General features: G+C 44.1%; 5 protein-coding genes and 1 long non-coding RNA gene across 13 annotated transcripts in view; 3 read left to right on the forward strand and 3 right to left on the reverse strand.

The window, feature by feature from the left end:
- Positions 1 to 16,049: 16,049 nt before the first annotated feature.
- LOC135509048 (F-actin-capping protein subunit alpha-2) lies at positions 16,050 to 39,178 on the forward strand. Its single transcript, XM_064929351.1, has 10 exons — positions 16,050 to 16,137; positions 27,095 to 27,158; positions 30,747 to 30,798; positions 30,958 to 31,021; positions 36,722 to 36,928; positions 37,040 to 37,119; positions 37,588 to 37,666; positions 37,754 to 37,825; positions 37,963 to 38,025; positions 38,260 to 39,178. The coding sequence occupies exons 1-10, from the start codon at positions 16,099 to 16,101 to the stop codon at positions 38,398 to 38,400; spliced, it is 861 nt and encodes a 286-aa protein (XP_064785423.1). The 5' UTR covers positions 16,050 to 16,098; the 3' UTR covers positions 38,401 to 39,178.
- Positions 39,179 to 41,309: 2,131 nt separating this feature from the next.
- LOC135509050 (suppressor of tumorigenicity 7 protein homolog) lies at positions 41,310 to 166,355 on the forward strand. 7 transcript variants are annotated; one of them, XM_064929353.1, is made up of 16 exons: positions 41,311 to 41,461; positions 67,078 to 67,113; positions 120,716 to 120,798; positions 122,259 to 122,418; positions 124,053 to 124,107; positions 124,830 to 124,945; positions 143,393 to 143,468; positions 150,481 to 150,635; positions 150,950 to 151,047; positions 151,702 to 151,816; positions 152,204 to 152,276; positions 152,593 to 152,695; positions 159,281 to 159,431; positions 160,260 to 160,385; positions 162,151 to 162,290; positions 166,166 to 166,355. In XM_064929353.1, exons 2-16 carry the CDS (start codon positions 67,092 to 67,094, stop codon positions 166,259 to 166,261), a joined length of 1,569 nt encoding a protein of 522 aa, XP_064785425.1. In that variant the 5' UTR covers positions 41,311 to 41,461; positions 67,078 to 67,091; the 3' UTR covers positions 166,262 to 166,355. The 7 variants fall into 7 exon arrangements, with proteins under 7 accessions (XP_064785428.1, XP_064785425.1, XP_064785426.1 ...); XM_064929356.1 differs by lacking the exon at positions 67,078 to 67,113 and having other exon boundaries at positions 41,310 to 41,461; XM_064929354.1 differs by lacking the exon at positions 41,311 to 41,461 and having other exon boundaries at positions 67,032 to 67,113.
- Positions 166,356 to 166,869: 514 nt separating this feature from the next.
- Positions 166,870 to 182,794, reverse strand: LOC135509051 (protein Wnt-2). Its single transcript, XM_064929360.1, has 5 exons — positions 182,385 to 182,794; positions 181,705 to 181,925; positions 175,450 to 175,727; positions 174,800 to 175,064; positions 166,870 to 167,204 (listed from the first exon to the last, which is right to left on the reverse strand). Exons 1-5 carry the CDS (start codon positions 182,465 to 182,467, stop codon positions 166,999 to 167,001), a joined length of 1,053 nt encoding a protein of 350 aa, XP_064785432.1. The 5' UTR covers positions 182,468 to 182,794; the 3' UTR covers positions 166,870 to 166,998.
- Positions 182,795 to 191,433: 8,639 nt separating this feature from the next.
- LOC135509052 (ankyrin repeat, SAM and basic leucine zipper domain-containing protein 1-like) lies at positions 191,434 to 232,411 on the reverse strand. Its single transcript, XM_064929361.1, has 13 exons — positions 232,176 to 232,411; positions 231,558 to 231,660; positions 227,268 to 227,390; positions 225,494 to 225,605; positions 206,556 to 206,667; positions 206,029 to 206,163; positions 200,070 to 200,194; positions 199,317 to 199,389; positions 198,715 to 198,771; positions 198,375 to 198,487; positions 193,772 to 193,877; positions 193,398 to 193,511; positions 191,434 to 191,753 (listed from the first exon to the last, which is right to left on the reverse strand). The coding sequence occupies exons 1-13, from the start codon at positions 232,281 to 232,283 to the stop codon at positions 191,601 to 191,603; spliced, it is 1,434 nt and encodes a 477-aa protein (XP_064785433.1). The 5' UTR covers positions 232,284 to 232,411; the 3' UTR covers positions 191,434 to 191,600.
- A 2,768-nt stretch (positions 232,412 to 235,179) lies between these two features.
- Positions 235,180 to 239,605, reverse strand: LOC135508648 (uncharacterized). 2 transcript variants are annotated; one of them, XR_010450828.1, is made up of 3 exons: positions 239,465 to 239,605; positions 235,637 to 235,774; positions 235,180 to 235,536 (listed from the first exon to the last, which is right to left on the reverse strand). It is a non-coding gene; the product is annotated as an uncharacterized LOC135508648 (long non-coding RNA). The 2 variants fall into 2 exon arrangements; XR_010450829.1 differs by lacking the exon at positions 239,465 to 239,605 and adding an exon at positions 239,194 to 239,428.
- Positions 239,606 to 245,311: 5,706 nt separating this feature from the next.
- The window catches only part of LOC135509053 (cystic fibrosis transmembrane conductance regulator-like), a 74,120-nt gene continuing 53,457 nt past the window's right edge, over positions 245,312 to 265,974 (forward strand). Inside the window, exons 1-9 of the mRNA XM_064929362.1 lie at positions 245,312 to 245,712; positions 246,833 to 246,943; positions 248,931 to 249,042; positions 249,670 to 249,885; positions 250,127 to 250,216; positions 262,280 to 262,443; positions 262,920 to 263,045; positions 263,890 to 264,007; positions 264,295 to 264,423. Coding sequence (XP_064785434.1) covers positions 245,660 to 245,712; positions 246,833 to 246,943; positions 248,931 to 249,042; positions 249,670 to 249,885; positions 250,127 to 250,216; positions 262,280 to 262,443; positions 262,920 to 263,045; positions 263,890 to 264,007; positions 264,295 to 264,423 — 1,119 coding nt within the window. The 5' untranslated portion in view covers positions 245,312 to 245,659. The remainder of the gene's footprint in view (positions 245,713 to 246,832; positions 246,944 to 248,930; positions 249,043 to 249,669; positions 249,886 to 250,126; positions 250,217 to 262,279; positions 262,444 to 262,919; positions 263,046 to 263,889; positions 264,008 to 264,294; positions 264,424 to 265,974) is intronic.

Genomic DNA, 265,974 nt, shown 5'->3' on the forward strand with positions numbered 1-265,974 from the left:
ATTAGGTACTTCAGAACCTTTATCTATCCATAATTCAGAATTTGGGCCATAGACGTTTGGATGAACACATCTCACATACCTACAAGCAGTTGGATCTTGGCCTGAATCACACATTCCTCCCTACCCACACTCTGCTCCAAGCCAAGGTCATCCAACACAACCACAGACATGAGCTGAATATTATGTCATTGTTGTCTGCCATGGCTACAGGATTCTGGCTGCCATTTTAGATAACCAGTTAGGATGCATCCCAAATGGCACCCCATTCTCTTTATAGTGCACTACTTTTGACCAAGACCCATAGGGCTTGGGGAATAGGGTGCCATTTGGGGCGTAACATTAGACTGCCCCTGGTGGAAAGTGAAGAAGACTGCCGGGTTGGGGTTGCAGTTCATTTGGATATATCACTCTTGGTACCCATGTTAGATGGAATATTCCAGGCTTTGATCTGCCAGACTTATGGATGTCAACCATTTTAATTATATTATATATTGCCACTACTCCTAAAAAATACAGATTTTGTCATGTTAAATGATTTTATTTTAAACAAATGAAAAAGAAACATGTAAAATTAAAAGGAATGCCCAGGGAGTATTGGCACAAGGCACATCCAGACTGTTCCACTGCCTCCTCCCTCTACCAGCTTTCAACACAAAGGCTATCATCTGGGCCGGCAAGACTAGAGGTCTAGAGGTGTGGACACATAATCTCAGTTCCCTGATGGCACTGTCTCTGACTACGCTTTGATGCCGGGCCAAAAACACTGTTCTCACAGTGATACTCAGAAAGGAGGAGCAACAAATAAGCACACAATTGTTAAGAATTGTAATATTGCAATGATACTGTATCCAAAAGTTCAGCAACTCCTGTCAATGCATCCCGATACTGCCCACCTCTTTAATATCTTCTCTGATTAACCATCTGTTGAGTTTCTCCACTGATGATTATCTAAAGCGGGGTGGTTGTAATGGGTATCTGGAGTGACTAATGAGTGACTTGAGGGTGAGTCACAGAGGCAAGGAAGAAACACATGGTACTGTAGAAAGACTACAACATGGTACTCTAGAAAGAATACAACATGGAACTGTAGAAAGACTACAACATGGTACTGCAGAAAGAATACAACATGGTACTGTAGAAAGACTAAAACATGGTACTGCAGAAAGAATACAACATGGTACTGCAGAAAGACTACAACATGGTACTGTAGAAAGAATACAACATGGTACTGCAGAAAGTATACAAATGGTACTGTAGAAAGACTACAACGTGGTACAGTAGAAAGACTATAACATGGTACTGCAGAAAGAATACAACATGGTACTGTAGAAAGCATACAACATGGTACTGTAGAAAGAATACAACATGGTACAGTAGAAAGAATACAACATGGTACTGTAGAAAGACTACAACATGGTACTGTAGAAAGAATACAACATGGTACAGTAGAAAGAATACAACATGGTACTGCAGAAAGAATACAACACGGTACTGCAGAAAGACTACAAAACATGGTAATGCTGAAAGAATACAAAACAATACTGTAGAAAGACTACAACATGGTACTGTATAAAGACTACAACATGGTCCTGCAGAAAGACTACAACATGGTACTGCAGAAAGAATACAACATGGTACTGTAGAAAGAATACAACATGGTACTGTAGAAAGTCTAAAACATGGTACTGTATAAAGAATACAACATGGTACTGTAAAAAGAATACAACATGGTACTGTAGAAAGACTAAAACATGGTACTGTAGAAAGACTACAACATGGTATGGTAGAAAGACTATAATATGGTACTGCAGAAAGAATACAACATGGTACTGTAGAAAGAATACAACATGGTACTGTATAAAGACTACAACATGGTACGGTAGAAAGACTATAACATGGTACTGCAGAAAGAATACAACATGGTACTGTAGAAAGAATACAACATGGTACTGTATAAAGACTACAACATGGTACTGTATAAAGACTACAGCATGGTATGGTAGAAAGACTATAACATGGTACTGCAGAAAGAATACAACATGGTACTGTAGAAAGAATACAACATGGTACTGTATAAAGACTACAACATGGTACTGTATAAAGACTATAACATGGTATGGTAGAAAGACTATAACATGGTAATGCAGAAAGAATACAACAAGGTACTGTAGAAAGAATACAACATGGTACTGTATAAAGACTACAACATGGTACTGTATAAAGACTACAACATGGTAATGTATAAAGACTACAACATGGTATGGTAGAAAGACTATAACATGGTAATGCAGAAAGAATACAACAAGGTACTGTAGAAAGAATACAACATGGTACTGTATAAAGACTACAACATGGTACTGTATAAAGACTACAACATGGTACTGTATAAAGACTACAACATGGTAATGTATAAAGACTACAACATGGTATGGTAGAAAGACTATAACATGGTACTGCAGAAAGAATAAAACATGGTACTGTAGAAAGACTATAACATGGTACTGCAGAAAGAATACAACATGGTACTGTAGAAAGAATACAACATGGTACTGTATAAAGACTACAACATGGTACTGTATAAAGACTACAACATGGTACAGTAGAAAGACCATAACATGGTACTGCAGAAAGAATACAACATGGTACTGTAGAAAGACTACAACATAGTACGGTATAAAGACTACAACATGGTATGGTAGAAAGACTATAACATGGTACTGCAGAAAGAATACAACATGGTACTGTAGAAAGAATACAACATGGTACTGCAGAAAGAATACAACATGGTACTGTATAAAGACTACAACATGGTACTGTATAAAGACTACACCATTGTACTGTATAAAGACTATAACATGGTATGGTAGAAAGACTATAACATGTTACTGCAGAAAGAATACAACATGGTATGGTAGAAAGACTATAACATGGTACTGCAGAAAGACTACAACATGGTACTGTAGAAAGACTATAACATGGTACGGTAGAAAGACTATAACATGGTACGGTAGAAAGAATATAACATAGTACGGTAGAAAGACTATAATATGGTACGGTAGAAAGACTATAACATGGTATGGTAGAAAGACTAGATAATCATAAGACTATTATCATTATTGCCCCTTTCACTGTCAGCAGCTCAGTAATCAGAAATTAGTAGTAACACTGCCTCTCAAATTGCACATTAACAAATATACAGGAGTTTTATTGTCGGCTCCTTCCTTCACACGAGCTGGCTGCACTCTGAGTCACTTTAAAGAAATAAAGAAATTACGATCTATGAGAGAGACTGAAAGGGTTAGGGTTAGGCTACTGTTGTGTCTTTACTATCATTAAATGAAGACTTTTAGTTTTTATCAAAGATTCTCTGTAATTAGTATTACGAGATTAAACTGATTAATTATGTAACTGTAATTAACTAGGAAGTCGCAGCACCAAAGAAAATATTCAGATTACAAAGTTATCATTTCCTAAAATAACTTTTCAGATATATTCATATCTGATCCATAGTCTTCTGATTAATGAATTATTTACTTTACCTCATGTTAGTCTCATTCCAAACGTCGTAAATTGTTGGTTATCTGCACAAACCCAGTCTTCACTATGAGTCATCCATACATCAATTGTCTTAAATCATTTATTTATTACTAACTAAGTAATTCACAAAAATGCATAAACAAACAGTAAATATGGTTACAAGAAATGATAGGAGAATGTGCCCTAGTGGGCTGAACCGGCATCGCGGCTTGATGGACAAAAGGGCAGTGGGGGTCAGATGAGAAGTCACGACAGAGTTAATAATTATAACAATTGAAATGCTAATCCTTTAAACATGAACCCTCACTCATTCGGGAACAATTGCAATCAATATATATATTTACGCTTAGTGTGTCGTCTTGATCGCTGTTGAAAAGTTTGTTTCTTTTGTAGAATTGTCTTTCTCTCTCTCTCTCTCTGTCGTGGTTATAGTGGATAGTTCAGAGTGACATTCATTCATGTTGTTGTAGAATGGATGTTTTGGCGGTTATCGTTATTCGCGTTTAATGATACCGAATTCCTAGCAGCAGACTAGTAATTAGTATCAAAGACTTGTTCTTATTCTGTCGGTATCTATAGTCTAAGAGTTTAACCACGTGGTATGGTTAAAAGATTCAGCAATGGTCTGCAACCTTTGTACGCCCGTGATTGAGACAAACATGGTCTGGTGATAATTTCTCAAAGTTGGGTTTTGCAGAAAAGGGCTGTCCCAGGATGCCTGACTAACTGGGCTCAGGGGCGGTCCTCTGATTTAGTTAAACTCAAAAGGGAATTGGAGTTTCCTTCATTAAACAGTCCAAAATCACATCACACAATTTTACAAACAGTATCATACTCACTCATTCATATTATACAACAATTAGATGTCAACCTCATATCTGAGACTATTATATAAACAGCGTTATGGCAATGTGGCCACACCGTCTCCCATGAGCTTCCCCAAAATGTAACAAATGGACCAGTTCGTAGCTGGATTCTTCACCTATCTTTTATACCTTGTCCGGACATGAAATTTGTTCGGACCTCAAGTTCTGTGAGGTGGAAGAAATTCCTTTGTTCTCTATGAAAATTCACTCTGTCTCTTATACTGTGTGGCCATGAGGCAGGGTCTTCTCAGGAATTTACAACCTCTCTCTGACCACAGCAGCTAGTTGAAGAAGGCAAAACCTAAAACCTAAAACCTGCAAACAGGTGTGTGTGTGTGTGTGTGTGTGTGTGTGTGTGTGTGTGTGTGTGTGTGTGTGTGTGTGTGTGTGTGTGTGTGTGTGTGTGTGTGTGTGTGTGTGTGTGTGTGTGTGTGTGCGTGTGCGTGCGTGCGTGCGTGTGTGTGTTCTAGACAATCTGATAATTCCATGTTCCCAAACTTTAACAGCACATGACCGCATATTGACACTAGAAAATGCAGAAGTTCCCACATGGAAAAAGTATATTCCCTAGTTAACGCTGGGTGTTCATATTCATTTTTCAGTCGCAACACATAATGACATGCAAGTTCATTCTAATAGTCAAAGGTTTTTAGTTGACACTAAAAGGTTGTCTTCTATAACCATTTCAATAGAAAAAAATCGTACTTTGTTTGATAAGATTACAGATTTTGTCAAGAGACCCCATTTCAGCTTACCCCACACGGGGTCCCTACCCCAAATTTGGGAACTGCATATTCACTATTGGTGCATACTGTATACCCTACTCAATAAATGTCAAATCTATAATTTTACCCATTTGGCCCTTTGGTCTAGCACTGTGTGAAGCATTAATATGGGTCTTGTGTGAAGATACTGTATGAGTGGAGGCACATTATGGAGTCCTACGTGCTTTACAGGGTTGGGTAGGTTACTTTCTAAATGTAATCCGTTACAATTATTAGTTACCCGTCCAAAATTGTATTCAGTAACGTAACTTTTGGATTACCCAAACGTAGTATTGTATTGGATGACAACTTGTTTTTCACCAGCACAAAATCAATTATAACTGTCACGTTAGTTCCTTTATTATGTCTTTGTGTTAGTTTGGTCAGGGCGTGAGTTGTGGTGGGTAGTCTATGTTCTTTTTTCTATGTAGTATTTATGTGTTTGGCCTGGTATGGTTCCCAATCAGAGGCAGGTGTCGTTCGTTGTCTCTGATTGAGAATCATACTTAGGTAGCCTGTTTCCCCCATTTTATTTGTGGGTGATTGTTTTCTGTGTCTGTGTTTCCTCCATACAGAACTGTTTTCTGTGTCTGTGTTTCCTCCATACAGAACTGTTTTGTTTTTCGTTTCTGTCTTTCACTTTGTTATTTTGTATTTTCGTGTTCAGTGACTTTTCATTAAAAATGACGAACACTTACCACGCTGCACATTGGTCCGATCTCTCATACTCCTCATCAGAGGAGGACGAATTGGGTTACAATAACTGACTTTTTCCAACGTGATATAGGCACAGCAGATCACTTTGTTGTATGGGACACGTTTAAATGTGTCCCTAGAGGCTATGCAATTCAATACTCTTCCTTAAAACAAAAGAAATGTAGGACAAAATAATTAATATTAACAAAGGAAATAGAGGGACTAACTGTACAGACAGATAGCAACAAAAACTGTACTATAGAGGCGCACAATACGTTAGAGGAAAAACAAAAAGTAATGGAGTAACTTATTCAAGAAAGATCAAGTGTAAAATATTATAAAAACAAAGCAAACTGGATGGAATATGGGGGAAAATGCACCAAATCATGTTTTAATCTTCAACCTACAAATGCTACCAAAATGAATTTACTGAAACTTGTTACAAATGGAGTCACCCATGATTCACCAAACAATATTTTGAAAGAGGAAGCAAAGCACTTTAAGCCTATGTTTTAGTTTCAGTCTCCTCCATCTCCATTAACCAAAGTTAATTCGAATCCCACCGTATCTTCTCTGCTGTGCAATCCGGATTCCAAGCTGGTCATGGGTGCACCTCAGCCACGCTCAAGGTAGTAAACAATATCATAACCGCTATTGATAAAAGACAGTACTGTGCAGCCATCTTCATCGACCTGGCCAAGGCTTTCGACTCTGTCAATCACCGTATTCTTATCGGCAGACTCAATAGCCTTGGTTTCTCAAATGACTGCCTCGCCTGGTTCACCAACTACTTTGCAGACACAGTTCAGTGTGTCAAATCGGAGGGCCTGTTGTCCGGACCTCTGGCAGTCTCTATGGGGGTACCACAGGGTTCAATTCTCAGGCCGACTCTCTTCTCTTTATATATCAACAATGTCGCTCTTGCTGCGGGTGATTCCCTGATCCACCTCTACGCAGACGACACCATTCTGTATACATCTGGCCCTTCTTTGGACACTGTGTTTACTAACCTCCAAACGAGCTTCAATGCCATACAACACTCCTTCCATGGCCTCCAACTGCTCTTAAACGCTAGTAAAAACCATATGCATGCTTTTCAGCCATTCCCTGCCCGCACCCGCCCGCCCGACCAGGACGGTTCTGACCTAGAATATGTGGACAACTACAAATACCTAGGTGTCTGGCTAGACTGTAAACTCTCCTTCCAGACTCATATCAAACATCTCCAATCCAAAATCAAATCTAGAATTGGCTTTCAATTTCGCAACAAAGCCTCCTTTGTTCCTAGGTAAAACGGACTATCCTACCAATCCTCGACTTCGGCCATGTCTTCTACAAAATAGCTTCCAATATTCTACTCAGCAAACTGGATGCAGTCTATCACAGTGCTATCCGATTTGTTACCAAAGCCCCTTATACCACGCACCACTACAACCTATATGCTCTAGTCGTCTGGCCCTCGCTACATATTCGTCGCCAGACCCACTGGCTCCAGGTCATCTATAAGTCTATGCTAGGTAAAGCTCTGCCTTACCTCAGCTCACTGGTCACGATAACAACACCCACCCATAGCACGCACTCCAGCAGGTATATCTCACTGGTCATCACCAAAGCCAGCACCTGTTTTGGCCGCCTTTCCTTCCAGTTCTCAGCTGCCAGTGACTGGAACGAATTGTAAAAATCGCTGAAGCTGGAGACTTACATCTCCCTCACTAGCTTTAAACATCAGCTATCTGAGCAGCTAACCGATCGCTGCAGCTGTACATAGTCCATCTGTAATTAGCCCACCCAATCTACCAACCTCAGCCCCATATTGTTTTTATTTACTTTTCTGCTCTTTTGCACGCCAGTATCCCTACTTGCACATCACAGGCTGCTGCATTATCACTCCAGTGTTAATCTGCTGAATTGTAATTACTTCGCAACTATCGCCTATTTATTGCCTTACCTCCTCACGCCATTTGTACACACAGCATATTGACTTTATTTTTTTCCTTTTGTGTTATTAACTGTACACTTGTTATTTCCATGTGTAACTTTGTGTTGTTGTTTGTCGCACTGCTTTGCTTTATCTTGGCAGGTCGTAGTTGTAAATGAGAACTTGTTCTTCAACTAGCTTACCTGGTTAAATAAAGGTGAAAAATAAATAATACAAATTGTAAAGATTTCTTTCTATTAATAATTTAAAATTAATAGCTGTACAGCAAGACTCATGTGAAGGTCGAATTAAAGAGGAGGAAGTTTTTGATGCAATTAAAGCCTTTAAGTCTGGGGAAACCGCAGGGCTGGATGGCATACCAGTATACCAAACATTTTTTAACCACACCTATAAAAATGGTAGATTATCAGATACTCAACAAGAAGGTCTGCTTTCTGTATTACTGAAACAGGACCCAAGTGAGATCCAGTCCATTGAAAGAATTGGAGGCCCCCTACACTGTGTTGTGATGCAAAATTTCTTGCAAAATACATAGCGCATAGAATTAAAAAGATACTAATCAGACAGGTTTTTTACATGGACGATTCATTGGAGATAATATTAGACAAGTACTGGAAACAATAGAACACTATGAAAAATTTGGGAAACCAGGCCTGGTATTCATAGCTGACCTTGAAAATACTTTTGATAAAGTGTGACTGGAATTTATTTATAAATGCATAGAATATTTATATTTTGGGGAATATCTTATGCAATGGGTTAAAGATATGTAAAGTAACCCTAGGTGTAAACTAGTAAATAATGGCTACTTCTCAGAAAGTATTAAACTGTCAAGAAGAGTAAAACAAGCTTGTCCACTATTGGCATACATGTCACGTTCTGACCATAGTTCTTATGTGTTTTCTTTGTTTCAGTGTTGGTAAGGACGTGAGCTGAGTGGGCATTCTATGTTTTGTGTTTCTATGTTGGGTTTGTTGTTTGGCCTGATATGGTTCTCAATCAGAGGCAGTTGTTTGTCATTGTCTCTGATTGGGAACCATATTTAGGTAGCCTGTTTTGTGGGTGGTTGTCTTCTGTCTATGCACCAGACTGTTTTGGTTGTTCACATTTGTTATTTTGTAGTGTTCGCGGTTATCGTCTTTATTAAACATGTTGAACACTAACCACGCTGCGCTTTGGTCCGATCCTTTGTCCACAGAAGAAAGCCGTTACAAAACAGTTGAAGTCGGAGGTTTACATACACCTAAGCCAAATACATTGAAACTCCGTTTTTCACAATTCCTGACATTCAATCCAAGTAAAAATCCCTGTCTTAGGTCAGTTAAGATCACCACTTTATTTTAAGAATGTGAATAATAGTAGAGAAAATGATTTATTTCAGCTTTTATTTCTTTCATCACATTCCCAGTGGGTCAGAAGTTTACATACACTCAATTAGTATTTGGTAGCATTGCCTTTAAATTGTTTAACTTGGGTCAAATGTTTCAGGTAGCCTTCCACAAGCTTCTCACAATATGTTGGGTGAATATTGGCTCATTCCTCCTGACAGAGTGGGTGTAACTGAGTCAGGTTTGTAGGTCTCCTTGCTCGCACATGCTTTTTCAGTTCTGCCGACAAATGTTCTATAGGATTGAGGTCAGGGCTTTGTGATGGCCACTCCAATACCTGGACTTTGTTGTCCTTAAGCCATTTTGCCACAACTTTGGAGGTATGCTTGGGATCATTGTCCATTTGGAAGACCCATTTGTGACCAAGCTTTAACTTCCTGACTGATGTCTTGAGATGTTGCTTCAATATATCCACATACTTTTCCTACCTCATGATGCCATCTATTTTGTGAAGTGCACCAGTCCCTCATGCAGCAAAGCACCCCTACAACATGATGCTGCCACACCTGTGCTTCACGGTTAGGATGCGTCTCCTTCTTGAGCGGTATGACGGCTGCGTGGTCCCATGGTGTTTATACTTGCGTACTATTGTTGGTACAGATGAACATGGTACCTTCAGGCATTTGGAAATTGCTGTCACGGTTGTCGTAAGAACGGGACCAAGGCGCAGCGGATGTTGAGTTCCACATATTTAAAAGTGAAACTTTAATCAAAAACAATAAATCAATAAACAAACAACGAAACGTGACTACGTGGTGCTACATGCACAATACTATATCCCATAAACACAGGTGGGAAAAATAGCTACTTAAATATGATCCCCAATTAGAGGCTACCTCTAATTGGGAACCATACAAAACACCAACATAGAAAATTTAAACGAGAACACCCCCTAGTCACACCCTGACCTACTACACCAGAGAGAAACCAGGGCTCTCTATGGTCAGGGCGTGACATGACCCCCCCACCCAAAGGTGCGGACTCCGGCCGCAAAACTTGAAACCAAATGGGGGGGGGGTTGAGGGGGGTGACTAGTGTCGGCGGCGGCTCCGGTGCAGGTCATAGCCCCCCACAGACCCCGGATGCGACCATGGCGCCGGGCTGAACGCCGTGCCTGGACTGGGCACCGGCTCAGAGGAGGGCTCCAGCCCTGGAGCTGAGTTGGACGCCGTGTCTGGACTGTTCATTGGCGCAGAAGAAGGCTCTGGCCATGGAGCTGGGCTGACCGCTGTGCTTGGACTGGGCATCAGCGCAGAGGAAGGCTCCGGCCTTGGATCGGGGACTGGACGCCATGTCTGGACTGGACACCGGCGCAGAGGAGGGCTCCTGCCATGGAGCGGGACTGGACGCCGTGCCTGGACTGGGCACCGGCGCAGAGGGAGGCTCTTGCCAGGGAGCGGGACTGGACGCCGTGCCTGGACTGGGCACCGGCGCAGAGGGAGGCTCTTGCCAGGGAGCGGGACTGGACGCCGTGCCTGGACTGGGCACCGGCGCAGAGGGAGGCTCTTGCCAGGGAGCGGGACTGGACGCCGTGCCTGGACTGGGCACCGGCGCAGAGGGAGGCTCTTGCCAGGGAGCGGGACTGGACGCCGTGCCTGGACTGGGCACCGGCGCAGAGGGAGGCTCTTGCCAGGGAGCGGGACTGGACGCCGTGCCTGGATTGGGCACCGGCACAGAAGAAGGCTCCTGCCATGGAGCTGGACTGGACGCCGTGCCTGGATTGGGCACCGGCACAGAAGAAGGCTCCTGCCCGGGAGCGGGACTGGACGCCGTGCCTGGATTGGGCACCGGCGCAGAGGGAGGCTCCTGCCATGGAGCGGGACTGGACGCCGTGCCTGGATTGGGCACCGGCACAGAAGAAGGCTCCTGCCAGGGAGCGGGACTGGACGCCGTGCCTGGATTGGGCACCGGCACAGAAGAAGGCTCCTGCCAGGGAGCGGGACTGGACGCCGTGCCTGGATTGGGCACCGGCACAGAAGAAGGCTCCTGCCATGGAGCTGGACTGGACGCCGTGCCTGGACTGGGCACCGGCGCAGAGGGAGGCTCCTGCCATGGAGCGGGACTGGACACCGTGCCTGGACTTTGGTGCTTTCCACCTTCTCCACTACTATCCCTTTGATGTGGATAGAGAGGTGCTCCCTCTGCTGTTTCCTGAAGTCCACGATCATCTCCTTTGTTTTGTTGACTTCAACTCATTCCAATGGAGTGGGCTCACATCAGGGTGTCATCGGGCCAGGGTGTTCTCAAGCCAGGCACATCAGGTAAAGCTTGTGGTGGTGGGCGAAAATTCAAGCAGTAATGTCTGCCAGACACAGAAATAACAATAAGCATAACAGTGATGACAGACCAGGTGAGGATGTGACAGAATCAAGTGATTTTGTGTATAGAGAGAACCAAAGGGGACCTGGCACTTAGGCCTGTTAACTTGGACACCAGTAGTGAGGAGGTAAGGTGCAGATACTGACCCGTTCCATGTCACGTGGTAGAAGCCAGCTACATGTCAGGTGCAGACCCTGAGTATACATTAATATAAAATACAGGTAGAATGTCTGTAAATCAGCATGAGTTGCAGCAGGAGTAGTCCTTGCATTGTAACACCATCAGTAAGGCTCTGAACTTCACATAAACTTGACAAACCGCCATGCAACATGGCAAACGTTGAGGCCAACTGAACACACCACTAATGTACATCAACTTCTACAGAGGCACAATCGAGAGCATCCTGGCGGGCTGTATCACCGCCTGGTACGGCAACTGCTCCGCCCTCAACCGTAAGGCTCTCCAGAGGGTAGTGAGGTCTGCACAACGCATCATCGGGGGCAAACTACCTGCCCTCCAGAACACCTACACCACCCGATGTTACAGGAAGGCCATAAAGATCATCAAGGACATCTACCACCCGAGCCACTGCCTGTTCACCCCGCTATCATCCAGAAGGCGAGGTCAGTACAGGTGCATCAAAGCTGGGACCGAGAGACTGAAAAACAGCTTCTATCTCAAGGCCATCAGACTGTTAAACAGCCACCACTAACATTGAGTGGCTGCTGCCTACACACTGACACTGACTCAACTCCAGCCACTTTAATAATGGGAATTGATGGGAAATGTTGTAAATATATCACTAGCCACTTTAAACAATGCTACCTTATATAATGTTACTTACCCTACATTATTCATCTCATATGCATACCTATATACTGTACTCTATATCATCGACTGCATCCTTATGTAATACATGTATCACTAGCCACTTTAACTATGCCACTTTGTTTACATACTCATCTCACATGTATATACTGTACTCGACACCATCTACTGTATCTTGCCTATGCTGCTCTGTACCATCACTCACTCATATATCCTTATGTACATATTCTTTATCCCCTTACACTGTGTATAAGACAGTAGATTAGGAATTGTTAGTTAGATTACTTGTTGGTTATTACTGCATTGTCGGAACTAGAAGCACAAGCATTTCGCTACACTCGCATTAACATCTGCTAACCATGTGTATGTGACAAATAAAATTTGATTTGATTTGATTTGATTTGGCATCAGCTGATGGAGGCTGGAGCCTGGTGCCAAAAAAGTGCATTCATTTTGATCGACTAGTTGGACAAAATACTAAATCAGCAATTTGAATGTGTATTGTCACAGAGTAGGCTAATAGTTTGTCTATCAGGGATTTCAGTTCTTGCCACTGTGTGCCTTTCTCACGCAAGATTCACACGTAAAATGAGCATGGGTGATGGAGATTTATGCTTTTTACAGCTAATACACAATGCTGGATTACAGTACCATCTAGTGGGAAGAATTAAAGCATGCATGGTGCTGTAGGAAATATACCACATACTGCATATGTGGTCAAATATAGGATTAATATACTCAGTGGCGATTTTAGCATGTTAAATGTTGGTGGGGCAAAAAATAAAATAAAATGTTGATGGATGCCAGCAAAGGCACTATACAAAACACTAAACATTACATTAATTCCACTATAACAGTGACAAACTGCCAACAAACTGTCAGTGCCTACATAAAGCTGTCATAATAGCAGAGCTTTCTTTTCAGCACCATGGAGTGAATCCTTACCAGCGCTACACCTGCCTATCAGCAGAGCCTTGTCTGACAGCGAAACAGTTAATTCAGCCTCATTTACTGCCTTAACAAAAACATAGCTGATATGGCTGACTTGCTTAAACAAATGTGGTTTGTACTGACAATTGAAATGCACAAACTATGGCATAAGGTAACGATGAGTGGATAATTAATCTGTAATTTCGATAAAGACATTAATGAGTGAGCTAAGACGGATGTAGTCAATATTACTATTTGTTCAGAACTATTGAAATGTACAGCGACAGAATTCAGAACATTGGCCGTTCTTACAATATTCTCCCTGTACACCAAGTTAGAACCGTAGGATAAATAAAGGGGGCATATAAGCAGACAATGAAAGCTCTTACAATATTCGATGATGACATTTCTCTAAAATAGGCTATGTACACCACCAAGTCAGAACAATAGGCTAAGTTATGAGGGGAAAGGGACCAATTATTAGGGTGAGGCACATGGGCTTCTAACGACTTGCTCCACAACATACACTTAGTATTACTTTCTTAGCTACAGTATATATGTCTCCATGGCATATTACATATTACATAATTTATGGACTCACTTGAAAAGGAAGGTGATGTGGCAGGCCTTCTTGTGGACATACAAGTTTGACATTCTCTGGAATTATGGTGCTTTCAAGTCAACTGGAAAATCAGAAAAAAAACAAGATTGAATCATGATGTCAGTGATCTTCAGGTCGGAGCTCTAGAAAGACGCCTGAGTTCCCGCCATGGAATTCCGAGATGGATGACCGTTCAAAACGTATCTCACTGAAGTCTGAGATTTCCCAGTTCTGAGTTTCCAGGTGTTTTGAACGTGGCAGAAGTCATGCTGGATTGACAGCATTGCCAATGTATTCAACCTTTTCTGGCCCATGGTGTTGCATTTGAATGTTTATTTTTTAAGCTTGGAAAAGAGACCCTTAAACCTGGACCACACACCCTCTCCACTGAAAATCAGGCTATTGATTGCTTTGTAACTCTTGCAGATAGCCACTGATTCCTTCCAAATCAATCATGGTTGAATTTGCAATTTCCAAATTGTTATGTCCAATTTCTTATGTCCAATGAGCACCGATACGTTTGATTAATATTTTCTCTTCATATGACAAGGATTGAATTTTTTTTCCAGTAGATTGTCGACTTTATTTATGATGACTGCTAGCTAAGATTTTGAAAGTATCTAGTCAAAGCTACTGTAGATACAACATGACTTGACGTAATTTGATCTGTGGCCAATGACCTTGATCCTTCTTGGATTGTCACTTCTATTGTAAATCTATCGCAGCACCCAAGGGGCTTGAATGTTCAAGCTCTCACTGTAGATTTTGTGGTGATGTAGTGTCCCCATGAGTGACAGAACAATGAGCCAATCACGGCGCTCTGTATTTTCCGCTTGCTGCCCCAGCACCACAGAAAGTGCTGATCTAGGCTGATACACCTGCATTTTTGGAGGCTTCTTACTCAAGAAAGCAAAAAATAAACCATGTTTGTATGTGGCTTTATTAACTAAAATGATTTTATAAAATTACATTGTTTGCAAACTGATATGTGACATGTATTAATGCCAAAATATCTAGATGTTTTTATTATATATATTTTTTTGCTAAACTGGTGGGGCTCAAAATAAAGGGTCGCCACTGAATATACTGTACAAAAATATAAACGCAAAATGTAGAGTTGGTCCCATGTTTCATGAGCTGAAATAAAAGATCCCAGAAATGTTCCATGTGCACAAAAAGCATATTTCTCTCATATTTTGTGCACAAATTTGTTTACATCCCTGTTCGTGAGCATTTCTCCTTTGCCAAGCTAATCCACCCACCTGACAGGTGTGGCATATCAAGAAGCAGATTAAACAGCACGATCATTACACAAATGCACCTTGTGTTGGGGACAATAAAAGGCCACTAAAATAACCTGACTTCAGTGGGCAAATGCTCACGTTCGATGGCCACCGGCACACTGGAGAAGTGTGCTCTTGGGATGCGCTGGATCAATGTGTAAAACAGCTCTTCCAGTTCCTGCCAATATCCAGCAACATCGCACAGCCATTGAAGAGGAGTGGGACAACATTCCACAGGTCACAATCAACAGCCTGATCAACTCCATGCGAAGGAGATGTGTCGTGATGCATGAGGTTTTCTGATCCACTCCTCTACTTTAAAAAAAAAATGTTTTTAAAGGTGTCTGTGACCAACAGATGCATATCTGTATTACCAATCATGTGAAATCCATAATTTATGACCTAATGCGTTTATTTAAATTGACTGATTTTCTTATAAGAACTGCATCTCAGTATAATCGTGGCAATTGTTGCATTCCTATTTTTGTTCAGTGTCCATAGCTAAATATATAGCAATACACAACAACAACACTTATAAAAGTACAGCACAATTTACAGCTGTTATTTGAATGCCATTTAGGTTTTCCAAACCTTTCAAAGCCATGGGCTGTATCTTCAAAACACTTAACAAAGGAGGACTACAGTGCTTATGAATAACAATTCATCCCTGATTGGTGAAGCGACATACAGTTTTTAATTGGCCTACACACCAATCAAAAGCAACTAATATTGACGCGTTTATTTACTAGTTGGAATTAAGAAACTCTGATATTTCCGACTTCTAAAATGGTTGTAGATATACCCGTGCCGCGTTCAAAAATTCATCAGTCGGAAATGTCCGAGTTTCCTAGTTCTGACTAGGATATGAATGTGGCATTTGTTGCCGAATCCTCCCATTTGATGACGTCAGATGTGGCTTCTACAAGCTGGTGGTGCCGGAAGAAAAGATGGCGGATCATGAAGAGCAGTTATCTGATGAGGAGAAGGTAAGATGTCATTTTTTTTTAGCATCTCTTGATTGGATGACATATGATATCGTGTAGGTATGTGTGCGTTTATTAAAAATATTAATCGACTGTGCATAAACAGACCGCGATTTCTCGCTCTGCTAGTCTATATTTTTAGCTCGGCAGCCTCTGCCCAACTTCCGCTCCTTTGCGAATCTCAAATGGAGACTCCTTGTACGGTCCTATCTCTGAAATAGGAACCATGCAGCGTATAACAAATAAACTAACGCTAACATCTCACCCCCCCTAATCGTAAATCTTGTAACCAACGCCGTGCTGTAATTTGTGTTTCTTTATCGCTTTGTGTGATCATGTCTCAACTTCTCACGAATGAGTAGATAACGTTTAAGCAAGTCACCACCTCGAGCTCTACACGCCCTGTTCGTGTTCTGTATTTGTTGCACGATATACTGATCATGTGCAATTTACTGTTTGTCTGTGACGGATATGACTAGTGTTCAATCTCGGATTTAAATATTGCTAAACCAAGCTGGCTAGCATGATATCATTGTCACAAGAAAGCTAGCTAAACTGAGATGACAACAGTATCGCTGGTTGGCTGTACATTACCATTATCTTAAAAGGAATAGCAGTAAATTAACCACTGCACAAGAAATTACTTAAGATCAGTGTTCAACATTATTCATCTTCAACTAGTTTGTCCACAACATCTTAACGTCAGAAGTTTATTAGGATTTTGACAGGGCATCGTCCAATGGGTGTGGCTCCCTCTTCCCCATCAGTCACAGACATGAGCTAATCATGCTAGCACGTTAATTATTGTGGGTTGAGTGTAAGGACTGAGCCACCATATGTCGCCGAGATGTAACATAACATCCCCCACCCGGCCCAGTAAACCACAACCTCAAGTCTAGCTGGCTTCACTCATGATATCCCCACACATATTTTAGCTAGCTAACGTTAGCTATAGTGCATCACTGTTGTCAGGTAGTACGAATACAGCACAAGTAATGGTATTTAGGCCATGTATTTTGCATTCAAGTCTTCTCATGCTCGGGAAACTCTTTCAGTAGCCTACAGCTGTTCTAGTGTCTCAATTGAATTTATCTAAAGACCGTGCCTTCAGAAAGTATTCATACCACTTGACATATTCAACATTTTGTTGTTACAGCCTGAATTAAAAATGGGTTAAATAGATGTTATTTCACCCTTCGACACACAATACCCCATAATGACAAAGTTGAGACATGTAGTTAATTTTCCATACATTTCAAAAAAACATAAAAATCTAATTTATGTATTCAGACCCCTGAGTCAATCTTTGTAGGAGGACCTTTTGCAGCGATTACAGCTGTGAGTCTTTCTTTAAACACTGTCAAATTGGTTGTTGATCATTGCTTGATTGCTTTTCAGGTCTTGCCATATTTTCAAGTAGGTTTATGTCAAAACTGTAACTCGGCCACTCAGGAACATTCACTGTCTTGATAAGCGACTCCAGTGTAGGGCGGCAAGTAGCCTAGTGGTTAGAGCGTTGGGCCATTAACCGAAAGGTTGCTGGATCGAATCCCCGAACTGACAATGTAAAAATCTGTTACTCTGCCCCTGAACAAGGCAGTGTTCCCCGGTAGGCCTTCATTGGAAATAAGAATTTGTTCTTAACTGACTTGCCTATTAAAATAAAGGTTACTTTCCTGCTGAAAGGTGAATTAATCTCAGTGTCTGGTGGAAAGACTGAACCAGGTTTTCCTCTAGGATTTTGCCTGGGTTTAGCTCAATTGTTTGTTTTTTTAAATCCTGAAAACTCCCCAGACCTTAATGATTTATAAGCATACCTATAACATGATGCCACCACTATGCTTGATGATATGGAGAGTGATACTTAGTGGTGTATTAGATTTTGTATTTAGAACAAGAATATCACTTTTTTTTTTGCAGTATTTAGAGCCTTGTTCCTAACATGATGCATGTTTTGGAATATTTGTATTCTGTACAGGCATTCTGTAAATTATGTTAGTATTGTGGAGATATTACAATGTTGTAGATCCATCCTCAGTTTTCTCCTATCACAGCCATTGAACTCTGTAACTGTTTTAAAGTCACCCTTGCCTCACGGCAACTGAGTTAGGAAGGACGCCTGTATCTTTGTAATGACTGGGTGTATTGATACACCATCCAAAGTGTAATTAATAACTTCAGCATGCTCAAATGGATATTCAATATCTCCATTATTATTTTACTTCTCTACCAATAGGTGTCCTTCTTTGGGAGGCATTGTAAAACCTCCCTGGTATTTGTGGTTGAGTCTGTGTTTTAGTTTCGCTGCTCTACTGAGGGATCTTACAGATAATTGGGTGTTTGGAGTACAGAGATGAGGTAGTCATTCATGTTAAGCACTATTGCACACAGGGTCCATGCAACTTATGTGATTTGTAAAGCACATTTTTTAACATTTAGGCTTGCCATGAAAGGGGATGAATACTTATTGTCTCAAGACAATTCAGTCTTACATTTTTTTTTAAACAACTTAAAAAAAAAATCTAGTTCTACTTTGACATTATGTGGTATTGTGTATAGACCAGTGAAAAATGTAAATGAATCCATTTAAATTCAGGTTGTAATGGAACAAAATGCGGAAATAGTGAAGGTGTGTCAATACTTTCTAAAGGTACTGTGTCAGAGGAGCTAATGATGCATTAATGCGATGCATTAATGTGCGTTTTGACACTTGCCTTGACTCGTTATCTCACATCCCTTGACAGCCAGCGAGCTGTCAGGAAACAGCTGCCATGGGTGTAGATGCAAAAGTCATAAACAAGTCCTTTTTTTAAATAACCAAATTGACCAACAAGTTATTTGTGAGACCTTATATTTGCTGCTAGGGACTGATCATTATCTCTTGGGGTGGATTACTTTCCTAACCATTAACTGTGATATTTATGGAAGACCGAGTTGCCCCTCTGGGTTTTAGTGAACATTTGAAAAAACAAAGTCTACATTTTTAAATGATTTAGGAAGGAAGAGTCAACACCATAGTCGTCAAGCCATTTTTTCCCCCTTTAAGTGCCCTTACGGTGCAGGCCTGCCAGCTTCCTTGTTACGCAGGGCCGCGCATCAGAGGAGATTGGCATTAGTCTGTTTGCGCTCCACTTAAGAGATGCTGCTGAACCTATCGTATCCTACCGCTGTTTCTTAGCACTGCCAGATGTGAAGTTGCGTACATGTCATCTTTTAAAATGCCAGTCTGTGTTGATATACCCAAGTGAGGGTTGAACTTGCTCAAAGTGCCAGAGCGTACCATGGAAAAGTCTTAGCTAGAGACAATGCAGTGGTTTGTCTTTCAGAACCCAGCAATTGCAACAATGTGGCCTAGCCTAATGGCATAGAAGGCTTTTCAGCGTACCCTACTGAATGTAGTAGACCTATGTACGCCTAGCTCATTGAGTGGGCTCAAAGATTGCCTATAGATGGGTTCATATGGGAAGGTTAAGTGCAGCCTCAGAGCCAGTAGCAATCGAGCTTGCAAACTACAGATATAACTGCCCAGTCCTAGCGCTGTCTCTGGTGTCGCCCTTAAATACCTACTTGACCACTGTATCACTGTCTGCAAGTGTCTGCTCCACCCTGACTTTTAGTGACTATTTTAAACCTCAGCCATTTTAATATGGCTTACTTTGAAACTGAGAACAATGTTTGGGTGTTTATCATTTAGCCTAAGTAATCTGAGACTTTTTACAGGAGATTGTTGTCAAGTAGCCTACTCTAATAAACAAACCATGGTTATCATGGCTGAACGTACAGCCTCACAGTAAACATAATGATTTCTGTAGTATTGGCCTGCTTCTCCTGTGTGTGTTTGTGAAGAATGTCTAAGGAACACTTCTCTTGTCTGTACGTGTCTTCCCTGCTATGATAGATTTGGATGTGCAGGAGAAACAACCCTGGTGGTGCTGTTCAGTGTGCAAACAGCTCCACCTATAGCCTGGGCTTGCTACAGTATGACTCTGGGGTGGAATACAGAACATCTGTTTATTCCAAAGTGTTAACAATCTATTTGCTGTGTTGCTCCTGGATTTCTTATCTTGGCAGCAGGGTGCTTTATCCCCCCCCAGCCCAAAGCAACATTCAGGCCTGCAGTGCAAACAGTAAGGCCCTATAACATCTGCATTGCGGAGAACGCGGACGGAATCCAGACATTAAAACCGAATTCAACAATATTCAAAAATGTGAACTTTGTATGAAATCAACTAAATGTATTGAACTTTTTCGGAAATCCATTAATTTGCCCAAGTTAAGACATGAACAAAATGAACCAGTGATATTTTGCTGCAACTTTCTGAAAGAGTACAGGAATTCTCCTATCTTGTGTAGCCGTTAACAACAATGCTAATGATAACTCTCTGCTGGTAGATGGAAAGGCTTCCCAAAAACCTTCCCAATTGAAATGTTAAACTTTTTACGGCTAGGGGTCGTTTCGACAACATCCAGTGAAATTGCAGAGCGAGAAATTCAAAATAAATTATTAGAAATATTTAACTTTCATACAAGTGCAATACACCAAAATACAGTTTAACTTCTTGTTAATCCAGCCACTGTGTCAGATTTCAAAAAGGCTTTACGGCGAAAGCAAACCATGCTATTATCTGAGGACAGCACCCCATCAAACAAACACATGACAATCATAATTCAACCTGCCAGGCGCGACACAAAACTCAGATGTCCCATAAACAATATGTCCCATAAACATCACAAATGGTCTTTTTTGTTAGATTAATTCCATCGTTATATCCCCAAAATGTCTATTTATTTGGCATTTGTGATTCAGAAAAAATACCATTTATCTAATAAATTACCTGTAATCTTGGTCCAAACATTTCAAACAACTTTCCTAATCCATCTTTAGGTATTTTAAAACGTAAAAAAATCAATCAAATTTAAGACGGAATACACTGGGTTCAATTGCGGCTAAAATGAAAGTGGAGCGAGCTTCAGGTAACGCACCTCAAACGAGTACACTAGGCTGGACCCTCGTTCTGAATAGCCATACTTCTTAATTTCTCTAAAGAGAAACATCATCCAATTTCTAAAGACTGTTGACATTTAGTGGAAGCCTTAGGAACTGCAACCAAGTGCCACAGAAATCTAGGCTCCCATAGAAAACCAATTGAAAATACAGTGAACTCAAAAAAAAAAAAAAAAAAAAAAAAAAAAAAAAAAAAAAAAAATCCTGGATGGTTTGTCCTCGGGGTTTCGCCTGCCAAATAAGTTATGTTATACTCAGACATTATTTTAACAGTTGTAGAAACTTTAGTGTTTTCTATCCAAATCTATCAATTATATGTATATCCTAGCAGGCAGTTTACTTTGGGCACACTTTTCATCTGGACGTGAAAATACTGCCCCTATCCCAAACAGGTTATTAACTATAATGAAGCCTAGACCTACCTGGCAGAATATCATTTGCCTCAATCCAGTGGTCTTTTATTTTGGAAACTCTGCAATCACATGAGTGCTATAGAAACACCACCAGCCAAACAATACAAACTCATTTTAAAATGTCTTAGATTTTTCCCAGATCTCAAGTGGTCTCCTGTTGTGGTTTAAGCATTAATGTGAACTTAAACAACAAAATGTCATGTTCTTTCTATTAAAAGTGTGATTTTTATTTTTTAATCTTTGGCCTTTAAACAGAAATACACCATGGAATCAGACAAAAATAAAACATTTTATAGGGCCCTAAAACAGCAATAACATTCAGTAGAAACAAGAATGAACTAGCCTAATTCTGAATTTGTTTAGGCGTTGGGCAGTAGTATTGGTAAGGGAAACACTATCTGCATTTGTGAAACTAACCGTAACAAGGGCTAGAATGTCACTGGTCTCAAGTTCTTCAAAGATGAAGATTTGTGGAAGAGTGACTATAAACAGCTCAATGGTAGACGTGTGTTTGTGTCCTTTGCCCCATTTTATTTTAGAGGTTCTGGTCCAGTTACTTCCAGGGACATTATGGGGATGATTATCTTCTTTATTTGTGGCTATTCTTCTCATCGCCTCAATGGTTGTGACAGAACAGAAGACCCTATGCTGGCTACCCATGTACTGTTTTTCTAGTTGTACTGTGCTCAAGGTGCCAATTCATATATCACAAATATGGGGATGGATGGAGAGGTGCCAGGATGGAGGATTTAGCCCCCTGGAGTACACATCTATAGGATGCCTGCAGGCCAGATACACCCCTTCCTCCTGCCTCATGGTTTAGGGTTCTGGAGTGTTCTGATAAGTGTGATTCTGGGATTAGGGATGGTGTTCTAGAGCTGTGTGTTTTGGAATAACAGATGCTCCTGGGAGTGTGAATGTGGGGAAATCGAAACGCATCATCACTGGAGGACAGAGAACACAGAGAGCATCTGGTGACTGTCTGCCCAGGAGCTTACAAACACTAGGCTCCTACAGGGGGTCTCTCTGTGTGTGTACGCATGCATGGCTTTGTGAATGTGTTAGGCTATCGTCTAGTCCAAAGTGTGTTTTTATAAGATTATAGCGAGTAGGGTAGGTGTCTAATTCCATGGCCAAATTTGAAACAAGATGATTTAAGTCCTTTGTTGAGTGTAAAAAAAAAAAAAATAAAAAGTGTAAAAAACAAATCCTTCTTGGAGCCGGTCTGTTATCAGTGTTCCTTTTGAAATTACCTCATTGTGTGTGGGTGTGATCCAAACCTAGCGTCACAAGGTCAAGTATTTAATTCTGTGGACACGACAGCTCCAGCTCTCACACCAAACAGCCAGTTAGTCAGAGACACAGCAGCATCTCTAATAAAGGACGTGGCAAAAATCTTTTAAGTTTGCCACCATCAGTGTTTGTTTTTAGACAATCTGTTGTGATGAATTATTTTTGTCTCTGACGCCAAGTGATTTCAGTTTAAATGTCGACTACTAGATTGTCATGCTGCAGATTGTCATGAGGCAGTAGGCCTTTACTAAACATACTAAGTATTCAAGTAATGGTTGGTCCTTTCCTCACTTCTCGCTTCTACTGATGTTACTGCAGGTTAGACAGTAGCACTCGATGAAACACGACCACTTCACTTACCCTTGGTATTATCATTAGCTGTCAGATTGTGAGTGAGTGTCACAAGTCTGTCAATTTCCTTCAGAGGCTTTCTCAGGCTAGCCCTACTGAGGTGACACCAGTGCCTTTGTCCCAGGCTACATCTGTCAGGTCAGCTGGCTAACTTCTAGCCTTCTTCTCTTCAGTCTCACCTATTCTGACTCCTTGATCTTCACTATGGTGGGGTGCAAAAAGACCCTCAAAGCAACCTGGTGATGATCACAGCAGGACTCTTACCACTTCTCACTTCAGTAAATCACTTTCAATTCAATAAAGTTGTGATTGAATGTGGAGGATAATGTGGAAGAACAGTTTGTTTGCTCTGTCTGAACAATACCTGCATTGTCTCCTGTTATGACACACACTCTGTTAAAGAATAAAGATGGCCAAGTGATTATGATATTATTATGGGCCAGTGATTACACTGAATTGAGTCATTTATTGAGCCCTTTTTTTTAATCAGGAAGTCAGCTGGTGAAACAGATCCATCATGGACCATGGTTTAGTAACGAACTACTAACATGGTTTAAATTGGTTTCATGAGAATCACCCCAATAGTCCTAATTTAAGTGCATCATGCCTTTTTATTCACGCCCAACAGACGTCTTGTGTTAGTGTCACTACATCAATGTTAACACAGTGCAGTGGTAGGGTAACGCTATAATAGGTTCGAATGAGGGTAGCCCTAATGTTTTTTTAGACTAAATTCTCTTACAATATAGACCTGACTAAGATTAGCAGTGCAATAAAAAGGCACAGCATCTCACGATGCTAGGCTATAAGAGCAGAGTTGAGTGTACATGTAGCTGAGGAACGCTCAACTCTGTTATATCGAGGCGGAGTTGAGTATTGATAACTGGTCGCGTGAATTACTAACGACAACTTATTATTTTATTTATTTTTGAACCTTTTGACTAGCCGAGTCAGTTAAGAACATTCTTATTTACAATGATGGCCTAGGAACAGTGGGTTAACTTCCTTGTTCAGGGGCAGAACAACAGATTTTTAAATGTTAAAATGCTTACATTTACCAATGTTTGTCCTGTACAACTACAGTTCTTCCGCAGGGTGCTGAAATTCATACTATTTCATGAACTTTTGAATACAACCGAATATTTCCTAATTTGTGCCAATTGAATCCGTTTACGTAGTACATCAAGGCAGCTAACGTGTTAACGGTACAGGTTCCCCAGGCCCCCCCCACTCAACTCAAAAGGTGGCGCACAGAATGCAAAAATATTCTTAGAAATATTTAACCTCCACACATTAACAAGTCCAATAGCTCAAATGAAAGATAAACACCTTGTTCATCTACCCAGTGAGTCAGATTTCTAAAATGTTTTACGGCGAAAACATAGCACATATGTATGTCAAACCACCACAAAGACACAGACGATATACAGCCATTTTGTCGAACAAAAGATGCAATCACAAACGCAGGATTAAAAGAAAAATAATTCACTAAACTTTTGAAAATCTTCATCAGATTACAGTAATAGGACATGTTACACAGTACATTTATGTTTTTTTCAATAATATGCAATTTATATCCATAAATCTCCATTTACATTGACGCCATGTTCAGAAAATCCTCAAAAATGTCTGGAGAAATTATAAATAGCTCCGCCAGATAACAGAAATACACATCATAAACTTTGACTAAATATACATGTTCTACATAGTTAGAAAGATACACTGCTTCTTAATGCAACCGCTGTGTCACATTTCTTTTTCACATTACAGAAATCGCTCACTATGCAATAATCTGAGGCGGCGCTCAGGCGTAAGCAATATTTCTCCGCTATGTTGGAGTCAACAGAAATACAAAATTACAACATAAATATTCCCTTACCTTTGATGGTCTTCGATCAGAATGTAGTGGAAGGAGTCATACTTACCCAATACATAATTTTGTTTCAAGTTGTGTGTCTTTGTATTAGCATCTGCTAACACTTTCAGCTGAAATGCACCCAAAATGACTTCTGGTCCCGCACAGTTGCGCATCAAAACTTAAAAATTACATTATATGTCGACTAAACTGGTCAAACTAAGTGCAGAATCAAGCTTTAGGATGTTATAAACGTACAAAACAATTGGCGATTCAACCGGACAAAAGCAATTCTTCTCAGACAATCTGGAACATAGGAAGAACTGTGTACAATTCGCGCCCTAACGCGCATGTATTTTCTCGCGACCCCCACTCTTTTGCCTCCCAAAGGGTCAAAGCTCGCGGGATTTGCACAATCAAAGGCTCTACTGAATGAGGACATCTAGTGGATGACCTAAAAAGTGTTTCCAGATCCATAGCTGGTTGGGAAGGGTGGGGGCAATGACGTCAAAGTTGCCCCAACTTTCATGTTTCCAAAACTAGTTTGGGAGATTGGCTGCCCTGTGAGTTCTGCTATACTTACAGACATAATTCAAACGGTTTTAGAAGCTTTAGAGTTTTCTATCCAATAATAATTATTATATGCATATATTAGCAATTTTGGACAGATTTTTTTTCAGTTTACTAGGGGCACGCAATTCATCCAAAGGGGGCAGTATTGTCCCGAGCCTTAACAAGCTAAGTTACGTCTCCAGTTGAGCAACACCATTTAGGAAAAAGTTAGTTGTATTCTAAGTTTCATTAAAAGTATGAATTTCAGCACCCTGCGGAAGAACCGCGGTTGTAAAGGTAAGTATTTCCAGAATGTAACATTTACCAGTATTGACTGATGGTGACTCCATGTTGCTCGCAAATCGCGTGACCAGTTATCAGTACGGCCAGTTGTCCTCGGCTAGTTTAAACTGAGCATAGCAGATAACACTGCAGCGCCACTACGGAGCTTTCAATGAACGTGTGTTTACGTTGCTCTGAAGCATAATAAGGGAGGCCTGATCCAAATGGCTCCATTTTTAGCAATGAACACTTTATTTTATTTTTCCCCAGAGCAAGGCCAGCAGCAACGAAGACACACAAGAATCCCAGAGCACCTCTCTTGCTTTCACCCTATCATCACTCATTAGTGAGAATCAATCTGCAGCCGCACTGGGAACCAAAGCTCTCATGCAGACCACTAATAAGGGCCCCAGGGAGAGGCACACTTTCCCAGCCTGTCAGTCCAGGGGAGGTGGGGAACAGGGACGATAGACTAGCCAAGCCCTACCCCTAGCAGAGAGAGGGAGGGGTGCACTTCACTACTAGGCTCCTCAGCACATTTTCATGCCCTTATATGGTCATGAGCCACCAGGGGAGGGAGGGGCTGCCTGCCCCATGCTGTCAGTTTCACATGTGACCTCCAAAGAGGAAATGTGGTGCAGCAGGGGACAGACGGTTATGTTATGAAGAGAGGACAACTCTGGGTGCATGATGGCTGAGAAGTGAGAATTGTGGTTGTAAACCCACTATTTGTCCATGCTTTGGGCTTAGCAACAGAAAAAACAGTCCTCATTAGATGGGGTTAGAGGGGTTGCTTGTGTGTTTCGCACTTCCCCTTATTGACAAGGTTTTTAATAACTGATTAACGTAGTCATGATAAGAGGGGATCCTCTGAATAAAACCAAAGCCAAATTAAAATAAATGGATAAACACATCTACCTGATATGTCTATCGTTGTGACATCACAAAGAAATGACTTTGTTGTTTAAACAGATTTGATTTACCTTGGAAATCATTGCAAATGCAATAGAACAGCAGAGTATGCATAACATTTTAGTATGTTTATTTGATAGATGAGTGTGCTGAAATAGCAGTGGGCCGGATTCTAACTAGGCACTTTTTCTCTCTTTTATTTTTACCATGATGCTCTTCTGTTTCATAAACAACAATAACAAATAAGCCGGTGATGCGGATGTCAGCTTTTAAAGTGTCTGTCTTGCTGTTTTGTAGGTACGCATAGCAGCAAACTTCGTCATCCACGCCCCCCCGGGAGAGTTCAACGAAGTTTTCAATGGTGAGAGTTTGTCTGTGTGTGTCTATCGCCCAAAGTCAGGATACTGGTCTGAGCGCCACAACTCCCAATTTACCTGCTGTAACGCCACAGTTATAACTGGAAGAGCATCCAGTCACAGCATCCTGATGAGCGTGTCACTTGACACCGATAACCCTTCGCATCTCGAAACCACACACTGCAGAACAGACTTCTCTCTCTGTATCGCAATATTTCTGTCTCACACCCACATGCACTGTCTAGTTTTCTACTAGCCTGTTGCGGAGCATTTCTGAGAGGGAGAGACTGAGTCGCTGGCCCATAGTCCCCATCAGACCATGCACTATGCTCCTAACATAATGAATGAATGACATCACAAAGGCCAGACTGAGGATGTTTCTCAATATGCATACTACCGTACTCCACACTCATGCCCCGAGTGCATTCTCCCAGGATGTCCTCACAATAACGTACTCCAGAGTACGAGTGTGGAGAACGCATAAAACGTTACATTTGAGAAAGCACTCCCCCTACTGTAGTACCTCACGCTGCACCTCCCCCTACTGTAGTACCTCACGCTGCCCCTCCCCCTACTGTAGTACCTCACGCTGCCCCTCCCCCTACAGTAGTACCTCACGCTGCACCTCCCCCTACTGTAGTACCTCACGCTGCACCTCCCCCTACAGTAGTACCTCACGCTGCACCTCCCCCTACTGTAGTACCTCACGCTGCACCTCCCCCTACTGTAGTACCTCACGCTGCACCTCCCCATTCACTGATCCTTCTTCCAGCCAGGACAATGGCAACAATTGACGAAACCAGATATACTCAATGCAAACGTTTTACATAATTATTAGTTAGGTATATGTGTATCGTAATACTCTAGCTAGCCAGCGATTTATACAGGCAAAAATGACCTAAAACTAATGTTATGCAAGGTAGATGTACATTTTCCGTTTGTAGTTACCAATTCTTCGTGGCGATTTGGCTACCTAACAGTAGTATCTAGCCAGTAAGCCCCATTGACTTATGGGTTTGCGATCAGGTAAACATGCCAAAATGAACACCGTATATTAATTAATGTACCAAGATAAAATATTGTAGTCTTGCAACATATGAGATGTGAATAGACAACATTTCATTCTGAAGTCGGAGGGTATTTTCACTTCGCTTCAGTTCAAATTTCAATACATTTAGCGTAATATTTCTTAGCATACTTTCAGATGTATGCTTCAATATGTACAAACGGGAGTACGCATTCAACGTGCTTCGCATACTTTGATATGGACAATTTGTATGCTTGGAGCATGGTAATATGCATTTTGAGAAACATCCTGACTCTCTGGGTCAGTAGGGCAGCCCTGCCTTGAGGCCTCAGCCCAGTGGGTATGATCACAAACGGGCTGACCGGAGAGGAACAAAACCAGGGACTATTTAGCACATTGGTTGTGAGTGTGTACGCCTGCCCACGTCCATGATTAGCTTTGTCACCTCGGAGTGCCTCCATTTCACAGCCCAACACACAGTGTCAACACTTCCCCTTTCATCTCTTTGAGTTCACAGCCCTTTACACTGTGTGAACTTGCCATGGCTGGTTTAGCTTCATCGTAGGGCTCTCAATTTAAATTGAACCTTTATGGGATCGGTGTCCCTAAACCGGGACAGTTGTTGCTCAATATGCGATAATGTGACTAGGAAACATCGTATACAACAGCCAACTTTTCAGCACATTTGGGCAAACTCCTGGCAGACTTGATGCAAAATATTGTGTAGTGAGGTAATTCTTACTGGATCAGTCTGAAACTTTGCAGACATGCTGCCATCGTGTGGACAAAATCAAAGTTACACCTAGGCTCCTATCTTAATGTGTATGGCCTTTCTCTTGCATTTCAAAGATGATGGTGGAAAAAAATATATATATAAAAAAAGAAAATGCAAAGAAAAAAACATTTTATTTTACCAGATCTAGTGTGTGTTATTCTCCTACATTCACATTTCCACAAACTTCAAAGTGTTTCCTTTCAAATGGTATGAAGAATATGCATGTCCTTGTTACAGGTCCTGAGCTACAGGCAGTTAGATTTGGGTATGTCATTTCAGGCGACAATTGAAAAACAGTGTCCGATCCTTAATGGGCTTTATTGGCATGGGGAAACATGTTTACATTGCCAAAGCAAGTGAAATGGATAATAAACAAAAGTGAAATAAAACAATAACAGGAAACATTACTCACAAATTATCAAAACAATGAAGACATTTCAAATGTCATATTGTGTGTGTGCAGTGTTGTAACGATGTACAAAAGTGAAAATAAATAACAAAAATATGGGTTGTATTTACAATGGTGTTTGTTCTTCACTGGTTGCCCTTGTGGCAACAGGTCACATCTTGCCGCTGTGATGGCACACTGGTATTTCACCCAATAGATATGGGAGTTTATCAAAATTGGATTTGTTTTCAAATTATTTGTGGGTCTGTGTAATCTGAGGGAAATATGTGTCTCTCTGGTTATACATTTGGCAAAAGGTTAGGAAGTGCAGCTCATTTTGTGGGCAGTGTGCACATAAATCAAATCAAATGTATTTATATAGCCCTACGTACATCAGATGATATCTCAAAGTGCTGTACAGAAACCCAGCCTAAAACCCCAAACAGCAAGCAATGCAGGTGTAGAAGCACGGTGGCTAGGAAAAACTCCCTAGAAACGCCAAAACCTAGGAAGAAACCTAGAGAGGAACCAGGCTATGTGGGGTGGCCAGTCCTCTTCTGGCTGTGCCGGGTGGAGATTATAACAGAACATGGCCAAGATGTTCAAATGTTCATAAAGCATGGTCCAATAATAAGGCAGAACAGTTGAAACTGGAGCAGCAGCACGGCCAGGTGGACTGGGGACAGCAAGGAGTCATCATGACAGGTAGTCCTGAGGCATGGTTCTAGGGCTCAGGTCCTCAGAGAGAGAACACACTTAAATTCACACAGGACACCGACTAGGACAGGAGAAGTACTCCAGATATAACAAACTGACCCTAGCCCCCCGACACAAACTACTGCAGCATAAATACTGGAGGCTGAGACATGGCGAGACCTGGCTCTCGAGAAGACAGGCTGTCAGTCTCTCGCTCTTTTGGTCTCATCTCTATTCAATATAAAGGGCCTTATTGGCATGGGAAACGTATGTTTACATTGCCAAAGCAAATGGAATATACAATTAACAAAAGGGAAACATTAGTAAACATTACTCGTTCTCTCTCTCTCTCAGGGGCTTTATTGTCATGGGAACATGTATACATTGCCAAAGCAAGTGAAATAAACAGTCAAAGTGAACAGTAAACATTTCATTCAACATTTAAAAAAATAAAAAATTCAAATGGTATTATTGTCTATGTACAGTGTTGTGCTAATAGTTGATGTATGAAAGGGAAAATAGATTATTTACAATGGGGTTTGTGCTCCACTGGTTGCCCTTCTCTGTCTGAGTTTTGTCCCCATGATAGCCCTGTGACTGGAATGTTTATGTATGATAGAGAGGGATGTGATTTGATGTGAATCCTCCTGTGTGTTTGTGTGCTGTAGGTTTCTGAACTCTGACGTGTGGTTCTGTACTTCCCACAGATGTACGATTGCTGCTCAACAATGACAATCTGCTCAGGGAAGGTGCAGCACAGTAAGTGATGAAATATAGACCCGTGGTCTGCTCACGTCAAACTATCAACAGAATGAGTTCATTATTAACCAACTAGAAAGATGAGGTCTTTGTTTCTCCAGGAAGTCATTCATTATTGGCACTGTTTTAATCCTTGTACCTGTTTGTCTGTTTCTTTAGTGCTTTTGCACAGTACAACGTGGACCAGTTTACCCCGGTGAAAATAGAGAGATATGACGAACAGGTAGGACTACAGTGAAACAAGACATGCATGTTTTTCATCAGCTTTCACAATTCACAGCCTTTATCCAGTCAAAGCCTATAGATGCTAGTGACTCCAAACCTGGTATCATTAGAAACAAACCACAATAGGGATTAACAGCTCGAGTCATGGATTCTGAGAATAACTACATAAAGGAATGAAGCCTAGTGCCTTCAGACTTACCTTAGGGGTCATGTTTTATTCAATGGACTGAATATTAGCCTTGTTGCATATCGATTGTATTGTGTTTTTATACACAAACAATAATTCCTCTTCTAGTACTATGTTGGTACTATTCCAGATCAGTGTGGTTGTGGTGTTGCCTAGATAACACAATGATACACCAATAAATGTTCTGGTTAGCACACACTAGAATGCATATCAGGAATACAGTGCATTCAGATAGTATTCAGACCCCTTTTTCAACATTTTGATACATTAGCCGTATTCTAAAATTAATTAGTTTTTATTTCACTTATTACAAATAAAACAAATCATATTTACCTAAGTATTCAGACCCTTTACTCAGTACTTTGCCACAGCGATTACAGCTTCGAGTCTTGGGTATGACGCTACAAGCTTGGCACACCGGTAGTTTCTCCCATTCTTCTCTGCAGATCCTCTCAAGCTCTGTCAGGTTGGATGGGGAGCGTTGCTGCACAGCTATTTTCAGGTCTCTCCAGAGATGTTCGATCGGGCTCTGGCTGGCCTGTTCAACCTCTTTCATATCGTCTGAGATCCCCAAGGATTGGAAAGCTGCCGCAGTCATCCCCCTCTTCAAAGGGGGAGACACCCTGGACCCAAACTGTTACAGACTTATATCCATCCTGCCCTGCCTATCTAAGGTCTTCGAAAGCCAAGTCAACTAACAGGTCACTGACCATCTCGAATCCCACCGTACCTTCTCCGCTGTGCAATCTGGTTTCTGAGCCGGTCACTGGTGCACCTCAGCCACGCTCAAGGTACTAAATGATATCATAACCGCCATCGATAAAAGACAGTACTGTGCAGCCATCTTCATTGGCCTGGCCAAGGCTTTCGACTCTGTCAATCACCATATTCTTATCGGCAGACTCAGTAGGCTCGGTTTTTCTAATGACTGCCTTGCCTGGTTCACCAACTACTTTGCAGACAGAGTTCAGTGTGTCAAATCGGAGGGCATGTTGTCCGGTCCTCTGGCAGTCTCTATTGTGGTGCCACAGGGTTCAATTCTCAGGCAGACTCTTTTCTCGGTATATATCAATGATGTTGCTCTTGCTGCAGGCGATTCCCTGATCCACCTCTACGCAGACGACACCATTCTGTATACTTCCGGCCCGTCCTTGGACACTGCTATCTAACCTCCAAACAAGCTTCAATGCCATACAACACTCCTTCCGTGGCCTCCAACTGCTCTTAAACGCTAGTAAAACCAAATGCATGCTTTTCAACCGTTCGCTCCCTACGCCCGACTAGCATCACCACCCTGGATGGTTCCGACCTAGAATATGTGGACATCTATAAGTACCTAGGTGTCTGGCTAGACCGTGAACTCTCCTTCCAGACTCATATCAAACATCTCCAATCTAAAATCAAATCTAGAGTCGGCTTTCTATTCCGCAACAAAGCCTCCTTCACTCACGCCGCCAAACTTACCCTAGTAAAACTGACTATCCTACCGATCCTCGACTTCGGCAATGTCATCTACAAAATAGCTTCCAATACTCTACTCAGTAAACTGGATGCAGTTTCACAGTGCCATCCATTTTGTTACTAAAGCACCTTATACCACCCACCACTGTGACCTGTATGCTCTAGTCGGCTGGCCCTCGCTACATATTCGTCGCCAGACCCACTGGCTCCAGGTCATCTACAAGTCCATGCTAGGTAAAGCTCCGCCTTATCTCAGTTCACTGGTCACGATGGCAACACCCACCCGTAGCACGCGCTCCAGCTGGTCTATTTCACTGATCATCCCTAAAGCCAACACCTGATTTGGCCGCCTTTCGTTCCAGTTCTCTGCTGCCTGTGACTGGAACAAATTGCAAAAATCGCTGAAGTTGGAGACTTATCACCCTCACCAACTTCAAACATCTGCTATCTGAGCAGCTAACCGATCGCTGCAGCTGTACATGGTCTATCGGTAAATAGCCCACCCAATTTACCTACCTCATCCCCATACTGTTTATTTATTTACCTTTCTGCTCTTTTGCACACCAGTATCTCTACCTGTACATGACCATCTGATCATTTATCACTCCAGTGTTAATCTGCAAAATTGTAATTATTCGCCTACCTCCTCATGCCTTTTGCACACAATGTATATAGATAGACTCTTTAAAAAAAATTTTTTTTTTAAATTCTGTTATTGACTAGTTAATTGTTTACTCCATGTGTAACTCTGTCTGTTCACACTGCTATGCTTCATCTTGGCCAGGTCGCAGTTGTAAATGAGAACTTCTTCTCAACTTGCCTACCTGGTTAAATAAAGGTGAAATAAAATTTTAAAAAAGGACTTTGAGACTTGTCCCAAAGCCACTACTATGTTGTCTTGGCTGTGTGCTGTCTTAACTCTCCTGTGGAGAGATCTGAAGGATCAGGTTACTGTGGATCTGCTCTACAGCGTGCTCTCTCCTGTATAGGGGGAGAGCGGGAAGTCGGCTGTTTTATGGCGGTCGTAAAATACTGCCTCTATGCTCTGTAGTGTTCGAGATTGGAATGTAAACTGTGGAACACGGAGAAACACTTGGACATCAAAAGTTTGGATAATTAAACAACATTTATAGTTTCAAGAATGTGAGAGTGGTCCGTGGACATTTAAGGGACAGGCATGACGAGTGTTTCATTTGGTGATGTCATCAAGTACAGGAAACACTCATCACTGTGTCTCTGGTTGTGTCCCCCATAATTAGGTGTATGTGATTAAACAAACTATTTGTGAAAAGATGTCGTGATGTTAACCCATATTTTCTCATTTAGGTTTTCATATAGTTAACCAAATCAGTGGCCACGCCCACGTGAGCATTGACATTACACCGGCGTCATGGAACGCCCCTTTTCCCAGAAGTGCATAAAACCCACCTCTGACAAAATTTACATTCGACCAGAAAGCATGGAGCTGTGGCTACATGTTGAAATGGTTAAGAACTACAACTTTATAGGCCACGGAGACCATACAGCGTGTAGCGTTGGCTACTCGGCTGGAAATGGGTTAAACTCAGACTATCATTCACTACAGAATAAGAGCAAATCCTAGACGTAGAATTACTGGTCTGCAGCTGGAAATGGCGTAAATCTAGTACGAGAATACCCACAACCGTTATTTTGTCATTCTGTCTTCACATTTAATGATAGTCAGACACAACAGTGCTTAGGATCATTGTCCTATTTTGAAGGTGAACCTTCGCCCCAGTCTGAGGTCCCGAGCGCTCTGGACTAGGTTTTCATCAAGGATCTCTGTGCTTTGCTGCGTTCATCTTTCCCTCGATCCTGACAAGTCTCCCATTCCCTGTCGCTGAAAAACATCCCCATAGCATAATGCTGCCACCACCATGCTTCACCGTAGAGATGGTGCCAGGTTTCCTCCCGAACTAGCGCTTGGCATTCAGTCCAAAGAGTTCAATCTTGGTATCATCAGACCAGAGAATCTTGTTTCTTATGGTCTGAGAGTCCTTTAGGTGCCTTTTGGCAAACTTCAAATGGGCTGTCATGTGCCTTTACTGAGGAGTGACTTCTGTTTGGCCACTCTACCATAAAGGCCTGATTTAGTGGAGTACCGCAGAGATGGCTGGCCTTCTGGAAGGTTCTCCCATCTCCACAGAGGAACCAGAGCTCTGCCAGAATGATCATCGGGTTCTTGATCACCTCCCTGACCAAGGCCCTTCTCCCCTGATTGCTCAGTCTTGGTGGTTCCAAACTTCTTCTGTTTAAGAATGATGGATGCACTGTGTTCTTGGGGACCTTCAATGCTGCAGACATGTTTTGGTACCCTTCCCCAGATCTGTGCCTCGACACAATCCTATCTTGGAGCTCTACGGACAATTCCTTCGACCTCATGAACCTGGATTTTGCTCTGACATGCACTGTCAACTGTGGGACCTTATATAGATAGGTCTGTGCCTTTCCAAATCATGTCCAATTAATTGAATTTACCATAGGTAGAAACATCTCAAGGATGATCAATGGTAACAGGATGCACCCAAGCTAAATACATAGGTATTTATAGAAGGTGTGTGTGTGACTATTTTACGACCACCATTCAAAAGTTTGGAGTCACTTAGAAATGTCCTTGTTTTTGAAAGAAAATCACTTTTTCCATTAAATAACATTAAATTGATCAGAAATACAGTGTAGACATGGTTCATGTTGTAGGCATCACTCCTGTGTTCCAATGGCATGTTAGCTAATCCAAGTTGATCATTTTAAAAGGCTAATTGATAATTAGAAACCCCTTTTTCAATTATGTTAACACAGCTGAAAACTGTTGTCCTGATTTTAAAGAAGAAATAAAACTGGCCTTCTTTAGACTAGTTGAGTATCAGCACTTGTGGGTTTGATTACAGGCTCAAAATGTCCAGAAACAAAGACATTTCTTCTGAAACTCATCAGTCTATTCTTGTTCTGAGAAATGAAGGCTATTCCACGTGACAAATTACCAAGAAACTAAAGATCGCAAACTTGCTCGAACCAGAATAGAAATAGTGCGAGGCCCCGGTGCACAAATGAGCAAAGGGAAAAGTACATTAGTGTCTAGTTTGAGAAACGGATGCCTCGCAAGTCCTCAACTGGCAGCTTCTTTAAATGGTACATGCAAAACACCAGTCTCAACGTCAACAGTGAAGTGATGACTCTGGGATGCTGGCCTTCTAGGCAGAGTTGCAATTAAAAATCCATATCTCAGACTGGCCAATAAAAATAAAGCTTAAGATGGGCAAAAGAACACACACTGGACAGAGGAACTCTGCCTAGAAGGCCAGCATCCCAGAGTCGTCTCTTCACTGTTGACGTTGAGTCTGGTGTTTTGCATGTACTATTTAATGAAGCTGCCAGTTGACAATTTTGAGCCTGTAATCGAACCCACAAGTGCTGATACTCAACTAGTCTAAAGAAGGCCAGTTTTATTGCTTCTTTAATCAGGACAACAGTTTTCAGCTGTGCTAACACAATTGAAAAAGGGTTTAATTATCCTTTTAAAATGATTAGCTAACACAACATGTCATTGGAACACAGGAGTGATGGTTGCTGATAATGGGCCTTTGTACGCCTATGTAGATATTCCATACAAAATCTGCCGTTTCCAGCTACAATAGTCATTTATAACCATGTCTAAACTATATTTCTGATCAATTTGAGATTAATGGACAAAATGTGCTTTTCTTTCAAAAACAAGGACATTTCTAATTGACCCCAAACATTTAAACAGTAGTGTGTATGTATATTTTTATTGGGACCTTTATTGAGACCTGATTTGTCATTATGTGGTATTGTGTGTAGATTGAGGGATGAAAAAAATGATTGAATCTATTTTAGAATAAGGCTGTAACGTAACAATGTGGAAAAAGTCGAGGGGTCTGAATAATTTCCGAATGCACTGTAGATCAGGAAAAAAGAGGCAGAGAGAAAGGAGAGCACAACTCTTTCCCTTTCTCCCCTTTTACCTCCTTCTTACCTTCCTACGGATCTCCCCTCTCAATCTCTCTCCAGGTCTTAATCACAGAGCATGGAGACCTGGGCAATGGGCGGGTCCTTGACCCTAAAAACAAGATCTCCTTTAAGTTTGACCACCTGAGGAAGGAGGCCAGTGACCCGCGGCCCCACGATGTGGATGGCGCCATGGAGGGCTGGAGGAGTGCTGTGGATGGTGCTGTCCGGGCCTACGTCAAGGAGCACTACCCCAGCGGAGTCTGCACCGTACGTCTGGGCTGCATAACACCCATCTTCTTGATCCTGCGCTGTTAAATTTGTCATTTTATCATGTAATGTGAATTAATTGAGTACACTGAGTGTCAAATCTCCCCTTAGATTTACGGCAAAACCATAGACGGACATCAAACCATCATTGTGTGTATCGAGTGCCATCAGTTTCAACCCAAAAACTTCTGGTATGTATGGACTTTATAATTTAAAGATGCGAGATGAATGAAGTATTTTAGATTTCTAGTCATGTAAATGGCTTCAAACTCCCTTCAGGCAGAATCTAAAAATGTTTAGCCTGCAAACCTTCTATTGTCTGGTTTACACGCTAAACACTGTTCAAACACCATCTTAGCTTGCTTTTTTCGCTACTTGGCTAACCAGTGCCTGTTGGTTTAGAGATTGTTGGCCTCCCGTTACCTTGTTGAGCCAGCCCCGATCAGGTTAATATAATTGAAATAGGGCTGTGCCAATCCTCTTTGCGGTGAGTTTTACTAAGCCTAAGGCTCCCTGACTATAATGATCTTATAGCTTCTGTACAAGATCTGACACCTCTTAGGAAAGACTGCTGTGTAGTGGATAGAGGGGGAGTGGGAGAACACTCAACACACACTTAGAGAGCTTGTAGACATACTAAATTTATTCTCTTTGTAAAGGAACGGACGTTGGAGGTCAGAGTGGAAATTCACAATTGGCTCCTCCACCACTCAAGTGGCCGGCATCATGAAAATCCAGGTGTGTGTGTGGGCGCATGGTTTTCGGGTAAGGTAATTGAGTTCCAGACCATTGCACACTAACACACCACTCTCGGTCTGGTTGTAGGTTCATTACTATGAAGACGGCAACGTTCAGCTGGTCAGCCACAAAGAGGTCCAGGAGTCGATGTCCATTTCTGTGAGTACATCACGACATGGAATACGTGATGAAAAACACACCTCAAAACATGTACATGCACGTTAGTATGTATGTTTGACAATCTATTTGAACCTCTTGATTCACTTCCTGATTTCCACTTGGTTCCTCTTCACTAGAACGAAGCTGCAACTGCAAAGGAGTTCATTAAGATCATTGAGGCTGCAGAGAATGACTACCAGGTGTGTGTGAGATTGGGAAAGCTTTGATATGGACACGTGTGCCTGATAAAGTAGTTGTTATATTTCTAACACAAGATACTGAAGCATCATATTTTGTGACGAGTAATGTTGATGGCAAACTAGTGGCAAGTGTCTCTGGAAACCATCACCGAGTGACAATTCCTGTCAATTGTGGTTCTTATTGTGACACGCAAAAGCCCAAATGAATTTCCCTCTCTCCTCTTACCCCGTCAGACTGCCATCAACGAGAATTACCAAACCATGTCGGACACCACTTTCAAAGCCTTGCGCCGCCAGCTTCCCGTGACGCGCACCAAGATTGACTGGAACAAGATCCTGAGCTACAAGATCGGCAAGGAGATGCAGAACGCTTAAAACAAACAAAACGGAAAACCCCAACATTGCATGACTGGATTGTTGTATCGTCTTTGTACAAATTAGATTAATGGGGGGGGGGGCAGAAAAGGTTTGGTCTCACAGAAAAAGTCTACTTTTATGAATGCTTTTATACAGACACTGTTAAAAACATAATCTGTATAATACCTAGATGATAATCATGATATTATTGTTGGCAAAATAGGATGTGGAGGACGACGTGGAGCATAATGCGTCTCAATGTATGTGTGCAATATTTATTAATATGATGGTGAGCCCACACCTTTTCTTTAACCTAAAGGAAAACAATTCCAATTGTAATGATGAAACAATTATTTTTTTGAGGAGTATCACTGTAAAATATATTTAGAGTAGGACTTTATTGGCAAATACAGGATAAGAGAATCCTCCACTGTACAACACAGTTACTGTCTCATACTGTAAAGAGTCCCTCAGTCGTGTTCAATTGCTCGTACTTTTATGACATCATAATGACATCTTTTGCACAAGCGGTTAGTCACCTTTGCCAATGTCTACCACTCAAGTTTCTTGTTACACTTCATATTGGTACTCTCCCCACGGTTTGCCTCATACGTGCACATCTCAAGCTTGCGACCCTCCTGGCTAAACTGCAGTTTAACTCCCTGACTTCTGAACTGAATGTTCATTTAGCAAAAAAGGAGAAACTGATAACTTGACACGCTTAATTAACAAGTCTTTAATTGCTACTAAATGTGGATAATGTTGAATTTAAATTTACAATAAAAGGTAAAAGTATCACTTTCTCCCCCAGTGATTATTTTTTTTATTAAAACAGATCTGACTTATAACATGGCACATTGTAATATATATATATACCTGTATTAAACATCCTTGTCTGATTATTTGGTAATTTATTGTAATTCAGTCATGACTATGTTGCATTAAATTACACTTTCTATTTACTTACTAACTCCTACTTTGTACCAGTTTCTCTCACTTTAATGGAGTTTGAGAATGGACCCGTTCCAGGCTACCTACAATGCAGACGTGTTGCATAGATTATCAGATTCCTGCAATGGACATTGCTCGTCTGCCTGCCACTAGCAGACTTGTAATTGTGCGTGCAGGGCTAGTTGAACTCTTCATTGAGACAATGCTGAAACATCAATCCATGGGTGAGTCAGTGCCACATTTTAATTTGTGCCGAAATCACAAACGCAGAAAAAATATTACAAATTCAACAGGCCATGGTGTGAAATAGGCTTTTAGAAGTACCCCAATGGCAAATGGATGTCGTAAAATAATTGCCTCCACGTTTCTATGGTCTGTGCTTTTAATGAACCCCCAAAATTGTTATTTCTGGCTTTTTATCAAAGTCCGCTGGCTAACTCATTGAACCTACTTTGTAGTATACCCCTCTATAGATTTATTTAGTTCCACAAATGTGGAAGTGTTTACCATTGTACTGTAAGATCCCTATCAATATGACTTGATAATCTGCTCAATGTGACCCTAAAGTATTCTGAACAAAAATATAAATGCAACAATTTTCACAGATTTTACTGAGGTAAAGTTCATATGAGGAAATCAGTCAATTGAAATAAATAAATTAGGCCCTAAACAATGTATTTCACATGACTGGGAATACAGATATGCATCTGTTGGTCCACAGATACCTTAAAGAAAATGGGCCTCACAATGAACCTCAGGATCTTGTCACGGTATTTCTGTGCATTCAAATTGCTATAGATAAAATGCAATTGTGTTTGTTGTCCGTAGTTTATGCATGCCCATACCATAACCCAAACGCCACCATGGAGCACTCTTCATAACGTTGACATCAGTAGATTGCTCACCATACATGTACGTGGTCTGCAGTTGTGAGGCCGGTACTCATTCTCTAAAATGACAGAGGCGGTTTATGATAGAGAAATTAACATTACATTCTCTGGCAACAGTTCATGTGGATATTCCTGCAGTCAGCATGCCAGTTGCATGCTCCCTCAAAATTTGAGACATTTGTGGCGTTGTGTGACAAAACTGCACATTTTAGAGTGGCCTTTTATTGTCCACAGCACAAGATGCACCTTTGTAATGATGTTAAATCAGCTTCTTGATGTGCCACTCAGGAGTATGGATTATCTTGACAAAGGAGAAATGCTCACAATAACATGGATGTAAAAAAAAAAAAAAATAAATTGTGCACAAAATTTGAGAGAAATAAGCTTTTTGTGCATATGGAACATTCAAGGGATATTTTATTTCAGCTCATGAAACATGGGACTAACACTTTGCATGTTGCATTTATATTTGTGCTCAGTGTAGGTAGCCTGGAATGTGGCCTCTGTGTAGGTTTTTCACTATACACTTTAATTCAAGTCCCTCGTTACATAAATGTGCACACGTTGACCATGCTAAAAATGACAACAGATGAATTTATAGATAGAGGCTCTAGGGCAAACATACAATGTAGGATATGACTACCTTTTTGAGTACAGTATTGCACATAAAACGGGGAATCCTCAAAGCAGCTGGATTCAAGATACACTACACCTGAAAGATAACTTGGCTGACTGGCACGTATTCCCCATATTGATGAGGGGGAGGAGCCCAAACTTATAAAAGTGTATTTACTCTGAATGCAGTCTGATTTCATTTTCATTGCAAAGGTGAAAGATTGTCAGGTAATCAGCCAGTGGTGTGCATAAAATATGCATTAACACTGTATGGTTCGTTGACTAATTTTAATACAATTTAAAAAATATATATGTTTTTGTGTTATCAAATAAATAATGTTTTAATATTTTCAAAGTATTGAACAATAGCTATACACATGATCATACAGTAAAAACAGGGCATGGTATTATAGTCCCAGAAACACTGAGAATTGTACAGGTACTAGTACACAAAAAGTGATAGCCCAGAGTATCATGGTTGAAGATGGGACAGGTTTAGTGTAGCAACTCAAGTCCACCATCGCCTGGTCTTGGACTTACTTCTGGACAGTCTGGTTCTTTGTGATGCTTATTTGGTTGACATTTTAAGAGTGCCATTGAGATACAGCGACAATCTGACCAAGGTGAGATTATTCTTGCATGACGTGCTATTTTAATGACTTTAAAGTTGTATGTAACGTTACTTGCTTGCTAATTTTCTAGCTAAACTAGCTAGTTTGTGTATGCTAGCAGACTGGCAGACACGTCTACAGTCTCGCTAGACAGACATGGCTATATCACAGATAGAACAAGGAGAAAATTAAATATATTTGGCTATATATGTACATTTCTTCTCTAGTTTGTTAGGCTAGTTAATTTTAGTAATTTAGTAAGAAAATGCAACTGATAGTGTTTTATCTGGCTTTCAAATAACTAATTTCAAGGTAAGGCAATTCAACCTGTTCATTTTTTTGTGTATTGACTGAGTGTGTGGACACTAACCACACTTTCAGTCTCCATTATTGTGGTCCTAACTTTGCTAGCTAGTCAGCTAGTTTAGCTAACTAGCAAAGCCATGTTCCCAATGCAATGGTCTTTCTTTACTAAGTTAGCTAACTAGCTTCTACATGCATGGTGCCATATTGTATGGTAATTCTTTGTTGCTTTGTAATTATCCTAAACCCAGTTAGTAAAGCCACTAGTACAGGGCTAAACAGAGGATAAGTAATATCTCATATTTGGAACAGTAACTGTGTATTTATAAAGTGTTTGTAGCTAGCTGTTCTAAAGTAATAAAATAAGGGCATACAATTGAAAGATGTCTGAATGTGGGTAGCTGGCTCGTTATATGATTATGAAATGCTTAGTGTTTACTAACATATGTAACTGGTGACATGGCTAATGTGTTTTTTTGGATGCCATTTATGATTTCAGTAAAGACTCAACAACCACTTGGTAGAAAGCCAGAAAAAGTCATTGTTGATTTGAGTGATAGCCATCTTAGTCATGATTTCAATAGTTAATGTCAAAGTTGACTACCCTGCTTTAAAGGGACTAGGGCCGAGCTGAGAATGTGTTAACGTATGGGTGGCAGCAGTGCCTCAATGCGTAGGCCAACTTGTATGCATTGCAACCCGTTAATGACCCAGTTGTCGAGTGACCTATTACACGAAAACAGATAAGATGTACAGTGTACTAGCACTCAGTACATTAGCCTATTTTCTTTTTCTTCCCTGTAAATCCAATACGTGGGCCAAACATTAGCTTATGTTAATAACGTGACCTTTCTATCTTGGATAGCAGTAGAGGCTGCTGATGGGAGGATGGCTCATAATAATGTCTGGAACAGAGCAAATGGAATGACATCAAACACACAGAAACCATGTGTTTGATACTATTCCACTCCAGCCCTTACCACAAGCCCGTCCTCCCCAATTAAGATATGGGGCGGCAGGGTAGCCTAGTGGTTAGAGCGTTGGACTAGTAACCGAAAGGTTGCAAGTTCATATCCCCGAGCTGACAAGGTACAAATCTGTCGTTCTGCCCCTGAACAGGCAGTTAACCCACTGTTCCTAGGCCATCATTGAAAATAATAATTTGTTCTTAACTGACTTGCCTAGTTAATAGATAGAAGGCATATGTTGGACTACCTGTCTTTTTGAACTGTGGCTCAACAACACCCTCTCTTGTACTTATATCACTCCTTTTTAGTTCCTCTTCCCCATCAACCTTGTCTATGGTATGTTCCTCATATTATATATGGCAGGGGTATTCAACTCTTACCCTACGAGGGCCAGTACCTGTTTTTTTTCTTCTTCTATCTGATAATCAATTACACCCAGTGTCACAGGTCTAAAAGATTGTTCGCCTCTAATCAGGTAATGAAAGAAAAGCAGTGGAACTGGCTTCGAGGTACAGAGTTGAGTTTGAGAGATCTATGGTATTACTATTACATAACAGTTCTCACCTTTTTGAGTTCTCCTTTCCTCCCCTCGATATGCAAATCATGTCTCTGGGCATTTCCCTGGGAGCAAGATGTCAGTGATGGGTGGCAGTGGACCATAGAAGACTAGCGCAATTGAGTGGATATGAAGGGAGTTCAGTTCAAGCCATGAGTGGATGAGAAAATAATGCTTGACTCAACAATGCATGATGTGGTGTGAATGACTTGCTGTGTAGAAACATCACTGTCCTCTTCAATGGGGCAATCTGCAGTTCCAACAATGGCAAAGGTCAACCCGCCACTGATTTGGTAAAAAGCTGAGGGATGGGGCTGGAGATGACCATCCATGATATCCCATATGTGTGTATATATGCAAAGTTGATTTACATTCAAAATATATCAGCCTGAAAAAAAAAAGACCTGTTAAAACTATCATTTGGTTATCATGGATGGTCAGTCCTTATCTCTGACATGAATGTGTTGCTTTGTTTGTGGACCTGTCAAAAGCTTTTGATACTGTTGATCATGTTGTTTTATTGAATAACTTGTCCTCAATAGGTCTGAGCTCTGATGCTTGTTCTTCGTTTCATGATTATCTTAGTGACAGAACTCAGGCCATCGTGATGGATGGGGTTAAGTCTGAATGTCTTGAAGTTCATAAAGGTGTACCACGGGTAGGGCTGTTGCGGTGACTGTATTACCGCCACACCGGCTGTCACAAGTCATGAAGGCAGTCAAATTCCATGTGACCATTTAGTCATGGTAATTAGGCTTCTCCAAGCTCTGATGCGGCTGATGGTCATTAGTAGCCTACCAAACTTGCTAACTGCCTGGTACTCAGCACTCTATTCTCCCTCTAATCGAAGCCTAGGTATTTTCATTATTAAACATGCCATGAACTACACGGAGGGAAAAGTTCACTCTGCATTCAGCACCACGGACAAAACTCTTGTTAAGGGGAATGCACAAAATCACGAAAGAGCTCAACATTACATTTGAAATTACTCAATCAGTGTGAGGAGTGAAGCCTCTGATGGACATTGACTAGAGCAGGAAAGTCTGGTATAGTTTCTGATGTTGCTATGCGAAGGATTGCTGAGAGGTGAGAGCCATGTTAACCAACAGCATGTCATTTTCCAACACTTTGAATCCTCAAAATGATGACAAAACTCACCGTTCAAAGCACGCAGCAGCGATGTATACTTCTCCTGCTGGTCATCTGATAAGGAGTGTCGGAAGGTGGGCGAGATTGTTGTCTTCTACTTGGCGACTCAGGAGGAGTATTTTTCCCTTGAAGACTTTTACAAGGCTGAACATCATTTTATACTTTACTTTGAAAAACTCATTTTTGCACAATTTCTAGCAAGCTACTATTTGTAACTGTGACGTGTGTCAGTCTGTCAGTAAACTGTTTGTCCTCGTGCAGTTATTTATACGTGCAGTTATTTATACGTAAATCATTACACAAGGTTGAGTATTCATTGGGCTTTTAATTTGAATATCAAATACGTTTTTCAAAACTTTACTATCGCAAATTCTTTGTGAGTATAATTCCACGGGCGGTATTGAATCAGCTCGCGGCCGAATACGGCACCTGGGCTGGCGTTTGCCCAGGCCTGCTCTAATTACTCTGACATTAATGCAAATGTATTTGAAAATCTATTCAAACACTTCACGAGAGCCCATGAGCTCATGTTGCTCAACATTTCGATAGGCTATAGATTTCGATAGGCCATGCAATTGTGCTAGAAAACAGATTGATGGCCTCTTAGAAAGAGGAAGATCATCATTCTATAGGCTAGGAGTACTATATTTCTCAACTTTCCTAATATTAAGCACATTGCTTATATTTACGCTCCGTAGCCTACCTGGCTGGCATGAAAATAAACCATGGGGAAAAGTGTCCCCTATTCGCTATTTAATGAAGTGCATAGTTGACATGTATTTTTTTCATGCTGCCCCTGTTTTGATACAGGTGTATGATAATGCTCTATTAAAAAATGTCACACAAATTGGCTGCTTTTCCTACACTCTGCAGTCCAGCTCATCCCAAACCATCTCAATTGGACTGAGGTGATTGTCAGGTGATTGTGGAGGCCAGGTCATCTGATGCAGCACTCTCCTTGGTCAAATAGCCCTTACACAGCCTGGATGTGTGTTTTGGGTCATTGTCTTGGACAAGAAAAACAAATGACAGTCCCACTAAGCGCAAACCAGATGGGATGGCGTATCGCTGCAGAATGCTGTGGTAGCCAAGCTGGTTAAGTGTGCCTTGAATTCTAAATGAATCACAGACAGTGTCACCAGCAAAGCACCATCGCGCCTCCTCCATGCTTCACAGTGGGAACCACACATCCGTTCACCTACTCTGCGTCTCACAAAGAACCAAAAATCTCAAATTTGGACTCAACAGACCAAAGGACAGATTTCTACCAGTCAAATGTCCATTGCTTGTGTTTCTTTTTCTTATTGGTGTCCTTTAGTAGTAGTTTCTTTGCGGCATTTCGACCATGAAGGCCTGATTCACGCAGTCTCCTCTGAACAGTTGATGTTGAGATTAGAGGTCGACCGAATAATCGGAATGGCCGATTAATTAGGGCCGATTTCAAGTTTTCATAATAATCGGAAATCTGTATTATTGGGCGCCGATTTGCCCCAAAAAATAAAATACAAATCTTTTTTTAAAGTTTTATTATTATTTTTTGGTCATTTTAATTTTTTATATATTTAATTTTTTATATACCTTTATTTAACTAGGCAAGTCAGTTACGAACACATTCTTATTTTCAATGACGGCCTAGGAACGGTGGGTTAACTCTGCCTTGTTCAGGGGCAGAACGACAGATTTTCACCTTGTCAGTTCGGGGGATCCAACCTTACAGTTAGCTAGTCCAACGCAATAACGACCTGCCTCTCTCTCGTTGCACTCTGACTGCCTGTTACGCGAATGCAGTAAGCCAAGGTAAGTTGCTAGCTAGCATTAAACTTATCTTATAAAAATCAATCAATCCTAATCACTAGTTAACTACACATGGTTGATATTACTAGATATTATCTAGCGTGTCCTGCGTTGCATATAATCTGACTGAGCATACAAGCATACAAGTATCTGACTGAGCGGTGGTAGGCAGAAGCAGGCGCGTAAACATTCATTCAAACAGCACTTTAGTGCGTTTTGCCGGCAGCTCTTCGCTGTGCTTCAAGCATTGCGCTGTTTATGATTTTAAGCCTATCAACTCCCGAGATGAGGCTGGTGTAACTGAAGTGAAATGGCTAGCTAGTTAGCGCGCGCTAATAGCGTTTCAAACGTCACTCGCTCTGAGCCTTGGAGTGGTTGTTCCCCTTGCTCTTCATGGGTAACGCTACTTCGATGGTGGCTGGTGTCGTTGTGTTGCTGGTTCGAGCCCAGGGAGGAGCGAGGAGAGGGACAGAAGCTATACTGTTACACTGGCAATACTAAAGTGCCTATAAGAAAATCCAATAGTCAAAGGTTAATGAAATACAAATGTTATAGAGGGAAATAGTCCTATAATTCCTATAATAACTACAACCTAAAACTTCTTACCTGGGAATATTAAAGACTTATGTTAAAAGAAACCACCAGCTTTCATATGTTCTCACGTTCTGAGCAAGGAACTGAAACGTTAGCTTTCTTACATAGCACATATTGCACTTTTACTTTCTTCTCCAACACTTTGTTTTTGCATTATTTAAACCAAATTGAACATGTTTCATTATTTACTTGAGGCTAAATTGATTTTATTGATGTATTATATTAAGTTAAAATAAGTGTTCATTCAGTATTTGTTGTAATTGTCATTATTACAAATACACTTTTTTTAAATCGGCCAATTAATCGGTATCGGCTTTTTTCGTCCTCCAATAATCAGTATCGGTGTTGAAAAATCATAATCGGTCGACATCTAGTTGAGATGTGTCTGTTAGTTGATCTCTGAAATATTTATTTGGGCTGCAATTTCTGAGGCTGGTAACTCTAATGAACATATTCTCTGCAGCAGAGGTAACTCTGGGTCTTTCTTTCCTGTGGTGGTCCTCAGGAGAGTCAATTTCATTATTGTGCTTGATGGTTTTTGCGAACTTGAAGAAACTTTCAAAATTCTTGAAATGTTCTGGATTGACTGACCTTCATGTCTTAAAGTAATGATGGACTGTCGTTTCTCTTTGCTTATTTGAGCTGTTCTTGCCATAATATGGACTTGGTCTTTAATCAAATAGGGTTATCTTCTGTATACCACCCCTACCTTGTCACAAATGATTGGCATTAAGAAGGACATTCCACAAATTTACTTTCAACTTTCAATTTACTTTCAACAAGGCACTCCTGTTAATTGAAATGCATTCCAGGTGATTACCTCATGGAGCTGGTTGAGAGGATGCCAAGAGTGTGCATAGCTGTCTTCAAGGCGGCTACTTTGAAGAATCTCAAATATAAAATATTTTTTTATTTAACACTTTTTTTTTTTGGTTACTACATGATTCCATATGTGTTATTTCATAGTTTTGATATATTCACTATTATTCTACAATGTGGAAAATAGTAAAATAAAGAAAAACCTGTGAATGAGTAGGTGTGTCCAAACTTTTGACTGGTACTGTATGTATGTATTGCCACCAATGCTCCTTATAGGACTCATCACTGCATTCTATACTCTGTAAACTGGTCATTTCTGTATACCAGTTGCAAGACCCACTGGATGATGCTTATTTATAAAACCCTCTTAGGCCTCACTCTCCCCTATCTGAGATATCTACTGCAGCCCTCATCCTCCACATACAACACCCTTTCTGCCAGTCACATTCTGTTAAAGGTCCCCAAAGCACACGCATCCCTAGGTCACTCGTCTTTTCTGTTCGCTGCAGCTAGCGACTGGAACGAGCTGCAACAAACACTCAAACTGGACAGTTTTATCTCAATTTCTTCATTCAAAGACTCAATCATGGACGCTCACTGACAGTTGTGGCTGCCTTGTGTGATGTATTGTTGTCTCTGCCTTCTTGCCCTTTGTGCTGTTGTCTCTGCCCAATAATGTTTGTACTAGAGGTCGACCGATTATGATTTTTTAAACGTCGATACCGATTATTGGAGGACCAAAAAATAGCCAATACCGATTAATCATTAATCATGATTTTTTTTATGTATAAAATATATATATTTTTTTTGGTGATTTATTTATTTGTAATAATGACAATTACAACAATACTGAGTGAACACTTAAAAATAAATTTAGCCTCAAATAAATAATGAAACATGTTCAATTTGGTTTAAATAATGCAAAAACAAAGTGTTGGAGAAGAAAGTAAAAGTGCAATATGTGCCATGTGAGAAAGCTAACGTTTGGGCCCCCCGGGTGGCGCAGTGGTCTATGACACAGAGACTCTGGGTTCGCGCGCAGGCTCTGTCACAGCCGGCCGCGACCGGGAGGTCTGTGGGGTGATGCACAATTGGCCTAGCGTCATCCGGTTTAGGGAGGGTTTGGCAGGTAGGGATATCCTTGTCTCATCGCGCACTAGTGACTCCTGTGGCGGGCTCCAGGCGCAGTGCATGGTGTTTCCTCCGACACATTGGTGCGGCTGGCTTCCGGGTTGGATGCGTACTGTGTTAAGAAGCAGTGCAGCTTGGTTGGGTTGTGTTTCGGAGGACGCATGGCTATCGACCTTTGTCTCTCCCGAGCCCGTACAGGAGTTGTAGCGATGAGACAGGATAGTAACTACTAACAATTGGATACCATGAAAAGGGGGTAAAATTTGAAAAAATAGACATAAGAACTTTGTGGTAGTTCCTTTTAACATGAGACTTCAATATTCCAAGGTAAGAGGTTTTAGGTATTTATACAACTATTTTATAGGACTATTTCTCTCTATACCATTTGTATTACCTTTGACTATTGGATGTTCTTATAGGCACTTTAGTATTGCCAGTGTAATAGTATAGCTTCCGTCCCTCTCCTCGCCCCTACCTGGGCTCGAACCATGAACACATCGACAACAGCCACCCTCAATGCATCGTTATCCATGCAGAGCAAGGGGAACAACCACTCCAAGTCTCAGAGCGAGTGACGTTTGAAACGCTATGAGCACGCACCCCGCTAACTAGCTAGCCATTTCACATCGGTTACATCAGCCTCATCTCGGGAGTTGATAGGCTTGAAGTCATAAACAGCTCAATGCTTGAAGCACAGCGAAGAGCTGCTGTCAAAACGCACTAAAATGCTGTTTGAATGAATGCTTACTGTCATGTCTTGTTATGTCTGTTCCTGTCCTTTCTCTTGATTCTCTCTCTCTGCTGGTCTTTTTAGGTTACCTTCTCTGTCTCTCATTCCTCAGCTGTTCTACATCTGCCCTAACTAGCTCTTTCACTCTTCACACCTGTTCTCTCTTCCCCCTCTGATTAGGTCTCTATTTCTTTCTCTGTTCCTGCTACTTTCAGTGTCTGATTCTTGTTTGTGTTTTTTGATGCCAGAAGCAAGCTGTCGTCTCGTTTGCTTCCACCTTGTCCTGTCCTGTCGGAGTCTGCCTGGCTGAAGCATCCTGCACTATACTAACGTTCTTTTTGTTCCCCTGACAACGTTGGAAGAGGATTTATGCCATTCCTGTATTTTCATTAAAGAACTCTGTTTTCTGTTAAAACCGCTTTTGGGTCTTCACTCAAGTTCATAACAGCTTACTGCCTACCATCGCTCAGTCATTCTGTTCAGAACAACACTGTCCGTGTATGACACAATGTTGTAACTGTACAAACATAGTGATCATAAACGTTGACACTGTAGGCTACATGACATGAGTTTTATGATATGGAAATGTGAAGTACACATTTGAACTAGACAGGTGTTTTTGGCTTGCTTTTATGACATCAGTGGTATTTATTATAATCCTCAACGTATCTTTCAAAATACTTTAAGTCCTCTTCAGTTACAGAATTTCCTTCACTCAGACAACAAAAATATGCAAAAGTTGTGAAGCGAGGAGCCTGAGGTCTGACGTCATTTTATAGCGTGTTACTGTACAGCCAATGCCAAATCAAAATCAAATCAAATCAAATTTTATTTGTCACATACACATGGTTAGCAGATGTTAATGCGAGTGTAGCGAAATGCTTGTGCTTCCAGTTCCGACAATGCAGTAATAACCAACAAGTAATCTAACTAACAATTCCAAAACTAATTTCTTATACACAATGTAAGGGGATAAAGAATATGTACATAAAGATATGAATGAGTGATGGTGCAGAGCAGCATAGGCAAGATACAGTAGATGGTATTGAGTACAGTATATACATATGAGATGAGTATGTAAACAAAGTGGCATAGTTAAAGTGGCTAGTGATACATGTATTACATAAGGATGCAGTAGATGATAGAGTACAGTATATACATATACATATGAGATGAATAATGTAGGGTATGTAAACATTATATTAAGTAGCGATATATTTTACATCCTTTCCCATCAATTCCCATTATTGAAGTGGCTGGAGTTGAGTCAGTGTGTTGGCAGCAGCCACTCAATGTTAGTGGTTGCTGTTTAACAGTCTGATGGCCTTGAGATAGAAGCTGTTTTTCAGTCTCTCGGTCCCAGCTTTGATGCACCTGTACTGACCTCGCCTTCTGGATGATAGTGGGGTGAACAGGCAGTGGCTCGGGTGGGTGTTGTCCTTGATGATCTTTATGGCCTTCCTGTAACATCGTGTGGTGTAGGTGTCCTGGAGGGCAGGTAGTTTTCCCCCGGTGATACGTTGTGCAGACCTCACTACCCTCTGGAGAGCCTTACGGTTGTGGGCGGAGCAGTTGCCGTACCAGGCGCTGATACAGCCCACCAGGATGCTCTCGATTGTGCATCTGTAGAAGTTTGTGAGTGCTTTTGGTGACACGCCGAATTTCTTCAGCCTCCTGAGGTTGAAGAGGCGCTACTGCGCCTTCTTCACGATGCTGTCTGTGTGAGTGGACCAATTCAGTTTGTCTGTGATGTGTATGCCAAGGAACTTAAAACTTACAACACCACACTCCGAGGGCCCTCACCTCCTCCCTGTAGGCCGTCTCGTCGTTGTTGGTAATCAAGCCTACCACTGTTGTGTTGTCCGCAAACTTGATGATTGAGTTGGAGGCGTGCGTTGCCACGCAGTCGTGGGTGAACAGGGAGTACAGGAGAGGGCTCAGAACGCACCCTTGTGGGGCCCCAGTGTTGAGGATCAGCGGGGTGGAGATGTTGTTGCCTACCCACACCACCTGGGGGCGGCCCGTCAGGAAGTCCAGTACCCAGTTGCACAGGGCGTGGTCGAGACCCAGGTTCTTGATGACGAGCTTGGAGGGTACTATGGTGTTAAATGCCGAGCTGTAGTCGATGAACAGCATTCTCACATAGGTATTCCTCTTGTCCAGATGGGTTAGGGTAGTGTGCAGTGTGGTTGAGATTGCGTCGTCTGTGGACCTATTTGGGCGATAAGCAAATTGGAGTGGGTCTAGGGTGTCAGGTAGGGTGGAGGTGATATGGTCCTTGACTAGTCTCTCAAAGCACTTCATGATGACGGAAGTGAGTGCTACGGGGCGGTAGTCGTTTAGCTCAGTTACCTTAGCTTTCTTGGGAACAGAAACAATGGTGGCCCTCTTGAAGCATGTGGGAACAGCAGACTGGTATAGGGATTGATTGAATATGTCTGTAAACACACCAGCCAGCTGGTCTGCGCATGCTCTGAGGGCGCGGCTGGGGATGCCGTCTGGACCTGCAGCCTTGCGAGGGTTAACACGTTTAAATGTTTTACTCACCTCGGCTGCAGTGAAGGAGAGACCGCATGTTTCCGTTGCAAGCCGTGTCAGTGGCACTGTATTGTCCTCAAAGCGGGCAAAAAAGTTATTTAGCCTGCCTGGGAGCAAGACATCCTGGTCCGTGACTGAGCTGGATTTCTTCTTATAGTCCGTGATTGACTGTAGACCCTGCCACATACCTCTTTTGTCTGAGCCGTTGAATTGAGATTCTACTTTGTCTCTATACTGGCGCTTAGCTTGTTTGATAGCCTTACGGAGGGAATAGCTGCACTGTTTGTATTCGGTCATATTACTAGTCACCTTGCCCTGATTAAAAGCAGTGGTTCGCGCTTTCAGTTTCACGCGAATGCTGCCATCAATCCACGGTTTCTGGTTAGGGAATGTTTTAATCGTTGCTATGGGAACGACATCTTCAACGCACGTTCTAATGAACTCGCACACCGAATCAGCGTATTCGTCAATGTTGTTGCCTGACGCAATACGAAACATGTCCCAGTCCACATGATGGAAGCAGTCTTGGAGTGTGGAATCAGCTTGGTCGGACCAGCGTTGGACAGACCTCAGCGTGGGAGCTTCTTGTTTCAGTTTCTGTCTGTAGGCAGGGATCAGCAAAATGGAGTCGTGGTCAGCTTTTCCGAAAGTGGTTCGGGGCAGGGCCAATGCGTTCCAATTTAGGCGAAAGGTCAAAATCAGCGAGGAGAGTGAATGTGGATGGAAATCTGCTTGCTTAAAATGATGGTCCTGCTCACTTCTTCTGAGGTTTAACGGCGGTTGGCATCCCAATTTGTTGCATTACTGCCACCTACTAGACTGAGTACAACTCCCTTATACTTGAAAGAGAAAAATGTACTAAATAAATACCCTACCATATAACACTATACTCATTCATTTCAAATGATTAAAAAAAATGAACACCCCACCTACACCAATAATTAAATGTATATATTTCTACCTCATGCCATTTATTATTATTATTATTATTATTATTATTAATATTATTATTATAATACCTTTATTTCAACAAGGAACACAGACTGAATCCAAGGTCTCTTTTACAGCTGGGTCCTGCATATACATGTTTACACATACAGTTTAGGTACAATGATTAAGAAACTACACAAGGCAAACAAAACGATCACAGATTGCACAAAAATATAACAACAGATTACATTTACAGACAGGTTATTCCCCTAACAGTTTATTCCCCTAACAGCACAAGAACTTACATTACCCGAAACAGTTACAAGCAATACAAAAATAAAAATCCTCCAATAAATGTTTAAAATGGGCGACAGGGGGACACCCTGAAAGGATGGGACATCACCACCTAACACGTCCTGTAACTCTTCTGCTGTCAAGTCTCACACACCCAAATGGTGCAGCTGCCACCACAACCTCCATTTCTGAGACTTCCGATCCATCCCTGCAGTACAATTGATAACCATTGATATAAATGCAAAAAATCCAATCTTACTGAAACTTATGTCACTTCTTGGCCTCTCCCTCTGTACTGGTATATCTCTACTACTCTCCCCACTCCTCCCTCTGTACTGGTATATCTATACTACTCTCCCCACTCCTCCCTCTGTACTGGTATATCTCTACTACTCTCCCCACTCCTCCCTCTGTACTGGTATATCTCTACTACTCTCCCCACTCCTCCCTCTGTACTGGTATATCTCTACTACTCTCCCCACTCCTCCCTCTGTACTGGTATATCTCTACTACTCTCCCCACTCCTCCCCCTTAACCCATCTTCCTCTACTTTCTAAACTGCCTGAACATATGACAGCTTCTGCTCTACTCTACCCCTGGAAACCCCACCTGCCTCTCTTGCATGGGATATTTCTGATCCCCAGCTCCAAGGGCACCCCTACAATTAACACATTCCACTACTTTCCCCAATACTACACATTACTTTGTCTCATGCCCTTCTGCACATTTGTCACACCTTGGACCCTTCCGCCTACACACTGCTGCCACATGCCCATAAGCTTAACACCTGTAGCGTCTTAATGTATTCGGCACATACGCTCGTACAGGGGAAAAAAGTATTTAGTCAGTCACCAATTGTGCAAGTTCTCCCACTTAAAAAGATTAGAGAGGCCTGTAATTTTCATCATAGGTACACTTCAACTATGACAGACAAAATGAGAAAAAAAAATTCTCCAGAAAATCACATTGTAGGATTTTTAATTAATTAATTTGGTGGTGGAAAATAAGTATTTGGTCAATAACAAAAGTTTATCTCAATATCTTGTTATATACCCTTTGTTGGCAATGACAGAGGTCAAACGTTTTCTGTAAGTCAAGGTTTTCACACACTGTTGCTGGTATTTTGGCCCATTCCTCCATCCTCTAGAGCAGTGATGTTTTGGGGCTGTTGCTGGACAACACGGACTTTCAACTCCCTCCAAAGATTTTCTATGGGGTTGAGATCTGGAGACTGGCTAGGCCACTCCAGGACCTTGAAATGCTTCTTACGAAGCCACTCCTTCATTGCCCGGGCGGTGTGTTTGGGATCATTGTCATGCTGAAAGACCTGGCCACGTTTCATCTTCAATGCCCTTGCTGATGGAAGGAGGTTTTCACTCAAAATCTCACGATACATGGCCCCATTCATTCTTTCCTTTACACGGATCAGTCGTCCTGGTCCCTTTGCAGAAAAACAGCCCCAAAGCATGATGTTTCCACCCCCATGCTTCACAGTAGGTATGGTGTTCTTTGGATGCAACTCAGCATTCTTTGTCCTCCAAACACGACGAGTTGAGTTTTTACCAAAAAGTAATATTTTGGTTTCGAAATGACGTAAGTCTAGTACGAGAATACCGACAACCGGGAAGCATATATTCTATGTAACGACCATCTGTACGCCTGACGGATCCATTACAACAGACACTATCCAGAGCCGCTGAGAAAGCGACAACTACGAAAGACAATGTGATTTCTGGGGAAGTTAACCAGAGACTCTGACTCTCCAGCAGACAGACCGTCGATTCCAACAGAGAAGACGACAACGACATTCGGGCATAAATATATACATTGCAATTATGTTCAAATGAGTGGCCGTTCATGTGCAAAGGATTAGCATTTCAATGAATATAATTATCAACTCTGTTTAGTGAATCCATTTAGCCTTTCCCGCTTTTTATCTGTCCCCACCCCCTTTCCATTGTCTACCAAGACGTCATTACGGTTTTGGGCCTTATCAATACATTGTGTTAGTAGCCAATAACTTTATTGTTTGTTTATTTCTGTGATTTGTTTAGTTATTTATTTATTTATTTACTAAGCCAATTTGTGTATCGCTGATTCATTATGGAAACTAGGGTTCAAGCAGATATCCAAGGGTTTGCGACGTTCAGTAATGACAACTGGTGAGGTAATAATACATTGACACAAGACTGTTTTCGATAAGATATGAAAATATTTGGAGAGTCGATTCGGGAAATATATATTCATATTCCCATGGTGCCCCGACTTCCTAGTTAAAGTTTACATGATTAATTTAATCGCGTAATAATAAATACACAGTTATTTTGTCATTCTGTCTTCACATTTAATGATAGTCAGACACGACAGTGCTTAGGATCATTGTCCTATTTTGAAGGTGAACCTTCGCCCCAGTCTGAGGTCCCGAGCGCTCTGGACTAGGTTTTCATCAAGGATCTCTGTGCTTTGCTGCGTTCATCTTTCCCTCGATCCTAACTAGTCTCCCAGTCCCTGCCGCTGAAAAACATCCCCATAGCATAATGCTGCCACCACACCACCATGCTTCACCGTAGAGAGGGTGCCAGGTTTCCTCCCAAACTAGCGCTTGGCATTCAGTCCAAAGAGTTCAATCTTGGTTTCATCAGACCAGAGAATCTTGTTTCTTATGGTCTGAGAGTCCTTTAGGTGCCTTTTGTCAAACTCCAAGTGGGCTGTCATGTGCCTTTTACTGAGGAATGACTTCTGTTTGGCCACTCTACCATAAAGGCCTGATTTGGTGGAGTGCCGCAGAGATGGTTGGCCTTTTGGAAGGTTCTCCCATCTCCACAGAGGAACTCTGGAGCTCTGTCAGAGTGACCAACGGGTTCTTCGTCACCTCCCTGACCAAGGCCCTTCTCCCCTGATTGCTCAGTTTGGATTGGCAGCCAGCTCTAGGAAGAGTCTTGGTGGTTCCAAACTTCTTCTGTTTAAGAATGATGGATGCCACTGTGTTCTTGGGGACCTTCAATGCTGCAGACATGTTTTGGTACCCTTCCCCAGATCTGTGCCTTGACACAATCCTATCTTGGAGCTCTACGGACAATTCCTTCGACCTCATGAGCCTGGATTTTGCTCTGACATGCACTGTCAACTGTGGGACCTTTACATACAGTGCAGCAAAAAAGTATTTAGTCAGCCACCAATTGTGCAAGTTCTCCCACTTAAAAAGAATAGAGGCCTGTAATTTTCATCATAGGTTTAACTTCAACTATGACAGACAAAATGAGAAAAAAAAATCCAGAAAATCATATTTTTTAAAGAGGCAATAAATAGGCCATATTGGTGAAATTATTACAGTATGACAAATTAAACACTGGGGTAACAGATGTGCAGAAGATGAGTGTGCAAGTAGCGGTACTGGTGTGCAAAGGAGCAAAATAAATAAATAACAATATGGTGATGAGGTAGTTGGATGGGCTATTTACAGATTGGCTATGTGCAGTGATTTGTGAGCTGCTCTGACAGCTGGTGCTTAAAGCTAGTGAGGGAGATATGGGTCTCCAGCTTCAGTGATTTTTGCAGTTCATTCCAGTCATTGGCAGCAGAGAACTGGAAGGAAAGGCGGCCGAAGGAGGAATTGACTTTGGGGGTGACCAGTGAAATATACCTGCTGGAGCGCGTGCTGCGGGTGGGTGCTGCTATGGTAACCAGTGAGCTAAGATAAGGCAGGGCTTTACTTAGCAAAGACTTATAGATGACCTGGAGCCAGTGGGTTTGGTGACGGATATGAAGCGAGGGCCAGCCAACGAGAGCATACAGGTTGCAGTGGTGGGTAGTATATGGGGTTTTGGTGACAAAACGGATGGCACTGTGATAGCCTCCAACACTCAACTCAGCAGACTGGATGCAGTCATCGCCGAAGTCAAGGATCGGTAGGATAGTCCGTTTTACTAGGGTATGTTTGGCAGCATGAGTGAAGGATGCTTTGTTGTGAAATAGGAAGCCGATTTCTAGATTTAATTTTGGATTGGAGATGCTTAATGTGAGTCTGGAAGGAGAGTTTACAGTCTAACCAGACACCGAGGTATTTGTAGTTGTCCACATATTCTAAGTCAGAACTGGCCAGAGTAGTGATGCTGGATGGGTGGGTAGGTGTGGGCAGTGATCGGTTGAAGAGCATGCATTTAGTTTTGCTTGCATTTAAGAGCAGTTGGAGGCCATGGAAGGAGAGTTGTATGGCATTGAAGCTCATCTGGAGGTTGGTTAACACAGTGTCCAAAGAAGGGCCAGATGTATACAGAATGGTGTTGTCTGCATAGAGATGAATCAAAGAATAAGCAGCAGCAAGTGCGACATCATTGATGTAAACAGAGAAGAGGGTCGGCCCGAGGATTGAACCCTGTGGCACCCCCATAGAGACTGCCAGAGGTCCGGACAACAGGCCCTCCGATTTGACACACTGAACTCTATCTGAGAAGTAGTTGAACCAGGTGAACCAGGCGAGGCAGTCATTTGAGAAACCAAGGCTGTTGAGTCTGCCAATAAGTATGTGGTGATTGACAGAGTCGAAAGCTTTAGCCAGGTTGATGAATACAGCTGCACAGTATTGTCTTTTATCGATGGCGGTTATGATATTGTTTAGGACCTTGAGCGTGGCTGAGGTGCACCCGTGACCGAGGTGCACTCGTGACCAGCTCGGAAACCAGATTGCATAGCGGAGAAGGTACGGTGCTATTCAAAATGGTCGGATCTGTTTGTTAACTTGGCTTTCGAAGACCTTAGAAAGGCAGGGCAGGATAGATATAGGTCTGTATCAGTTTGGGTCTAGAGTGTATCCCCCTTTGAAGAGGGGGATGATCGCGGCAGCTTTCCGATCTTTGGGGATCTCAGACGATACGGAATAGATGTTGAACAAGCTATTAATAGGGGTTGCAACAATTTCGGCCGATATAATTTTAGGGAGAGTGGGTCCAGATTGTCTTGCCCAGCTGATTTTGTTTGGGTCCAGATTTTGCAGCTCTTCAAGTTACCCTCACCGATTCCACATGACACAACTCTTTTTTTCACCCACCGTAAAACCACAAATGGATCAACCAAAAGGCAAGAGTCCACTTTTCCCATAATCTTCACTCCTACTGTCACAGCCTCTTCTTCATCCTGATCCTCGGTGCATTCCTCAGTCTACGATAACTTTACTACTACTTTCGGTTACTAGTCCAACGCTTTAACCACTAGGCTACCCTACGTGTACAGTGGTGGATCCCAAGATAAACGTATAAAGTGCTCAAAATGAAGTTGTTCAAAACATTTTATAGATCAAAAGATAAGTAGCATATCGTTTTTAAATGTGTGCATTTTCTCCTCCGACAATACAACAGCTGATTCAAAGGGGGTGTGGCACATATCAAAACTCTGTGGTAGGATACACTTGTGCTTCCTTGCCAAAAGGAGACTATCAAGGATGGGAGGACTGTCTTCCGTCACACTCCTCGACCACTTTATCGGTTTCGGGGTCACCCAGGAGGGAGGACCAACATTTTCCCAAACGAGAGAACCCCAGGGCCTCCGAGTGGAAAAGGTCTGCTAAATACCTGCGACGAGTCCGATAAGACTTTAAACCACGAACACTGAGAAGCCTTCCCTTCTGAAGAAAAGAAGCTGCCATTTTTCCTGTGGCCACTAGGTGTCAGTAGCATCAGATCCTCAGTAGCACTGACTCAGTTATCTGAACGCTGCATTTGAATGGTGACCCCCATGTAGGGAATCAAAGCATTGCTGACCTTCCTTTGTGGGCGCCTCGTTCTTCTGCTCGAGCCTGAAAGGAAAACGAAAGCAAGAAAAAAAATCAATGCTGTCATACGTTGTTGTCTAGTCTGCATACTGGATGGGAAACATCCAATTATGTCTCTCTCTCACACACACACACACACACACACACACACACACACACACACACACACAGGCACGCTAACATTTGCACTCATTCAAGCGCTTATGAATAGAGACTCGTCTACACGTATCTAACCTACACAACACATTGTTCCTTTCTATTGGGTACCGAGGCCTATTAGTTATTGTCCAACTGCTCGAAATGCTTTGTTCGCCTCGTGTAAAATGAAAGTGAATGCTCAAGTAAAGTAAGACACTTACTAATGAAGCTTACATTTAAAAAAATAGATAAAGGGCACTTGTTTTGCACAATTGAACATCCACGGCAAGTGAAGTGGGAATCTTTGTTCTTGCAATAATACAGTTCAATTGACAACTTTCTTTGCACATTTTTCATCCTCTCTTGCTTCTCCTTATGTAGCTGCTTCTGGAAAGTTCAGCCCATAGAATTATGGGGGCAGCAGGATAGCCTAGTGGTTAGAGCGTTGGAATAGTAACCGGAAGGTTGCAAGGTCAAATCCCTGAGCTGACAAGGTACAAATCTGTCATTCTGCCCCAGAACAGGCAGTTAACACATTGTTCCTAGGCTGTCATTGAAAATAAGAATTTGTTCTTAACTCGACTTGCTCCTTCTTTCTCTTGTTCTTTCTCTCTCGCTCAAGGATGGCCACACTCCTCTCACACTTATTTTCAGTTGCCTAGCAACCCAGAGGAGAGGCCTTGCTTACTTGGGTGGTACTTGTTCCCATTCGGGCGGGGGTAGGGTAGGGGGGGGGTGTAGATGAGATGGGGGGCATTGTTTTGAGTTAAGTCCCTCCATGAATGTCATTATTATATATGAGTGGTTCCTCTGCTAGAACGATTCTGCGAAAGAGGGAGAGCAAAATTCGGAAATAGCCCATTTGAGTACTGCGAAGTACAGTTGATGCCTTGCTGCCATTATAACTAGTCCTTCATCCACCTCACCTGACCCTTGTGGTCAGCATGACAGCGGGCCGGCGTCGTGGTGTGTGGCAATTGGCCATTTTCAATAAATTATCTCCTGTTCTTAACCGATGAGGATTACTTGTAAGGGGTCTACTCTTCCGAAAACAACAACACCTTCTCATAACTCTTCAGTTGAGCCATAGAAAGAACAAGGCCTCAGCACTTTCACTTCCACTGAATGCTTTTGTGTCTAAGCTAATGGTTTCGTCTTGAATCAGGTCTTACTGGACTGGCCTGTTCTTCCTCTAGATTCACCTTGCTAAAAATTGACTGCATTTATTGTCTCCTTGCACAGGCTTTGGATCAGTTAAGTATTTTAGATGATGATAGCTATGGTTCAATATTGTTTACCCTAGCACTGATTAGGATCCCACTCCTAGATAAACTGAGCCTAGATCAGATTGTTGGTTGTTCTAGTCAGATGAGCTATGAAGGAAAAGCTGACATTATAGCAGATGTAGATGCCCGTGATTACAGCTGGGAATTGTTTCTATCAGAGCTGATCCTGTGCAGTCAGTCCTCTTCTGCCCTATTCCTCCTCTCCCCCGGCGCAGTGTTTCAGACTCCAGGAGATGTCTTTAGTAGATGGGGAGGGGGGGTGGCTGGGTAGAGGGGTGGGGGGGGTGCTGCCTCCGCCTGAAGGACAAAGACGTTGGGTTTTGGCGAGGGAAGAGAGGGAGCCACCATGTGTGAGGGACAAAGGAGACAAGGCCAAAACTCTTCTTTCTCTCCTTCTCCCTTTATCTCTCTCTCTCACAGAGCTAGGCCTAATCCTAATGCTGCTAGCTCACTCCAGTCCTATATTCAAATGACAGTTAGGGCTGTCTGTCTGGCATGACAGCAAGTAGGCATGTTACATGTAGACCCACCACTAATACACACACACATCATGAACACCCTTGACTATTACATAAATACCCAGTATAGCCCCCTAAATACACACATACTCATTGTCTCATATTCACACCAACGTTATTATAGTTTTGTTTTTATTTATATGCGTTTTAAGATGTTTTTTTTGTTTCAGTTAGTTTTCAGATCCATTTAGTTAAAGCTTTATAAAACCATTCCTATTTTGTTTTTATATTATTTAGTGTATGTCCCATCTGCTGTCCTTGACCGGTTAATCTATTGGGCCCACACGTCACCCTCCTCTGGTCATCCTGGGATCGGTCGGACAGTGCGCTGTTTGAGCGGGAGGTACTGGTGGCTTACCTTGGCTAAGGACGTGAGGATTTATGTTTCCTCCTGCTCGGTGTGCGCCCAGTGTAAGGCTCCTAGGCACCTGGCCAGAGGGAAGCTACACCCCAAACCCGTTCCACAACGGCCTTGGTCGCACCTGTCGGTAGATTTTCTTACATGATCTCCCCCCTCACAGGGTAACACCACAATCCTGGTCGTTGTGGATCAATTCTCTAAGTCCTGTTGTCTCCTCCCCCTGCCCAGTCTCCCTACAGTCTGCGGAGGCCTTGTTTACGCACGTCTTCCGGCACTACAGGGTGCCTGAGGATATAGTGTCTGATTGAGGTTGGCAGTTAACGTCTAGGGTCTGGAATGCGTTCATGGAACATCTGGGGTTCTCGATTAGCCTTACTTTGGGGTTTCACCCCGAGAGTAATGTGCAAAATGTCCAAAACCTGCCCCTCCGCCTGCCCTGCCAGAAGCTGGGTCAGCGTGGGGCCATTTACGGTATGTGGGGTACGGTCACGACGTCCGCCGAAGTTGGTTCCTCTCCTTGTTCGGCGTTCGGTGTCGCCGATCTTCTAGCCGTCATCGATCCACTTTTCATTTTCCATTTGTTTTGGCTTGTCTTCCCACACACCTGGTTTTAATTCCATCATTACATGTTGTGTATTTAACCCTCTGTTCCCCCCATGTCCTTGTTCGGAATTGTTTATTTTAAGTGCATGTGCATGTTTATCTGGTGTGTGACGGGTTTTTGTACCCATTGATTGTTTGTTCTGATTCCGGTGGGTTTTATTTATTGAACTGCTTTGTTTGTACGACAGTTTTTGCTCTCCTGCACCTGACTTCTCTGCTGCCAGTACGCACCCCGTACAATACTACTCACCAATGTCCAGTCTCTTGACAACAAGCAGGACAACATTTGAGCAAGGGTTGCCTGCCAGAGAGACATCAGAAATTCTAACATTCTTTGTTTCACGCAAACATAGCTCACTCGGGATACGAATCTGTACAGCCACCCGGTTTCTTCACACATTGTGCCGACAGAAACAAACATCTCTCTGGTAAGAAGAAGGGCGGGGGTGTATTCTTATGATTAACAATTTGTGGTGTGATCATAACAACATACAGGAACTCAAGTCCTTTTGTTCACCTGACCTAGAATTCCTTACGAGTAAATGCCGACCGCATTATCTACCAAGAGAATTCTCTTAGATTATACTCACAGACGTGTATACCCCCCACCCCACAAGCAGACACCTCGATGTCCCTGAAAGAAACTGGAAATCACATATCCTGAGGCTGCATTTATTGTAGCTGGGGATTTTAACGAGGCTAATTGGAAAACAAGGCTCCCTACATTTTATCAGCATATCAAATTCGCGACCCGGGCTAGTAAAACTCCGATATCATTGCTACTCTAATTTCCGCGACGCATACAAAGCCCTCCTCGCCCTACTTTCGGCAAATCTGACCACGACTCGATTTTGTTGCTCCCAGCCTATAGACAGAAACTAAAATAGGAAACACCCATGCTCAGGTCTGTTCAACGCTGGTCTGACCAATCTGATTGTACGCTTCAAGGTTTTTTCGAACACGTGGACTGGGATGTGTTCCGGATAGCATCGGACAATAACATTGATACGCTGATTCGGTGAGCGAGTTTATTAGCAAGTGCATCAGTGATGTGGTACCCACTGTGAATATTAAAACCTTCCCCAACCAGAAACTGTGGATTGATGGCAGCATTCGTGCAAAACTGAAAGCGCAAACCAGTGCTTTAAATCAGGGCAAGGCGACCAGAAACTTGACCAAATACAAACAGTGTAGCTATGCCCTCCGCAAGGCAATCAAACAAGCTATGCGTCAGTATAAAGACAAATTAGAGTCGCAATTCAACGGCTCAGACACAAGAGGTATGTGGCAAGGTCTACTGTCAATCACGGATTACAAAAAGAAAACCAGCCCCGTCGCGAACCCCAATGTCTTGCTCCCAGACAAACTAAACGACTTCTTTGCTCGTTTCGAGGACAATATAGTGCCACGACACGGCCCGCTACAAAAACCTGCTGGCTCTCCATCACTTCAGCCAACGTGAGTAAAACATTTAAACGTGTTAACCCTCGCAAGGCTGCCGGCTCAGACGGCATACCCAGCCGCGTCCTCAGAGCATGCGCAGACCAGCTGGCTGGTGTGTTTTCGGACATATTCAATCAATCCCTATCCCAGTCTGCGGATTCCCACATGCTTCAAGAGGGCCACCATTGTTCCTGTTCCCAAGAAAGCTAAGGTAACTGCGCTAAATGACTATTGCTCCAAAGCACTCACTTCCGTCATCATGAAAGTGCTTTGAGAGACTAGTCAAGGATCATATTACCTCCACCCTAGACCCACTCCAATTTGCTTACTGCCCCAATAGGTCCACAAATGATGCAATCGCAATGACACTGCCCTAACCCATCTGGACAAGAGGAATACATATGTGAGAATGCTGCTCATCGATTACAGCTCAGCATTCAATACCATAGTACCCTCTGAACTCGTCATTAAGCTCGAGACCCTGGGTCTCGACCCCGCCCTGTGCAACTGGTTCCTGGTTCCTCAACACTGGGGCAAGGGTGTGTTCTCAGCCCTCTCCTGTACTCCCTGTTCACCCATGACTGCGTGGCCATGCACGCCTCCAACTCAATCATCAAGTTTGCAGACGACACTACAGTGGTAGGCTTGATTGCCAACAACGGCAAGATGGCCTCCCGGGAGGAGGTGAGGGCCCTCGGAGTGTGGTGTCAGGAAAATAACCTCACACTCAACGTCAACAAAACAAGGAGATGATCGTGGACTTCAGGAAAGAGCAGAGGGAGCACCCCCCTATCCACATCGATGGGACAGTAGTGGAGAGGGTGGAAAGATTTTAAGTTCATCAGCGTACACATCACAGACAAACTGAAATGGTCCACCCACACAGAAAGGGTAGTGAAGAAGGCGTAACAGCGCCTCTTCAACCTCAGGAGGCTGAAGAAATTCGGCTTGTCAACAAAAACACTCTCAAACTTTTACAAATGCACAATCGAGAGCACCCTGTCGGGCTGTATCACCACCTGGTACGGCAACGGCTCCGCTCACAACCCTAAGGCTCTCCAGAAGGTAGTGAGGTCTGCACAACGCATCACCAGGGGTAAACTACCTGCCCTCCAGGACACCTACACCACCTGATGTCACAGGAAGGCCAAAAAGATAATCAAGGACAACAATCACCCGAGCCACTACCTGTTTACCCCGCTATCATCCAGAAGGCGAGGTCAGTACAGGTGCATCAAAGCAGGGACCGAGAGACTGAAAAACAGCTTCTATCTCAAGGCCATCAGACTGTTAATTAAACAGCCATCACTAACATTGAGTGGTTGCTGCCAACATACAGACTCAACCTCTATCCACTTTAATAATGAAAAATTGGATGTAATAAATGTTTTACTAGTCATTTAAACAATGCCACTTCATATACTATATATATATATATATGTTTACATACCCTACATTACTCATCTCATATTTATATACTGTACTCTATACCATCTACTGCATCTTGCCTATGCCGTTCGGCCATCGCTCATCCACATATTTATACGTACATATTCTTAATCATTCCTTTACACTTGTGTGTGTATAAGGTAGTTATTGTGAAATTGTTAGATTACTTGTTAGATATTACTGCACGGTCGGAACTAGAAGCACACGCATTTTGCTACACTCGCATTACATTGCTAACCTTGTGTATGTTACCAATAACATTTTATTTGATTTTAAATGCTTTTGGGAACGGGCAGAACAAGTTCAGGTCAATCTACAGAGGTAAAAAAGACAATGTCGGAGTTTAATTCAATAAGAGAAACTGTGAAATGGAAAGTTGAAAGAGAAGGGAGGGCCAGAAAAGTAATGCTTGGAAGCAATTTGGTGAAGTGGTAGAAGAGGATGATAGCTATGCTGGCTATGTTGTGTGGTGATTGTGAGGCGCTATACAAATTCTACAGTCACAAGAAGGGGACTTCAAATAGGGAAGTTCAAGGGAAGCGTAACCTACTGATCAGATACTGGAAACTGAAATCTGGACACAGGTTTATAACCGCTCACATAGCCTTAATATTTATTAACTACTGCAGAATGAATCATTTCTTGCAGTAGCCTAAAAAATACACCAAATGTGGGCAACATTTTGACATGGAAGTAGGAGTGGAGAAATATGTTTTTTTTCTTTCAGCAGCTTGAGAGAATCCGAACGCTCAGTTAGATACAGTCTGTAGAAGTGCTATCTTTATCAGCATCATAAAAGATGATAGTATTTCAACCATAGAAAATATGCATCCAAGGCGAACTGAAATCTTATCAGAAACATGTTGGTCGTTTTTACAGCTTTTTATTTCCTTACAACCAGTCAAAACAAAAACTTAACATAACTCATGAGTGGTGGTGGAGTAGTTCCAGGAAAACAACCTTTCCCTCAACGTCAACAATACGAAGGAGCTGATCGTGGACTTCAGGAAACAGCAGAGGGAGCATTCCCCTATCCACATCGACGGGACCGCAGTGGAGAAGGTGGAACGCCTCTGCGTTCCTCTGCGTACGTATCACTGACAATATGAAATGGTCCACCCACACAGACAGGGTGGTGAAGAAGGCGCAACAGCGCCTCCTCAACCTCAGGAGGCTGAAGAAATTCTGCTTGGCCCCTAAAACCCTCACAAACTATTACAGATGCACAATTGAGAGCATCCTGTCGGTCTGCCCAATGCATCACTGGGGGCACACTGCCTGCCCTCCAGGACACCTAACAGTGCCCTATGTCACAGGAAGGCCAAAAAGTTAAACAAGGACATCAACCACCTGAGCCACTGCCTTTTTTAACTTCCTACAGCTCTCCGGGGAGCATAGTAGACAACCTCCATTTTGAATGTGTCCAATCAGAGACATATCCACTCCCCCACCCCCAAAATAAAGAATAATTGTCAAGCACTGACTCTGCTGCTAACTACTTTATTGAAAGAACATTGCTTGCTACGACTGTGATGTGGTTGTCTTACCTCGTTAAGATGAATGAGCTAATTGTAAGTCACTCTGGATAAGAGCGTCTGCTAAAAGTGTAAATGATTGGCCAGTTCCCAGTCCCGTTTCCAAACTCCAGCGCCCCCCTTTCCTCCTCTCTCCCTCCGTCCATATCTCCCTCCCCTTCTCCCTCTCTCCAGCAGCAGTCTGTCAGTGTTTCGCAGGGCTCCTGACGTCACTCTCTGTTTGCATAGCTATTGTCTTATCCATCGGGCTGCCTACCATGGCTCCAGGGTTGCAGTATCTGCTTTCAGCTTTTTTTCCCAGGGGCAGTCCTGAGAGATAAATTAACAGAGGAGGAGAGGACAAGAGAAGGAGAGGAAAGCAAGAGCTAACATAGCTACAGCAGGCAGGCTGCTACTTCTGAGTCTGGATTTTAAAATACACCTTTTCAGTGGAGAAGAAGAGTTTCTCTTCCCTCTCGTGAGGCCCCTGTTCGGCAGCTGAACCGTGTGTGTGTGTGTGTGTTTTGTGAGCAGTGTGTGTATGTGGAGGAAGCCCGTTTAGCGGCAACGAGAGCGCCGACTGAGTGAGCAGAGCATCTGGGCGTCTGAGAGCGAGGGCCGGCTGGCTGGCTGCACTGTGTGCTTTGATGACCCCCTCTGTGTAGCTGCCTGCTCACCCCCCCCTCCCTCCCTCTCTCTCTCTCTCTGTCCCCCTTTTCCCCTCTCCTCTATCTCCATCGCAGCTCCCGGCCCAGCCATGTTTGGCACAGAGTCCTCATGTAAGTACCGTACCGCCATCCTCCAGCCTCGTCTGTCTTTCTCTCTATGTGGCGTGTTGTTGTCTGGTGTAACAGTGTCTGCTCCCGTCCTTCTGGGCTCTCGCTCTCCTCTCTACATCCCTCTCTTTTTCCCCTCTCTCTGACCTTTCTGTTGTTCTCCATGTTTCCTGGTGGCAAGAAAGCTGGGATCTACCATTTTGCATAAAGGACCAATGATAGCTGGTCATTATACAAATATCCATCTCTCCTCTGTCAATTCCTTCCTCTGCCTTCCCTCCCCTTTATTCCTCCTTTTCCTCACCATTCCTCGGTATTCCTGCACGTCGCCATGTTTATCCCAGACTTATCCTGTTATGCCGTGTATATTCTCTTTTCACCTTTCCGAATGGCTTTGCTAGCTAGACTGAAATATACACCATTACTGTCTCCTTCTCGCTCTCTCGCTGTGCATGTTGTGTGTGCGTGCATTCCACGTGACATTTGTTTTTTGTTATAGATAGATAGATAGATCATGATTTTCTACAGTTTGCTTTCAGCAACCTCCTGCCATTGCAGGCAGTTCTATCTCAATCTCTCTCCTGCTCAGTCAGGAGACATTGAGAGAGGTGGGTGTAGCATGTAGCATGTACACATGCTGAGCTAAGGCATAAAGATGCTACTGCTAGTGAGGCTCTGTGATGGCACCAATGTTTGGGTGGGTTTTGAGAGGGGTGAATGTAGCGTTCCCACATGCAAAAACATAGAGATCATAGCATAGCCTACATGCTATCTTAGGCTAGCTAGACCAGTGTCTGGATGGGTGTTGTGTGGGTGGGCTCCTCACTGTAGACTGTAAACCCCCCCCCTCCTCCTCACCCCCATTTTGAGGAGCTGTCACCATGATCTTCAGGTGGTCCGCTGTTCAATCTAGTCTCCTTCCCCGTCTGTCACAAGGAATATCCACTCTGATCTAATAGAAACTGTTGTTGCCGCACAGAGACAAAGTTAGGATACTTAATTTTTCTCTCCTGAAATGTAGATTAGAGATTGCATGCAACAGTCCAGCAACGAGTCCTTTTCTATTACCAGCTTCCCTGGCTTCTAAACAGAGGAGTGCAGTACTCAGTTGTGCATCAAAATGCTGCTTCTTCATATCAAATGAATTGAATATTTTAATTTGACAGAATGTATGACTGACTGTTAAGTGGATAAGGATGTTCTGTTATCTATGTGGAAATTTGATTTCAACTGTTAGTCTCCTGCGAACAGGACCCAAAAGATCGTCCTGACCTGACCTGCTGTTTTCCAGAAGAACTTAGTGTAGGCCTGTAGCCAAAAGGTGCATAACCGTAGGACCATTACCTGCCCCTATTAATCAACTGCTACTACAATGCTTAGTCTACCTGGGTAGTGTGTCACAAAGCAGAGTAGAGCTGGGACGATAAACCGAAAATGATCAAAACAGACCATACCGATCACTTAACGCATGCATCAGGTTTCTAATATGGGTGATTTGTTCATGGGACAATTGATTGCTACAACCATCAAACTAGTAGTTTTAAAGAATAATAAAATAAACTGTGGTTGCACATTATTATAAATCTTATCGTTCTATCGTTATTGTATCAATTCAGGCAATTTATTGCGATATGGATTTTTGTCCATGTTGCCCAGCTCTAAAGCATAGTCGGTTTAGTCAGCCAGCGGTCTACATCAGGGCTCTCCGACCCTGTTCCTGGAGAACTACCATCCTGTAGGTTTTCACTCCAACCCTGTTCCTGGAGAACTACCATCCTGTAGGTTTTCACTCCAACCCTGTTCCTGGAGAACTACCATCCTGTAGGTTTTCACTCCAACCCTGTTCCTGGAGAACTACCATCCTGTAGGTTTTCACTCCAACCCTGTTCCTGGAGAACTACCGTCCTGTAGGTTTTCACTCCAACCCTGTTCCTGGAGAACTACCGTCCTGTAGGGTTTCTCTCCAACCCTGATCTAGCGCACCTGATTCTTATAATTAGCTGGTTGATAAGCTGAATCAGGTTAGTTGTAACTGAGGTTGGAGTGAACCTACAGGAGGGTAGCTCTCCGGGAAAAGGGTTGGAGAGCCTTGGTCTACATACACTGAAATATACTTAACTTTGTAGTTTTTATTTTTAAGGTTCCAGATGAATATTGTTTTATGGGTGAGTGTTACTGCTGAGGAGAGAGATGGCTCCTGTAGGTCTACTGTATATTGATCGTGTTTCAGGAGTCTTTTGTCCACCTGCTGCTGGTGGACTGTGGGTCAACCTCTCCCTCATTTGCATTCCTATGGTGATTGCTTTGTGGTGGTGAGCATGGTTTCTTCCATTGTCGCACAGCTAACAACAGCAGGGGACCTGGTTAGGTTTGTGCTAGGACTTTTCAGTGACCTGAGGGGAGGACGGCTCATAATAATGGCCGGAACTGCGCATATGGACTGGCATCAAACACCTGGAAACCATGTGTTTGATGTATTTGATACCATTCCACTAATTCTGCTCCAGCCATTACCACAAGCTTGTTCTCCCCAATTAAGGCACCACCAACCTCCCAGTGCAGTGTCAAACTATGACTGAACTTACATTCAGACCAATGTCATAACACAAACCTCAGACGCAACATACTTAGAGCACATACTTCATGTGTTGTGAATGTTTAACATTTTATAAACAGCCTTAATTTAACTGGACCCCAGGAACAGTTGATGCTGCCTTGGCAGGAACCAATGGGGATCCATAATAAATAGACACTTCACTTGTGTTCTTTAACCAAATAACTCTGACTAGCATGAACTACAAACGGACTGCAATAACTCCGTACAGACTTGAAAAACTAGCTCCAACAGACTACATGCACAGCATTGCAGACACAAACACCTAGACTTACACAGCAGACACAACTTCCCACACACTCAGTCACAACAAAATACAGTGCTTAGCCTGTAAACAGGTGTATTCGACCCCAGTCAGTGTAACCAGAAACAACGGATCCCCTCCAGACATTTAAGTCCACGTTACCTCCACACTTACAGAGCTCATGTTAGGACAGGTATCCCAAAGATGGAGCACAGCCCGTCGTTTCAAATGGGAACAAATGAGTCATAGTGGGCAGAACAAGCAAGGAGGTGGGCAGAGCCAAGCATGAGCTAGCGTGATCCTATTGGCCTGTTCTGGCAATACATTTGCATATTTCTGTTATTTGCCTACTCTGAAATGCGCGTATGCAATAATTCAATTCGCCTTTGCACTCCTAAACAATGCCATTTTTTAAAACTTTGGCAAAGGGTAAAATCTACAAAACTTTATCCACTCTGTTTGTAACATATTCTAGTTTTGGGAACAGAAAACTGTGTTGAGATTAAATGTTTCATCGTCAAAATCCGTCTCTTTCCATCTTTTCCCACTGCCGGCCACTGGGCTTGGAAACGCCAAGCGGATGCTTCACATTTATACATCTGGTGAAATATCTGTCTCATTGTTCTATTTGTGGCTAACCCCTCCCTTCCCCTGCATCACCCATCTCCCACCAACATACACACACACACACACACACAAACACACACACACACACACACACACACACACACACACACACACACACACACACACACACACACACACACACACACAAAAGGGTCAGGGAGGATGTCATTGACCTGACAGTTGGGTAGCTAACAGAATGGCTACATGGACTATCTGAGCTGACTCTTACATTGTATTTATATTTCTGCACTCTCTATGCATACTCACAGGACTCTACATACTTAATCACACTGACACTCCAACACACGTTTAACATGCACACACATTTACACTGACTCTACACGTGCGCACACACTCACATACAATCATCATTACGCTGCTGCTCTGTTTATCATATATCCTGATGCCTAGTCACCTTACCCCTCTACATATCTACCTCCAGTATACCTGCACATTGTAAATATGGTATTGGAACTGACCTGGTATATAGCCTCTTACTTTTTCCTATTTTTATTTCTCATGTTTTTGTTCTACTTTGTTATTTTACTACATTGATATTGATTACTGCATTGTTGGGTTTAGAGCTTGTAAGAAAGGCATTTCACTGTATTTGAGCATGTGACATTAAAACTAGAAATGTATTAGGTTTGGGTTTTGACCTCCTATCCTCTTACCTGGTTTCATTCCGATGGCATTTTGCCCTGCACTGTATGTAGAGGTTACTAGGAGAAATACTCTTAGAACTGGTGGATGTACATAGCAGAGCAGCAAAGAAGGCTGAAGGTGCTTTGTGTTGGTTCTGACAGGATGTAGTGTGAGCCGGCCAAAGCCACACAAGTCTGACACCGAGTTCATGCCACCATTTTACTGTGCTAGGTCACCTTTAGTCTTTTGCCATCATATAAGGCTGAACCACTCAACTGAGATACCAAGAAAACAAATCTTATTGTTGACATTTGTGATGGCTGATATTTTCTCGCGTTTAGTACTCTGTTCATAAGTACTCTCTGCTGCGAGCGCTATTGGTGTGTTCCAGCCTTTAGTGGTGGATGTGACCTGTAGATAAAGACAGAATGTGTAATTGGTTGATTCATCTCTGCTTCAGTATCCAGCTTTGGCATGAAAACTGCTAACCATATGATATTCAAGTCTAATTGTATTTGTCATATGCGCCGAATACAACTGGTGTAGACCTTACAGTGAAATGCTTATTTGCAAGCCCTTAACCAACAATGCAGTTCAAGAAAGAGATATGAAAATATTTACTAAAGTACAAAATAAATTAAAAGTCACACAATACAATAACAAGGCTATATATTAGAATGCTAACATGACTACGGGTATTGTTTGTTTATTTTTTTTATTTAACCAGGTAGGCCAGTTGAGAACAAGTTCTCATTTACAACTGCGACCTGGTCGAGATAAAGCAAAGCAGTGCGATAAAAACAACAACACAGACTTAAACATGGGATAAACAAACGTACAGTCAGTAACACAATAGAAATATCTACAGTGGGGCAAAAAAGTATTTAGTCAGCCACCAATTGTGCAAGTTCTCCAACTTAAGAAGATGAGAGAGGCCTGTAATTTTCATCATAGGTACACTTCAACTATGACAGACACAATGAGGAAAGGAAATCCAGGAAATCACATTGTAGGATTTTTAATGAATTTATTTGCAAATTATGGTGGAAAATAAACTTTTGTTATTGACCAAATACTTATCTCAATACTTTGTTATATACCCTTTGTTGGCAATGACAGAGGTCAAACGTTTTCTGTAAGTCTTCACAAGGTTTTCACACACTGTTGCTGGTATTTTGGAACATTCCTCCATGCAGATCTCCTCTAGAGCAGTGATGTTTTGGGGCTGTTGCTGGGCAACACGGACATTCAAGTCCCTCCAAAGATTTTCTATGGGGTTGAGATCTGGAGACTGGCTTGGCCACTCCAGGGCCTTGAAATGCTTCTTACGAAGCCACTCCTTCGTTGCCCGGGTGGTGTGTTTGGGATCATTGTCATGCTGAAAGACCCAGCCACGTTTCATCTTCAATGCCCTTGCTGATGGAAGGAGGTTTTCACTCAAAATCTCACGATACATGGCCCCATTCATTCTTTCCTTTACACGGATCCGTCGTCCTGGTCCCTTTGCAGAAAAACATCCCCAAAGCATGATGTTTCCACCCCATGCTTCACAGTAGGTATGGTGTTCTTTGGATGCAACTCAGCATTCTTTGTCCTCCAAACACAACGAGTTGAGTTTTTACCAAAAAGTTATATTTTGGTTTCATCTGACCATATGACATTCTCCCAATCTTCTTCTGGATCATCCAAATGCTCTCTAGCAAACTTCAGACGGGCCTGGACATGTACTGGCTTAAGCAGGGGGACACGTCTGGCACTGCAGGATTTGAGTCCTTGGCGGCGTAGTGTGTTACTGATGGTAGGCTTTGTTACTTTGGTCCCAGCTCTCTGCAGGTCATTCACTAGGTCCTCCCGTGTGGTTCTGGGATTTTTGCTGACTGTTCCTGTGATCATTTTGACCCCACGGGGTGAGATCTTGCGTGGAGCCCCAGATCGAGGGAGATTATCAGTGGTCTTGTATGTCTTCCATTCCCTAAAAATTGCTCTTACAGTTAATTTCTTCAAACCATGCTGCTTACCTATTGCAGATTCAGTCTTCCCAGCCTGGTGCAGGTCTACAATTTTGTTTCTGGTGTCCTTTGACAGCTCTTTGGTATTGGCCATAGTGGAGTTTGGAGTGTGTTCCTGAAGTCCACGATCATCTCCTTTGTTTTGTTGACGTTGAGTGTGAGGTTATTTTCCTGACACCACACTCCGAGGGCCCTCACCTCGTCCCTGTAGGCCGTCTCGTCGTTGTTGGTAATCAAGCCTACCACTGTAGTGTCGTCTGCAAACTTGATGATTGAGTTGGAGGCGTGCATGGCCATGCAGTCGTGGGTGAACAGGGCGTACAGGAGAGGACTGAGAACGCACCCTTGTGGGGCCCCAGTGTTGAGGATCAGCGGGGTGGAGATGTTGTTACCTACCCTCACCACCTGGGGGCGTCACATCAGAAAGTCCAGGACCCAGTTACACAAAACGTGGTGGGTCTCGAGCTTGGTGACGAGTTTGGAGGGTACTATGTTGTTGAATGCTGAGCTGTAGTTGATGAACAGCATTCTCACATAGGTATTCCTCTTGTCCAGATGGGTTAGGGCAGTGTGCAGTGTGATTGCGTCGTCTGTGGACCTATTGGAGTGCTAAGCAAATTGGAGTGGGTCTAGGGTGTCAGGTAGGGTGTAGGTAATATGATCCTTGACTAGTCTCTCAAAGCACTTCATGATGACGGAAGTGCATGCTACAGGGTAGTAGTCATTTAGCTCAGTACCTTAGCTTTCTTGGGAACAGAAACAATGGTGGCCCTCTTGAAGCATGTGGGAATCTGCAGACTGGGATAGGGATTGATTGAATATGTCTGTAAACACACCAGCCAGCTTTTCTGCGCATGCTCTGTGGACGCGGCTGGGGATGCCATCTGGGCCGGCAGCCTTGGGAGGGTTGACACGTTTAAATGTTTTGCTCACGTCGGCTGTAGTGAAGGAGAGCCCGCAAGTTTTGGTATCGGGCGGTGTCAGTGGCACTGTATTGTCCTCAAAGCGAGCAAAGAAGTTGTTTAGTCTGTCTGGGAGCAAGACATCTGGTCCGCAACAGACAAAATGGTTGTCCTTTTATAGTCCGTGATTGACTGTAGACCCTGCCACATACTTATCGTGTCTGAGCTGTTGAATTGTCAGTTTTACAAGGATATGTTTAGCAGCATGAGTGAATGAGGCTTTGTTGTGAAATAGGAGGCCTATTCTAGATTTTATTTTGGATTGGAGATACTTAATGTGAGGCTGGAAGGAGAGTTTACAGTTTAACCAGACACCTAGGTATTTGTTGTCCACATATTCTAAGTAGTGATGCTAGTCGGGCGGGCAGGTGCTGGCAGTGATCGATTGAAGAGCATGCATTTAGTTTTACTAGCATTTTAAGAGCAGTTGGAGTCCACGGAAGGAGTGTTGTATGGCATTGAAGCTTGTTTGGAGGTTTGTTACCTTCTCTAGGGTAGGGGGCAGCATTTGGAATTTTGGATGAAAAGCGTGCCCAAATTAAATTACCTTCTACTCAGGCCCAGAAGATAGGATATGCATATAATTTAGTAGATGTGGATAGAAAACATTCTAAAGTTTCCAAAACTGTTAAAATAATGTCTGTGAGTATAACAGACCTGATTTGGCAGGTGAAAACCAGAGAAAAGTCCATTCAGGAATCAGGATTTTTTGTTGTTGTTGTAGTTTTCTATTCAATGCCATTACAGTATCCATTGACTTAGGACTCAAATTGCAGTTCCTATGCCTTCCACTCGATGTCAACAGTCTTTAGAAATTGTTTCAGGCTTGTATTCTGAAATATGAGGGAGTAAGAGCAGTCTGAATGAGTGGACCCTGCAGTGTCACAGAACTTTTTCATGCGCATGACCGAGAGAGTGCCTTTCTTGTTTACCTTTTATATTGACAACGTTATTGTCCGGTTGAAATATTATAGATTACTTAGGCTAAAAACAACCTGAGGATTGAATATAAACATAGTTTGACATGTTCCTATGAACTTTATGGATACAATTTGTATTTTTTTGTCTGCCTTTTGTGACTGCGTTTGAGCCTGTGGATTACTGAAAAAAACGTGCAAACAAAACGGAGGTTTTTGGATATAAAGAGAGACTTTATCGAACAAAAGGAACATTTATTGACTAAATGAATGTCTTCTGAGTGTAACCATATGAAGATCATCAAAGGTAAGTGATTAATTTTCTCTTTCTGACTTGTGTATCTCTTCTACTTGGCTGATTACTGTTTGTAATGATTTGTCTGCTGGGCTATGTTCTCACATACCCTAGCGTCCCACATACCCTAGAGAGGTTAAGTGTCCAAAGAAGGGCCAGAAGTATACAGAATGATGTCGTCTGTGTAGAGGTGGATCAGAGAATCACCAGCAGCAAGAGCGACATCAATGATATATACAGAGAAAAGAGTTGGCCCGAGAATTGAACCCTGTGGCAGTTCCGGATAACAGGCCCTCCGATTTGACACACTGAACTCTATCTGAGAAGTAGTTGGTGAACCAGGCGAGGGAGTAATTTGAGAAACCAAGGCTATTGAGTCTGCCGATAAGAATGCAGTGATTGACAGACTCGAAAGCCTTGGCCAGGTCGATGAAGACTGCTGCACAGTACTGTCTTTGATCAATGGCGGTTATGATATTGTTTAGGACCTTGAGTGTGGCTGAGGTGCACCCATGACCAGCTCGGAAACAAAATTGCATAGTGGAGAAGGTACGGTATGATTCAAAATGGTCGGTGATCTATTTGTTAACTTGGCTTTCGAAGACTTTAGAAAGGCATGGCAGGATAGATATGGGTCTGTAGCAGTTTGGGTCTAGATTGTCTCCCCCTTTGAAGAGGGCGATGACCGCGGCAGCTTTCCAATCTTTAATCTCAGACGATACGAAAGAGAGGTTGAACAGGCTAGTAATAGGTGTTGCAACAATTTTGACAGATAATTTTAGGGAGAGAAGGTCCAGATTGTCTAGCCCAGCTGATTTGTAGGGGTCCTGAGCCGTTGGACTGGGTATGGGTAGCCAGGTGGAAAGCATGGCAAGCCGTAGAAAATGCTTATTAAAATTCTCGATTATCGTAGATTTATCGGTGGTGGCAATGTTTCCTAGCCTCAGTGCAGTTGGGCAGCTGGGAGGAGATGCTCTTATTCTCCATGGACCTTAGTGTCCCAAAAAAGCAAAGGCTAGCACTTTCAAATTGACTGTGTATATTGGTTCCTAACTTCCCTGAAAAGTTGCATATCGCAGGGGCTATTCGATGCTAATGCAGTACGCCACAGGATGTTTTTGTGCTGGTCAAGTGCAGTTAAGTCTATAGTGAACCAAGGGCTATATCTGTTCTTAGTTCTACATTTTTTGAACGGGGCATGCTTATTTAAGATGGGGCGGCAGCGTAGCCTAGTGGTTAGAGCGTTGGACTAGTAACTGGAAGGTTGTGTGTTCAAACCCCTGAGCTGACAAGGTACAAATCTGTCGTTCTGCCCCTGAACAGGCAGTTAACCCACTGTTCCCAGGCCGTCATTGAAAATAAGAATGTGTTCTTAACTGACTTGCCTGGTTAAATAAAGGTAAAATAAAAAATAAAAAAATAAATGGTGAGGAAAGCACTTTTCAAAGAATAACCAGGCATCCTCTACTGACGGGATGAGGTCAATATCCTTCCAGGATACCTGAGCCAGGTCGATTTAGAAAGGCCCGTTCCCTGAAGTGTTTTAGGGAGCGTTTGGTAGTGATGAGGGGTGGTCGTTTGACCGTGGACCCATTATGGACGCAGGCAATGAGGCAGTGATCGCTGAGATCCTGGTTGAAGACAGCAGAGGTGTATTTAGAGGGCAAGTTGGTCAGGATGATATCTATGAGGGTGCCCATGTTTACATATTCAGGGTTTGTACCTGGTAGGTTCCTTGATAATTTGTGTGAGATTGAGGGCATCTAGTTTAGATTGTAGGACGGCGGTGGTGTTAACCTCTTGCTTGCGTCCCACCTCGACAACAGCCAAGGAAATTGCAGGGCGCCAAATTCAAAACAACAGAAATCCCATAATTAAAATTCATCAAACATACAAGTATTATCCACCATTTTAAAGATAAACTTATTGTAAATCCAACCCCAGTGTCCAATTTCAAAAAGGCTTCACTGCGAAAGCACACCATGCGATTATGTTAGGTCAGCACCTAGTCACAGAAAACCATACAGCCATTTTTCCAGCAACAGAGAGTAGTCACAAAAAGCAGAAAGAGAGAGAAAATGAATCACTAATCTTTGATGATCTTCATCAGATGGCACTCATAGGACTTCATGTTATACAATAAATGGATGTTTTGTTCGATAAAGTTCATATTTATATCCAAAAATCTCAGTTTACATTGGCACGTTATGGTCAGAAATGCATTGTCTCAAACAAACATCCGGTGAAAGTGCAGAGCCACATCAAATTACAGAAATACTCATAAACATTGATAAACAATTCAAGTGTTAAACATACGAATACAGATAAACTTCTCCTTAATGCAACCGCTGTGTCAGGTTTCAAAAAGGCTTTACAGAGAAAGCACACTTTGCGATTATGTTAGGTCTGCACCTAGCCACAGAAACCCATACAGCCATTTTCCAGCCAAGGAGAGTGTCAGAAAAGCCAGCCAAGGAGAGTGTCACAAAAGTTTTGTTTGATAATTTCCCTCTTTATGACCAAATGCCTCCTTTTTGTTCGCACGTTTTGTCCAGTAATCCGGATGCCTAATGCGCGTGCGCTAATAAATCCAGACTAAAAGTTTTTTTGAAGTACAATAAAAGTTAGTCGAAACATGCCAAACTATGTTTAAAATCAATCCTCCATTTTTTTGTCATAAATAATCAATATTTCAATCAGACAAAAGCTTCGTCCATAGGAAAGGAGAAACAAGGAAGGCGCGTTCCCGATCAGACGCATTGCTGATGAATGGAAATTTCCACTGGCCACTGATTGAAAGTGCTGTAACTCCCTCGTTTTTCAAAGTAAAAGCCTGAAACAATGCCTAAAGACTGGCCACATGTAGAGGAAGCCATAGAGACTGGGTCCTAAGTCTTTGTATGGTGGATAGGCTTTCAATGGAAACACAGCCTTTCAAAATTTCCTAGTATTTCCTAGTTGGATATTCCTCGGGTTTTCGCCTGCCATATCAGTTCTCTTATACTCACAGACATTATTTTAACAGTTTTGGAAACGTTAGAGTGTTTTCTATCCATATCCTATATTCTGGGCCTGAGTAGCAGGCAGTTTAATTTGGGCACGCTTTTCATCCAACATTCCGAATGCTGCCCCCTACCCTAGTGAATTTAAGCATATCCCAGTTTAGGTCACCTAACTGTACGAACTTTGAAGATAAATGGGGGACAATCAATTCACATATGGTGTCCAGGGCACAGCTGGGGGCTGAGCGGGTCTAGAACAGGCGGCAACAGTGAGAGACTTATTTCTGGAAAGGTGGCTTTTTAAAAGTAGAAGCTCGAACTGTTTGGGCACAGACCTGGATAGTATGACAGAACTCTGCAGGCTATCTCTGCAGTAGATTGCAATTACGCCCCCTTTGGCAGTTCAATCTAGACCTAAAATGTTGTAGTTGGGATGGAAATGTCCAAATTTTTGGTGGCCTTCCTAAGCCAGGATTCAGACATGGCTAGGACGTCAGGGTTAGCAGAGTGTGCTAAAGCAATGAATAAAACAAACTTAGGGAGGAGGCTTCTGATGTTAACATGCATGAAACCAAGGCCTTTACGGTTCCCCAGGCGCTCTCAACAAATGAGAGTGCCTGGGGAATAGGTGTGGTACTGGGGGCTACAGGGCCTGGGTTAACCTCTACATCACCAGAGGAACAGAGGAGGAGTAGGATAAGGATACGGCTAAAGGCTATAAGACCTGGTCGTCTAGTGCGTTGGGAATAGAGAATAAAAAGTGCAGAATTCTGGGCGTGGTAGAATAGTTTCAGGGCATAATGTACAGATAAGGGTATGGTTAGATGTGTGTGTATAGTGGAGGTAAACTTAGGCGTTGAGTGACGATATGAGAAATTGCATCTCTGGAGGCACCAGTTAAGCCAGGTGAGGTCTCCGCATGTGTGGGGGGTGGGACAAAGAGCTCTCTAAGGCATGTTGTGTGGGACCGGGGGCTCTTCAGTGAAATAAAACAAAGTACTAACTGAGGCAGCAGTAGACAAGGCATATTGACATTAGCGAGAGGCATAAAGCAATCACGGGTGTTGATCGGGAGAGCTAAGACAACAATGGTTAAATGGTGATGAATGGGCAGAGAGGGTTATTTAGGTATGCACAGGACCTGAGTTCAAGGCTGGGGCCGACAGATACAGTGTAGTGTGTCAATCTCTTCTAGCAGTGTAGAGTGTCAAATCTCTTCTCGCAGTGTAGTGTGTCAATCTCTTCTCGCAGTAGAGTGTGTCAATCTCTTCTAGCAGTGTAGTGTGTCAATCTCTTCTCGCAGTGTAGTGTGTCAATCTCTTCTTGCAGTGTAGTGTGTCAATCTCCTCGAGCAGTGTAGTGTGTCAAATGTCCTCTAGCAGTGTAGTGTGTCAAATCTCTTCTCGCAGTAGAGCGTGTCAATCTCTTCTAGCAGTGTAGTGTGTCAATCTCTTGTCGCAGTGTAGTGTGTCAATCTCTTGTCGCAGTGTAGTGTGTCAATCTCTTCTCGCAGTGTAGTGTGTCAATCTCTTCTCGCAGTGTATTGTGTCAATCTCTTCTCGCAGTGTTGTGTGTCAATCTCTTCTCGAAGTGTAGTGTGCCAATCTCTTGTCGCAGTGTAGTGTCAATCTCTTCTAGCAGTGTAGTGTGTCAATCTCTTCTAGCAGTGTAGTGTGTCAATCTCCTCGAGCAGTGTAATATGTCAAATCTCCTCTAGCAGTGTTGTGTGTCAATCTCTTCTCGCAGTGTAGTGTGTCAATCTCTTCTCGCAGTGTAGTGTGTCAATCTCCTCTAACAGTGTAGTATGTCAAATCTCCTCCAGCAGTGTAGTGTGTCAAATCTCTTCTCGCAGTGTAGTGTGTCAATCTCTTCTCGCAGTGTAGTGTGTCAATCTCTTCTCGCAGTGTTGTGTCAATCTCTTCTCGCAGTGTTGTGTGTCAATCTCTTCTCGCAGTGTAGTGTGTCAATCTCTTCTCGCAGTGTAGTGTGTCAATCTCCTCGAGCAGTGTAATATGTCAACTCTCCTCTAGCAGTGTAGTGTGTCAAATCTCCTCGAGCAGTGTAATATGTCAACTCTCCTCCAGCAGTGTAGTGTGTCAATCTCCTCTAGCAGTGTAGTGTGTCAAATTTCTTCTCGCAGTGTAGTGTGTCAATCTCCTCGAGCAGTGTAATATGTCAAATCTCTTCTCGCAGTGCAGTGTGTCAATCTCCTCGAGCAGTGTAATATGTCAAATCTCCTCTAGCAGTGTAGTGTGTCAAATTTCTTCTCGCAGTAGAGTGTGTCAATCTCTTCTCGCAGTGTAGTATGTCAAATCTCCTCCAGCAGTGTAGTGTGTCAATCTCCTCTAGCAGTGTAGTGTGTCAAATCTCTTCTCGCAGTGTAGTGTGTCAATCTCTTCTCGCAGTGTAGTGTGTCAATCTCTTCTCGCAGTGTTGTGTCAATCTCTTCTCGCAGTAGAGTGTGTCAATCTCTTCTAGCAGTGTATTGTGTCAATCTCTTCTAGCAGTGTAGTGTGTCAATCTCTTCTCGCAGTGTAGTGTGTCAATCTCTTCTTGCAGTGTAGTGTGTCAATCTCCTCGAGCAGTGTAGTATGTCAAATGTCCTCTAGCAGTGTAGTGTGTCAAATCTCTTCTCGCAGTAGAGTGTGTCAATCTCTTCTAGCAGTGTAGTGTGTCAATCTCTTGTCGCAGTGTAGTGTGTCAATCTCTTCTCGCAGTGTAGTGTGTCAATCTCTTCTCGCAGTGTATTGTGTCAATCTCTTCTCGCAGTGTTGTGTGTCAATCTCTTGTCGAAGTGTAGTGTGCCAATCTCTTGTCGCAGTGTAGTGTGTCAATCTCTTCTCGCAGTGTTGTGTGTCAATCTCTTCTAGCAGTGTAGTGTGTCAATCACTTCTAGCAGTGTAGTGTGTCAATCTCCTTGAGCAGTGTAATATGTCAAATCTCCTCTAGCAGTGTTGTGTGTCAATCTCTTCTCACAGTGTAGTGTGTCAATCTCTTCTCGCAGTGTAGTGTGTCAATCTCCTCTAGCAGTGTAGTGTGTCAAATCTCTTCTCGCAGTGTAGTGTGTCAATCTCTTCTCGCAGTGTAGTGTGTCAATCTCTTCTCGCAGTGTTGTGTGTCAATCTCTTCTCGCATTGTTGTGTGTCAATCTCTTCTCGCAGTGTAGTGTGTCAATCTCTTCTCGCAGTGTAGTGTGTCAATCTCCTCTAGCAGTGTAGTGTGTCAAATCTCTTCTCGCAGTGTAGTGTGTCAATCTCCTCTAGCAGTGTAGTGTGTCAATCTCTTCTAGCAGTGTAGTGTGTCAAATCTCTTCTCGCAGTAGAGTGTGTCAAATCTCCTCTTGCAGTGTAGTGTGTCAAATCTCTTCTCGCAGTGTAGTGTGTCAATCTCTTCTCGCTGTGTTGTGTGTCAATCTCTGCTCGCAGTGTTGTGTGTCAATCTCTTCTCGCAGTGTTGTGTGTCAATCTCTTCTTGCAGTGTAGTGTGTCGAACTCTTCTCGCAGTGTAATGTGTCAATCTCTTCTCGTAGTGTAGTGTGTCAATCTCCTCGAGCAGTGTAGTATGTCAAATCTCCTCTAGCAGTGTTGTGTGTCAATCTCTTCTCACAGTGTAGTGTGTCAATCTCTTCTCGCAGTGTAGTGTGTCAATCTCCTCTAGCAGTGTAGTGTGTCAAATCTCTTCTCGCAGTGTAGTGTGTCAATCTCTTCTCGCAGTGTAGTGTGTCAATCTCTTCTCGCAGTGTTGTGTCAATCTCTTCTCGCAGTAGAGTGTGTCAATCTCTTCTAGCAGTGTATTGTGTCAATCTCTTCTAGCAGTGTAGTGTGTCAATCTCTTCTCGCAGTGTAGTGTGTCAATCTCTTCTAGCAGTGTAGTGTGTCAATCTCCTCGAGCAGTGTAATATGTCAAATCTCCTCTAGCAGTGTTGTGTGTCAATCTCTTCTCGCAGTGTAGTGTGTCAATCTCTTCTCGCAGTGTAGTGTGTCAATCTCCTCTAACAGTGTAGTATGTCAAATCTCCTCCAGCAGTGTAGTGTGTCAATCTCCTCTAGCAGTGTAGTGTGTCAAATCTCTTCTCGCAGTGTAGTGTTTCAAATCTCCTCTAGCAGTGTAGTGTGTCAAATCTCTTCTCGCAGTGTAGTGTGTCAATCTCTTCTCGCAGTGTAGTGTGTCAATCTCTTCTCGCAGTGTTGTGTCAATCTCTTCTCGCAGTGTTGTGTGTCAATCTCTTCTCGCAGTGTAGTGTGTCAATCTCTTCTCGCAGTGTAGTGTGTCAATCTCCTCTAGCAGTGTAGTGTGTCAAATCTCCTCGAGCAGTGTAATATGTCAACTCTCCTCCAGCAGTGTAGTGTGTCAATCTCCTCTAGCAGTGTAGTGTGTCAAATTTCTTCTCGCAGTGTAGTGTGTCAATCTCCTCGAGCAGTGTAATATGTCAAATCTCTTCTCGCAGTGTAGTGTGTCAATCTCCTCGAGCAGTGTAATATGTCAAATCTCCTCTAGCAGTGTAGTGTCAAATCTTCTCGCAGTAGAGTGTGTCAATCTCTTCTCGCAGTGTAGTGTGTCAATCTCCTCGAGCAGTGTAGTATGTCAAATCTCCTCTAGCAGTGTAGTGTGTCAATCTCTTCTCACAGTGTAGTGTGTCAATCTCTTCTCGCAGTGTAGTGTGTCAATCTCTCTAGCAGTGTAGTGTGTCAAATCTCTTCTCGCAGTGTAGTGTGTCAATCTCTTCTCGCAGTGTTAGTGTGTCAATCTCTTCTCGCAGTGTTGTGTCAATCTCTTCTCGCAGTAGAGTGTGTCAATCTCTTCTAGCAGTGTAGTGTGTCAATCTCTTCTAGCAGTGTTGTGTGTCAATCTCTTCTCGCAGTGTAGTGTGTCAATCTCTTCTAGCAGTGTAGTGTGTCAATCTCCTCGAGCAGTGTAATATGTCAAATCTCCTCTAGCAGTGTTGTGTGTCAATCTCTTCTCGCAGTGTAGTGTGTCAATCTCTTCTCGCAGTGTAGTGTGTCAATCTCCTCTAACAGTGTAGTATGTCAAATCTCCTCCAGCAGTGTAGTGTGTCAATCTCCTCTAGCAGTGTAGTGTGTCAAATCTCTTCTCGCAGTAGAGTGTTTCAAATCTCCTCTAGCAGTGTAGTGTGTCAAATCTCTTCTCGCAGTGTAGTGTGTCAATCTCTTCTCGCAGTGTAGTGTGTCAATCTCTTCTTGCAGTGTAGTGTGTCGAACTCTTCTCGCAGTGTAATGTGTCAATCTCTTCTCGTAGTGTAGTGTGTCAATCTCCTCGAGCAGTGTAGTATGTCAAATCTCCTCTAGCAGTGTTGTGTGTCAATCTCTTCTCACAGTGTAGTGTGTCAATCTCTTCTCGCAGTGTAGTGTGTCAATCTCCTCTAGCAGTGTAGTGTGTCAAATCTCTTCTCGCAGTGTAGTGTGTCAATCTCTTCTCGCAGTGTAGTGTGTCAATCTCTTCTCGCAGTGTTGTGTCAATCTCTTCTCGCAGTAGTAGTGTGTCAATCTCTTCTAGCAGTGTAGTGTGTCAATCTCTTCTAGCAGTGTAGTGTGTCAATCTCTTCTCGCAGTGTAGTGTGTCAATCTCTTCTAGCAGTGTAGTGTGTCAATCTCCTCGAGCAGTGTAATGTGTCAAATCTCCTCTAGCAGTGTTGTGTGTCAATCTCTTCTCGCAGTGTAGTGTGTCAATCTCTTCTCGCAGTGTAGTGTGTCAATCTCCTCTAACAGTGTAGTATGTCAAATCTCCTCCAGCAGTGTAGTGTGTCAATCTCCTCTAGCAGTGTAGTGTGTCAAATCTCTTCTCGCAGTGAGTGTTTCAAATCTCCTCTAGCAGTGTAGTGTGTCAAATCTCTTCTCGCAGTGTAGTGTGTCAATCTCTTCTCGCAGTGTAGTGTGTCAATCTCTTCTCGCAGTGTTGTGTCAATCTCTTCTCGCAGTGTTGTGTGTCAATCTCTTCTCGCAGTGTAGTGTGTCAATCTCTTCTCGCAGTGTAGTGTGTCAATCTCCTCTAGCAGTGTAGTGTGTCAAATCTCCTCGAGCAGTGTAATATGTCAACTCTCCTCCAGCAGTGTAGTGTGTCAATCTCCTCTAGCAGTGTAGTGTGTCAAATTTCTTCTCGCAGTGTAGTGTGTCAATCTCCTCGAGCAGTGTAATATGTCAAATCTCTTCTCGCAGTGTAGTGTGTCAATCTCTTCTCGAGCAGTGTAATATGTCAAATCTCCTCTAGCAGTGTAGTGTGTCAAATTTCTTCTCGCAGTAGAGTGTGTCAATCTCTTCTCGCAGTGTAGTATGTCAATCTCCTCGAGCAGTGTAGTATGTCAAATCTCCTCTAGCAGTGTTGTGTGTCAATCTCTTCTCACAGTGTAGTGTGTCAATCTCTTCTCGCAGTGTAGTGTGTCAATCTCCTCTTGCAGTGTAGTGTGTCAAATCTCTTCTCGCAGTGAAGTGTGTCAATCTCTTCTCGCAGTGTAGTGTGTCAATCTCTTCTCGCAGTGTTGTGTCAATCTCTTCTCGCAGTGTAGTGTGTCAATCTCTTCTCGCAGTGTAGTGTGTCAATCTCTTCTAGCAGTGTCAATCTCTTCTCGCAGTGTAGTGTGTCAATCTCTTCTAGCAGTGTAGTGTGTCAATCTCCTCGAGCAGTGTAATATGTCAAATCTCCTCTAGCAGTGTTGTGTGTCAATCTCTTCTCGCATTGTTGTGTGTCAATCTCTTCTCGCAGTGTAGTGTGCCAATCTCTTCTAGCAGTGTAGTGTGTCAATCTCCTCGAGCAGTGTAGTGTGTCAATCTCCTCTAGCAGTGTAGTGTGTCAAATCTCTTCTCGCAGTGTAGTGTGTTCAAATCTCCTCTAGCAGTGTAGTGTGTCAAATCTCTTCTCGCAGTGTAGTGTGTCAATCTCTTCTCGCAGTGTAGTGTGTCAATCTCTTCTCGCAGTGTTGTGTCAATCTCTTCTCGCAGTGTTGTGTGTCAATCTCTTCTCGCAGTGTAGTGTGTCAATCTCTTCTCGCAGTGTAGTGTGTCAATCTCCTCTAGCAGTGTAGTGTGTCAAATCTCCTCGAGCAGTGTAATATGTCAACTCTCCTCCAGCAGTGTAGTGTGTCAATCTCCTCTAGCAGTGTAGTGTGTCAAATTTCTTCTCGCAGTGTAGTGTGTCAATCTCCTCGAGCAGTGTAATATGTCAAATCTCTTCTCGCAGTGTAGTGTGTCAATCTCCTCGAGCAGTGTAATATGTCAAATCTCCTCTAGCAGTGTAGTGTCAAATTTCTTCTCGCAGTAGAGTGTGTCAATCTCTTCTCGCAGTGTAGTATGTCAATCTCCTCGAGCAGTGTAGTATGTCAAATCTCCTCTAGCAGTGTTGTGTGTCAATCTCTTCTCACAGTGTAGTGTGTCAATCTCTTCTCGCAGTGTAGTGTGTCAATCTCCTCTAGCAGTGTAGTGTGTCAAATCTCTTCTCGCAGTGTAGTGTGTCAATCTCTTCTCGCAGTGTAGTGTGTCAATCTCTTCTCGCAGTGTTGTGTCAATCTCTTCTCGCAGTAGAGTGTGTCAATCTCTTCTAGCAGTGTATTGTGTCAATCTCTTCTAGCAGTGTAGTGTGTCAATCTCTTCTCGCAGTGTAGTGTGTCAATCTCTTCTAGCAGTGTAGTGTGTCAATCTCCTCGAGCAGTGTAATATGTCAAATCTCCTCTAGCAGTGTTGTGTGTCAATCTCTTCTCGCAGTGTAGTGTGTCAATCTCTTCTCGCAGTGTAGTGTGTCAATCTCCTCTAACAGTGTAGTATGTCAAATCTCCTCCAGCAGTGTAGTGTGTCAATCTCCTCTAGCAGTGTAGTGTGTCAAATCTCTTCTCGCAGTAGAGTGTTTCAAATCTCCTCTAGCAGTGTAGTGTGTCAAATCTCTTCTCGCAGTGTAGTGTGTCAATCTCTTCTCGCAGTGTAGTGTGTCAATCTCTTCTCGCAGTGTTGTGTCAATCTCTTCTCGCAGTGTTGTGTGTCAATCTCTTCTCGCAGTGTAGTGTGTCAATCTCTTCTCGCAGTGTAGTGTGTCAATCTCCTCTAGCAGTGTAGTGTGTCAACTCTCCTCGAGCAGTGTAATATGTCAACTCTCCTCCAGCAGTGTAGTGTGTCAATCTCCTCTAGCAGTGTAGTGTGTCAAATTTCTTCTCGCAGTGTAGTGTGTCAATCTCCTCGAGCAGTGTAATATGTCAAATCTCTTCTCGCAGTGTAGTGTGTCAATCTCCTCGAGCAGTGTAATATGTCAAATCTCCTCTAGCAGTGTAGTGTGTCAAATTTCTTCTCGCAGTAGAGTGTGTCAATCTCTTCTCGCAGTGTAGTATGTCAAATCTCCTCCAGCAGTGTAGTGTGTCAATCTCCTCTAGCAGTGTAGTGTGTCAAATCTCTTCTCGCAGTGTAGTGTGTCAATCTCTTCTCGCAGTGTTGTGTCAATCTCTTCTCGCAGTAGAGTGTGTCAATCTCCTCGAGCAGTGTAGTATGTCAAATGTCCTCTAGCAGTGTAGTGTGTCAATCTCTTCTAGCAGTGTAGTGTGTCAATCTCTTGTCGCAGTGTAGTGTGTCAATCTCTTCTCGCAGTGTAGTGTGTCAATCTCTTCTCGCAGTGTAGTGTGTCAATCTCTTCTCGCAGTGTTGTGTGTCAATCTCTTCTCGCAGTGTAGTGTGCCAATCTCTTGTCGCAGTGTAGTGTGTCAATCTCTTCTCGCAGTGTTGTGTGTCAATCTCTTCTAGCAGTGTAGTGTGTCAATCACTTCTAGCAGTGTAGTGTGTCAATCTCCTCGAGCAGTGTAATATGTCAAATCTCCTCTAGCAGTGTTGTGTGTCAATCTCTTCTCACAGTGTAGTGTGTCAATCTCTTCTCGCAGTGTAGTGTGTCAATCTCCTCTAGCAGTGTAGTGTGTCAAATCTCTTCTCGCAGTGTAGTGTGTCAATCTCTTCTCGCAGTGTTGTGTCAATCTCTTCTCGCAGTGTTGTGTGTCAATCTCTTCTCGCATTGTTGTGTGTCAATCTCTTCTCGCAGTGTAGTGTGTCAATCTCTTCTCGCAGTGTAGTGTGTCAATCTCCTCTAGCAGTGTAGTGTGTCAAATCTCTTCTCGCAGTGTAGTGTGTCAATCTCCTCTAGCAGTGTAGTGTGTCAATCTCTTCTAGCAGTGTAGTGTGTCAAATCTCTTCTCGCAGTGTCAATCTCCTCTTGCAGTGTAGTGTGTCAAATCTCTTCTCTAGCGCAGTGTAGTGTGTCAATCTCTTCTCGCTGTGTTGTGTGTCAATCTCTGCTCGCAGTGTTGTGTGTCAATCTCTTCTCGCAGTGTAGTGTGTCAATCTCCTCTAGCAGTGTAGTGTCTCAATCTCTTCTTGCAGTGTAGTGTGTCGAACTCTTCTGGCAGTGTAATGTGTCAATCTCTTCTCGTAGTGTAGTGTGTCAATCTCCTCGAGCAGTGTAGTATGTCAAATCTCCTCTAGCAGTGTAGTGTGTCAATCTCCTCGAGCAGTGTAGTATGTCAAATCTTCTCTAGCAGTGTTGTGTGTCAATCTCTTCTCGCAGTGTTGTGTGTCAATCTCTTCTCGCAGTGTAGTTTGACACACTGCGAGAAGAGATCAAACTCTCGCAGTGTAAGAGTTGACACACTCCACTGCGAGAAGAGATTGACACACTACACTGCGAGAAGAGATTGACAATCTCTTCTCGCAGTGTTGTGTGTCAATTTCTTCTCGCAGTGTAGTGTGTCAATCTCCTCGAGCAGTGTAATATGTCAACTCTCCTCCAGCAGTGTAGTGTGTCAATCTCCTCTAGCAGTGTAGTGTGTCAAATTTCTTCTCGCAGTGTAGTGTGTCAATCTCTTCTCGCAGTGTAGTTTGTCAATCTCCTCTAGCAGTGTCAATCTCTTCTCGCAGTGTAGTGTCAATCTCTTCTCGCAGTGTAGTGTGTCAATCTCTTCTTGCAGTGTAGTGTGTCAATCTCTTCTCGCAGTGAAGTGTGTCAATCTCTTCTCGCAGTGGAGTGTGTCAATCTCTTCTCGCAGTGTAGTGTCAATCTCCTCCAGCAGTGTAGTGTGTCAAATCTCTTCTCGCAGTGTAGTGTGTCAATCTCTTCTCGCAGTGTAGTGTGTCAATCTCTTCTCGCAGTGTTGTGTCAATCTCTTCTCGCAGTGTTGTGTGTCAATCTCTTCTCGCAGTGTAGTGTGTCAATCTCTTCTCGCAGTGTAGTGTGTCAATCTCTCTAGCAGTGTAGTGTGTCAAATCTCCTCGAGCAGTGTAATATGTCAACTCTCCTCCAGCAGTGTAGTGTGTCAATCTCCTCTAGCAGTGTAGTGTGTCAAATTTCTTCTCGCAGTGTAGTGTGTCAATCTCCTCGAGCAGTGTAATATGTCAAATCTCTTCTCGCAGTGTAGTGTGTCAATCTCCTCGAGCAGTGTAATATGTCAAATCTCCTCTAGCAGTGTAGTGTGTCAAATTTCTTCTCGCAGTAGAGTGTGTCAATCTCTTCTCGCAGTGTTGTGTCAATCTCTTCTCGCAGTAGAGTGTGTCAATCTCCTTGAGCAGTGTAGTATGTCAAATGTCCTCTAGCAGTGTAGTGTGTCAAATCTCTTCTCGCAGTAGAGTGTGTCAATCTCTTCTAGCAGTGTAGTGTGTCAATCTCTTCTCGCAGTGTAGTGTGTCAATCTCTTCTCGCAGTGTTGTGTCAATCTCTTCTCGCAGTAGAGTGTGTCAATCTCTTCTCGCAGTGTTGTGTCAATCTCTTCTCGCAGTGTTGTGTGTCAATCTCTTCTCGCAGTGTAGTGTGTCAATCTCTTCTCGCAGTGTAGTGTGTCAATCTCCTCTAGCAGTGTAGTGTGTCAAATCTCCTCGAGCAGTGTAATATGTCAACTCTCCTCCAGCAGTGTAGTGTGTCAATCTCCTCTAGCAGTGTAGTGTGTCAAATTTCTTCTCGCAGTGTAGTGTGTCAATCTCCTCGAGCAGTGTAATATGTCAAATCTCTTCTCGCAGTGTAGTGTGTCAATCTCCTCGAGCAGTGTAATATGTCAAATCTCCTCTAGCAGTGTAGTGTGTCAAATTTCTTCTCGCAGTAGAGTGTGTCAATCTCTTCTCGCAGTGTAGTATGTCAATCTCCTCGAGCAGTGTAGTATGTCAAATCTCCTCTAGCAGTGTTGTGTGTCAATCTCTTCTCACAGTGTAGTGTGTCAATCTCTTCTCGCAGTGTAGTGTGTCAATCTCCTCTTGCAGTGTAGTGTGTCAAATCTCTTCTCGCAGTGTAGTGTGTCAATCTCTTCTCGCAGTGTAGTGTGTCAATCTCTTCTCGCAGTGTTGTGTCAATCTCTTCTCGCAGTAGAGTGTGTCAATCTCTTCTAGCAGTGTATTGTGTCAATCTCTTCTAGCAGTGTAGTGTGTCAATCTCTTCTCGCAGTGTAGTGTGTCAATCTCTTCTAGCAGTGTAGTGTGTCAATCTCCTCGAGCAGTGTAATATGTCAAATCTCCTCTAGCAGTGTTGTGTGTCAATCTCTTCTCGCAGTGTAGTGTGTCAATCTCTTCTCGCAGTGTAGTGTGTCAATCTCCTCTAACAGTGTAGTATGTCAAATCTCCTCCAGCAGTGTAGTGTGTCAATCTCCTCTAGCAGTGTAGTGTGTCAAATCTCTTCTCGCAGTAGAGTGTTTCAAATCTCCTCTAGCAGTGTAGTGTGTCAAATCTCTTCTCGCAGTGTAGTGTGTTAATCTCTTCTCGCAGTGTAGTGTGTCAATCTCTTCTCGCAGTGTTGTGTCAATCTCTTCTCGCAGTGTTGTGTGTCAATCTCTTCTCGCAGTGTAGTGTGTCAATCTCTTCTCGCAGTGTAGTGTGTCAATCTCCTCTAGCAGTGTAGTGTGTCAAATCTCCTCGAGCAGTGTAATATGTCAACTCTCCTCCAGCAGTGTAGTGTGTCAATCTCCTCTAGCAGTGTAGTGTGTCAAATTTCTTCTCGCAGTGTAGTGTGTCAATCTCCTCGAGCAGTGTAATATGTCAAATCTCTTCTCGCAGTGTAGTGTGTCAATCTCCTCGAGCAGTGTAATATGTCAAATCTCCTCTAGCAGTGTAGTGTGTCAAATTTCTTCTCGCAGTAGAGTGTGTCAATCTCTTCTCGCAGTGTTGTGTCAATCTCTTCTCGCAGTAGAGTGTGTCAATCTCCTCGAGCAGTGTAGTATGTCAAATGTCCTCTAGCAGTGTAGTGTGTCAAATCTCTTCTCGCAGTAGAGTGTGTCAATCTCTTCTAGCAGTGTAGTGTGTCAATCTCTTGTCGCAGTGTAGTGTGTCAATCTCTTCTCGCAGTGTAGTGTGTCAATCTCTTCTCGCAGTGTAGTGTGTCAATCTCTTCTCGCAGTGTTGTGTGTCAATCTCTTCTCGCAGTGTAGTGTGCCAATCTCTTGTCGCAGTGTAGTGTGTCAATCTCTTCTCGCAGTGTTGTGTGTCAATCTCTTCTAGCAGTGTAGTGTGTCAATCTCTTCTAGCAGTGTAGTGTGTCAATCTCCTCGAGCAGTGTAATATGTCAAATCTCCTCTAGCAGTGTTGTGTGTCAATCTCTTCTCACAGTGTAGTGTGTCAATCTCTTCTCGCAGTGTAGTGTGTCAATCTCCTCTAGCAGTGTAGTGTGTCAAATCTCTTCTCGCAGTGTAGTGTGTCAATCTCTTCTCGCAGTGTTGTGTCAATCTCTTCTCGCAGTGTTGTGTGTCAATCTCTTCTCGCATTGTTGTGTGTCAATCTCTTCTCGCAGTGTAGTGTGTCAATCTCTTTTCGCAGTGTAGTGTGTCAATCTCCTCTAGCAGTGTAGTGTGTCAAATCTCTTCTCGCAGTGTAGTGTGTCAATCTCCTCTAGCAGTGTAGTGTGTCAATCTCTTCTAGCAGTGTAGTGTGTCAAATCTCTTCTCGCAGTAGAGTGTGTCGAATCTCCTCTTGCAGTGTAGTGTGTCAAATCTCTTCTCGCAGTGTAGTGTGTCAATCTCTTCTCGCTGTGTTGTGTGTCAATCTCTGCTCGCAGTGTTGTGTGTCAATCTCTTCTCGCAGTGTAGTGTGTCAATCTCCTCTAGCAGTGTAGTGTCTCAATCTCTTCTTGCAGTGTAGTGTGTCGAACTCTTCTCGCAGTGTAATGTGTCAATCTCTTCTCGTAGTGTAGTGTGTCAATCTCCTCGAGCAGTGTAGTATGTCAAATCTCCTCTAGCAGTGTAGTGTGTCAATCTCCTCGAGCAGTGTAGTATGTCAAATCTTCTCTAGCAGTGTTGTGTGTCAATCTCTTCTCGCAGTGTTGTGTGTCAATCTCTTCTCGCAGTGTAGTTTGACACACTCTCTTCAGTGTAGTGTGACAAACTCACTGCAGTGTAGTTGTGTCAATCTCTTCTGCGCAGTGTAGTGTGTCAATCTCTTCTCGCAGTGTTGTGTGTCAATTTCTTCTCGCAGTGTAGTGTGTCAATCTCCTCGAGCAGTGTAATATGTCAACTCTCCTCCAGCAGTGTAGTGTGTCAATCTCCTCTAGCAGTGTAGTGTGTCAAATTTCTTCTCGCAGTAGAGTGTGTCAATCTCTTCTCGCAGTGTAGTGTGTCAATCTCTTCTCGCAGTGTAGTTTGTCAATCTCCTCTAGCAGTGTCAATCTCTTCTCGCAGTGTAGTGTCAATCTCTTCTCGCAGTGTAGTGTGTCAATCTCTTCTTGCAGTGTAGTGTGTCAATCTCTTCTCGCAGTGAAGTGTGTCAATCTCTTCTCGCAGTGGAGTGTGTCAATCTCTTCTCGCAGTGTAGTGTCAATCTCCTCCAGCAGTGTAGTGTGTCAAATCTCTTCTCGCAGTGTAGTGTGTCAATCTCTTCTCGCAGTGTAGTGTGTCAATCTCTTCTCGCAGTGTTGTGTCAATCTCTTCTCGCAGTGTTGTGTGTCAATCTCTTCTCGCAGTGTAGTGTGTCAATCTCCTCTAGCAGTGTAGTGTGTCAAATCTCCTCGAGCAGTGTAATATGTCAACTCTCCTCCAGCAGTGTAGTGTGTCAATCTCCTCGAGCAGTGTAATATGTCAAATCTCTTCTCGCAGTGTAGTGTGTCAATCTCCTCGAGCAGTGTAATATGTCAAATCTCCTCTAGCAGTGTAGTGTGTCAAATTTCTTCTTGCAGTAGAGTGTGTCAATCTCTTCTCGCAGTGTAGTATGTCAAATCTCCTCCAGCAGTGTAGTGTGTCAATCTCCTCTAGCAGTGTAGTGTGTCAAATCTCTTCTCGCAGTGTAGTGTGTCAATCTCTTCTCGCAGTGTAGTGTGTCAATCTCTTCTCGCAGTAGAGTGTGTCAAATCTCCTCTAGCAGTGTAGTGTGTCAAATCTCTTCTCGCAGTGTAGTGTGTCAATCTCTTCTCGCAGTGTAGTGTGTCAATCTCTTCTCGCAGTGTAGTGTGTCAATCTCCTCGAGCAGTGTAGTATGTCAAATCTCCTCTAGCAGTGTAGTGTGTCAAATCTCTTCTCGCAGTAGAGTGTGTCAATCTCTTCTAGCAGTGTAGTGTGTCAATCTCTTGTCGCAGTGTAGTGTGTCAATCTCTTCTCGCAGTGTAGTGTGTCAATCTCTTCTCGCAGTGTAGTGTGTCAATCTCTTCTCGCAGTGTTGTGTGTCAATCTCTTCTAGCAGTGTAGTGTGTCAATCACTTCTAGCAGTGTAGTGTGTCAATCTCCTTGAGCAGTGTAATATGTCAAATCTCCTCTAGCAGTGTTGTGTGTCAATCTCTTCTCACAGTGTAGTGTGTCAATCTCTTCTCGCAGTGTAGTGTGTCAATCTCCTCTAGCAGTGTAGTGTGTCAAATCTCTTCTCGCAGTGTAGTGTGTCAATCTCTTCTCGCAGTGAAGTGTGTCAATCTCTTCTCGCAGTGTAGTGTGTCAATCTCTTCTCGCAGTGTTGTGTCAATCTCTTCTCGCAGTAGAGTGTGTCAATCTCTTCTAGCAGTGTATTGTGTCAATCTCTTCTAGCAGTGTAGTGTGTCAATCTCTTCTCGCAGTGTAGTGTGTCAATCTCTTCTTGCAGTGTAGTGTGTCAATCTCCTCGAGCAGTGTAGTATGTCAAATGTCCTCTAGCAGTGTAGTGTGTCAAATCTCTTCTCGCAGTAGAGTGTGTCAATCTCTTCTAGCAGTGTAGTGTGTCAATCTCTTGTCGCAGTGTAGTGTGTCAATCTCTTCTCGCAGTGTAGTGTGTCAATCTCTTCTCGCAGTGTATTGTGTCAATCTCTTCTCGCAGTGTTGTGTGTCAATCTCTTCTAGCAGTGTAGTGTGTCAATCACTTCTAGCAGTGTAGTGTGTCAATCTCCTTGAGCAGTGTAATATGTCAAATCTCCTCTAGCAGTGTTGTGTGTCAATCTCTTCTCACAGTGTAGTGTGTCAATCTCTTCTCGCAGTGTAGTGTGTCAATCTCCTCTAGCAGTGTAGTGTGTCAAATCTCTTCTCGCAGTGTAGTGTGTCAATCTCTTCTCGCAGTGTAGTGTGTCAATCTCTTCTCACAGTGTTGTGTCAATCTCTTCTCGCAGTGTTGTGTGTCAATCTCTTCTCGCATTGTTGTGTGTCAATCTCTTCTCGCAGTGTTGTGTGTCAATCTCTTCTCGCATTGTTGTGTGTCAATCTCCTCTAGCAGTGTAGTGTGTCAATCTCTTCTAGCAGTGTAGTGTGTCAAATCTCTTCTCGCAGTAGAGTGTGTCAAATCTCCTCTTGCAGTGTAGTGTGTCAAATCTCTTCTCGCAGTGTAGTGTGTCAATCTCTTCTTGCAGTGTTGTGTGTCAATCTCTTCTCGCAGTGTTGTGTGTCAATCTCTTCTCGCAGTGTTGTGTGTCAATCTCTTCTTGCAGTGTAGTGTGTCGAACTCTTCTCGCAGTGTAATGTGTCAATCTCTTCTCGCAGTGTAGTGTGTCAATCTCCTCGAGCAGTGTAGTAGTCTCCTCTAGCAGTGTTGTGTGTCAATCTCTTCTCACAGTGTAGTGTGTCAATCTCTTCTCGCAGTGTAGTGTGTCAATCTCCTCTAGCAGTGTAGTGTGTCAAATCTCTTCTAGCAGTGTAGTGTGTCAATCTCTTCTCGCAGTGTAGTGTGTCAATCTCTTCTCGCAGTGTTGTGTCAATCTCTTCTCGCAGTAGAGTGTGTCAATCTCTTCTAGCAGTGTATTGTGTCAATCTCTTCTAGCAGTGTAGTGTGTCAATCTCTTCTCGCAGTGTAGTGTGTCAATCTCTTCTAGCAGTGTAGTGTGTCAATCTCCTCGAGCAGTGTAATATGTCAAATCTCCTCTAGCAGTGTTGTGTCAATCTCTTCTCGCAGTGTAGTGTGTCAATCTCTTCTCGCAGTGTTGTGTGTCAATCTCTTCTCGCAGTGTAGTGTGTCAATCTCTTCTCGCAGTGTAGTGTGTCAATCTCTTCTCGCAGTGTAGTTTGTCAATCTCTTCTCGCAGTGTAGTGTGTCAAACTCTCTGCAGTGTAGAAGAGTGTGTCACACTCACTGCAGAAGAGATTGACACACAACACTGCTAGAGAAGTTTGACATACTACACTGCTCTTCTCGGAGATTGATACACTACACTGCTAGAGGAGATTTGACATACTACACTGCTCTCCTCTAGCAGAGATGTGTCAATCTCTTCGAGAAGAGATTGACACAGTTACACTGCTAGAAGAGTTGACACACTCTTCTCGCAGTGCAGTGTTGAGACACTACACTGCTAGAGTTGACAACTACACTGCGAGAAGAGATTGACACACACAACACTGCTCAGATTTGATCTGACTCGAAGTGATTGACAACTACACAGCTAGAAGAGTTGACACATACTCGAGAAGAGATTCTCACTACAGTGTAGTGTGTCAATCTCTTCTCACAGTGAAGTGTGTCAATATCTCTTCTAGAGTTGTGAATTTCTTCTAGTACACTGCGAGTCAATCTCTGCTAGAGTGAGTTGACAGTGTAGTGTGTCAATCTCTTCACTCTTGACACACAGTGTACAATGCAGTGACAATCTCACTGCGTGTGTGTCAATCTCTTCTAGAAGTGTAGTGTGTCAATCTCTCCTCTGAGCAGTGTAGTGTGTCAATCTCACTCTCTAGCAGTGTAGTTGTCAAATCTCTTCTCGCAGTGAGTGTGTCAATCTCTTCTGCGCAGTGTAGTGTGTCAATCTCTTCTAGAGGAGATTTGACATATTACACTGCTCAGGAGATTGACACACTACACTGTAGAAGTGATGTCAATCTCTTCTCAGCGAGAAGAGATTGACACACTCACTGCGAGAAGAGATTGACAATCTCTTCTCGCAGTGTTGTGTGTCAATTTCTTCTCGCAGTGTAGTGTGTCAATCTCCTCGAGCAGTGTAATATGTCAACTCTCCTCCAGCAGTGTAGTGTGTCAATCTCCTCTAGCAGTGTAGTGTGTCAAATTTCTTCTCGCAGTAGAGTGTGTCAATCTCTTCTCGCAGTGTAGTGTGTCAATCTCTTCTCGCAGTGTAGTTTGTCAATCTCCTCTAGCAGTGTCAATCTCTTCTGTAGTGTGTCAATCTCTTCTCGCAGTGTAGTGTGTCAATCTCTTCTCGCAGTGTAGTGTGTCAATCTCTTCTTGCAGTGTAGTGTGTCAATCTCTTCTCGCAGTGTAGTGTGTCAATCTCTTCTCGCAGTGTAGTGTGTCAATCTCTTCTCGCAGTGTAGTGTCAATCTCTTCTCGCAGTGTAGTGTCAATCTCTTCTCGCAGTGTAGTGTGTCAATCTCTTCTCGCAGTGTAGTGTGTCAATCTCCTCTAACAGTGTAGTATGTCAAATCTCCTCCAGCAGTGTAGTGTGTCAAATCTCTTCTCGCAGTGTAGTGTGTCAATCTCTTCTCGCAGTGTAGTGTGTCAATCTCCTCTAGCAGTGTAGTGTGTCAAATTTCTTCTCGCAGTAGAGTGTGTCAATCTCTTCTCGCAGTGTAGTGTGTCAATCTCTTCTCGCAGTGTAGTTTGTCAATCTCCTCTAGCAGTGTCAATCTCTTCTCGCAGTGTAGTGTCAATCTCTTCTCGCAGTGTAGTGTGTCAATCTCTTCTTGCAGTGTAGTGTGTCAATCTCTTCTCGCAGTGAAGTGTGTCAATCTCTTCTCGCAGTGGAGTGTGTCAATCTCTTCTCGCAGTGTAGTGTCAATCTCTTCTCGCAGTGTAGTGTGTCAATCTCTTCTCGCAGTGTTGTGTGTCAATCTCTTCTCGCAGTGTAGTGTGTCAATCTCTTCTCGCAGTGTAGTGTGTCAATCTCTTCTCGCAGTGTAGTGTGTCAAATCTCTTCTCGCAGTGTTGTGTGTCAATCTCTTCTCGCAGTAGAGTGTGTCAATCTCTTCTCGCAGTGTAGTGTGTCAATCTCCTCGAGCAGTGTAATATGTCAAATCTCCTCTAGCAGTGTAGTGTGTCAATCTCTTCTCGCAGTGTAATGTGTCAATCTCCTCTAACAGTGTAGTATGTCAAATCTCCTCCAGCAGTGTAGTGTGTCAAATCTCTTGTCGCAGTGTAGTGTGTCAATCTCTTCTCGCAGTGTAGTGTGTCAATCTCCTCGAGCAGTGTAGTATGTCAATCTCCTCTAGCAGTGTAGTGTCTCAATCTCTTCTAGCAGTGTAGTGTCAATCTCTTCTTGCAGTGTAGTGTGTCAATCTCTTCAAGCAGTGTAGTGTGTCAATCTCTTCTCGCAGTGTAGTGTGTCAATCTCTTCTCGCAGTGTAGTGTCAATCAATCTCCTCTAGCAGTGTAGTGTGTCAATCTCTTCTTGCAGTGTAGTGTCTCAATCTCTTCTTGCAGTGTAGTGTGTCAATCTCTTCTCGCAGTGTAGTGTGTCAATCTCTTCTCGCAGTGTAGTGTCAATCTCTTCTCGCAGTGTAGTGTGTCAATCTCTTCTAACAGTGTAGTATGTCAAATCTCCTCCAGCAGTGTAGTGTGTCAAATCTCTTCTCGCAGTGTAGTGTGTCAATCTCTTCTCGCAGTGTAGTGTGTCAATCTCTTCTCGCAGTGTTGTGTCAATCTCCTCTAGCAGTGTAGTGTGTCAAATTTCTTCTCGCAGTAGAGTGTGTCAATCTCTTCTCGCAGTGTAGTGTGTCAATCTCTTCTCGCAGTGTAGTTTGTCAATCTCCTCTAGCAGTGTCAATCTCTTCTCGCAGTGTAGTGTGTCAATCTCTTCTTGCAGTGTAGTGTGTCAATCTCTTCTCGCAGTGAAGTGTGTCAATCTCTTCTCGCAGTGGAGTGTGTCAATCTCTTCTCGCAGTGTAGTGTCAATCTCTTCTCGCAGTGTAGTGTGTCAATCTCTTCTCGCAGTGTTGTGTGTCAATCTCTTCTCGCAGTGTAGTGTGTCAATCTCTTCTTGCAGTGTAGTGTGTCAATCTCTTCTCGCAGTGTAGTGTGTCAAATCTCTTCTCGCAGTGTTGTGTGTCAATCTCTTCTCGCAGTAGAGTGTGTCAATCTCTTCTCGCAGTGTAGTGTGTCAATCTCCTCGAGCAGTGTAATATGTCAAATCTCCTCTAGCAGTGTAGTGTGTCAATCTCTTCTCGCAGTGTAATGTGTCAATCTCCTCTAACAGTGTAGTATGTCAAATCTCCTCCAGCAGTGTAGTGTGTCAAATCTCTTGTCGCAGTGTAGTGTGTCAATCTCTTCTCGCAGTGTAGTGTGTCAATCTCCTCGAGCAGTGTAGTATGTCAAATCTCCTCTAGCAGTGTAGTGTCTCAATCTCTTCTAGCAGTGTAGTGTCTCAATCTCTTCTTGCAGTGTAGTGTGTCAATCTCTTCAAGCAGTGTAGTGTGTCAATCTCTTCTCGCAGTGTAGTGTGTCAATCTCTTCTCGCAGTGTAGTGTGTCAATCTCCTCTAGCAGTGTAGTGTGTCAATCTCCTCTAGCAGTGTAGTGTCTCAATCTCTTCTTGCAGTGTAGTGTGTCAATCTCTTCAAGCAGTGTAGTGTGTCAAATCTCTTCTCGCAGTGTAGTGTGTCAATCTCCTCTAGCAGTGTAGTGTCTCAATCTCTTCTCGCAGTGTAGTTTGTCAATCTCTTCTCGCAGTGTAATGTGTCAATCTCCTCTAACAGTGTAGTATGTCAAATCTCCTCCAGCAGTGTAGTGTGTCAAATCTCTTGTCGCAGTGTAGTGTGTCAATCTCTTCTCGCAGTGTAGTGTGTCAATCTCCTCGAGCAGTGTAGTATGTCAAATCTCCTCCAGCAGTGTAGTGTGTCAATCTCTTCTCGCAGTGTAGTATGTCAATCTCTTCTCGCAGTGTAGTGTGTCAATCTCTTCTCGCAGTGTAGTGTGTCAATCTCCTCTAGCAGTGTAGTGTGTCAAATCTCTTCTCGCAGTGTAGTGTGTCAAATCTCTTCTCGCAGTGTAGTGTGTCAAATCCCTTCTCGCAATAGAGTGTGTCAATCTCTTCTCGCAGTTTTGTGTGTCAAATCTCTTCTCGCAGTAGAGTGTGTCAATCTCTTCTCGCAGTGTAGTGTGTCAATCTCTTCTAGCAGTGTAGTGTGTCAATCTCTTCTAGCAGTGTAGTGTGTCATTCTCTTCTCGCAGTGTAGTGTGTCAATCTCTTCTCGCAGTGTTGTGTCAATCTCTTCTCGCAGTGTAGAGTGTCAATCTCTTCTCGCAGTGTAGTGTGTCAATCTCCTCTAGCAGTGTAGTGTGTCAATCTCTTCTAGCAGTGTAGTGTTTTCAAATCTCTTCTCGCAGTAGAGTGTGTCAAATCTCCTCTAGCAGTGTAGTGTGTCAAATCTCTTCTTGCAGTTTAGTGTGTCAATCTCTTGTCGCAGTGTAGTGTGTCAATCTCTTCTCACACTGTTGTGTGTCAATTTCTTCTCGCAGTGTAGTGTGTCAATCTCCTCGAGCAGTGTAATATGTCAAATCTCCTCTAGCAGTGTAGTTTGTCAATCTCTTCTAGCAGTGTAGTGTGTCAATCTCTTCTACCAGTGTAGTGTGTCATTCTCTTCTAGCAGTGTAGTGTGTCAAATCTCTTCTCGCAGTAGAGTGTGTCAAATCTCCTCTAGCAGTGTAGTGTGTCAAATCTCTTCTCGCAGTGTAGTGTGTCAATCTCTTCTCGCAGTGTAGTGTGTCAATCTCTTCTAGCAGTGTAGTGTGTCAATCTCTTGTCGCAGTGTAGTGTGTCAATCTCTTCCCGCAGTTTAGTGTGTCAATCTCTTCTCGCAGTGTTGTGTGTCAATCTCTTCTCGCAGTGTAGTGTGCCAATCTCCTCGAGCAGTGTAATATGTCAAATCTCCTCTAGCAGTGTTGTGTGTCAATCTCTTCTCGCAGTGTAGTGTGTCAATCTCCTCCAGCAGTGTCAATCTCTTCTCGCAGTGTAGTGTCAATCTCTTCTCGCAGTGTAGTGTGTCAATCTCCTCTAGCAGTGTAGTGTGTCAATCTCCTCTAGCAGTGTAGTGTGTCAAATCTCTTCTCGCAGTGTAGTATGTCAAATCTCCTCCAGCAGTGTTGTGTGTCAATCTCCTCTAGCAGTGTAGTGTGTCAAATCTCTTCTCGCAGTGTAGTGTGTCAATCTCTTCTCACAGTGTAGTGTGTCAATCTCTTCTCGCAGTGTAGTAGTAGTGTTTCAAATCTCCTCTAGCAGTGTAGTGTGTCAAATCTCCTCTAGCAGTGTAGTGTGTCAAATCTCTTCTCGCAGTGTAGTGTGTCAATCTCTTCTCGCAGTGTAGTGTGTCAATCTCTTCTCGCAGTGTAGTGTGTCAATCTCCTCTAGCAGTGTAGTGTGTCAATCTCCTCTAGCAGTGTAGTGTGTCAAATCTCTTGTCGCAGTGTAGTGTGTCAATCTCTTCTCGCAGTGTAGTGTGTCAATCTCTTCTCGCAGTGTAGTGTGTCAAATCTCCTCTAGCAGTGTAGTGTGTCAAATCTCTTCTCGCAGTGTAGTGTGTCAATCTCTTCTCGCAGTGTTGTGTGTCAATCTCTTCTCGCAGTGTAGTGTGTCAATCTCTTCTCGCAGTGTAGTGTGTCAATCTCCTCTAGCAGTGTAGTGTGTCAATCTCCTCTAGCAGTGTAGTGTGTCAAATCTCTTGTCGCAGTGTAGTGTGTCAATCTCTTCTCGCAGTGTAGTGTGTCAATCTCCTCGAGCAGTGTAGTATGTCAAATCTCCTCCAGCAGTGTAGTGTGTCAATCTCTTCTCGCAGTGTAGTGTGTCAATCTCTTCTCGCAGTGTAGTGTGTCAATCTCTTCTCGCAGTGTAGTGTGTCAATCTCCTCTAGCAGTGTAGTGTGTCAAATCTCTTCTCGCAGTGTAGTGTGTCAAATCTCTTCTCGCAGTGTAGTGTGTCAAATCCCTTCTCGCAATAGAGTGTGTCAATCTCTTCTCGCAGTTTTGTGTGTCAAATCTCTTCTCGCAGTAGTGTGTCAATCTCTTCTCGCAGTGTAGTGTGTCAATCTCTTCTAGCAGTGTAGTGTGTCAATCTCTTCTAGCAGTGTAGTGTGTCATTCTCTTCTCGCAGTGTAGTGTGTCAATCTCTTCTCGCAGTGTTGTGTCAATCTCTTCTCGCAGTGTAGTGTGTCAATCTCTTCTCGCAGTGTAGTGTGTCAAATCTCCTCTAGCAGTGTAGTGTGTCAAATCTCTTCTCGCAGTGTAGTGTGTCAATCTCCTCTAGCAGTGTAGTGTGTCAAATCTCTTCTCGCAGTGTAGTGTGTCAATCTCTTCTCGCAGTGTAGTGTGTCAATCTCTTCTCAGTGTTGTGTCAATCTCTTCTCGCAGTGTAGTGTGTCAATCTCTTCTCGCAGTGTAGTGTGTCAATCTCTTCTCGCAGTGTAGTGTGTCAATCTCTTCTCGCAGTGTAGTGTGTCAATCTCCTCTAGCAGTGTAGTGTGTCAATCTCTTCTCGCAGTGTAGTGTGTCAATCTCCTCTAGCAGTGTAGTGTGTCAATCTCTTCTAGCAGTGTAGTGTGTCAAATCTCTTCTCGCAGTAGAGTGTGTCAAATCTCCTCTAGCAGTGTAGTGTGTCAAATCTCTTCTTGCAGTGTAGTGTGTCAATCTCTTCTCGCAGTGTAGTGTGTCAATCTCTTGTCGCAGTGTAGTGTGTCAATCTCTTCTCACACTGTTGTGTGTCAATTTCTTCTCGCAGTGTAGTGTGTCAATCTCTTCTCGCAGTGTAGTGTGTCAAATCTCCTCGAGCAGTGTAGTGTGTCAAATCTCCTCTAGCAGTGTTGTGTGTCAATCTCTTCTCACAGTGTAGTGTGTCAATCTCTTCTCGCAGTGTAGTGTGTCAATCTCCTCTAGCAGTGTAGTGTGTCAAATCTCTTCTAGCAGTGTAGTGTGTCAATCTCTTCTCGCAGTGTAGTGTGTCAATCTCTTCTCGCAGTGTAGTGTGTCAATCTCCTCGAGCAGTGTAGTATGTCAAATCTCCTCTAGCAGTGTAGTGTGTCAATCTCTTCTAGCAGTGTAGTGTCTCAATCTCTTCTTGCAGTGTAGTGTGTCAATCTCTTCAAGCAGTGTAGTGTGTCAATCTCTTCTCGCAGTGTAGTGTGTCAATCTCTTCTAGCAGTGTAGTGTGTCAATCTCCTCTAGCAGTGTAGTGTGTCAATCTCCTCTAGCAGTGTAGTGTCTCAATCTCTTCTTGCAGTGTAGTGTGTCAATCTCTTCAAGCAGTGTAGTGTGTCAAATCTCTTCTCGCAGTGTAGTGTGTCAATCTCCTCTAGCAGTGTAGTGTCTCAATCTCTTCTCGCAGTGTAGTTTGTCAATCTCTTCTCGCAGTGTAATGTGTCAATCTCCTCTAACAGTGTAGTATGTCAAATCTCCTCCAGCAGTGTAGTGTGTCAAATCTCTTGTCGCAGTGTAGTGTGTCAATCTCTTCTCGCAGTGTAGTGTGTCAATCTCCTCGAGCAGTGTAGTATGTCAAATCTCCTCCAGCAGTGTAGTGTGTCAATCTCTTCTCGCAGTGTAGTATGTCAATCTCTTCTCGCAGTGTAGTGTGTCAATCTCTTCTCGCAGTGTAGTGTGTCAATCTCCTCTAGCAGTGTAGTGTGTCAAATCTCTTCTCGCAGTGTAGTGTGTCAAATCTCTTCTCGCAGTGTAGTGTGTCAAATCCCTTCTCGCAATAGAGTGTGTCAATCTCTTCTCGCAGTTTTGTGTCAAATCTCTTCTCGCAGTAGAGTGTGTCAATCTCTTCTCGCAGTGTAGTGTGTCAATCTCTTCTAGCAGTGTAGTGTGTCAATCTCTCTCTTCTAGTGTAGTGTGTCATTCTCTTCTCGCAGTGTAGTGTGTCAATCTCTTCTCGCAGTGTTGTGTCAATCTCTTCTCGCAGTGTAGTGTGTCAATCTCTTCTCGCAGTGTAGTGTGTCAATCTCCTCTAGCAGTGTAGTGTGTCAATCTCTTCTAGCAGTGTAGTGTTTTCAAATCTCTTCTCGCAGTAGAGTGTGTCAAATCTCCTCTAGCAGTGTAGTGTGTCAAATCTCTTCTTGCAGTTTAGTGTGTCAATCTCTTGTCGCAGTGTAGTGTGTCAATCTCTTCTCACACTGTTGTGTGTCAATCTCTTCTCGCAGTGTAGTGTGTCAATCTCCTCGAGCAGTGTAATATGTCAAATCTCCTCTAGCAGTGTAATATGTCAAATCTCCTCTAGCAGTGTAGTGTGTCAATCTCTTCTACCAGTGTAGTGTGTCATTCTCTTCTAGCAGTGTAGTGTGTCAAATCTCTTCTCGCAGTAGAGTGTGTCAAATCTCCTCTAGCAGTGTAGTGTGTCAAATCTCTTCTCGCAGTGTAGTGTGTCAATCTCTTCTCGCAGTGTAGTGTGTCAATCTCTTCTAGCAGTGTAGTGTGTCAATCTCTTGTCGCAGTGTAGTGTGTCAATCTCTTCCCGCAGTTTAGTGTGTCAATCTCTTCTCGCAGTGTAGTGTGCCAATCTCTTCTAGCAGTGTAGTGTGTCAATCTCCTCGAGCAGTGTAATATGTCAAATCTCCTCTAGCAGTGTTGTGTGTCAATCTCTTCTCGCAGTGTAGTGTGTCAATCTCCTCTAGCAGTGTCAATCTCTTCTCGCAGTGTAGTGTCAATCTCTTCTCGCAGTGTAGTGTGTCAATCTCCTCTAGCAGTGTAGTGTGTCAATCTCCTCTAGCAGTGTAGTGTGTCAAATCTCTTCTCGCAGTGTAGTATGTCAAATCTCCTCCAGCAGTGTAGTGTGTCAATCTCCTCTAGCAGTGTAGTGTGTCAAATCTCTTCTCGCAGTGTAGTGTGTCAATCTCTTCTCACAGTGTAGTGTGTCAATCTCTTCTCGCAGTGTAGTGTGTCAATCTCTTCTCGCAGTGTAGTGTGTCAAATCTCTTCTCGCAGTGTAGTGTGTCAATCTCTTCTCGCAGTGTAGTGTGTCAATCTCTTCTCGCAGTGTTGTGTGTCAATCTCTTCTCGCAGTGTAGTGTGTCAATCTCTTCTCGCAGTGTAGTGTGTCAATCTCTTCTAGCAGTGTAGTGTGTCAATCTCCTTCTAGCAGTGTAGTGTGTCAATCTCTTCTCGCAGTGTAGTGTGTCAATCTCTTCTAGTGTGTCAATCTCTTCTCGCAGTGTAGTGTGTCAATCTCTTCTCGCAGTGTAGTGTGTCAAATCTCCTCTAGCAGTGTAGTGTGTCAATCTCTTCTCGCAGTGTAGTGTGTCAATCTCTTCTCGCAGTGTAGTGTGTCAAATCTCTTCTCAATCTCTTCTCGCAGTGTTGTGTCAAATCTCTTCTCGCAGTAGTGTGTCAATCTCTTCTCGCAGTGTAGTGTGTCAATCTCTTCTAGCAGTGTAGTGTGTCAATCTCTTCTAGCAGTGTAGTGTGTCAAGTGTAGTCAATCTCTTCTCGCAGTGTTGTGTCAATCTCTTCTCGCAGTGTAGTGTGTCAATCTCTTCTCGCAGTGTAGTGTGTCAATCTCTTCTAGCAGTGTAGTGTGTCAATCTCTTCTAGCAGTGTAGTGTGTCAATCTCTTCTCGCAGTGAGTGTGTCAAATCTCCTCTAGCAGTGTAGTGTGTCAAATCTCTTCTTGCAGTGTAGTGTGTCAATCTCTTGTCGCAGTGTAGTGTCTCAATCTCTTCTCGCAGTGTAGTTTGTCAATCTCTTCTCGCAGTGTAGTGTGTCAATCTCCTCGAGCAGTGTAATATGTCAAATCTCCTCTAGCAGTGTAGTGTGTCAATCTCTTCTAGCAGTGTAGTGTGTCAATCTCTTCTACCAGTGTAGTGTGTCATTCTCTTCTAGCAGTGTAGTGTGTCAAATCTCTTCTCGCAGTAGAGTGTGTCAAATCTCCTCTAGCAGTGTAGTGTGTCAAATCTCTTCTCGCAGTGTAGTGTGTCAATCTCTTCTCGCAGTGTAGTGTGTCAATCTCTTCTAGCAGTGTAGTGTGTCAATCTCTTCTCGCAGTGTAGTGTGTCAATCTCTTCTCGCAGTGTAGTGTGTCAATCTCTCTCGCAGTGTAGTGTGTCAATCTCTTCTCGCAGTGTAGTGTGTCAATCTCCTCTCGCAGTGTAATATGTCAAATCTCCTCTAGCAGTGTTGTGTGTCAATCTCTTCTCGCAGTGTAGTGTGTCAATCTCTTCTCACAGTGTAGTGTGTCAATCTCTTCTCGCAGTGTAGTGTCAATCTCTTCTCGCAGTGTAGTGTGTCAATCTCCTCTAGCAGTGTAGTGTGTCAATCTCTTCTCGCAGTGTAGTGTGTCAATCTCTTCTCGCAGTGTAGTGTGTCAATCTCTTCTCGCAGTGTAGTGTGTCAATCTCCTCTAGCAGTGTAGTGTGTCAATCTCTTCTCGCAGTGTAGTGTGTCAATCTCTTCTCGCAGTGTAGTGTGTCAATCTCTTCTCGCAGTGTAGTGTGTCAATCTCTTCTCGCAGTGTAGTGTGTCAATCTCTTCTCGCAGTGTTGTGTGTCAAATCTCTTCTCGCAGTAGTGTGTCAATCTCTTCTAGCAGTGTAGTGTGTCAATCTCTTCTCGCAGTGTAGTGTGTCAATCTCTTGTCGCAGTGTAGTGTGTCAATCTCTTCTCACACTGTTGTGTGTCAATTTCTTCTCGCAGTGTAGTGTGTCAATCTCCTCGAGCAGTGTAATATGTCAAATCTCCTCTAGCAGTGTAGTGTGTCAATCTCTTCTAGCAGTGTAGTGTGTCAATCTCTTCTACCAGTGTAGTGTGTCATTCTCTTCTAGCAGTGTAGTGTGTCAAATCTCTTCTCGCAGTAGAGTGTGTCAAATCTCCTCTAGCAGTGTAGTGTGTCAAATCTCTTCTCGCAGTGTAGTGTGTCAATCTCTTCTCGCAGTGTAGTGTGTCAATCTCTTCTAGCAGTGTAGTGTGTCAATCTCTTCTCGCAGTGTAGTGTGTCAATCTCTTCTCGCAGTGTAGTGTGTCAATCTCTTCTCGCAGTGTAGTGTGTCAATCTCTTCTAGCAGTGTAGTGTGTCAATCTCCTCGAGCAGTGTAATATGTCAAATCTCCTCTAGCAGTGTTGTGTGTCAATCTCTTCTCGCAGTGTAGTGTGTCAATCTCCTCTAGCAGTGTCAATCTCTTCTCGCAGTGTAGTGTCAATCTCTTCTCGCAGTGTAGTGTGTCAATCTCCTCTAGCAGTGTAGTGTGTCAATCTCCTCTAGCAGTGTAGTGTGTCAAATCTCTTCTCGCAGTGTAGTATGTCAAATCTCCTCCAGCAGTGTAGTGTGTCAATCTCCTCTAGCAGTGTAGTGTGTCAAATCTCTTCTCGCAGTGTAGTGTGTCAATCTCTTCTCACAGTGTAGTGTGTCAATCTCTTCTCGCAGTGTAGTGTGTCAATCTCTTCTCGCAGTGTAGTGTGTCAAATCTCCTCTAGCAGTGTAGTGTGTCAAATCTCTTCTCGCAGTGTAGTGTGTCAATCTCTTCTCGCAGTGTTGTGTGTCAATCTCTTCTCGCAGTGTAGTGTGTCAATCTCTTCTCGCAGTGTAGTGTGTCAATCTCCTCTAGCAGTGTAGTGTGTCAATCTCTTCTAGCAGTGTAGTGTGTCAAATCTCTTCTCGCAGTGTAGTGTGTCAATCTCTTCTCGCAGTGTAGTGTGTCAATCTCTTCTCGCAGTGTAGTGTGTCAATCTCTTCTAGCAGTGTAGTGTGTCAAATCTCTTCTCGCAGTGTAGTGTGTCAATCTCTTCTCGCAGTGTAGTGTGTCAAATCTCTTCTCGCAATAGAGTGTGTCAATCTCTTCTAGCAGTGTTGTGTCAATCTCTTCTCGCAGTGTTGTGTGTCAATCTCTTCTCGCAGTGTAGTGTGTCAATCTCTTCTAGCAGTGTAGTGTGTCAATCTCTTCTAGCAGTGTAGTGTGTCATTCTCTTCTCGCAGTGTAGTGTGTCAATCTCTTCTCGCAGTGTAGTGTGTCAATCTCTTCTCGCAGTGTAGTGTGTCAATCTCTTCTCGCAGTGTAGTGTGTCAATCTCCTCTAGCAGTGTAGTGTGTGTCAATCTCTTCTAGCAGTGTAGTGTGTCAAATCTCTTCTCGCAGTAGAGTGTGTCAAATCTCCTCTAGTGTAGTGTGTCAAATCTCTTCTTGCAGTGTAGTGTGTCAATCTCTTCTCGCAGTGTAGTGTGTCAATCTCTTCTCACACTGTTGTGTGTCAATTTCTTCTCGCAGTGTAGTGTGTCAATCTCCTCGAGCAGTGTAATATGTCAAATCTCCTCTAGCAGTGTAGTGTGTCAATCTCTTCTAGCAGTGTAGTGTGTCAATCTCTTCTACCAGTGTAGTGTGTCATTCTCTTCTAGCAGTGTAGTGTGTCAAATCTCTTCTCGCAGTAGAGTGTGTCAAATCTCCTCTAGCAGTGTAGTGTGTCAAATCTCTTCTCGCAGTGTAGTGTGTCAATCTCTTCTCGCAGTGTAGTGTGTCAATCTCTTCTAGCAGTGTAGTGTGTCAATCTCTTGTCGCAGTGTAGTGTGTCAATCTCTTCTCGCAGTGTAGTGTGTCAATCTCTTCTCGCAGTGTTGTGTGTCAATCTCTTCTCGCAGTGTAGTGTGTCAATCTCCTCTAGCAGTGTCAATCTCTTCTCGCAGTGTAGTGTGTCAATCTCTTCTCGCAGTGTAGTGTGTCAATCTCCTCTAGCAGTGTAGTGTGTCAATCTCTTCTCGCAGTGTAGTGTGTCAATCTCTTCTCGCAGTGTAGTGTGTCAATCTCTTCTCGCAGTGTAGTGTGTCAATCTCCTCTAGCAGTGTAGTGTGTCAATCTCTTCTCGCAGTGTAGTGTGTCAATCTCTTCTCGCAGTGTAGTGTGTCAATCTCCTCTAGCAGTGTAGTGTGTCAAATCTCTTCTCGCAGTGTAGTGTGTCAATCTCTTCTCGCAGTTTTGTGTGTCAAATCTCTTCTCGCAGTAGAGTGTGTCAATCTCTTCTCGCAGTGTAGTGTGTCAATCTCTTCTAGCAGTGTAGTGTGTCAATCTCTTCTAGCAGTGTAGTGTGTCATTCTCTTCTCGCAGTGTAGTGTGTCAATCTCTTCTCGCAGTGTTGTGTCAATCTCTTCTCGCAGTGTAGTGTGTCAATCTCTTCTCGCAGTGTAGTGTGTCAATCTCTTCTCGCAGTGTAGTGTGTCAAATCTCTTCTCGCAGTATAGTGTGTCAATCTCTCTAGCAGTGTAGTGTGTCAATCTCTTCTCGCAGTGTAGTGTGTCAATCTCTTCTCGCAGTGTAGTGTGTCAATCTCTTCTCGCAGTGTAGTGTGTCAATCTCCTCTAGCAGTGTAGTGTGTCAAATCTCTTCTCGCAGTGTAGTGTGTCAATCTCAAATCTCTTCTAGCAGTGTTGTGTGTCAAATCTCTTCTCGCAGTAGTGTGTCAATCTCTTCTCGCAGTGTAGTGTGTCAATCTCTTCTAGCAGTGTAGTGTGTCAATCTCTTCTAGCAGTGTAGTGTGTCATTCTCTTCTCGCAGTGTAGTGTGTCAATCTCTTCTCGCAGTGTAGTGTGTCAATCTCTTCTCGCAGTGTAGTGTGTCAATCTCTTCTCGCAGTGTAGTGTGTCAATCTCTTCTAGCAGTGTAGTGTGTCAATCTCTTCTCGCAGTGTTGTGTGTCAAATCTCTTCTAGCAGTGTAGTGTGTCAATCTCTTCTCGCAGTGTAGTGTGTCAATCTCTTATCGCAGTGTAGTGTGTCAATCTCTTCTCGCAGTGTTGTGTGTCAATCTCCTCTAGCAGTGTAGTGTGTCAATCTACTCTAGCAGTGTAGTGTGTCAAATCTCTTCTCGCAGTGTAGTGTGTCAATCTCTTCTCGCAGTGTAGTGTGTCAATCTCTTCTCGCAGTGTAGTGTGTCAAATCTCCTCTAGCAGTGTAGTGTGTCAAATCTCTTCTCAGCAGTGTAGTGTGTCAATCTCTTCTCGCAGTGTAGTGTGTCAAATCCCTTCTCGCAGTGTAGTGTGTCAATCTCTTCTCGCAGTTTTGTGTCAAATCTCTTCTCGCAGTAGAGTGTGTCAATCTCTTCTCGCAGTGTAGTGTGTCAATCTCTTCTAGCAGTGTAGTGTGTCAATCTCTTCTAGCAGTGTAGTGTGTCAATCTCTTCTCGCAGTGTAGTGTGTCAATCTCTTCTCGCAGTGTTGTGTCAATCTCTTCTCGCAGTGTAGTGTGTCAATCTCTTCTCGCAGTGTAGTGTGTCAATCTCCTCTAGCAGTGTAGTGTGTCAATCTCTTCTAGCAGTGTAGTGTGTCAAATCTCTTCTCGCAGTAGAGTGTGTCAAATCTCCTCTAGCAGTGTAGTGTGTCAAATCTCTTCTTGCAGTGTAGTGTGTCAATCTCTTGTCGCAGTGTAGTGTGTCAATCTCTTCTCACACTGTTGTGTGTCAATTTCTTCTCGCAGTGTAGTGTGTCAATCTCCTCGAGCAGTGTAATATGTCAAATCTCCTCTAGCAGTGTAGTGTGTCAATCTCTTCTAGCAGTGTAGTGTGTCAATCTCTTCTACCAGTGTAGTGTGTCATTCTCTTCTAGCAGTGTAGTGTGTCAAATCTCTTCTCGCAGTGTAGTGTGTCAAATCTCCTCTAGCAGTGTAGTGTGTCAAATCTCTTCTCGCAGTGTAGTGTGTCAATCTCTTCTCGCAGTGTAGTGTGTCAATCTCTTCTAGCAGTGTAGTGTGTCAATCTCTTCTAGCAGTGTAGTGTGTCAATCTCTTCTCGCAGTGTAGTGTGTCAATCTCCTCTAGCAGTGTTGTGTGTCAATCTCTTCTCGCAGTGTAGTGTGTCAATCTCCTCCAGCAGTGTCAATCTCTTCTCGCAGTGTAGTGTCAATCTCTTCTCGCAGTGTAGTGTGTCAATCTCCTCTAGCAGTGTAGTGTGTCAATCTCTTCTCGCAGTGTAGTGTGTCAATCTCTTCTCGCAGTGTAGTGTGTCAATCTCTTCTCGCAGTGTAGTGTGTCAATCTCCTCTAGCAGTGTAGTGTGTCAATCTCTTCTCGCAGTGTAGTGTGTCAATCTCTTCTCGCAGTGTAGTGTGTCAATCTCTTCTCGCAGTGTAGTGTGTCAATCTCTTCTTGCAGTGTAGTGTGTCAATCTCTTCTCGCAGTGTTGTGTGTCAAATCTCTTCTCGCAGTGTTGTGTGTCAAATCTCTTCTCGCAGTAGTGTGTCAATCTCTTCTAGCAGTGTAGTGTGTCAATCTCTTCTCGCAGTGTAGTGTGTCAATCTCTTGTCGCAGTGTAGTGTGTCAATCTCTTCTCGCACTGTTGTGTCAATCTCTTCTCGCAGTGTAGTGTGTCAATCTCTTGTCGCAGTGTAGTGTGTCAAATCTCCTCTAGCAGTGTCAATCTCTTCTCGCAGTGTAGTGTGTCAATCTCCTCTAGCAGTGTTGTGTGTCAATCTCTTCTCGCAGTGTAGTGTGTCAATCTCTTCTCGCAGTGTTGTGTGTCAATCTCTTCTCGCAGTGTAATCTCTTCTCGTGTGTGTGTCAATCAATCTTCTCAGCAGTGTAGTGTGTCAATCTCTTCTCGCAGTGTTGTGTGTCAATTTCTTCTCGCAGTGTAGTGTGTCAATCTCTTCTACCAGTGTAGTGTGTCATTCTCTTCTAGCAGTGTAGTGTGTCAAATCTCTTCTCGCAGTAGAGTGTGTCAATCTCTTCTTGCAGTGTTGTGTGTCAATCTCTTCTCGCAGTGTTGTTTGTCAATCTCTTCTCGCAGTGTAGTGTGTCAATCTCTTCTCGCAGTGTAGTGTGTCAATCTCCTCTAGCAGTGTCAATCTCTTCTCGCAGTGTAGTGTCAATCTCTTCTCGCAGTGTAGTGTGTCAATCTCCTCTAGCAGTGTAGTGTGTCAATCTCCTCTAGCAGTGTAGTGTCTCAGTCTCTTCTTGCAGTGTAGTGTGTCAATCTCTTGTCGCAGTGTAGTGTGTCAAATCTCTTGTCACAGTGTAGTGTGTCAATCTCTTCTCGCAGTGTTGTGTGTCAATCTCTTCTTGCAGTGTAGTGTGTCAATCTCTTCTCGCAGTGTAGTGTGTCAATCTCTTCTCGCAGTGTAGTGTGTCAATATCCTCTAGCAGTGTAGTGTGTCAAATCTCTTCTCGCAGTAGACTGTGTCAATCTCCTCTAGCAGTGTAGTGTGTCAATCTCCTCTAGCAGTGTAGTGTGTCAATCTCTTCTCGCAGTGTTGTGTGTCAATCTCTTCTTGCAGTGTAGTGTGTCAATCTCTTATCGCAGTGTAGTTTGTCAATCTCTTCTCGCAGTGTAGTGTGTCAATCTCCTCGAGCAGTGTAATATGTCAAATCTCCTCTAGCAGTGTAGTCTGTCAAATCTCCTCTAGCAGTGTAGTGTGTCAATCTCCTCTAGCAGTGTAGTGTGTCAATCTCTTCTCGCAGTGTTGTGTGTCAATCTCTTCTTGCAGTGTAGTGTGTCAATCTCTTATCGCAGTGTAGTTTGTCAATCTCTTCTCGCAGTGTAGTGTGTCAATCTCCTCGAGCAGTGTAATATGTCAAATCTCTTCTCGCAGTAGAGTGTGTCAATCTCCTCTAGCAGTGTAGTGTGTCAATCTCCTCTAGCATTGTAGTATGTCAATCTCCTCTAGCAGTGTTGTGTCTTTTCCATTCACATTTAGCCTGTAGATGCTTCACTTACCAATAAGAAGTTCAAGTCAGAATTGAAGTGGGGGACTTCCACCACTTGTGGACATTTGATGACGCCTGTTGTCCAAACAGCTGTATCCCACGCATGGGTCTATTCTGTCTTTGAGCCTCGACAGTGTAGCTTTAGGTAGGTATTTACAGCATCAAATCAAATGTTGTTTGTCACAAACACATTGTTAGCAGATGTTAGTGCGAGTGTAGTGAAATGCTTGTGCTTCTTGTTCCGACAGTGCAGTAGTATCTAACAAGTAATCTTACAATTCCCTATCAACTACCTAATACACACAAATCTAAAGGGGTGAATGAGAATATGTACATCTAAGTATATGGATGAGCGATGGCCGAGCGGTACAGCCAAGTTACAATAGATGTTTTAAAATACAGTATATACATATGATATGAGTATGTAAACCTTTATTAAAGTGGTATTGTATAAAGTGACTAGTGATCCATTTATGAAAGTGGCCAGTGATTGGGTCTCAATGTAGGCAGCACCCTCTCTAAGTTAGTGATTGTTGTTTAGCAGTCTGATGGCCTTGAGATAGAAGCTGTTTTTCATTCTTTCGGTCCCAGCTTTGATGCACCTGCACTGACCTAGCGAGGTGAACAGGCAGTGGCTCGGGTGGTTGATGTCCTTGATGATCTTTTCGGCCTTCCTGTGACATCGGGTGGTGTAGGTGTCCTGGAGGGCAGGTAGTTTGCCCCTGATGATGCATTCTGCAGACCTTGCTATCTTCTGGAGAGCCTTGCGGTTGAGGGCAGGCTGTGATACAGCCCGACAGAATGCTCTCGGTTGTGTAGCTGTAAAAGTTTCTCAGGGTTTTGGGTGACAGGCCAAATTTCTTCAGCCTCCTGAGGTTGAAGAGGTGCTATTGCGCCTTCACCACACTGTATGTGTGGGTGGACCGTTTCAGTTTGTCTGTGATGTGTACGCCAAGGAACTTAACTTTCCACCTTCTCTACTGCTGTCCCTTCGATGTGGATAGGGGAATGCTCCCTCTGCTGTTTCATGAAGTCCACGATCAGCTCTTTTTGTTTTGGAAGTTTGATAACGGCGTACATAACTTTGACGGCAACCAGCTGTCACTTTCTGTTACCGTGGTTACCCGGTTTCTGTGGTATCTGCCCACTACTGCTATTTTTGTTTTAGTGAGAAGCTTAGTTGGTAACTAGAACCTGAGGGAAGTAAAAAATAAAATAAAAACATGGTTTTATTTTACATTAAGGTGTTTGTTATTTATCCACAAATGGCCTAGATGGTTTTTCAAGGGACTGCTGAGATGTATGTTTTTTTAACATTTTTTAACCTTTATTTAACTAGGCAAGTCAGTTAAGAACAAATTCTTATTTTCAATGACGGCCTAGGAACAGTGGGTTAACTGCCTGTTCAGATAGAGCTTTGTTGGACGGTGTTTACTGTTGTAATAAACAATCCAGATCAAGTTTACCTGTCACTGACCAGTGTCTTTTCAATAACCTTTTACAGTAAAGCACGTTGCTGCTTAATTCAGGCACACTTTGATAATGTTTGCACTCACACTGGTACAATTTCTAATGATCCAAAGCCAGTTTGCCAGAACAGGTGGATTTACCAGTTGCGCTCTTATTCAGTGGAAATGACTTCTCTAGTAAGCTCTGGTCCCTCAGGCTTCAGCTGATGGTGTGATTCTATCAAAGCCACCCTCAGAGCTATAGCAGTTCCCCTTATCGTCAGGAGCCTCAGTCAGTAAGTCAGTCTGACTAAGTGTGGCCTCCATGATATGTGGATGAAGTGTGGAACGAGAACCACTGTTTGAGAGGTCAAACAACTTGAGCCCTCTTCATGTTGACAGCTAGGTTGGTGATAGTGAGTGAGCTTTCAAGGACACCGATGTATTAGATGTTCCGCTTTGTGTTTTGAAATGCAATTGTATTCAACTCATTGATGTTATTCAAGCATCTCTCTTCAAGGCATGTTGATTTTGTTGAGAAGAAGTCGAGACAAGCTCAGAGCAGAGAGCCCTTATTGTAGTTGGTTCAGAGGGATCTTCTTTACAAAAGCATAACATTCCTCGTCATGTTCCTTCACAACAACTTCATACCACTGTATGATTTAGACCAATCACATCAGACATTTAATTACATTGGGCTCTCTGGCAGTTGTCAGGTTCTTATTGGGCTCTATTAGAAGAAAGGCAACAGAAAAATATTACAGAGCAGGTGCTGGATTTGTTTATTCATTAAATAAATGAAGAGTGAAACCACACCCACTGCATTCTATTCTCCTACGTGGTTTATTGACAATGTTTCAACCACTCAGGTCTTTTATTAGGTCCGGAATGACAACATCCCATCTCCGAGCTGGTTGAGACATGGCATTAATGGAGTAGACTATTTCAATTCACACTCTTTTTCTCTCTCTCTAGCTACGTCTTCTAATGTCTTCTAGTCTCGTGTAGGGTCGTTGAGAGGGGTTGTCATGGTTACCTTTTCATGCGAAGGTGAAAGAGCAGCCCACCCCCACATTAAAATGGGAGCTTTTGATTGGTTGAGCCGCTGGTTACAGACCCCCTCCTGATTCTATGGTGTCACTAGAGAGGGCAGACTAGTCATGCATTATGATTGGCCTGGCCAGCTGTCACTCAAAAGCAGGTGCCTATCACGTACACAGAAGCTGGACTGAGGGCATTGAGGGGCCCCCCCAAGCACATTGTGTGTGTGTGCTCTTAGACTGGGTTTTATTGCCTTGACTCACTGTGTGCTCTTTGTGTGTGGTTTGATTTTCCTCTGGTGGGTTTCTCTGGCTATCATCAGAGCGGATGTCACAGAGAAATGGAAGGTGAGTTATAGTCTATGCTAGAGTCTGTGTTGTAGCCTACGTAATGTGCATCAGCTTCTCTTTACACAGCTTGAGTGGGGTGAGATTGTGAGCTCTATTCTGTTGGGTTATCTATTGGGCTAGGCAAGGTTAATGACCTTTTTGATAGTGTAGTGTACAGTTGCTACATAGAGTGAAACTACTGTTCGTCTCTATTCCTGAACTCAACAGTTTGCTCGTGTGGGTGAGCCGAGGGGCTGTTCATATAAACATTAACCTGTACTGTGTGTTTGTTTACACTTGTGTGTTTGTTTTGTATCTGTGCCTGTGTGCCTGTGTGTGTGTGTGTGTGTGTGTGTGTGTGTGTGTGTGTGTGTGTGTGTGTGTGTGTGTGTGTGTGTGTGTGTGTGTGTGTGTGTGTGTGTGCTCATACATTGAAGTTATCTTCTGTGTACATAAGGATCCATAGAGCTAGTTTAGAATACCAGTGTCCCTGGCAGATAGGCCTGTCCTGTGTCCCCAATGGCACTATATTCCCTATATAATGCAGTGTTTTGGACCAAGGCCTGTAGGGAATAGAGACCTGTTTCTGTTCTAGGTCATTGATGCTGAGAAACACCAGGCTACTCCATTGTCTTATCAATAAACCTGAATGTGTGTCAGTAGGTAAATGAAGAAGACGCAAAGAGCTCCCTATCTAGTATAAGGTTGAGCCATATTAAACATACAGTACGTGTGTGGGTGGGGACCTCAGTGACGGATCTCAATGCAGGGTTATATTCGTTAGGGAACACTCTAGCAAAATGTTTTGCAACAGACAACAAAAATGAGTGTTTATTGGCCAGGTAATCCCTCCCTGTTTCAATCGGTTTTATTCCATTTTTGTGCCTAATGAATACAACCACCAGCTTTAGGATAGTCATTTTATCCAGACCATTTCATTTAAATTGGGCCATAACCCGTCATCACCCATGTGAGTGTCTCACCTTCCCCTGGCTGCCATAACAGGTGAGATGATACCCAGCCCACTTCCTGTGTTCCCAAAAGGTCACATAGGTAGTTAAAACACTAAATGGGCCGTGCTGCGGCGGCCGCGGAGCATCCCTAAAAGCCATCCATACGAGCCGAGACAGATGTGGATGCTAATTGCCTCTGCAACCCCAAACATTTGGGCATTACTAGCCAAACCACAGTGACACAGAGGGAGACATTCTAAGCGGAGAATATAGCGAATGGACCCCACACAGAGCTCTAGTAGTTTCTGACTGTGTGTGTGATTTATCATTCTGAACAGAACAGTTTCTATTATCATTATCAGCAGTCACCTGGGTGTCCTTACTGAAGGGCACATACTGTATCTATTGGTCTGCAATGACATTTAGTTTTTTCCCTGCTAGAATCGCTGTCTTGATTATCAAGCCAGTTTACATTTTCTGTAGACATGGTATCACCGATGGTGGGTCAGCTGAGCCTTAATGAATTACCAATTTATGCTACCTCATATTTACACTGATGTTACAATGATATCAATCTCTTACAACAGTTAAACTAGTACGAGTGAAGCCCTTATAGTATTGATATTGCAGTGTCATAATGCAACTCAACAGAGAATCCAGGTTCAGGTTTATTTATCACACATTTTCATTTCCTCTGTGCTATTATGATGTTTAAAGGTGCCAGACAGACTTGACTCTGCATCCAGTTCTGCAACATTGACATTCTAGCAACGTAGAGTAAACACCACATTTTACATAGGCCTATACGCCACATTACAGGCCTCTCCCATAGTGTGGTCTATGTCAGGTCTGTGGGGCTGTGGTTCCTCCATAATGCCCCCCTCTCAGTAGGAGAGGAGACCCACTCCAGAAGGGTGAATAGGCATAGGGGCCCAGCTGCTACTGTGGTAGAGGATGGGCGTGTGTATCTGGTTGAGAGCAGGGCTGTCTGAGTGGGGTCTTTGTCCCAGCCGATCACTCTATAACTGGCGTCTCCCTAAGAAGGAACACCCGGCTTCCTTCTGGAGCAGCATCCAATAGCATCCTGTTATCCCCACCATAACTGTACAAGTATTTCTCCTACAAATAGCCTAATGAGCCGCCGGCCCTAGTGCTGTTTGCACCCCCCACTCTGAAACTAGGCCGAATTGAAACCAACGGAAGGGAAATTGAACTTTTAGGTGGTGTTAACATGATTGAATGTTAACAGGTTTTTCTGCCCAGGAGAAGGGCTTAAAACTGTTACAGCTTCACCACACTACCAGGGATGCAGTTGAGCGGGGTTTGTCCTCCTTTACCACCACATCCTTGTGTACTACATTGCCCACAATCCCACATTGAGGCCGAACCTACGAACAGATTACAGCAGCCCTGTCCACCTCGTTACGAGATGATCTAGTTGTAGTGTTGTGGGTGTTCTGCATAGGGCTTTAGCTGAGAAGAGGATAGTTGCAGCTCAATGTGTAGACCCGGAGTGTAGACAAGTGGGTGTCAAAGGGAAAGTGATGGGCATGTGGAATGAAGTGGGTGAGTCAAGTGCTCTGCTATAGGTTAGACATTTTGGATTGAGCTGTGTTTCGTTTTCTTATTTTATCTTCTGTTTCTTACCACGTAACTACTGTGAGCTTCCGTATTGCCAGAGTTTGGACTTCTGCTTTTAAGATGGAGAAGTTAGTATTATTTCACTGTTAGTTTTACCCAAATAATTGTACATTTTCAGTTTTAAAGTACTGATGACGGGTGTACTCTTGTGTCATGCGTCGTATGCGTGTGCTTACTGTGACTGTCACTCTGATACTATGCAGCTAATTCCCATGCCTTTGCCAGACAGCATTGCTTGTCAAGCGGGAACGAAGGGCACTGTGTCCCGGTGTTGTTGCCGTTCATGCCCTACCTTTTGACTAAAATGTATGTGCATGTATAATGGTGACATTTAGATGGTTACCAGTATTAGTTAGGGTAAGTGTATCCTATGTTTTTTTGTGGGAGTTTTTGTATTTTATTTTTGCATTTTACAATTAAGAACATTCAAAACAAAAGTGAAAAGATATTAGACAATGATAGGACAAAGTGACAGTAACAGACGAGCGTAACAAAAAAATAAAACTAATTATATATACAAACATACAATAAAAAATAAAAATAGTTATATATACAAACATACAATAAAAAATAAAAATAGTTATATATACAAACATACAATAAAAAATAATAATAATGAGACATTGGATCATATGGTCACCTGCTGTATCATACACTTGGCCCTAGTCAAGATAGCTACAGATGCGGTCAAATATATTGGCACCCTTACACAGGTCATGCTTCCTTCTAAATATAAATTGAAAAAGCATTTGGTGTTCACCCGTGTAGGCCTATTTGTTTGATTTACAACTGCGCAGGACCCCATTTTTATTTTTTGTAAGTGCAATGGTGTCATAAATGGCGCCGGAGGGGATGGCTGCTGTTTTACGGCCCCTAACCAACTGCAATATTTTGTTTTTGTTTGTAACTTATTTTGTACATAATGTTGCTGCTACCATCTCTTATGACCGAAAAACAGCTTCTGGATAGCAGAACATTGATTACTCACCTCCAACTGGACAAAGATTTTTTTCTTTAATGATTCCGAAGTGAAGGATATGCTGCTTCTCCGAGACCAGGTCCAAATCCCTGTCATTCACATGAAGAAAAGACTGAATACAGGGGGTGGAGATCGGGGTGCCTTGGGAGAATTCGTCGGCGAGTGGGTAACCCGCCTCCCACATCTGTTCTATTGGCCAATGTGCAATTACTGGAGAATAAACTGGATGATCTCCGTTCAAGACTATTCTACCAACGGGACATTAAAAACTGTAATATCTTGTGTTTCCAGAGTCGTGGCTGAACGACTACACGGATAATATACAGTTGGCTGGGTTTTCCGTGCATGGGCAGGACAGAACAGCTACGTCTGGGAAGACGAAGGGTGGGGGTGTGTATCTATTTGTCAATAACAGCTGGTTTGCGATGTCTAATATTAAAGAAGTCTTGAGGTATTGCTCGGCTGAGGTAGAGTACCTCATGATAAGCTGTAGACCACACTATCTAGACATCTATATTTTCCGTATCCGTCTATTTACCACCACAAACTGATGCTGGCACCTAAGACTGCACTCAACGAGCTGTTTAAGGCCATAAGCAAACAAGAAAATGCTCATCCAGAAAAAATGCTCATCCGGCACTCCTAGTGGCCAAGGACTTTAATGCAGGCAAGCTTCAATCCGTTTTACCTCATTTCTACCAGTAACCAGAGGGGAAAAAACTCTAGACCACCTTTACGCCACACACAGAGACGCATACAAAGCTTACTCTCCATTTGGCAAATCTCACCATAATTATATCCTCCCAATTCTTGCTTACAAGCAAAAACTAAAGCCGGAAGTGGTCTGATGATGCGGATGCTACGCTACAGGACTGTTTTGCTAGTAAAGACTGGAAAATCCTGGAATCATCCAATAGCATTGAGGAGTATACCACCTCAGTCACCGGCTTCATCAACAAGTACATCGACAACGTCATCCCAACAGTGACAGTACGTACATATCCCAACCAAAAGCCATGGATTACAGGCAACAGTCGCACCGAGCTAAAGGCAAGAACTGCCGCTTTCAAGGAGCGGGACACCAATCCAGAAGCTTATAAGAAATCCCTTTATGTTCCGGACAACTGTGTGATCACATTCTCCGTAGCCGATGTGAGCAAGATCTTTAAACAGGTCAACATTCACAAGGCCGCGAAGCCAGATGGATTAACAGGATGTGCACTCAACCCTCTGCAACTGGATACTGGACTTCCTGACAGACTGCCCCTGGTGGTAAGGCTAGGCAACAACACATCTGCCACGATGATCCTCAACACGGGGGCCCCTTAGGGGTGCATGCTTAGTTCCCTCCTGTACTCCCTGTTCACCCACGACTGCATGGCTGACCACGACTCCAACACCATCATTAAGTTTGCTGACGACATAAGTGGTCACCAACAGCCTGATTGCCAACTTCAAGTTCCTTGGTGTCCACATCACCAACAAACTATCATGGTCCAAACACACCATTGTGAAGAGGGCACAACACCTTTTCTGCCTCAGGAGACTTGACATGGGTCCCCAGATCCTCAAAGTTCTACAGCTGGATCATCGAGAGCATCCTGACCGGTTGCATCCCCACCTGATATGGCAACTGCTCTGCATCTGACCGTAAGGCGCTACAGAGGGTAGTGTGTACGGCCCAGTACATCACTGGGGCCAAGATTCCTGCCATCCAGGACTTATATACTAGGCAGTGTCAGAGGAAGGCCCAAAACTTTTCCAAGACTCCAGCTACCCAGTCATAGACTGACTGTTCTCTTTGCTACCACACGACAAGCAGTACCAGAGCACCAAGTCTAGGTCCATAAAGCTCCTGAACAGCTTCTATCCCCAAGCCATAATTCTGCTGAACAATTAATCAAATGGCCGGGACTATTTACATTAAACTCCCCACCTCGTTATTTTATTTTAAAAATTACTTTAGTTTATTTAGCAAATATTTTCTTAACTCTATTTCTTGAATTGCATTGTTGGTTAAGGGCTTGTAAGTAAGCATTTCACGGTAAGATGAATTGACTATACCTGTTGTATTCGGCACGTGACAAATAACTATTTTATTTGACCGCATCTGTAGGAGTAAGCATTGTGACGGTGCAACACACAGATGTTTCTTTAAGTGCCTAATGTTTCTGCAGAAACAGGAAAGATGCTAATAATTTTTGTCTATAACTGAGCTTTCGGTCAGGCGACCTTCATCAGAGCTGACTAAAAGTCCACTGACAGAAAGCTCCACTATATTAAAATACATTTGCCTCTGACTGGAAGTGTGTAGAGACTTTTTCCTGTTTCTCCATGTTGCCCTTTGCCTCCTTCATAAATCAGCTTTGGGTGTGCGGATGATTCAGCCGATTATCTATACATTGTTTATGCATACTTGTGTATAGATCAGTGGTTCCCAACCTTTTCCGGTACCAACAACTGAATTTGACTGTGCCCGGAGTTCCCCTGAAGTACCCCCTCGTGTGCATTTAACCAGTAGGCCTGAGGTTTAAGGAGTTCTCAAGTACCGCCTGTGGATAGGCCAAGTAACCCAAGGGGTCCTCGTACCCCTTGTTGGGAACCACTGGTTTAGATGATAGAATTCATTATAAATTACGCCTGTACCATGTTTGACTATGATGGTTTTTAGTGTCTCAACTCATTTTGAGTGGTCCACAATGTGGTTCGTAAATAATCTATCATTTGTATCTTTGTGGAGTGACACACAAACGTTAACCAACTCAAACCACTGTTCTGATATCCACTGTTCCATGTTGCAGGACTTTGATTGTTCTTGGAGAAACATGGTGCATTAGAATTGTGTATAAAAGCCTTTGAATTCCTGTAATATGGGCTAATGTGGTTGATGCCACTGGGGGTAATCATTGTAGCTCTATTGTTTCTAATGCCATGGTGGTGTGTGTAACACTAACAATGCTGTGTTTTTCTGTCTCCTCTACAGTAAGCATGTTTCTGAACACCCTGACCCCCAAATTCTACGTGGCTCTGACAGGGACATCCTCCTTGATATCAGGACTTATACTGGTAAGTTGATGATATTATATTCATATTATGACATTTAGCACATTTATCCAAAGCGACTTAGATCAAATGATTCTATTATATTGATAAGATATTTGAGTGACCGCTCTAACAATGTAAATGCATGTCCTCAAAGATGGAAGGCAGGTGGGAGGAGGCGAGATCAGGTGGGACCATTCTAGCCAATGAGAGGGCAGATGTACATGTCAACAACGGGCACCACTGCGATATAAAATCGTCGACTTCGCCAAAATGCCACGTGTCCACTTTTATATAAGTGCTTTCATAACAACCTAACAATTACAGAAATTCTATTCAATCAAATATACCGCACTTAGCAATTACATTTTTGTTGGCCAAATTCAGCACGCTCTCATTGACCTCCATACAAAAACATTTGGGTGGAGTAAACCCTCTTGCTTGTGCCTCTTCCTCTCCGCTGACAGTCCAGTGAGTGCAAACATTTTAGTATATGATGATCTATGCCATTTAGCAGAAGAGTTTTATCCAAAGCAAGATATTTGCAGTACAGGGAGTGCATAGCCTACACTACACTTAAGTATTGTGTGATGCCAGTGGGAATTGATCCCCCAACACTGGTCTTACCCACTGAGCCACACAGGACCACCAAGTTGAGCCTCGTGTGTCTGTTATATGGTGAGAGTGAACTGTGCTACAGGGGTCTTTCTTCCAAAGAAAATGAAAACTAAAAAATAAGAGAGCTACGGTAGCTTTAACTAGCGAACCTCATTCCTCTCTGTGGGTTGGCCAGTTTGTTTAGTTGCCTGGTAACGACGATGAGTCTCATAGGGCTCTTAAGCCTTCATTGTGTCCTATGAATAATTACAGTAGAGATGAGATTATATGTGCCTGGACTGTGATGTGTTAAAATACAGATGGTTTCGTGTTATATTAATTACAGTCAGTTGAAACTAAGACGGTTAGGTAATAGGGCATTACTGTATCACCAGGACTAGACGTAATGTAGACAAGGCAATACCAGTTGTGGATGACTTTCCAGATACAAACAGTCAAGGATTTTGTATGTGTGTCAGCCAGTGTTGAAATAGAGTTGCGTATTGGGCCCTGTCTTGATTGGGCAATGCTAAAAGAGAACATGTAAGAAAGTGTGCACATTTTTGTGCAGATGGTTTTACTTTCATATTTTAAGAGCATTTAGGGCTCTTCAGAAATGAGAAATCCTGTGCTAGCCTGTGTTACATTGCACTTAGTGGCATAACACCAAAAATCAAAGACCCTCTAAGTCGAAGACAGTCCTATCAAACCTATCAGTGGTATGAGTGATGTAACCCAAAGGACATTCAACTAATTCGACACGGCCCTAATGACCGTTATTGGAATAGATCAGTCATACCAATTATACAGTCACATATTGTTTCTCTATGGCCCTGACCCTACTGAATCCTCCCTGAATCAACTGCCTCGTGTTGGTCTCTTGTCAGATATTTGAGTGGTGGTACTTCAGGAAGTACGGTACTTCCTTCATCGAGCAGGTGTCAGTGAGCCACCTGCGCCCTCTGCTGGGCGGCGTGGACAACAGCTCCCCAACCAACTCCAACAGCAGTAACGGAGACGCAGACTCCAACCGACAGAGTGTGTCTGGTAAGACTCAGAGATTTACTATATGGGTAGAGCATTTACTACATATATAGAGCATGTACTAGGTATAGAGCGTTAACTAGATGGAGCATTCACTACATATATAGAGCATGTATTAGGTCTAGAGCGTTAACTAGATGGAGCATTTACTACATATATAGAGCATGTACTAGGTATAGAGCGTTAACTATATGGAGCATTCACTACATATATAGAGCATGTACTAGGTATAGAGCGTTAACTATATGGAGCATTCACTACATATATAGAGCATGTATTAGGTATAGAGCGTTAACTAGATGGAGCATTTACAAACTAGGTAAAGCCTTGTTAACTATATGGAGCATTCACTACATATATAGAGCATGTACTAGGTCTAGAGCGTTAACTAGATGGAGCATTCACTACATATATAGAGCATGTACTAGGTCTTGAGCGTTAACTAGATGGAGCATTCACTACATATATAGAGCATGTACTAGGTCTAGAGCGTTAACTAGATGGAGCATTCACTACATATATAGAGCATGTACTAGGTCTAGAGCGTTAACTAGATGGAGCATTTACTACATATATAGAGCATGTACTAGGTCTAGAGCGTTAACTAGATGGAGCATTCACTACATATATAGAGCATGTACTAGGTCTAGAGCGTTAACTAGATGGAGCATTCACTACATATATAGAGCATGTACTAGGTCTAGAGCGTTAACTAGATGGAGCATTCACTACATATATAGAGCATGTACTAGGTATAGAGCGTTAACAAACTAGGTAAAGGTAAAGCCTTCAGTGAGCGTTCACCAGAGTGTTTACTGTTAGTGACCCAGCTCCTCAGTGAAGTGGCCTGAGACCCTGTGGTTTACTAAAGCCAGATGGAGTATATCGTTGTCCCCCAAGATGATATCGGGGAGGGGACTGTGGATCTGTCTCCGTCCGTACGTTAGTCCCACGCGATATCTCAGACAGCACTGGGACGATTTTGAGGGAACTTGGGTGAATGATGTGTCTGATGACTGATTGGCCCAAGGCGGAAGCTATAGTAATTAACTTAACTTTCTTAGTCACATCTGATATCCCAAGGGGTGGCGCTGCATCATTTGTGGGGGTTTATTGTTGCCTTGTTGGTAGAAGAATAGACAGCCCAGCTCATTAATAGAGATAACAGATAGAGAATCTGCCTACACATTAGAGCATTTAGGCCTACTACAGTCAAATAGAGCATTTAGTACCTTATTGCCTTATCGTTCGCTCCAACACCACTGACAAATCCAGTGTGTGTTTTTGTTTTCGTTGAGTGAAATGGGATTATCTGAGCTGTGTTGAATCAACACTGATGATTGGTGAAATTGCTTTAGAATGATTTGCTGTTGTAATCCCCATGTCTGGGGAAAGAAGGGGGATTTTAAGATGGACTGGCTAGTGATGAAAACCTGTGAATTTGGGATGCAGTCTGGTAGTACTGACCTGAAGATTACAGAAGCTATGAAATTGCCTTACTGTAGTGTAATTTAGTGTAGGAATTTCATGATGTACACTTGATCCCTAACTTGCTCAGGAGTACATTTAGGAGTCTACTTTGTTGGATACGCCTACAAACCATCCCGAACACTGTCTTTCTCCTCTTGTTCCCTCAGAATGTAAAGTATGGCGAAATCCACTGAATTTATTTAGAGGGGCGGAATATAACCGGTGAGTCACATGATCCCTTCCTCAAGTACCCCTGTTTCTCTCCACATCTCCTCTGTGTTCTTCACTCTTTTCCATACTCTGTCCTGTTCTTCCCTCCTTCCCTCTCTCTGTTTCTCTGCTCTGCTATGTCTGCTCGCTCTCGTTCTCACCTCGAGAGAGTTGGTAGTAATGGCTGGGTCTGACATGGTGTCAACAGGCTGAGAGAATCCCTGCCTCAACAGGAGCCCATGTTATTAGATCAGTGCTGCCTAGTGCAGCCCTCCCCTTTTTCTCTATTGCTTTTCTCTCACTCCTCTCTCTTTCCTTCTAGATCTCTCCACCCCTCTCTCTTTCATTCTAGATATCTCCCTCTCTTTCATTCTCGATCTATCCACCTCTCTCTTTCATTCTAGATCTATCCACCTCTCTTTCATTCTAGATCTATCCACCTCTCTCTTTCATTCTAGATCTATCCACCTCTCTTTCATTCTAGATCTCTCCACCTCTCTCTTTCATTCTAGATCTATCCACCTCTCTCTTTCATTCTAGATCTCTCCACCTCTCTTTCATTCTAGATCTCTCCACCTCTCTCTTTCATTCTAGATCTCTCCACCTCTCTCTTTCATTCTAGATCTCTCCACCTCTCTCTTTCATTCTAGATCTCTCCACCTCTCTCACTCCCCCCAGACTTTTAGTAGAACCATGAACATTATTTTGACCGTGTGTGTGTGTGTGTCTACCAGGTATACGTGGGTGACGGGCCGAGAGCCACTCACGTATTACGATATGAATCTCTCGGCACAAGACCACCAGACCTTTTTCACATGCGACTCTGACCACCTCCGGCCAGCTGACGCCAGTAAGGAACATGCACACATCGCCCAGAGACGCACACATCGCCCAGAGACACACACATCGCCCAGAGACACACACATCGCCCAGAGACACACACATCGCCCAGAGACACACATATCGCCCAGAGACATCGCCCAGAGACACACACATTGGCCAGATCACCCAGAGACACACACATCGGCCAGATCACCCAGAGACACACACATCACCTACATCACCCAGAGACACACACATCGCACACATCACCCAGAGACACACACCAAGCCCACGTCACCCAGAGAGACACACATCGCCCACACACATCACACACATGCCCACACACATCACACACATATCACCCAGAGACACACACATCACACACATATCACCCAGAGAGAGGCCCAGAGACGCCCACATCGCCCAGAGATGCCCAGATCGCCCAGAGACACACACATCACACACGTCACCCAGAGACACACACGTCACCCAGACACACACGTCACTTAGAGACACACACGTCACCCAGAGACACACACGTCACTCACACACACACGTCACTCAGAGACACACACGTCACTCAGAGACACACACGTCACTCAGAGACACACACACGTCACTCAGAGACACACACACGTCACTCAGAGACACACACACGTCACTCAGAGACACACACACGTCACTCAGAGACACACACACGTCACTCACACACACACGTCACTCACACACACACGTCACTCACACACACACGTCACTCAGACACACACGTCACTCAGACACACGCGCCGCTCAGAGACACACGCGTCGCTCAGAGACACACGCGTCGCTCAGAGACACACGCGTCGCCCAGAGACACACGCGTCGCCCAGAGACACACGCGTCGCTCAGAGACACACGCGTCGCCCAGAGACACACGCGTCGCCCAGAGACACACGCGTCGCTCAGAGACACACGCGTCGCTCAGAGACACACGCGTCGCTCAGAGACACACGCGTCGCTCAGAGACACACGCGTCGCTCAGAGACACACGCGTCGCTCAGAGACACACGCGTCACTCAGACACACACACGTCACTCAGACACACACACGTCACTCAGACACACACACGTCACTCAGACACACACAGCACCCAGAGACACACACACACATAGCACCTAGAGAAACACCCAGAGACACACACACACACATCACACACGTCACCCAGAGACACACACGTCACCCAGACACACAGACGTCACCCAGACACACAGACGTCACCCAGACACACAGACGTCACTCAAACACACACACGTCACTCAGACACACACGTCACTCAGACACACGCGTCACTCAGACACACACACGTCACTCAGAGACACACACGTCACTCAGAGACACACACGTCACTCAAACACACACACGTCACTCAGACACACACACGTCACTCAGACACACACGTCACTCAGACACACACGTCACTTAGAGACACACACGTCACTTAGAGACACACACATCACACACATATCACCCAGAGACACACACATCACACACATATCACCCAGAGAGAGGCCCAGAGACGCCCACATCGCCCAGAGACGCCCAGATCGCCCAGAGACACACACATCACACACGTCACCCAGAGACACACACCCAGAGACACACGCGTCACTCAGAGACACACGCGTCACTCAGAGACACACACGTCACTCAGACACACAGAGACACACAGCACCCAGAGACACACACACACATAGCACCTAGAGAAACACCCAGAGACACACACACACACACACATCACCCGCGTCACTCAGAGACACACACGTCACTCAGACACACACACGTCACTCACACACACACGTCACTCAGACACACACGTCACTCAGACACACACGTCGCTCAGAGACACACACGTCGCTCAGAGACACACGCGTCGCCCAGAGACACACGCGTCGCCCAGAGACACACGCGTCGCTCAGAGACACACGCGTCGCTCAGAGACACACGCGTCGCTCAGAGACACACGCGTCGCTCAGAGACACACGCGTCTCTCAGAGACACACGCGTCACTCAGAGACACACGCGTCACTCAGACACACGCGTCACTCAAACACACACACGTCACTCAGACACACGCGTCACTCAGACACACGCGTCACTCAGACACACACGCGTCACTCAGACACACACACGTCACTCAGAGACACACAGCACCCAGAGACACACAGCACCCAGAGACACACACACACATAGCACCTAGAGAAACACCCAGAGACACACACACACACATCACACACGTCACCCAGAGACACACACGTCACCCAGACACACACACGTCACTCAGACACACACGTCACTCAGACACACACGTCACTCAGACACACACGTCGCTCAGACACACACGTCGCTCAGAGACACACACGTCACCCAGACACACACGTCACTCACGTCACTCAGAGACACACAGCACCCAGAGACACACAGCACCCAGAGACACACACACACATAGCACCTAGAGAAACACCCAGAGACACACACACACACACACATCACACACGTCACCCAGAGACACACACGTCACCCAGACACACAGACGTCACCCAGACACACACACGTCACCCAGACACACACACGTCACCCAGACACACACACGTCACTCAGACACACACACGTCACTCACACACACACGTCACTCAGAGACACACACGTCACTCAGAGACACACACGTCACTCAGACACACACGTCACTCAGAGACACACACGTCACTCAGACACACACACGTCACTCACACACACACGTCACTCAGAGACACACACGTCACTCAGAGACACACACGTCACTCAGACACACACGTCACTCAGACACACACGTCACTCAGACACACACGTCACTCAGACACACACGTCACTCAGACACACACGTGTCACTCAGACACACACGTCACTCAGACACACACACGTCACTCAGACACACACACGTCACTCAGAGACACACACGTCACTCAGAGACACGCACGTCACTCAGAGACACACAGCACCCAGAGACACACACACACATAGCACCTAGAGAAACACCCAGAGACACACACACACACAAAGCACCCAGACACACACACACACATCACACACGTCACCAGGAGACACACACGTCACCCAGACACACACACGTCACCCAGACACACACACGTCACCCAGACACACACACGTCACTCAGACACACACACGTCACTCAGACACACACACGTCACTCAGACACACACGTCACTCAGACACACACGTCACTCAGACACACACGTCACTCAGACACACACACGTCACTCAGACACACACACGTCACTCAGACACACACACGTCACTCAGACACACACACGTCACTCAGACACACACACGTCACTCAGACACACACGTCACTCAGACACACACGTCACTCAGACACACACACGTCACTCAGACACACACGTCACTCAGAGACACACAGCACCCAGAGACACACACACACATAGCACCTAGAGAAACACCCAGAGACACACACACACACACACAGCACCCAGAGACACACACACACACACACCCACATCAACCCAGACACACACACACACACACACACAGCACCCAGAGACACACACACACACCCACATCAACCCAGAGACACACACACACACACACACACACACGTCACCCAGAGACACACACACACATCACACACGTCACCCAGAGACACACACATATCACACACGTCACCCAGAGACACACACACACACACACAGCACCCAGAGACAGACACACACACACACACACACAGCACCCAGAGACAGACACACACACACACACACAGCACCCAGAGACACGCACCCAGAGAGACACGCACAGAGCACCGAGACACACATCGCACACATCACCCAGAGACACACATCGCACACATATCACTCAGACACACGCACACATATCACCCAGACACACACAGAGCACCCAGACACACACACACACAGCACCCAGAGACACACACACACACACACCCACATCACCCAGAGACACCCACACATCACCCAGAGACACACACACACACACATCATCCAGACACACACACACACACAGCACCCAGAGACATGCACGCACGCACACACACAGCACCCAGAGACACGCATACACACACACACACACACACAACACCCAGAGACACACAGCACCCAGACACACACACATAGCACCTAGAGAAACACCCAGAGAGACACACGTCACTCAGACACACACGTCACTCAGACACACACGTCACTCAGACACACACACGTCACTCAGACACACACGTCACTCAGACACACACACGTCACTCAGAGACACACACGTCACTCAGAGACACACAGCACCCAGAGACACACAGCACCCAGAGACACACACACACATAGCACCTAGAGAAACACCCAGAGACACACACACACACACACACACAGCACCCAGAGACACACACACACACACACACACCCACATCAACCCAGACACACACACACACACACAGCACCCAGAGACACACACACACACCCACATCAACCCAGAGACACACACACACACACACACACACACACACACACACACACGTCACCCAGAGACACACACACACATCACACACGTCACCCAGAGACACACACATATCACACACGTCACCCAGAGACACACACACACACACACAGCACCCAGAGACAGACACACACACACACACACACACACACACACAGCACCCAGAGACAGACACACACACACACACACACACAGCACCCAGAGACACGCACCCAGAGAGACACGCACAGAGCACCGAGACACACATCGCACACATCACCCAGAGACACATCGCACACATATCACTCAGACACACGCACACATATCACCCAGACACACACAGAGCACCCAGACACACACACACACAGCACCCAGAGACACACACACACACCCACATCACCCAGAGACACCCACACATCACCCAGAGACACACACACACACACATCATCCAGACACACACACACACACAGCACCCAGAGACATACACACACACACACACACACAACACCCAGAGACACACAGCACCCAGACACACACACATAGCACCTAGAGAAACACCCAGAGAGACACACGTCACTCAGACACACACGTCACTCAGACACACACGTCACTCAGACACACACGTCACTCAGAGACACTCACGTCACTCAGAGACACACACGTCACTCAGACACACACGTCACTCAGAGACACTCACGTCACTCAGAGACACACACGTCACTCAGACACACACATAGCACCTCACTCAGAGACACTCACGTCACTCAGAGACACACGTCACTCAGAGACACTCACGTCACTCACGCACACACGTCACCCAGACACACACACGTCACCCAGACACACACGTCACCCAGAGACACACAGCACCTAGAGAAACACCCAGAGACACACACACACACACACACAGCACCCAGGGACACACACACACACACACACACACTCACACTCACACTCACACTCACACTCACACACACAGCACCCAGAGACACACACACCCACATCAATCCAGAGACACACACACACACACAGCACCCAGAGACACACACACACACACCCACATCACCCAGAGACACCCACACATCACCCAGACACACACACACAGCACCCAGAGACACACACACACACAACACCCAGAGACACACAGCACCCAAACACACACACATAGCACCTAGAGAAACACCCAGAGAGACACACGTCACTCAGACACACACGTCACTCAGACACACACGTCACTCAGACACACACGTCACTCAGAGACACACACGTCACTCAGAGACACACACGTCACTCAGAGACACACACGTCACTCAGAGACACACACGTCACTCAGAGACACACGTCACTCAGAGACACACACGTCACTCAGAGACACAAACGTCACTCAGACACACACGTCACTCAGAGACACACACGTCACTCAGAGACGCACACGTCACTCACACGCACACGTCACTCAGACACACACGTCACTCAGAGACACACACGTCACTCAGAGACACACACGTCACTCACACGCACACGTCACTCAGACACACAAACGTCACTCAGAGACACACACACACAGCACCCAGAGACAGACAGCACCCAGAGACAGACAGCACCCAGAGACACACACACACACCCACATCACCCAGAGACACCCACATATCACCCAGAGACACACACACACACAGATCATCCAGACACACACACAGCACCCAGAGACACGCACGCACACACACAGCACCCAGAGACACGCATACACACACACACACAACACCCAGAGACACACAGCACCCAGACACACACACATAGCACCTAGAGAAACACCCAGAGAGACACACTTCACTCAGACACACACGTCACTCAGAGAAACACACGTCACTCAGAAACACACACGTCACTCAGAGACACACACGTCACTCAGAGACACACACGTCACTCAGACACACACGTCACTCAGACACACACGTCACTCAGAGACACACACGTCACTCAGAGACACACACGTCACTCAGAGACACAAACGTCACTCAGACACACACGTCACTCAGAGACACACACGTCACTCAGAGACGCACACGTCACTCACACGCACACGTCACTCAGACACACACGTCACTCAGAGACACACACGTCACTCAGAGACACACACGTCACTCACACGCACACGTCACTCAGAGACACACACGTCACTCAGAGACACACACACACAGCACCCAGAGACAGACAGCACCCAGAGACACACACACACACCCACATCACCCAGAGACACCCACATATCACCCAGAGACACACACACACACAGATCATCCAGACACACACACAGCACCCAGAGACACGCACGCACACACACAGCACCCAGAGACACGCATACACACACACACACAACACCCAGAGACACACAGCACCCAGACACACACACATAGCACCTAGAGAAACACCCAGAGAGACACACTTCACTCAGACACACACGTCACTCAGAGAAACACACGTCACTCAGAAACACACACGTCACTCAGAGACACACACACGTCACTCAGAGACACACACGCACTCAGACACACGATCAGACACACACACACACACACGTCACAGAGACACACACGTCACCCAGAGACACACACACTCAGCACACTCACTCACGCACACACCCAGAGACTCAGACACACGTCACTCAGAGACACACGTCACTCAGAGACACACGTCACTCAGACACACACGAGAGACACACACGTCACTCACACACACAGTCACTCAGAGACACACACATCACTCACGCACACACACACATCACACACGTCACCCAGAGACACACACACACACACCCAGACCCAGAGACACACGTCACCCAGAGACACACACACATAGCACCTAGAGAAACACCCAGAGACACACACACAGCACACACAGCACCCAGAGACACACACACACACACCCACATCACCCAGGACACACACACACACACACACACACACACACACACACACACACCTCACACACACACACACAGCACCCAGAGACACACACACACCACACAGAGACAATCCAGAGACACACAGCACCCAGACACACACACATAGCACCTAGAGAAACACCCAGAGAGACACACGCACCCAGACACACACACAGCACCCAGACACACACCCACATCACTCAGACACACACGAGACACCCACACATCACTCAGAGACACACACACACACAGCACCCAGAGACACACACGTCACTCAGAGACACACACGTCACAGAGACACACACGTCACTCAGAGACACACACTCAGAGACACACACGTCACTCAGAGACACAAACGTCACTCAGACACACACGTCACTCAGAGACACACACGTCACTCAGAGACGCACACGTCACTCACACGCACACGTCACTCAGACACACACGTCACTCAGAGACACACACGTCACTCACACGCACACGTCACTCAGAGACACACACGTCACTCAGAGACACACACACACAGCACCCAGAGACAGACAGCACCCAGAGACAGACAGCACCCAGAGACACACACACACACCCACATCACCCAGAGACACCCACATATCACCCAGAGACACACACACACACAGATCATCCAGACACACACACAGCACCCAGAGACACGCACGCACACACACAGCACCCAGAGACACGCATACACACACACACACAACACCCAGAGACACACAGCACCCAGACACACACACATACCACCTAGAGAAACACCCAGAGAGACACACACACACAGCACCCAGACACACACAGCACCCAGAGACACACACCCACATCACTCCAGAGACACACACACGCACTCACACACACACGCACCCAGAGACACACACAGCCAGAGACACACACACATAGCACAGAAACAGAGACACACACACTCAGACCCTGAGACACACACACGCACACACAGAGACACCCAGACACACACACAGCACCCAGACACACGTCACCAGAGACACACACGTCACCAGAGACACACACGTCACTCAGACACACACACGTCACTCAGAGACACGACACACACAGCACCCAGAGACACACACACGCACGCACACACAGCACCCAGAGACACACACAGAGACACACACACACACGTCACCCAGACACACACACACATCAGAGACACACACGACCCAGACACACACACGTCACCCAGACACACACACGTCACCCAGACACACACACGTCACTCAGACACACACACGACAGACACACACACAGAGACACACACGTCACTCAGACACACACCACTCAGAGACACACACGTCACTCAGAGACACACCCAGAGACACACACACAGCACCTAGAGAAACACCCAGAGACACACACACACACACACACAGCACCCAGAGACACACACACACACACCCCAGACACACACACACACACACACACACACCACACACACACACACAGCACAGAGACACACACACACCCACATCAACCCAGAGACACACACACACACACACACACACACACACACACACACACACACACACACGTCACCCAGAGACACACACACACATCACACACGTCACCCAGAGACACACACATATCACACACGTCACCCAGAGACACACACACACACACACAGCACCCAGAGACAGACACACACACACACACACACACAGACACACACACACACACACACAGCACCCAGAGACACACCCAGAGACACGCACACAGCACCGAGACACACACATCGCACACATCACCCAGAGACACACATCGCACACATATCACTCAGACACACGCACACATATCACCCAGACACACAGAGCACCCAGACACACACACACACACCAGAGACACACACACACCCCACATCACCCAGAGACACCCACACATCACCCAGAGACACACACACACACATCATCCAGACACACACACACACACAGCACCCAGAGACATGCACGCACGCACACACACAGCACCCAGAGACACGCATACACACACACACACACACACACAACACCCAGAGACACACAGCACCCAGACACACACACATAGCACCTAGAGAAACACCCAGAGAGACACACGTCACTCAGACACACACGTCACTCAGACACACACGTCACTCAGACACACACGTCACTCAGAGACACACACGTCACTCAGAGACACACACACAGCACCCAGAGACAGACAGCACCCAGAGACAGACAGCACCCAGAGACACACACACACACCCACATCACCCAGAGACACCCACATATCACCCAGAGACACACACACACACAGATCATCCAGACACACACACAGCACCCAGAGACACGCACGCACACACACAGCACCCAGAGACACGCATACACACACACACACACACACCCAGAGACACACAGCACCCAGACACACACACATAGCACCTAGAGAAACACCCAGAGACACACTTCACTCAGACACACACGTCACTCAGTCACTCAGAAACACACACGTCACTCAGACACACACGTCACTCAGAGACACACACGTCACTCAGACACACACGTCACTCAGACACACACGTCACTCAGAGACACACACGTCACTCAGAGACACACACGTCACTCAGAGACACACACGTCACTCCAGAGACACACGTCACTCACACGCACACGTCACTCAGACACACACGTCACTCAGAGACACACACGTCACTCAGAGACACACACGTCACTCACACGCACACGTCACTCAGAGACACACACGTCACAGAGACACACACAGCACCCAGAGACAGACAGCACCCAGAGACACACACACACACCCACATCACCCAGAGACACCCACATATCACCCAGAGACACACACACACACAGATCATCCAGACACACACACACCCACACGCACGCACACACACAGCACCCAGAGACACGCATACACACACACAACACCCAGAGACACACAGCACCCACACACACATAGCACCTAGAGAAACACCCAGAGAGACACTTCACTCAGACACACAGCACTCAGAGAAACACAGAGAAACACACACACTCACATCACACACGTCACTCAGAGACACACAGCACCCAGAGACACACACACACACACACAACACCCACACACAGCACCCAGACACACACACATAGCACCTAGAGACACCCAGAGAGACACAACACAGACACACACTCAGACACACGTCACTCAGACACACACGTCACTCAGAGACACACACGTCACTCAGAGACACACACGTCACTCAGAGACACTCACATCACTCACGCACACACGTCACCCAGACACACACACGTCACCCAGACACACACGTCACCCAGAGACACACACACATAGCACCTAGAGAAACACCCAGAGACACACACACACACACACACAGCACCCAGGGACACACACACACACACACACACACACACACAGCACCCAGAGACACACACACCCACATCAATCCAGAGACACACAGCACCCAGACACACACACATAGCACCTAGAGAAACACCCAGAGAGACACACGTCACTCAGACACACACGTCACTCAGACACACACGTCACTCAGACACACACGTCACTCAGAGACACACACGTCACTCAGAGACACACACGTCACTCAGAGACACACACGTCACTCAGAGACACACACGTCACTCAGAGACACACACGTCACTCAGAGACACAAACGTCACTCAGACACACACGTCACTCAGAGACACACACGTCACTCAGAGACACACGTCACTCACACGCACACGTCACTCAGACACACACGTCACTCAGAGACACACGTCACTCAGAGACACACACGTCACTCACACGCACACGTCACTCAGAGACACAAACGTCACTCAGAGACACACACACACAGCACCCAGAGACAGACAGCACCCAGAGACAGACAGCACCCAGAGACACACACACACACCACATCACCCAGAGACACCCACATATCACCCAGAGACACACACACACACAGATCATCCAGACACACACACAGCACCCAGAGACACACACGCACGCACACACACAGCACCCAGAGACACGCATACACACACACACACAACACCCAGAGACACACAGCACCCAGACACACACACATAGCACCTAGAGAAACACCCAGAGAGACACACTTCACTCAGACACACACGTCACTCAGAGACTCACACACGTCACTCAGAGACACACGACACACTCAGACACACACGTCACTCAGACACACGTCACTCAGACACACACACGTCACCAGACACACACACGTCACTCAGACACACACGTCACTCAGACACACACACGTCACAGACACACACGTCACTCAGACACACGTCACTCAGAGACACACACGTCACTCAGAGACAGACACACACACCCAGTCACTCAGACACACACACGTCACTCAGACACACACACACACACACACACAGCACAGAGACACACAGACACACACACCAGAGACACAGACACACAGCACCCAGAGACACACACACACACACACACACACACAGCACCAGAGACACACACACACACACACAGCACATCACCCAGAGACACACACACACACACACATCACGCAGAGACACACACACACACACACAGACACACACACCACAGACACACACACACCCAGACACACACACACACACACACAGCACCCAGAGACACACACACACATCACACACGTCACCCAGAGACACACACATCACCACACACACACACACACATCATCACACCAGAGACACACACACACACACACACAGAGACACACACACACACACAGCACCCAGAGACACACACACCCACATCACCCAGACCCAGACAGACACACACACACACACTCAGACACACACAGCACCCAGAGACACACAGCACCCAGAGACACACGCACAGAGCACCCAGAGACACACATCACACACACACACACAACACCCAGAGACACACATCGCACACATATCACCTAGACACACACCCAGAGATATCACCCAGACACACACAGAGCACCCAGACACACACACACACAGCACCCAGAGACACACACACACACACACAATCACCACACACAGTCACCAGACACAGACACACACCACACATCACCCAGAGACACACACACACACTCACACACACGTCACTCAGACAGACACACTCAGACACACACACAGACACACACAGAGACATGCACGTCACGACACACACACAGCACCCAGAGACACGTCATCACACACACACACACACACACTCACACCAGAGACACACAGCACCCAGACACACACACACTAGCACCTAGAGAAACACCCAGAGACACACACACACACACAAAGTCACTCAGACACACACGTCACCACACAGAGACACACACGTCACCCAGACACACACGTCACTCAGACACACACACGACTCAGACACACACACGTCACTCAGAGACACACACGTCACTCAGAGACACACACGCACCCAGAGACACACAGCACCCAGAGACACACACACACATAGCACCTAGAGAAACACCCAGAGACACACACACACACACACACACACACAGCACCCAGAGACACACACACACACACACACACACACACCCAGACACACACACACACACACACACAGCACCCAGAGACACACACACACACCCACATCAACCCAGAGACACACACACACACACACACACACACACACACACACACACACACACACACACACGTCACCCAGAGACACACACACACATCACACACGTCACCCAGAGACACACACATATCACACACGTCACCCAGAGACACACACACACACACACAGCACCCAGAGACAGACACACACACACACACACACACACAGCACCCAGAGACAGACACACACACACACACACACACACACACAGCACCCAGAGACACGCACCCAGAGAGACACGCACAGAGCACCGAGACACCACACATCGCACACATCACCCAGAGACACACATCGCACACATATCACTCAGACACACGCACACATATCACCCAGACACACACAGAGCACCCAGACACACACACACACAGCACCCAGAGACACACACACACACCCACATCACCCAGAGACACCCACACATCACCCAGAGACACACACACACACACATCATCCAGACACACACACACACACAGCACCCAGAGACATGCACGCACGCACACACACAGCACCCAGAGACACGCAGACACACACACACACACACACACAACACCCAGAGACACACAGCACCCAGACACACACACATAGCACCTAGAGAAACACCCAGAGACACACGTCACTCAGACACACACGTCACTCAGACACACACGTCACTCAGACACACTCACGTCACTCAGAGACACACACGTCACTCAGAGACACACGTCACTCAGAGACACTCACGTCACTCACGCACACACGTCACCAGAGACACACACGTCACCCAGACACACACACGTCACCCAGAGACACACACACAGAGACACACAGCACCTAGAGAAACACCCAGAGACACACACACACACACACACAGCACCCAGGGACACACACACACACACACACACACACACACACTCACACTCACACTCACACTCACACTCACACTCACACACACAGCACCCAGAGACACACACACCCACATCAATCCAGAGACACACACACACACACAGCACCCAGAGACACACACACACACACCCACATCACCCAGAGACACCCACACATCACCCAGACACACACACACACAGCACCCAGAGACACACACACACACAACACCCAGAGACACACAGCACCCAGACACACACACATAGCACCTAGAGAAACACCCAGAGAGACACACGTCACTCAGACACACACGTCACTCAGACACACACGTCACTCAGACACACACGTCACTCAGAGACACACACGTCACTCAGAGACACACACGTCACTCAGAGACACACACGTCACTCAGAGACACACACGTCACTCAGAGACACACACGTCACTCAGAGACACAAACGTCACTCAGACACACACGTCACTCAGAGACACACACGTCACTCAGAGACGCACACGTCACTCACACGCACACGTCACTCAGACACACACGTCACTCAGAGACACACACGTCACTCAGAGACACACACGTCACTCACACGCACACGTCACTCAGAGACACACACGTCACTCAGAGACACACACACACAGCACCCAGAGACAGACAGCACCCAGAGACAGACAGCACCCAGAGACACACACACACACCCACATCACCCAGAGACACCCACATATCACCCAGAGACACACACACACACAGATCATCCAGACACACACAGCACCCAGAGACACGCACGCACACACACAGCACCCAGAGACACGCATACACACACACACACACAACACCCAGAGACACACAGCACCCAGACACACACACATAGCACCTAGAGAAACACCCAGAGAGACACACTTCACTCAGACACACACGTCACTCAGAGAAACACACGTCACTCAGAAACACACACGTCACTCAGAGACACACACGTCACTCAGAGACACACACGTCACTCAGACACACACGTCACTCAGAGACACACACGTCACTCAGAGACACACACGTCACTCAGAGACACACACGTCACTCAGAGACACACACTCAGACACACACGTCACCAGAGACACACACGTCACTCAGAGACGCACATCACCACACGCACACGTCACTCAGACACACACGTCACTCAGAGACACACACGTCACTCAGAGACACACACGTCACCCACGCACACGACAGAGACACACACACTCAGAGACACACACACAGCACCCAGAGACAGACAGCACCCAGAGACAGACAGCACCCAGAGACACACACACACACCCACATCACCCAGAGACACCACACAGCACCCATCACCCAGAGACACACACACACACATCACCTCCAGAGAGACACACACAGACACACACGCACCAGAGAAACAGAGACACGCACGAGACACACACACAGCACCACAGCACCCAGACACGCATACACACACACACACAACAACACCAGAGACACACAGCACCCAGACACACACACATAGCACCTAGAGAAACACCCAGAGAGACACACTTCACTCAGACACACACGTCACTCAGAGAAACACACGTCACTCAGAAACACACACGTCACTCAGAGACACACACGTCACTCAGACACACACGTCACAGACACACACGTCACTCAGAGACACACACGTCACTCAGAGACACACACGTCACACGCAGTCACCCAGACACACACACCACCCAGACACACACGTCACACTCACACACACAGAGAGACACACACGTCACTCAGACACACACGCACCCAGACACACCCAGAGAAACACACACACGTCACACACACACGACTCAGACACACACGTCACTCACACACACACACGTCACTCAGAGACACACACACACACACACCAAAGAGACACACACGTCACAGAGACACACGTCACTCAGAGACACACGTCACAGACACGTCACTCAGACACACACTCAGAGACACACGTCACTCAGAGACACACACGTCACTCACACGCACACGTCACTCAGAGACACACACGTCACTCAGAGACACACACACACAGCACCCACAGACAGCACCCAGAGACAGACAGCACCCAGAGACACACCACACACACATCACCCAGAGACACCCACATATCACCCAGAGACACACACACACACAGATCATCCAGACACACACACAGCACCCAGAGACACGCACGCACACACACAGCACCAGAGACACGCATACACACACACACACAACACCCAGAGACACACAGCACCCAGAGCACACACACATAGCACCTAGAGAAACACCCAGAGAGACACACTTCACTCAGACACACACGACAGAGAAACACACGTCACTCAGAAACACACACGTCACTCAGAGACACACACGTCACTCAGAGACACACACGTCACTCAGACACACACGTCACTCAGACACACACGTCACTCAGAGACACACACGTCACTCAGAGACACACACGTCACTCAGAGACACACACGTCACTCAGAGACACACACGTCACTCAGAGACGCACACGTCACTCACACGCACACGTCACTCAGACACACACGTCACTCAGAGACACACACGTCACTCAGAGACACACACGTCACTCACACGCACACGTCACTCAGAGACACACACGTCACTCAGAGACACACACACACAGCACCCAGAGACAGACAGCACCCACCCAGACAGACACACAGACAGACACACCAGAGACACACACACACACCCACATCACCCAGAGACACCCACATATCACCCAGAGACACACACACACACAGATCATCCAGACACACACACAGCACCCAGAGACACGCACACACACACAGCACCCAGAGACACGCACACACACACACACAACACCCAGAGACACACAGCACCCAGACACACATACATAGCACCTAGAGAAACACCCAGAGAGACACACTTCACTCAGACACACACGTCACAGAGAAACACAGAAACACACACACACAGAGACACACACGACTCAGAGACACACACGTCACTCAGACACACACGTCAGAGACACACACGTCACTCAGAGACACACACGTCACTCAGAGACACACACGTCACTCACACGCACACGTCACTCACACGCACACGCACACCCAGAGACACACAGCACCCAGACACACACACATACCACCTAGAGAAACACCCAGAGAGACACACACACACAGCACCCAGAGACACACACACAGCACCCAGAGACACATACACCCACATCAACCCAGAGACGCACACACACACACACCCACAACACCCAGAGACACCCACACATCACACACATCACCCAGAGAGACACACACACACACAGCACCCAGAGACACACTGCAGCCAGAGACACACACACATAGCACCTTGAGAAACACCCTGACACACACACACACACAGCACCCTGAGACACACACACACAGCACTCAGAGACACACACACACAGCACCTAGAGACACAAACACACACACACACAGCACCCAGACACACACCCAGAGACGCACACACACACACACACACACACACTCAGACACAGCACCCAGAGACACACACACACTCAGAGACACACACAGCACCAGACGACACGCACCCAGAGAGACACACACAGAGCACCGAGACACACACACACACATCACCCAGAGACACACAGACACACCCAGAGACACGACACATATCACCCAGACCCACACACACACCCACATCACCCAGAGACACCCACACATCACCCAGAGACACACATACACACACACATCATCCAGACACACACACAGCACCCAGAGACACGCACGCACACACACAGCACCCAGAGACACGCATACACACACACACACACAACACCCAGAGACACACAGCACCCAGACACACACACATAGCACCTAGAGAAACACCCAGAGAGACACACACACACAGCACCCAGAGACACACACACAGCACCCAGAGACACATACACCCACATCAACCCAGAGACGCACACACAGCACTCAGACACACACAGCACCCAGAGACACACAGCAGCCAGAGACACACACACATAGCACCTAGAGAAACACCCTGAGACACACACACACACACAGCACCCTGAGACACACACACACACAGCACCCAGAGACACACACACACACACACACACAGCACCCAGACACACACCCAGAGACACACACCCAGAGACACACACACACACACATACACACACGGCACCCAGAGAGACACACACAGCACCGAGACACACACACGCGCACACACAGCACCCAGAGACACACACACACAGCACCCAGACACACAGCACCCAGAGAGACACACACATACACACAGCGCCCAGAGACACACACACACACACAGCACCCAGAGACGCACCCAGAGACACACACACACACGCACCCAGAGAGACACACACCACACCCTGTCACTCACCCCATCTCCCGGGAGGTGTGATTCATGTTCACAGGTAGTATCGTACCTCTCTGACCTCAATAACACTTACTAATGTGCGTGTGTGTTTTTAGTAATGCAGAAAGCGTGGAGAGAGAGGAACCCACAGGCACGAATCTCTGCTGCACACGAATCCCTGGAACTAGAGGAGTGAGTAGTTCCTTCTTTCACCTATACAGATGCTGTGGAACATGGTTGGCCTCAGTTCACTCATGCATTACTTGAAAGTAACCTATTATTTTTCTGAGGAATCTTCAATGAGGACTCTTCAACTCTTCCTCAATTGAGGTTGTATCAACCCCACCTATATGCTCTTGTACAGTGCCTTGCGAAAGTATTCAGCCCCCTTGAACTTTGCGACCTTTTGCCACATTTCAGGCTTCAAACATAAAGATGTAAAACTGTATTTTTTTGTGAAGAATCAACAACAAGTGGGACACAATCATGAAGTGGAACGACATTTATTGGATATTTCAAACTTTTTTAACAAATCAAAAACTGAAATTGGGCGTGCAAAATTATTCAGCCCCCTTAAGTTAATACTTTGTAGCGCCACCTTTTGCTGCGATGACAGCTGTAAGTCGCTTGGGGTATGTCTCTATCAGTTTTGCACATCGAGAGACTGACATTTTTTCCTATTCCTCCTTGCAAAACAGCTCGAGCTCAGTGAGGTTGGATGGAGAGCATTTGTGAACAGCAGTTTTCAGTTCTTTCCACAGATTCTCGATTGGATTCAGGTCTGGACTTTGACTTGGCCATTCTAACACCTGGATATGTTTATTTTTGAAACATTTCATTGTAGATTTTGCTTTATGTTTTGGATCATTGTCTTGTTGGAAGACAAATCTCCGTCCCAGTCTCAGGTCTTTTGCAGAATCCATCAGGTTTTCTTCCAGAATGGTCCTGTATTTGGCTCCATCCATCTTCCCATCAATTTTAACCATCTTCCCTGTCCCTGCTGAAGAAAAGCAGGCCCAAACCATGATGCTGCCACCACCATGTTTGACAGTGGGTATGGTGTGTTCAGGGTGATGAGCTGTGTTGCTTTTACGCCAAACATAACGTTTTGCATTGTTGCCAAAAAGTTCAATTTTGGTTTCATCTGACCAGAGCACCTTCTTCCACATGTTTGGTGTGTCTCCCAGGTGGCTTGTGGCAAACTTTAAACAACACTTTTTATGGATATCTTTAATAAATGGCTTTCTTCTTGCCACTCTTCCATAAAGGCCAGATTTGTGCAATATACGACTGATTGTTGTCCTATGGACAGAGTCTCCCACCTCAGCTGTAGATCTCTGCAGTTCATCCAGAGTGATCATGGGCCTCTTGGCTGCATCTCTGATCAAATCAAATCAAATCGAATGTATTTATATAGCCCTTCGTACATCAGCTGATATCTCAAAGTGCTGTACAGAAACCCAGCCTAAAACCCCAAACAGCAAGCAATGCAGGTGTAGAAGCACGGTGGTTAGGAAAAACTCCCTAGAAAGGCCAAAACCTAGGAAGAAACCTAGAGAGGAACCAGGCTATGTGGGGTGGCCAGTCCTCTTCTGGCTGTGCCGGGTAGAGATTATAACAGAACATGGCCAAGATGTTCAAATGTTCATAAATGACCAGCATGGTCGAATAATAATAAGGCAGAACAGTTGAAACTGGAGCAGCAGCACGGCCAGGTGGACTGGGGACAGCAAGGAGTCATCATGTCAGGTAGTCCTGGGGCATGGTCCTAGGGCTCAGGTCCTTCGAGAGAGAGAAAGAAAGAGAATTAGAGAGAGCATATGTGGGGTGGCCAGTCCTCTTCCGGCTGTGCCGGGTGGAGATTATAACAGAACATGGCCAAGATGTTCAAATGTTCATAAATGACCAGCATGGTCAAATAATAATAAGGTAGAAGAGTTGAAACTGGAGCAGCAGCACGGCCAGGTGGACTGGGGACAGCAAGGAGTCATCATGTCAGGTAGTGCTGGGGCATGGTCCTAGGGCTCAGGTCCTCCGAGAGAGAGAAGGAGAGAATTAGAGAACGCACACTTAGATTCACACAGGACACCGAATTGGACAGAAGAAGTACTCCAGATGTAACAAACTGACCCAAGCCCCCTGACACATAAACTACTGCAGCATAAATACTGGAGGCTGAGACAGGAGGGGTCAGGAGACACTGTGGCCCCACCCGAAGACACCCACGGACAGGGCCAAACAGGAAGGATATAACCCCACCCACTTTGCCAAAGCACAGCCCCCACACCACTAGAGGGATATCTTCAACCACCAACCTACCATCCTGAGACAAAGCTGAGTATAGCCCGCAAAGATCTCCGCCATGGCACAACCCAAGGGGGGGTGCCAACCCAGACAGGATGCCCACATCAGTGAATCAACCCACTCAGGTGATGCACCCCCTCCAGGGATGGCATGAGAGAGCCCCAGTAAGCCAGTGACTCAGCCCCTGTAATAGGGTTAGAGGCAGAGAATCCCAGTGGAAAGAGGGGAACCGGCCAGGCAGAGACAGCAAGGGTGGTTCGTTGCTCCAGAGCCTTTCCGTTCACCTTCCCACTCCTGGGCCAGACTACACTCAATCATATGACCCACTGAAGAGATGAGTCTTCAGTAAAGACTTAAAGGTTGAGACCGAGTTTGCGTCTCTGACATGGGTAGGCAGACCGTTCCATAAAAATGGAGCTCTATAGGAGAAAGCCCTGCCTCCAGCTGTTTGCTTAGAAATTCTAGGGACAATTAGGAGGCCTGCGTCTTGTGACCGTAGCGTACGTGTAGGTATGTACGGCAGGACCAAATCAGAGAGATAGGTAGGAGCAAGCCCATGTAATGCTTTGTAGGTTAGCAGTAAAACCTTGAAATCAGCCCTTGCTTTGACAGGAAGCCAGTGTAGGGAGGCTAGCACTGGAGTAATATGATCAAATTCTTTGGTTCTAGTCAGGATTCTAGCAGCCGTATTTAGCACTAACTGAAGTTTATTTAGTGCTTTATCCGGGTAGCCGGAAAGGAGAGCATTGCAGTAGTCTAACCTAGAAGTGACAAAAGCATGGATTAATTTTTCTGCATCATTTTGGGACAGAAAGTTTCTGATTTTTGCAATGTTACATAGATGGAAAAAAGCTGACCTTGAAATGGTCTTGATATGTTCTTCAAAAGAGAGATCAGGGTCCAGAGTAACGCCGAGGTCCTTCACAGTTTTATTTGAGACGACTGTACAACCATTAAGATTAATTGTCAGATTCAACAGAAGATCTCTTTGTTTCTTGGGACCTAGAACAAGCATCTCTGTTTTGTCCGAGTTTAAAAGTAGAAAGTTTGCAGCCATCCACTTCCTTATGTCTGAAACACATGCTTCTAGCAAGGGCAATTTTGGGGCTTTACCATGTTTCATTGAAATGTACAGCTGTGTGTCATCCGCATAGCAGTGAAAGTTAACATTATGTTTTTGAATAACATCCCCAAGAGGTAAAATATATAGTGAAAACAATAGTGGTCCTAAAACGGAACCTTGAGGAACACCGAAATTTACAGTTGATTTGTCAGAGGACAAACCATTCACAGAGACAAACTGATATCTTTCCAACAGATAAGATCTAAACCAGGCCAGAACTTGTCCGTGTAGAGCAATTTGGGTTTCCAATCTCTCCAAAAGAATGTGGTGATCGATGGTATCAAAAGCAGCACTAAGGTCTAGGAGCACGAGGACAGATGCAGAGCCTCGGTCCTATGCCATTAAAATGTCATTTACCACCTTCACAAGTGCCGTCTCAGTGCTATGATGGGGTCTAAAACCAGACTGAAGCATTTCGTATACATTGTTAGTTTAGTTGGAATAGGGTCCAGTATGCAGCTTGAAGGTTTAGAGGCCATGATTATTTTCATCATTGTGTCAAGAGATATAGTACTAAAACACTTGAGCGTCTCTCTTGATCCTAGGTCCAGGCAGAGTTGTGCAGACTCAGGACAACTGAGCTTTGAAGGAATACGCAGATTTAAAGATGAGTCTGTAATTTGCTTTCTAATAATCATAATTTTTTCCTCAAAGAAGTTCATGAATTTATCACTGCTAAAGTGAAAGTCATCCTCTCTTGGGGAATGCTGCTTTTTAGTTAGCTTTGCGACAGTATCAAAAAGGAATTTCGGATTGTTCTTATTTTCCTCAATTAAGTTAGAAAAATAGGATGATCGAGCAGCAGTAAGGGCTCTTCGGTACTGCACGGTACTGTCTTTCCAAGCTAGACGGAAGACTTCCAGTTTGGTGTGGCGCCATTTCCGTTCCAATTTTCTGGAAGCTTGCTTCAGTGCTCGGGTATTTTCTGTGTACCAGGGAGCTAGTTTCTTATGAGAAAGGTTTTTAGTTTTTAGGGGTGCAACTGCATCTAGGGTATTGCGCAAGGTTAAATTGAGTTCCTCAGTTAGGTGGTTAACTGATTTTTGTCCTCTGGTGTCATTGGGTAGACACAGTGTTGTCTCTGAATTTATAGCACGACTTTTGATGTTCCTTGGTTGTGGTCTGAGCAGATTATTTGTTGCAATTGCAAACGTAATAAAATTGTGGTCCGATAGTCCAGGATTATGAGGAAAAACATTAAGATCCACAACATTTATTCCATGGGACAAAACTAGGTCCAGCGTATGACTGTGACAGTGAGTGGGTCCAGAGACATGTTGGACAAAACCCACTGAGTCGATGATGGCTCCGAAAGCCTTTTGGAGTGGGTCTGTGGACTTTTCCATGTGAATATTAAAGTCACCAAAGATTAGAAATTATCTGCTCTATTTTTTTTTTCATGACGAGAAGCTTGTAAATTGAAATTTGCTATCGTAAATGTTAGCAACACCTCCGCCTTTGCGGGATGCACGGGGGATATGGTCACTAGTGTAGCCAGGAGGTGAGGCCACATTTAACACAGTAAATTCATCAGGCTTAAGCCATGTTTCAGTCAGGCCAATCACATCAAGATTATGATCAGTGATTAGTTCATTGACTATAATTGCCTTTGAAGTAAGGGATCTAACATTAAGTAGCCCTATTTTGAGATGTGAGGTATCATGATCTCTTTCAATAATGACAGGAATGGAGGTGGTCTTTATCCTAGTGAGATTGCTAAGGCGAACACCGCCATCTGATCAGTCTTCTACTTGTATGAGCTGAAAGTTTAGAGGGACGGCCAGGTCTTGGTATATTTGCAGTGGTCTGATACTCCTTCCATTTCAATATTATCGCTTGCACAGTGCTCCTTGGGATGTTTAAAGCTTGGGAAATCTTTTTGTATCCAAATCTGGCTTTAAACTTCTTCACAACAGTATCTCGGACCTGCCTGGTGTGTTCCTTGTTCTTCATGATGCTCTCTGCGCTTTTAACGGACCTCTGAGACTATCACAGTGCAGGTGCATTTATACGGAGACTTGATTACACACAGGTGGATTGTATTTATCATCATTAGTCATTTAGGTCAACATTGGATCATTCAGAGATCCTCACTGAACTTCTGGAGAGAGTTTGCTGCACTGAAAGTAAAGGGGCTGAATAATTTTGCACGCCCAATTTTTCAGTTTTTGATTTGTTACATTTTTTTGAAATATCCAATAAATGTCGTTCCACTTCATGATTGTGTCCCACTTGTTGTTGATTCTTCACAAAAAAATACAGTTTTATATCTTTATGTTTGAAGCCTGAAAAGTGGCAAAAGGTCGCAAAGTTCAAGGGGTCCGAATACTTTCGCAAGGCACTGTATATACAGCCTGACGATAAAGTGTGAGATACACACACACACACACACACACACACACACACACACACACACACACACACACACACACACACACACACACACACACACACACACACACACACACACACACATAACATTTTCACAGCCTTTCCGGATACTTTTTTTAGGGGTCAACGGCATCACAATTTATTCTCCTTTGTGCTTAGTGTGTGGTCTTCCCCTGTTTCTCCCTCCAGCTACACTACATGACCAAAAGTATGTGGACACCTGCTCGTCAAGCACCTCATTCCAAAGTCATGGGCATTAATATGGAGTTGGTCCCCCCTATTGCTGCTGTAACATCCACTCTTCTGGGAAGGCTTTCCACTAGATGTTGGAACATTACTGCAGGGACTTGCTTTCATTCAGCCACAAGAGCATTAGTGAGGTCAGGCACTGATGTTGGGTGATTAGACCTGGCTCGCAGTCGGCTTTCCAATTCATCCCAAGGGTGTTCGATGGGGTTAGGGTCAGGGCTCTGTGCAGGCCAGTCAAGTTGTTCCACACCGATCTCAATAAACCATGTCTGCATGGGCCTCGGTTTTTGCGCGGGGGCATTGTCATGCTGAAACAGGAAATGGCCCTTCCCCAAACTATTGCCACACAGTTGGAAGCAGAGACTCCACTAGAATGTCATTGTATGCTGTAGCGTTAAAGATTTCCCGTCACTGGAACTAAGGGGCCTAGCCAGAACCGTTATTCCTCCTCCACCAAACTTTACAGTGGGCACTATGCAGTTGGGCAGGCAACCTACTCCTGGCATCCACCAAACCCAGATTCATCCTTCGGACTGCCAGTGGGTGAAGCGTGATTCATCACTCCAGAGTCCAATGGCGGCGAGCTTTACACCATTCCAGCCATCACTTTGGGGCGGCAGGTAGCCTAGTGGTTAGAGCGTTGGGCCAGTAACTGAAAGGTTGCAAGATCAAATCCCAGAGCTGACAAGGTCAAATCTGTCATTCTGCCCCTGAACAATGCAGTTAACCCACTTGTCCTACACCGTCATTGTAAATAAGAATTTGTTCTTAACGGACATGCCTAGTTAAATAAAGGTTACATTTAAAAAAATGTTTAAAAAACTACTTGGCATTCAACAAGCTTACCACTTTACAACTGAACCGTTGTTGCTCCTAGACGTTTCCACTTCACAATAACAGCACTTACAGTTTATCGGAGCAGCTGACTTGACGACCTGACTTGTTGGAAAGGTGGCATCCTGTCCAACAACATATGGAGATTGCATGGCTGTGTGCTCGATTTTATACATCCGAATCCACTCATTTGAAGGGGTGTCCACATACTTTTGTATATATACTCTATGTTGTCTTCCTCTGTGTCGTCTTCCCCAAAAATTATTTTCACTCTTTTCCAACTGGTCTGTCTTGTCCTGTCAGCTGTGCAACAGCGTCCATCCTGCTGGCAGAGGAGGAGGCCACCACCATCGTGGAGGCAGAGAAGCTCTTCAAACAGGCCTTGAAGACAGGAGAGGGCTGCTACAGACGCAGCCAACAGCTTCAACATCATGGTGCACAGTACGAGGCACAGCACAGTGAGTAGAGTACAAACAAACACAGTCAAACACACACACACAGCCAAACATACAGTCAAACATACACACAGTTGAACCTACAAACACAGCCAAACATACAGACAGACAGACAGACAGTCAAACATACACACAGTTGAACCTACACACACAGTCGAAAAGATTACGCATGCACCTGGTTGGAAACACAGACGCACACTCTCAAACACATACATATATACGCAAATAAATCTATTAGTGTGTGTGCTCGGAAGTGTGTGTGTGTGTCCATGTGTGTTATACCAGCTGAAATAACTTTGCTGCGGTGTTTCTCTCAGGAAGGGACACCAATGTTCTGGTTTACATTAAGAGGAGACTTGCTATGTGCTCTAGAAAGCTGGGCCGAACCAGAGAAGCTGTCAAAATGTTGAGAGATGTAAGTACAGTATACACCAAGCCACCAGGAGGTTACGGACCAATCCCCAATCCTACTGTAGTTCCCACTGAACTTGAATTGTCTGTTAGATCAGCATTGATGTCGGGGGGAACTACGGGGGGGGTGGACTAGGTGAAAATGTGACTTTGGTAAAAGTTAGGATTTGCCTCATTTTTACCTGCCAATGTTTTCAATCACTATACATTTGTATGATAAATGTAACAAAAACATGTAACGAAACAGCAGCGGCGGCAGGTAGCCTAGAAGTTTAGAGCATTGGGCCAGTAACTGACAGGTCGCTGGTTTGAATCCTCGAGCCAACTTTGTAAAAAATCTGTCTGTGCCCTTGAGCAAGGCACCTTAATTTCTTCCGCATGTCGCTCTGGTTAAGAGTGTCTGCTCAATGACTGAAATGGAAATGTATTTTCTGCAGCCTCAGAACATAGAGGTCTGGGGAAGTGGTTGGAGGTAGCCTGGTCCCAGATCTGCTGCTGTCGCGTCATCTCTTATTGCCATGACAATTTTGCAAGACAGAGCAAATAGGTCTGGCACCAGGCTAGGTTTGAGGCTGTGTGGGACTGGGCAGGGTTACTAAAGTCTGTTGTTTCACTGCCTGTCTGGTATTACATGTAACAACAGTTGTATGTTTTCCAGTTAATGAAGGAGTTCCCTCTCCTCAGTATGTTCAATATCCATGAGAACCTGCTGGAGTCGCTGCTAGAGCTGCAGAACTACGCAGACGTACAGGCCGTACTAGCCAAGTACGACGGTAAGACACACACACACCTCTTAAAGTGAAAAAAGTTCAATGTTAACTGTTGCTCATTGGTCCATGACCAGACATTCAAGAGACACCTGTGCAGTGCTAACAATGTCACTGTGATTTTATTTCTGGAGATGAGACATAAGTTTGAATGACAGACATTACATAACAAAAGTCATAAAATACAAAATCATTAGAAAATAAAGTCTACATCCAACCATTATCATATGACTTAAAGTAAAATGAGACTGTTTTCTAGTGAAATCCTGTAAACCCTCCAATACCTTCAGTAAAAACCCTTAGGGGCCCTATTCCATCCCTGTCTAGTGGAAATGTCTTCTAGTTAAGTGGAGGAAAAAGAACACTGTTGATATGTGCTTTGTCTCCCCGCAGATATTAGTTTACCCAAATCAGCAACAATATGCTACACAGCAGCCTTGCTCAAAGCCAGGGCGGTATCAGACAAGTGAGTATCATTTTACCACTGTTACAATGGCACCAAGTGGTTCACATACCTGAAGTAGTATTTAAAAGTTAGCCTGGGGATATTCGTGTGACAGAGAGAATGATATTGAGTGATTCTGTTTTGAAATGGGTTAGGGCATTTTAAAACACCTCCTAGATATCCTAGTTCTGCGTATGAGACTGAGAGGATTCCATTTATCTTAGCATAGTAACCCCTATGACTGCAGGTACACACACACACACACTACACTTTCACATACACTCAATGACCCACATTCTTACACACACACACTGGTGTCCCGTGTTCCCCATTGCAGGTTCTCTCCAGAGGCAGCGTCAAGGCGAGGGTTGAGTACAGCCGAGATGAATGCTGTAGAAGCCATACACAGAGCTGTGGAGTTCAACCCACACGTTCCCAAAGTAAGACACAACAATGGAGCTACATACGTAACACTGTGTCGTGTCTTTACTATCATTAACTGAAGACTGATAGTTTTTTTTATCAAAGATTCTCTGTAATTAGATATTACGCGATTAGACTGATTAATCATGTAACCGTAATTACTAGGAAGTCGGGGCACCAAGAAAAAATATTCAGATTACAAAGTTATAATTTCCTAAAATAACTTTTTAGATATTTTATCTGATCAATTAGTCTTCGAATTAATGAATTATTTACTTTACCTCACGTTAGTCTCATTCCAAACATCGTAAATTGTTGGTTATCTGCACGAACCCAGTCTTCACTATGAGTCCATACATCAATTGTCTTAAATCATTTATTTATTACTAACTAAGTAATTCACAGAAATGCATAAACAAACAAACAAACAAGGTAAATGTGGTTGCATGAAATAATAGGAGAATGTGCCCTAGTGGGCTAAACCGAAATGACGGCTTGTGGTTAGAGGGGATTGTTCAGAGTGACATTCGTTATAGAACGGGTGTTTCGGCGGTTGTCGTTCTTCGCGTTCAATGATACCGAATTCCTAGCTCCATACTAGTAATTAATATCAAAGACTTGTTCTTATTCTGTCGGTATCGATAGTCTAAGAGTTTAACCACGTGGTATGGTTAAAAGATTCAGCAATGGTCTACAACCTTTGCCCTCCTAATGGAGAAAAACATGGTCTGAAACCTTTAGCCATCTCATAATTGAGGTAAGCTCGGTCTGCTGATTGAAAACCAGAGTGGGGGTTTTATTCGGAATGGCCGAAGAGGGCTGTCCCAGGATGTCTGTCCCTAACTGGGCTCAGGGGCAGTCCTCTGATTTAGTTCAAATCAAAAGGGACTTGTATTTTTCATCATTAAACAGTCCAAAATCATATCACACAATTATACAAACAGTATCATACTCACTCATTCATCTTATACAACAATTAGATGTAAACCTCATCTGAGGCTATTATATAAACAGTGTTATGGTAATGTGGCCACACCGTCTCCCATGAGCTTCCCCAAGTTGTGACAAACGGACCAGTTCGTAGCTGGATTCTTCACCGATCTTTTATACTTTCTCCGGAACATGAAATTTGTTCGTACCTCAAGTTCTGTGAGGTGGAAGAAATTCCTTTGTGCTCCATGAAATTCTACTCTCTGTATACTGTGTGTCCACGAGGAGGTCTTCTCAGGAATTTACGACCTCTGGCCACAGCAGCCTAGTTGAAGGAGGCAAGGGGGAGGCAGGGAGAGGGGGATGGGGTTGCTATACCGAAAGAGGCCAACGTCATGACAACCGCTAGTAGCATTACTACAGTGGTTGCTCCACTAAAAGTTTGAGATTATGCTGCGGAATTTAGAGGTAATTAGTGGTTTAGTACGATACCCTGCGTCACCACTAAAAGTTTTGCGATTATGCTGCGGGATTTAGAGGTAATTTGTGGTTTAGTACGATACCCTGCGTCACCACTAAAAGTTTTGCGATTATGCTGCGGGATTTAGAGGTAATTAGTGGGTTAGTACGGTACCCTGCGTCACCACTAAAAGTTTTGAGATTATGCTGCGGGATTTAGAGGTAATTAGTGGTTTAGTACGGTACCCTGCGTCACCACTAAAAGTTTTGCAATTTTGCTGCGGGATTTAGAGGTAATTCGTGGTTTAGTACGGTACCCTGCGTCACCACTAAAAGTTTTGAGATTATGCTGCGGGATTTAGAGGTAATTAGTGGTTTAGTACGGTACCCTGCGTCACCACTTCATTTCTCCAGACCAGCGCAAGGGGGAGTTAGAGCACTGATTACGCTTTTGGGTCCTACTGTGTCTGACAATGAATGGGCGACATACACCTAAATAGAAAATAATTGTGTACGACTTCAATATTACTTACTAAAACTGTTGTTACACTAAGGTTTTTAACCATTTTATTTTGGTCTCACTGTAGTACTGTAGGCGACTCCCAACTGGGCTGGCTGTACAGTGCCTGAGTGGTGCAACGGTCTAAGACAGATGCTAGTCCAATACCCGTGCCGGCCTTGACTGGGAGACCCATGAGGTTTCTCTCCCTCTAAAAACAGAAATAAATCATTCTAAAAAAAAACAAATTAGCTTTATTTACAAATTAGTAACCATATGTCACACCATGTTCACAAATGGACTTTTTCTTGCTCATTTTACGTTATTTTAAATCATCTCCAAAATATTGTTATTTTTTAAACAAAGCGATTATTATTGTTATATTATTATTATTATTATTATTATTAATTTAGAATGATCTAAAAGCTTGTTGGATATTCTCACAGATCTATTATTAACCCTGTAATTAGCAGGACAATATACATTGGTCATGTTGTTCATGGCTCCTGAGTGGCACACAATGGGATTGCCTTGCAGTTCTCCAGCTTTATCCACTGAAAGCGTTCAAGGCACGATGGCAGGGGGCACGGGATGGGCCGCTGAACCGTGCACAGAAGACGGACCTAGCCCATGGGGAAGGGAAGAGGAGGGAGGGGGTGGACCCCCACTTTGTCACACTGGGTAGGACAGAGCAACACTTTAAGGGGCATTGCACTAATAATGGAGCTGACTAGGGAAACTTTCCCTCTGTTCTAAGTGCCAGTCTACACGTTCAAACTAAAACAATGTAACTAATAATGGAATCTTTATGCTTTCGTTAATAAAATAATGATAAAAATACTCTTTCAAAATGCCGATGTTTGTTTATTTAGTTATGGATCCATAACGAATTACTATGGGGAAAAATATCACTGAATTACAGAAATATTGGAACAAAGTTGTTTAATGAATGTAAACAACTTGTTGCTTACTAGAAAATACTCCTTCAAACACATATTGTCACGTTGTACAGCACCATTATGGCTATTAGCAGGTAGCTGGACAATAGACTTGCCTAGAAGGAGGGTAGGGGGAGAATTCTATCATCAAATGTATTTCTTATTTGGGTTGGCTGTATCACAACTGGTCATGATTGGTTGCAATTTCAGTTGTTTAAAGGCACATTCAACTTAGTGTATGTAAACATCTGACCCACTGGAATTGTGATACAGTGAATTATAAGTGAAGTAATCTTTGTCTGTAAACAATTGTTGGAAAAATGACCTGTCATGCACAAGGTAGATGTCCTAAATGAATTGCCAAAACTATAGTTTGTGAACAAGAAATTTGTGGAGTGGTTGAAAAACGAGTTTTAATGACTCCAAGTGTATGTAAACTTCTGACTTCAACTGTACTACTACTACTACTGTAGCACCACCACGACAACTCCTACTGTAGAACCCATACTACTACTACTACTACTGTAGCACCACCACGACAACTCCTACTGTAGAACCCGTTACTACTACTACTACTACTACTACTACTACTACTACTACTACTACTACTAGCACCACTACGCGACTCCTACTGTAGAACCCGTTACTACTACTACTACTACTACTGTAGAACTACGACGACTACTACTACTACTACTACTACTACTACTACTACTACTACTACTACTACTACTACTACTACTACTGTAGCACCACCACGACAACTCCTACTGTAGAACCCGTTACTACTACTACTACTACTACTACTACTACTACTGTAGCACCACCACGACAACTCCTACTGTAGAACCCGTTACTACTACTACTACTACTACTACTACTGTAGCACCACCACGACAACTCCTACTGTAGAACCCGTTACTACTACTACTACTACTACTGTAGCACCACCACGACAACTCCTACTGTAGAACCCGTTACTACTACTACTACTACTACTACTACTACTACTACTACTACTACTACTACTACTACTACTACTACTGTACACCACTACTACCCGACTACTACTGTAGAACCTACTACTACTACTACTACTACTACTACTACTACTACTACTACTGTAGCACCACCACGACAACTCCTACTGTAGAACCCGTTACTACTACTACTACTACTACTACTACTACTACTGTAGCACCACTATGTAGCACCACCACGACAACTCCTACTGTAGAACCCATTACTACTACTACTACTGTAGCACCACCACGACAACTCCTACTGTAGAACCCTTACTACTACTACTACTACTACTACTACTACTACTACTACTACTGTAGCACCACTATGACGACGACTCCTACTGTAGAACCCATTACTACTACTACTACTGTAGCACCACCACGACAACTCCTACTGTAGAACCCGTTACTACTACTACTACTACTACTACTACTAATACTACTACTACTACTGTAGCACCACCACGACAACTCCTACTGTAGAACCCGTTACTACTACTACTACTACTACTACTACTACTACTAATACTACTACTACTGTAGCACCACCACGACAACTCCTACTGTAGAACCCGTTACTACTACTACTACTACTACTACTACTACTACTACTGTAGCACCACTATGACGACGACTCCTACTGTAGAACCCATTACTACTACTACTACTAGTGGTAGGGAGGCGAGCAGGCCAGAGGTACTACTACTACTACTACTACTACTACTACTACTACTACTACTACTACTGTAGCACCACTATGACGACGACTCCTACTGTAGAACCCGTTACTACTACTACTACTACTACTACTACTACTACTACTACTACTACTACTACTACTGTAGCACCACCACGACAACTCCTACTGTAGAACCCGTTACTACTATTACTACTACTACTACTACTACTACTACTACTACTACTGTAGCACCACCACGACAACTCCTACTGTAGAACCCGTTACTACTACTACTACTACTACTACTACTACTGTAGCACCACCACGACAACTCCTACTGTAGAACCCGTTACTACTACTACTACTACTACTACTACTACTGTAGCACCACTATGACGACGACTCCTACTGTAGAACCCATTACTACTACTACTACTATAGCACCACCACGACAACTCCTACTGTAGAACCCGTTACTACTACTACTACTACTACTACTACTACTACTACTACTACTACTACTACTACTACTACTACTGTAGCACCACTACGACGACTCCTACTGTAGAACCCATTACTACTACTACTACTACTACTACTACTACTGTAGAACCTACTACTACTACTACTACTACTACTACTACTGTAGAACCCATTACTACTACTACTACTACTACTACTACTGTAGAACCCGTTACTACTACTACTACTACTACTACTACTACTACTAATACTATTACTACAGAACCCATTACTACTCCTACTACTACTACTTCCATAGCACTACTACTATTACTATAGTCGACCTCTACTACAAATACTACTGTAGCACTACTACTGTAGCACTGCTGCTACCTCTACTACTACTGTAGCACCACTAACAACTACTAGTGCAGCCAGTGGGGAAAAAGTACCCAATTGTCATACTTGAGTAAAAGTAAAGATGCCTTAATAGAACATTTCTCATGTAAAAGTGAAAGTCACCCAGTAAAATCCTATTTGAGTAAAAGTCTAAAAGTATAAGTCACTTATAATTCTGTATATTAAGCAAACCAGACAGAACCATAAAATGTAAAAGCGGATAGCCAGGGGCACACTCCAACTCTCAGATATCATTTAGAAATGAAGCATGTGTTTAGTGAGTCCACCAGATCAGAGGCAGTAGGATGACCAGGGATTTTATCTTGATAAGTGTGTAAATTAGACCATTTACCTCTCCTGCTAAGCATTAATAATGTAACGAGTACTTCTGGGTGTCAGGGAAAATGTACGGAGTTAAAAGTACATTATTTTCTTTCGGAATGTATTGAAGTAAAAGTTGTCAAAAATATAAATAGTTAAGTACAGATTCCCCCAAAAATTACTTAAGTAAAAATACTTGAAAGTACTACTTAAGTACTTTACACCACTGACTACAGCACCACTAGCAACTACTACTACTGTAGCACTACTGCAGCACCACTAACCACAACTACTACTTCTACTACTACTGCAGCACCACTAACCACTACTACTACTACAACACCACTAACTACTACTACTGTAGCACTAATACTACTACTACTACTACTACTGTAGCACTATTACTACTACTACTGTAGCACTACTACTACTACCACTAACCACTACTACCACTACTACTACCACTAACCACTACTACCACTACTACTACTACCACTACTACCACTACCACTACCACCACTACTACCACTACTACTACCACTACTACTACTACTACCACCACTACCACTACTACTACTACTACTACCACTACTACTACTACCACTACTACTGTAGCACTACTACTACTACCACTACTACTACTACCACTACTACTATTATTACTACTACTGTAGCACTACTACTACTACCACTAACCACTACTACCACTAACCACTACTACTACTACTACTACCACTACCACTACTACTACGACGCTTATAATAGTGCTACTTGAATGCTGATCGACGTTCCCCTGGTTGTATGAACTGGTATAAAGTTGCATTAAAAAGTATGTTTCTGTTGTCCATTTTATATTGTACTTACTGACTCTCTCTCTCTGTCTTCCACAGTACCTGTTAGAAATGAAAAGTTTAATACTGCCTCCAGAGCACATTCTGAAGCGAGGGGACAGTGAGGCCATAGCATACGCCTTCTTTCACCTGCAGCACTGGAAGAGGGTGGAGGGGGCCCTTAACCTGCTCCACTGTACCTGGGAGGGCAGTGCGTAACACACACACACACACACACAACATCCGCTTTACCTCATACCCCATAACTTCATTGTGTTACACATTGCCTTTACTCTGTAACACACACTTGCACACATTTTCAGGGCAGTGAGTACAATACACATTTTGAGGGCAGTGAGTACAACACACATTTTGAGGGCAGTGAGTACAACACACATTTTGAGGGCAGTGAGTACAGCACACATTTTGAGGGCAGTGATTACAACACACATTTTGAGGGCAGTGAGTACAATACACATTTTGAGGGCAGTGAGTACAACACACATTTTGAGGGCAGTGAGTACAATACACATTTTGAGGGCAGTGAGTACAATACACATTTTGAGGGCAGTGAGTACAACACACATTTTGAGGGCAGTGAGTACAACACACATTTTGAGGGCAGTGAGTACAATACACATTTTGAGGGCAGTGAGTACAACACACATTTTGAGGGCAGTGAGTACAACACACATTTTGAGGGCAGTGAGTACAGCACACATTTTGAGGGCAGTGATTACAACACACATTTTGAGGGCAGTGAGTACAATACACATTTTGAGGGCAGTGAGTACAACACACATTTTGAGGGCAGTGAATACAATACACATTTTGAGGGCAGTGAGTACAATACACATTTTGAAGGCAGTGAGTACAACACACATTTTGAGGGCAGTGAGTACAATACACATTTTCAGGGCAGTGAGTACAACACACATTTTCAGAGTTTTCTAATGGTGCACTACACTTCTGAGCTGAACATGAACCCTTTGTACCTGACTGAACCTATTCTGACTGCTGTGTCCTCTTTCCTCCACAGCTTTTAGAATGATCCCCTACCCTCTGGAGAAAGGACACCTCTTCTACCCATATCCCATCTGCACCGAGACCGCAGACAGAGAGCTGCTACCAAGTAAGAGACGCTCTGGATTCAACTGTGTGTGCGGTGTGTTGACTTTCTGTATTTCTCATGTGGAAGCAGTGTTTTGTGAGGTGTCTGTGTACAAATCAAATGTTATTTGTTACATGCTTGGTAAACATCAGGTGTAGACTATCAGTGAAATGCTTACTGACGGCCCTTCCCAACAATGCAAAGAGAAACAAATGAATGGGAATGCATAAATAAATAATAACACAAGGAATTGAATACACAATGATTAATGATAACTTGTCCACAGTGCATTGGGAAAGTATTCAGACCCTTCACTTTTTCCACATTTTGTTACATTACAGCATTATTCTAAAATGTTCCCTCATTAATCTACACATAATATCCCATAATGACAAAGAAAAAACAGGGTTTTAGAAATGTTTGTAAAGTTATTAAAAATAAACTCACATTTACACAAGTATTCACACCCTTTATTCAGTACTTTGTTGAAGCACCGTTGGCATTGATTACAGCCTTGAATTTTCTTAGTTTTCTTATCCCCTCAAGCTCTGTCAGGTTGGATGGGGAGCGTCGCTGCACAGCTATTTTCAGGTCTTTTCAGTGCTGTTCGATCGGGTTCAAGTCTGGGCTCTGGCTGGGCCACTCAAGGACATTCAGAGACTTGTCCCGAAGCCACTCCTGTGTTGTCTTGGCTGTGGGCTTGGGGTCGTTGTCCTGTTGGAAGGTGAACCTTCACCCCAGTCTGAGGTCCTGAGCTCTCTGAAGCAGGTTTTCATCAAAGATCTCTCTGTACTTTGCTCTGTTCATCTTTCCCTCCCTCCATCCTGTCTAGTCTCCCAGTCCCTGCCACTGAAAAACATCCCCACAGCATGATTCTGCCACTGCCATGCTTCACCGTAGGGATGGTGCCAGGTTTCCTCCAGACATGATGCTTGGCATTCAGGCCAAAGAGTTCAATCTGGTTTCATCAGACCAGAGAGTCCTTTGCCTTTTGGCAAGCTTTCTGGCCACTCTACCATAAAGGCCTGGAGTGCTGCAGAGATTTTTGTCCTTCTGGAAGGTTCTCCCATCTCCACAGGGGATCCTGCCAGAGTGACCATCAGGTTCTTGGTCACCTCCCTGACCAAGGCCCTTCTCCCCCAATTGCGCAGTTTGGCTAGGCGGCCAGTTTCAAGAAGAGTCTTGGTGGTTCCAAACTCCTTCCATTTAAGAATGATGGAGGCCACTGTTCTTTTTTACCTTGCTACCCTGCCGTCTGAGGATCTTCAATGCCCCTGACATTTTTTTGGTACCCTTCCCCAGATCTGTGCCTCGACACAATCCTGTCTCGGAGCTCAATGGACAATTCCTTCAACCTTATGGCTTGGTTTTTACTCTGATATGCACTGTCAACTGTGGGACCTTATATAGACAGATGTGTGCCTTTCCAAATCATGTCTAATCAAGTTGTAGAAACATCTCAAAGATGATCAATGGAAACGGGATGCACCTGAGCTCAATTTTGAGTCTCATAGCATAGGGTCTGAGTACTTAAATGAGGTTTAAAAAAAATATATATATATATTATTTATTGATACATTTGCAAAAATGTCATTATGCGGTATTGTGTGTAGATTGAGAATATATATATTTTTTAAATCTATTCTAGAAATAAGGCTGTAATATAACAAAATGTGGAAAAAGGGGGTCTGAATACTTTCTGAATGCATTGTACACGGGGTACCAGTACCGAGTCAATGTTCAGGGGTATGAGATAATACTGTGTGTGTGAATAAAGTATGTACAGTGTGTTGATGCGCTCTCTCTCATGTGGAAGCAGTGTTTCATGAGGTGTCGGTGTATCCTAAGAAGGAGCTGCCGTTCTTCATCCTTTTCACGGCTGGTCTCTGCTCCTTCACCGCCATGCTGGCCCTGCTAACACACCAGTTCCCCGAGCTCATGGGAGTCTTCGCTAAAGCGGTGAGTCTCCTGCACCGGTCGCTTTCACTCTCACGCACACATACCAGTTCCCTCTCTAAGCCAAGTCCCCATCCACTCACGCACACATACCAGTTCCCTCTCTAAGCCAAGTCCCCATCCACTCACGCACACATACCAGTTCCCTCTCTAAGCCAAGTCCCCATCCACTCACGCACACATACCAGTTCCCTCTCTAAGCCAAGTCCCCATCCACTCACGCACACATACCAGTTCCCTCTCTAAGCCAAGTCCCCATCCACTCACGCACACATACCAGTTCCCTCTCTAAGCCAAGTCCCCATCCACTCACGCACACATACCAGTTCCCTCTCTAAGCCAAGTCCCCATCCACTCACGCACACATACCAGTTCCCTCTCTAAGCCAAGTCTAAGCCAAGTCCCCATCCACTCACGCACACCTACCAGTACCAGTTCCCCATCCACTAAGCCAAGTCCCCATCCACTCACGCACACATACCAGTTCCCTCTCTAAGCCAAGTCCCCATCCACTCACGCACACATACCAGTTCCTCTCTAAGCCAAGTCCCCATCCACTCACGCACACATACCTGTTCCCTTTCTAAGCCAAGTCCCCATCCACTCACGTTCCCTCTCTAAGCCAAGTCCCCATCCACTCACGCACACATACCAGTTCCCTTTCTAAGCCAAGTCCCCATCCACTCACGCACACATACCAGTTCCCTCTCTAAGCCAAGTCCCCATCCACTCACGCACACATACCAGTTCCCTTCTAAGCCAAGTCCCCATCCACTCACGCACACATACCAGTTCCCTCTCTAAGCCAAGTCCCCATCCACTCACGCACACATACCAGTTCCCTCTCTAAGCCAAGTCCCCATCCACTCACGCACACATACCAGTTCCCTCTCTAAGCCAAGTCCCCATCCACTCACGCACACATACCAGTTCCCTCTCTAAGCCAAGTCCCCATCCACTCACGCACACATACCAGTTCCTCTCTAAGCCAAGTCCCCATCCACTCACGCACACATACCAGTTCCCTCTCTAAGCCAAGTCCCCATCCACTCACGCACACATACCAGTTCCCTCTCTAAGCCAAGTCCCCATCCACTCACGCACACATACCAGTTCCCTCTCTAAGCCAAGTCCCCATCCACTCACGCACACATACCAGTTCCCTCTCTAAGCCAAGTCCCCATCCACTCACGCACACATACCAGTTCCCTCTCTAAGCCAAGTCCCCATCCACTCACGCACACATACCAGTTCCCTCTCTAAGCCAAGTCCCCATCCACTCACGCACACATACCAGTTCCCTTTCTAAGCCAAGTCCCCATCCACTCACGCACACATACCTGTTCCCTTTCTAAGCCAAGTCCCCATCCACTCACGCACACATACCAGTTCCCTCTCTAAGCCAAGTCCCCATCCACTCACGCACACATACCAGTTCCCTCTCTAAGCCAAGTCCCCATCCACTCACGCACACATACCAGTAACCTCTCTAAGCCAAGTCCCCATCCACTCACGCACACATACCAGTAACCTCTCTAAGCCAAGTCCCCATCCACTCACGCACACATACCAGTTCCTCTCTAAGCCAAGTCCCCATCCACTCACGCACACATACCAGTTCCCTCTCTAAGCCAAGTCCCCATCCCCAATAAGGTTATTTGCATTCAGATTCTTCATGTGGCGGCCATTCATTTTGTTGCGTTTTTCTGAACTGTACAGAGGTTGTCATTGAGACATTTTTGTTTTGACTGTAACAACCATAGATTTGCTTTTATCTGAAGTCTGGATAACAGGAGACTTGGCTCTATACAAGTTGATGCAAGGTCCTATATCAAGTTCTTGTGGATCAGTGGTGATGCAGGGAAGGAAATGTGTAAAGGAAGCAGCTTAGAACTATTGAATCCAACCCCTAGAACCTACACAGGCCCTCTCCTATCTACCAGTGGAGGGCATTCTCCTCGGCGTGATGCACTTCCTCAGCAGGCCTGTGCTGTCTGTGCTGCCACTCCCCTGGAATGTGTGTGAGCTCATCGCTCTGCTCCTGGTGTGACTCTATCAGCAGCTACCATCTCCTCTGCAGGGGCTTGCTCTGCTCTGCTCTGTTCTGGCCCTGCACTTGCTCTGTTCTGGCCCTGTTTTAGCTGGGTGCTGATGACATACACACACTTTAAATACTTTATTTGAATCCACAAATCACATTACAGTCGAGAATGATTCAAACACATCAAAGGTCACGGATATCTGGACATAGAAAGCACCTTCACCATGAAGCTAGGCTGCCCATGAGCTCTACAACGGCGCAGTACCTCGCTAGCTGCTTTGCCTTTGTCCTATGTAGCCCTGCAATCTGAAGGCTACGTACAGTCAGCCTATGTTTCCACTTGACAAGGGGCTTAGCAGCAAAGGTATGCTTCATGTAGGTGTCAAAGCAACCTACTTCCAAATTAGCACCCCCTTCGGGCCTCCCTCCACAACAACAATATCTGACATATTTGGTATACAAGAAAACACAACACATCTTCATCAGCCTCCTCTGATGAGAATGTTTGAATATGCACTGATGGTGGTACTGCCTGTTTCATCTCACTAGCTATATGGTCAACGAGGCAGTCATGTCTAGATATGTGAGGCGGCAGGAAGCCTAGTGGTTAGAGCGTTTGGCCAGTAACCTGAAAGGTTGCTAGATCGAATCCCCGAGCTGACAAGATAAAAATCTGTTGTTCTGCCCCTGAACAAGGCAGTTAACACACTGTTCCTAGGCTGTCATTGTAAATAAGAATTTGTTTTTAACTGACTTGCCTAGTTAAATAAAGGTTATATATGTACTGGTCCTTATATGAATAGAAACCATTAACAATATCTGCAATATACTCTATTACATCATGTGAGATACAAAACAGATCATGGTTTGCAGGGTACCAGAGTGCTAGGTTGTATTTAGTTGGTAGAACCTGCATTCTCGCCTTAATGGTAAAGGTGAGTATGTTCTTGCCAATAGAAACATTCTGGTATACGTAATAAGAAACAGAATGATCAGACACACTCTGATCCACTTCCAATACCTCAAAGACAAACTAATCAGCATCTGGTTTACATGCAAGGGTAGAGGCACTGTTCCTCCCTTTCTTAGTAAGTAAGTAAGCACTGATCTAATATGATTGAATGGATGAAAACATGACTTGGCTTTCACCTATCGAATCATGTCAGATCACTGGGTTCTCCCAAAGAAAGACGGAAGGAAGTAAAGGTGCATCTTCAAAGCATTGGAACAGGGCCTCTTTCACTCTTAGCATGTAAACAAGGTGCTTGTTCCACCTCTCTCCATCTCTCCCTGACAGCCTTTATCTGCCATCAGACAAAGCCAAACCTCCATCACCCTCAATCCCTCTGAGGGAGCCCCTATCCCCCACACTGCATGTTGCCAAAACACATCAGAGAGGAGAGAGAGGGATGAGAGTGAGGGTGGTGTGAATAGAAAGAGAGGGGGCAAAATAACATCAGAGGGGAGGAGGATGAAGGAGAGATGAATGGGGAGCTGACAGAGAGTCCACTACCACTCTTAGGGGTTAGAGCACAGTCAGTAGTCAACATACCTGGTAGACAAGTTCTGGTTCTGCCCCATTGAGCACAGTACCTAAACTGGCATGCTATGGTGCTCCTATCATGGTCCTCTAGCTATCATTTGAGGCCAACGACAACCCACAGTAGCTACCTTGAAATGCGCAGAGCTTCAGTAAAGATGGGTACATTCTCAACTGGAATGTTATGGTGCACCTATCTACATACAGTACCTTGACATGTTCAGGAAGAAATCTGGTTGCAATGGTTCCACTAGGAATTGGCGTGTGTGTTCTAACATCATGTCTCTCTGTATGTAGTTTCTTAGCACCCTGTTTGCTCCTCTGAACTTCATCATGGAGAAAGTGGAGAGCATCCTGCCATCCAGTCTGTGGCACCAACTCACACGCATCTGACTGGACTAGACTGAACCAGACTGACTGACACACCCTTTGTGCCAAGATCATGGATTAGACGGACAGAGAGGATGGAAGAGAAGAGAAAAGGGAAACATTCTGAATCGGTTTTGACTTTATTTGATATATTCAATTTTGTTTTCAAATCATGTAAAAAAAAAAGAAAAAACGTTTTTTTGTTGTACAAAAAAAAGGTGCTCAATTGCCATCATTAAAAAAGTGAAAAAAAATACCAAAATAAAGGACTATGTGTATTGCTGCAACTTCTACTACACAATTTTGATTGTCAAGCATATATCACAACTGTAATAAATATTCCTGTGGGCCATGGAACATAAATGGCGGTCAGGTGACTAAAGCATGTCCTGGAACTGGCTGGTTGAGGACAGGGGTGTATGGTCAGGTCTGCTATCAACCAGTTTCCATAAACTATACACTCAACTTTCTTTTAAATTACATAAAGTTTGTATTTACATATACAAATTTGAATACATTTCAGAAATAATTTTTGGTTATTGAGAGAGCAAATAAATATAATGGAATGTGAGGGAAGAACAAAATTAGATTGTAAGGTGTTCTTGGTGCAATAGCCTACAGGTGCAAGTCAGACTGATTTGGCGTTATGTCCAAAATCCACCCTATTCACTAGCTAGTGCACTACTCAAAAGTAGTGCACCAATGGGAAATAGGTTGCCATTTCAGACCAAATCTGGATAAGAGGTTGGTTGGTGGTATAGTCATGTTTGGGCCTTGCAGGTGTGCACGTCCATCTCCTGGTTGCAGTCCCGGCAGTGCACAGCGCAGCACCAGTGAAACTTGCACTCACACTTGGTGGTGCGGCTGACGCGTGTTGTATCGTAGCCCCGGCCGCAGCACATAACCTCGCAGCTGTCTACGGCGCGGGACGTCCGGTTGCACACCCGCCCTCCCGTCCCCACCGAACCTGGCGAGGGAGAGAAATAATGGATCAAATCAGAAGAGACACAATCAGGTGTATGGTATATATTCTGCCTGTATATTGAACCAGTAAGATTTTTTACCTTGTGATCCACATACAATCCTTATCAAATGTGCTTATAACATGCCAAATAGACTAAATCTAATCTTTAGCTGCAATGGAGTGATTGTTGGCAAACAGCGGTCTAAGCCCCACTACCGTACAGGTATTGACATCATTCCAATAGAATGCAGTGTACTCAATCTTAACTGGATGAGACGGTGAGTGATACAGAGTGAGCAAGGCGTGGAGGAGCGGGGAGATGAGGAGGGAGTGAGGGATAAGAGGATGAAGGGAGACAGGATGAGCGATCGATGATAGGAACCATCAGCTGGTAGTCAGGTTCTTCATCAGGTGTTAGTTTTACACCCTGGCTGGCACTCACTGTCACACACACACTCCTGCACCTCTTCTCAGAGTGACCATGCAAGGGAGTCTGGCAGGCTTATTGGACTCTCAGAAATCATCCCATAATACAATTAAATTAGATCAATATTTACTATTTATTTGAGGCCTCAACTCAAACCTCAATGGGGTGCATCTCAATAGTCTAAAGTAGCTTCCTTACCTCCTTCCTCTGCACTAAGGTGAAAACCCTGTACACGTGACGATGAATGTCCTGACTTAAAGGGGCTAGCTAGGAGTCGATTTGGGATTGGGAACAGATCATGTCTATTCTAGGCAGCTTATTTCTAGCCCTCTATGCTCTCCTCTTCCTCATCCCTCCTTCCCACTCTGTCCATCTGTTCCTCACTGCTGAGAGATAGAGGGAGGTAGAGTGATAGGGAGAGAGAGAGAGGGAGGTAGAAAAAGAGGGAGAGCAGTCAGGTATTGTGTCTGGGCACGATGAGACTCCACCCCCACCCGACAACGTGTCCGACTCTCCGTCAGTCATGGTATGCTGCACAGCTAGGGTTGACATCAAGGACAGACTCCACCCCCCCTTCTCTCTCTCCCTCTCTCTCTCTCCTGGCGTCTGCTTATTGAATTAAGATGAGGGGGCGCCGAGAGATGAGTTTAGCACCTGAGCCTCCATGGGGCCGAGGGAAATTGATTTCACACTTTGGAGAGGCACAGGGGGGTGCAGTCTCTACAGTATCTGTCTCCCAGGGCTGTGTGTGTGTGTGTGTGTGTGTGTGTGTGTGTGTGTGTGTGTGTGTGTGTGTGTGTGTGTGTGTGTGTGTGTGTGTGTGTGTGTGTGTGTGTGTGTGTGTGTGTGTGTGTGTGTGTGTGTGTGTGTCATCCAAGATGACTGGAGCCAATGTCTGTGGATAGAGGTTCTCATGAGAGGGGCCATGATCAGTGAGCTCACCATGCTTACATGTATACAGGCCATAAAGACCCTTCATATAAAGCAGGCAGACAGGCATCGAGGCGTTCATTTACTGTTCTATTGAACGTTATAATGGGCAAAACAAGTGACCTAAGAGACTTTGAGCGTGGTATGATCGTTGGTGCCAGGCACGCCGGTTCCAGTATCTCAGAAATGGTCGCCTCCTGGGCTTTTCACGCACTACATTGTCTAGTAAACAAATAACATCCAGTCAGTGGCAGTAGTGTGGGTGAAAAACAGTTAATTGATGAGAGGTTGAAGGAGAATTGTACAAAATAACAGGCGGGCCACAAACTGACAAATAACGGTGCAGTAAAACAGTGGTGTGCAGAAATGCATCTCGGAATGTGCAACTCGTCAATCCTTGTCACGGATGGGCTGTTGCAGCAGACGTTCTACCCCGATCAGCTAAAAACAAGAAGAAACGGCTCCAGTGGGCACACGTTCTCCAACACTGGACAATTGAGGAGTGGAAAAACAATGCCTGGTCCGGTTCCTCTTGCATCATGCTGATGGCAGTCAGGATTTGGCGTAAGCAGTCCATGAAGGTGGTGTACTGGTGTGAGGAATGTTTTTCTGGCACACGTTAGGTCACTTGATGCCAATTGAACAATGATTGAACGCCACAACGTATCTTAACATTTTTGCTGACCAGGTGTATCCATGCAGGAGGCAAAGCGGGTCAAAACCGGTAATAGATGAGTGTACCAAATAAACTGTCCGAGGAGTGTATACAGAACATTCGGAAAGTATTCAGACCCCTTGACATGTTCCACATTTTGTTACGTTACAGCTTTATTCTAAAATGGATTAAATCATTTTGTCCCCTCATCAATCTACACACAATACCCCATGACATAGCAAAAACAGGTTTTTAGAACTTTCTACAAATGTATTAATAAGAAAAGGATGTCACATTTACATAATAGACTTGTCCCGAAGCCACTCCTGCGTTGTCTTGGCTGTGTGCTTAGTGTCATTGTCCTGTTAGAAGGTGAACCTTTGCCTCAGTCTGAGGTTCTGAGCGCTCTGGAGCAGGTTTTCATCAAGTATCTCTCTGTACTTTGCTCCGTTCATCTCTTCCTCAATCCTAACTAGTCTCTAAGTAGGTGCCACTGAAAAACATCCCCACAGCATGATTCTGCCACCGCCATGCTTCACCGTAGTGATGGTGCCAGGTTTCCTCCAGACATGATGCTTGGCATTCAGGCCAAGAATTAAATCTTGGTTTCATCAGACCAGAGAATCTTGTTTCTCATGGTCTGAGAGTCCTGTAGGTGCCTTTTGGCAAACCCCAAGCGGGCTGTCATGTCCCTTTCACTGAGGAGTGGCTTCCGACTGGCCACTCTACCATAAAGGCCTGGTTGGTGGAGAGCTGCAGAGATATTTGTCCTTCTGGAAGGTTCTCCCACCTCCACAGAGGAACTCTGGAGCTCTGTCAGAGTGACAATCGGGTTCTTGGTCACCTCCCTGACCAAGAGCCTTCTCCCCCGATTGCTTAGTTTGGCCAGGCGGCCAGCTCTAGGAAGAGTCTTGGTGGTTCCAAACTTCTTCCATTTAAGAATGATGGAAGCCACTGTGTTCTTGGGGGCCTTCAATGCTGCATAATTTTTTGGGTATCCTTCCCCAGATCTGTTCCTTGACAATCCTGTCTCTGAACTCTACGGACAATTCCTTCAACCTCATGCCTTGGTTTTTGCTCTGACATGCACTGTCAACTGTGGGTCATTATATAGACAGGTGTGTGCCTTTCCAAATCATGTCCAATCAATTGAATTTATCACAGGTGGACTCCAATCAAGTTGTAGAAACATCTCAAGGATGATCAATGGAAACAGGATGCACCTGAGCTTAATTTCAAGTCGCATAGCAAAGGGTCTGAATACTTATGTAAATGAGGTATCTGTTTTTCATTTTTTATAAATTTGCAAACATTTCTAAAAACCTGTTTTCTCTTTGTCATTATGGGGTATTGTGTGTAGATTGATGATACATTTTCAAATAAGGATGTAACATAACAAAATGTGAAAAAAGTCCTCTCCTTGTTTCCTTTTCTTCAATTGTGCTGATGTTAAATAGCTCAGTGGTGGGTGTTCAACATACTTCCTTCACCTATCCTCAGTGGTGGGTGTTCAACATACTTCCTTCACCTATCCTCAGTACTGGGTGTTCACCATACTGCCTTCACCTATCCTCAGTGGTGGTTGTTCACCATACTGCTTTCACCTATCCTCAGTGGTGGGTGTTCAACATACTGCTTTCACCTATCCTCAGTGGTGGGTGTTCAACATACTTCCTTCACCTATCCTCAGTGGTGGGTGTTCAACATACTTCCTTCACCTATCCTCAGTACTGGGTGTTCACCATACTGCCTTCACCTATCCTCAGTGGTGGTTGTTCACCATATAGCCTTCACCACCATATAGCCTTCACCTATCCTCAGTACTGGGTGTTCACCATACTGCCTTCACCTATCCTCAGTACTGGGTGTTCACCATACTGCCTTCACCTATCCTCAGTACTGGGTGTTCACCATACTGCCTTCACCTATCCTCAGTACTGGGTGTTCACCATACTGCCTTAACCTATCCTCAGTACTGTGTGTTCACCATACTGCCTTCACCTATCCTCAGTACTGGGTGTTCACCATACTGCCTTCACCTATCCTCAGTGGTGGTTGTTCACCATACTGCCTTCACCTATCATCAGTGGTGGATGTTCACCATACTGCCTTCACCTATCCTCAGTGGTGGGTGTTCACCATACTGCCTTCACCTATCATCAGTGGTAGATGTTCACCATACTTCCTTCACCTATCCTCAGTGGTGGTTGTTCACCATACTGCCTTCACCTATCATCAGTGGTGGATGTTCACCATACTGCCTTCACCTATCCTCAGTGGTGGGTGTTCACCATACTGCCTTCACCTATCCTCAGTACTGGGTGTTCACCATACTGCCTTCACCTATCCTCAGTACTGGGTGTTCACCATACTGCCTTCACCTATCCTCAGTACTGGGTGTTCACCATACTGCCTTCACCTATCCTCAGTACTGGGTGTTCACCATACTGCCTTCACCTATCCTCAGTGCTGGGTGTTCACCATACTGCCTTCACCTATCCTCAGTACTGGGTGTTCACCATAATGCCTTCACCTATCCTCAGTACTGGGTGTTCACCATACTGCCTTCACCTATCCTCAGTACTGGGTGTTCACCATACTGCCTTCACCTATCCTCAGTACTGGGTGTTCACCATACTGCCTTCACCTATCCTCAGTACTGGGTGTTCACCATACTGCCTTCACCTATCCTCAGTACTGGGTGTTCACCATACTGCCTTCACCTATCCTCAGTACTGTGTGTTCACCATACTGCCTTCACCTATCCTCAGTGGTGGGTGTTCACCATACTGCCTTCACCTATCCTCAGTGGTGGGTGTTCACTGTATTGCCTTCACCTATCCTCAGTACTGGGTGTTCACCATACTGCCTTCACCTATCCTCAGTGGTGGTTGTTCACCATACTGCCTTCACCTATCCTCAGTACTGGGTGTTCACCATACTGCCTTCACCTATCCTCAGTGCTGGGTGTTCACCATACTGCCTTCACCTATCCTCAGTACTGGGTGTTCACCATACTGCCTTCACCTATCCTCAGTACTGGGTGTTCACCATACTGCCTTCACCTATCATCAGTGGTGGATGTTCACCATACTGCCTTCACCTATCCTCAGTGGTGGGTGTTCACCATACTGCCTTCACCTATCATCAGTGGTAGATGTTCACCATACTTCCTTCACCTATCCTCAGTGGTGGTTGTTCACCATACTGCCTTCACCTATCATCAGTGGTGGATGTTCACCATACTGCCTTCACCTATCCTCAGTGGTGGGTGTTCACCATACTGCCTTCACCTATCCTCAGTACTGGGTGTTCACCATACTGCCTTCACCTATCCTCAGTACTGGGTGTTCACCATACTGCCTTCACCTATCCTCAGTACTGGGTGTTCACCATACTGCCTTCACCTATCCTCAGTGCTGGGTGTTCACCATACTGCCTTCACCTATCCTCAGTACTGGGTGTTCACCATAATGCCTTCACCTATCCTCAGTACTGGGTGTTCACCATACTGCCTTCACCTATCCTCAGTACTGGGTGTTCACCATACTGCCTTCACCTATCCTCAGTACTGGGTGTTCACCATACTGCCTTCACCTATCCTCAGTACTGGGTGTTCACCATACTGCCTTCACCTATCCTCAGTACTGGGTGTTCACCATACTGCCTTCACCTATCCTCAGTACTGTGTGTTCACCATACTGCCTTCACCTATCCTCAGTGGTGGGTGTTCACTGTATTGCCTTCACCTATCCTCAGTACTGGGTGTTCACCATACTGCCTTCACCTATCCTCAGTGGTGGTTGTTCACCATACTGCCTTCACCTATTCTCAGTACTGGGTGTTCACCATACTGCCTTCACCTATCCTCAGTGGTGGTTGTTCACCATATAGCCTTCACCTATCCTCAGTACTGGGTGTTCACCATACTGCCTTCACCTATCCTCAGTGGTGGTTGTTCACCATATAGCCTTCACCTATCCTCAGTACTGGGTGTTCACCATACTGCCTTCACCTATCCTCAGTGGTGGGTGTTCACTGTATTGCCTTTACCTATCCTCAGTACTGGGTGTTCACCATACTGCCTTCACCTATCCTCAGTGGTGGTTGTTCACCATATAGCCTTCACCTATCCTCAGTGGTGGTTGTTCACCATATAGCCTTCACCTATCCTTAGTGGTGGTTGTTCACCATATAGCCTTCACCTATCCTCAGTACTGGGTGTTCACCATATAGCCTTCACCTATCCTCAGTTCTGGGTGTTCACCATACTGCCTTCACCTATCCTCAGTACTGTGTGTTCACCATACTGCCTTCACCTATCCTCAGTACTGTGTGTTCACCATACTGCCTTCACCTATCCTCAGTGGTGGTTGTTCACCATATAGCCTTCACCTATCCTCAGTACTGGGTGTTCACCATATAGCCTTCACCTATCCTCAGTGGTGGTTGTTCACCATACTGCCTTCACCTATCCTCAGTACTGGGTGTTCACCATACTGCCTTCACCTATCCTCAGTGGTGGTTGTTCACCATATAGCCTTCACCTATCCTCAGTGGTGGGTGTTCACCATATAGCCTTCACCTATCCTCAGTACTGGGTGTTCACCATATAGCCTTCACCTATCCTCAGTGGTGGGTGTTCACCATACTGCCTTCACCTATCCTCAGTACTGGGTGTTCACCATACTGCCTTCAACTATCCTCAGTACTGGGTGTTCACCATACTGCCTTCACCTATCCTCAGTGGTGGGTGTTCACCATACTGCCTTCACCTATCCTCAGTGGTGGTTGTTCACCATACTGCCTTCACCTATCCTCAGTACTGGGTGTTCACCATACTGCCTTCACCTATCCTCAGTACTGGGTGTTCACCATACTGCCTTCACCTATCCTGTGACTCTAGGTCAGCGTAATGAAGGAGAAGAGAAAAAGAGGGGAGGGAACTTCAGAGAGGCCCCCCCAGGTCTACATTAGGAGTGGTTAGCTTTGATGTCGGTCAGAGGGGTTTGAGAGATATGACTTACCCTCCAAATATTTCTCCATTTTGGGGTTCCAAGCATGCAGAGGTGTAGGGGCCATCACTGTGCCCAAGGGTATGTGTGTGTGCTCCAGCAGGGGTAATTTATAGTGGTGCGTGGCAGGTCGGGTTTCAGCCCACAGAAGTGTGTAATGGCCCTTAAACTGGCCGACACCTGATCACCTCGGATCATCTGCTGCCTGACGGGCACCCAGGTCCTTCAGATCACACACACATTGTTTTCACACACAAACACTATTTTCTTGCCGTCTCAGAAACGCACCCACACATACAGTTTTCTCCCTCTCGCTCACAGGCACACCAACACATTCTCTCTGGTGTTTTCCGGTGCAGCATTAAGAGAATAACCCTACTGTACAAGAGGCTGAGCGGTTACCCTGTGAAAATATTACCACATACTGAAGATATTATGGTCAAGTAGTACGGTGTTCTACTCTACAGCGAGACAGTCATGTCAGATGTCAGACAGACAGAGCGTACATCATCTACGTCAGTATCTCTGTCTGGACTGTGGACTAAATCTGAACACTACAAACCAGACTCACCAGACTCTTGGTCTCTTATGCAGTAGTCTGGCGAGTCCTCGAAGTAGACCAGGTCGTTCTTGCTGGGCCGTTTGAAGTGTCGCTGTGCGGTGGTGAAGCCCGTGCCATACTGGTTCATGGCCACCTGCACCGCCCCATTGTAGCGCCGCCGCAGGTGGTCGCCCGTGCGTCGGAAGTCGGCCAAGGCCAGCCAGCAGGTCCGGACGCTGCAGGAGCCGCTCACGCCATGACACTTACACTCCAGGGACATAAACCGCTTCACCGCCTGTGTGGTGATGAGGAAGGGGATGGAGAGCGAAAGAAATGTTGTTAGGGAGGCTAGGTGTGTATCTGGATGGTTGGTGGTTGTGTGTCAGGTAAGGTTTGTATGTTGGTGTATGTGCACGTGTGTCTCTGCAAGGAATCTACACAGGGTAATAGTCTATCAAATTCCTCTAAACAAGTGTATCCCAACCCTCTACTCTTGAATCACTAGCCCTTGATTGGCACACCTGATTCCACTAGTCAACTAAACATCAAGCCCTTGATTATTTGAATCTGGCAGTTCAGGAATACAAATATGCAAACCAACTGTTTGGAAAACACTGATCTAGATCAAATTGGTTCAGTTGGAGTCATTACTCCCCCATGTGTTTGAACTTTGAACCCACCTTTCTCCCAGCGCGGTTGTTGTGGAGGTTCATCAGAGCCCTGGCGTCTCTCTCCTTTCTCTCTTTGGCGTCTACGAAGGACTGGCTGAACCTCATGGCGTGCTCCACATGGTCGCTGCAGCCGCCCCAGTCGAACGTCCCCTTGGCGTCCCGGGACGAGCCCTTCTTGGTGGGGTCACAGGAGCACGACTGCAGCTCTCCCTGGCTGCAAGCCCGGGACAGCGTGTGGACCACCCCGGCCGAGGAGATGGCGTGCACAAAGGCCGCCTCACGACTGCCTGGTAGGCATAGAGAGGAAGAGGAAGACATTGTGTGAGTGCTGAACACACACACGTAAGCAAGCTCACACTCCACATGCACACACACCCACTACACACACTGCACGCACGCACACACACACACCCACCACACTACACTACGCACGCACGCACAAACAAACACACACACACACACACACAGGAAACAGTATACACACCAGAAGTTATAAGTTACATGGACACACAGTAAAGTTTACATTCACTTAAGTTGGAGTCATTAAAACTTGTTTTTTAACAACTCCATACATTTCTTGTTAACAAACTATAGTTTTGACAATTTGAGGTGTACCTGTGGATGTATTTCAAGGCCTACCTTCAAGCTCAGTCCTTCTTTGCTTGACATCATGGGAAAATCAAAAGAAATCAGCCAAGACTTCCACAAGTCTGGTTCATCCTTGGGAGCAATTTCCAAACGCCTGAATGTACCACGTACTTTGGTGCGAAAAGTGCAAATCAATCTCAGAACAACAGCAAAGGACCTTGTGAAGATGCTGGAGAAAACAGGTACAAAAGTATCTATAGCCGCAGTAAAACGAGTCCTATATCGACATAACCTGAAAGACCGCTCAGCAAGGAAGAAGCCACTGCTCCAAAACCCCTATAAAAAAGCCAGACTACGGTTTGCAACTGCACATGGGGTCAAAGATCATACTTTTTGGAGAAATGTCCTCTGGTCTGATGAAACAAAAATAGAACTGTTTGGCCATAATGACCATCGTTATGTTTGCAGGAAAAAGGGGGAGGCTTGTAAGCCGAAGAACAACATCCCAACCGTGAAGCACGGGGGTGGCAGCATCATGTTGTGGGGGTGCTTTGCTGCAGGAGGGATTGTTGCACTTCACAAAATAGATGGCATCATGAGGAAGGAAAATTATGTGGATATATTGAAGCAACATCTCAAGATATCAGTCAGGAAGTTAAAGCTTGGCCGCAAATGGATCTTCCAAATGAACAATGACTCCAAGCATACTTCCAAAGTTGTGGCAAAATGGCTTAAGGACAACAAAGTCAAGGTATTGGAGTGGCCATCACAAAGCCCTGATCTCAATCCTATAGAAGATTTGCAGGCAGAACTGAAAAAGCATGTGCGAGTGGGAATGACCCACTGGGAATGTGATGAAATAAATAAAAGGTTAAAAACATAATTGTCTATTCTGACATTTCACATTCTTAAAATAAAGTGGTGATCCTAACTGACCTAAGGCTCGGAATTTTTACTCGGATTAAATGTCAGGGATTGTGAAAAACTGAGTTTAAATATATTTGGCTAAGGTGTATGTAAACTTCCGACTTCAACTGTATGAATAGGCTTACCTAAAGGCCATGACTAATGCACACAAACTCATTGCACAAACATACACCGAGTGTACAAAACATTAGGAACACCTTCCTAATATTATGTCAAATTGGCTGGATGTCCTTTGGGTGATGGACCATTCTTGATACACACAGGAAACTGTTGAGCGTGAAAATCCCAGCAGCGTTGCAGTTCTTGACACAACCCGGAGCGCCTGGCACCTACTACCATACCCCGTTCAAAGGCACTTCCATCTTTTGTCTGGCCCATTCACACTCTGAATGGCACACATACACAATCCATGTCTCAATTGTCTCAAGGCTTTAAAAAAAAATCCTCCTTTAACCTGTCTCCTCCCCTTCATCTACACTTATTTGAAGTGGATTTAACAAGTGACATCAATAAGGGATCATAGTTTTCACCTGGATTCACCTGGTCAGTCTATGTCATGGAAAGAGAAGTTCTTAGTGTTTTGTAAACTCACCATATAAGTTACACAAACCGAGAGATATTCTGTAAATTGTATCCAGCCAGTATCCCATAAAGATGCATAACCACTACAGTGTGTGTGTGTGTGTGTACTGTACACAGTAAACATTACGTAAAAATGTCTTGCTCGGGGGGGTTCACAGTTTAAATAGGGTCCTGTAAAAACAAAGAGCTAGCTATTGGTTGAGGTTGGGGTACCTGCATGGATACTGTTTGTTACTGTTTAAGTCTTTTATTTAAGGCATGGCAGTGTTTTGCTTTATCTAACTCCAAGATGGGAAAACAGGTGAAATTGACCAGCAATGGTCTGTGATAAAATACCTCTGACTTCTCTTCTAACTGATGAGAGATCTGTGGGATCAAAGTGCGTGTCTGAAATCAGGAAACACCAAACTTCAGTTCACAATGCTCTGTTTTTATGTCAAGATGTTCTCTCACTCTCTCTCACACACACACACACTCACTGTGTGTGCGCCTGTGAATGACTGTGAATGTTTAATCTGGTTAATGAGGAGATAAACCAAAGGATGAGAACATGAAACCATCCAAAAAAAAGAAAACTCAGTAATTGTTTTAAATTAGCGTCCTGACATTGACAATAAGTAGCTTCTCACGGTGCCACAGCAATAATGCTGCCAATCAGAGCAGCTTCCTAATGTTGTGTGACACAACCAGAGCCGAGTCTGGGAGGTCTGAATACCAAAGGGACGATTAAAGAACCAAATTACACGCAATTCTCAGGGTCGGTTTCCTGGGCACAGATTAAGCCTAGTCCAGGAGTAAAAAATAAATACGTTCAATAGTGAATCGCCATTGAACACGATTTTTAGTCCAGGACTAGTCTTTCTGGGAAACTGGCCATTAAAGTTCCGCCTTGGAATAACTTAGGGCCTATAGGAGCCGGAGGACTGGGACATGATGCCCAATAGAATTACCCATTTTATTTATATGATCACCCCCAAGGTGGAGTGGATCCTCACATTTATACCAATTAAAAAGAGATTCCAACGTGGAGAGAAGTAAGACTAATACGAGATGGGATTTGACACACTTATTCTTGACTCCCCACATTTGTCAGCTGTGGCAGTTTTATAAGCATGTAGAGCACTGGACCTGATACCGATCAGAGCCAATAGTGTGTGATTGCGGCCCGCAATTCAGGGTGTTCCTGCATGTGGACACTCCCCCCTGAGCATCCAATTGGTTCCTGAGTGAACGTCCCGCCTCGAGCATTCCATTGGTTCCTGCATGATTGTCTATACAATTAAAATGTGGAGAAAAATAAATAAAGGGAAATAAAAGTATTATCCAAGTTTTTAGGGGTGAAGAACTGTCTACCGGTGTACTAGCTAGCTACTGATGTCGCCCCCGCCTCCGACCTGCTGTGTACTGGAGTTCTAACTACCTAGCTAGACAAACACCTACCAATGCCGTTGTTAACAGAACTGCAGGAAAGCAGTGCCCAATAGGCGGGGGCGAAGGACACGGTCTACTGGTGTTTTAGCTAGCTACCTACCCCACCTGCTGTGTACCGGTGTCGTATCCTAGCTAGCTACCTATCCCGCCTTCTGTGTACCGGTGTCGTGTCCTAGCTAGCTGTCTATCCCGCCTGCTGGGTACCGGTTTCGTGTCCTAGCTAGCTACCTACCCCACCTGCTGTGTACCGGAGTCCTAGCTAGCTACCTATCCTGCCTGCTGTGTACCGGTGTCCTAGCTAGCTACCTACCCCACCTGCTGTGTACCGGAGTCCTAGCTAGCTACCTATCCCGCCTGCTGCGTACCGGTGTCGTGTTCTAGCTAGCTACCTATCCCGCCTGCTATGTACCGTGTCGTGTTCTAGCTAGCTACCTACCCCACCTGCTGTGTACCGGTGTCGTATCCTAGCTAGCTGTCTATCCCGCCTGCTGTGTACCGGTGTCGTGTCCTAGCTAGCTACCTACCCCACCTGCTGTGTACCGGAGTCCTAGCTAGCTACCTATCCTGCCTGCTGTGTACCGGTGTCCTAGCTAGCTACCTACCCCACCTGCTGTGTACCGGAGTCCTAGCTAGCTACCTATCCCGCCTGCTGCGTACCGGTGTCGTGTTCTAGCTAGCTACCTATCCCGCCTGCTATATACCGTGTCGTGTTCTAGCTAACTACCTACCCCACCTGCTGTGTACCAGAGTCCTAGCTAGCTACCTATCCCGCCTGCTGTGTACTGGTGTCGTGTTCTAGCTAGCTACCTATCCCGCCTGCTATGTGCTGGTGTCGTGTTCTAGCTTGCTACCTACCCCACCTGCTGTGTACCGGAGTCCTAGCTAGCTACCTATCCCGCCTGCTGTGTACCGGTGTCAAGCTCTAGCTAGCTACCTACCCCACCTGCTGGGTATCGGAGTCCTGGCTAGCTAGCACATAGTGTTGTTCGCGCCCGCCTGCCAAACACCTGCCCTCACTAACTGAACGGAGGACACTGTCTACCGGTGTCCTAACTAGCTACAGTTGTCACCCCTGTGGGGTTTATTGGCGGTTGGCGCCATCTACTGTATAGGAGAGCTGTCGCCTCTTGCCTGTTTACTGGATTCCTAGCTTATAAAAATGGATCAACCAATAGAAGTGTAAAGAGGGGTTCCTGCAGATACAGGAATGACCACATGCAGGAACACCCCAAATTGCGTGCCACAATTACACCCTTCTCATCAGAGTAGCAGCAAGCAGGCACGTCATATTGATACATCTAGAGCTGTAAAGTGAGACAATGTATGGAATGCAATGCAAGCACACAGGGAAAACATCTGTCAAAGAAGAACATGAATTTCACACAAATTCCTTCACTTTGATAAAGGCTAGAACTTTATAGGTTCACCACTGTTAATAATTGGTTGGGGGAAAACACATACCATATTTGCTATATATCTAGGAGCCGAGAGTCTATAGAAGATAGCATGTTGGAATTACTAGTCAATTGTTCAGAAGTGCTTGTCTTGTACATGAGGATGAAGATGAGTAGACTATATTACTTTCCCAGCACACAATTTAAAAATTCATTCCAGAATATCAGCTATTTTACGTATGGTAATTTAATAGCTGCACTTTTTTACCTGAGCATTTTAGCTAATAACATGTTCATGCTCATATTTGAGAAGGAAAAATATGATATTTAGTTCATATATAGGCCTATATCTTTGATTTGATCAATAACACTGAACCAAAATATAAACGCATAATGTAAAGTGTTGGTCCCATGTTTCATGAGCTGAAATAAAACATCCCAGAAATGTTCCATACACACAAAAAGCTTATTTCTCAAAAAATGTGTTTACATCCCTGTTAGTGAGCATTTCTCCTTTGCCAAGATAAACCTCCACCTGACAGGTTTGGCATATCAAGAAGCTGAGGCACAATAAAAAGCAGCTCTAAAATGTGTAGTTTTGTCACACGACACAATGCCACATGATGTCTCAAGTTTTGAGGGAGCGTGCAATTGGCATGATGACTGCAGGAATGTCCACCAGAGCTGTTGACAGATAATTGAATGTTAATGTCTCTACCATAAGCAGAGGCAGCTTTTTTGAGAATTTGGCAGAGCGTCCAACCGTCAAACCAGCCTCACAACCGCAGACCATGTATATGGCGTCGTGTGGGCGAGCAGTTTGCTGATGTCAACGTTGTGAACAGAGAGCCCCATGGGGGCGGTGGGGTTATGGTATGGGCAGGCATAAACTATGGACAACGAACACCATTGCATTTTATCGATGGAAATTTGAATGCATAAAAATACTGTGAAGAGATCCTGAGGCCCATTGTGAGGCCCATTGTGAGGCCCATTGTGAGGCCCATTGTGAGGCCCATTGTGAAACCCATTGTGAGGCCCATTGTGAAACCCATTGTGAGGCCCATTGTGAGGCCCATTGTGAGGCCCATTTCTTTTAAGGTATCTGTGACTAATAGATCTATATCTGTAATCCCAGTTGTGTAATCCATAGGGCCTAATTTATTTATTTCAATTGATTGATTTCCTCATATGAATTGTAACTCAGTAAAATCTTTGAAATGGTTGCATGTTGTGTTTATATTTTTGTTCAGTATAATTTTAAAATGTATTTAACTAAATATGAAATTACATATTTTTACAGTAGGCATATGCATGCGTTTTTTACTCTCTCAATACTTACTACGCAGCAGTAGGCGTCCGAACAAGTTGTGTTCTCGCGCCATGGTATTGCAGTTCCAGCGGTGGTTCTGAAACTGATGTTGGCACTCCCCGATCCAGTCTTTAATCCCGGCTCCAATCGCCTGCATAACTTTGGGATGCTGGCGGCACAGCTGCCGCTGTTTGTTGATTAACCCGGGGATGTTGTCGCACATCACTTGCGACCCAAGGGTACCCATGTACCTGCATAGAAAGATGAAAGAGGTTTTGGCTTTGACCATGCAACTTTAATCTGTTTGAATGTCCTTGTGGGCTATGGTGTTTATTTATATATATAATTAAAAACTAGGCTCCTAGAACACGAATAAAGGGAGAAAAAAATGATCTGCCCCATAATGTGTCCAAATTAAAGATACATGCATGTCTAGTGTTCTGGGGAAAACATTCGATTATTTTACACATTTACATATTTTATTGGAAATTATTATAGTTTAATTCAAATTAAACCAACGTTTACACAGATCATAGCCTATGTGTCCAAAGTCATGCATTGTCTCACGCAGTCCTTGCCAATAGCGTATACTATAAAGTTTAGACTCCACTGTGTATATATATTGTTCCTAAAGCCGATAATATTTTCTACTAACTTTACATTTTCATTAGTCGTAAGTGCTATTTTCACATTCTTGAGAGCCTACTCACCACCAAGATCCGTCGACCCTTGACGTTAGCCAGCAGATTGCTACAGATAAATAAAAACATATTCCACTTGGCAATAAGTTCATATTATTAAAATGTTGTCGTTGTGCACATTCAGGCACCTGTACTGACCATTTCCATGGGTAGAAAAGAACACAGGCGCGCGTCAGACAGGAGTCTACAGCCTCTCGATTGCACCAATCAAAGTTCTGCTCTGTCTTACATTAAAAATCGATAATCAGAAGAGGTTTACCGCTCGGGTGGAGTTTTGCGCGTAAAAAATGACAATGATTATGGTAAAGAAGCGCATGAGATATTGGGTCGATCTGAAGTGAACAAAGATTTGCAGTGTAAAGATAGGCAAATGATCGTCTGCTATCAGGTTTAAATTGCTTACACAAGGGGTGGGCGCAGTTCTGTCTCAGGAATGAGGTGAAGAAATTAGATGTCTGAAAGTATCTGTTCAGGCTAGCTTGACACCAGACACAAGCTTGGCCGATTTCCAAGCGGCAAGTTGTAGAATGTGGTACAACGTGATGCGTTAAACCCTGAGTGTTTTAACAAAAACATTTGACGTGTTTGGGAGGAACTGGTCCGCGCAAACGCGCTTAGTTATGGTTATGCCTATAACGCCCAAATGCCAAATATTCCAGAAACTCACAGCCATGACGCCATATTATGCACACAGATTAAATATTAGATGTGGAGATAGGCCCTTGATTAACCTTCCTGTTGTGTTCGTTTCATGTTAATTAATTGTGTGTTCCTGGTCCAAAATGACCGCCCCATTATAGCTGATTATAAATCCATAATATTACATATATTATCACCCTAATGTTGTGCTACATCTTTTTATCAACTTAAGTTATTGTGAACATTACACGTTTTGAACTTCTATTTGCTATTTATGGCCTGCAGGCCTCATTGACCTGAGCTCATACAACTCATTTTTGAGTAATAAAAGCATAATGTATGGATTATTTTGACTATAACAAATACTCAGATGAAACATATTGTGCTATTTATCACAGACTACTTTGTGTCAAAGTTTAACAAGGACTCTCTCCTCACCAGTGTCATGATCAAAGATTTGATCAAGAGCCTCACATACAGTATATCATTTGGTTATTGTGCTTTATATACCAGAGCTGCAGGAAAAGTTCTATATACTATTGAAACAATGTTGCGATTGTTTGTGAGAATGCCAACAGGTGTGGTTCCCATGGGGGAAATATTCTATTGGGGAAAGGTTCCCATGGGGGTTGCCATGGAAGCCAAGAAGAGGAGGTGAGGTGTGTGTGTGTGTTTGCGCTCAAACACACATGCATGTGGGGGTCTGGGAGAAGAAGTGTATTCATCTGATGAATGGGCATGTGCCTGAACTCAATTTTATACACTAATTGTAGCCTCACCCATTCATTTCTAATGACCGGGAACACCACAGGTGTACAAAAGTTAAATAAAACACCCAAAATGTAATGCAAATCATCTAAATGTATTTTGTGTGTTCAGATGCCCTGTATGGACAAAGTCATGGAACTTTATGACAATCAGATTAAATTAACTACATTTTTCAGAGAGAAAACTTGTAAATTGGTCAAATTCCACCGGAACACAGCAGGAGGGTTAATATTAGGTATATTCGTAGACGTTAAATGCACAGATTCCTCAAAGGCCGCAACAAAAGGTGATGTGTGCATTTAAAATGGGATTATCATTCTTTTGAACTCTTCTCAATCTGTACGGTTGTCACATTGTATTTGCTTTATCTTTGATCTCCGTTTTATGTAAGCGATTTAATGTTCATCTCGTCTTTGTATTGGGAGGTCTGATCTTCTGACCGGATGAGATTAATGCTCAAATTGAAGTCTCTCTCATGATCTCCGTGGAAGAATTGGACAAAACGGAAGGAAAATTCACAAAACCAATATGCCACCAGTATTAGGAGGAAACTTTGAGGCTTCATTGCTTGCTTTTTCAGCAATAAACACCACTCTATCAGGTGCAAGTATAGGCTAGTCCTACAGATTGCAGTGAAAGTATGATCAACTGAATTGCGTCACATGATATTCGCTGAATTTTTATAGAGGCATTATAAACATGTAAGAATGAATAATACTAATTATAATCCCACAATATGGATGTCTTGAAACTATTTAGTTTATAAATTGTTAGATGTTCAATAGCAAAACTATCTACAAGTTGTTTCAATATCTGTTTTATAATGCTTAATACTATAAACTATTTGGGGACAAAATATTAACCATAGTAATTTTATGAACTCAATATAAATCTGTTCGAAAATAAACATAATTGAAATGGAAAAGCTCTACTAAAAAGTATCTTTAAGGGAAGAAAAAAAATATCCCAAAGACATATTTACTTTATATCTGAACATTTCAATATAGTATGCACCATTGACAGCATCCGGCCGGGCTGTATCACTGCCTGGTTCGGCAACTGCACCTCCTGCAACCTCAGGGCTCTCCAGAGGGTGGTGTGGTCTACTCAATGCATCACCGGGGGCACACTGCCTGCCCCAGGACACCTACAGCACCCTAAGTCACAGGAAGGCCAAAAAGATCATCAAAGACATCAACGACCTGAGCCTCGGCCTGTTCACCCTGCTATCATCCAGAAGGCGAGATCAGGATAGGTACAGCAAAGCTGGGACTGGAAAAACAGCTTCTATCTCAAGGCCATCAGACCGTTAAATAGCCATCACTAGCCGACCTCCACCCAGTACCCTGCCCTGAACTTAGTCATGGTCACTAGCCGGCTACCACCTGGTTACTCATCCATGCACCTTAGAGGGTGCTACCCTATATACAGTGCATTCGTAAAGTATACAGACCTTGACCTTTTCTACATTTTGTTATATTACAGACTTATTTCAAAAATTGATTTAAAAAAAATCCCCTAATCAATTTACACACAATACCCTATAATGAAAATGCAAAAACAGGATTTTCCATTTTTTTCAAATTTATTAAAAATAAAAAGCTGAAATATCACATTTACATAAGTATTCAGACCCTTTACTCAGTACATTGTTGAAGCACCTTTGACAGCGATTACAGCCTTGAGTCTTCTTGGGTATGACGCTACAAGCTTGGCACACCTGTACGGGGCGGCAGGGTAGCCTAGTGGTTAGAGTGTTGTAACCGGAAGGTTGCAAGTTCAAACCCCCAAGCTGACAAGGTACAAATCTGTCGTTCTGCCCCTGAACAGGCAGTTAACCCACTGTTCCTAGGCCGTCATTGAAAATAAGAATTTGTTCTTAACTGGTTAAATAAAGGTGAAATAAAAATGCAAGAGGAACTGGGATTCTCAGACCAGGCATTGTTTTTCCACTCCTCAATTGTCCAGTGTTGGAGAACGTGTGCCCACTGGAGCCGTTTCTTCTTGTTTTTAGCTGATCGGGGTAGAACATCTGCTGCAATTGTCGTCTGCTGCAACAGCCCATCCGTGACAAGGATTGACGAGTTGCACATTGTTCTTAACTGACTTGCCTGGTTAAATAAAAATTATTCTCTGCAGACCCTCTCAAGCTCTGTCAGGTTGGATGGGGAGCATCGCTGCCCAGCTATTTTCAGGTCTCTCCAGAGGTTAGATTGGGTTCAAGTACGGGCTCTGGCTGGGCCACTCAAGGACATTCAGAAACTTGTTCCAAAGCCACTCCTACATTGTCTTGGATGTGAGCTTAGGATCATTGTCCTCTTGAAAGGTGATCCTTCGCCCAAGTCTGCGGTCCTGAGTGATCTGGGGCAGGTTTTCATCAAGGATCTCTCTGTACTTTGCGCTGTTCATCTTTCCCTTGATCCTGACTCTCGTCTCCCACTCCCTGCCGCTGAAAAACATGATGCTGCCACCACCATGCTTCACCGTAAGGATGTTGCCAGGATTCCTCCAGACGTGACGCTTGTCATTCAGGCCAAAGAGTTCATTCTTGGATTCATCAACCCAGAAAATCTTGTTTCTCATTGTCTGAGAGTCCTTTGGGTGCTTTTTGGCAAAGTCCAAGTGGGCTGTTATGTCCCTTTTACTGAGGAGAGGCTTCCGACTGGCCACTCTACAATGAAGGCCTAATTTGTGGAGTACTGCAGAGATGATTATCCTTCTGGGGTGTTCTCTAATCTCCACAGAGGAACTCTGGAGCTTTGTCTGGAGTGACCATCAGGTCCATCTCCCGATTGCTCAGTTTGGCCAGGTCTAGGAAGAGTCTTGGTGGTTCCAAAATTCTTCCATTTAAGAATGATGGAGGCCACTGTGTTCTTGGAGACCTTCAATGCTGCAGACATATTTGGTACCCATCCCCAGATCTGTGCCTCGACACAATCCTGTCTCGGAGCTCTATGGACATTTCCTTCGACCTCGTGGCTTGGTTTTTGCTCTGACATGCCCTGTCAACTGTGGGACATTATATAGACAGGTGTGTGCCTTTCCAAATCATGTCCAAATTTTGTCCCAAGATGGCATAGCAGTCAGACGTCTTTTGTCCTCATCTTGTTGTGTCCCATGTACCTGTATATATATATATACATACAGTGCCTTGCGAAAGTATTCGGCCCCCTTGAACTTTGCGACCTTTTGCCACATTTCAGACTTCAAACATAAAGATATAAAACTGTATTTTTTTGTGAAGAATCAACAACAAGTGGGACACAATCATGAAGTGGAACAACATTTATTGGATATTTCAAACTTTTTTAACAAATTAAAAACTGAAAAATTGGGCGTGCAAAATTATTCAGCCCCCATAAGTTAATACTTTGTAGCGCCACCTTTTGCTGCGATTACAGCTGTAAGTCGCTTGGGGTATGTCTCTATCAGTTTTGCAAATCGAGAGACTGAAATTTTTTCCCATTCCTCCTTGCAAAACAACTCGAGCTCAGTGAGGTTGGATGGTGAGTATTTGTGAACAGCAGTTTTCAGTTCTTTCCACAGATTCTCGATTGGATTCAGGTCTGGACTTTGACTTGGCCATTCTAACAACTGGATATGTTTATTTTTTAACCATTCCATTGTAGATTTTGCTTTATCTTTTGGATCACTGTCTTGTTGGAAGACAAATCTCCGTCCCAGTCTTAGGTCTTTTGCAGACTCTATCAGGTTTTCTTCCAGAATGGTCCTGTATTTGGCTCCATCCATCTTCCCATCAATTTGAACCATCTTCCCTGTCCTGCTGAAGAAAAGCAGGCCCAAACCATGATGCTGCCACCACCATGTTTGACAGTGGAGATGGTGTGTTCAGGGCTGTGTTGCTTTTACGCCAAACATAACGTTTTGCATTGTTGCCAAAAAGTTCAATTTTGGTTTCATCTGACCAGAGCACCTTCTTCCACATGTTTGGTGTGTCTCCCAGGTGGCTTGTGGCAAACTTTAAACGACACTTTTTATGGATATCTTTAAGAAATGGCTTTCTTCTTGCCACTCTTCCATAAAGGCCAGATTTGTGCAATATACGACTGATTGTTGTCCTATGGACAGTCTCCCACCTCAGCTGTAGATCTCTGCAGTTCATCCAGAGTGATCATGGGCCTCTTGGGGGTGCCACAGGGTTCAATTCTTGGGCCGACTCTCTTCTCTGTATACATTAATGATGTCGCTCTTGCTGCTGGTGTCTCTGATCCACCTCTACGCAGATGACACCATTCTGTATACTTCTGGCCCTTTTTGGACACTGTGTTAACCCTACAGACGTGCTTCAATGCCATACAACTCTCCTTCCATGGCCTCCAACTGCTCTTAAATACAAGTAAAACCAAATGCATGCTCTTCAACCGATCACTGCCTGCGCCTGCCCACCCGTCCAGCATCACTACTCTGGATGGTTCTGACTTGTATATGTGGACATCTACAAATACCTAGGTGTCTGGTTAGACTGTAAACTCTCCTTCCAGACTCACATCAAACATTTCCAATCCAAAGTTAAATCTAGAATTGGCTTCCTATTTCGCAACAAAGCATCCTTCACTCATGCTGCCAAACATACCCTCGTAAAACTGACCATCCTACCGATCCTCGACTTCGGCGATGTAATTTACAAAATAGCCTCCAATACGCTACTCAATAAATTGGATGCAGTGCCATCCGTTTTGTCACCAAAGCCCCATATACTACCCACCATTGCGACCTGTACGCTCTCGTTGGCTAGCCCTCGCTTCATACTCGTCACCAAACCCACTGGCTCCAGGACATCTACAAGACCCTGCTAAGTCCCCCCTTAGCTCGCTGGTCACCATAGCAGCACCCACCTGTAGCATGCGCTCCAGCAGGTATATCTCTCTGGTCATCCCCAAAACCAATTCTTCCTTTGGCCGCCTCTCCTTCCAGTTATCTGCTGCCAATGACTGGAACGAACTACAAAAATCTCTGAAACTGGAAACACTTATCTCCCTCACTAGCTTAAAGCACCAGCTGTTAGAGCAGCTCACAGATTACTGCACCTGTACATAGCCCATCTATAATTTAGCCCAAACAAGTACCACTTCCCCTACTGTATTTATTTATTTAGCTCCTTTGCACCCCATTATTTCTAATTCGCACATTCTTCCACTGCAAATCTACCATTCCAGTGTTTTACTTGCTATATTGTATTTACTTCGCCACCATGGCCTTTTTTTTGCCTTTACCCCCCTTATCTCACTTCATTTGCTCACATCGTATATAGACTTATTTTTCTACTGTATTATTGACTGTATGTTTGTTTTACTCCATGTGTAACTCTGTGTTGTTATGTGTCGAACTGCTTTGCTTTATCTTGGCCAGGTTGCAATTGTAAATGAGAACTTGTTCTCAACTTGCCTACCTGGTTAAATAAAGGTTAATTTTTTCCCAATCAATTGAATTTACCACAGGTGGACTCAAGAATGATCAATGGAAACAGGATGCACCTGAGCTCAATTTTGAGTCTCATAGAAAAGGGTCTGTATACATTTTCAAAAAATTTGAATAACCTTTTTTTGCTTCGTCATTATGGGGTATTCTGTATAGATTGATGAGGAAAATATGTATTTAAATCAATTTTAGAATAAGGCTGTAACATAAAATGTGAAAAAAGTCAAGGGGTCGGAATACTTTTCGAATGTACTGTACATAGACATGGAATCCCTGGTCACTGTTTACATACTGTTTTATTCATTTCATATTTATATACTGTATTCTAGTCAATTCCATCCTATTAAACTATTGCTGTTTATGTACTATTCTATCCTATGTACTCTACAGACATACTAAATACTCTATCCACACACTGTCCATGATGTCTATACATCCCATTCCATCCATCCATTCATATACTTAATAAAAATATAAACGCAACATGGAACAATATCAAATATTTTACTGTTACAGTACATATGAGGAAATATGTCAATTGAAATTCATTAGGCCCTAAAATGCAATTGTGTTCGTTGTCTGTAGCTTATGCCTGCCCATACCATAATTCCACAGCCACCATGAGGCACTCCTTCACAACGTTGACATCAGCAAACCACTCGCCCACACAACGCCATACGTGGTCTCTAAAACCACGTTGGAGGCGGCTTATGGTAGAGAAATTAACATTCAATTATCTGGCAACAGTTCTAGGGGACATTCCTACAGTCAGCATGCCAATTGCACGCTCCCTCAAAACTTGAGACATCTGTGGAATTGTTTTGTGTGACAAAACTGCACATTTTAGAGCTTCCTTTTATTGTCCTCAGCACAAGGTGCACCTGTCTAATGATCATGCTGTTTAATATGCCACACTTGTCAGGTGGAGGGATTCTTGGCAAAGGAGAAATGCTCACTAACAGGGATGTAGACCTTAGAGAGAAATAAGTCTTTCGTGCGTCTGGAAAATTTCTGGGATCTTTTATTTCAGCTCATGAAACATGCAACCAACACTTTACATTTGCGTTTATATTTTTGTTCAGTGTACACAAACACAGTACCAGTTAAAAGTTTGGACACACCTACTCATTCAAGGGTTTTTCTTTATTTTTACTATTTTCTATATTGTAGAATTATAGTGAAGACAAAATATATTTGATGTTTTCGATTCATCCTCCCGTTGCCTTGACAGCTTTGCTGGCATTCTCTCAACCAGCTAATAAGGTAGTCACCTGTAATGCATTTCAATTAACAGGTGTGCCTTGTTAAAAGTATTTGTGGAATTTCATTCCTTCTTAATGCATTTGAGCCAATCAGTGACCATGAAGGCCTGATTCAGTCTCTGAACAGTTGATGTTGAGATGTCTGTTACTTGAACTCTGAAACATTTATTTGGGCTGCAATTTCTGAGGCTGGGAACTCCAATGAACTTATCCTCTGCAGCAGAGGTAACTCTGGGTCTTCCTTTCCTGTGGCGGTCCTCATGAGATCCAGTTTCATCAATGCGCTTGATGGTTTTTGCAACTGCACTTGGAAGAAACTTTCTTGAAATGTTCCGGATTGACTGACCTACATGTCTTTAAGCAAAGAGAAACGACAGTCCATCGTTACTTTATTTGAGCCGATTTTGATTTACCACCTTTTTTCTTATAACATGATTCCATAGGTGTTATTTCATAGTTTTGATGTCTTCACTTTTCTTCTACCATGTAGAAAATAGTAAAAATAAAGGAAAACCCTTGAATGAGTAGGTGTGTCCAAACTTGACGGGTACTGTACACATACCCTGGACATTGCTCAACTTAACATTTATATATTTCTTAATTACATTCTTTAACTTTTATATTTATGTGTATTGTTAGATATTACTTCACTGTTGGAACTAGGAATGCATGTATTTTGCTACACCCGCAATAACTTCTGCTAAATATGTGTATGTGACCAAAAAAAATGTAATTAGATTTTTAGTAGCCTAAATAGTTTGTCATATAGTCAACTACACAAAGTATTGAATAATATGTAGGGGATGGATTTCCCTAATAGTGTCCTAACTTGTGCAGCAACTTAATGCAAAGAAAATGCTGGATAAAGAAATATTTTTTATTTTACAAAAGCCCAGAAAATTGCTTAAAACAATTAAGAACTCAATAAAAAACAAGAACAAAGTATAACTAATAAGGAATTTCAATCAAAAACCAAACTTTTTTGCATTCAAGTTATTCTCATTCGGCATAATTCCTCAAACAGAAATGTAAATTAAGACAATTAAGCTAATTGATTGATAACCTATGACAATTTATCCAAAGTAAGAGTAAATTGGATAATAAAGGAGCTGTCAGTCTAAAGGTAAACCTTGGCACTCTTTGCTCTGGACAGGGCAAACAGCAGGCCTGCTCCAAGCATGCTCAGTGCAAGCCTCTTCAGGACCCGTCTCCTCCAGTCGCCGTGGGAACCAGGTTGAGGAAGTGGGCAGAAATCTCCTGCTGGGTCCATCTTAGGAAGAGGAGCAGCAGAACGTCACAAGGTAAGAGGTGAGAAAGAGCACGGAACACACAAACTAGAGATGCGCACACACCATGGACGTGTCCAAATACCCATACTAGTATAAAAGGAAATAGTACTCCCAAGTTAAGCTGATTATCATGGGGGTGATTCGGTCTTCAACAAGGTCCTCATTGGATTTTATTATATTTCCTTGCCCTCAAAATATAGTTTTTTCTTCTCTTTTTTTTAATGCTCCCTGATGGTCTAGCTTTCATTTCAGTAATTATCAGTGAGCTGGACAGTCCAGAAACGGTATGAATAGGAGTCCATTATTGTTACTACACTGTTTCCATTTGGTTTTAGTCATAGAGTTCGTTTCCCCCCTTGGATTGAACACCGTCAGATTGTATATTTGACACCCCTGCCCCACAAGAACCTTCCGTCTCGACACTAGATGGTAGCCATGAGCAGTGTTTTGTCATGTGACTTGTGTCCTATCATTCATTTATTAGGAATAAAATTAAACCGATCTGGGTGAGGTGATCTGCTTAAGCATGCAAATTAGAGTTTGAATAAGAGAACCACTCTGCACAGTTCACCACCTGCACCACCTGACCGGTACATATGGCACAGATCTACCATTCTACACAGTAATGTCCAACCCAGGGAACAATTCATGCCCCCCCCCCAAACTTTCTGGCCGGGCAGATAGATTGTGTGTGCGCGCACCTGCGCTCTGTGTAGGGGGATGGGTGTCAAGACGAGCCCCCACAGATAAGATAAACGGGTGCAAGGGCCTTCCCCCCCTGGGCACTGAGCCAGTGTCTCCAAATGGCCTCTGTTGGTTGTCGGATTCCTGTCTGGCACCGACAGCGTCCGGGGCTACCCCCCTCCTTCCTCACCCTACCCCCCCATCTCCACTCTGACAGGACACTGTCACACTGTCTCTGAGTTATAGGCTGTGAGGACTCGCCCTGTCAGAATCCTACACAGCGCACACACGCCGTGTGTAAACGCTGGATGAGCAATAGCGAGGATGAGAAGGGGAGTTGACCCAAGTTTGCAGGAAGCTTGGACCAGACCTGGGAAGAGGTGGTTAGGGCAGTGAAAGGGTGTGGAGGACCAGACCTGGGAAGAGGTGGTTAGGGCAGTGAAAGGGTGTGGGGGACCAGACCTGGGAAGAGGTGGTTAGGGCAGTGAAAGGGTGTGGAGGACCAGACCTGGGAAGAGGTGGTTAGGGCAGTGAAAGGGTGTGGAGGACCAGATAGAGAGATGGTTAGGGCAGTGAAAGGGTGTGGAGGACCAGACCGAGAGATGGTTAGGGCAGTGAAAGGGTGTGGAGGACCAGACCTGGGAAGAGGTGGTTAGGGCAGTGAAAGGGTGTGGAGGACCAGACAGAGAGATGGTTAGGGCAGTGAAAGGGTGTGGAGGACCAGACAGAGAGATGGTTAGGGCAGTGAAAGGGTGTGGAGGACCAGACAGAGAGATGGTTAGGGCAGTGAAAGGGTGTGGGGGACCAGACGAAGGAAACAGACCGTTCTCCAATTCGTTCTCTCAGAGTGGCCCACTGAGGGGAGCAGAAACATAGTGGCGGGGGCTCTTGGGTGATAGTGACACGTACACTGCAGTCAGAGAAAAGGGTGTGAGATGTACCTTGTGCAGCAGGTTCTTGAGGCAGGCGACCTCTTTCTGCAGGTCTCCAGTCTGGGCCACCAGCTCATTACAGATGGCCTGGGCCTCCTTCTTAGGGTCCAGGGACAACACCAGCTGAGGACAGAGAAAGTTAGGGGAGCTAGAAACAGGTTTGCTCTAAAAAAATCCATCAGTACTATAGTGTCTGACTGAAAACGCACTCCCTTAATCTAACCACAAACATGAGTGGGGGCACCCTCCTTTCAGGGCTGAAAGGGAATTTGCTTTAGTAGGTTATACAACAATACTGTCTGCTTTCAGTCAGACAACAGCATTGATGAATCAGTCGCCAGTCCTTTAGATTATCAAAGAGGGACAGGGAATGACACACACACCTCAGAAGCTCGGCGGGGGAAGCGGCTGATGACGTCCTGTACTGTCTCTGTCAAGTAGCAGCATTGCTGCCGCAGACTGATCAGGAAGTTATACAGCTCCTCACTTCTATAAGGACACACATACACCATAAGACAACTTTTCACAATACTTCCCACTATCAGTGTTGATGACAGGGATGGTCATTTTAAATTATACCATTTTTATAGTCAACTCTTGACCAATTAGAATGCTGAAATGTCCATGGCTGAGGTAAACAGAGGACCGGGTGCTTTTCTTCTGTAATTTGTCAGCAACAGCGAAGGAAAAGTCAGATTTTGGCAATGATAGAAATGATTCTGTTACAAATAGCCTTTCTGGTGAGTGTTTTGCATTGATACATTTGCAGAGTGCCTTTAATTTCTACTTGAAGAGGGGTAAACAGCATAACGATGCCAGGGCAACCTGGAGGGCAGTAACTCAATGCACCGTTAGAAAAACTACATTGAAAAGATTTTTGTTTTACTAAATTAAGAATTTCAAATGTCATGGTATATCCTTGTAGGTAGAAATGTCACAAGGATAATTTAATTTAGACATAGCCTTTTCATTGTTAAAATAGGCCAAACATCCAGATATTCGATTAACCGTGACCATGCCTAGTTGATGAGTCTCCTTCTACCTCAACCCAAGTGTGTTTATGTGTGACTGTCAGTGTGAGTGGGTGAGCAGCACAACCCGTGTCAGTCTGCATTCCTGCCCATCTCAAGTATACCCCCTATAGGTCTCACCTAGACCAGGAGGGAGGGAGAGACAGAGGTCACCTACAACAGACAGACATCTCCCCCTCTCCTCTGCTCCTCTCTATCCTGTACTATCAGTCTTGGGTGCGCTAGATAAACTAACAGAGCTGTAGTCCCTGGTCCCGAGCCTCTGGAAGGAGATAGTAACTCCAGTCTGACTGACACTGTTTACACGACCACTGACAGAGTGTGAGCATCACAAAACGGCTGCTACACATGCAGGGATATGTACCACTAAGATAAAACAACCCAACAACATACAAAGGGCAGTGGATCAATCGCAGCAACAAAACATATTTAAAGATCGGGCCGCGATGAATACGATGTGCAAATAATTTGGATGTAAAAGTTTTTAATCTAGTTTTGAGTTATGAGAGGAAATCCTAGCCATTGGCCACACACAGTCTTATGTCTGTTCATTTGTCTGTTGTGTTGATTTAAATGTGTCTGCCCAGTCGCCCGTCCGTATCAGTTGTCCCCCAGTGTGAAGATGCCCCCCATCCACCCATCTCTGTCTGTCAGTCCATTAGTGATGTACTACAAGTAAAAATCCATCTAACATCCCAGGCCAACTAGAACGTCTGACATCCCAGGACAACTAGAACGTCTGACATCCCAGGCCAACTAGAACATGAACATTAACATCCCAGGCCAACTAGAACATGAACATTAACATCCCAGGCCAACTAGAACATCTAACATCCCAGGCCAACTAGAACATGAACATCTAACATCCCAGGCCAACTAGAACATGAACATTTAACATCCCAGGCCAACTAGAACATGAACATCTAAACATCCCAGGCCAACTAGAACATGAACATCTAACCATCCCAGGTCAACTAGAACATGAACATCTAACATCCCAGGTCAACTAGAACATGAACATCTAACATCCCAGGCCAACTAGAACATCTAACATCCCAGGCCAACTAGAACATGAACATCTAACATCCCAGGCCAACTAGAACATGAACATTAACATCCCAGGCCAACTAGAACATCTAACATCCCAGGCCAACTAGAACATCTAACATCCCAGGCCAACTAGAACATGAACATTAACATCCCAGGCCAACTAGAACATGAACATCTAACATCCCAGGCCAACTAGAACATGAACATCTAACATCCCAGGCCAACTAGAACATGAACATCTAACATCCCAGGCCAACTAGAACATCTAACATCCCAGGCCAACTAGAACATCTAACATCCCAGGCCAACTAGAACATGAACATCTAACATCCCAGGCCAACTAGAACATGAACATCAACATCCCAGGCCAACTAGAACATGAACATTAACATCCCAGGCCAACTAGAACATGAACATCTAATATCCCAGGCCAACTAGAACATCTAACATCCCAGGCCAACTAGAACATGAACATCCCAGGCCAACTAGAACATGAACATCTAACATCCCAGGCCAACTAGAACATGAACATCTAACATCCCAGGCCAACTAGAACATGAACATCTAATATCCCAGGCCAACTAGAACATGAACGTCTAACATCCCAGGTCAACTAGAACATGAACATCTAACATCCCAGGCCAACTAGAACATCTAACATCCCAGGCCAACTAGAACATGAACATCTAATATCCCAGGCCAACTAGAACATGAACGTCTAACATCCCAGGTCAACTAGAACATGAACATCTAACATCCCAGGTCAACTAGAACATGGACATCTAACATCCCAGGCCAACTAGAACATCTAACATCCCAGGCCAACTAGAACATCTAACATCCCAGGCCAACTAGAACATGAACATCTAACATCCCAGGCCAACTAGAACATGAACATCAACATCCCAGGCCAACTAGAACATGAACATCTAATATCCCAGGCCAACTAGAACATCTAACATCCCAGGCCAACTAGAACATGAACATTAACATCCCAGGCCAACTAGAACATGAACATCTAACATCCCAGGTCAACTAGAACATGAACATCTAACATCCCAGGCCAACTAGAACATCTAACATCCCAGAACATCTAACATCTAATATCCCAGGCCAACTAGAACATGAACGTCTAACATCCCAGGTCAACTAGAACATGAACATCTAACATCCCAGGTCAACTAGAACATGGACATCTAACATCCCAGGCCAACTAGAACATCTAACATCCCAGGCCAACTAGAACATGAACATCTAACAACCCAGGCCAACTAGAACATGAACATCTAACATCCCAGGCCATCTAGAACATGAACATCTAACATCCCAGGCCAACTAGAACATGAACATTAACATCCCAGGCCAACTAGAACATCTAACATCCCAGGCCAACTAGAACATGAACATCTAACATCCCAGGCCAACTAGAACATGAACATCTAACATCCCAGGCCAACTATAACATCTAACATCCCAGGCCAACTAGAACATGAACATCTAACATCCCAGGCCAACTAGAACATGAACATCTAATATCCCAGGTCAACTAGAACATGAACATCTAACATCCCAGGTCAACTAGAACATGGACATCTAACATCCCAGGCCAATTAGAACATGAACATTAACAACCCAGGCCAACTAGAACATGAACATCTAACGTCCCAGGCCAACTAGAACATCTAACATCCCAGGCCAACTATAACATCTAACATCCCAGGCCAACTAGAACATGAACATCTAACATCCCAGGCCAACTAGAACATGAACGTCTAACATCCCAGGTCAACTAGAACATGAACATCTAACATCCCAGGCCAACTAGAACATGAACATTAACAACCCAGGCCAACTAGAACATGAACATCTAACATCCCAGGCCAACTAGAACATGAACATTAACATCCCAGGCCAACTAGAACATGAACATTAACATCCCAGGCCAACTAGAACATGAACATTAACATCCCAGGCCAACTAGAACATGAACATTAACATCCCAGGCCAACTAGAACATCTAACATCCCAGGCCAACTAGAACATCTAACATCCCAGGCCAACTAGAACATCTAACATCCCAGGCCAACTAGAACATCTAACATCCCAGGCCAACTAGAACATGAACATCTAACATCCCAGGCCAACTAGAACATGAACATCTAACATCCCAGGCCAACTAGAACATGAACATCTAACATCCCAGGCCAACTAGAACATGAACATCTAACATCCCAGACCAACTAGAACATGAACATCTAACATCCCAGACCAACTAGAACATGAACATCTAACATCCCAGACCAACTAGAACATGAACATCTAACATCCCAGGCCAACTAGAACATGAACATCTAACATCCCAGGCCAACTAGAACATGGCCACTAGGTCCTGGGATGAGCATAAAGCATAAGGGATGTGGTAATCTAGTGCTTTAATGTTTACAGTGTGGCCATCATCAGAGGATTTACTCCTGGGGGATTTAAAGGCTCAGTAAAAGTACCCCTGGCCCTGACACTACAGTACCGCTTGGCCTGAGAGCTATCCTATCATCAGTCACAGAGAGAAGGGGGGGTGAAAGAGGGGATTTCATTCCATCTCCTCTCACCTTACAAATCATTACGGCCCCATTTAATAAACCATTAGGACTCTGCTCTCAGAAGCTCGGAGAGGATATAGGAGGTGAGGCAGTGGGAGAATAACAGTGGGATGGATGCTTTAGGTCAGTCTGAGGAATGACTTCCAGTGGTGTGCTGGAGGATGGACTGTGTACAGTATGTCATGTAAGTCTGTAGGTGTTTGTGTTGCATATATAATGTGTCAAGAAAATATGTTATTGTGCTTGACGATTTGACCTGGAAGGAATTGCTCAAAATAATATTTTTTTTCATTGTACTTTAATGTTACCCGGTGTCTATGTTCTCCAGCTGGTCGACAGTGTCCAGGTCGACCCGGTCTAGATGCATCTCCTTCACTGCACTCAGAACCTTCTGCTGGTCCTCTGGGTCAGAGATACCAATCTGGGGGAGAATGCAACATTAATAACTGGGCAACATACTGGTAACTCAGGTTGCAAAATTCCCAAAACGTTCCCAAAGTTCCCAGGTTTTTCAGAAATCCTGGTTGAAGCATTCCCAGTTGGAGGATTCCTTCCATGCTAATTCTCTACTGATTACAGGAACCATAGATTTCTGAAAAACCTGGAAACTTGCTGCCAGACAGACTGACATAAAGAGGTCTTTCATACCTTCTCCAGGTCATCCTTCTCCATGGTTACCAGGTAGCTCCAAGTGATGTCATTTTCCTGTGAAGAGAAGAAAAATTACTTTGACGATCTGACAACTTGCAAACCAGGCTAAACCCTGAACAGATATTGTACAATCATTTACAATCTGCATTTGTGTAGCTACCGGTAAGTTTTTTTTTTTTTAAATACCGGTAACCGATTACAGTATGTGTTTGTGTTGTGTAGCTACTTGTTACCGGTATGTCTATTCGATCTAATGATGAAAATATCAATCCACCCCCACCACCACAAACTGAGCTTCATACACTATAGTTTTTCACCCAATCACTCCAGAGTCAGAACCACAGTCTTTACACCTGCCTGCTCAACATCAATAAGCCAGCAGTAGGGTTGGACAGGTATCTGATAATACCATATGCTGGGATATGGCATGAGAGAGGTATGGAAATCTGAAAACTGTCCAATCACAGTGAGGATGAGGTACAGTACTCAAACAATGTCAGAGGTACTCCTGTGTGTGTGTGTGTGTGTGTGTGTGTGTGTGTGTGTGTGTGTGTGTGTGTGTGTGTGTGTGTGTGTGTGTGTGTGTGTACACTACTTACTAGCATTATGTCAGAGAGGTACTCCAGGTTGAGTCCGTGAAGAAGCAGCTCAATATCACACAGTTTGGCCAGACTAGGAGAGGTTCAAAGTCGTTATTTTGAAAGTGAATGGGCGCGTTTGAGATTGACCAGATTGCAGTCCAACTGCGCAGAATCTCTGATCAACAAATCAACCTTTAAATCACCTACTCAACATTATTTGTAAAATCAGCCAGTTTGCTTATGCTCCCAGACAAGTAATGCATTCTCAATAACTTCCCCGGGTTAAATAAAAGCAATAAATAAATACATAAATAGGTTTAAGAGCGTACTACATCAACCCCACGTTGCCAAGTCGGCCGCCTAAAATATTTCAGAGCAGATAAACATTGACAGATTAAACAATCCAAATTAAAACATTGAATCTTCAACAGTCGAATAGACTTAATATGTTAAAGCATTATGGTGCAGATTTAGCAGCTTGTCCCTAGATGTGTGTTTACATCTAAAAACCGGTCTCATGGCATGGGACACTTAACTCTACGTCCACTAGAGGGCCCCAGATAACAATCACGGCTGCTTGCCTCCACTGACTGATTTGTGTCCTTTTCTCAATTCATCTTACCTCAATTCCTCGCATCCTCTGTCCTAAAAACAAATTGTAAAAGATCTCCTGAGGGGAGGGACCTTTTACCTCCTCCATTACGGTTGAGAAGAGGATATAGGATGTAAGGAATAGCAATAAGACGAATTGAGATTTAGCCATGGTCTCACCGCTCCTTGGAGTCAGCAGATAGATCAGGGTCCCTCTTGAAGAACTTGAAGAGGGTCTCCTCCTTCGAGGAGGTTACCTGCCCGTTGGTGAGGGCATTGCCTGGGGACGCCAGGATCCTGGCAATCTGCGAGGAAAGAAGACCTCATACACACAACTCTTTCCATGGCAGACTGACCAGATGAAAGCTATGATCCCTTATTGATGTCACTTGTTAAATCCATTTCCGCCTGTGTAGATGAAGGGGAGGAGAGATTTTTTTAAAGGATTATTAAGCCTTGAGACAGAGGATTGTGTATGTGTACCATTTAGAGGGTGAATGGGAAAGAAAATATTGAAGTGCCATTGAACAAGGTATGGTAGTAGGTGCCAGGTGCACCGGTTTGAGTGTCAAGAACTGCAGGGCTGCTGGGTTTTTCATGCTCAACAGTTTCCTGTGTGCATCAAGAATGGTCAGCCACCCAAAGGACATCCAGACAACTTCACACAACTGTGGGAAGCTGTTACGGATACAGTTATCCTGTGTGTGTGTGTATCCTGTGTGTGTTTCTTTTCTCTCCTTCTCCCCTCACAGGTGAAAATCATCACTCCCCAATCAGTCAACAATCAATCATCAATCAGAAGACACACCTCCTCATATTTCCTAAACCTATCACAGTTCCTTCCCCATGGTTTAAAAACCCCATCATTTGTTTGTTCTGGAGCCCAGCTCAGCTCAATCTCTCTGTAAATGCCATGTCTGTAGGTCTCTGTGTTTCACTCTCGCTTTGTGTCGTAACCTCTCTTTTGTTTAAGCACCTCATAGCACTTTGTCATCACCTGTGAGTATTGTTTTTGGTTATGGTGTTTGTGTTTGATTGCTGGTGGAAAAGGGGGAAACCAAGACAAGTCGCCCATGGGCATACACTACCCGTAGGTGAACTTTGTTAAATACACTAGTTAGAACTGGGCGGACCACCCACTGTATTTTTGGTTAGTTAGTTAGCTGTTGTTAAAGTAGGCTAGTCTAGCTTAGGGGTGTTTTTGAATACTTATTGTTTCTTTCCTTGGGTCCAGCTCAGCCCCTTTTCCTGCTCCCCCATTACCGTGTGTTTATAAATAAACCTAGAGTTTGACGGTAGATTTCAGTTGTCGTGCTTATTTCGTTCACACTTTTCCTTTGTCACAATAATAATTTGCATGAGTTATGTTACGAGTCTCATTACCATCCCCCTAGACTGTCGGGCCAAAAGGGATTCGTAACATAAGTGGGGGCTCATCCGGGATATGTCATAACTGACACCCATGCCGCTCATGTAGATTGTTGTAGTGGTATAGTTCAGTGTTGAGCGTCATAGCTGAAGTAGCATTAGTGTTTGCTATTTCCTTTGGCACTTGTGAAGTAGTGTAAAAATGACTACTTTTGATTTGAAATCTTTTTTGGATAACCCTTCGTGGGAGGTTTTTGACAAATGTCGTAGAGTTGATTTAATGACCTTGGCTGACCATTATTCAGTATCGATTCCGCAGAGTTTAGTTAAGGCGGAGGTGAAACGGATAGTATTAAATGTATTGTTGGAAGAGCAGGTGCTTGTGTTACCGCTGCCTGAGCCTACTACCCCTGTAGCAGATGTTGCTGCTCCTGTAAGACCATTGGTGTCTGATAATGAGGGAGAGGCTAAAACACCAGCCACATTGTCCCATTTTGATCCACTCTCCCCACTGTCAAATGGTGATGCCAGGAGGGATGTCTGTTTAGCACAGTTCCAACTGGAGGTGGAAGAGAGCCCAAATTAGGCGAGAGACTCTCCAGTTGGAGATGTGTAAAATAGAGGCAGAAAAAGAACGAGAACAACGGCATTTAGAGATGTGTAAAATTGAGGCAGACAGAGAACAAAGGCAGTTGGAGTTCAAAATGCGCCAGATGGAACTTGAGGCAGAGACAGCGAGGCTAGCCTCCGGTCCTACTGTGCCTGTTTGTGAGCCGTCCTCACCTGCTGTGTCCTCAAACACGTTTGACATTAGTAGGCAGATTGCCTTAGTACCTTTGTTCAGAGAGTCAAAGGTTGACTCCTATTTTTGTGTATTTGAGCGTATAGCCGTAGCATTGAAATGGCCTGAAGAGGTTTGGTGCCTATTACTTCAGTGTAAATTAACTGGTAAAGCCCAAGAGGTTTTGTCAGCGCTACCTCTGGAGGACAGTTTGAATTATGAAGTGGTCAAAGCTACTGTTCTTCGTGCCTATGAGCTTGTGCCTGAGGCATACCGACAGAGATTTAGGTCTCATAGAAAGTCTTCTAGTAAGACTTATGTGGAATTTGCTAGAGACAAGGGAAATCTGTTTGATAAATGGCATGCTGCTAGTAAGGTAACTGATTTCAACTCTCTCCGGGAGTTAATCTTGTTGGAAGAGTTTAAAAATTGCTTACCCGAACGCATTGTAGTTTACCTAAACGAACAGAAAGTATCCACCCTGGCAGAAGCGTCTGTGTTGGCAGACGAGTTTGTGTTGACGCACAAGAGTGTTTTCGGCTCAAACTGAGAGTAGAGCCACTGAGTTTCCTACCTTTAGCCCTAGTCGTCCAGCAGTAGTATGTCAAGCACGCCAGAAGAATGAGCGTCCATGTTTCTATTGTCATAAAGTAGGACATATGATTAATGATTGCTTCCTGCTTAAACGCAAACAAGGGATGCCTCTTCGTGCCAAGACACCAACAGGTGTTGCTCTAATTCGTACGGTTGTGAGGTCTGCAACAAAACAGGTGCCTCAGGGTAACTGTAGTTTGAAAGTCTCAGTCCCCGACCGCAGTTATGAACCATTCATTTGAGGGGTTTGTGTCCCTAACGAATGATGAAGCGTCTCAACGACCGGTTAAAATCCTTAGAGATACTGGTGCGGCGCAGTCGTTTATATTGTCTGATGTGTTGCCCTTGTCTGACGATACATACTGTGGTTCCAGTGTGTTAGTGCAGGGTATTGAAATGGGTTTTGTCCCAGTGCCATTGCACTTTGTGAAAGTACACTCTGAGTTAATCAGTGGAATATTCAGAGTGGGGTACGCCCTATGTTGCCAGTGAAAGGTGTGACCTTCATAATGGGTAACGATATTGCCGGAGGAAATGTAGTACCCGTATTGGAAGTATTGGATAAAAGTGACCACTCTCTCTCGAATGAGCTGGCACAGAATTATCCACATGTGTTCCCCGCTTGTGCCGTCACTCGTGCTCAGGCACGACAAGAGGGTGATGAGAGAGATTTGTCGAACACTGTTCTGTTCAAAGAGGTTGATCAAGAGGATGGATTGTGTGATACCTCTGAGAAGCATGGACAGGTGCGCCCTGTTAATGCCAAGGTCTTGGCTATAACTGCATTCCCTGCACCTACCACCAGACGAGAGCTACGCCGCTTTTTAGGGATGGTTGGCTACTACCGTAGCTTCTGTAAAAATTTCTCTGCGGTAGTTGCTCCATTGACCGATTTGCTTAGTCCGGCTAGATCATTTGAGTGGTCCCCTGATTGTAAGAGAGCTTTTGAATCAGCGAAAGCACTCTTATGTAGTACAACTGTACTTGCTGCTCCTGATTTTGAACAACCGTTCAAACTTGAGGTAGATGCTAGTGCCAGAGGTGCTGGTGCTGTTCTACTGCAGCAGGACAAGAGTGGAGTGGATCATCCCGTTTGTTATTTTTCACGTAAATTTAATAAATGTCAAACAAACTATGCGACAATAGAACAAGAAGCTCTTGCTTTGTTGTTGGCTCTGCAATACTTTGAAGTATATATTGGTTCCAGTGCCCTACCCGTGATTGTATATACTGACCATAACCCCTTAGTTTTTCTCCACCGAATGTACAACCAGAACCAGCGCCTTATGCGTTGGGCGCTGATTGTACAAAATTATAATTTGGAGATCCGCCACAAAAAGGGTTCTGATAATGTGTTGGCAGATGCTTTGTCTCGTGTGTGAAAATGATTTCTGCATGTTTTGCAAGGTTGTTGCTTTGTTGGGAGTATTAATTGAAATACTGTAGTCGCAACCCCTAGGGTTGCTCTTTTAAGGGTGGGAGTGTTACGGATACAGTTATCCTGTGTGTGTGTGTATCCTGTGTGTGTTTCTTTTCTCTCCTTCTCCCCTCACAGGTGAAAATCATCACTCCCCAATCAGTCAACAATCAATCATCAATCAGAAGACACACCTCCTCATATTTCCTAAACCTATCACAGTTCCTTCCCCATGGTTTAAAAACCCCATCATTTGTTTGTTCTGGAGCCCAGCTCAGCTCAATCTCTCTGTAAATGCCATGTCTGTAGGTCTCTGTGTTTCACTCTCGCTTTGTGTCGTAACCTCTCTTTTGTTTAAGCACCTCATAGCACTTTGTCATCACCTGTGAGTATTGTTTTTGGTTATGGTGTTTGTGTTTGATTGCTGGTGGAAAAGGGGGAAACCAAGACAAGTCGCCCATGGGCATACACTACCCGTAGGTGAACTTTGTTAAATACACTAGTTAGAACTGGGCGGACCACCCACTGTATTTTTGGTTAGTTAGTTAGCTGTTGTTAAAGTAGGCTAGTCTAGCTTAGGGGTGTTTTTGAATACTTATTGTTTCTTTCCTTGGGTCCAGCTCAGCCCCTTTCCTGCTCCCCCCATTACCGTGTGTTTATAAATAAACCTAGAGTTTGACGGTAGATTTCAGTTGTCGTGCTTATTTCGTTCACACTTTTCCTTTGTCACAATAATAATTTGCATGAGTTATGTTACGAGTCTCATTACCATCCCCCCTAGACTGTCGGGCCAAAAGGGATTCGTAACAGAAGCATTGGCGTCAACACGGACCAGCATCCCTGTGGAAGGCTTTAGACACCTTGTAGAGTCCAAGCCCCGACGAATTGAGGCTGTTCTGAGGGCAAAAGGGGGTGCAATTCAATATTAGGAAGGTGTTCCTTTTATATGTTTGCAAGAGAAGGGGAAATTGGCGCTAGTCTACCGCCTCAAGACTACCATTTCATAGTGTGGTAAATTTGTGGCTGTGGTTAGTGTTTGGTTTTACTGTACCTGTGGTTGTTTAAACACCAGATTCAGGTGCCAGAGTTATGTACTTGGCTAACTATGTGGGAAACAAAGTTGTGACTGAGGTTCTGTTGGTTCTACATGTGGTCAATTGAACACCGTGGCTATGTCAGAAGCACTCTTTCCAGCCTCTTGATAATATATACTGAACTAAAATAGACGTAACATGTTGGCCCCATGTTTCATGAGCTGAAATAAGAGATCCCAGAAATGTTCCATACGCACAAAAAGCTAATTTCTCTCAAATTTTGTGCACAAATGTTTACATCCCTGTTCGTGAGTATTTCTCCTTTGTCAAGATAATCCATCCACCTGACAGGTGTGGCATATCAAGAAGCTGATTAAACAGCATGATCATTACAAAGGTGCACCTTGTGCTGGGGACAATAAAAGGCCACTCTAATATGTGTAGTTTTGTCACACAATGGCACAGATGTCTCAAGTTTAGAGGGAGAATGCCGTTGGCAAGCTGACTGCAGGAATATCGACCAGAACTGTTGCCAGAGAATTGAATGTTCATTTGCTAGTACGTCCAACCGGCTTCACAACCGCAGAACACGTGTAACCATGCCGGCCCAAGGACCTCCACATTCAGCTTCTTTACCTGCGAGATCGTCTGAGTCCAGCCATACGGACAGCTAATGAAACTGAGGAGTATTTCTGTCTGTAATAAAGATTCTTTGTGGGGGATTGGCTGGGCCTGGCTCCCAGGTGGGTGGGCCTATGCCCTCCCAGGCCCACACATGGCTGCGCCCCTGCCCAGTCATGTGAAATCCGTAGATTAGGGCCTAGTTAATTTATTTCAATTGACTTATTTCCTTATATGAACTGTAGTAAAATTAGTAAAATCGTTAAAATTGTTGCATTTATATTTTTGTTCAGTATAAATAATATAATTACTGGTTGTGTTTACCTGTGGTCGTTTGAAGACCTTGGCCAAGTCGGCAGCACTCTTCTCTGCTTTGGTCTTGAGGGTCTTGTCTGCCCCCAGCTGGAGCAGCTTGAGGACGGCCTCTTCTCTTCCGTACTGCACCGCCACACTCAGGGCCTGGGGTCAAAGGTCACAGCAGGTCATCACATATCAATGTCTAGCGGCATCCTAATTACTATTAATAACCACAGTGTCACCAATCATTACTATCAATCACAGTTAGAATCAATCAAGATAATGTAAAAGCATTTGATTGTTGTTAGCATGGGCTGGAGGGAGTTTCCAACATATTTCCTAAACCAGTCATTTTCTTTCAAACATGTACACATTTAGCAGATGTTATTGCGGGTGTAGCAAAATGCTTGTAAATGCTTTCAAACTATGTCTCAAGGGAAGTGAACAAGTCCACACTTTTGGAGAAAGGAGAGATTATTGGGACGTAGGGAAGGCTGATGAATAAAATTGTCCGCTTATGTGAGACAGGCATTACACCAGGTAGGCATTCTTACCGTGTACCCATTTTCATCCTGGGAGTTGACCTCTGCCCCGTGAGACAACAGCAGGTTGATTACCTGACTGTAGCCGTCCCGGGACGCCAGCATCAGGGATGTCATACGAGACCTGGGAATTAGACTAGAATGAATAGGGTATCCACCTCATCTACCTAGAATGGGTGAAAATGCACTTCGGTAACGAAATTTCACTGCCTTCAGAAAGTATTCACACTCCTCGACTTCATTTATTTATGTAGGTAGGGGTAAAGTGACTATGCATAGATAACAAACAGCGAATAGCAGCAGTGTAAAAACAAGTGTGTGTGGTGGTTGTTGTTCGGGGGGGGGTCAATGTAAATAGTCCAGGTGGCCATTTGATTAATTGTTCAGCAGTCTTATGGCTTGGGCGTAGAAGCTGTTAATGAGCCTTTTGGCCCTAGACTTGGTGCTACGGTACCGCTTGCCGTGCGGTAGCAGAGAGAACAAGTCTGAGACTTGGGTGAATGGAGCCATTGACAATATTTTGGGCTTTCCTCTGACACTGCCTAGTATATAGGTCCTGGATGGCCCCAGTGATGTACTGGGCCGTAAGCACTACCCTCTGTAGCGCCTTGTGGTCAAATGCCGAGCATTGCCATAACAGGCGGTGATGCAACCGGTCCGGATGCTCTCAACGGTTCAGCTTTTTCAGGATCTGGAGACCCATGACAAATCTTTTCAGTCTCCCGTGGGGGAAAAGGTGTTGTCGTGTCCTCTTCACGACTGTCTTGGTGTGTTTGGATCATGATAGTTTGTTGGTGATGTGGACACCAAGGAACTTGAAACTCTCGACCCGCTCCACTACAGCCCCGTCGATGGTAATGGAGGCATGTTTGACCTGCCTTTCCCTGTAGTTCACGATTGGCTTCTTTGTTTTGCTCACAATCTTGTGGGTGAACATGGAGTACAGGAGGGGACTAAACATGCACCCCTGTGGGACCCCAGTGTTGAGGATCAGCGTGGCAGACGTGTTGTTGCCTACACTTATTACCTGGGGGTGGCCTGTCAGGAAGTCCAGGATCCAGTTAGTGGGAGGTGTTGTCCCAGGGTCTTTAGCTTAGTGATGAGCTTTGTGGGAAATATGGTATTGAACGCTGAGCTGTAGTCAATGAACAGAATTCTCACATAGGTGTTCCTTTTGTCCAGGTGGGAAAGGGCATTGAGATTGCATCATATGTGGAACTGTTGGGGCGGTACGCGAATTGGAGTGGGTCTAGAGTATCCAGGATGATGCTGTTGATAGCCTTTCAAAGCACTTCATGGCTACTGACATGAGTGCTACGGGGCAATAATAATTTAGGCAGGTTACCTTCGCTTCCTTGGGCATAGGGACTATGGTGGTCTGCTTGAAACATGTAGGTATTACAGACTCGGTCAGGGAGAGGTTGAAAAATGTCAGCGAAGACACTTGCCAGTTGGTCTGCGCTGAACACATCCTGGCAATCTGTCTGGCCCCGCAGCTTTGTGAATGTTGACCTGTTTGAAGGACTTGCTCACATCAGCTACCGAGAGCATTATCACACAGTCGTCCAGAATAGCTTGTGCCCTCATGCATGTTTAAGTGTTGCTTGTCTCAAAGCGAGCATAAAACTAATTTAGCTCATCTGGTAGGCTCGCGTCATTGGGCAGCTCGCGGCTGGTTTTCCTTTTGTAGTCCGTAGTTTTCAAGCCCTGCCACATCCGACGAGCGTCTAAATCCTACTACACCGGCGCTATCTTAATCCTATATTGACACTTTTCCTGTTTGATGGTTCGTCTGAGGGCATAGCTGGACATCTTATAAGCATCCGGATTAGTGTCCCGCTCCTTAACCTCTCTAGGGTACAGGGGCGTCCCACCTCGTCAACAGCCAGTGAAACTGCAGGGCGCCAAATTCAAAACAGAAATCCCATAATTTAAATTCCTCAAACATACAAGGATTTTACACCATTTTAAAGATACACTTTGTAAATCCAGCCAGAGTGTCCGATTTCAAAAAGGCTTTACGACGAAAGCACACCAAACAATTATATTAGGTCAGAGCCAAGTCACAGAAAAACACAGCCATTTTTCCAGCCAAAGAGAGGAGTCACAAAAAGCAGAAATATAGATAAAATTAAATCACTAACCTTTGATGATCTTCATCAGATAACACATAGGACTTCATGTTAAACAATACATGTATGTTTTGTTCGGTAAAGTTCATATTTATATCCAAAAATTTGAGTTTACATTTGCGCGTTATGTTCAGTAGTTCCAAAACCACAAGTGATTTTGCAGAGAGACACATCAATTTACTCCCTCTTGCAGGAACTGTTGACACACTCCAGCCACATGAGGTCTAACATTGTCTTGCATTAGGAGGAACCCAGGGCCAACCGCACCAGCATATGGTCTCACAAGGGGTCTGAGGATCTCATCTCGGTAACTAATGGCAATCAGGCTACCTCTGGCGAGCACATGGAGGGCTGTGCGGCCCCCCACAGAAATGCCACCCCACACCATGACTGACCCACCGCCAAACCGGTCATGCTGGAGGATGTTGCAGGCAGCATAACGTTCTCCACGGCGTCTCCAGACTGTCACGTCTGTCACATGTGCTCAGTGTGAACCTGCTTTCATCTGTGAAGAGCACAGGGCGCCACTGGCGAATTTTCCAATCTTGGTGTTCTCTGTCAAATGCCAAACGTCCTGCACGGTGTTGGGCTGTAAGCACAACCCCCACCTGTGGCCGTTGGACCCTCATGGGGTCTGTTTCTGTCTGTTTGAGCAGACACATGCACATTTGTGGCCTGCTGGAGGTCATTTTCCTGCTCCTCCTTGCACTACGGTCCTGCTGCTGGGTTGTTGCCCTCCTACGGCCTCCTCCACATCTCCTGATGTACTGGCCTGTCTCCTGGTAGCGCCTCCATGCTCTGGACACTACGCTGACAGACACAGAAAACCTTTTTGCCACAGCTCGCATTGATGTGCCATCCTGGATGAGCTGCACTACCTGAGCCACTTGTGTGGGTTGTAGACTCCGTCATGCTACCACTAGAGTGAAAGCACCGCCAGCATTCAAAAGTGACCAAAACATCAGCAAGGAAGCATAGGAACTGAGAAGTGGTCTGTGGTCACCACCTGCAGAACCACTCCTTTATTGGGGGTGTCTTGCTAATTGCCTATAATTTCCACCTATTGTCTATTCCATTTGCACAACAGCATGTGAAATTTATTGTCAATCAGTGTTGCTTCCTAAGTGGACAGTTTGATTTCACAGAAGTGTGATTGACTTGGAGTTACATTGTGTTGTTTAAGTGTTCCCTTTATTTTTTTTGAGCAGTGTATATATAATAATAATATATACATATTTAAAAAAATCCTGTTTCTTCATTTCCATAATTAGTTAATGTTTGTAGTAATGTAGGAAATTTATGCAAAGGATTTTTACCTCTCACCAGTCAAGCCATTATCAAATGTACATTATTGCAAGCAATTATTATATTAGCAAACAATTATTGTGAATCATCCTATATTGTCCCTAACATCTTTTACTCCTTCGCAACAGTTGTGGGATACGCACGCACACACTCAACCATTTCCCACACAACCATAGGCTACATTCTCAACAGTTGCACCATCCCAGAGCCCAACTCAAGAAAGGTCTTGATTTACAAATGAATATAAAGTTGCAGCTGTATGAGAAGGCCTGCAAGACCGTGCAGGGAAAAAAATGGGCAGAAATGGAGAGATTTTATTAACCATTGCCACATCCTAGATGGTGCAGGTCAAATGTACACATTTTAGCTGAAAACATCCACAACACAGTCCCCTGTATTGACCATATTCCCAAGCATCTCCATGCAGTCAGACTTTTGATTTTGTGCCACAACAATATACCCCCTCTCTGAATGTCCGAGTGTGACCCCCTCCCCATGGGTTACTGCAGCTAGTGTTGCCAGAACTGCCACTGCCTGGGTGGGGGCACCCCACCGGAATCCCCACCGGCTAGGTAGAAGGTTGTTAAGGTTCTCAATAGCAGCTTTGAGAATTTCCTTGTATAGTATGCTCTCCCTTTACAGGGCTTTGGCTTTGCAGGTCCAACCCTGCCAAGCAGGCTCAGAATCTAAGGGGGCAGTGCTGCTCTAGGTCTCTGACTGCATTTTGACTGCATACATACCGCTTACAGCAGGCCCATAAAACAGTTTGGGACTTCTCCTTAGTATCTAGGTCATTCAGGTGGGTGTATAGGGTTGAGGACCGTTCCATCAATATAGGATCAGAAACAAATAAAATATACAATTTAATTTTTAAAATGTAGTTCCCCATTATAGGACAATAAATAAATTAAATGTATAATAAAAAAATAAAAAAACACTGTTCCTCCATGATAGGACAATAAATTAGACCATTATAAAAGTCTATCCATCATCTGAACAACATCGAAAGCCCTCTCATACCCCGGCCCACATCAATACATTGGTTCTGGGATATGCAACCATTTCCTTTCTCACTCAACGCCACACTTTCCCAAACATTTAAAAAAACACACCACACCATCCACACATACTGTGCCTTCTGTTTACTGAGTTTTTATCTTCACCATGTTGAATTAGTGCTTTTGTGTTCCAATTAGTTCTATTTGAAGATATATAGAAAAGCTATATTTTTTATTGTATTATTACAATCCATAACCGGGATAGAATTGTGTTATTGTTTTCCTCATCTATAAGAACTTAATACGTTTTAAAATAGCCATGGAGTAGTCTTTGTGTCTCTGAACAACTGGTTATCAATATATAGTTTATCGACGACGAGAGCTACTCGTTTCCCTTTTAATCTATTTTCCTTGAAAATTGGATACAGAACTCTACGCCGTTCTGCAATTTCCTTCGGGAACTGATCATTCATGCCAATTTTGGTCCCGCAAGTCTTTTACCCAGGCTTTTAACCATTATTTTATATTTAAATGAAGCAAATTTGCCAACGATTGAGTGTTTATACCTCTGCCCTCTGTCCGAACAGGTGTACACATTCGAGTTACATTTAGTTGATAGCTTCTCGTGGAATCTGAAGCACTGTAAGGAGGAACTCTAACTACAGATTCAGGAACTTCTCCTTTCTGTTGGATACCTGTAAGTACCAGATTCTCGCTCATGATTCTAGTCTGTATTTCAAGTAAGGCTTCTCTCAGAACGGTTTTCATTCACTTCAGTTTCAATCTTATTGACTGTCACTTTTAGCTTGTTTGTTTCCTTCTCCAATGTTGCAGCTTTTTCATCACTCATCTCGAGACTTGCCTTCAACTCTTATATTGTTACTGACTAATTCAAGTATACCCAGTTTGTCATTTATCGATTTTAACAGATCCGTTTCGACCTTTACCATCCCCGGTGGTGAAAATATTAAAATTGTCTGTGTCTGTAGAAGAATCACATTTTCGTTTTGAAATCTGTTCCCATGTCTTACTCTCTGTCATGTTTGGGTGTTGCTTGTTTTCGTAATATTTGTCAATAAATTTCTCTAGTCTTAAGATTTGTTTTGTGTTATTATCCAGATTGAAGGTTATCACCCACCATGAAAAATATTTTACATTCACTGTCGAGTGATATGAATAACAATTTCAAAGTAGAGAAGTGTATGCAAGAGATAAAGAAATATTCCGTCATTGTTGACAGAGATGGAATATGGAATCTGTCTGACATTCAAAAAGCTTGGGGAAAAATACAGAGGATGTCTAACTCGTTGACAAAAAAAAAGATGGTCTTTAATTGTTCTAGCCAAAGTAAGAAAACAGGATGAGAAATTATTTCTGGAGAATCATGACAGGACATTGCAGAGAGATAAGAATAGTTTGAAAGCTCTTGGTGAACATAAAAACCTTGAGAGAAGAGATTCAACAATTACAGGAGAGGGTTGTAAAAAACAGACTTGGCTCCAACAAGTGGACCCTTTGTTCCCTCAATCTACCCTCACACTGAGTTGCGCAAGGGTGATCGGGTTTCAAGAATCTGGTCAGCATTGCCTGGCATTGAGTCAACAGATTCTGACAGCAGTGATGAACAATGTCTTGGGCCAACCAGAACGAACACAGGCTGTAAAAGGTAGTAAAGACAAACCTCCGGTGACAGTAATCACACATAAATCAGCATCTCCAAAACAGTTGGATGAATGGTCAAATACTTTGAAGCATCCACGAGACGTGGGTATCAGAGACACACAGGTTCCAAGTGAAACCAACATTATTCGTTCAGCAGATGGGAAACCTGGTGTATGTCATTATTGCAGGATATCTGGTCACTGGCAACGAGAATGTCGGAAAAGAAAATGTGTTCTTATGAGGAATGGGCCGGAGAAGCAGGGTCTAAGGGGAAATGGAATGAAGACAGCCCCAACAACGCAAAGCTGATGGAGAAATTTAAGAAGCTCTCTCCGGCTCAGCAGCAGAGTTTGCTGGATGCTGTGGAGGGAAACTTATAGACCCCCTCTTATGTTCCATCTCAGCTGGTGTACATATGAAATCAGATGGAAAATGTAGATACGGATGCTGAAGTCACTTCATTGCCCATATCTTATGCAAAACATATACAGTTGAATTTTAAAGTTTACATACACCTTAGCCAAATACATTTAAAAACTCAGTCTTTCACAATTCCTGACATTTTATCCTAGTAAAAATTCCCTGTCTTAGGTCAGTTAGGATCACCACTTTATTTTAAGAATGTGAAATGTCAGAATAGTAGTAGAGAAAATGATTTATTTCAGCTTTTATTTCTTTCACCACATTCCCAGTGGGTCAGAAGTTTACACACTCAAATAATTTAAAAGGCAATGCTAACAAATACTAATTAACTTAAGTCAAACGTGTTGGGCGGCCTTCCACAAGCTTCCCACAATAAGTCAGAGTCAGGTTTGTAGGCTTCCTTGCTCGCACATGCTTTTTCAGTTCTGCTCACAAAATGTTATATAGGATTGAGGTCAGGGCTTTGTGATGGCCACTCCAATACCTTGACTTTGTTGTCCTTAAGCCATTTTGCCACAACTTTGGAAGTATGCTCGGGGTCATTGTCCATTTGGAAGATCCATTTGCGACCAAGCTTTAACTTCCTGACTGATGTCTTGAGATGTTGCTTCAATATATCCACATTGCCTCATGATGCAATCTATTTTGTGAAATGCACCAGTCCCTCCTGCAGCAAAGCACCCCACAACATGATGCTGCCACCCTTGTGCTTCACGGTTGGGATGGTATTCTTCAGCTTGCAAGACTCCCCCTTTTTCCTCCAAACATGACGATGGCCATTATGGCCAAAATAGTTATATTTTTGCTTCATCAGACCAGAGGACATTTCTCCAAAAAGTACGATCTTTGTCCCCATGTGCAGTTGCAAACCGTAGTCTGGCTTTTTAATGGCGATTTTTGAGCAGTTGCTTCTTCCTTGCCGAGTGGCTTTTCAGGTTGCCGAGTGGCTTTTCATGTCGATATAGGACTCATTTTACTGTGCATATAGATACTTTTGTACCAATTTCCTCCAGCATCTTCTCAAAGTCCTTTGCTGTTGTTCTGGGAGTGATTTGCACTTTTCACACCAAAGCATGTTCATCTCTAGGAGACAGAACGCGTCTCCTTCCTGAGCGGTATGACGACTGCGTGGTCCCATGGTGTTTATACTTGCGTACTATTGTTTGTACAGATGAACGTGGTACCTTCAAGCATTTGGAAATTGCTCCCAAGGATGAACCAGACTTGGAGGTCTACAATTGTTTTTTTTTAGGCGGATTTCTTTTGATTTCTCCATGATGTCAAGCAAAGAGGCACTGAGTTTGAAGGTAGGCCTTGAAATACATCCACAGGTACACCTCCAATTGACTCAAATTATGTAAAATTAGCCTATCAGAAGCTTCTAAAGCCATGACGTAATTTTCTGGGATTTTCCAAGCTGTTTAAAGGCACATTCAACTTAGTGTATGTAAACTTCTGACCCACTGGAATTGTGATACAGTGAATTATAAGTGAAATAATTTGTCTGTAAACAATTGTTGGAAAAATTACTTGTGTCATGCACAAAGTAGATTTCCTAACCAACCTGTCAAAACTATAGTTTGTTAAACACGAAATTTGTGGAGTGGTTGAAAAACAAGGTTTAATGAGTCCAACCTAAATGTATGTAAACTTCCGACATCAACTGTATGTCCTCAGTACCCCGGCAAGAAGATGAGAGCGACAGGAGTGGGTGGGAGACAGATATGAAACAAACCATTATCAATTTCTATTGGTCCAATGAAGATTGATGCAGGGCTGTTTGGACAACCTATTTTAAGCCTTGATGTTATTTTGCAACTTGACTCTACATTGAACAATTCAAGTAGGGATGGCATGACCGGAAGCATTGCCTAAGGTATTATGTAGTATACGAGCAACACATAAGAAAACCACAGGGTTGAGACCGTTTGAGGTCATCACAGGTCGATCCATGTCACTACTAGGCACGTTAGATTTGAGAAAAGCAGACATTCACTTTATGAGTGACACAAACTATGAGTGACACAAACTATTGCATACAACTAATGCAGTAAGGGAAGCAGACAGACAAGTAAAAGAGGTGTGGGGGATAAGTCCCGAGGGGGGACATAACATAGTACCAGGATGGTAAAACAATTTTTTAAAATGTAACAGACACATTAGGGCCAAAATAGGGCCAAATTCTTATACATTTTTTGTCATAATGGAGGTCAGCAATAAAAGTCTAGGGAAAATCACGATGTTACTCATTGTAAGGTTTTCCATTTTGATGACAAAGAAGTGCCTGGAGAATAAAGAACTGATTGATTACAATTGGGGGCCAATCTCGGGTGAAGAAGCATAGTAAGATGATCAGAACCTGATAAGCTTCCATGTTGTACACCGCAGTCATGATCATATTAGGGATATCTAGGTGAAATGTCCAACTTTTTCATGAAAATCGGGACATGAGTCGCAATTCAACGGCTCAGACACAAGAGGTATGTGGCAGGGTCTACAGTCAATCACGGATTAAAAAAGAAAACCAGCCCCGTCGCGGACCAGGGTGTCTTGCTCCCAGACAGACTAAATAACTTTTTTTGCTCGCTTTGATGACAATACAGTGCCACTGACACGGCCCGCTACCAAAACCGGCGGACTCTCCTTCACTGCAGCCGACTCACTAAAACATTTAACCCTCACAAGGCTGCAGGCCCAGACGGCATCCCCTGCCACGTCCTCAGAGCATGCACTGACCAGCTGGCTGGTGTTTACGGACATATTCAATCAATCAAAACTTATCCCAGTCAGCTGTTCCCACATGCTTCAAGAGGGCCACCATTGTTCCTGTTCCCAAGAAAGCTAAGGTAACTGAGCTAAACGACTACCGCCCCGTAGCACTCCGTCATCATGAAGTGCTTTGAGAGACTAGTCAAGGACCATATCACCTCCACCCTACCTGACACCCAAGACCCACTCCAAATTGCTTACCATCCCAATAGGTCCACAGACAACGCAATCGCAACCACACTGCCCTAACCCATCTGGACAAGAGGAATACCTATGTGAGAATGCTTTTCATCAACTACAGCTCAGCATTCAACAACATAGTACCCTCCAAACTCGTCATCAAGCTCGAGACCCTGGGACTCGATCCCGCCCTGTGCAACTGGGTACTGGACTTCCTGACGGGCCGCCCCCAGGTGGAGGTGTGGGCCCTCGGAGTGTGGTGTCAGGAAAATAACCTCACACTCAACGTCAACAAAACAAAGGAGATGATTGTGGACTTCAGGAAACAGCAGAGGGAGCACCTCCCCATCGACAGGACAGTAGTGGAGAGGGTAGTAAGTTAAGTTTCTTGGGGCACACATCACGGACAAACTGAATTGGTCCACCCACACAGACAGCGTTGTGAAGAAGGCGCCTCTTCAACCTCAGGAGGCTGAAGAAATTCGGCTTGTCACCAAAAGCACTCACAAACTTCTACAGATGCACAATCGAGAGCATCCTGTCGGGCTGTATCACCGCCTGGTACGGCAACTGCTCCGCCCACAACCGTAAGGCTCTCCAGAGGGTAGTGAGGTCTGCACAACGCATCACGGGGGCAAACTACCTGCCCTCCAGGACACCTACACCACCCGATGTCACAGGAAGGCCATAAAGATCATCAAGGACAACAACCACCCGAGCCACTGCCTGTTCACCGCGTTATCATCCAGAAGGCGAGGTCAGTACAGGTGCATCAAAGCAGGGACCAAGAGACTGAAAAACAGCTTATATCTCAAGGCCATCAGACTGTTAAACAGCCACCACTAACATTGAGTGGATGCTGCCAACATACTGACTCAACTTCAGCCACTTTAATAATGGAAATGGATGGAAATGGATGGAAAAAAGGTATCACTAGCCACTTTAAACAATGCTACTTAATATAATGTTTCCATACCCTACATTACTCATCTCATATGTATATGTATATACACTGTACTCTATATCTACTGCATCTTTATGTCATACAGGTATCACTAGCCACTTTAAACTATGCCATTTTGTTTACATACCCTACATTACTCATCTCATATGTATATACTGTACTCGATACCATCTACTGCAACTTGCCTATGCCGTTCTGTACCATCACTCATTCATATATCTTTATGTACATATTCTTTATCCCTTTACACTTGTGTGTATAGTAGTTGTGGAATTGTTAGGTTAGATTACTCATTGGTTAATACTGCATTGTCGGAACTAGAAGCACAAGCATTTCGCTACACTCGCATTAACATCTGCTAACCATGTGTATGTGACAAATAAAATTTGATTTGCTTATTTAGGGAAATCTATGTGAACTACTAATTTCTCTTGAAACCAGGATATGTTACTTTCACTTTTGTTTCTTTTGTTACAGGCTATGAGAATCTACCGTCTGAAACTTAAGCAATATCCCTTGACCCAAGGACTGTACCTTAAACAATACAAGATCACCAATGAAGTGTTCATTAGAGAAGTCTTTATCAACTAGTGGAACGGAAGAAAAATTAGAACGGAAGAATTCCTCACTATCGTCAGAACATCATTTATAATAGTTATCTATGAGGGACTGATACCAGTGTGGAAGAGATGATCACTTAAAAGACTTGGTGAATGATTACCTTGCCAATAGGACAATTTAATATTATTGTCTTGATAATAGTGTGTGTGTGTGAGTTTCCTCCTAATACAGGAGGTGGTAGGAATCGTAAGGGACATCATCATTACACCTGTTAATACTTATTTTCTATAACTTTGTTCGAAATATATTTCTTATTGTAACAGCAAGTAAAATATTCCCTTTGTGTTTTATAGAAATGCAAGGTGTTTAATGTGAATGATTTAATTTTTCCATGTTTTCTATTGTTTTCGAAATATACATTGCAAATATATTTTTTTTTTTAAATGGTCTAGGGAGAGTAAGAATATGTCCAAGATAAATACACAACGCAGAGGATGAGAGGACGAGAATTAACGATCAATGGAAATCGTTGTTTTTCAGTTCAACATCTGTTTAGAATCTGTTAGGAATGTCAGTCCTGAACTCAAAGCTACGTGTGCTATGTTTTAATTTGTCTGAGTTTAGAGGATACTTTTTTTTGGCCATTGGCCCAGTTGTACTGCAAGGACTTATAATTGGTCAGCCACAGGCTAGGGTGGGAAGTTATAAATGACATCCTGTTTTTTTTTTCTGGGGAGAGAATCACTGAGGACAGGGGAGCATGAATATCTACCATCTACCGCCCTGCATGATTTGTCCTCTTTGAATAAGAATAAACCCATTTTCCTCCCCTTGGTCTGCTTTGGGGTCTGTGTTACTGAAGAGTAACATCAACTGCTAACAGTTAAGGGCTTGTAATTAAGCATTTCACTATAAGGTCTACACCTGTTGTATTCGGCGCGTGTGACAAATAACATTTGATTTTAAATAGCTGTGCAGCGACACTCCCCATCCAACCTGATAGAGCTTGAGGTTCTGCAGAGAAGAATGGGAGAAACTTCCCAAGTACAGGTGTGCCAAGCTTGTAGCGTCATACCCAAGAAGACTCGAAGCTGTAATCGCTGCTAAAGATGCTTCAACAAAGTACTGAGTAAAGGGTCTGAATACTTATGTAAATATGTTTTTTATAAATTTGCAAACATTTCTAATAACCGGTTTTCGCTTTGTAATTATAGGGTATTGGGTGTAGGTTGAGGAAACAAATTAATTCATCAATTTTAGAATAAAGGCTGTAGTGTAACAAATGTGGAAAGATTCAAAGGGTCTGAATACTTTCCGAATGCACTTTGTATCTGGCCTCCATTGATTTAGTCAATTCTGGCCATCCTATTAGGTTAAAAATTCCAATAGAGAGATCTGAGGTTTGGACCAATGGCTTTCTTATAGGATTATCTACACAATTAACACTATTTTACCCATTGGCCCAAATATGTTTTTGATTGGACATCAAGGAATGAAATGGAATAGATACTTTGTAATTTTGGTTGTTAAAGAAAGACATTTTTCTTCTCCCAATCTCAATGTCTTCTGCCGCTCTAGGTATGAAAGAATGATTGGTAGAACAGCTTTAAAACACTTGAAACCACTGGAGGGAGACAGACACCAAGCCCTCAGCTCTTGAGTGACCAGCTACAGCAGACCTGCCCAGGTTACATTCTCTATGGAAACATGCTGTAAGGGAGAACATTTTCCACAAAGCAGCGCTTGGCTTTGACACCTCTAGGGTGACATAAAACATAGACTACTTATAGTAAGTTACAATAAGTTAAACAATTACTGCAAAGTACTGTATTACTTAGTGGTTCACCACACTGTCTGGCCCAAACAAGCAGTCTTCTAGGTCAGTCCCAAACTCTGTCCTGGGGCCCCCCTGGGTGCACGTTTTGGTTTCTGCCCTAGCACTACACAGCTGATTCAAATAATCAAAGCTTGAATTGGTTATTTGAATTAGCTGTGTGGTGCTAGGGCAGAAACCAAAACGTGCACCCAGGGGGCAGGACAGAGTTTGAGAAACCCTGCTCTAGGTCAGTTGTTGTTAATCTGCCTTCTAACATTGGGGAACACCCAAAACACTATATTTTTGGGGAAAGAGTGAGGCAGCCCATGCCATTGGTTACCCATCCTATTCTGTTGAGCAACAAACCGGCAAGTGTCAACCACTGACACAATTCAACTTTAAATCACCCGACACTGACAGAACAGAGGGTGAGAAACTGCATCAATCCAGAGGTGTGGGAATGGTCTGTGGCCATTCATCACAATATGTGACGTTTCCCAGGGACACAGAGGGAGGATGTGTGTGTGAGAGAGAGAGAGTTTGTAAATCTGTGTGTATTGGTGACATCTAGAACTAGGTGAGTCAGGGCGTAGTAATCTATCATCCTAACACATTCCAGGTATTCCATTTTTCCTTCCTCTGAGCACAGGAGACGGGAAAAACAGGTTTGGCCTAAGGTATTGGTCTCAGTGGCAAACCAGTGACAAGGTCATTGGCTCACGGTGGGGTGCAGCCAGAGAGTGAAGGGTGGTGTGTGTTTGTACTGTATGCGTTTTTCATCACCAGTTCCAAATGAGCAGAGAATCGATACGTAGACGGTTTTGAGCAAACACAACTCCGACGTCACAACTCTGAGAACAATGGCCTCGAGAGATAAAACAACCATACCAGATAAAACGATCAAACTCCCCTTCCTATGAAACCATTGTGACAGGTTATACATCAGTACATATCCTGTTCATAACCTCTGGAGAGGATGACCACACCACACACAGGCTGCCTACTCATCCTGCATCCCAAACAGTCCTTATCTACTCAAAGGTTTCAGTTGAAACTGATTTCCAGCTCTTATCCAACTGATAGGTCTATAGGCTGGAGGAAAATGCTTGACTTTTCACCGGTTATTCAAAAGCCAGAGGACAGACACCGTAGAGGACGCAGAGGACAGACACCGCAGAGGACGCAGAGGACAGACACCGCAGAGGACAGACACCGTAGAGGACGGACACCGCAGAGGACGCAGAGGACAGACACCGCAGAGGACGCAGAGGACAGACACCGTAGAGGACGCAGAGGACAGACACCGCAGAGGACGCAGAGGACAGACACCGCAGAGGACAGACACCGCAGAGGACGCAGAGGACAGACACCGTAGAGGACGCAGAGGACAGACACCGTAGAGGACGCAGAGGACAGACACCGCAGAGGACAGACACCGCAGAGGACAGACACCGCAGAGGACAGACACCGCAGAGGACGACACCGCAGGACAGAGGACAGACACCGTAGAGGACAGAGGACAGACACCGCAGAGGACAGACACCGCAGAGGACAGACACCGCAGAGGACGCAGAGGACAGACACCGTAGAGGACGCAGAGGACAGACACCGTAGAGGACAGACACCGTAGAGGACAGACACCGCAGAGGACGCAGAGGACAGACACCGTAGAGGACGCAGAGGACAGACACCGCAGAGGACAGACACCGCAGAGGACGCAGAGGACAGACACCGCAGAGGACGCAGAGGACAGACACCGCAGAGGACAGACACCGCAGAGGACGCAGAGGACAGACACCGTAGAGGACAGACACCGCAGAGGACGCAGAGGACAGACACCACAGAGGACGCAGAGGACAGACACCGTAGAGGACGCAGAGGACAGACACCGCAGAGGTCAGACACCGCAGAGGACAGACACCGCAGAGGACAGACACCGTAGAGGGCGCAGAGGACAGACACCGTAGAGGACGCAGAGGACAGACACCGTAGAGGACAGACACCGTAGAGGGCGCAGAGGACAGACACCGTAGAGGACGCAGAGGACAGACACCGTAGAGGACGCAGAGGACAGACACCGTAGAGGACGGAGGACAGACACCGTAGAGGACAGACACCGTAGAGGACAGACACCGTAGAGGACAGACACCGTAGAGGACAGACACCGTAGAGGACGCAGAGGACAGACACCGCAGAGGACGCAGAGGACAGACACCGTAGAGGACGCAGAGGACAGACACCGTAGAGGACGCAGAGGACAGACACCGCAGAGGACAGACACCGCAGAGGACGCAGAGGACAGACACCGTAGAGGACGCAGAGGACAGACACCGTAGAGGACAGACACCGTAGAGGACAGACACCGCAGAGGACAGACACCGTAGAGGACAGACACCGCAGAGGACGCAGAGGACAGACACCGTAGAGGACAGACACCGCAGAGGACGCAGAGGACAGACACCGTAGAGGACAGACACCGCAGAGGACGCAGAGGACAGACACCGTAGAGGACAGACACCGCAGAGGACGCAGAGGACAGACACCGCAGAGGACGCAGAGGACAGACACCGCAGAGGACAGACACTGCAGAGGACAGACACCGTAGAGGACAGACACCGCAGAGGACAGACACCGCAGAGGACAGACACCGCAGAGGACAGACACCGCAGAGGACAGACACCGCAGAGGACAGACACCGCAGAGGACAGACACCGCAGAGGACAGACACAGTAGAGGACAGACACAGTAGAGGACGCAGAGGATAAACCAGAGATGTGATCATAACACCTGCTCTTTCCATTTATAGACTGACCAGGTGAAACCGATGATCCCCTATTGATGTCACACACGCACGCGCACACACGAAGGGGAGGAGACAGGTTACAGAAGGACTTTTAAGGCTTGAGAGATTGTGTATTATTTCTGCCATTGAGGGTGAATGGCAAAAACAAAAGATTTAAGTGCCTTTGAATGGGGTATGGTAGTAGGTGCCAGACGCACTGGTTTGTGTCAAGAACTAACGCTGCAGGATATTTCACACTCAACAGTTTCCTGTGTATCAGTAATGGTACACCACCCAAATGACATCCAGCCAACTTGTCACAACTGTGGGAAGCATTGGAGTCAACATGGGCCAGCATCCCTGTGGAACACTTTCGACACCCTGTAGAGTCCATGCCCTGACAAATTGAGGCTGTTCTGAGGGCAAAACGGGGTATAACTCAATATTAGGAAGGTGTTTCTAATGTGTGGTATACTCAGTAGAGGTCGACTGATGTTTTTTCAACGCCGATACCGATACTCGATTATTGGAGGACCAAAAAAGCCGATACCGATTAATCGGATGATTTTTAAATATTTATTTGTAATAATGACAATTACAACAATACTGAATGAACACTTATTTGAACATAATATAATACATCAATGAAATGAATTTAGCCTCAAATAAATAATGAAACATGTTCAATTTGGTTAAAATAATGCAAAAACAAAGTGTTGGAGAAGTAATATGTGCCCATATGCACTATGTGCCATGTAAAAATGTGTGCCATGTAAAAAAGCTAACGTTTAAGTTCCTTGCTCAGAACATATGAAAGTTGGTGGTTCCTTTTAACATGAGACTTCAATATTCCACGGCAAGAGGTTTTTAGGTTGTAGTTAATATAGTATTTATAGGACTATTTCTCTCTATACCATTTGTATTTCATTAACCTTTGACTATTGGATGTTCTTATAGGCACTATAGTATTGCCAGTGTAAAAGTATAGCTTCCGTCCCTCTCCTCGTCCCTACCTGGGCTTGAAACAGGAACACATCGACAACAGCCACCCACGAAACAGCGTTACCCATCGCTCCACAAAAACCGCAGCCCTTGCAGAGCAATGGGAACAACTACTCCAAGTCTCAGAGCGAGTGACGTTTGAAACGCTATTAGCGCGCACCCAGCTAACTAGCTAGCCATTTCACATTGGTTACACCAGCCATTAGGCTGATAGGCTTGAAGTCATAAACAGCGCTGTGCTTGCGAAGAGCTGCTGGCAAAACGGACGAAAGCTGCTCAGTCAGACTGCTCTGTCAAATCAGACTAAATTATAACATAATAACACACAGAAATACGAGCCTTAGGTCATTAATATGCTCAAATCCGGAAACTATAATTTCGAAAACAAACATTTATTATTTCAGTGAAATACGGAACCGTTCGGTATTTTATCAAATGTGTGGCAACCCTAAGTCTAAATATTCTTGTTACATTGCACAACCTTCAATATTATGCCATAATTAGGTAAAATTCTGGCAAATGAGTTCGCAATGAGCCAGGCAGCCCAAACTGTTGCATATACCGTTACTCTGCGTGCAATGAACGCAAGAGAAATGACACAATTTCCCCTGGTTAATATTGCCTGCTAACCTGGATTAGTGGTTATAACTAGTGATTATGATTGATTGTTTTTTATAAGGTAAGTTTAATGCTAGCTAGCATTCAGCTCCAAATGATTAGTATTTTGGACATCTGTTCCAAAGTATTCCCACGCATTATATATAAATGCAAGCAAGATTTTAAAAGGTTGTGTTTTAGTCCAATATTATATGTGTTTGGGCTTCTTGCAGTCAATTGCAGTCTACAAATTATCTGAAATTATGTTCCGGCCCCCTGACCATCCACTCAAGAAAAAAAATGATGTAGTTGATGATCCCTGCTGTAGGATGAGAGAGTGGACCCCACATCTTGCTCCTGAACAAACACACCATCTTTAAAGGTTCATTTGTTTATGATGCTGAGGGAAAGAAATGCATCTGGTGTGAATTGCTGGTCAAATACTCAAAGGCCATAGCTCTCTACCCACAAGAACCCCTGATCCTCTTTCTTCTCCTCCTGTTGTTGTAACTCCATTCTTCCCCCCTTTCTTCTCGTCCACATCCCTTCTGTCTCTCGTTACCGTTCTTCAAATATTTTGTCTGGAGAGGAAACAATCAATTTCCTACCGCCTGCTCTCGCTCGCTTTCAGGACGGTGTGTGTGTGTGTGTGTAGGAGGGATGGGGTGGTGTGTGGCACGGGCAACGGCATAAGACAAGGGTGGCGGAGAGTTTGTGAGGGGTGGGCGAAGGACAATGGCGGTGGAGGGGAGAAGGCTAAGTTCGGGCTTTCTCCTTGACTTGCCATGAGAAATGTCCAGCGATAATGACAACGTGTAAGTGGTTCCAGAATCCTCCCTGCCTGCTCTCCCTCCCTCCCTCTGTGTCTGGGCAGCATCAGGCAGTACAGTGTGTTTAGGTGGTGTGGAGGAGGGCTTCTCTTACTCTTGTTTAGTCCTTCTCCCCCCCCCCTGCTCTGTAAGTGTTTATTGTCTGTCTGAAGGGGATCTGGGTATGTGTGCATGCAAATGCCATAACAGGGCATTCCACACAAAAGATAAATGCATACCAACACACATTGTACTGAGACAAACACACACTGTACTCCAAATGGTATAGTGGTGAACAGGGACACTGGACAGTACAGGAGAATGTCACAAGGTGGTCAAAGCCAGGGTCAAGACATGGTGCCAGGCAACAGGAAACACTGCTTCAGTCCTGGTACATTCCATCACAGTAAATCATGTCTAAATTAATAAAACAGTGGATGAATGGGAACTCTAACCCTTAAAGAATGTAATAACATGTTGCTGTTCACGTCTATTATGCGATGCCAACATAACAGTGTGGTCCTGTGGCTAAAAGGAAATACATACTGTAGTAGTGTTTCACAAGCTTGGCCATCAGAGGCTATATTATATTGTTTCATTTTTAATTTAACCTTTTTAACTAGGCAAGTCAATTAAGAAAAAAAATCTTATTTACAATGACGGCCTACCCTGGCCAAACCCAGACGACGCTGGGCCAATTGTGCTCTGCCCCTATGGGGCTCTCAATCACGGCCGGATGTGATACAGCCTGGATTCAAACCATGGACTGTTGTGACGCCTCTTGCACTGAGATGCAGTGCCTTAGACCGCTGTGCCACTCTGGAGCCCATATCAGTCCCTGTGCTGCAGAGTATAAAATGTACCATGTCTTATGATGAAATGACATGAAAATCCACACAGAGATACTCAAAACATGACAGACAAAGACAGGCACATACACTGTCTCTCACCTGGTGAATGTGTTGGGATCAGCGTTTCTGGACAAGAGCAGCTCCACACACTGGACGATCTTGTCCTCACTGGCAGAAGCTGTGCATGCAGCCATCAGTACAGAGTACTGGTCTATGTAACACACAAAGAGCATTAGTACTGGGGCAGAATATGCAGTCCATGCATAATCTCATGGCTATCATTTAACTAGACACAATTCAATGCCAACAAAACCAATGTCAATGGATAAAACATCACATTAGACATGCAATCAATAGTCATTACAATAATAAGAAACCAGACATCACACCAGGCAGGATGAGGCAGCATAATAAATATAATTTTGAAATTGGCCCTGTGAACGTTGATGTGATCGATATCCTTTTATCTTAACTCGGGAACTGTGGTGTTGACTTCAGTGGCATTGTCTTGACATCTCAGACTCGGAACACGAGAGTGATGGCAATCTGCTGAATTCCTGTTTCAACATGGACTGACTGTGTGCGTGTGTGGAGTGTACGTGTCTGGGAGTATGTTTTAGGTGGGAGCAATCATTGAGGGCAGTTGCAACCAGACTGACGGTTTGCGTCTGCAGTGGACCGGGGAAAATAAATAAAAGTCTGGGGTTGGCCTAGTGCTATGACGACAGCACCACGCTCTGTGTACCAGCTTTATCAATCACTCCTGCATTCCTCCCCCTCTCTTTCTCTCTCTCTTGGAGAAACACAAAATAGGAAGTGACCGCCGCTCTCCCGTTTAATTGTTTCCTTTCAAAGCCTCTGGCAACAGACGCCGCCATGGTGTGTGTAAACACAGACACACACAAGTATTGTACACAACCATCCCTGTCGTATGTACTGACTGGAATAACATACACAGACCAAGACACCTGTAACATCCAAATGTGGTAGCACTGTACCCAGTCTATCCATGACTTAAACTCCAGTCTCCCTTTCCAAGATCACCAATACAACAGATGCATTCCATTTCTCCACAAGAGATAGAGAGAAAGACAAGAGGAATGAAACAGTCGAAGCTGTAAACTGAAAACACCGGCGGATTAGCAGCATGTTTTTCGACGGTTCCTCTTTAACGTCATAGATATTAAGTAATGGCAGATGAGCTATGTAGTGAGGCTTCTAATTCGCTCTCCAGTCTTTGGCCGGGACACGTGTGGAAATTGAAAGAAGGTGTGAGAAGTGGGGGGGGGGTCACTATCACCGTGTGTGAATTGGTGCGCGCTTCGAGTGCAGTGTGTGTGTGTGCTTCATCAAGGAAAGCTGAAGTGGCACGTCAGAGGACGGGAAGATTAAGTCTGACCAAGCAAGGCTTTTGTCTTCGATATCACAGAATTCCTTCCTTTCCTTGTCCATTGTGGGTGTTCTGTTTCAGTATCCCGCTATCTGTCCTAGTTCTGACGGGCTGATGTAGTCAGCGGGAGCATTCTCTTTATTGCTCTCAGTCTCTACAGAGGTGGGTAGAGCAGATAGTCTCTTCCTCAAGCAGAGACTTACATAAACTGGAAGATGTGAAATAGTCTGGCAGCAATGAGTCAAATTCTAGATCACACACCTGTCTATGAAACCCTGAAAAACCATGAAGTGCCAAAAATAACTCCCTGGCCGAATGATTCAAAATTAGGTCTATTAACTTTTGTTAGAATAAGGCTGTACTTTTGTTCAACTGCAATGCAACACATCACACCTGTAGTGCACCAGGACGTTGTCAACATCTGAGTGCTGGTTAGGGCATGGTATTGAATACAGCTAACATAATATGACACGTCTTTCTTACCTCTGCTGAAGTTAGCGCTGGCCCCTCTGTCCAGCAGCAGCTTGGCGATGTCATAGTGAGCCATGTGCACAGCACACATCAGCGGTGTCCACTCAAACCCCAGCCTTGTCTCCACATCCAGGCCTAACAAGGCAGGGATTAGAAAGGTTAAACCAGTCCATACAGAGTTACAGCACTTTGCTATCTTACTAGGCACAAAGACCACAGATGGGTAAAATGTATATAGTATGTATAAGCTGGAAGTAGAGGCCTAAGTGTTGTTGTCCATTAGTTTGCTCCAATTAGAGAAGGGTGGGAGGGTTAGGGGAAAATAAAGGATTTTTTTTTTTTTTAAATACATACATAAGGGGGATTGGAAATGACACAGACAATTACATTGATGGAAGCTACAATCTGCAATATTAATGCTGATCTACCCCCTAAAAATATGAACATTTTATATTATATAGATGATATCTAATGTGATCTAATGTGAGATATATATATATATATATACATATATATATATATATATATACACACACACAATCGTTCAAAAGTTTGGGACCCTTAGAAATAAAAAGCACATTTTTGTCCATTTAAAATAACACCAAATTGATAAGAAATACAGTGTAGACATTGTTAATGTTGTAAATGACTATTGTAGCTGGAAACGGCTGATTTTTTTAATGGAATATATACAGAGGTCCATTATCAGCAACCACCACTCGTGTTCCAGTGGCACGTTGTGTTGGCTACTCAAAATGTATAATTTAAAAAGGCTAATTGATCATTAGAAAACACTTTTGCAATTATATTAGCACAGCTGAAAACTGGTGTTCTAATTACAGAAGCAATAAAACCGTGCCTTCTTTAGACTTTTATTTTACATTTATTTAACCAGGCAGGCCAGTTGAGAACAAGTTCTCATTTACAACTGTGACCTGGCCAAGATAAAGCACAGCAGTGTGACAAAAAACAACAGAGTTACACAAGGGATAAGCAAACGTAGTCAATAACACAATAGAAAAATATACGTCCAGTGTGTGCAATGTAGTAAGATTAGGGAGTTAAGGCAATAAATAGGCCATAGTGATCAAAATACTTACAATTTAGCATTAACACTGGAGTGATACATGTGCAGATGATAATGTGCAAGTAGAGATACCAGGGTGCAAAACAGCAAGATATTGTTTGTTTATATATATATATATATATATATAAATAAATAAACAATATGGGGATGAGGTAGTTGGATGTGCTATTTACAGATGCGCTGTGTACAGGTACACTGATCCGTAGGCTGCACTGTCAGTTGATGCTTGAAGTTAGTGAAGGAGATATAAGACTCCAGCTTCAGTGATTTTTGCAATTCGTTCCAGTCATTGGCTGCAGAGAACTGGAAGGAAAGGCGGCCAAAGGAGTTGTTGGCTTTGGGGATGACCAGTGAAATAAACCTGCTGGAGCACGTGTTACTATGGTGACCAGTGAGCTGAGATAAGGCGGAGCTTTACCTAGCAAAGACTTATAGATGACCTGGAGCCAGTGGGTTTGGCAGCGAATATGTCGGGAGGACCAGCCAACGAGAGCATACAGGTCGCAATGGTGGGTAGTATATTGGGCTTTGTGACCAAACGGATGGCACTGTGAGAGCAAATTGGATGCAGTCTGAGTAGTGTTGGAGGCTATTTTGTAAATGACATTGCCGAATTCAAGGATCAGTAGAATAGTCAGTTTTAAGAGGATAAGTTTGGCAGCATGAGTGAAGGAGGCTTTGTTGTCAAATAGGAAGCCAATTCTAGATTTAATTTTGGATTGGAGATGCATATTGTGAGTCTGGAAGGAGAGTTTACAGTCTAACCAGACACCTAGGTATTTGTAGTTGTCCACATATTCTAAGTCAGAACCGTCCAGAGTAGTGATGCTACGCAGGCGGGTGGGTGCGGGCAGCAATCGACATGCATTTAGTTTTACTAGCATTTAAGAGCAGTTGGAGGCCACGGAAGGAGTGTTGTATGACATTGAAGCTCGTTTGGAGGTTTGTTAACACAGTGTCCAAAGAAGGGCCAGATGTATACAGAACGGTGTCATCTGCGTAGAGATGGATTTGGAGAATCACAAGCAGCAAGAGCGACATCATTTGTATATACAGAGAAAAGAGTCAGCCTGAATATTGAACCCTGTGGCACCCCCGTAGACTGCCATAGGTCCGGACAACAGGCCCTCCAATTTGACACACTGAACTCGATCTGAGAAGTAGTTGGTGAACCAGGCGAGGCAGTCATTTGAGAAACCAAGGCTATTGAGACTGCCGATAAGAATGCAGTGATTGACAGAAATGCAGTCGAAAGCCTTGGCCAGGTCGATGAAGGCGGCTGCACAGCACGGTCTTTTATCGATGGCGGTTATGATATATTTTAGGACCATGAACGTGGCGGAGGTGCACCCATGACCAGCTTGGAAACCAGATTGCATAGTGGAAAAGGTATGGAGGGATTCTAAATGTTTGGGGATATGTTTGTTAACTTGGTTTCGAAGACTGTAGATAGGCAGGGCAGGATGGATATAGGTCTAACAGTTTGGGTCTTGCGCCTCGCCCAATGAAGAGGGGGATGACCGCGGCAGCTTTCCAATCTTTAGGCATCTCAGGCGATACGAAAGAGGTTGAACAGGCTAGTAATAGGGAATGCAACCATTTTGGCAGATAACTTTAGAAAGAGAGTTTTGTTTAGCCCAGTTGATTTGTAGGGATCCAGATTTTGCAGCTCTTTCAGAACATCAGCTATCTTGATTTGGGGAAGTTACTGCGGGGGGTACAGAGCTGTTGGCCGGGTTGGGGTAGCCAGGTGGAAAGCATGGCAAGCCGTAGAAAAATGCTTATTGAAATTCTCGATTATCGTGGATTTATCGGTGGTGACAGTGCTTCCTAGCCTCAGTGCAGTGGGCAGCTGGGAGGAAGTGCTCTTATTCTCCATGGACTTTACAGTGTCCCAAAACCTTTTGAAATTAGCGGTACAGGATGCAAATTTCTGTTTGAAAAAGCTAGCCTTAGCTTTCCTAACTGACTGTGTATATTGGTTCCTGACTTCCCTAAAAAGTTACATATCGTGGGGGCTACTCAATGCTAATGCAGTACACCACAGGATCTTTTTGTGCTGGTCAAGGGCAGTCTAGTCTGGAGTGAACCAATGGCTATATCTGTTCTTAGTTCTACATTTTTTCAATGGGGCATGCTTATTTAAGATGGTGAGGAATGCACTTTTAAAGAACAACCAGGCATCCTCTACGGACGGGATGAGGTCAATATCCTTCCAGGATACCCGGGCCAGGTCAATTAGAAAGGCTTGCTCGCTGAAGACTATTTGAGTATCTGGAGAATCAGCATTCGTGGGATCGATTACAGGTTCAAAATGGCCAGAAACAAAGTACTTTCTTGTTCTATTCTTGTTCTGAGAAATTAAGCCGATTCCATGCCAGAAATTGCCAAGAAACTCAAGACCTCATAAAACGCTGTGTACTACTCCCTTCACAGAACAGCGCAAACTGTCTCTAACCAAAATAGAGAGTGGGAGACCCCGGTGCACAACTGAGCAAGGGGACAAGTACATTAGTGTCTAGTTTGAGAAACAGGCGCCTCACAAGTCCTCAACTGGTAGCTTCATTAAATAGTACCTGCAAAACACCAACAGCGAAGAGGCGACTCCGGGATGCTGGCCCGCTAGGCAGAGTTGCAAAGAAAAAGCCATATCTCAGACTGGCCAATAAAAATAAAAGATTTAGATGGAAAAAAGAACAGACACTGGACAGAAGAACTCTGCCTCGAAGGCCAGCATCCAATCCAGCATCATTGGAACACAGGAGTGATGGTTGCTGATAAATGCAGATATTAAATAAAAAATCTGCCGTTTCCAGCTACAATAGTCAATTACAACATTAACAATGTCTACACTGTATTCCTGATCAATTTGATGTTATTTTATTTTCTATCAAAAACAAGGACATTTCTAAGTGACCCCCAACTCTTGAACGGTAGTATACACACATTTTTTTTTAGGGGGTAGACCAGCTTTAATACGACTAGCAGTTTGTAGCTTCCATCAATGTAATTGATATTAAAAAAAACTTGGATCAGTACCAAAGGTTGCAAACACTGTCATTTACAGAACATTGCCTGAACAAGAGGGCTAAAACCAAAGATGATAATATTCAGTAAAAGGCTGACTGTATAACTGGTGCTTCAATTTCAAAATTGTAACAGATCATAATGGCAATTTCCTAATGTAGAATTGACTGTTCATTATCAAAACCTGCCATTGTCCAACAGCTGCTGGACTAGCTGGACATCTTTGGTGTTGATGGCTCTTTTCAAAGTGGAGACCTTATCCTCTGCTTCTGGGACCCCTGCATCTGTGCTCTGTTAGTTTCAAGTTTTAATGTCACATGCACAAGTACAGTGAAATGCCCTTCTGTTAGAAATGAATTACACAATGCTGGTACATTAAATGATGAGTACTTCACTGTGTGTTGTATTTTAAAAGTGATTGTTGTCTGGTTGGTAGCTAGGTCATGAAGCTAGCCTGGCCAAACTACTAGACAAGACAGACCGTCTGGGATAGTTGTCGCCACCTGCTGGATTGGATTTACCATCTTCCGCTCACACTGTTACATGCACGCAATAGCTAGCTAGCTAGATAAAAAAAGTATCGTAACTAAACAATAAAAATACTAAAGATAAATGGTTGTCTTGGATCATAATCAAACGAGATAACCTGACAAGTTACTGCGCATTCAACAGAGCTGGCAAATACCTAGCCAATTCATCTTAAACATGAACTATAGTTATCTAGCTGGCATTAGCATTTTAGTTGGCTCGAGCGCAAGATGACAGATAAGAAATTATTGGAGAAACAAATAGGAAATATGTGTCACCTCAATTAAGGGGACCTTTATCGACTTTGAAAATCCAATGTCCCACTCGTCGTCGCTCCCATCGCTTTCGTCTCCTGCAGGGAAGGCATATTCCACCTTGTTGGACATGATGACCTCGAGTATGAATCTTCTGTAAAAAGGGGAACACTCTTTTCACGGCACTTCGATACCGAAGTTACTTTTTCGTAACAGGTTAGGAGACTGAGATTAGGGTTAGGAAAAGAGTTGGGGTTTGCGAAAATGATATCCTAACCTGGTACGAAAATAACTTCGTATCGAAGTGACGTGAAGAGTGTGTTCTGTATAAAGCTTCAAGACGCACGTGACCATGGAGGGCGCTCCATGAGGTCACCCGGGTGACAATGTCAGATTCAGGTCAAGTTTGCGCATCCAGGTCTACATCGTTCATATGCAATATACATCAGTGGTCTAGACCATAATCCAGAAGTATTTTAAGAAAAGGAATTGTGGGTGTTGTAAAAACGTTTCAGAGTTCTACCCAGTGGAAAACCGATGGACCAAAGGGGCAACCTATTTGACTTTGAAGCTGCTATACCAGTTTAGTTGTAAGAATGTGCATGTTCTGTTTGTTGCAGCTATGCCAGCCTGCATGATTGTCAACCCAATCACTTCAAAAAGTAGGATACCTGTGCAGTTCGAGAAATAAGAGAGGAAGCCATATACAAGGTCAGTGCCAGTACCACATATTCAATGTGCAAGGATAATGAAGCCTGATCTCAGGAGCTTACATTCTGAGGAGTTTATGATCTACTTCGAAAAGACAGCTATTCTCTGAAGCAAGTGTGGACACTAGGCTGAGGAGTAAATTTCACACATCCCCATGAGCTACATAGCCAGGGATTACGAGAAAGTGACTGGTAAGCAGGGTAATTTTAGTAAACAGTATTGCAGTAGCATAAGTGGTGGGTGTGTGCATGGTGGTGGGTGTGTGCATGGTGGTGTGTGTGTGTATGTAAGCAGCCGCATAGGGCCCCAGGCCCCCAAAATGTTTATATTTTCAATTTTTAGGAACTCAGTTGGGGTTTTAATTTACTTGTCATGTCAGTCACTGACAGTCACTCAATTAGCCATGTCAGCATTATTTTTTTTTTTAGATTGATAAATTAGTCTTGCCAGATATCTAAACTTGGCTGACTACCGACCGGGCACGTGCCCAGGGGCCCTGACCTCAAGGGGGCCCCCATTGATTTTGTTAGTCACTCTCACTCAAGTATCATTAATTTCAGGAAATTAGCTATAAAACTACAAAATGTTCTCTTCACTCCATGACATAATGTGTAGAATTGCAAGTTTTTTTACTTTAACAATTTTTTTTATTTTTTTATCTCTGTCGTCAGGAGGGGGGCCACTAAAATGTATTGTTTCTGAGGTGAGGGGCCCCACAAGTGTGTGTGTGTGTGTGTGTGTAAGAGTGTCTATTACTATAACCTTTTAACATTTGCATAAATTAATTAGCATTTGAATTACACTGAACAAAAATATAAACGCAAAATGTATGCACAAAAAGCTTATTTCGCAAAAACGTTGTGCAAAAAAATTGTTTACATCCTTGTTAGTGAGCATTTCTCCTTTGCCAAGATAATCCCTCCACCTGGCAAGTGTGGCATATCAAAAAGATGATTAAACATGATCATTACACATGTGCACCTTGTGCTGGAGACAATAAATGGCCACTCTAAAATATGCAGTTTTGTCACACAACAAAATGCCATAGATGACTGAAGTTTTGAGGGAGTGTGAAATTGGCATGCTGACTGCAGGAATGTCCACTAGAGCTGTTTCTAGATAATTGAATGTTAATTTCTCTACCATAAGCTTCTTCAACGTTATTTTGGAGAATTGTGCAGTCCTTCTCTATGCAAAGGAGATGTGTCGTGCTAAAGTAGGCTTATGGTCTTGCATGAGGTCTTCTCTGTTGCTAATACTGTTTTCTGATCCACGCCCCTACCTTTTCTTTAAGGTATCTGTGACAAACAGATGCATATCTGCATTCCCAGTCATGTGAAATTCATAGATTAGGGCCTCATTTATTTATTTCAATTGACTAATTTCCTTATGTGAGTTGTAACACAGTAAAATCTTTCAAATTGTTGCATGTTGTGTTTATATTTATGTTAAGTGTATATAGTATCAAAAATGTTTTGACACGCAATCTAAGTAGGGTGAGTCTAAACATCTCAGCATTGGTTTGGAGTTAATTGAGCCCCACAGTGGGTGCGTTGTAATACAATTCGTTTTTCCACCATTCATTTTTCCCAAATGAGATTTTAGAAACACTTACTTAAAATTAAGTATGTGTTTGGTGTAGACTTACCTTAGCGTGACATTTTGATAACCGTGTAATTTCTCTCTCGGACAAGGTGAGTTTGATCAATATATTTACTCTCAAAATTGTTAAATGCTAATTAGCAACAGAGAAGACCTCATGCGAGACTACAAATTCCTGCAGGAAGCTTCTGCACGTCATCTCTAGCCAACCCTGTCAGCTACCTTCTGTGCCCAATCAATGAGGAATCCATTTGCTGTATTAAAATGAATTGAATTAAATGTGTTGAACTTCTTCAGTCCCCTTTCTCTCTGTCTTAGCTACCCACTGACTACACTTTAGCTAGCTAGTTAGCAGAGCAGTAGATACATACAAAACTATATGTTTTTACTTAGCCTGTATAATTGTTTGTACAGTATGTTGACTTTGGTCTCTATTTCAGACCTTATTGCATTTTTTGAAGGATGAGCTTGAGCATTAAACGGTGGAAAGACTACTATAAGTCTGGCCATGTGGAGAAGTGCAGCTATGATGAAGGGCAACATACCGGTTTGGTCAGGGCCAGCATGAGGGATAAAGTTTATCCTGTGTTGGTGAGTGTAGCTATTAAGAAAAGTTTGAGCATCTTAGCAATACAGTGTGGATACCAGACTTAGATGAGTGATAACTCAGTTCTAGAATGTTGTCATTGATGAGAATGAATCAAACAATCTATTGACATATTTATTGTTGAGACATCCAGAGACAAATCTTAAAATTTACTTTTTAGGAGTGGTCTGTCATAGAGCAGTAGTTCCCAACCTTTTTCGGCTACAGCATCACTAATTGAATTTCTCTCTGCCCGGAGTACCCTTAAAGTACGCCCACATGTGCATTTTACCATTAGGCCTATGGACACACCCTACGAAAATCATCTGGACTGCTTAACTAGACAGAGAGCAAGAGAGAGAGAATACATCTCAGAATGGGAGAGCCATTACTTCCACCAGATCTCCTTAAGGGGGTAGCATTGAACATCATGCACTGCTTCTCATGGGGGGAGCCTGAAGATCTTCTGCATGTCATGCCTCATGTCTAAAACATGGGGGAAAACATGGGAAAAAGGGGAGGCAAAAGTCAATCTATAAATTCAATGTTTTACACAATATTGTATCACATTTGATGAGTTACTGACCTGTCCGTCCGCATGCTCGATCGGCTGTAGCCTCTACAACTGACTCTCGTGCTGGATCACACTGGCACAAGATGTCCATGCACTGGATGGCCTGAGGGATGTGGTGGGTCTTTTTCAATGCTGTATCACCATCTTTATCTGGACAGAAAATGTATTGTTTATCCTAACACAAACACACCTTGGACAACGTGACAAGTGGTCCCTCAACACCCAATCCTAAATCACGAGAACCATACACAAACATACTGTGCAGATATACAATGCATTCAGAAAGTATTCAGACCCCTTCCCCTTTTCCACATTTTGTTACATTACAGCCTTATTCTAAAATTGATTAAATACAACTTTTCCCCCATCAATCTACGCGCAATACCCCATAATGAAAATTTATACAAAATAAAAAACAGAAATACCTTATTTATATGTATTTACTATGAGACTCCAAATTGAGGTCAGATGCATCCTGTTTCTATTGATCATCCTTGCGATTTGTCTACAACTTGATTGGAGTCCACATGTGGTAAATTCAATTGATTGGACATGATTTGGAAAGGCACACACCGGTCTATATAAGGTCCCACAGTTGACAGTGCATGTCAGAGCAAAAACCAAGCCATGACGTCGAAGGAATTGTCTGTAGAGCTCTAAGACAGGATTGTGGCGAGGTACAGATCTGGGGGTTGTGTACCAAAACATATATGCAGCTTGGAAGGTCAAAAAAGAACACAGTGGCCTCCATCATTCTTAAATGGAAGATGTTTGGAAGCATCAAGACTCTTCCTTGAGCTGGCCGCCTAGCCAAACTGAGCAATCGGGAAGAACGGCCTTAGTCAAGGAGGTGACCAAGAACCTGATGGTCACTCTGACATAGCTTCAGAGTTCTTCTGTGTTGATGAGAGAACCTTCCAGAAGGACAACCATCTCTGAGGAACTCCACCAATCAGGCCTTTATGGTAATGTGGCCAGACAAAAGCCACTCCTCAGTAAAAGGCACATGATAGCCCGCTTGGGGTTTGCAAAAAGGCACCTAAAGAACTCTCAGACCCTGAGAAACAAGGTTATCTGGTCTGATGAAACCAAGAGAGCTCAGACTGGGGCGCAGGTTCACCTCAACAGGACAATGACCCTAAGCACACAGCCAAGACAACGCAGGAGGAATGGCTTCGGGACTGGTATCTAAATGTCTTGAGCCCGGACTTGAACCTGTCTAACATATCTGAAGAGACCTAAAAAAAATAGCTGTACAGAAATGCTCCCCATCCATCCTGACAGAGCTTGAGAGGATCTGCAGGTGTGTCAAGATTGTAGTGTCATACCCAAGAAAACTCGAGGCTGTAATCGCTGCCAAAGGTGCTTCAACATACTAATGTAGCTAGCTAGCCAACCAAGGTGCCTAACTAGCTAGCCCACCAGGTGAAATTTAGCTGGTTAACATTAGCTCACCGTTCATGTAGTAAGACTTTACTACGTGGTGACATGCTAGTTAACGATCCTTGCCATGGTGCTGTGCTAACGTTAGCTAGCAATATCACTACATCAAAAAGTATTACAACAAGAACTGTGAGCTAATGTTAACTAGCTGGCTTGTCAATAATAAAAGGTCACAACAGTAATTTTGCTAGCCTATGCTGGTTTTCTTTTTACTTGTAAGAAAGGTAACCGGTGTTATACACATAACTACAGTCAGTGGTTATGTAGTTAATTTTCATAAGCACCTAGCTAAAACCGCACATCTTTGACTTATTACCAAAAATAGTTTGTTTAGCAGCTAGCAAACGGCTTAGCTTATCAGACGGCTCTTAGAGGTTGGAAAACGATAAAATGCACGTGTCCTTATCGGAGTAGTGGTTATAATCCGGTACATAGCACAGAACCATCCTTGCTTCTATCAACATAGATACCTAAGGCCAGGGTAATTTTCAAAAATCTAGTTTTATAAAATGCTACGGTAGGTAATTTGAAAAATTTTGAACAACAATCGGCATGATAAGTACACAACTTCAATGATGTAATCGAGAAACTACAAAAAGGCTATGATATTCTATTTGGCTTGACATGGTAGGTTACTAGCTACTTGTTGACGTGAGTTTGCATGAAGAAATGTGGAGGTTTTTCCAACCCTTGAAACACTGCCTTGGGTGACGAAGTCAAAGCTTGAGACAGGATGTGTAGTTCTGTATGATAGTCACATTAGCGGCTAGTTAGCATTTCATTTAGATGGGGTAAATGCAAGGTGAAAATATTGATAAAAGTGACCTTGTCCAAGAGAGATTTACACGGTCATCAAAACATCAAGCCAGGGTAAGCCTATATGAAACACAGACCTTATATGAAGTGGTTCTAAAATCCCCTATGGAAAAATGAATGGTGGAAAACCAGTTGGAACAATTTCCGTGTTTTGACCTCAAGGTTTTTTGGGTATTATGACTCATACTGTGGTATACTATAGCTGCGTTGAAAAAGGAGATAGGTCTAGAATTGTATTACCATTCTAGCCAGTGGCCCTTTTTTTTGCCATTGTAATGCATTGGTATCCATAGCAACGGCTCCCGTTTGGGCTGCTCAATGATGCGATATGAAAGAGCTGTTAGCTGACGTTAGTTAGCTGCTTTTTTCACTCTAAACTCTGACAAACAGCTGTAAGCGTTTACTCTAAATGTGTATGAGTATCCATAGCAACAGCTCCGTTTGAGCTGATCAATGATGAGTAGGCAGGCCGTCATTGCAAATAAGAATTTGTTCTTAACTGACTTGTCTAGTTAAATAAAGGTTACATTTTACAAAAAAAAAAGGTTTTATTGAGACATGACAAAGCTGTTAGCTGATGTTAGCTTATTTTTTTCCCGTCACTCTAAACTCCTACAAAAACAGCTGTATGTTAGGTCCATTGCGGAAATGTTTGTTCCGCAGACAGTTTTGAATTGCAGAGTAGACAAAGATGGCATAGTCTCTAACGTTTTCTCTAACTTATTCGGAAAGTGGTCAAAATGTCAGTTGTTTATAAAAAGTTACAGAAAATGTTGTTGATGCGGTCACTTAAACAGCCTTAACGTTTGATTGGTACCAAATAATTGTGTTATTATTTTAGATTTGAATAGCAGAGAAGTAGAGGAAGATGTCATGCCCTCTAACTTTTTGTGTAAGTGTTTCGCAAAGTGGTCAAAGTAGCTGATTTGTGTCAAAAGTTGCATGTACAGGGAACGGAAGCTGGAAGTGATGATGTCACAATGAGGAGCTTTAGAATGTTGAATGAAGATGGACAAAAAGAAAGACGCAAATGTATACCGGTAGTTTAAAAAGTATAAATAATATTTATAAAGTTGTATGCAAGCACATTATTCCAGACCAGTCTGCATATTTTAAAAGTTTGAATGGCTTTCTAGCTAAAACGGTGTAAGAGGAGTAGCATGCAGAAGAAGAAAAATAAGAAAAAAGAGGTATGACGAAGATTAAAGTCGGGACTTTTGCTTTGCAAGTCCCACCTAATAAAAAGTATGACGATAATTTAAAGTCGGGAATAAGAAGAAGTATAACGAATATGTAAAGTTGGGACTTACGAAGCAAAAGTTTGCCTTTGTAGCAGTATATTCACCACTCTCTCAAACGTTTAATTCTGCCCTCTCACGGCACAAGCCGGGGGCCTGAGAGGTGAAACGTCCTACCCCAGCTCGGAGCCCGCTCAATTGAGCAACTAGAGACCCCGCAGACAGTGTGTTTGCGAGATACCGGAAAAAAACTGTCCCGCGACTCTATAGACATCCCAATACAAACAAAAACCGACTTTCAGAGAAAGAGTGCACAACTGGTACTGTAAATAGTCGCTTATACCTGCCACCAGAGACTTCTATTGCAGTTATGTTGAAGGTTCCTGGCAAGTATTACTTAACCAGCTAGGATGAAGGAGAAGCTAACGTTAAACTGAGTAAGAAATACATTGCTAACTTCTCATAGGCTACCGAGACAGACAGTGACGTGGTGTGGCTGAAGGCTGGTAAAGCAGAGGAAGCAAGCAGAGGGGTTAGTACAGTGGTTCCCAAACATGGGGTCGGGGCCCCTTGTAGGGTCCCCTGAGGGAAGCTGTACTAATCTCATCAAACAAGTTAAGAACTTAAGATAAGATATGTTTCATATAGGCCATGTGGATATTTTCATATCTTCCATATAGGCCGACATTAAAATGCAATCAAAATGCAAACAATACAGTAAAAAAATGTCATAGGTTTCTGTTTTGTCTCTGATGCTACGTGTCAGTGTGAATGATTTCTAATATTTCTCACTTTCAGGGGTATAACATTACAATTGTATAACTAATGTTTTTTCTCTTCTCCAAATAGCATATTGCATTTTTTTTATTTGTAAATAATTGCAGTAAATTATTTCAGAAACAGCCCCCCTCCTTCCAGACCTCACTAAAACTCAAATCTTGATTACGGCCCTGACCATGGTAGCTGTTTGGAGAATAGGCATTTTGTATGGTCTCACCTGACCATGGTAGCTGTTTGGAGAATAGGCATTTTGTATGGTCTCACCTGACCATGGTAGCTGTTTGGAGAATAGGCATTTTGTATGGTCTCACCTGCTTCTACACCTGCATTGCTTGCTGTTTGGGGTTTTAGGCTGGGTTTCTGTACAGCACTTTGAGATATCAGCTGATGTACGAAGGGCTATATAAATAAATTTGATTTGATTTGATTTGATTTGACCATGGTAGCTGTTTGGAGAATAGGCATTTTGTATGGTCTCACCTGACCATGGTAGCTGTTTGGAGAATAGGCATTTTGTATGGTCTCACCTGACCATGGTAGCTGTTTGGAGAATAGGCATTTTGTATGGTCTCACCTGACCATGGTAGCTGTTTGGAGAATAGGCATTTTGTATGGTCTCACCTGACCATGGTAGCTGTTTGGAGAATAGGCATTTTGTATGGTCTCACCTGACCATGGTAGCTGTTTGGAGAATAGGCATTTTGTATGGTCTCACCTGACCATGGTAGCTGTTTGGAGAATAGGTATTTTGCATGGTCTCACCTGATGGTGAACTAAGAAACACTGTGTGTAACCCGACATGAGTGAATAGGGATTTTGTATGGTCTCACCTGATGGTGAACTGAGAAACACTGTTTGTAACCCGGCATGAGAGAATACCCGATGTGTCCTACACTCTTTGAAAAGGGATCTTCGGCTGTCCCTATAGGAGAACCCTTTTTGGTTCCAGGTAGAAGCCTTTTGGGATCCATGTAGAACCACAACTGTTCATGGGCTCCAGAGTGGCGCAGTGATCTAAGGCACTGCATCTCAGTGCAAGAGGCGTCACTACAGCCCCTGGTTCGATTCCAGGCTGTATCACAACCGGCTGTGATTGGGAGTCCCATAGAGTGGTGCACAATTGGCCCAGTGTCGTCTGGGTTAGGGTTTGGTCAGGGTAGGCTGTCATTGTAGATAAGAACTTGTTCTTAGCTGATTTTTATTCGATTGTTTTATTTAACCTTTATTTAACTAGGCAAGTCAGTTAAGAACAAAATTTTATTTTCAATTTTCAACCTCTCTGGAACCAAATGGGTTATACCTGAAACCAAAAAAGGGTTCACCTATGGGGACTGCCGAAAAACCCTTTTAGGTTCTAGCACCTTTTTTTCTAAGAGTGTACGGATTATGATGAGGGGTCAAGATGTGAGAGAAGACTAGCTCGCTAGCACACTTTTTAAAGGCTACAAAGGAAGTTAAGGCTGGCGTTCACTTTTTATCTGTGTTCCATAATGGAATGTCTTGACTTTGTCTTGACTTTTTATCCTCCCTAAAACTGTACTGATTAAATTGTGATTAAGCTGATAGAAAGTTTCAAGTTCTCTCAGTTAGCAGAGCCATGTTTGTTTTTGCTCCAGTAATCTCAGAATACGATTGTAAGAATTGTTGGTACTATACCTTTTTATGTCTGACATGGTGTGATCTGATCATTCTACAGCAATTTGTGAATGACATTGTTGAATCATTTGTTTCCTATCTCTATCTCTACTTGTTTCCTATCTCTACTCTAACGTTTTGTGAGTAAATACACTCAGGTTATTAAAATATAATACAGCATTGTGCATTAAGTAGCCTATATTATTCTAAGCCATTGGATGTCGCACACACTATTAATTTTTTTCTTGATATTTCAACGTGTAGAAGAGTTGTTCCACGGAGAGAATCCTTTTTGTGTAGTGTAACTTGTTGAAAAAGGATGTTTGATTTCACCAAATTTGAACATTTTGTCATGAAGAGCACATGTTCAACTTAATAAAAAACATGTTTTCCCATCTTAAAGCTTCAGTATGTAACTTCTTGTGTGAAGTAGAAAAGTGAGTTATAGATCTGTCACTCTCATTGAAAGCATGTCTAAGAAGCGGTAGATCTGTTCTATGTGCGCTATTTATATGCTTCCCATTCTTAAGTTTAGCTTTTGCCTTACTTTCAGTTTTGTACACCAGCCTCAAACAGCTGAAAATACAATATTTTTGGTTAATGAAAATATATCTCTCAGCATTTTAGATTGTACAATGATTCTCTACACATAATTCCCCCCAAAATGGTACCCTTATTTTACCAGGTAAGTTGACTGAGAACACATTCTCATTTACAGCAATGACCTGGGGAATAGTTATAGTGGAGAGGATGAGGGCCAGATTGGTATGAGGGCCAGACTGGTACGAGGGCCAGATTGGGAATTTAGCCAGGACATCGGGGTTAACACCCCTACTCTTAAAATAAGTGCCATGGGATCTTTAGTGACCACAGAGAGTCGGTTTAATGTCCCATCTGAAAGACGGCACCCTACACAGGGCAATGTCCCCAATCACCAGGGCATTGTTTTTAGACCAAAGGAAAGAGTGCCTCCTACTTGCCATATAAAAAGCCTTTTTAGTTCCTTTTACTGCACATATTCAGTTTAATCATTTTAAAAGATATTGCATCTCCTCCTTTTTGGAAGATTTTGGCTTTCTGATAATGTATCAATAATAACAAATAAAAATGTTCATAAGAAAATACAAGTTGGGCATAAACTAAAATTTTACCGCCTCTCAAACCTGATTCTGGGGCCCATTCCTCCCACACTGTCACTGTCCTCAAGCCCACTATCACAATCAGAGGGTATGCTCGATTAGGCTCCTTTCGCCCATAGAATGTCCCTGTGTTCATTGCCTGCGAAGGCTGTGAATGTCAGTGGATATGTTGGCATACCATTGACCAAGGCCATCATTTTAGATCAAATTATATGTAATTCATTGAGCATTATATTGCCCTGAATAGTTGTCTACTGAACAACATTTCCCTGAGGCAACAAAAAAAGTAGCCTCTCCTAAAAAAAATAAAACTTTTTTTTTTAAATATACAGTACCAGTCAAAAGTTTGGACACGCCTGCTAATTCAAGGGTTTTCTTTATTTTTTTCTATGTTCTCCATTGTAGAATAATAGTGAAGACATCTAAACTATGAAATAACACATATGGAATCATGTAGTAACCAAAAAAGTTGAAAATATCTTCTATATTTGAGATTCTTCAAAGTCGCCACCCTTTGCCTTGATGACAGCTTTGCACACTCTTGGCATTCTCTCAACCAGCTTCATGAGGTAGTCACCTGGACTGCATTTCAATTAACAGGAGTACCTTGTTAAAAGTTTATTTGTGGAATTCCTTTCCTTCTTAATGTGTTTGAGCCAATCAGTTGTGTTGTGACAAGGTAGGGGTGGTATACAGAATATAGCCTTATTTGGTGAAAGAACAAGTCCATATTATGGCAAGAACAGCTCAAAAAAGGAAAGCGAAACGACAGTCCATCATTACTTTGCGACATGATGGTCAGTCAATCTGATACATTTCCAGAACTTTGAAAGTTTCTTCAAGTGCAGTCGCAAAAACCATCAAGCTCTATGATGAAACTGGCTCTCATGAGGTCTGCCACAGGAAAGGAAGACCCAGAGTTACCTCTGCTGCGGAGGATAAGTTCATTAGAGTTACTAGCCTCAGACATTGCAGCCCAAATACATGCTTCACGGAGTTCAAGTAACAGACACATCTCAACATCAACTGTTCAGAGGAGACTGCATGAATCAGGCCTTCATGCTCGAATTGCTGCAAAGAAACCACTACTAAAGGACACCAATAATAAGAAGAGACTTGCTTAGGCCAAGAAACATGAGCAATGGACATTAGATCGGTAGAAATCTGTCCTTTGGTCTGATGAGTCCAAATGTGAGATTTTTTGTTCCAACCACTGTCTTTTTGAGACGCAGAGTAGGTGAACGGTGAATGGATGATCTCCACATGTGAAGCATGGAGGAGGAAGTGTGATGTTGTAGGGGTGCTTTGCTGGAGACACTGTCTGTGATTTATTTAGAATCCAAGGCACACTTAACCAGCATGGCTCCCACAGAATTCTGCAGCGATACGCCATCCCATCTGGTTTGGGATTAGTGGGACTATCATTTGTTCTTCAACAGGACAATGACCCAACACAACTCCAGCCTGTGTAAGTGCTATTTTACCAAGAAGGAGAGTGACGGAGTGCTGCATCAGATGACCTGGCCTTCACAATCACCTGACCTGAACCCAATTGAGATGGTTGGGATGAGTTGGACCACAGAGTGAAGGAAAAGCAGCCAACAAGTGCACAGCATATGCGGGAACTCCTTCAAGACTGTTGGAAAAGCTACTTTAAAGAATCTAAAATATATTTTGATTTGTTTAACACTTTTTTGGTTGCAACAGAATCCATGTGTTTTTTCATAGTTTTGATGTTTACACTATTATTCTATAATGTAGAAAATAGTGAAATAAAGAAAAACCCTTGAATGAGTAGGCGTGTCCAAACTTTTGGCTGGTACTGTATATAAAAACAAAATGTTTTTTTTTTAAACAATAAAATATGTTTCTTTAGAGGTTATTACACTATTACATTTTTTTTGTCAATTTAGCTCTATTGAAACATGAAAAATAATTACATGTAACGTCACTGTACTTATCACTCACACAATGCTATGCTATAGGTGCTATTGGTTCCTGAAAGAAGGTCCCTCCCCCAATTGAGACATCATACCGACTTCTGGACCTCATTAGATTGTTTACAGACGTGTCATCACATATTATCATCACATATTGTCATGTGTAGGAATTTAAACAAATATATATGGGTAGTGTGAGGGGATAAAATGTTTCCTGTTGCCGATGTGCAGTTAGAGGGTTAAAAATCAGATTTATTGAATTTTCCACGTGGTCTATATTAAAGGGCACTTAGTTTAATATAACAGGCATTTAAAATTAATTTAATGGAATGACCTACAAAAAGATTTCACCTACTTTGTCTTGAATATTCTCCAGACTAACTCTATCATCTAATCTTTTTAGACTAATGCGTTCATTGCTTGGAGTTTCTGAAGGATCACATTCATTCTATAAAATGTATGATATCACATATCCTCTTATTGATTCAAATAATAGGTCACATAATTGCAGAAGAGGTGATTTCTCTGAAACCTGCCTGCTAAAAGTTGTACGCCGTGTAGTAGTTTATGTCTCTGCAAATTGGGTTGCCACAATATGCAACCCGTGTCATTTTTGCAGAGGCCTGTCAGTATGGAAATGACGCGCTCGGGATCTTTGGCGAGACCATAAATTATTCTCTTGCTAACCACGGTGTTCTCATTGTTAGGATCAAGGAAAGGACAAGACAGCCCATTTGCTGCGGTCAGTGTTGTGCGCTCCGCAGTGTGTGAGAACAGTGAATGCTGATCTGAGAAGTCGGATAGTGCGATAGTGGGTTGGATAGTGGTCGCAACTCCGGGTTGGGAAGAGACAATTTCACAACAGTGACATCACCTCTGATCTGCGCATTTAGGCTACAATCCGCACAAGGTGGGACAGTCAGAAAATCACAAGCGCGGGTCATCCTCGAGAAAAAGGGAAGCAGAGGGACACAAATGTGAGCGACACAGCGAGGTGCAGTGATTTCACAGGTGCAGTGAAATCAAACTGGCGGTTCTCTTAGGATGCAGAAGTCACCGGTGGAAGATGCAAACTTTCTCTCCAAATATTTCTTCTGGTAAGGAATTATATATTTTCTTCATCTATGTGCCGGCTGATTTGACGCGTAAATAAACCTTGGAATGATTTTCTAGACGTGGTTGCTCGATTTGGAGAGCGCACTGTTGTTGAAAGGGGACCAGGTCAGGTCAAGGCAGGTCCCAGGGATCTTACTTATTATTTTATATATGTTTCAATGGTCACTTTTAGGGCAACTATGCACCATAGACAGTTTATGTGTCCTGTTTTGCTCTGAGAGGAAATTCCAGCAGCCCTTTTGCGCTCCAGTGCGTCACGTGTCGATTGTCCTCCAACTTTCATAAAGATTATCTTTGTATGAAATGTGTAATTGATACTAAACATCTTTCGTCATTTTTCAGGCGCGTAAAAGACTTCTACATTGTCATCTTGTAGCCTACAATAGGCCTACTCACCACACGCTTCCTGCCATTAAAAAATCCCTTGCCATCCCAAAACTCATTATTTTGCACATAGCCTACTCAGGATTGCCTATATATTTTTTTTAACAAATAGATATTCAGCTATCATTTAACTATCTATATAGCTATCTAAGATGTAGTAGGCCTAATTCTCCAGCTACATACACTCTGCTATTTGCTTGTTGTTTGATTTTGTCACCCTATAGATACGACTGGGCGTTTGCTTAATTAATTTATACATTTATTGATTTGGCCGATCTGTGGTCAACTTCGGAGGACATTGATCTATGAAGGTACCCCAGAAGTAGGCTATATTCTATACACGCTGTATAGCCAACTCACTTGTTGTGAGTTTTCCACTGTGCAAAAACTGGTTGAATCAACGTTGTTTACATGTCATTTTAAAATCATGTTAAATCAACGTAGAAAACTGATTGGATTTGCAAAAAGTCCTAAACATGAGGGAATTTGGTATTTTTTCATCCAACTTTTAGCCTAAATCCAATGACATGGTGACATTTTTTTTAAATGTAATGTTGAATTAAAATGAATTGATAACTACATCAAATGTAAATAAAAACAGGACTTTGAAATGATGTCTGTGCTCAGTGGGATAATGTGTTCCTTTGTGTGAGTGGAGATATGTGATAGGAGTTTGTTACCAACCTAACCTCCTATACCCATTTGGTTGTTTTGCAGGTGGACATCTCCACTGTTGAGGAAGGGCTTCAGAAAGAAGTTGGAGTTGACAGATGTTTATAAAGCACCATATTTTGATCTCGCAGACAATCTTTCCGAACGACTCGATAGGTTTGTATCAGCCAAAGTGCCTCACTTTATGAAAATGTAAGGCACATTGGACTCACATTAAATTGATATAACCATTTTATAACCATTATTACTATTACTACTATTACTACTTAATCTAAATCAGAATCACAGACGTGTGCGGCATTGGAAGTTACTAAATACAAAATTAGAAACAAATTGGATTACACACATGTAGGCATATACAGTAGCTTAGTTAGAGAACCTCTTTTTACTTGATGATATAGAACACAAAATATTTTGATTGAGGATTAGCCTGCTATATCAATATATCAAATTGAGTGCTCCTGTTGGCATTGTTGTTGGTACTTTCTTTGTTGTTGTCTTGTTGAGTTGTGAGAGTTGATAATTCATGTTCCTTACTGCCCTTTAAATGTATTTACTGTAACAACCCCCCATTCATTCCACCGCCCATCCAATGATTGCAATGATTAGCTAAGGAACTGGAAATTCTAGACAGACAACCCCAACCTTAAATATGGGATGCTTTTTGGTTGGAGGTGGACAGAAAAACATCAACCTTAGCGTGTCCCAAACAAACACACTGGAGACGGGATGAGTCAGGCTGGGCTCTCTTTCTCTAACGTCCTCCTCTCTCTCAATCTCACTTTCTCTCCAATCTCTCTGTCCCTTTCTCTCTCTGTCTCTCCCCTTTCCCCTCACTGTATATGCCCTCACTGCTCTGTCCCCGTTATTTAAGAGCAAGTAAATGTCACAACTTTGAGAGGATTGTAGAAAGAACAAAGAAAAAAGGGAAGGATCTTAGGCCACCCGTTAAATGCCACCCGTGTTTTCGCCCCCGAAACAATGCAAACACAACCCTTATCCTGCTGCGGGGGCCCCTATGAGGCAGGGGCAGCGTCACGGTAAAGGGTGCCAGCAGCCCCCTAAATGGGTGTAAAAGTCAACCTTTAAAAGGGCCAGATGCCCGGAGAGTGATAAATGACCGGGTCATTTTTTAAATCTGCCAAATACTGTTGGTAGCTGCATGGGAATTTGAACTTTACATTGAATTAACAGGTTGGTATGGTCCCTCAATCTATGATGTTCTCTTACACCCTCTTTCTCTGTCTCTCTTTCTCTCTCAATCTCTCACTGTCTCTCTCTCTCAATCTCTCACTCTCTTTCTCTGTCTCCCTCTCTCTCAATCTCTCACTCTCTTTCTCTGTCTCCCTCTCTCTCAATCTCTCACTCTCTTTCTCTGTCTCCCTCTCTCTCAATCTCTCACTCTCTTTTTCTGTCTCTCTTTCTCTCTCAATCTCTCACTCTCTTTCTCTGTCTCCCTCTCTCTCAATCTCTCACTCTCTTTTTCTGTCTCTCTTTCTCTCTCAATCTCTCACCCTCTTTCTCTGTCTCTCAATCTCTCACTGTCTCTCTCTCTTTCTCTGTCTCTCTTTCTCTCTCAATCTCTCACTGTCTCTCTGTCTTTCTCTGTCTCTCTCTCTCTCAATCTTTCACTCTCTTTCTCTGTCTCCCTCTCTCACTCTCTTTCTCTGTCGCTCTTTCTCTCTCAATCTCTCACTGTCTCTTTCTCTGTCTCTCAATCTCTCACTGTCTCTCTCTTCCACTGTCTCTCTCTCTCAATCTCTCAACCTCTTTCTCTGTCTCTGTCTCTGTCTCTGTCTCTCTCTCTCTCTCTCTCACTCTCTCTCTGTCTCTCTTTCTCGCTCAATCTCTCTCTCTCCCTCTCTTTCTCTCACTCTCTCACATTTTCACATTTTTTCATCCTCTCTGCTTTTCTCCCTCCCTCCTTGCTCTATTTTTCTCATAAATGTTGTCATCTTTTTCTCTTTCCTCTTGTTCTCCCTCATTTGTTAAGGTCTCTGCACTCTGTTTAATAAGCTAACCAAATCACCCAGGTTATACACCAGTGCCCTGAACAATGTGCCCCTACTTGACTTTTACGGTTAGCTAATGTGTGTGTTTTTTTAACAGTTTCTAACTCCTCTGGTCTGTGTTCTTGGTGTAGAGAATGGGACCGAGAAGTGGCATCGGCCAAGAAGAAGCCTCGGCTCTTGCGGGCTCTCTCCCGTTGTTTCCTCTGGCCTTTTGTGTTCTACGGAATCCTGCTGTACTTTGGGGTGAGTCCATCTCTCCTCGTAAAGCACAGTTGGCGAACAGTTGTCATGTATTGTGACAGCAGACGTGTTATACCATTGTAAGGGTTGTGTGTGTGATCAATTCCATTTAAATTCAGGAGGGAAATGGACATTTCCAATTAAAGAATGAAAAAAAAGTGCCCATTTATTGTCAATGAGGAGATGACAAGGAGTTCAAATTCACTTCCTAAATTGATGGAGAGAGTTGGAACTGGAATGGAACTGACCTCAACCCAACCCAGGCTGGCTGTTAGCCTGTTCTGTCCTGTACGTGTGTGTTACTTACTAGTGAATTAGTGGCATGACCAGAGTATGGAGAAGATGCATGTGTCACTGCAGTGTGAGTATCCCAGTGTCCCCGGCTCGGAGAGGAAGCTGACGTCAGTAGCAGGTCTTGCTTAACCTAGTGGTGTGGGGTGTTCCCCGTGGAACCTTCTAGGAATGCCCATCAGTTCAGTTCAGAGTTGATTGGAAATAAGACTAGAGGTATCAAGGTACATAGTTAAGACAATGATATCAAGCTGCCACTAAATTGTATTTTGTAGGATAGATTCTGAACTCTTTATATCAATGTCTCTGGATGGTTTTTTCCCCTCTCTTTTCTTACAGGAGGCGTCGAAGACAGTGCAGCCCCAGCTCCTGGGTCGTATAATCGGCTCGTTTGACCCCATCCATGCCCCTGAGCGGGAGCAGGGTTACTACCTAGCCCTAGGTCTCTGTCTTCTCTTCACCGCTCGCTTCCTGCTCCTGCAGCCAGCCATCTTTGGACTGCACCACCTGGGCATGCAGATACGCATCGCTCTCTTCAGCCTCATCTATAAGAAGGTGTGGGGGGAGGTGGTATGTGTGTTTGTGTGGGCAGGGTGTGGGTGTGTGTGTATGGGCACATCTTTGGCATGCCACCACCTTGGCAGGCATGAAGATCTACATTGCCCTCTTCAGTGTAGCCAGACTCTTGTGTGAGGGTCGGGCTGTGTGGCTGCAACACCCTCTTAGTGTCACACTGCAGCCTCTCCTGCTACAGCTTTTTAACCCTTTATGTCTGTCCTAACCTTTGACACCTCAGACTCTGAAGCTGTCCAGCCGGGTCCTGGACAAGATCAGCACAGGTCAGCTGGTCAGCCTGATGTCAGCCCACCTCAACAAGCTGGATGAGGTAAGAACCACCCAACACATCTGCTGTACTAATCCTAAACTCAACCCCAATAATCTTGATGAGAAGTAAGGACTCAAGTAATCTACTTATTAACTGTCAGTTTACCAGTTTAGTCGACTGAGAATGCATTCTCCTCTATAACAATGATGTCAAGAAGAGCATTGTCTTATGTCAGAAAGCGTGATTTTCTTCACCGTTGCATAAGAGTGACGAAACGTGTCAGAAGACAATGGGGGAAGAGTTTCAGTGGTGAAAAATGGGGGATTTGAATGAGCCAGTTAGTTAGGGGATAGTTAGGTGGCCATGGTGGTGTGAGGGGACCAGGCTGAAGGGACCAGGTTGAAGGGGCCAGGTTGAAGGGGCCAGGTTGAAGGGCCCAGGTTGAAGGGGCCAGGTTGAAGGGGCCAGGTTGAAGGGGCCAGGTTGAAGGGGCCAGGTTGAAGGGCCCAGGTTGAAGGGACCAGGTTGAAGGGGCCAGGTTGAAGGGGCCAGGTTGAAGGGGCCAGGTTGAAGGGGCCAGGCTGAAGGGGCCAGGCTGAAGGGGCCAGGTTGAAGGGGCCAGGTTGAAGGGGCCAGGTTGAAGGGGCCAGGTTGAAGGGGCCAGGTTGAAGGGGCCAGGCTGAAGGGGCCAGGCTGAAGGGGCCAGGTTGAAGGGGCCAGGTTGAAGGGACCAGGTTGAAGGGGCCAGGTTGAAGGGACCAGGTTGAAGGGGCCAGGTTGAAGGGGCCAGGCTGAAGGGGCCAGGCTGAAGGGGCCAGGTTGAAGGGGCCAGGTTGAAGGGGCCAGGTTGAAGGGGCCAGGTTGAAGGGACCAGGTTGAAGGGGCCAGGTTGAAGGGGCCAGGTTGAAGGGGCCAGGTTGAAGGGGCCAGGCTGAAGGGGCCAGGTTGAAGGGGCCAGGTTGAAGGGACCAGGTTGAAGGGGCCAGGTTGAAGGGGCCAGGCTGAAGGGGCCAGGTTGAAGGGGCCAGGTTGAAGGGACCAGGCTGAAGGGACCAGGCTGAAGGGACCAGGCTGAAGGGGCCAGGTTGAAGGGGCCAGGTTGAAGGGGCCAGGTTGAAGGGGCCAGGTTGAAGGGGCCAGGTTGGGCCAGTATACCGTAGTCAAGGGCAGGAGTGACATTTTGCAATCTCAACTACTTTGAATCAGTGTTGCATCGTCATCCAAACACCAAGCTATGCTTTCTACGAATTGAGACACCACAACACTAGCTGTGCTCCCTGAATATCTCCCAATTGAACTATGTGGTAACAAAAAAACTGCAGCATGGGCCGAATCCCAGCTCGAGATACACACGCAGCCAGGCGACTCCAACCTCCCTGTAAAATCATACATCATGCAGATGTCAATGTGAGAAGGACGTAAAAAAATGTGAGTCACACTCCGAGCACATTTATCCACTCCTGTTAGGCTTGGGCATGAGCCTTATGTCAGTGCTCAGTGGTAGAAAACAAGTGAGGCCAGCCGTTTGTCAAGCCAACATGGGATGAGAGGGGTGTGTAATTTAGCCGTAGCTAGGCTAGTGAAGGCTGAACGTTAGGAGTCCTAGAGCAGGGGTGTTGAATGTCAATACACTCTGCTACCTGCTCCTAGGCAATTATCACCTGGATTGGATGTGGCCTCAACCTCTCACTTGTTCCCAAGCTCTCTCTTCTCCTCTCTGGTGGTTAACACCACTTGATTTCGGTCACTCTGAAACAAATCTCACATGTGAGCAGGCCAGCTAGACTGTATTGTTTTATTCAACTTCATATTCCTCATCTCCAGCACCACCCCAACATCAACATATGTGATCCACCGTCTCTTTTCAGTCTTATGTCCTACAATTTGAAATGGTGTTTTTTTACATTGGATAAAGGTACAGACTCAGATCTTCAAAATGGCGTATCATACACTGTAGTTATAGGAAACATGGGGAAGTCATGCTGCCTTCAAAGTTGAGCAATTTATAATCCAATTTAGAAGAAAAAGGCATTCGTACGTTTAGATTTTCACACTTGCTCTATATCAATCCTTGGGAATCATACTGAATATTTAGAAAAGGAATCATTTCACCAAATTGCCAACATGGATTCTCTGAACATTATTTCACCAGGTTCCCAGATTAGCCAAACCAAAAATGGTTGTATAATAAAGATAACAGCTACAGTGCTGTTCTTTGTTTATGCCCATTTAGCATCATTCACACCCTCTAAAGCCTTAGACCCACCCGTCTCTTAAATAATTCATATTGAAACACATGTGAATGTGGCCACGTGCTAAAGCAGTGAGGTAGTGTTTAAAAAATTGTAGTAGCCTACAATTAGGAAAAATGTAAAACACATAAAGGCTTAGGTAAAAAAAAATATCTAGACCTAGGCCTATATAGTTAAAATGGTGCCGGAAGAAATGGCAGCAGTTTTACAGGCGCCCAACCAATTGTGCTATTATATGTGCTATTATATGTGTTTTTCCCACGTTATTCTTAACTTATTTTGAACATAATGTTTCTGCAACCATATCTTACGGTAAAAAAGAGGTTCTGGATATCAGGTACAGCGATCACTCACCTCAGATTGGACGAAGATTTTTTTTCTACAACAAGCAGGACACACAGGACATTCTCCAAACACCCGACATGGCCGACATCCCCGTTATTTGCAAGAGGAAGCGACGCAGGTACAGAGGACACAGAGCCGGATGTCTCGTGAGAACCCGCAGAAGGCGAGTGGGAAAGCTGCCGTTACCGTCAATACTACTCGCCAACGTGCAATCATTGGACAATAAACTAGACGAGGTACGATCACGAATATTACCTATCAATGGGACATCAAAAACTGTAATATCCTATGTTTCACGGAATCGTGGCTGAATGACGACATGGATATTCAGCTAGCAGGATATACACTGCACCAGCAAGATAGAACAGCACACTCCGGTAAGACGAGGGGGGGGGGGGCTGTCTGTGCATATTTGTAAACACAGCTGGTGCACGAAATCTAAGGAAGTCTCTAGATTTTGCTCGCCTGAAGTAGAGTATATTGTGATAAATTTCAGGCCACACTACTTGCCTAGAGAGTTTTCAGCTATACATTTCGTGGTTGTTTATTTAGCACCACAGACAGATGCTGGCACTAAGACCGCACTCAGACAGCTGTATAAGGAAATAAGCAAACAGGAAACCACTCACCCAGAGGCTCCTAGTGACTTAAATGCAGGAAAACTTAAATCAGAACTACCAAATTTCTATCAACATGTTAAATGTGCAACCAGAGGGGGAAAAATTCTAGATCACCTGTACTCCACACACAGAGACACATACAAAGCTCTCCCTCGCCCTCAATTTTGTAAATCCGACCACAATTCTACCCTCCTGATTCCTGCCTACAAGCAAAAATTAAAGCAGGAAGCACAGGTGACTCGGTCTATAAAAAAGTGGTCAGATGAAGCAGATGCTAAACTACAGGACTGTTTTGCTATCACAGGCTGGAACATGTTCCGGGATTCTTCCGATGGCACTGAGGAGTACACCACATCACTCACTGGCTTTATCAATAAGTGCATCGAAGACGTCGTCCCCACAGTGGCTGTACGTACATACCCCAACCAGAAGCCATGGATTACAGGCAACATTCGCACTGAGCTAAAGGGTAGAGCTGCCGCTTTCAAGGTGCGGGACTCTAACCCGGAAGTTTACAAGAAATCCTGCTATGCCCGGCGACGAACCATAAAACAGGCAAAGCATCAATACAGGGCTAAAATTGATTCATACTACACCGTCTCAGACGCTCGTCGGATGTGGCAGGGCATGCAAACTATTACAGACTACAAAGGGAAGCACAGCCGCGAGCTGCCCAGTGACACAAGCCTACCAGACAAGCTAAATCACTTATATGCTCGCTTCGAGACAAGCAACACTGAGGCATGCATGAGAGCATCAGCAGTTCCGGACGACTGTGTGATCATGCTGTGTGATCATGCAGGGCCAGACGGATTACCAGGACGTGTGCTCCGGGCATGTGCTGACCAACTGGCAGGTGTCTTCACTGACATTTTCAACATGTCCCCGATTGAGTCTGTAATACCAACATGTTTCAAGCAGACCACCATAGTCTCTGTGCCCAAGGACACAAAGGCAACCTGCCTAAATGACTACAGACCCGTAGCACTCACGTCCTTAGCTATGAAGTGCTTTGAAAGGCTGGTAATCGCTCACATCAACACCATTATCCCAGAAACTCTAGGCCCACTCCAATTTGCACACCACCCAAACTGCCCTTTCCCACCTGGAAAAAAGGAACACTTATGTGAGAATGCTATTCATTGACTACAGCTCAGCGTTCAACATCATAGTACCCTCAAAGCTCATCACTAAGCTAAGGATCCTGGGACTAAACACCTCCCTCTGCAACTGGATCCTAGACTTCCTGATGGGCCGTCCCCAGGTGGTGAGGGTAGGTAGCAAAACATCTGCCACACTGATCCTCAACACTGGAGCTCCCCAGGGGTGCGTGCTCAGTCCCCTCCTGTACTCCCTGTTCACCCATGACTGCATGGCCAGGCACGACTCCAACACCATCATTAAGTTTGCAGATGACACAACAGTGGTAGGCCTGATTACTGACAACAACGATACAGCCTATAGGGAGGAGGTCAGCGACCTGGCTGGTGCCAGAATAACAACCTATCCCTCAACATAACCAAGACTAAGGAGATGATTGTGGACTACAGGAAAAGGAGGACCGAGCACGCCTCCATTCTCATCGACAGGGCTGTAGTGGAGCAGGTTGAGAGCTTCAAGTTCCTTGGTGTCCACATCAAAACAAACTAGAATGGTCCAAACACACCAAGACAGTCGTGAAGAGTGCACGACAAAGCCTATTCCCCCTCAGGAAACTAAAAAGATTTGGTATGGGTTCTGAGATCCTCAAAAGGTTCTACAGCTGCAACATCGAGAGCATCCTGACTGGTTGCATCAACTCCTGGTTGATGGCGTTGCTCGGCCTCCAACCGCAAGGCACTACAGAGGGTAGTGCGTACGGCCCAGTACACCACTGCGGCTAACCTGCCTGCCATCCAGGACCTCTACACCAGGCGGTGTCAGAGGAAGGCCCTAAAAATTGTCAAAGAACCCAGCCATCCCAGTCATAGACTGTTTTCTCTACTACCGCATAGCAAGCGGTACCGGAGTGCCAAGTCTAGGACAAAATGTCTTCTCAACAGTTTTTTACTGTTGAGAAAATACTTATTTTCCACCATAATTTGCAAATAAATTCATTAAACATCCTACAATGTGATTTTCTGGATTTTTTTTCTCATTTTGTCTGTCATAGTTGAAGTGTACCTATAATGAAAATTACAGGCCTCTCTCATCTTTTTAAGTGGGAGAACTTTCACAATTGGTGGCTGACTAAATACTTTTTTGCCCCACTGTACATACTACCTCAATCAGCCTGACTTACCTGTGTCTGTAGGTAGCCTGGCTACTTTTATAGCCTCGCTACTGTATATACTTTCTCTACTGTTATTTTTCAGTCTTTTTACTGTTGTTTTATTTCTTTACTTACCTATTGTTCACCTAATACCTTTTTTTGCACTATTGGTTAAAGCCTGTAAGTAAGCATTTCACTGTAAAGTCTACACCTGTTGTATTTGGCACACATGACAAATAAACTTTGATTTGATTTGATCATCAGATCCTTTGAGTAACTTTGGTTCAGGTCATGTTACGATATGAAAAAAGGAATCTAGCCATAGAGCATATTTCTGTCCTGCCATTTGGAGCAGGACATATAATGTCCATGGCCTTTTCATTCCAAAAGTCGGGTTGTGTCCAGCCCGGGGGAGGATTTCACATCTCTGGGAGGAAGGACGTCAACATTGCACAGCAGCTGAAACCTGGTACCATCTGAGTGAGAGCTCCTTGGTCATAACAACACCAGGCTCCAGACAATTAAAGCTGGAAAGGAGGAAAACAGACAAAAATACATAAGACATTAAAACTTACATTCCAGCAATAACATTAATTGACCCCCAAGTCCAAGCAATAAGCTCAAAGTACAAAGACAAAATACCTGAAGTGTTGCTTGTTCACCCTCAATCATCTCCTTCACTCAAGATGGCGTCTACAGACATGGCAGCTCTGCTTCTACCTCCAAAGCAACTTTGCAGTATTTTTTTGTTGTTGTGTTATTTCTTACATTATTAGCCCAGAACATTTTTTGTGTTATTACATACAGCCAGAAAAAATGTACAAGCATTTCGCGACACCTGCAATAACATCTGCTAAATATATGTATGTGACCAATAAAAAATAGATTTGATTGGATATGTACAGTATGTGAAAATTGCGCATTTCTATGTTTTGTAGTAAAGAAGATAGGGGAAGATAAGTGTTTCCAATGACACCATCATGTGATTTTAACCAATTATGAGTAGGCATTACCTACTAATGTCCTACTAATTGGTTGATGATATCATTGGAAACACTTGTTTATGACAAAACATAGAAACATGCCATTTTCACATATGTTGATGTTGGGGTGGTGCTGGAGATGATGAATATGAAGTTGAACATTTTAGAAATGTCTCTTTAATGCTAACAATCTGTTTTGAGAAAATATGTTTATGAATTATGATTCAGTTATTATGCATTCAGAAAGTATTCAGACCACTTCACCTTTTCCACATTTATTTATGTTACAGCCTTATTCTAAAATTGATTAAATCTACACACAATACCCCATAATCACATAGCAAAAACAGGTTTTCAGACATTTTTTCAAATGTATAAAAAATAAACAACTGAAATATTACATTTACATAAGTATTCAGACCCTTTACTCAGTACCTTTGGCAGCGATTACAGTCTCGGGTCTTCTTGGGTGTGACGCTACAAGCTTCGCACACCTGTATTTGGGGAGTTTCTCACATTTTTCTCTCCAGATCCTCTCAAGCTCTGTCAGCTTGGATGGGGAGCGTCACTGAACAGCTATTTTCAGGTCTCTCCAGAGATGTCTGATCGGGTTCAAGTCTGGGCTCTGGCTGGGCCACTCAAGGACATTCAGAGACTTGTCCCGAAGCCACTCCTGTGTTTTGTCTTGGCAGTGTGCTTAGGGTCATTGTTTAAGTAAGGAGGAAAGGCAATAAATAGGCCATAGTGGCAAAGTAATTACAATTTAGCAAATAACACTGGAGTGATAGATGTGCAGATGAAGATGTGCAAGTAGAAATACTGGTTTGCAAAAGAGCATAATTATTATTTTATTTAAATATTGGGATGAGGTAGGTAGTAGGTTGGATGGGCTATTTACAGATGGGCTGTGTACAGCTGCAGCGATCGGTAAGCTGCTCTGACAGCCAATGCTTGAAGTTAGTGAGGGAGATATAAATCTCCAACTTCAGTGATTTTTGCAGTTCGTTCCAGTCATTGGCAGCAGAGAACTGGAAGGAAATGCGGCCACATGTGGATTTGGCTTTGGGGATGACCAGTGAAATGTACCTGCTGGAGCGACTGCTACGGATGGGTGTTGCTATGGTGACCAGTGAGCTGAGATACGGTGGAGCTTTACCTAGCAAAGACTTATAGATGACCTGGAGCCAAGTGGGTTTGGCGGAAAATATGTAGCATACAGGTCGCAATGGTGGGTAAGTATATGGGGCTTTGGTGACAAAATGGATGGCATTGTGATAGAGTGCATCCAATTTGCTGAGTAGAGAGTAGAGTTTTGGAGGCTATTTTGTAAATGATATCTCCGAAGTCAAGGATTGGCAGGATAGTCAGTTTTATGAGGGTATGGTTAGCAGCATGAGTGAAGGAGGCTTTGTTGCGAAATAGGAAGCTGATTCTAGCTTTAATTTTGGATTGGAGATGCTTAATATGAGTCTGGAAGGAGAGTTTACAGTCTAGCCAGACACCTAGGTATCTATAGTTGTCCACATATTCTAAGTCAGAACTGTCCAGAGTAGTGATGCTACGATGGCGGGCAGGTGCGGGCAACGATCGAAGAGCATGCATTTAGTTTTACTAGCATTTAAGAGCAGTTGGAGGCCACGGAAGGAGTGTTGTATGGCATCGAAGCTCGTTTGGAGGTTTGGTAACACAGTGTCCAATGAAGGGCCAGATGTATACAGTATGGTGTCATCTGCGTAGAGGTGGATCAAAGAATCACCCGCAGTAAGAGCGACATCATTGATATATACAGAGAAAAGAGTCGGCCTGAGAATTGAACCCTGTGGCACCACGATAGAGACTGCCAGAGGTCCGGACAACAGGACCTCCGATTTGACACACTGAACTCTATCTGAGAAGTAGTTAGTGAACCAAGCGAGGCAGTCATTAGTGAAACCAAGGCTGTTGAGTCTGCCAATAAGAATGCAGTGATTGACAGAGTCGAAAGCCTTGGCCAAGTCGATGAAGACCACTGCACAGTACTGTTTTTTATCGATGGTGGTTATGTTATCGTTTAGGACCTTGAGCATGGATGAGGTACAACTGTGACCAGCTCATAAACTGGATTGCATAGAGGTACGGTGGGATTCGAGATGTTCGGTGATCTGTTCGTTCACTTGGCTTTCGAAGACTTTAGAAAGGCAGTTGTCCTGTTGGATGGTGAACCTTCACCCCATTCTGAGGCCCTGAGAACTCTGGAGCAGGTTTTCATCAAAGATCTCTCTGTACTTTGCTCGGTTCATCTTTCCCTTGATCTTGCTTTGTTTCCCACTACCTGCTGCTGAAAAACATCCCCACAGCATGATGCTGTCACCACCATGCTTCATCGTAGGGATGGTGCCAGGTTTCCTCCAGACATGACGCTTGGCATTCAGGCCAAAGAGTTCAATATTGGTTTCATCAGACCAGATAATCTTGTTTCTTATGGACTGAGAGTCCTTTAGGTGCTTTTTGGCAAACTCCAAGTGGGCTGTCATGTGCCTTTTACATCCGTCTGGCCACTCTACCATAAAGGCCTGATTGGTGGAGTGCTGCAGAGATGGTTGTTCTCCTGGAAGGTTCTCCCATCTCCACAGCGGAACTCTGGAGCTCCGTCAGAGTGACCATCAGGTCCTCGGTCACCTCCCTGACCAAGGCCTTTTTTATTTATTTTTTTATTTTACCTTTATTTAACCAGGCAAGTCAGTTAAGAACAAATTCTTATTTTCAATGACGGCCTAGGAACAGTGGGTTAACTGCCTGTTCAGGGGCAGAACAACAGATTTGTACCTTGTCAGCTCGGAGGTTTGAACTTGCACCCTTCCGGTTACTAGCCCAACGCTCTAACCACTAGGCTACCCTTTCTCCCCCGATTGCTCAGTTTGGCCAGGCGGCCAGCTCTAGGAATAGTCTTGGTGGTTCCAAACTTCTTCCATTTAATAATGATGGAGGCCACTGTGTTCTTGGGGACCTTCAATGCTGCAGAATTGTTTTGGTACCCTTCCCTAGATCTGTGACTCCATACAATATTGTGTCTGAGCTCTATGGAGTATTCCTTTGACCTCATGGCTTGGGTTTTGCTCTTACATGTACTGTCAACTGTGGGACTTTATTAAGACAGGTGTGCACCTTCCCAAATCATGTCCAATCAATTGAATTTACCACAGGTGGACTCCAATCAAGTTGTAGAAACATCACAAGGATGATAAACGGAAACATGGTACGCCTGAGCTCCATTTCGAGACTCATAGCAAAGGGTCTGATTGACGTACTTTGTTTGCGAAAAGTGCAAATTAATCCCAGAACAACAGCAAAGGACCTTGTGACGATGCTGGAGTAAACAGGTACAAAAGTATCTATATCCACAGTAAAATGGGTCTTATACCGACATAACCTGAAAGGCCGCTCAGCAAGGAAGAAGCCACTGCTCCAAAACCGCAATAAAAAAGCCAGACTACGGTTTGCAACTGCACATGGGGACAAAGATCATACTTTTTGGAGAAATGTCCTCTGGTCTGATGAAACAAAAATAGAACTGTTTGGCCATAATGGCCATCGTTATGTTTGGAGGAAAAGGGAGGAGGCTTGCAAACCAAAGAACACCATCCCAACCGTGAAGCATGGGGGTGGCAGTATCATGTTGTGGGGGTGCTTTGCTGTAGGAGGGACTGGTGCACTTCCCAAAATAGATGGCATCATGAGGCAGGAAAATTATGTAGATATATTGAAGCAACATCTCAAGACATCAGTCAGGAGGTTAAATCTTGGTCTTAAAATGGGTCTTCCAAAATGACAATGACCCCAAGCATACTTCAAAAGTTGTGGCAAAATGGCTTAAGGACAACAAAGTCAAGGTATTGGAGTAGCCATCACAAAGCCCTGACCTTAATCCTACAGAACATTTGTGAGCAGAACTGAAAAAGCATGTGCGAGCAAGGAGGCCTACAAACCTGACTCAGTTACACCAGCTCTGTCAGGAGGAATGATCCAAAATTCACCCAATTTAATGTGGGAAGCTTGTGGAAGGCTAACCGAAACGTTTGACCCAAGTGAAACAATTTAAAGGCAATGCTACTGAATACTAATTGAGTGTATGTAAACTTATGACCCACTGTGAATGGGACGAAAGACATAAAAACTGAAATAAATCATTCTCTCTACTATTATTCTGACTTTTCGCATTCTTAAAATAAAGTGGTAATCCTATCTCACCTAAAACATGGAATTTTTACTAGGATTAAATGTCAGGAATTGTGGAAAAATGTTTAAATGTATTTGGCTAAGGTGTATGTAAACTTCCGATTTCAACTGTACTTTCTTTGGTTTGCAAGCCTCCTCCTTTTTCCTCCAAACATAAAGATGGTCATTATGGCCAAACAGTTCTAATTTTGTTTTATCAGACCAGAGGACATTTCTCCCAAAAGTACGATCTTTGTCCCCATGTGCAGTTGCAAACCGTGGTCTGGTTTTTTTATGGCAGTTTTGGAGCAGTGGCTTCTTCCTTGGTGAGTGGCCTTTCAGGTTATGTCGATATAGGACTCGTTTTACTGTGGATATAGATACTTTTGTGCCTGTTTCCTCCAGCATCTTCACAAGATCCTTTGCTGTTGTTCTGTTATTCTGGGACTTTTCACACCAAAACACATTCATCTCTAGGAGACAGAACGCGTCTCCTTCCTGAGCGGTATGATGGCTGCGTGGTCCCATGGTGTTTATATTTGCGTACTATTGTTTGTACAGATGAATGTGGTACCTTCAGGTGTTTGGAAATTGCTCCCAAGGATGAACTAGACTGGTGGTCTATAATTTTTTTCTGAGGTCTTGGCTGATTTCTTGTGATTTTACCATGATGTCCAACAAAGAGGCAGAGAGTTTGAAGATAGGCCTTGAAATACATCCACAGGTACACCTCCAATTGACTCAAATTATGTCAATTATTTATTTTATTACTTCATTATTTCATGAATATCACTAACAGCAACAGAATAAACAAAATTGTAATTACATACCTAGAGTAGAAAATAGGAGAATATTTTCTCTCATGATCAACTTTATTTCTCAACTTCTAATATTGAGCTAATTACACTCACTGGAGCTAATTACACTCACGGGAGCTAATTACATTCACTGAGGTATCTTACATAGGCTTAGAAAAAGCACCTGCGAATAGTTGACCAGTGTGGCAAGTGCCGCTGGCTGCTGGTGAGCTTTCCTAAATTGGACATACATTTTTGCCAACCTTTGTTTGACCGGCGTAACAGCTTCTTTTAGTGAAAATGTGTTTGGAGTTGCCTTTCTCGCTAATAGACTATATGAGAGTTTACACTTCGTCTTCCAATTATAATGTGGGGAGGTCAAAATTCTGAAAAACTATTAACTACTATTTTAAAATGTTGATTACTTCTCTTTGCCATTATCATTCACCTGATTGTAAAACAACAACTACAAAAAAGTGTTTTTGCTAATGTATTATGGGGTCCCTGGGGTGCCGATTTGCCTGGGAGGGTTGAAGACCCATGGTGTAAAATATGTATTGTAGATTTGTCATTACATATATATTTTTGTTGTGCTTGTGTTTGTGTGAGTGTGTTCTGTGTACATATAAATGTTACTGCGTGTGTCTTCTCTTCATACATTCATGTGGATGTGTGTTGCAGAGTCTTGGCCTGGCCCACTTTGTGTGGATCACCCCTCTGCAGTGCATCCTGTGTGTGGGGTTGATCTGGGAGCTGATCGAGGTGAATGGTTTCTGTGCCCTGGCTGCCCTCACCCTGCTGGGCATCATACAGGCCTGCCTCTCTCAGAAGATGGGGCCTCACAGGTGGGTACTGGCTGGTCAGAAGTTCACACACACACACACACACACCGTGCACTCTAGATGGGTCTGTACAGGACAGGTATCTCTGATCTCTGCCACTGATCTCATCTTACCCACATAGAACAGAACGGCATGGCCTGTGCCCCTGAGAAATGTCAACAAAGTAGGAATAACTGCCTATTCAGATGGGCACAACTTTCACTGTTCCACACAAAACTCTTTTGATCCAGAAATAAATCTTGTTAATTAACATCCAAACCTGTTAAGTCTTCATGCTTATGTTCTCAGCCATCTCTCTGAAGTTGAAAAGTCTCATTAATTGTATCAATATTGTGTGTGTGTCTTATTTTCTGTGTGTGTGTGTGTGTGTGTGTGTGTGTGTGTGTGTGTGTGTGGGTGCGTGCGTGCGTGCGTGCGTGCGTGCGTGCGTGTGTGCGTGTGTGCGTGCGTGCGTGTGTTTTGGGGGGTCCTATGATCAGGCAGAAAAGAGCAGGGTTAATCAGCAGGCGTCTGGCTCTGACCTCAGAGATCGTAGAGAACATCCACTCAGTGAAGGCCTACGGCTGGGAGGAGGTGATGGAGACCATCATCAAGAACATCAGACAGTAAGACACACAAAACACTCCATGACCTCACTATAACCTAATACTGTACATAAACAGAGACAAGTGATCTTTCAAGCATTGGGTGGTTCCAGCCCTGAATGCTGATTGGCTGACAGCCATGGTATATCAGACCGTATACCATGGTTACGACAAAACATTTATTTTTACTGCTCTAATGACTTTAGTAACCAGTTTATAATAGCAATAAGACACCTCAGGGGTTTGTGGTATATGGTCAATATAACTCGGATAATGGCTGTATCCAGGCACTCCGCGATGCGTCGTGCCTAAGTAACAGCCCTTAGCCGTGGTATATTGGCCATACCCCCCCCCCCTGTGCCTTATTGCTTAAATGTCCAAGGCAACAATCCCAGAGCTATAGGGAAAGTGGTCATGCTTTGACTCTGTTGTAATACTCTGACGTGAAAAGTTATGTTAGCAACAGGTACTTATCTATCTAAGATCTTCTTGGAACTAAAAACTGTTAGTTTGGAAAGATGATCTGTGACTCTCATTACTGAGATTCCCATCAAGATAATTTTGCTTCAATTCCTTTAAATATGACTCAAAGCTCAAAGGAAGCATTAATTGCACTCTATGATCATGACTTTCACAAACAAAGCCAATCAGAGCAACAACCCTGCATTGTGAAGTCCAGTCAATCAATGGAGAGCTCTATCCTTGATGCGTTATGTTTTTTGGTTATACAGTCCTTGAGTAAATTGCCAATGTTCAATGTTTAATCCCTGTCTGATTTGGGAGAATGTGGGGCTAAATCCATAATTAGATTTCCCTGTGGCTGTTTGTCCCCTCCACCTCTCCTCTCCCTCCCATCCCCTCCCAGGGATGAGATGACGCTGACGAGGAAGATTGGTTCTCTGCGGTACTTCTACAGTGCCTCCTACTTCTTCTCTGCCATCCTGGTCATTGTGTCAGCTATCGTGCCCCACGCCCTCAGCAAGGTACTTTCCCCACTGGTCTATATATATTTATTTAAAATAGAATTGACTTGTGATGCTTTTTATGTTGTGAGTATTTGTTTTGTGTTTGTATTGTTGACAAAGTATGACAAATTATTTTCCCCTTGGGGATTAATAAAATACCTTTTCTTATCTGTTTCACTACAAAACACACACTTTTCACATACGTAGACACCGGTATTGTGGTGGATATAATGAATATGAGGTAAAACATCTGTGAAATACTTCTCTTGGGAATGAATAACATACAATCTGAATGGTCTATCCAGGGCATCATCCTGAGAAGTATCTTCACCACAGCCTCTTACCTCATGGTGCTCCGTATGACCCTCACCAGACAGCTGCCCGGCTCCATACAGATGTGGTACGACACCCTGGCGCTGGTCACAAAGATAGAGGTGAGGCGGTTATGTATACTTGGACATGGGAGGAAAAGATCGATGGGGGGGGGACAGGAGAAGGATGGAGGGAGGACAGGGGGAGGTGAGAGGGATGGATGGGGTTTCAACGTTCCATTCAGATGCGGTACAGTACGCTGGAACATTGGGTCACCGTCGAAGTGGGAATTTAACTTTGGTAGAGTCCAGTAGAGGGCTGTAATAGTTGGGAGTTGGGTTGGAGAAGCACATGTTGTAGGCATGTTGTAGTCTGTATATAATGTATATAATGTAAATTTGCTTGTGGAATGTACAGGCTTGAGGAGGTGGAGGGGAAATGAGTGCTTGTTAACAGAGGTTGATGATAACTCTGTTTTTGTCATTGTCAGCTCTTGTTTTGTCAGTGTCCCCAAAGGTTATGTCAGTGTCCCTGAAGGTTATGTCACTGTCCCTGACGGTTATGTCACTGTCCCTGAAGGCTATGGCACTGTCCCTGAAGGCTATGGCACTGTCCCTGAAGGCTATGGCACTGTCCCTGAATGTTATGGCACTGTCCCTGAAGGTTATGGCACTGTCCCTGAAGGCTATGTCAGTGTCCCTGAAGGGTATGTCAGTGTCCCTGAAGGTTATGTCATTGTCCCTGAAGGTTATGTCAGTGTCCCTGAAGGCTATGTCAGTGTCCCTGAAGGCTATGTCAGTGTCCCTGAAGGCTATGTCAGTGTCCCTGAAGGTTATGGCACTGTCCCTGATGGCTATGTCAGTGTCCCTGAAGGCTATGTCAGTGTCCCTGAAGGCTATGTCAGTGTTCCTGAAGGCTATGGGACTGTCCCTGAAGGCTATGTCAGTGTCCCTGAAGGCTATGGAACTGTCCCTGAAGGCTATGGCACTGTCCCTGAAGGCTATGGAACTGTCCCTGAAGGCTATGGCACTGTCCCTGAAGGCTATGTCATTGTCCCTGAAGGTTATGGCACTGTCCCTGAAGGCTATGTCATTGTCCCTGAAGGTTATGGCACTGTCCCTAAAGGCTATGTCATTGTCCCTGAAGGTTATGTCAATGTCCCCTACAGTTATGTCAGTTTAGGTGATTTTTTTGTCAGTATCTGAAGAATCTGTATCTGTATCTGAAGACTCATAGGAATTGGCGCAAACACACACACACATACATGCACATGTACACAAATGCATTTTCAGACACACGGATCAGTGTTTCCCCTTTTTTCATTTAGCAGCGGCTATTTAATATTTTATTTTTTTCGGGATGGTAAAGTGTTTACAGTGTAAACTGAAACAACTAAAACCAGATATAAAGTGTTTAGAGATAATGGAGCTATAGATTTTTGAATAACAATCACCAAAACAATAATAACACACACACACACACAGGCAACCACACACACGCACGGAGGATTTCAATCACACGCACAAAGAGGAAGTAGAAACTACATGTTTGAGGTAATGGAGCCATCTTTCCAGTCCAACATCTGGAATACAAAACACACACAGCCTCCTACCCACACCAACTGCACCCCAAGACACATACATGCCCTTCATACTATACTGCCTTGCCATAAG

This window comes from Oncorhynchus masou, chromosome 22 (assembly GCF_036934945.1).
Source record: "Oncorhynchus masou masou isolate Uvic2021 chromosome 22, UVic_Omas_1.1, whole genome shotgun sequence".
In the NCBI taxonomy this organism is placed as follows: Eukaryota; Metazoa; Chordata; class Actinopteri; order Salmoniformes; family Salmonidae; genus Oncorhynchus; species Oncorhynchus masou.

What these genes read in the sequence shown, in the direction of transcription:
- LOC135509048 (XM_064929351.1), top strand. Translation starts at nt 16,099, where the DNA reads ATGGCGGATCATGAAGAGCAGTTATCTGATGAGGAGAAG. An exon ending in ACCCCAGCGGAGTCTGCACC is followed by an intron (nt 36,929 to 37,039) that starts GTACGTCTGGGC and finishes ATCTCCCCTTAG; the next exon opens with ATTTACGGCAAAACCATAGA. An exon ending in AGGAGTCGATGTCCATTTCT is followed by an intron (nt 37,826 to 37,962) that starts GTGAGTACATCA and finishes CCTCTTCACTAG; the next exon opens with AACGAAGCTGCAACTGCAAA.
- LOC135509050 (XM_064929353.1), top strand. Translation starts at nt 67,092, where the DNA reads ATGTTTGGCACAGAGTCCTCAT. An exon ending in GAATCCCTGGAACTAGAGGA is followed by an intron (nt 143,469 to 150,480) that starts GTGAGTAGTTCC and finishes TTGTCCTGTCAG; the next exon opens with CTGTGCAACAGCGTCCATCC. An exon ending in CGTACTAGCCAAGTACGACG is followed by an intron (nt 151,817 to 152,203) that starts GTAAGACACACA and finishes GTCTCCCCGCAG; the next exon opens with ATATTAGTTTACCCAAATCA.
- LOC135509051 (XM_064929360.1), bottom strand. Translation starts at nt 182,467, where the DNA reads ATGAACTTATTGCCAAGTGGAATATGTTTTTATTTATCTGTAGCAATC. An exon ending in AGGGTCGACGGATCTTGGTG is followed by an intron (nt 181,926 to 182,384) that starts GTGAGTAGGCTC and finishes CTTTCTATGCAG; the next exon opens with GTACATGGGTACCCTTGGGT. An exon ending in CGGACGCCTACTGCTGCGTA is followed by an intron (nt 175,728 to 181,704) that starts GTAAGTATTGAG and finishes TATGCCTACCAG; the next exon opens with GCAGTCGTGAGGCGGCCTTT.
- LOC135509052 (XM_064929361.1), bottom strand. Translation starts at nt 232,283, where the DNA reads ATGTCCAACAAGGTGGAATATGCCTTCCCTGCAGGAGACGAAAGCGAT. An exon ending in AGGATGAAAATGGGTACACG is followed by an intron (nt 206,164 to 206,555) that starts GTAAGAATGCCT and finishes CTTTGACCCCAG; the next exon opens with GCCCTGAGTGTGGCGGTGCA. An exon ending in AGGTCTTCAAACGACCACAG is followed by an intron (nt 200,195 to 206,028) that starts GTAAACACAACC and finishes CTTTCCTCGCAG; the next exon opens with ATTGCCAGGATCCTGGCGTC.